Raw genomic sequence first — 249,481 nt, 5'->3', positions numbered from 1 at the left:
ATTAGTAAACTTGCACAAGCCTCTTAGGTAGCCTCATCCACCAGAGGGCAGAAAGCAGAAGCAAGAACTACAATCCTGCAGCCTGTGGAAGGAAAACCACATTCACAGAAAGATAGACAAGATGAAAAGGCAGAGGACTTTGTACCAGATGAAAGAACAAGATAAAGCCCCAGAAAAACAACTAAATGAAGTGGAGATAGGCAACCTTCCAGAAAAAGAATTCAGAATAATGGTAGTGAAGATGATCCAGGACCTTGGAAAAAGAATGGAGGCAAAGATTGAGAAGATGCAAGAAATGTTTAACAAAGACCTAGAAGAATTAAAGAATAAACATCTAGAAGAATTAAAGAACAAACAAACAGTGGTGAACAATACAATAACTGAAATGAAAAATACGCTGGAAGGAATCAAGAGCAGAATAACTGAGGCAGTAGAACGGATAAGTGACCTGGAAGACAGAATGGTGTAATTCACTGCCATGGAACAAAATAAAGAAAAAAGAATGAAAAAAAATGAAGGCAGCCTAAGAGATCTCTGGGACAACATTAAATGCACCAACATTCGCATTATAGGGGTCCCAGAAGGAGAAGAGAGAAAGGACCTGAGAAAATATTTGAAGAGATTATAGTTGAAAACTTCCCTAACATGGGAAAGGAAATAGCCACCCAAGTCCAGGAAGTGCAGAGAGTCCCAGGCAGGATAAACCCAAGGAGAAACAAACTGAGACACATAGTAATCAAATTGGCAAAAAATTAAAGACAAAGAAAAATTATTGAAAGCAGCAAGGGAAAAACGACAAATAACATACAAGGGAACTCCCATAAGGTTAACAGCTGATTTCTCAGCAGAAACTCTACAAGCCAGAAGGGAGTGGCATGATATATTTAAAGTGATGAAGGGGAAGAAACTACAACCAAGATTACTCTACCCGGCAAGGATCTCATTCAGATACGACGGAGAAATCAAAAGCTTTACAGACAAGCAAAAGCTAAGGGAATTCAGCACCACCAAACCTGCTCTACAACAAATGCTAAAGGAACTTCTCTAAGTGGGAAACACAGAGGAGAAAAGGACCTACAGAAATAAACCCAAGAAAATTAAGAAAATGGTCATAGGAACATACATATCAATAATTACCTTAAATGTGAATGGATTAAATGCTTCAACCAAAAGACCCAGGCTCGCTGAATGGATATAAAAACAAGACCCATCTATATGCTGTCTACAAAAGACCCACTTCAGACCTAGGGAAACATACAGACTGAAAGTGAGGGGACAGAAAAAGATATTCCATGCAAATGGAAATCAAAAGAAAGCTGGAGTAGCAATACTCATATCAGATAAAATAGACTTTAAAATAAAGAATGTTACAAGAGACAAGGAAGGATACTACGTAATGATCAAGGGATCAATCCAAGAAGAAGATATAACAATTACAAATATATATGCACCCAACATAGGAGCACCTCAATACATAAGGCAACTGCTAACAGCTATAAAAGAGGAAATCGACAGCAACACAGTAATAGTGGGGGACTTTTAACACCTCACTTACACCAATGGACAGATCATCCAAACAGAAAATTACTAAGGAAACACAAGCTTTAAATGACACAATAGACCCAATAGATTTAATTGATATTTATAGGACATGCCATCCAAAAACAGCAGATTACACTTTCTTCTCAAGTGCACATGGAACATTCTCCAGGATAGATCACATCTTGGGTCACAAAATCAAGCCTCAGTAAATTTAAGAAAATTGAAACCATATCAAGCATCTTTTCTGACCACAATGGTATGAGATTAGAAATCAATTACAGGGAAAAAAACATAAAATCACAAACACATGGAGGCTAAACAATATGTTACTAAATAACCAAGAGATCACTGAAGAAAACAAAGAGGAAATCAAAAAAATACCTAGAGACAAATTACAATGAAAACACGACAATCCAAAACGTATGGGATGCAGCAAAAGCAGTTCTAAGAAGGAAGTTTATAGCAATACAAGCCTACCTCAAGAAACAAGAAAAATCTCAAATAAACAATCTAACTTTACACCTAAAGGAACTAGAGAAAGAAGAACAAACAAAACCCAAAGTTAGTAGAAGGAAAGAAATCATAAAGATCAGAGCAGAAATAAATGAAATAGAAACAAAGAAAACAATAGCAAAGATCAATAAAACTAAAAGCTGGTTCTTTGAGAAGATAAACAAAATTGATAAACCATTATCCAGACTCATCAAGAAAAAGAGGGAGAGGACTCAAATCAATAAAATTAGAAATGTAAAAGGAGAAGTTATGACAGACACCACAGAACTACAAAGCATCCTAAGAGAATACTACAAGCAACTCTATGCCAATAAAATAGAAAACCTGGAAGAAATGGACAAATTCTTAGAAAGGTATAACCTTCCAAGACTGAACCAGGAAGAAATAGAAAATATGGGCAGACCACTCACAAGTAATGAAATGGAAACTGCGATTAAAAATCTTTCAACAGGGCTTCCCTGGTGGCGCAGTGGTTGAGAGTCTGCCTGCCGATGCAGGGGACACGGGTTCGTGCCCCAGGCCAGGAAGATCCCACGTGCCGCGGAGCGGCTGGGCCCGTGAGCCATGGCCGCTGAGCCTGTGCGTCCGGAGCCTGTGCTCTGCAATGGGAGAGGCCACAACAGTGAGAGGCCTGTGTAACGCAAAAAAAAAAAAAAAAAAAAAAAAAAAAAAACTTTCAACAAACAAAAGACCAGGACCAGATGGCTTCACAGGTGAATTCTATCAAACATTTAGAGAAGAGCTAACACCTGTCCTCAAACTCTTCCAAAAAATTGCAGAGGAAGGAACACTCTGAAACCCATTCTATGAGGTCACCATTACCCTGATTCCAAAACCAGACAACGATACTATAAAAAAAGAAAATTACAGAGCAATATCACTGATGAACATAGATGCAAAAATCCTCAACAAAATACTAGCAAACAGAATCCAACAACACATTAAAAGGATTATACACCATGATCAAGTGAGATTTATCCATGGGATGCAGGATTCTTCAATATATGCAAATCAATCAATGTGATACACCATATTAACAAATTGAAGAATAAAAACTATATGATCATCTCAGATGCAGAAAAAGCTTTTGACAAAATTCAACACCTGTTTATGGTAAAAACTCTCCAGAAAGTGGGCATAGAGGGGACCTACCTCAACATAATAAAGACCATATACGACAAACCCACAGCAAACATCATTCTCAATGGTGAAAAACTGAAAGCATTTCCTCTAAGATCAGGAACAAGACAAGGATGTCCACTCTCACCACTATTATTCAACATAGTGTTGGAAGTCCTAGCCACGGCAATCAGAGAAGAAAAAGAATTAAAGGAATACAAATTGGAGAAGAAGAAGTAAAACTGTCACTGTTTGCAGATGACATGATACTATACATAGAGAATCCTAAAGATGCCACCAGTAAACTACTACAGCTAATCAATGAATTTGGCAAATTTGCAGGATACAAAATTAATGCACAGAGATCTCTTGCATTCTTATACACTAATGATGAAAAATCTGAAAGAGAAATTAAGGAAACACTCCCATTTACCACTGCAACAAAAAGAACAAAATACCTAGGAATAAACCTACCTAGGGAGACAAGAGACCTGTATGCAGAAAAGTATAAGACACTGATGAAAGAAATTAAAGATGATCCAAACAGATGGAGAGATATACCATGTTCTTGGATTGGAAGAGTCAACATTGTGAAAATGACTATACTACCCAAAGCAATCTGCACATTCAATGCACTCCCTATCAAATTACCAATGGCATTTTTTACAGAACTAGAACAAAAAGTCTTAAAATTTGTATGGAGACACAAAAGACCCCAAATAGCCAAAGCAGTCTTGAGGGAAAAAAACAGAGCTGGAGGAATCAGGCTCCCTGACTTCAGACTATACTACAAAGCTACAGTAATCAAGATAATATGGTACTGGCAGAAAAACAGAAATACAGATCAATGGAACAGGATAGAAAGCCCAGAAATAAACCCATGCACCTATGGTCAACTAATCTATGACAAAGGAGACAAGGATATACAATGGAGAAAAGACAGTATCTTCAATAAGTGGTGCTGGGGAAACTGGACAGCTACATGTAAAAGAATGAAATTAGAACACTCCCTAACACCATACACAAAAATAAACTCAAAATGGATTTGAGACCTAAATGTAAGACCAGACACTATAAAACTGTTAAAGGAAAACATAGCAAGAACACTGACATAAATCACAGCAAGATCTTTTTGATCCACCTCCTAGAGTAATGGAAATAGAAACAAAAATAAACAAATGGGACCTAATGAAACTTCAAACTTTTGCACAGCAAAGGAAACTACAAAGAAGACGAAAAGACAGCCCTCAGAATGGGAGAAAATATTTGAAAACGAATCAACGGACAAAGGATTAATCTCCAAAATATATAAACAGCTCATGCAGCTCAATATGAAAAAAACAAACAACCCAATCCAAAAATGGGCAGAAGACCTAAATAGACATTTCTCCAAAGAAGACATACACATGGCCAAGAAGCACATGAAAAGCTGCTCAACATCACTAATTATTAGAGAAATGCAAATCAAAACTACAATGAGGTATCACCTCACACCAGTTAGAATGGGCAACATCAGAAAATCTACAACAACAAATGCTGGAGAGGGTGTGGAGAAAAGGGAACCGTCTTGCACTGCTGGTGGGAATGCAAATTGATACAGCCACTATGGAGAACAGTATGGAGGTTCCTTAAAAAACTAAAAATAGAATTAGCATATGACACAGCAACCCCACTTCTGGGCATATACCCAGAGAAAACCATAATTCAAAAAGACACATGCACCCAATGTTCATTGCAGCACTATTTACAATAGCCAGGTTATGGAAGCAACTTGAATGTGCATTGACAGACGAATGGATAAAGAAGATGTGGTACATATATACAATGGGATATTACTCAGCCATAAAAAGGAACGAAATTGGGTCATTTGTAGAGACGTGGATGGAGCTAGAGTCTGTCATACAGAGTGAAGTAAGTCAGAAAGAGAAAAACAAATATTGTATATTAACGCATGTATGTGGAACCTAGAAAAATGGTACAGATGAACTGGTTTGCAGGGCAGAAGTTGAGACACAAATGTAGAGAACAAACGTATGGACACCAAGGGGGGAAAGTGGTGGTAAGGGGGGTTGTGTGATGAATTGAGAGATTGGTATTGACATGAATACACTAATATGTATAAAATAGTCAACTAATAAGAACCTGCTGTATAAAAAAATAAATTAAATAAAATTTAAAAATTCAAAAAAAAAGAAAAAAGGCAGGAGAAGTTGGTAGGAAAATAAAATGAAAAGAAAGGGATAGGCCTGGCATGCTGGCCTGGGTTGCTGCAGGCCACTCCTGAGTCCACAGGGAAGGGACTGAGTCACCACCTGGCACAGAGGGTGTCCTGTGGGCCCCAGTGTGGGAAGGCAGTTAGAGACTGTCCCTATTTCAGGGACCCTGGAGTTTAAATGAGTCCAAGAATTACCTGTAATGTGCACAGGGACTTGGGCTTAGAGAGGTGCACAGAGAAATCCAGCAGGGTCCCTGGTGACTGACTCGAGTGTATGTGTGTAGGAGTGACTGGAAGGATGCCCAGGTGGGCAGATGGAGGGAATCTGGGAAGCAAGCAGCAGGTCAGGAGGGAGTTTGGTTCAGGCCTCCTGGAGTCCTGGGGGCTCTGTGTCATCCCTGAAGAGCTGTCCAGGAAGGAGCTAGATATAGAGAGGTCTGGGGCTCTGGACCAAACATGAAGGTGTGAGCACCATTTCCTGCCCAAGGCAAAGAGAGAAGGGGGTGGAGGTAGACCTTTGGAGACCACTGACTTTAGGGATAATGGGGGAAGAGAAATCAGTCAAGCATAGTGGGACAGAACCAGCGAGAGGTTGGGGAGGGATCCCGGGAGCCAATGGAAAAGTCACTTTGAGAAGAAAGGGGTGGTCATCTGTGCCTGGAGATGGAGGCCCATAAGGACAGCAAGGTCCTGCCAGATTCAACAATAAGAAGAGTAACGGTGATATTGGAGAGGGCAGCGTCCACGGACTCCATTTACAACGGGATCGTCACTCTTTTTGATTACAGTATCTAATGCCAATGCTGGACAAATCTCTTTTTCGAAAGAAAAATCCAGAACTTAGCTCTTACAATTGACCAGGGCTCTCCACATACAAACAGCCCTCGTTTTAGAATTGTGTGCTTATTTAGTCTTTGTGACACTCTTATGGGGGAAGCATCACCCCCACTTCTCAGATAAGGGAGCGGGAGTGGGTCAGCAGCAGAGCTGGGGGATATGAGCCTGGGTCTTTCCGCCCAGCAGGCTGTGTGTTGCCTGCCCCTGGGAAGGATGCTGGTGAGTTCTGAGGCACTGAGCTTTGCTGCCTCTCTCGGCTCTGAGGCCTCTGCAGGCTGCCCTGGAAGAAGAGGAACTTTATCCAGCTCTGGCTTTTGGCAGGAGGAAGAGCTCTGGGATGGACTCCAGGCTGCAAAGGACTCTACTGCCCATGACACTTCTCATAAGACAGATAAAGGATGCCCCACTCTGTGCCCGGCACTGTGCTAGCTCTGGAGACCCCCTGGCCCCCCATGACATATAGTAAGAGAGGAGAACCTGAGGGTTGTCAGGGACTCCAGCATCTGAGAGGTGGAGCCACTGTTCTACAGCTGGCGCTGCAGGAGCGGGCTCACAGCCTATAAAGATGTGCTATTAATAGCAGGGCCTCCAAGGCGGGGCATGATGGATCAGGAGACACAAGGGGATTGGGAGCACAGCAGAGGAGCCCCGACCTCCTGGGTGGGCCAGGCGGTTTTCAGGGGAGGCATGGAGAACTTGCGGGACTGGGGCTAGGGAAGGATGTCCTAGACAAGGGGGTAGCGTGTGCGGAGCGAGCAAGCCATGTGGGAGAGGGACTTGCTTGGGAGGGCAGTAGTGCAGTGGCACTGGATCCCACCAGGTGGGAGACAGGGGTGCTCGGGAGGGGAGGCTGGGGAGGCGAGCAGGGCTGGGTCACTGATAAAGAGCTTGGCACCTGGAGGGCACCTGTGGGACAAGCATGAGAAAGACACGCTCAGCTTTGATTTCAGAGAATGATTCTGGAAGTTGGTATTGAGACATGGCTGAAGAAGGCCTGACGGTCCCTAGCACCGGGGACATCCAGTTTTATCATCCCCTATACCTCCCCATCCCTCCAATTCCCTGCATGGAGCCACAAGACTTCCCATGCCATTCTCTTCAGAACAACCACAGGCCCACAGAGGCCCAGCCTCTGTTACCTGATTACTTCAATCCCCCTGCCCTTACCTGAAAACTGGGTTCACCTCTTGTCGGTGTCAAGTCAAAAGACACAACCAAGCCAAACATCCGGAGAAGGAAGGATTTATTACTTGCAGCAAGGAGAACACTTGCTTTCCCAAAGGAGTGTTAAGCTAAGGGTACATGCATATTCATGAGGGGCTTGAGCAGAGGAGAATTCAGCATTGAACAGAGGCAAAGGTCAACAGAGTCCAAGCTTAAACTGTTTGAAGTCATGAAGGTCAGGAAAGGTCAACATCATCCCATCCTCCACCTGGGTGGGGGCCTTAGTTCCTGCAGAACTCAAAGATTGTTACTGTATCCCTTGAGGAGGAACTAGGACTCTGTTTTATCTGAACTACTGTTTTTTGTTTTTTTTTTAACTTTTTTACATTGGAGTATAGCCGATTAACAACGCTGTGATAGTTTCAGGTACGCAGCAAAGCGACCCAGCCTGTTTCCTGACTGCTTTTCCTTTGTTCCTGCATTCCCTTACTTCCCTTAAGATTGTTGATTACTGAGACCTGTTCAAGGGCAAGCATTGTGGCCGGGCTTAGATCACAAAATGGCTTAGGCCAAAATGGCTTCTCTCATGTCAAGAAAGCCGTGCCTGGGATTCCCTGGTGGCGCAGAGGCTGAGAGTCTGCCTGCCGATGCAGGGGACGCAGGTTCGTGCCCCGGTCCGGGAAGATCCCACATGCCGCGGAGTGGCTGGGCCCGTGAGCCATGGCCGCTGAGCCTGCGCGTCCGGAGCCTGTGCTCCGCAACAGGAGAGGCCACAACAGTGAGAGGCCCACGTACCACAAAAAAAGAAAAGAAAAGAAAAGAAAAGAAAGCCATGCCTGGTTCTGTTTCTCTGGGGCTCCCCTCACCTATCTGCTTATATCCTCCACCTATATGATAGGGAGAAAAAATAGAGGTTATTAGGAAGCACCCACATTTCAGATATATGGAGCAGCGGTCTTCAGAATCTTTAGAGCTGGTGCTGCAGGAAGTTCTGCCCACTGCGCCCTAAGAGCTTCTGTGAGGCTGTGTCGCCCCACACAACCCCACCCTCCCCACCCAGAATCCCATCAGAGTGTCGGGAAATACAGCCTTGAAGTACCTCAGTCAGGAAAAATGATTGATTGTTCCTGAATCCAGGGCCCCCCTAGCACTAGCCAGGGCCCCTGAGCTCAGGGGAGAATCCCACCTGAGGCATTTAGAATCCAGATGTAGTGTTAAGGCCATGGGAGAAGAGATGCCACCCCTAACCATGGGTAAAGCGTCTGGGAGGCTTCCTGGGGGAGGCGGCATTTGACCTGGACCTTGAAGGATGGGTATGATTGCTTAGGGAGAGTTTTCCCCTTATAAAAATGGTACAAAAAAGATATTGGAAAATTTGGAAATATGGAAAAAGAAATTATCATTCTTTAAAAATAAACAAAGAGATTCACCAACCAGATATAGCTGATTGTTTTCATTCTATTGAAGACCTGTCCAATCTTTTTCAACGCAGCACATTTATTACTGGAACTTTTGTTTGCTTTGCTTTGCTTTTTTGGTGGGCGTGTTTTCTATTGCTGCTGTAACAAATTACCGCAAATTTAGTGGCTTAAACAACACATCTTTAATCTTACAGTTCTGGAGGTCAGAAGTCTGAGATAGGTTTCTCTGGGCCAAAATCAACATGTTGGTATGGCTGGAGGCTGGAGGCTCTAGGGGAGAATCCGTTTCCTGGCCTTTTCCAGCTTCTAGAGTTGGCCTGCATCCCGTGGCTCCTGGCCTCATTCCTCCATCTCCATAGCCAGCAAGGTTGGGCATATTATCATCTCTCGGTCTCACTTTCTTCTGCCTCCCTCTTCCACTTATAAGGAACCCTGTGATTACATTGGACCTACCCAGATAATCCAGAATAATCTCCCCATTTTAAGGTCGGCTACTTATTAACGTTAATTCCATCTGCAATCGTAATTCCTTTTGCATATAAAGTAATACGGTCACAGGTCCAGAACTTAGGATGTGACTGTCTTTGGGGGGCCATTATTCTACCTACCATGGCAAGGTTTGGCTGTTACTGCCCTTTCAGTCTTTGGGGTTCCACTCCTTGTGGGGGGCAGCATGGCTAAGTGCACAGGCCCTGGGCTGCCTGCACTCCCTTCCAGCCCTGACACCCGCCAGCCGTGTGATCTAGGGCTTTCTGTGCCTCAGTTTCTCCATTTATTAGCTTGTAGGACTGTTGTGAAGCTTAAATGAGTAAATCCATGTAAATTACTCGGGACAGTACCCAGTACAAACCAAATGCTTGATAAAGATGATGTGCTGTTGCACGTGTATATACAATTTAACAAATATGAGTTTGCATTCTGCTTTTTTTCACATATATAATATGAGCCTTTCCCTATATGATTGTAATTTTCTTTTTCATTTTGTCCCCCCTTTGGTCTGTTGGCCAGACTTTTTTTTTTTTAATTACTAGTGTTGTCTAATATGCAGCCCAGTGTTGTATTTTGGGCTCAGGAGCTGAACCTGAGTGTCCATCAGCCTTCTCCATTTTTATTTTATTTTTAAATTTTATTTTATTTATTTAGGCTGGGCTATGCGGCATGCGGGGTCTTATTTCCCCGATCAGGGGTCGAACCAGCAACCCATGCACTGGAAGCGCAGAGGCTTAACCGCTGGACTGCTAGGAAAGTCCCTGTAACTTTCACTTTTAATAGATGCATAAAATCTCATTCAGTGGCTGTTTCCATAGTTTACGGAGCTATTGCCTTCCATGTTGGATACCTGGACTGTTTACAATCTTTTACTAACAGGCAAATGCTCCAGTGAGGATCTCTGGCCACATTCCTGATTATGTTCTTAGGCCAGATCCTCAGAAGTGGAATTGCTTGGTCAGAGAGTAAGCACATTTTGAAGGCTTTTGGAATCTGCTGTTAAAATTTCATTCCAGGGACTTCCCTGGTGGTCCAGTGGTCAAGACTCCACTCTTCCACTGCATGGGGCGCAGGTTCGATCCCTGGTCAGGGAACTAAGATCCCACACACCGAATGGTGTGGCCAAAAAAAAAAAAGAAAATTTCATTCCAAAAGATTTACGTCAATGTGGAGCCGCAGGGCTGGGTGGGGTTTCCACTGGAGGAGATGCAAAGAGAAAGTACCATTCCAGATAACGGGCAGGACGACCCAAGGCTCAGAGTGAGAGAGCACAGGACGCCCTAGGGGAGCCGGAAAAAAGACTGACTGGTCATGAGGTCTGAGTGAGCAGCGGTGGGGCATAAGGCTGCAGGGCGGAAAGAGTCATGTTTGATTCACCAGTGATGGGCAGGTCGTGGTGTAGGATGATTCAGGGAAATGTTAATGGAAGCGGGGAACCCAATGAAGAGGCTCTTGTTAGAAGCCAAGCAAGAGAAGAGGAGATCTGAATTAAGTGGGGGTGGTAAGAATGGAAAGGGGGGAGGGTATGGGTATTTTCTTCAAAGAACCTTTTGGACCTAGAAACTGACACCACATGGAGGAGGGGGGAGAAGGAGGGAGGAGTCAGAGGCCTTGCTGAAAGCTTTCAGCCTGCCTCTAGGAGAATCAGGGGCGACTGATAGAAGGACGCTGGGTGGAGGAACATGTTTTGTGGGAAGGAGATTCAGCTGAGACATGCTGAGTTACAGGTGTCCCGTAAGTGGTGGGGCATGCAGATTGTGACCAAGCTGGGGCAGGAAGTATAGGTAGGGGGCTGTGTTAATCTCAGATCCACTCCTGGCTCTTCCCTTGCCCTGCACTGCGTTAACCCCTGCCTCCCTTCTCACTGCCTTCCAGCTGCTTCAGCCAATGGGAGGCACTGGCAGGAGCATGGCGGGTGGAAGGGGAGAGGCAGTGTGTTTTGTCATCTCTCTCCCTCTGCTTCAGAGAACGTGTCCAGCAATGAATGGCTCTGTCTCCCTATGGCACTCACTTCGGCCAGGTGACCCAGGAACCTGGGCTCCTGTGTCCCTTCCTACTGCCCATGTGGCTTCTCAGCTTTCACTGTGGAACCATGTCCCTGGAATAAATTCCCTCTTTTTTAAATACTCAGTATGGTTTCTTGCTTTCCTGGTTGGACCCTGACTGATCTAGGAGCCAACTGCATGGATGCCATAATGAAAGCAAGGAGTGTGGAAGAGGTCCCAAGCGAGAGAGAGGAGACCCAAAGCCAGAATCCTGGGGAACACAGATGTAGGGGGGGGGGACTCTGAAAAGGACACAGGAGAAAAAGAATCTGGGGCAGGGAGAGAACCAGCAGAGTGAAGTGCCCCAGGGGCCAAGGAAGGAGAAAGTCTTAAGTTTGGATCATCGTAAAGCAGATGTTCCAGAGAAGGCAGAGAATGAAGAGGAAGGACAAGCCTTTCAAGTCGGCCATGGCCTCAGAGGCAGAACCTCAGTGGAGAGGAGGTGGCAGAGATTAAATGTTTAAGAACAGGGCAGGGAGTGAGGTGGAGGAGGCCAAAGTGAGAATAAGACATTTCTTCAGGAAATACTTACTGAAGTATTGAAATTCTGACCCAAGTATACTTGGTACCAGGAATGGGTCAGGCCTTGGGTACCAGGCATGCAAAGATGAATAAGACATCATCTCTGTTCTTAAAGCATTCTCAGATTAATGGAGGAAATAATCAAGTTACAAGAAATTGATAGCACACTGTAATAAGGTATAATAATGCTGCAAGAGCAGAGGAGAAAGTCCTAAAACAGCTGTGAGGAGGGGCTCATGACAGACTTCCTAGAGAAGATACCACTGGGTTTTGACAGATGCGTAGGAGTTATGCAGATGAAATGGGGAGGAATGGGAAGGAAACAGCATTCTGCATGGAAGGAACAGCATGAGAAAAGGCACAGAGGCAAGAAACATCACTGTGAGTTCTGGGAAACCACTGTGTTGCTAAAGCAGAAATTGTGTAGGAGGAAATGGTAGGAGATGAGACTGGGGAATGATTCCAGTGGAATAATGAACTAGAAACATCAATGGGGGCCAGAAAGCAGTGGGATATTCACTTTGATGTGCTAAAATAGAATAACAGACACCCTAGAATTCTACATGCAGTGACAATATTTTCAATATTTTCAAGAATGAGGACAAAATTTTTTTTGTAAACAAAAACTAAAAGAGCTTATCACTAGTAAACTCTTATTAAGGAATTTATCAAGGCTATTCTTTTTTTTTTTTTTAAGGCTATTCTTTAGGCAGAAGGAAATGGATCCCAGATGGAAGGTCTGAGATTGAATTAAAAAAATGATTGCTACCGAACCAAACATCGGTCCACCTGCTCGCCCGTGTGAAGTAAAGCCAATCTACCGACACCAGGCTGTGATAAAGGAAAATGCAGCATTTATTGCTGGGTGCCAAGCAAGGAGTTTACGCAGCTAGTGCTTAAAAGATCCGAACTCCCTGATGGCTTTAAGGAAAGGTTTTTAAGGACAGTGTGAGGGAGGGAGGTTGTGGGGTGTGTGATCAGCTGGTGGACATTCTTCTGATTGGTTGGTGGTGAGGTAATAGGGAGTCAACATCATCAACCTTCTGGTTCCAAGAGGTCTGAGGTCTAAGTGCTGTGGGTGGCATACGGTTAACATCTTCCACCTGGTGGGGCTTTCAGTATCTGAAAAATAGCTCAAAGGACATGATTCAGGATATTATCTATAGCCCTTGAGGAGGAACTAAAGGTTCTTGACTTTGTTTAATGGTTACACTTATTATTTTGTCTTGCTTAACTCTGACTCTTTTCCTTTGCTTCTGCATTTTCTCACTCCTCTGATTAAATTTATTCTTTAGAACTTGGGGAAGGCCTAGGAGGCTAAAGTTTTTCTACGAACAAGAGACAGGTGGAGGAAAAGGAGGGGTGTTCTGTCTAGGAAGGCCCCATAGAGTCCTGCTCGGTTACACGATCAGACAAAATATTGGTGAGATATTGGTTAAATCTAAACAAACACTGATTGCATAAAACAATGATGTCTAATTGGTAGGATTTAAAAATCAGAACAGGACTAAAATAAAGGATAACAATGGTATATAAGTTGGCTGATTAGTGTTAAACTCTTCTCAGGTCCTTATGTCTTTTGTTTTTTCTGGAAGAGGATAACAGGATTACTTAACTTTAGATTTTCCTACGTAAAGCATGCACATTAAAATGGCTAGAGGAACCCTAAGGAATAGATACAAAATATGTAAGTTCCATACGGATAGAAAAGGGGAGAAAAGGAGTGAGAGAAGAAAGGCAAATTCAGGAATCCTAAAGAAAGGAAAAAGGAAGAAAAATAAGATACAAATTAAAAAGGAGAGATTCTACTTCTGGTAATGGCAAGGTAGCTCCTATCAGACCAACCCTCCTAGAGATAGCAGTTATGAGCTCTGGACAAAATATGAAGAACAACTAACTTCCTGAAGGCTCTGGAAAGAGATCAAGATCAGGAAGAGACTAGAGGGGAGCCAACGTTTAGAAGAAGGAACAGCCAACACGTGCAAAGATATGTAAAATCTCACAAATTTAATATTGAACCAAAGAAGCCAGAAGCAAGAGTCTGTGCTGGAGAATTCCATTTGTATAAAGTCCAGAAACAGGCAAATCTAAACAGTACTGTTAGAAGTCAGGATAGCACTCACCCTCCGCGGGGCGGGGATAGTGACTGGGGGGTTTCTGGGATCCTGGTGGGTTCCATTTCTAGATCTGGGTGCTGGTTACGTGGGTGCGCCCACTCGGTGAAGATTCATCAAAATTGACATGGTATGTGCAATGTTCTGTATGTATATGGTGCTTCAGTACACACTTAAAAAATTGAAAAGGGAGCAGAAACAAGGCAGGTAGGTAGGCAAAGGCAGACTGTGAAGGGGACTCAATTCCAGACCAAGGGGTGTGGATGTGATCTTGTGGGAAGTGGGAGGGCTTAAGGGGAAATGAATTGTCAGGGATGCTCCCTAGCTGCAGGATGGAGCTGGATTTTATTGAGAAGACTGGCCAGAATCTGGGTTTCCGATGATGGTGAGGACCTCAGCCAGGACGGAGGGTATGGAGTTGGAGGGACAGGACAGATTTGGAAGCAGAAGGACTTGGTGATTAATTGGGTGCTTGAGGCCAGGGGAGGAGACGGAGGAGTCAGAAAGGGTTCTTGTCACTGCAGGTAAAGAGCGAGTGAGGGGCTGCGGGGAAAGAAGCAAGTTTGCTGGAGGATTTTTTCTGAGAGGCCATGTTGGGAGGCCACGGAAACAAACAGGTGGAGGAGCAGCTAAGCAGTGGGGGGAGTGGGAGGTGCAGGGCCAGGAGTGGGGACGCAGGGGGTGGGGGAAGGGGCCGCAAAGGCGAGATCCCAGGTAGACAGAAGGGGACCCACTCTCCAGAGCTGACACACCTGGGGGTGGGGACTACGTGTGAGGAGGCAGGTTTCCGGGCCATAGAACTCAGAACATCACATGACGTACACACTCTCCTAGGGTCTAATGATCTAGGTAAGCGGGAATACAGCTTAGTGGACAGTTCCACTACTGTTTTGAAGTTTGAAGTCACTGGTTGTCTTAGTTAGCTTAGTTATTGCTCATCGTTAAGCAGCTGGTCTTTAGGAAGATAATAGCATTGCCTTCATTTCCTTATCACAGGATCCAGGTTTCACATTCTGGGTCTCCTGGCCTGCCCCACCTCCACACTCTTATCTGTGCCTGCGGAAGCAGGGTGGAGCCTGAGAGAGACAAAGGACACATGCAGCGTCCTAGCTCATGACCTTGGGCTAACCTTCTCCCTCTGCGGGTCTCGGTTTCGTCGTTACAGGTTGTCTGATTACAAGCGCTTTGCACACACAGCACTACCCACGAGATTCCATCTCAGGTCTGCTGTGCCCCAAACCTGCCCTGTTCCTTGGAACCAGTCTGTCACCGAAAATAAATGGAGGCATAAGGTCACAGTGTGAGGGGCTTTTATGGGGAGGCTTGAATGCCAGGCAAGGAAGTCAGTCTTCGTTTGAGCTAGCTCATTTCATTTTTTTAAAAAATTAATTTATTTTATTTTATTTATTTTTGGCTGCGTTGGGTCTTCTTTGCTGCGCGCGGGCTTTTTCTAGTTGCAGCGAGTGGGGGCTACTCATCGTTGCAGCGTGCGGGCTTCTCATTGCAGTGGCTTCTCTTGTTGCAGAGCACGGGCTCTAGGCGTGTGGGCTTCAGTAGTTGTGGCACGTGGGCTCAGTAGTTGTGGCGCACGGGCTTTAGTTGCTCCTCGGCATGTGAGATCTTCCCGGACCAGGGCTCGAACCCGTGTCCCCTGCATTGGCAGGCAGATTCTTAACCACTGTGCCACCAGGGAAGTCCCTGAGCAAGGTCATTTCCAGGCAGTGGTAGAGGGTCAGAAGATAGCTCCTTTTTTTTTTTTTTTTTTTTTTTTTGCGGTACGCGGGCCTCTCACTGTTGTGGCCTCTCCCGTTGCGGAGCACAGGCTCCGGACGCGTAGGCTCAGCGGCCATGGCTCACCGGCCCAGCCACTCCGCGGCATGTGGGATCTTCCCGGACCGGGGCATGAACCCATGTTCCCTGCATCGGCAGGCGGACTCTCAACCACTGCGCCACCAGGGAAGCCCGATAGCTCCTTCTTTGAAAGGACATCTTCCTGCTTCTTCCCACTGTGTAGGCATAAGAAGGGGCCTCATTGGCTGGGAACTCTGAGTCATGGTGACTTCACAAAGACAACGACACTGCCTGGAGTTGGGGGGAGCCTAGGTAAGCTTCAGTCTGGGAAAGTCCCAGGGGTGGAGGCAGCCTCCACAAGGCAGTTACCACCTTGACCTCCCCTCCCTGGGTAAAAGTCTTCCCGCTCTGGCTGTAATTCCACAGTTAGAACTTTATATCTTTGACTAACGGCTGAATTTCTGTTACCATGTGGATGCCCCAGGTGGAGGTAACACATTGAACTTTTACATCAGCACTTAAGGCTCATGGACAAAGAGTTTAGGCTATCAAGTTCTGAGAATGCGGTGGATGGGAGTCCGGGGGAGGAGAGGGAGAGTCAGAAGACTCAGGAGGGACTACCACAGCCTGGGGGGAAGAGGAGGCTGAGACGCTGAAAGCCAGACTTGATCCTTTTCTCACAGCCCCCACCCAGCCATCACCCAGGGCGAGGAAGGGACGGTGAGGATGGACGTTTATGTGGGGAACTGCTGGGGGCCAGACGCTACGATCATCCCTGGCTAACCTTCCCAGGTTCATACCATTGGTGAGAGACAGAGCAGGTTTCAAATTCAAGTCCAGCTGACTCCAAAGCCCTGGATTTGTGCATTATAACTGGGCATCAGGAGAGGCGCGTTGTTTTCACTGGACTTTTCCTCTAGGGTAGAGGCCTAAGAGTGGCAGAGGGAATGGGGGAAACAGGAAGACTTGGCTTCACTGAGTGATTCGTACCTTGGGAATCTCTGGGATCTTGTAGGGAAAACTGTGAGCTAAGAATACCTGGGTTTGAATCGTTCCTCTGCCACTTTCTGGGGACTTTGCAAAAATCTGTTTATGTCCCTGATCAGTCTGAATTAACATGCCAGTAAATGAGGATAATGATACCTGTCTTGAAGAGTTGTCATTCATCCATTCATCCCCTTATTCCGTTAAAGTGTTCTGAACCTTCTCTGTGTGCTAGGCACTATGCCATGTCCTGGGAAAACAGGGGTAATAGACACTCACCAAGCTCATTTTCTAAAGTGGAGACATACAAGTAAACAGAGCAATCCTCTGGTACAGGGTGATCACATGAGGTGATCACATCACCTTACCCACATTTGAGGGTCCCAGGAAGACTTCCAGGAGGAAAAGACACCTAAGCTGGCATCTGGAAAGTGACTAGATGTTAACCAGGGGAAGTGATGGAGGTTTAGCTGAGTAGTCTTGGGGAAGTTTACAAGAAGAGGAAAGAGTATTTGCAAAGGCCGCATTTGAAGCACTAGGAGAAGTTGAAAGGGGCTCAAGCATAGGGCTGGGGAAGGGGATGGATGTAGCTGGAGAGATGCAGGGGCAAGGCCTGTGGGCTGAGGGTCCTGGCAAAAGAAACAGACATCAGACTGAAGATTAGAGGGTCTCCCCTTGTGGCCTGTCCACCAGCTATGTGATGATCACTTTGGGGAGGGTTGGAGGGGGAGAGCTTGATAAAAGGCCCCCTCAGAGCCTCCTCAGGGCTGCAAAGTGGAATTTCTAAGAGTGAGGCCTGGGAATCTGTCTTTTAGGAAATATAATATAACCCACACCCCACAGTCTAAAAAGCCATAAGAAGTCACAAAGAGGTTCTAAGAGGGCATCGGCACGGTTGAATTTGCATATGCATTTTTCCTTCATCTAAGAGTATCTTTTTTTTTTTTTTTTTTTTGGTGGGGGGCACCAGACTGTGCGGCATATGTGGGATCTTAGTTCCCTGACCAGGGATTGAACCCATGCCCCCTGCGGTGGAAGCATGGAGTCCTAAACACTGGACCACCAGGGAAGTCCCATCTAAGAGTTTCTTTATTTCTCCTTCACCCCTGAAGAATAACTTTGCCAGTTATAGAATTTGTGGTTGACAGTTCTTTTTTTTCGGCACTTAAAAAATGTGTACCACTTCTTTCTGGCCTCCATGGCTTCAGATGAGAAGATTGCTGTGATTTGAATTGGTGTTCTCCTATAGGTAATTCTCTCTGGTTGCTTTTAAGATTTTTTTTTCATTGCCTTTAGTTTTCAGAAGTTTACTCATGATGTATTTTGGTATGGATTTCTTTTTTTTCTTTTAATTTAATTAATTAATTTTATTTATGGCTGCGTTGGGTCTTCGTTGCTACACACGGTCTTTCTTTAGTTGTGGTGAGTGGGGGCTACGCTTCGTTGCGGTGCATGGGCTTCTCATTGTGGTGGCTTCTTTTGTTGCAGAGCATGGGCTCTAGGTGTGTGGGCTTCAGTAGTTGTGGCACACGGGCTCAGTAGTTGTGGCTCGCGGCCTTAGTTGCTCCGTGGCATGTGGGATCTTCCTGGACCAGGGCTCGAACCCGTGTCCCCTGCATTGGCAGGTGGATTCTTAACTGCTGCACCACCAGTGAAGGCCTGTTTGCCCATTTTTAAATTGGGTTGTTTGTCTTTTTGTTGTTAAGTTGTAAGAGTTCTTTATATGTTCTAGATATTTGACTCTTAACAGATACATGATTTACAAATATTTTCTTACATCCTATAAGTTGTGTTTTCACTTCCTAATAGTATCTTTTGATGCACAAGTTTTTAATTTTGCCGATGTTCAGTTTACCTATTTTTTCTTCTGTTGCTTATGCTATTGGTGTCATATCTAAGAAATCATTGCCAAATTCAAGGTCATGAAGATTTATGCCTATGTTTTTGCCTATGTGTTTATGCCTCTTATATTTAGGTCTTTAATCCATTTTGAGTTAACTTTTGTATCTAGTGTGAAAAGGGTCCCATTTATTCTTTTAGATATTGATTTCCAGTTGTCCCACCACCATTTGTTGAAGAGACTGTTCTTTCCCCACTGAAAGGAGTTGGCATCCCTGTCAAAAATCAATTGACCATAGATGCATGGATGTATTTCTGGACTCTCAGTTCTATTCCATTGGCCTATATGTCTATCCTTTTGCCAGTACCACACTATTGAATGTAATTTTAAAGGAAGATCTTTGTGGCTCAATTTGGAAAATGGTTTATTGGGAGCTGCCCTTACACACAGAGACCCTTGTTGAGAGGGCAATTGGAAGACAGAGCCCCAAAGCAATGGGAGCTGTACTTGGGTTTAGCAGTGGTGATGGAGATATGGGGAGATACTTGGGAGATTTTCTGGAGCCAGAATTAGCAGAACTTGGCCAAATTTGGATTCAGCAAGTGATGAAGAGAGTAGTCAAGGATAATATTTTTTCTGGCTTGGGTAATGGTGACAGTTTCTTGCAACGTAGGAGAATAAGAGGGTCTGATATGGAGGAAAGCTGGCATGTTCTGTTTCGGATTCTCTAGGTCTGAGGTACCTCAGTGTCAGGTGTGTGGGCACACATACTCACATGAGTGCCTAACACATTCCAGGCCTATACGACTGATAAACATGTTCTCAAAGAGGAACTGGAAGACCCACTGATAGTTCCTCCTCCGGAGAGCTCCAGAAACCCCTGTTAAGGGCCTGGAAAGGTTCACAGAAGTGAAGGAGAGAGGATGGGAATCGGTCCATGGTTCTGTTGGTCTCTGACTGCACTAGGTGTTTTATGGCCTCCCTCTACTCTCCTTATTTGGGGCCCCAGAGCTTGGGGGCAAAGGCCAATAGGTAGCTGTGCAGTGACCTCCTTTAGCTCTCTTGGGTCCCACCCAAGCCCCTCAGCAACCGTCACTCTTCCCAGTGTACAACTTCCCTTTGGTGGAGGGTAAGATGTGGGCTACCCCCCACTGTCAGGCAGCTCTGAAGCCTTGCCTGTCTGCTGCAGTGTGGAGGAGGAAGACTGAGGGAACAGGAGAAAGTGGGAGAGATCGCTCTTTTCTCATGGATGAAGGAGGGTCAGCCAGAGCTGGGACATGTGCCTTCCTGCCCAGTGACCAGTATTGTGTATCTGCTGGATCAGAGGGGTAGAAATTATTCTCTTTCACAGGCTAAACCGGTGAGACCTTACAAAATCCTGCTGACTGCCTCATAGGCTGTACCTGACTCACATTTTTTTCCAGGTTGAAAATGCCTCCCTTTGTTAACTATAGCGTGTGTGTGTGTGTGTGTGTGTGTGTGTGTGTGTGTGTGTGTGTTTCACGAGGGGAGAATTCGGGTGGGGTGATCCAGGGTTTTTTGGAGCTTGAGGCTTTTTATAATTTGAACGCTCCTCTTTAAGTAGAAGAAGACAAAACGTGAACCCAAAATTAAGGACAGTCCCTTTGGAAAAGAGCTATATGAGCAAGGAGCCTTGATATTTTCCATTTCATTAGCTTCAGGTTGACATCACCTCTGGTGCTGACGGTAGGTGAACGCTTCCTTCCTCTGAGGCAGATTGCAAAGCTCTGCGTGAACTGCGTGCTTGGGGGTGACGGCAGGTCCCGCTGGGCTCTGAGCACCTTACTGTTCTCTGCCCACAGTGCCTCGCAGAGAGTAGCAGAACAAGTACTAACATTTAGAGAAGACCTTCAGTGGGCCACGTGAGCTGCATGCCAGACACTGAGACTTCAACTACTCTTGGGTGGCAGGCTTTATGTGCCCCATATTAGAGATGGGCAGGGTGAGAGCCAGAGCGGGAGTGTCTCTTCCCCAGATTTACTAACACTACTAAGAGGATGAGCTGAGATTTGAACCCAGGACTACATGACTCCAGATCTATGTTTTTCCAAAGCCAAGCCATAAACATGCACAGCAAAATTTATGGGATGAGTAAATGACTTAGTGAATAAGTTAGTGCATAAATGAATAATAAATGAATACGTGTTGAAATGAACTAGTGACAGAATGGATGAATGAATGAAGAGATAAAAAGATGAAATAACAAGCTCACTTATTGAAAATTCACTGTGTGCCAGGTGCTGCGCTAGAGTCTTATGGGTCTTCTTGTCTAGTGAGGAAACCAGATATTGTGTGCCAAGAAAGGACGTGGATAAGATGCCCTGGGAACTTATAAGTGGACCTCACCTGTCTGGGGGACCTGGAAGTCTCATAACATATAAGCTGAAATCTGAAGGGGTGAAGCTGTGGGTGTTAGTCAGGGAATGCGGCTGGAGAAGGGGGTGCCCAACCTATGGAGGGCCAGAATTAACCTGGGAGCTTGGCTCTTCAGAGAAACTCAGAGGAGCTGAGGGATGTTGGAATGAAGAGGTGGGGTATAGAGGGAGTATGGAGGGGCAAGAAGGGAGAAAAGGGAGTTGGGGCCAGACACAGAAGGGACTTTTAGGTCCTGCTAAGGATTAGGGATGCTGTCCTGAAGACAATGGGAAGCCATTGAGGGTAGGAAGTCAGGTGGCATAAAGAGGTGGTCTTGGCTGCCCTGAGGGCCAGTGGGGTGGGTCATCTTCCTCCCCTTGACCTCCACTTCCTTAAGTATATAATGCAGTAGTCATACCTAACTTCTGGGACTGTGTGTGTGTGTGTGTGTGTGTGTGTGCAGGGAGATTTTGTTAGCAGATGTGCATGCCTGGACTTTAGACTTTGCTCAGTAAGTGTTGGAAAAGCCACTCTTGCCTGACTTGCTCTCCTTTTGCATCTCCTCCCAGGGACCAACTCCTGCTTAAGAACACCATGCATGCAGGTGAGCTGTCCCTACAATTCCCGTAGGAAGGGTGGCCCAGGTATGGGGGCAGGATAGAGTGGGAGGATTGGGGAGTTCACCCAGCAGTCAGATTGCTGGGCTGAGACAGGCTCTGTTTTGGTTGATTGCCCCAGGTGCCTGCCGCACCCAGAGCAAACTGCTAAGGGCCGTGGGCAGCTCTGTCAAGGCTGCTTTGGGAATCTAGAACCACAGTCATTCACAGAATAGTTCTAGGAACTTAGGGGTTGGCTGGAAGTAGGGTAAGTAAGGAGGCTCCCCCTTCCCTTTTTCTGCCTTAAGGGGGATCCTCATTGGTCTAGTATTTGTGGACTTCTTACTGGGGACCTGGCATTGTGTTAGGTGCTGGGGATGCCCCTGGCACTAAGATGTGCATAGTTCTCTCCAGTGGGGAGCTCATCTCTAGCAGGGGCTGGACCACTAAACAAGTCATTGGAATAAAGTGCCATGAATCATTTGCTCAGAAGAGTGGGATTGGCAAGGACAGTAGGAGGAGGTTCCAGGACAAGGCAATTGCATGTAAGGGCCGTGAGCTGCAAGGGAGCAGGGTGTGGTCAAAGAAGGGAACACAGGGGATGGGGCTGGAACTGAGAGAGCCAGGGGAGAGCTGTGCAGGACGGGACTGGACAGGTGGGCTGGACGTGGTCATGAAGGACCTCGTAAGTCACCCCAGGGACTTCATGCTAAGGACGGTGGGGAGCCATGGAAGGGTTTCAACAGGTGAGGCTCAATTTGCCTTTCTCCCTCTCAGGAGCTCAAGAGTAGGCTATTGGACAGAAGGGAGCAGCGGCATTGAGAGACCTCCAGACCAGGCATGGCCATGGTCCTCCGTGAAGACACAAAGATGATACCCACTCTCAACTCCACTGAGGCCCCTGGTTTAGGCTCTGACACCAACTCTGGGCCCAACCTAGATACGGAACTTGTTCCTGTCTTGAACCCACCCCTGGGTCCTGGCTTGGTTCTTGTTCCAGACCTTAATCCAACTCTGAGTCCTGTCTCAGAGGAAGCCCCTGGCCTGGCATCTGATAACACCCCCAGACCTGATGACAGCAGGGCCGCAGCTCCAGCCTGCCTCCAGATCACCACTGCCCACTCTGGTGAAGCCTTGGGTTTGGATTCCAATCACATCTCGACAGCTGACTCACAGGGGGCCCTAAGTCCAGCCTCAAACCTCGTTCTGAGCCCTGGCTCTACGGAAGCCCAGGGTCTGAGTTTGGGGAACCGCTCTGGACCAGATTCTGAGGAGGCCTTCAGCTCCCTCCCAAGCAAGAGTTTTGTTTTGGGTCAGAGTAACTCCAGTCCTTCCAGGCCTGAATCAAACCCATTTAAAAGACCTTATTCAAAAGAAACCCTTGTTCTGGGCCAAAGCATCTCCAGGCCAGGCTCAAAAGCTCTCCTTATTCCAGCCCCAAACTCTTCTCTGGATCCTGATTCCAATAAGCTGCTCAGTGTGGGCTCAGGAAACATCTCCAAGCTGGACCTGAATGCAGCTCCAAGTTCTCCTGGGTCCCTAATGCCAGACATGAACGAGACCATCACTTTGGTTTCACATAACATCTCTGGATCTGTTTCAAAAAGAACCTTTGGTGCAGCCTGGAACACGAGTTCCAAGGGAACCATCAACATGGCTTCAAATGACAATCCCAAGTCTGATTTGAACATGACCATCACTCAGGCCTCATGCTTGACCCGGTTCCCTGGTCCCAGCGGGGCTATCAGCCTGCACTCCAGCACCCGGGGACCCAACTCCACCCCTTCTCCACCCTCATGCATGACCCCGATCCTGGGCTCCAATGAGACTCTGAGCCTGGTCTCCAGCCTCACCTTCAGTGACACCTCCACCCTGACACTGAGCAGCCAGCAGGACTGTTCCGAGGACAAGAGCATCCACACAGCGCCCATAGAGGGGAATCCGGGGAGCTGGAGCAAGATGACTAGTGTCGAGGTGGGCCAGTTCCCACTGGGGTTCCCCACCAGTGACACCATGAACAAGGACTCCACAGCCTTCCAGAGCATCCCTCAGGGTGAGTAAGGCCAGAGCGCCAGCCCCAGAGAGGACACTGACCTGGAAGAACCCTATTCAGACTTGTAGGGCGGGGAGGGGAGAGGAGAGGGGAAAGGAAGGGAAGAGCATGCAACGGATAACATGCAATATATTAACTATACGTGAGAAGGGGACAGCATGCAATGAATAACATGCAATATATTAATTATACATGAGAGATCTAGTGCTTGCTGTGTGATTTGGGACAAGTTACTTAATCTCTCTGAGTTTCAATTTTCTTAACTGTAATATAATATCTCCATATAATCATACTTTCATTCTGTCCAAATTACAAGTCAACTAAATAACTATACCTTCCTTTCCTTATTGAGAAATTTCAGGTCTGTCTTCTCAAGTCGAAGTTTGAACAGTGGAGTAGGCAGGCTTGAGTTTTTGAGGTCCCCACCTAAGTGAAGCCTTGGGGTCCAATCTGGAACCTGTGGCTCACTTCTGATGTGCAAGAGTTCTGTAAAGGAATCCCCCACCAGTTTTTGATGTTGTGAAGATCTTCTCCCTCTTATTTATATCTCCAAATATTTTTGTTTGTTCATGCACCAATACCATATTGCAATTAAAAAAAATTCACCATGGGTTTCCCTGGTGGCGCAGTGGTTGAGAGTCTGCCTGCTGATGCAGGGGACACGGGTTTGTGCCCCGGTCCGGGAAGATCCCACGTGCCACGGAGTGGCTGGGCCCGTGAGCCATGGCCGCTGAGTCTGTGTGTCTGGAGCCTGTGCTCCGCAATGGGAGAGGCCACAGCAGCGAGAGGCCCGCGTACTGCAAAAAAAAAACAAAAAACAAAAAATTTACCATGGCTTTGCAAGTATGCATTCATATCTGATAGGGTGAAAACCCCTCTTTAAAGTTCTCAAAACTATTCTGAGGACAACAGCATCCACACCATGCCCTGGAGGCTATTTGAACGCCCTCATTCTTCTATATACATTTTAAAATGCATTTGTCTAGGTCCTCAAAAAATCTTTCTGACATTTTTATTGGAATGTTATTAATCTATCCATCTATTGGAGTTTTACTTTATTTTTTAATTTTTTAAGCAAAAATTTTTTAAATTAATTTTTGACTGCACTGGGTCTCCGTTGCTGCACGTGGGCTTTCTCTAGTTGTGGCGAGCGGGGGCTACTCTTCATTGCGGTCTGTGGGCTTCTCATTGCTGTGGCTTCTCTTGTTGCGGAGCATGGGCTCTAGGTGCACAGGCTCAGTAGTTGTGGCACGCGGGCTCTAGAGCACAGGCTCAGTAGTTTTGGCGCATGGGCTTAGTTGCTCCGCGGCATGTGGGATCTTCCCAGACCAGGGCTCGAACCCGTGTCCCCTGCATTGGCAGGTGGATTCTTAACCACTGCGCTACCAGGGAAGTCCCAAGTTTTACTTTATATGAGATATATCCTTTACTAGAATTTAAAAAATTCTCCATAAAAGACTAGTGCATTTTTGGATAGGTTAATTCTTAGGTACTTTACAGTTCTTATTGCTACCATGAATCATACCTTATTTTCTAATACAATTCTTACTTTGTACTGGTGATGCTGATGATGTAGAGGAGCTTTGTTTACACAAGTTGGTCTTTTTGTTTAAACAGCTTTATTGAGATAAAACTTACATATCATAAAAGTCACTCAAAGTGTACAATTTAATGGTTTTAAAATATACATAGAATTATGCAACCATCACCACCACAATCAATTTTAGAACATTTTCCAAAGTGGCTGAACTATTTTACATTCCCCCCAGCAGTATATGACACTTGTTATTGTTTGTCTGTCTTTTTTTTTTTAACAAAAAGCTAGGAATCTTTTTGAATTTCTTAAAATTATTTTTATCTTTTATTTTTATACAATTTTAAATGTTACACTCCATTTACAGTTATTACAAACTATTGGCTATATTCCCCATGTTGCACAATACATCCTTGTAGCCTATCTTACACCCAATAGTTTGTACCTCCCACTTGTCTGTCTTTTTGATTATAACCATCTTAGTGGGTATGAAGTATCTCATTGTGGTTTTGATTTGCATTTCCCTGAAGGGTAGTAATATGGAACGACTTTTCATATGCTCTCAGCCATTTCTATATCTTATTTGGATAAATGTCAATTCAAATCCTTTGCCCACTTAAAAAATTGGGCATGTCTTTTTATTATTGAGTTGTAAGTGATCTTTATATATTCTAAATATAAGTTATATCCCTTATCCCCAGATAAGATATATACCTTATCAGATATATAATTTGCCAATATTTTTTAAACTATGGGTTGTCTTTTTACTTTTTTCATGGTGTCCTTTGAAACACAAAAGTTTTAAATTTCAATCATGTCCAGTTTATTTTTTCTTTCATTGTTTGTGCTTTTGGTGTCATATGTAAGAAATTATTACCTAATCCAAGATCATGAAAATTTATGCCTATGTTTTCTTCTCAGAGTTTTATAATTTTAGTTCTGAAATTTAGGTCTTTGATCCATTTTGAGTTAACTTTTGGATATGGTGTGGAATTGGGGTCCAACTTCATTCCTTTGCATGTGGAGTCCAGTTATTATTGTGATACAATTCACATATTATACAATTTACCCATTTAAAGTGAACAATTCAATGGCTTTTGGTATATTATTAATCTTTAAAAAATTGTAGTAAAATATATATAACATACATATGCCATTTTAAACATTTTTAAAAATAAATTTGTTTATTTTATTTTTGACTGTGCTGGGTGTTTGTTGCCGTGCGTGGGCTTTTCTCTAGTTATGGCGAGCGGGGGCTACTCTTCGTTGCGGTGTGTGGGCTTCTCATTGCGGTGGCTTCTCTTGTTGTGGAGCATGGGCTCTAGGAGCGTGGGCTTCAGTAGTTGTGGCATGCGGGCTCTAGAGCGCAGGCTCAGTAGTTGTGGCGCATGGGCTTTTTTGCTCCGTGGCATGTGGGATCTTCCCGGACCAGGGCTTGAACCTCTGTCCCCTGCATTGGCAGGCAGATTCTTAACCACCGTGCCACCAGGGCAGCCCTTAAACCTTCAGTGGCATTAGTCGCACTCACAATATTGTGTAACCATTACCACTATCTATTTCCAAAACTTCTTCATCATCCCAAATAGAAGGTCTCACCATAGGCAATAACTCCCCATTCCTCTCTCCCCAGTCCCTCGTAAGCTCTAATGTACTTTCTGTCTCTATGAATTTGCCTACTCTAGGTAACTCATGAATTGGAATCATACATTTGTCCTTTTGTACCTGGTTTATTTCACTTAGCATAATGTTCATCCATGTTGTAACATGCATCAGTACTTCATTCCTTTTTATGGTTGGATAATATTCCAATGTATGTACCACATTTTATTTGTCCATGGACAAATATTTGGGTTGTTTCCACTTTTTGGCTCTTATGAATAATGCCGCTATACACGTCAGCACACAAGTATCTGTTTGAACGCTTGCTTTCAATTCCTTTAGGTATATACCTAGGAGTGGATTTGCTGGATCATATGGTAATTCTATGTTTAGCTTTTTGAGGAACAGCCAAATTATTTCCCATATCAGCTGTACAATTTTGCATTCCCTCCAGAAATGTACAAGGGTTCTAAAGTACAAGGGTTCCAATTTCTGCACTACTAATCTCTCCTTGCCAACACTTGTTATTTTCCATTTTTTAGAAAACATTTTTATAATAGCCATCCTAAAGAGTGTGAAGTAGTATTTTATTGTGATTTTAATTTGCATTTCCCTAATGACTGATGATGTTGAGCATTTTAACATACTTATTTGCCATTTGTATATCTTTTTTATGGAGAAATAATTATTCAATCTTTTACCCATTTTCAAATTTGGTTGTTTTTTGTTGTTGAGTTTTAGCTCTTTACACATTCTGGATATTAATTCCTTATCAGATGTACAATTTGTAAATATTGGCACCCATTCTGTGAGTTGTCTTTTCATTCTTTTGACATTGTCCTTTGATGCATGAAAGTGTTTAATTTTGATGAGAACCAATTTGTCTACTTGTCTATTATCTGTTATTTTGGTGTTATGTTCAAGAAATTGTTGCCATATCCAATGTCATGAAGATTTCCCCCTATGTTCTGTTCTAAGAGTTTCATAGTTTTAACTTTTAAGTTTAGTCTTTAAGTTAATTTTTGTATGTAGTATGAGGTAGGGGTCCAACTTCATTCTTTTGCATGTGGATATCCAGTTTTTCTAGCATCATGTGTTGAAAAGAGCATCTTTTTTCCACTGAATGGTCTTGAGACCTTTGTCAAAAATCAATTGACCATATATATGAGGGTTTATGTCTATTTTATTCCATTGATCTTTATGTCTGTCCTATGCCAGTACCACACTGTTTTGATTTCTATAGATTTGTAATAAGTTTGGAATCGGAAAATATGAGTCTACCAACTTTGTTCTTTTTCAAGATTGTTTTGGCTATTTAGGGTCAATTTTTGTTTTTTAATAGGAGCATTTTGTCCATTTGGATTTTTAAAAACAATGTATTTTCAAACTGTATTTGTCTTTTAAAAACTTTTTCAAGGTATATAACATATATCAGTAAAATACGTAAAGTGCACTACTAACCTTAAGTGTACAGCTTGATGAATATTTACATACCTATACACACTGGTAACTACCACCCAGATCAAGACACAGATCTTTTCCAGCGTCCCAGAACCTTCCCTTGTGATCCTTTCCAATCAATACCCCTTCTTCTGGGGCAGGGTTTCTCAGTCTTGGCACTATTGACATTTTGTGTTAGATAGATCTTTGTTGTGTGAGTGCGGGTGCGTGGGGAGCTGTTCTATGCATTGTAAGATGCATCCCTGGTCTCTGCCCAGTAGATGCTAGTAGTAACATCCCCCCTCACAAGTTGCCCTCAGCTAACAACAGCCATAGAGGGAACAATTCTGATTTGTATCACCATAGACTAGTTTTGCCTGTTTTTGAACTTCTTATCAATAGGATACTACAGTATATACTGTTTTGACTCTGGCTTCTTTAGCCCACCATGATGTCATTTAGATTCATCCACATCGTTGCATGTATCATAGTCGATTCTTTTTATTGTTTTGCAGTATTCCATCTTATGAACATACCACAATTTGTTTATCCATTCTTTGCTGATGGACATTAGGATTTTTTCTACATTTTGGATATTATAAATAAGTTACTTTGAACATTTTCGTACATGTCTTTTGGTACACAGATACATTTATTTATCTAGAAGAGGAATTTCTGGGTCATAGCATAAGCATATGTTTAGCTTTAGTAGATATTGCCAATTTTTCAAAAGTGGTTGAATTAATTTACCATCTCACCTGAGAGTTCCAACTACTCCATATCCTCACAAACATTTGGTATTGTTAGTTTTCAAAATTTTAGCCATTCTGTTTGGTGTCTAATGATATTTTGGTGTGATTTTAATTGGCATTTTTTGATGACTACTGATGTTAAGCATCTTTTAATATGATTATTGTCAATTTGTATATCCTTTTTTAGAATATATTTATTTATTTTTGGCTGTGTTGGGTCTTAGTTGCTGCGCACAGGCTGTTTGTTGCAGCGTGCAGGCTTCTCTCTAGCTGTAGCACATGGGCTCCTGAGTGCGCAGCCTCTCTAGTTGTGGCATACGGGCTCTCTAGTTGTGGTGCACAGGCTCTCTAGCTATGGCCTGCAGCCTCAGTAGTTATGGTGTTCAGGCTTAGTTGCCCTGCAGCATGTGGGATCTTTGTTCCCTGACCAGGGATCGAACCTGCGTCTGCTGCATTGGAAGGCAGATTCTTAACCCCTGGACCACCAGGGAAGTCTCTGTATATCCTTTTTTATGAAGTGCCTGTTCAAGTCTTTTGCTCATTTAAAAAATTGGGGTTGTCTTTTTCTTATAGATTTGTGGAAGTTCTTTATATTGATATAATCCAGGTATGGGTACCCAAAGGTTGTGAAAATAGTCTCATATTTTCCCCCAGAAGTCTTATTGTTTTTTTGTTCACATTAAATTTATAATGCATCATGTATTCATTTTGGAAAACAGTGTGAGAGAGGGACTTAAGGCTCATTTTCCCCCCATGTGGATATCTAATTGCTCCAGGCCATTTATTGAAAAGACCTACTTTCTCCACTGAATTGCAGTGTCACCTTTGAGGTAAGTCAAGTGACTGTATATGCGTAGGTTTATTTCTGGACTCTTTCTGTTCCTTTGTTTGTCTATCCTTAACCATTGCCGTAGTTACTGTGTTTTAGAGTAAGTCTTGATATTTATTACTGTAAGTCCTTCAACTTTGTCCTTTCTCAAGATTGTCTATTCTAGGTGATTTACTTTTCCATACAGATTCTAGAAACAGCTTGTCTATTTCCATAAAATATAATAAAAATCTGTTAGATTTTCCTTGGAATTTCATTGAATTTATAAATCAATTTATGTAGCATTGTCTTCTTTATAAACTGTGTTTTCCAACCCATAGTCCATTTATATTTAATGTAATTATGGATAGTTAAAAAAATTTTTTTAATTTTACATTGAAGTGTAGTTGATTTACAATTATGGGTAGCTTGATATCTATCATCTTATGTTTGTATTCTTTGTTCTGCTTGCTCTATATTTCTTTTTTACTCCTTTTATGGTTTTGGGGTTGTTTCTTCCTCCCTCTTTTCTCTGTTATTTGTGGGGAAGTTACTGTTTTAAGTCTTTTAGTGATTTTCTAGAAGTTACAATGTGCGTATTTAATTTATCACAAAGTCCAACTAATCAATGCATTTATCTTCCTCCCAGACAGTTTAAGACTTAGAAACATGTTAACCCCACTTAATCTTCCCCTCACCACCAATTTATATGCTCTCCTGGTAATGTATATTAATTCTGTCTTTTTCTTAACCCTATAAACATTATTATTATTTTATGTAGTTAATGTTCTTATATTTACCAAAATATTAACCTCTTTTTCTTGTTTGTTTGTTGCATCTCAGACCTTCCATCTGGGATTAATTCCCTTTAGAATTTGCTTTAGTGAATTCTGCTGATGGCCAACTCTTTCCATTTTTGTCTGAAAATGCCTCTATTTATCCCTCATGCTTTAAAAAAAATTAAAACAATAAAAACTTGCAGAAAAGTTGAAAGTACAGTATAAAAATGTTTTCTGAATAATTTGATAATAAGTTGCCAAATGATATCCTACTCATCTTGAATTTTAATATGTGTTCTTACAATAAAAGATAAAAGTTAACCATCAGAATCAGGAAATTAATACTGATACACTGCTACCATCTAATCATCACGCCCCATTCAAATGTCATCAATTGTCCCAGTAATGTTCTTTATTAAAAAAAGATACAGGTCAGAATCATTCATTGCTCTTTTTTGTCTCATCTGTTTTGTTTCCCCCAGCCCTCAGACTTTCCTTGGCTGTCATGTGCCTGATACACTGGAAGATTACAGGCCAGCTATTTTATAAGATGTGCCTCATTTTGGGTTTATCTGATGTGTCCTCACGATCAGATTCATGTCATCCATCTTTGGCAGGAATAGCACAGACATGATGCTTGGTTTTCCTCATTGCATCCTATCTGGTGGTGTATGATTCTGATTTGCTCCATTACTGGTGATGTTCACTTTGATCACTTGAGTACAATGGTTGCTGCCAAGGTTTTCCACTGTAAAGTCATTATTTACCCCTTTTTAGTAAATATTATGTAAAAATATTAAGGAGGTACTTTGAAACTATGCAAATATACCATTCCTCATCAAACTTTCAATTTAGTTATTTACTTATTTATATTAGTATGGACTTATGTTTTCCTAGTTTACTCGATGGACCATAATCTGTTGCTACCATCATTTATTGTGATACTCAAACTTTCCCGAGTTTAACCAAGGAATCCCTTTTGAGCAAGCTTTGTATCTCTTTGACGTATTTCCATACTTCCTTGGGCTCTCTTCCTTGTTTTCTGGTACAAGATGTCTCAGGCTCATCCTGCGCTTTCTCTGCCCAAGTCCTAGAATCAGCCATTTCTCCAAGGAGACTTGTTCCTTTAGTACTTAGAAGCCAAGGTTTGGTGCTAGCTCTATTCACTACTATTGAGGTGTCTCTGCTTCTCACTATTGACTCCATCCTCTGGTAGCCTCTGGTGCCCAAGTTACCCCTGAAGTTCCAGGGTCTCTCTCCTTGGGCTTCCCCTCAGCCCCGCTTAAGTCAAGGGCTCTATTGGCCCTGCTCAGCCCATAGAGCCCATAGCTGGACCAATCACTGTGTCTGGGGGCACAGGACTCTCTTACTGGCCAAGCGTGGGTTCCAGGTCCACCTTTATTCATTTGTTTGTTTGTTGACAATATTATATTAGTTTCAGGTGTAAAGCCCACCCTTATCTGAAGAGGGATGATGGGTGTGATTTGCAGCTTCACCTAGCTCTATGGAATGAGTAGCCTACATGGAAGACAGAGGCTTTTTCACCAGAAGAAAGATGAGGGACTTTGGGGCTGACAAAATAACATGTATCTACTATAACAAATAAGAGTTTAACTATAGATTGTGATAACAACTGAAGGAAGAGACTAGGATGATGCACAAGAGGATCACAGCGGGCCTTTCTTTAGCCTGAAGGTCAGGGGAGGCCTCTTTGAGGAGTGGCAGGCAAGCAAAGACCTGAAGGATGGGGCTCTACCTGGGCAAGGGGGTGTGGCAGCGGAGCGGCCCAGGTAGAAGAAACTACCTGTGCAAAGGCCCTGAGGGGGAAGCTTGCTGGGCCTGGAAGGAGGCCAGTGTGGTGGGCGCATGGTGAGCGAGGGGAGAGCAGGGGGAGGTGAGGCTGGGGAGGTGGGCAGGGGAGACTGACCTGGCAGGGCCTTGAAGGCACTAACGAGGATGCTTGCTTTATGCTGGGTGAAATGGGACCCCTGAAGGCTTTTAGGGATGGGAGCTCAGTCTGGCTGCTGGTGGAGTAAGGATTGGAGGGGCCCAGTGGGGGAGGTGGGAAGGGACTCTGCTACACCATATCTTTACCCTCTCCTCTCCTCTCCTCAATGGAACTATGACCCGCAGGAGCCTTCGATGAAGTAGCCTCATGTCTGGTGAAGGTGCCAGGGCAGAGAGAGGATGGCAGCAAAGTAGCTCTGGTATGCTTCCTGCTAACACCCACCTGACTTTTCTGGGACGCCCTCTCCCCCCGCGCCCACCCCACCCCCAGCATTCCTTGTTTCTCTGCCTGGCTCTTCTCTCCTCCTTGGTACTCATCATCATCTGAAGCACAACAGGCTTTATAAGTTTCTCTTGTTTCTTGTTATTCTCTCGCACTGGGATGCATCCTCCATAAATCAGGGATTTTTGTTTGTCTTATTCCCAGCTGCATTCCTAGCATCTAGAGCAGTGCCTGGCATATCCTAGGTGCTCGATAACAGTTTTTTAAACCATGGAATGAATTGTGAGAGCGTTTCTAAAAGCGGAAGAAAAGGGAATTCCCTGGTGGTCCAGTGGTTAGGACTAGGGTTCGATCCCTGGTCGGAGGAGTAAGATCCTGCAAGCTGTGTGGCATGGCCAAATTAAAAAAAAGGGGGTGGGGAGGGGAGAAAAGCTAGATATGACCTCTTTCAGGACACAAGCCCAACCCAGGTCTTAACCATGCAGCAGGCCTCTGGAGGCCAGAGAAAGCCAGCATCTACAGGCCTTGGTGAGGGCCAGTGGGGGAAGACTGGACAGGCTGGTGGACGTGAGTGTGACACACGGGGTGTGGGTGAGCCTGGTTGGTGGACAGAGTCTGGAGGCAGGGGGTCTACCCACGCCAGGCCGTGCAACCTGTTCTCTTGAAGGGAGGGGTGGGAAAGAGGTTGTGACATCTTTGACCCACCACACTGTCCATTAGATTTTCTTGTTTTGCTTTCTTTACTATATATTTTATCTGTTTCATGTTTCTTTCTTCTTCTGCCTTAATAATGATAATGAGAACTAATAGGTTAATTAGACGTTGGTTAATGTTTTCCCTCTCTCAGGTTGCAGAATGCCTTAATCCGACTAGTGTGTGCCCTTAAGAAGGGTAGATATTAGAAGGCTCTTTTCAATTATGATGGCATTTCAGCTTGAGGTGCTGGGACCCTTTCTGTCCCATTGGCTCCTGCCTCTTCTCCCTTGCTTGGAGAGGAGAGAATGCTTTGCAGTCCCTGATATCTGGTCCTCCCCCAAATGCTAGCCTACAGGGATTATCCCCAACCTCCCCGCTGCCACCACAATCTTCTCAAGTCTTCAGCCCCCTCAAGTTCCCCTGTGGTTTCTCACTTGTCTTGAGCTGACGCTGGGGGCTGGCAGCTGGGGAGGAGCAGGCCGGCTTGCCTGCAGGTGGCAGGTGGCTAAGGGGGGTGAAGGGACAGCCCCTGAGGGCTGGGTTCAGTGTGGCTCTCACCCTGCGGCTTTGCCCTCTGCTGCCCCCGAGGTCGAGAATGCCCTCAGCCTCCAGAAGAGCCAGGATGTGCTGGACGTGGAAGAAGAGAAGATGACGGTGCGTGAGCAACTTGCGGTCTGTGACATCCGGGTGGGGAGGGGGCGGACGTCCCGAGTCCACCCACTGATGAGGCTGGAGTGGGGTGTGATGGGCAGAGGACAGTCGAGGCACAGACACTGGGGCTTGAGTCTCGGCTCCACCTCTAACTGCCCCCCATCTACCCTGGGGGAGCTCAGCCAAGTCACTTCCCCTCTCGGAGCCTCGCTCTTAATACCTCACAAATGACTGTGATAAAACCTGTGTCCTTGGCCTGTTGGGAGGACAGAACCCAAAGGTTAGTTCACTGTAAAGCCTTAGGCACCTGGGAGCCGTCGTTAGTATTTTATACATTATTTCCCCCCAAATTCCTTCTGATGGGGAACCTCTGAAGGAACGTTCCTTTTCTCTTTGCTAAATACAGTCACTTCTCAGTTAACCACCAGAATGTTTGTGCTGGGATAACCACTGAAGTTTCCAGAATTATATTTAGCTATAAAGAGAGAAAAAATCCTTGCCTTTGATACTTCCATTTAATTAATGTTAATTGAGCACCTATAGGTCGTTGGTGCTAGATCAAAAGGGAGGAATTAGAAGGACATTTTAAAGGAATTCAACCGGACCACTTTTGAGGGCCACGCGTGGTGTTTTCTGCATTGGGTCGGTCCGCGGTTTAGGTATACTTCCCCACCGTGGGGCTGCTGAAACAGTTCTTCCGGAGCCCTACATGGGGGGCGCGCAGCAGGCTAGGGCTTGTCATGCTTTTGGTGGCCTTGACCTGAGGGCTCTGGACAGGGCTTGAGCAGTCAGCTGGCTCCCCCCACTGGAGGCCAGGCAGGCTGTGGAGGCTGCCCACGCCGAGGGGCTGCCACGGCCTGCTCCGCGAGGAGGAGTGGCCTCGGCCCTGGGGGTCTGCGGTGGCCTGTGCCCTCATTGACACCTCCATGGTCCCCTGTCCAGAAGCAGATCCGGGAGGAGCCGCTGGATTCTCTCTTGAGCTCCGTCCGCCAGCAAGTCATGGAGACCCTGACCCAGCTGAGGTGACCACAGCCCCTTCCCCGAACCCCCTCCCCATTCCCTCTACCCATGGACTCCGCCTGTATCTTCTGGGACCACTCTGCTGTGCGGGACCCCAGCCCAGTCCTGGGCCTTTTCCTTTCCCTTTGCCCAGCGCCTGCTGAGGCTGTCTGCCCTGCACCCCACTTCCCTCCTCCTACCCTCCTCATCTCGCGCTTTTGTAGATCTCAATCTCAGCTCTCATGCCAGCCCTGCATCCTTCGCTTCCTGCCTCCAGCCCCAGGCTCCCCACCCCACACCCCTCCTCGCTCCATGCCCTTGCTTTCTGTCTCTTCCTCAGTCATTCCCGGCTTGTCCCGGGCGTGCAGCAACGGTCGGAGCTGGTGAACACGTGCATGAAGAGTGTGTTCTCCCTGCCCTCCGTGCAGGCCGTGCAGGAGAGAGACAAGGACAGGGCTGAGGCCATACAGGTGAGGCAGGGCCCTCCCCAGTGGGGCCTCGGGGCTGCCTGGCATCCTCAGAGCGAGGCACGTTCCTGGACTCCCAGCAGGGAAAGGAAGGTGTTCTGGGAGGTAGATTTTTTTAAAAAATTTATTTTACTTATTTATTTTTGGTTGCGCTGGGTCTTCGTTGCTGCACACAGGCTTTCTCTAGAGGCAGCGAGCGGGGGCTACTCTTCGTTGCAGTGCGCGGGCTTCTCATTGCGGTGGCTTCTTTTGTTGCGGAGCACGGGCTCTAGGTGTGCGGGCTTCTGTAGTTGTGGCACGTGGGCTCAGTAGTTGTGGCTCGCGGGCTCTAGAGCTCAGGCTCAGTAGTTGTGGTGCACCGACTGAGTTGCCCCGCGGCATGTGGGATCTTCCCGGACCAGTGCTCGAACCTGTGTCCCCTGCATTGGCAGGTGGATTCTTAACCATTGCGCCACCAGGAAAGTCCCCTGGGAGGTAGATTTGATGTTCACACTGCTCCTCAAGTAGCTTGGGCAGTTCACCTCCCCTCTCCTGGCCTGAGTAGGCACTCGATAAACATTTGGTGAATGTATGAATCTGCAGAATAAAGAATCCCTCATTTGAAGCACTGTCCACTTTGGGCTCTGCCCCATGAGAAGGATGTGGGCAGATGTTGGCATGGCCTCAGGAGATGGCCAGAAGTGAGAGGAAAAGGCCTGAGGACTGGGCGAGTTGGGGCTGAGGCCTGGAAGTGGAACCTCAAGGGGCTCCCATGAGCATCTTCAAACCCCTGCAGGATAGTCCCAGGAGGAGTGATCAGAGGTGACCCTTCATGTAGGATGGGGTCAGTGGGGGAGGTTAGGGAGAGGGATTTCAGCTCTGGGTGAGGCACACGTATGCATCCTTTCATTCAGCAAATATTAACTGATGCCTAATCCAGAAGTACAAGGGAAGGATACGGTAGGGCTGAGGGCAGATTATCAAAGTATCATACAAATAAATGCAAAATTACAACAGTGGTACGTGTTGCAAGCGAGAAGTACTTGATGCTATAAGACCATGAAGAGCCTGGAATTGGCGGAGCCTGAGTGTGTTGGGGGTCAGGGCTCATGGTGCTGGAGGTGAGAGGTTACAGAAGAGCTAACTAGTTGAAGGGGATGGCAGAAGGAAGAGTGTGCCAGGCAGAGGGAGCAGCCTGAGGACAGAGAGAACATGGTGACCAAGGACGATAAGGAGGCAGTGTGGCTGGAGCCCAGAGGGTGAGGTGAGAGAGCCCTGGGGGCCAGACCAGCCCCAGCGTGAATGTTCTGAGTCCCGGAAGTGGTGCACTTGAGAGAAGACTCAAAGGAGAGGGGGGAGGACCCCATGCCGGGTGCAAAAAGAGCAGTGCTGCACAGTGATGGGCCACAGATGGGAGGGAAGGAGGAGGCGGTCGGTGAATGAGGCCTGCTTGGTGGTGGTGGTGTAAGCCTGGTGTGCACAGACTCAGGAAGCCTGGACAGAGACAACCTGGAAGGTAGATGGGGAGAGCGGTGGGAAGAGGGGAGGCAGGGGAGGGTGGGTCTCAGAACACTGCTCAGCCTTGTGTGTGTGTAATGCTTGCACCCTCCTAAGATAATTTCAGGACTGTGGTGTGGCTGAGGAAGGAAGAAACAACCGGGCAGAAGAGAGATGGCTCCTGGAAGGGGCAACTTCGAAAATCTATTTGGATCTAGGAGTAGTAATATAAAAAAGAATCAGAACACTTCCCCAGAGACAGTAATATAAGTCACGCTGGTCGTCCGTTGATCTAGCTCTCACGGTTCCAGAGCTTTTTCCCACCCATCTTCTCATGCTCCTCACAAACCGAAACTTCCTTGTTCTGTGACCTTGGACAAGTGTCTCCTTATTGGTAGAATGAGAAAAACACTTTGAGGATAAAATGATACGGTTGTGCAAATCACGAAGCAGGCACCTGGCCCGTGGTAGATTTTCAGTAAATGTGGGGCCTCTGATTCCTCCCCTTGTAAGCTAAGAAGGGCAGAGATAATAATTACCAATTTGTTGATAAGGAAACTGTAACCCATGGAGGGAAAGTAATCTGTCCAATATCACACACCAAGGTTAGTCTCAGAGGCGGGACAAGAAAGCAGCTCTCCTGAGTCCGAGTAGCCCTTCTTCCCCTGACCCACACCAGGGGTCGCCTGGGGCTGGGGTCTGCTCCAGAGGTTCCCTAGTGGCTTGGTCCTCCTCCTGTCCACAGACACTTTACCGTCAGACCTTGGATGCCCTGCAGACACTTCTCAATGCCCTCTTTGTTGAGGACCCCACTCCTGCTGGGCTGAAGAGCATCTTGGAGGTACAGAGGCCGGGAGGAGAGCAAAGGCGGAGGAGAATGGAGAATTGACTCGGGAGATCTGGGGGTGGGGGGCTGGACCCAGAAAGAGTGATTTGACTTCAGGACGTCATCTTGTGCCAGGTCTCTGCTTCCCTGCCCCTCTCACAGGCTACGTCCCAAACTCCTGCCCCTTCACTCTCTCCCTATCCCCCATACTCCTGCTACAGCTGTCCCCATATCCTTGCTTTCCAAATTCTTGTTCCTGTCTCTCTGTCCTATCCTCAAGACTCTCCACCTTTCATCTCTCTCCTCACTGACCATTGTCCTCCCTCTGGTCTCCCTGTCCTGTCCTCAGCTTCTGGACCCCATGTCTTCCATGCGCTAAGAAAAGGAGGAGGGCTACAGCGGGTTGTCTTTATGCTGTCTCCCTAGAAGCTTCCTGATGATGGGTGAAGGCTGGCCTGCCCGTCCAGGCAGTAGACGCTGGCATCCAGCTTGTAGCTCTGAGCCTTGCCCTTTTCCCCACAGCCTCTGGGGCCCTGGATGAACTCTGGGAAGGCCCATGAGAGAGCACGGGCTGTGAAAGGCTATGTCTCTGTGTTGAACCACATGCTTCGGACCCTGCCTTTCTTTGTGAGTGGCCCTGGGAGGGAGGAGGGGCACTCCTAGGGAGAATCTTCCCAGCTCTGAGGGAGCCTGTGCATGCACCCAGAGATTCCCAGGTGGTCCCCCCATCCTCAGGGGGCTCAGCTCTCAGGGCCAGACCATCTAGCTCAGTGCACCATTTGTGGTCTAGCCTTATTGAACCTATAAGTCTCAATCCCTAAGATTATGACACAAACAGATGTCCTCGGGGTTCCCGGCACTGGGGCTTCTGCTGGGGAGGCTCGTCATTCGCGTCGGGGATCCCGATGAGGAGATTGGCCGGGAGGCTCTGGACGGCATCACCATCCTCTACACCATCTTGGAGCTTCAAAAACGTAAGCCCTTTGGAGTGCCTCTAATACAAGGCTTTTGAGCAGGTACTCAGCCTAGGAATTGAATGGAGCCATGGCAACAAGGCACTGGGGGGATATGGAAGAGACCAACACAGAGTCCAATGGGGTCTGGAAATCAGTGTGAAGCCTTAGTCCCCACAGAACTAGGAGACAGAGGTGACAAACAAACCCGTTTTGACTTAAGCAATGCTTTGACAAAGCAAAACTTAAGCAATGCTTCTATGTCTCCTCATTCTTCCAAGTTTAATGTGTGACTCTCGTTTTCACATTCCCATGCCACCATGTACACCCAGGCATAATAGCCCCAGTGTGCTGGGTTTTGGTCTGTCTTCCCCAACTAGACTATAAGTTCATTTGAGTCTGTGTCTTGTTCACCACTGTATTCCCAAGATCTAGCCCTGGGCCTGGAACATGGTGGGTGCTCAGTGAATATTTATTGGATGAATGAACAAAGAGCAGGTCCTATCTTGGAATCTGGAGTGGCTAAAACCTGTACGTGGGAGTACATCTCTGGATTCAGCTGCAGGGAGCTCGTGATATGGTATGGGCTGCCACAGAAACCCAGCTGGGACTGCACCTAGAGGTGTGCAGCATCAACTGTTACTTGCCTCCTTCTTTTCTCCAGAGTCCCAACTCTGCTCCAGACCAAGGAACCTTGGCACCTTGTTCAAACTTCCCTGGCTCTGGAGGCAGCGTGACCTGGGTACAAGACCTAGCTCTGGCCCTTCCTAGCTGTGTGACCTTAGGCAACTATTTTTCTTGTCAAGGCCTAGATTTCCTCATTTGTAAAAAAGGACACAATAGGACATAACTCACAAGCTTTTTGGAAGATTAAATGAGATCATAGATGTAAAAAGACCAGCTCATTCCACACATTATAGGTACTTGCCAAATAGAGTTTCCTTTTTCCCCATCCCTACAAGGATCATCTTATTAGTTTCAACCTTTGGGGATATGGCTGGTGTCCCTGCTCTTCTTGTTCTTTAGCATTTGGGGCAAAGATTTAGCACCTAGGAGATTTCTCCTGCTGCCCAGGAACCACTCAGACCTCCTGAGTGATAGATGAAGGTGATATAAGCCATGTTAACGATCAGTCTTAGGGACAGGAATAGTATACACCAAATTAGTATTGCCAGATTTAGCAAATAAAAATATAGGACACCCAGCTAAATCTGAATTTCAGATAAAAGGTAAATACCTTTTGGTATAGTTGAGACATACTTTCACTAAAAATTGTTTATCTGAAATTCACATTTACTGGGTATTTTGTATTTTATCTGGTGACCCTAAGACAAACCCACTCTGTTAGATTCTCAAGGAGTGAAATGGTTTATCCAGGGCCCCTGACTGTAGGAAGCAGCAAAGCTAGGATTTGAATCTGGGTCTGCCTGATTCCAGGTCTCAATCTCCTTCCTTTTACAAACAACCTGCCTACTTAGTCCATATGTTATTCTGCCTCAATGGCCCTCTCTTATGCCTGTGTCTCGCACACCCTGGGGGATCCAGGTAGGACCCACTCCAGGCCACAGTTAGGCTCAGGAAATGTTCCTGAAATGTGTTTCCTTCAGCAGAAAATAAGGAGCCCACACCTGCAGGTACTATTCTAGGCACTCGGGACACAGAAGAAAAAAGATTAATTCAATAATCCTCCTGTTGAGCTTATCTTCTTGTTGTCAGGAGACAATGAACAAAAAAACAAGTAACACCTATTGTAAGTCAAGTGATGATTAGTATTACAGAAAAAAGAAGAAAACAGAAAAGGGGGATTGGGAACACCAGGGGTAAGGGAATTGCAATTTAATAGAGGTGTTGCCACACACACACCAGAATGGCAAAAACGGAACAGACAAATTCACTGGTGAGATGTGAAGCCACTGGAACTCTCACACACTGCTGGTGGGGGCATAATTGGTCCCCACTGTGGAAAACTGTTTGGCAATATCCCCTGAAGCTGAACCGATACCCACCTTAGGACACAATTCCAATCCCAGCTCTGTGCCTACAAATGTGTACCTATAGTCACCAAAAGGCGTGGACTAGACGTGTTAGAACATTCAGGTGAGCACTATGCATAATAGCTGGAAACAACCCAAATGTCCGTCAGAAGTAGAACAGATCAATAAATTGTAGTATATTCATACCATGGGAAATTATACAGCGCTGGGAGTGAGTGAACCCATGCAACTTGCAGCAGGGTGGATGAATCCCACCCACATAAGGTTGAGTGAAAGCCAGACACGAGGATAACATACAGTATGAGTGCATTTATATAAAGTCCAACAGCAAGGAGATCGAATCTGCGGGTTTAGAAGCCAGAGTAGTGGTTACCCTGAGTAGGGGAGGAGGATAGTGGACTGAAATGGGGGCGCCGGAGGGTCTTCTGGGGTGCTGACCGTGTTCTGTTTCTTGACCCGGGTGCCCACTACAAGGACGTGCTCACCGTGAAAACTGACCCCGCGGGTCGCCTGTGATTTAGGCACATCCTACGTCTACGTTTAACAAAAAGTTAAAAGACAAAATAGGCGGTGAGGCCTCACTGAAAGGTTCTTTGCTTGCAGGAGCCAGAGATAAGGAAGAGACCGACAAGAAGGAGCTGTATGAGAGCAACAAGCATTTCCTGGGCCCCTACAACCCCGTCAGCCCATGCCAGAACATTCTGCGTGTTATCGCGGTGACCACCTGCTCCCCAACAGCCCTGGGCCTTCCTGGGGCGATGGGGACAAGGGAGGAGGGCAGTACCAGCCTGCCCCAGTGCTTCCTCCTCCCCTTCCATCCTTCCAGGCTCAATTCCCTTTACGTTCCTTTACGTGCTTTCCTTGACCACACAGGCCCATCCTGTGGGCTCCCAACCCCTCTGGTCTGCGCCACAGTGCGTGGGCCGTGTCACCAGCTCTGGGGGCAGGGGCCATGTCACCCCTTCTTTTGGAGCTCCTCCTCAAAGTGTTTGACACTCACGGATTCACTGAGTATATGCCCCCCTGCTGACCTCTGCATATGTCTGGTGGTGTTAGGGCGTCCATGTACGGCTCGCTCTGGGTCTGCCCATGTGTGTCAAGATCTCTATGCCTTTGTTTCAGGAATTTGAAGACTTCCTGGGGCCCCAACAGGTAAAGGACCTGCTGCTAGCAGCCCTGGAAGGGCTGAAAGGTGGCTCAGAGGCTTGGGGCAAGGACTCGGGGGAAATGATGCAGCTGGCCTCGGAGGTCACACTCAGCTCGGTGCTGGAGCGGTACCGACACAGGGCACTGGAGGTGGTAAGGCCCCCGGGGGGCAGGGGCTGGGCTGGGAAACCCCACAGGGCCCACTCATCCCTCAGGCAGGGCAGGCTGGTGGTGGCTGAGTTCCCAACTTGCAGGTGAGAAAGAACTCCCGTGTTGGCCCCCAAGACAGCTCAACTATCAAGTGTGGGGTGCGGGAGGGCAGCAAAGACAAGCTGTCTCCCAGGGAAGGGGCGGCTGCTCTGTCTGCCCGTCTCCCCTTTTCTTCCCTCTGCGCCCTCCTCTCCCCTCTCTCTCCCCACACCCTGTCACCCCCTTCCTTCCTCCTCCTGTCTCCCTGCTCCCCCATCACCCCCTTGGCTTCTCCATTTGGCCCTCTGCCTGCTCCTGGTCACCCTGGCTGTACCCCAGATTCCAGAAATCATGCAGGGTATCTATGTGCACCTGAGCCACATTCAGAAGCCACGGGCCCGAGAGGTGGCCCTGCTGCCCGTCTCTCTCCTGGCCAGCTCCTTCATGACCGAGGTCGTCGTGGCCCTGCTCGTGTGTCCCCTCCCACTGGACAGGTACCAAGTGAGGGGGGCTTCCAGCCACTACACTTCAGAGGGTTGATATAGCCCTGTTCCCGGGCTGGGAATCCCTTCTTCTACCAGAGGAGCCCCTCGCCCTCCCAGGTGGTCCCTCTTCTATGATCTATGATGCTTATGACAACCGTTAAGTCCTTCCTGAGCACTGCCAGGTGTCTGTGCTGCACATTTGTATGTTTTCTCACAAGTGTAACAACCCCATTCTATAGATAAGGAAACTGAGGCTCATGGGAAGTTTTCTAGCCCTAGGCACCTACTGAACAAGCAACAGAATGAGGACCTAAACTCGTATCTGACCAACTCCAAGCCCAGAGCGCTTCAATGATGCCATAAAAGTAGAACTGAGTGTTGGTCCTGATTCTGCCTCCAGACGCTCTGTGGTCTTGAGTAGCCTGCTTGCCCTCTCTGGGCTTGAGTTTTCCCCCAGATGCAAAAGGAAGAAATAATCCCCCCATTCTCACCCCAAATGGGTGGTCATGACAAGTAATGCAGCCAGTCGTGCTGAGTGCCTGCCCTGTGCTCCATGCTGTCAGCCTTCAGGGACCTCTGGTCTGATGGGCAGAGGGGACTGTGGCCAGATGGTGATGAGCTCGTGAGCAGGGGAGACAAATCTGGCTGCTCCAGTCTCCCAAATCAGGAAACGCTCCCACACCTTTGAATGAAAACAAGGCAGAAGCGTGTGATCCACATCTTAAGGTAGTTGGTTGAGAGTGAATGGAAAAGAATTATGCAGAACTGTGCAAGTGAGGTGCACTTCTAACCAGGAGAGCTGGTGTCGTTCATTGAAACCAAGATCAGCGCAGGGGTGACACACTCCCATCTCCCACCTGGAAGAATTTAACCCTTTCTGGCTTCACTGGAAACCAGGGAGTTTTCTTCTTGGAGCCACTAAACATTCAGACTCAAGACTGCCAGGGCCATACCTGACCTCAGTTACTCAGGATATAGGACAGGGCAGAGTCCTTACAGCAGCCTGTGTAGCAGGCCAGACAGAGCTGGGACACAATTTAAGGAGGCCTCGCTCTCAATTGCCACTCCTGTGCTTGCCTGATTGGAGGACCTCCTTAAATGTTGTGCCCTGGATGCCTCACTTTCCTCAATCTAGTATTGGCCTTGGTCCTCCCAGGTGAAAGGTGTAGGTGCTGCCCTGGCTTAAGTGGCTCAGGCTTCAAAAGAACTAGTGTCTCTTACAATAACTGTCTAGACTTTGCTTCCAGGATCCCCACAGGGACAAACCCAGTCACAAGTCACTGCACCCTGAGAAGCCCAATGCCACAGCGTCCCCAATGGTCCTTCTAGTTAATTTATAGTTCCTCCAGCCCAGACGCAATTTACCAATTGGGTCATTTTTACCGTAAGCAATGTTGCTTAGCAACATAGTTGACATACTATCTTTATCAGGTTTCCAGGGGAACGGAGCTGGAAAGTTAATGGAAGGTTCAAATCTTAAGCAGAAGGGGGAAAGGGTTTTGTTAACCCTTTAGTGCACTGGCCCTGTCAGCATTTTCACCTCCCCACGATAGGAGTGCCTACAGGCTGGTGCCTGCTGGCCCAGATGCTATCCCCTGCCTTGTATACTGCCTTCTAAGGGACAGGAGTGGGCCCTCCTTGACATTATGTGACAAATGCAAGATCTAGGCCCCAAAGGGCTCCTTGGCATAGAAGAGCAGGCACAGGCTTTGGAGTCATCAGGCCTGGTCACTTCTGGTCTCCGTAGCTCATTAGCCATGTAGTCTTGGACCGGTGATTTCACCTCTCTGAGCCTTAACTCCACATCTGTAAAATTAGAATAATAGCCCACCTTGAGGGTCAGTGTAAGAATTCAGTGACCTTGAGTATCTTGACTACCTTGCTCACGTCTGCTGGCAGACAGCAGATGCTCAATATTTGCTGAAGTAATAAATTGTATGCAAAGCACCTGGTAAAGTAAGTCCCTGAGTCATAGGGTTTTCGATAATTGTTAGCCCCCCGCCTCTTAGGGAGCGTTTTCTTGTCCATTCCAGAAATTTTCTGGTACGTCCATGGATGCCATTTCAAAGGCACCTTCCATTCCCCCTCCCCAAACAATTGGGTGGCAGGGTGGCCCCACTGCCCTGGTCCCCACTAACCATCCCCACCCTTGACCCCCCAGCAACGGAGCAGAGATGTGGAGGCAGCTGATCCTCCGCAAGCCCAGCTGTGACACCCGAGATCTCCTGGATCTGCTCCTGACCAGCCTGAAGGAAAAGCCTGTCACCAAGAAGGGCCGGGCCTCCATCATGCCCCTAGCGGTGAGGACACCCCACCCTGCTCCATCACTGCCCCATCCCATCCTCCGCCCTCCTCCCCTCCCCCTGAGTTCTGCACACCCATCTTCTAGTTCCCTGCTCTTCCAGGAACTGACTGTGTGGCCTTGAGCAAGTCTGTCTCTGGCCTCTTGTTTGTGATCCACTGGACGACAATAGTACTGTTACTTACAGTGACGGCCGCAGCCTGGAATAGTGGACACAGAATGACCTGGGACTCGCAGACCTTAGTCTGAGGGTTGGCTTTGCTCAGGTTTTGTAACCTGAGCAAGTCACTTCACCTCCCTGAGGCTCACTCTCTGCCTCTGTAAATGGAAATAATAGTATATCCACCTCATATGGCAGTTGGGAAAATTAAACGAGGTAACTCGTTCACTCATTTAGCAACATAAAATGTTTAAGTGCTTCTGCTGCCAGTCTCAGAGGTCGGCCCTGGGAACACGGAGGGAAAGGGCTCTGACTGCAGGAACGGGGCTGGGTGGAGAGACAGATTTCTCTCTGCCTCTGTCACCATCCCCCTGGTCCTAGCCAGCTGGATAATACCCCCACTCATCTCCTTGCTTCCACTCCAGCCCCTCCAATCTGTACCACAGCTAAAAAAATCTTTGAGAAATGCACATCTGCTCTTCTCAACCCTCTCAATGGCTTCCCATTGCCCTTGAGAGTAACACAGTGCTCCTACCTGTGTGCTACAAGGCCCTGCACCCCTCACCGGCCTCGTGCCCTCACCCCTCACCGTGATCCTCTTGCTTGCATGGGTCCAACCTCGTTGCTCTTTGTCAGATCTTCTTCTTCTTCTTTTTTAAATATTTATTTATTTGGTTGCGCCGGGTCTTAGTTGCAGCAGGCGGGCATCTTAGTGTGGCATACATGTGGGATCTAGTTCCCTGACCAGGGATGGAAGCTGGGCCCCCTGCACTGGGAGCGTGGAGTCTTATTCACTGTGCCACCAGGGAAGTTCCCTGTCAGATCTTCTTAAACACTGCTATCTTCTGTCACAGGGCCTTTGCACATGCTGTTTCCTCTGCCTAGACTTCTATCCACCAAGTTAACTCCTGCTCAACCCTTAGCTCTTATCGCCTCCTCAGGGAAGCCCTCCCTGATTTCTCTGACCAGATCAAATTGGTGCATATTATACTTTGCTTCACATACTTTATCTTGGGAGAGTTTACCCCAGCTGTGATTTAACAATACTGTGTGTGTGTGTGTGGGGGTGTCATTTGGGTAATCAGTGGGATGCATGAATTCAGTGCCTGAGCCTGATATCCCCAAAGTCCAACATACACCTGGCACACAGTAGACTCAAAAATTTTTTGTTGGATTGATCAATTTATTCAACGGGTATTGAGCACCTATGATGTGCCAGGCATACTCATAAGTTCTGGGGATTCAGCAGAGAGCAAGACAAGCTGGTGGAGGGAAGCAAATAAAGAGGAGCGAGTGGTATTATCCCTTTACAGAGGAAGATACTGATGCTCAGAGACATTCCACGTCTCATGTAAGGTCACACAGCTAGTGAGTGGTGGTGCCAGGACTCAGATCTCCTGCCCCGGAATCCCATGCTTTACCACTGGATCTCTCTGCCTCTCTCCCCCAGCACTGAGTTCCATGACTAGGACACCAGCACCCATTCCTTCCCTGGTTTGGGCATTCATGCACTCCTCCTCTGATCACTGTGTGTTGGTGTATTCTCATGTCATTCAGAGGAGGCAGTGAGGGCAGCCTGGTTTAACGGCCCTCAACGAAGAGGCAACTGGTGTCCCCCTCACTGTCTGTGTGCCTGTGTTATGAACCAGAAAGAGGCAGGGCTCACTACAGCGCATAATCTGAAAACCTGGCTTCAAGTCCCAGTTCTGCCCCCGGGAGGCTGGGTGACCTTGGGCAAGTCTCTTCACCCCTCTGAGCTTGTCTCCTCCCCTGCACAGTGGGATGAAGACTCTACCTCACAAATGTGGGAAGAGATCCTCCCACCATGATTCTTCCAGGGGTGTGTCAAAGGCAAAGGGTCGCTCTGATTGTTCTGGGGCAGGGCTCACCCAGAGAGCCAGGAGTCGGGGTGTGGTAGCTGGGGGGGAATCTGGGCTTGCCCAAGTCGGGCCAGAGAAGAGCAAAGATCCAGAGCCAGCCTCCTAGAGAAGCAGTCTAGGCCCTGCCAGGAGTGCTGGGACATCTAACAGATCCCGCCCCCTGCCCCACCAGGCAGCCAGCGGCCTCTGTGAGCTCCTGTCCGTCAACAGCTGCATGGGCCACGTGAGGCGCATCTACCCCCAGCTGCTCCTGGCCCTGCTTATTCAAGTCCATTACCACATCGGCCTCAACCTGCCTGGCCACGTGGTTTCCTGCAAGGACACCAAGGAAGATGGACAGCCCTCTGGTTTCGTGCCTGTATGGTATGTTCCTACTGTCCCCGGCAGGGGGAGGGCCACCAGCAAGGGCCCTTCCGAAAGTCTTTAGGGCAATTGATCAGTAGAAATTAGCTTTGGGACTAGAAGAGAAAACGGACGTGCACTTTTTTTTCTTTTTTAATTTATTATTTATTTTCGGCTGCGATGGGTCTTCGTTGCTGTGTGCGGGCTTTCTCTAGTTGTGGTGACCGGGGGCTACTCTTTGTTGTGGTGCACGGGCTTCTCATTGCAGTGGCTTCTCTTGTGGTGCACGGGCTGTAGGTGCATGGGCTTCAGTAGTCGTGGCTTGCGGGCTCTAGAGCGCAGACTCAGTAGTTGTGGCCTCCGGGCTTAGTTGCTCCGTGGCATGTGGGATCTTCCCGGACCAGGGCTCGATCCCATGTCCCCTGCATTGGCAGGCGGATTCTTAACCACTGCACCACCAGGGAAGTCCTCAGGTGCACACTTTTATGAGAGAGCCAATCATCTGTTCAACAACTGTTTGTGAGCACCTGCAGGGTATGTCTTCTGCTTAGTGCTGGATGGCAGGGAAGAATCAGCTTCCCCCAAGGAGCTCGCCATTTCGGTTTTCCTCCTCCCTCCCTAGAGATATTATTTGTATTAGATTTGTACCCAAGGCCGAACCATTTTGATTTTTATTTATTAATTGGAACAGGTAATATAGGCACACGGGTAAAAATCTCAAAAGGCATTAAAAGGGAGTCTCTGTTCCTCTCTTTACCCCAGTCATCTGCCCTAAGATGACTAAGAACCCCAAGTTCTTTCTTGCCCTTCAGAGGGGGTTGATGTAGGGCTAAGCCCATGTGTTTTCATTCTCTACTTTTATACCAATGTTAGTGGACCTTACACAGTTATATATTTTTGCTTTTATTGTATACCATATCTCTGAGATCATTACATATAGAGCTGCCTCATTATTTTTAACAGCCGCATAATATCCCTCTGTGTAGATTCCAATATACCATCATTTACTTAACCAGGATCCTCTCGATTTAGGTGCTTCACAGCATTTTGCAATTAGAAACAATGCTGCAGTAAGTGAGGCTGTTTATATGTCTTTATACCTACATGTGATTGTATATGTAGGATGAATTCCTGAAAGTAGAATGGGTGCATCAGAAGGTTTCTGTATTTAAATATTATGGTGGAATAGGAATATGTGGTGGAAAAAGTTCTTGACCAGTGAGTCAAGGGAAAATGAAGGACCTCCTAAAGCACCCAGTTTGCCAAATTGCCTCCCACAGAGGACACCACCGCCAGTATTATATGACACTATTTATTTCTCCACAGCCTTGCCAGCACATTCTCATCTTTGCCAATCTGAAAGTTGAAAAAAATGGTATTTTGCTGTAATTTTAGTTTGTATTTCTCTTATTATGAATGTGGTTGAGGTTTAAATGCCATTTCTGTTTCCTTTTCTGTCAGCAACCTGTTCTTGTTCTTTGCCTAATTTTGTATAGGACTGTTGGGAATTTTTCTTATTGGTTTGTAAGAGCTCTTTATATATTAAGGACATTAACTCTTTGTCATTTGTATTCCAGTTTATCACTTAACCTGCAACAATTTGATGGTCTTTTGCTATTCAGAACTTTAAAATTTTTATGCAGTCCAGTTCCTCAGTCTTTTCCTTTTTGGTTTCTATTGCGTGTTATGCTCAGAAAAGTGCACTTTGAGGGATAGAAGGCAAGCAGTTGTGTAGCTGGGCTTGAAGTCAGGACACCTTGGGTTTGAGTCCTGGCCTATAACAGTGCTTTGCACTTTGGGTTAAACCAATTTAACCTCCTGGCAACTTGGTTCCTTGCCAATGAAATGGGGTAAGCAGTTCCTACCCTGACAGGTGTGTTGTAAGGGCAAGATAGGGTCTTGTCACATGACGATACCATGTGCTGAGGCTGTGGAGAGAAATTTGTCTGGCAGATGGAACTGATGGTGGGAGAGACTTGGGTGGAGGGAGGTCTGGCCTGTTGGGGGCAGGCTGACATGAGGTCTCAGTCCCCTTGTCTTGGCAGCTGGGTGGTCAAAGTGGTGAAAATCCTTCTGCTGAAGATGGGCTGCTCATACGAGGCTACCTTTCTGGAGGACCAGGGTGGCTGGGAGCTCATGGGACAGGCGGAGAACCACCACCGTGGAGTGTCCCTGCTGGCCAGGTGAGGCCAGCGACCCCCAGGGCAGGAGTTGGAGGGAGGGGAGAGACCTCAGGGTCTTTGGAAAGACCTGGGTTTGCATTTCTCTCTGGGCAAGACCCTTCCCTCCATTGTCTCTCCTCTGAGACTGGCAGAGTATCATATACCTCAGTGGGTAGACAATTCAGATGTGAAAGATAGCACACACTCTACAAACTGTCGTTATAGCAGTACCTGGCATTGCAGAGCACTTAGGTTATTTATAAAGCACATTTCTCAGCACATTATGAATTTAGTTCCCACGCTAATACAGAAATTATGGTCTAGCCGAGCAGTTTATAGTGTGGCCTTGGAGCAGGTCTACCTGCGTCTGAATCCCAGCTTACCACTACCCAGCTGTGTGACCCAGGGCAAGTTCGTTTCCTTCTCTGTGTCTCAGTTTTCCCATCAGTAGTGTGGAAATAATAACAGGGCCCACCTCCAAGATTTAGGGTGAGGATTAAAGTACTTTGAACAGCCCCTGACATATAGTAAGAGTCCAACACAGGTTAGCTTTTATTATCGTCATGCTGACCGGTGGGGCAGGGATTTTTTTGGGGGGGGGTGGCAGGGATTATTAATGCACATTTTGCAGGGGAGGGTGCCAAGTTTCAGAGAGGGACAGTTATATACCACAGGTCACACAACCAGGAAGTGGCAAGGCTTGGAATTGACCTGCTGACCCAGATCAGGGCTTTTCCCCCCAACAACACACAGCCTCCCATGGGGTCAGGAGAAGGGTGGGGCGGCACCTTGATTTCACTAATGTGGCCCCTGCAGGAAGAGTCTGCTTCTTAGCCCTGCACGCTGAGTGTCCAGGATGGTGCTCTCCCCAGGGGTCTCAGGATACAACCGCATTTATTGAGCACTTACTGTGCTCTAGGCACCATGCAAACAGCCATACATTCATGGACTTCCATTTAACCCTCACCATGACCGATGAAATAGCACTATTATTTTCCCAGTGTTACCCATGAGGAACCTGAGACCCAGAGAAGTTAAGTGACTTGCCCAAAGTCACACAGCTAGTGGTAGGGCCAGAATTTGAACCCAGGCTGTCTTACTCCAGACTCTACTCTTGGCCAACACACTTTCCTGGACTCATTGATTAATGAAGCATAGTGCAGACTTGAGGTTGCATCAGAATCACCTATGGGACTCGTTAAAACACTGATTGCTGGGCCCCACCTCTAAAGTTTCTGATTCAGTTACCCTGGGATGGGAGCCTGAGGATGTGCATTTCTAACAAGTTCCCAGGTGATGCTGATACTGCTAGTCCAGGGGCCGCACTTTGCGGTATTTTTTTTTTTTTTCTTTTTGCGGTATGCGGGTTTCTCACTGTTGTGGCCTCTCCCGTTGTGGAGCACAGGCTCCGGACGCACAGGCTCAGCGGCCATGGCTCAAGGGCCCAGCCGCTCCGCGGCATGTGGGATCTTCCCGAACCAGGGCACGAACCCATGTCCCCTGCATTGGCAGGCGAACTCTCAACCACTGCGCCACCAGGGAAGCCCAGGGGCTGCACTTTGAAAACCAATGAACGAGGCAGCTGGAGTGGGGAGCCCTGGGTTGGGGCTCCAGCTCTGCCATTTTCCAGCTCTATGACCTTGGGCATTTCACACTCAAAGCCTCTGTTTCCTCATCTATGAAACAGGTTAACAACAGTAACCTACCTCAAAGGGTAATGGTGAGGGTCAAATGCAATAACTACTTGAAAGTGTCTGGCTGCTGCCTGGTGCCTAGTGAGTGGGTCCTCACACCCTTTCCTTCCTGTCTCTTCCTGCTGGAGTGGTCCTGTGCACTCAGGGGTCTTAAGCCTATCTTTCTTACTGATTTGCTCTGTGCTCTCAGGCAAGTCACTTTCCCACTCTGGGCCTCAGTTTTCCCATCTGTAAAATGAAGCAGTTAGATCAAATGGTCTCTGAGATCCTGTCCAGGTGGGAAACCCTGGGGATGCAGGAACACAGGTGACTTGGGCTTTCCCAGAGTTTTGAGTGTTGGGGCTAGGCCCCCACCCAGCACATGCCCCTGGGGCTGGAGAGCCTAAGGGCACTGTTCCCCCACCCCCAGGGCCATGGTGCAGTACTCCTGCCAGGAGCTGTGCCGCATCCTCTATCTGCTCATCCCGCTCCTGGAGCGAGGCGACGAGAAGCACAAGATCACCGCCACTGCCTTCTTCGTGGAGGTAGAGACTGGGTACTGGGCGTGGGGCAGGGGTCCCCCTGGGCCTTCCCCTAAGCATAGGCCTCAGTTCCCATTGCTGGTCATTTCTCCTGTGCAATAAGTACTTAACACTTTAGAGTCTTTCCTGAACATGATTTCTTTTGAGTAGAAAGGCTTTGTAGCTCTCTCTCCCTCCTCCCTCCCATCTCTCCTCTTCTTTCTACCCCCTCCACCCCATTCCACTCTTCCCAAACTCCCCCTTGCCCCAGGCAACCACCAACCTTTGCTGGGCACCTCTGTGTGCCAGGTACCAGATTGGAGACACAAATATGAATTTGACTCTGCCTTGCTCTCAAGGAGTTCTTGGTATGGGAGTGGAGACAGAGTACACCCCAATTATAACACAGGGTACTATAGAGCGACTTGTGCTATGATGGGGGCAATTCAGGCTGTGGTGGGAGAACAAAAGTCTTGGATGTGTTGGATGGGGGAACATCAGGGAGGCCTTCCTGGAGGAAGTGACAACTAAGCTGAGTGAGTGTATGGGGGTATTGGAGTGGGTACTGGGGAGAGATGAGTCAGGAGGAGGTTGGTAGGGTTGACCCCAGAAGGGAAGACTTGCCAATAACAATAGCCAACGTTTATTGAGCACTTACTACCTTCTAGGCATATTCTAAGAGCTTTACACATACCGATCCATTTAATCCTCACAATAATCCTATGATGCATATACTATTCCATCCCCTAGTTTAGAGGAGGAAACCAAGGCACAGATTTAAGTAACTTTCCCAAGGCCACACAGCTCGTTAAGTGGCTTATCCAAGATTCAAAGCCAGACCCCTGGGCTGTAAAGTACACTCTCTCTTTCATTTTGTGTGTGTGCTTGTGGTTGTGTATGTGGTAAAAAATATATATTTCATGAAAGTTACCATTTTAACCATTTTTAAGTGTACAGCTCAGAGGCATTAAGTGCATTCACACTTTTGTGCAGCCATCACCACCATCCATCTTCAGAAGATTTTCGTTTTCCTTCCCAAACTGAAACTCTGTACCCATTAAGCACTAACTCTCCCGCCCTCGTTTCCTCAGCCCCTGTAACCACCATTCTACTTTCTGTCTCTATGAATTTGCCTATTCTAGGTTTCATATAAGTGGATTCATCAATAGTTGTCCTTTCATGTCTTGCTTATTTCACTTAATATCATGTCTTCAAGGCTCATCCATGTTGTAGCGCAGGTCAGAATTTCATTCTTTTTTAAGTCTGAATAATATTCCGTTATATGTACATACCACGTGTTGTTTCTCCATTCATTGGTCAATGGACATTTGGAAAACCCACTCTCTTAACCGCCATCCCATCTTCCTCTTGTGACCTGCTGGCTGCCACACAGTGGGTCTGGGCTATCACCAGGGTCTGTACAGTGGGGCTCAGAGGCTCACTGTCTGCTCAGACAGTGGAAGGTTAAGGAAGGCTTCCTGGAAGAGGTGCCATTTGAGCTGGGCCTTGAGTAAAGATTGCCAGGTGGACACAAGGCAGCGTGGCAATCCCAGCACTTCTTGCACCTTTCTGCCTCTCCAGTGGACTGTGAGTTTAGGGAGTAGGGACTACATTGTGTTTATGTTGCATCCCTAAACCCAGCCCCAAGAGGGCCCCCAAGAAGTGGGGATAGGATGGATGAGTGAGCACCCAAGTGAACACTTTGCCTGGCTCTGCAGGCACCAGCAGAATATGTCACCTCCAAGAGGACAAGCGTGTGTCTGGGAGCCAGGAGGCGGGGTTACAGCCTCAGCTCTGCTGGGTCTACTTCTAATTTCCCCCATGACCCTGGTGAGGAAAGGGAAAGTGCCATTTCTTGAGGGGCTGCCACATGCCAAGCACCACGCTGACCTCTTTTATCTGCTACCCCACCCATCAGCACAGCAGCCCTGAAAACCAGGAATTATGAAGCTCATGTGTCGGCGAGGCAAGAGGCAGTTTTCAAGGTCGCACAGCTCAAGTTGTCCAGAGAGATTCAGACCAGGTCTGCCCACCTGGCTCCTCTATCCTGGTCAGCCTCGTGGCAGAGGCGGTCCTCTCTCTGTCTGTTAGTGGCTGCCACAGGGGCTCTTGGGGAGGGGGGTGGAGGTTGGACCTCCCGTGTCCACAAGGTCAGGGACAGTAGGCTTAACCTTTCCCAGCATTGCCCTGGAGCCCTGAGCAGTGGCCCTCCCTCCCTGTGGCAGGGGTCCTCACCCAGCTTCAGTCCTTCTCCCGGTCCCCAGAAGAGGTGGCCCACTCCTGGCCAGAGCCAGGCCCACCATGTTCACAGTGGTGCTTTGATGTCACTCAGATGTCCCTCCCCGGCTCCCCCAGCCCCCCATGCTGTGACTGTGTGTGTGCTTGCTTCTTCCAATGGCGGGTGAAGTCTTCAAGGGAGCTGTGACCTTCGGCAAGTTGCTGAACCTGTCTGTGCCTTGCTTTCTTATAATACAGGGATAATGAATTGCCCATCTCATAGGTTTTTTTTTTAAGCAAAAATTTTAAATCTTTTATTGTTTCACTCTTATTTTGAAATAATTTTAGATGTAACAGAGGAGCTGTAAAAATAATGAGAAAGTTCCTATATATCCCACAGCCAGCTACCCCCGACGATAACAACTTACATAAAAATAGTACAATAATCAAAACTAAGACATGGGTACAATACTATGAACTACAGACTGCTCAGATTTCACAGTTTTCCACTGATGTCCTTTCTCTGTTCCAGGATCCATTCCGGATCCCACCTTGCACATTAGTTGACTTAATGGGACCTCCTTCATCTCCTCTAATCTTGTCTGTCACGGCCTTGGCACATTGAAAGACTAACTCTAGGTATTTTGTAGAACGTCCTTCCATTTGGCTTTGTCTCGTGTGTGCCCATGATTAGACTGAGGTTACGCATTTAGGAGAAGAACCTGTATAGGTGATGTGACCTCTCAGGGCATCATGTCAGGGGCCCCATGACCTCTATTTTAACTTCTTATTATTGATGATGTTAACTTTCATCAGTTGGTGAAGGCGGTTGGGACTGTGAGGGTAACACTATCCTTTTGTAAGTAAGAAATATATGTGAAATATATTTGAAACTAGGCAACTTAAACTTTTACCCCCTAATTTTAGCATTCATCAATGGATCCTGCCTTGAGCCATTATTCCTGTGGTTTCTAATGGTGATTTTTCTACTTCCTTCATTCAGCCTACAATTATTAGTTGGAATTCTTCTGTACGAGTTGTTCCTTCTACTTTCACGTATTCATTTGGTTATTTTTTTATAGCAATACAGACTCGTGGATATTTACTTGATTCTTTGGGTTATAATCCAATACTATCCTTTTTTTTTTTTTTTTTTTGCGCTACGCGGGCCTCTCACCACGGCAGCCCCTCCCATTGTGGAGCACAGGCTCCGGGCGCACAGGCCCAGCGGCCATGGCCCACAGGCCCAGCCACTCCACGGCATGTGGGATCTTCCCAGACCGGGGCACGAACCCGTGTCCCCTGCATCGGCAGGCGGACTCTCAACCACTGCGCCACCAGGGAAGCCCTTTATTTATTTATTTTTAACATCTTTATTGGAGTATAATTGCTTTGCAGTGTTGTGTTAGTTTCTGCTGCATAACCAAGTGAATCAGCTATACATACATGTATATCCCCATATCCCCTCCCTCTTGCGTCTCCCTCCCACCCTCCCTATCCCACCCCTCTAGGTGGTCACAAAGCACCGAGCTGATCTCCCTGTGCCATGCGGCTGCTTCCCACTAGCTAGCTATTTTACATTTGGTAGTGTATATACGTCCATGCCACTCTCTCACTTCGTCCCAGCTTCTCCATCGTGGCTGTATCAATTTACATTCCCACCAACAGTGCAAGAGTGCTCCCTTTTCTCCACACCCTCTCCAGCATTTACTGTTCGCAGATTTTCTGATGATGGCCATTCTGACCTCTCACAGGGTTTTGATGAGGATTAGGTGAGTTCACATAAAGCACTTAGAGCAGTGCCAGCACACTGATGCAGAGCAGCAGTGCTGTATGATGGGTGGAGGGCGGGCGGTAGGTGGAGCCTCACTTTTCCTGCCTCCCCCACTCCCCACCCCATCAACTGTCCTGCCCGCTCTCTCCAGCTCTCTCTTCTCATCAAAGACACAGGGTCTCAATAGTCACAGTGGATGGAGGACAAGGGAACAGATGGGAGAAGTGCTTATGAGGATGACTAGGCAGGAACTGAAGACCGGTTGGGTGCTGGAGGTGGGGGGCAAGGGAGAGGAAGGAGATGAGAGTGATGCCTGGTTTGGGGCTGGGACAATGGGGGGCTGGTGGTGCTAATCCCGCAATTGGGGGCACTGGAGGAGGGCAGTTCTTTTGTGGTGCGCAGCCTCCAGGGCGCGTGGGCTCTGTAGTTTGTGGCACACGGGCTCTTTAGTTGAGGTGTGCAAGCTCAGTAGTTGTGGCGCACGGGCTTAGTTGCCCCGCGGCATGTGGGATCTTAGTTCCCTGACCAGGGATCGAACCCACGTCCCCTGCATTGTAAGGCGGATTCTTTACCACTGGACCACCAGGGAAGTCCTGGAGGGCAATTCTAAGGAGGAAAGGCACCATTTCTTGTTGGATGTGAACTCAGGCAACAAGTGTTCCCTGAGCACACACTTCACCCCAGAGCTTGTATCAGGTAACAGGCGCCCAAGGAGAAAGGCTCAGTTTGTGTCCTCAAGGAAGCCGCCAGTGGGATAGGATACGGGAGGCAGATGCATAAGCACATGGGGGCACTAAGGTTTCCATGTTCAGGGCTCCCAGGGCCCCAGAGAAGGGGGCAGTCAGCCTAGACGAGGCCTGGGGACACTGTCAAACATGCCTTCAGGGGGGCTGAGTTTTGGATGGAGCTGTGCATGGTGAGCTGCGGCTAAAGTGGAGGTGAGAGCCCCGGCAGAAGGGAATCCTGCCCGCACAGAGGGGACAAAACAGCCTGAGTCATTCCGTGAATGATGGGAAGCTTGGTTAGAAGCTGGCTGGTGGTAAGAATGTGGGCTAGAGGGTAGGCAGGTGTGAATGAGGCCCCAGAGGCAAACAGGGCCTGAGGTACCCCTTGGGCTAGGGAATAATTACCCTTACTTCCTCAGCTCCTCCAGATGGAGGAGGTGCGACGGATCCCTGAGGAATACTCTCTGGGGCGGATGGCAGAAGGCCTGAGCCACCAGGACCCCATCATGAAGGTGCTGTCCATCCGAGGCCTGGTCATCCTGGCCCAAAGGACTGAAAAGGTAAGTGGAGGGTAGGGGAGAGCCCACCCAGCTAGACCCCTGACAGGAGGAAGGATGGAGCTTGGCCATCCTTGACTCTCCAATACTGGTGGCTGGAATCAGAGCTCATTTCTGTCTCTGCCTCAGTTATCCCATCTGTAAAATGGGTACCACTTAATAATTCCCTATATACTTTATTCTTTTTTTTTTTTTTTTGTGGTACGCGGTCCTCTCACCGTTGTGACCTCTCCCGTTGCGGAGCAAAGGCTCCGGACGCGCAGGCTCAGTGGCCATGGCTCACAGGCCCAGCCGCTCTGCGGCATGTGGGACCCTCCCGGACCGGGGTGCGAACCCGTGTCCCCTGCATCGGCAGGCGGACTGTCAACCACTGCGCCACCAGGGAAGCCCCATTAGCGTTATTAAAAGCGCTGTGTTTTTCTCTACCAGGCACTGTTGTTGCATCTTAGGATTTAGAGGGACAAAAGGACAGGATATAGACTCAGAAAGCCAGCTAACAATGCATGGTATCATCTATATAGTGCCAAGAAGCGGGGAGACAACAAAGGGCCTCAGGTATCCAGGCTAGGAAGGAGTCAGTGAGGCCAAAGAAGGCTTTGGGGACAGCAGGAGCTTGAGTGAGGGCATGCCAGGCAGGTGGGACAACGTAAGCAAAGGCCTGGAGGTGGGACTTGCTTGACCAAGTTCATCTCAGTGAATCAGAGGCTGGGTCTCCCACCTGTTAGCACAGATAGGAGGCCCCATCCCAAATGCTCTTTCTCCACAGACCACCAAGGTGCAGGCCCTCCTGCCCTCCATGGTGAAGGGTCTGAAGAGTGTGGATGGGCTGCTGGTGGTGGAGGCGGTCCACAACATCAAGGTCATATTCAAGGGGCAGGACCGGAAGCTGATGGACAGCTCGGTCTATGTGGAGATGCTGCAGATCCTGCTGCCACACTTCAGTGATGTAAGGAATCCCATGGGGGTGGGAGGATGGGGTGGGGTGGCACCCGGAGGGCAGTCCTCTACTGCTCTGGGAGTTGCAGTAGCTCCCACAGCCTGTTGGGACCTGTGCGAGGCCGAGTCAGCCCAGGGGAAGCGGCACTAGTCCCGACTGGTCCTGGTCTCTTTGTAACTGGTTTGCACAGAGAACGTTCCTTTTCTAATTAGTTCTCACAGAGGGAGGTCTTTTTGCGTCATCAAGTTTCCCCAGAGACTTGCCTCACTGTGATTGGTCCACCTAGAGGGGTCACTGTTTTATGATTGGTCGCAGCAGAGGGGGGCATTTTCCCACTTGGCATGAAGGCACATTTTAGGCTAGTGGGGGCCCTGGCTGGGAAGAGTGGGCAGAGCTCCAGACCTAGGCTTTGTTGAGGGAGACGCCAGCCCCAGATCGGCCCACCAGGTGGCCTTCACTGTTTTCCGTCTCTGTGTGACTTGCGCCTGGAGGGGCCCTCAGAATGAGTGGAAGGAAGGCCATGTGCCTCCATGTAGGGCACAGAGGCCCAGGCAGCCTCCTGGAAGACGGAGCATGCCTGAGCCTCTGGATCTGCCCCAGTCACGAGAGGACGTGCGCTCCTCCTGCATCAACCTGTACGGCAAGGTGGTCCAGAAGCTGCGGTCACCCCGCACCCCGGCCATGGAGGAGCAGATGATCAGCACCTTGGTACCCCTGCTGCTGACCATGCAAGAGAGCAATGCCAAGGTGAGCCAGGTGAGTGTGCACGGCCCTGAACCCAACCTAGAATCTCAGATGACCATCACCAGACAGTTTATTTATGTCTGGCCAAGTCTGTTTACCAAAGGTACCCATGTCAGTATTTCTCTTCAAAACAGCCAACTTCACTTGCATGTTTCAAATAGGAATTGCTTTTCCAAAATCCAGTTTCATACAGTTTTTTTGGGGGAACACGTTCCGGCTGTCCTGGAATTCCACAGCTCTGGTGTTCTCTTCCTGTTGGCCCCCAGAAATGTGTGAAGACCCTGTTCCACTGTTCTTGCTTCATGGCTTGGGAATTGCCAAAAAGAGCTTACAGTCGGAAGCCCTGGGACAACCAGCAGCAGATGGTGGCCAAAATTTGCAAGTACCTTGTGAGTGCTTCCAAGACTACAGTGGGTCCTTATGAGTGTGTTGGAGGTGGCAGGTTCTTTCCTTGCCTCTTTTTTCTTTTTACCTGAGCATCCTTACTGACAATTCCATGACCACCTACAAGTCGTTGGCTCCTGGAAGTTCATCTTTGTCTCTCACTCCTCTCTCCACTTCTGGTGTTCCCTCTCCATGGCTTACCGACATCTCCCCCAATGAACCACACACACCTTAAGCTCAGCATCTCTTCTGAACTTATGCCTATCCCATGTCAGTTCTGCTCTGTCCCTCTAGATCCTCAAAAGCTGAAACCTAAAACTAACTGAGGTTTATTCTTCTCCCTCACCTTCACCTTTGATCAATCTTAAATATCCTTAATACCTCTGAGTCTGTCTTTCCCTCCCCCTCCCCACTATCATTACCCTTAGTTCAGGTCATGGATGTCTCTCAGCAGGGCCATTGGTCCAGCCATCCATTGGGTCCCCAAGCCTTGAATCTCATTCCCGCCAGTCCACTCCCCATTCAGGTCACCAAAGTGGTCTGGTTAAAACACAGTCTGTCTATATTATATCCCTGCTTGAAGGGCTCCATTGGCTCCCTTTTCTACAACAGTAATTCCCAGTGTGTATTCTTTGCAACACCAGTCCTACAAGATATGCCCCACAGGGGAGAAAAGAAGTTCCAAGACAAATAAGTTTGGGAAATACTGCATCGTCATCTTCCTCTTGGGGGTTTGCAGTGCCATCGGTACATTAAAGCTCTGAGATGTTCTGTGCTGAGGAAATGTTTCATGGTTAATTCATGGTTTCCCAAAGTTATTTAACCACAGAACTCCCTTTCGAGATAACACCTGAGAACATCCTGCCGTAGAAGAGAGCCATATATACAGTGAAATGCTGCACTGCAGGATGCAGCCTGGTTCTTCCACATACAATTTGGGAAGCTTTGCCATCTAGTCCCATCTACCTTCCCTGTTGTTATGGGCCGTGTCCCCCAGGATGCAGACTCTGAGGCAGAGATTGGCATGCAGGAGGTTTATTAGGGAGCACCCTTGGGATCAGTCCCTGTGGAAGGAAGGGCAGAGAGCAGGAGTGGCAGGGGGAGGAGTCAAGCTGCAGTGTAGTTTCAGGGGAAGTCTCAGCCAACACTATGCTGAGATTCCTCACATTGGAACTAGGGGTCAGGTTTCCACATAGACCGAGCCGTCTGTCAGTTTCCGGTTCTGTCCCTTGAAGAAGGTCTTGAGGTTGTGGATTGCCTTGTCATTGGATGCCAGCCAGCCTGGGAAGGGACATGACTTTGGGCCAGCAGTTATCTTCCACCAAAGCAATCTGTACCTGGGGGAATAAATCCTTTACACCCTAAGGGAGATCTGGCTGGGGCCTACAGCATCCCCATTCTCCCACCAACCTAACAAAAATATACAAAGTAACAGATTGTTACTTTGCAACAATAACCATTAACAACAATGCTCAAAACCTCTGCAATCCAGTGCCTAATATTTTACCTCATTTTACAGAGGGAAAAAGGCCTGGAGGAAGTGTTTGACCAGGGTCGCTAATTCAAATACTTACCATGATCTGTGACTGCGCAGTTATGATTATAAGTGACGTGGAGGTGGTAGGGCTGTGACAACCTGGAGCACCCAGGCTCTGGTTTTTTTGTTGTTGTTGTTTTTTTAAGCATTGGTTTTATTTTTTTTTTCCTTTTTTAAAAAAATATTTATTTAATTACACTGTGCCAGGTCTTAGTTGTGGCACACAAAGTGTTAGCTGCAGCACGCGCAATCTTCGTTGTGGTATGCAGGATCTTTTAGTTGTGGCATGCGGGCTCATAGTTGCCGTATGCGGGCTTCTTAGTTGTGGCATGCAAACTCTTAGTTGCAGCATGCATGCGGAATCTAGTTCCCCAACCAGGGGTCGAACCCGGGCCCCCTGCATTGGGAGTGCAGAGTCTTACCCACTGGACCACCAGGGAAGTCCCCCCAGGCTCTGTTGAAAGCACAAGTGGAGAGCTCCAGCTCACAATGCAGCCCACTCTCACCAGGGCCTCCAGTTTCACAAGAAAATCTAGATTTTTATAAGACATTAATTAACAATCAATTTAGCTTATTTAAAACACTGTGCTGGCTGCTGCCCTGCCAGCCACTTGACTTGTGGCCTGTGGGCTGCCAGCTTGTGACCTCTGCATTAAACCCTTCCGGATTCTCAGTCTCTTCTTTGCTCTCCAGGCATCAGCACCTCTGCTCATATGAAGGTCAACCTCTAGCCTTAGCTTTAAGAAGGGGTCTGTAACCTAGTCATTCATTCATCCAACGCCAAGCTCTGTCCAGGGTACTGACGACTCTGAGCTGAGTGAGCTGGCCCCTTCTTTTGGGGGAACACCAGATTCAGTGGGGGAGACAGGTATAAATAATTATAGGCCAATGTCATAGGTGCCATGACAAAGGCTGTGCAACATGCTACGGAAACGTCAAGAGTGGTGGGATCAGCTTTGCCTGAGGCTTGTGGAAAGCTTTGGGGAGGAGCTGGTTTCTGAGCTGAGCACCAAAGAATGAGAGGGAACTCATCAGGAAGGAAAGAGGGAAAGGCACTCCAGTCAGGAGCAATGGCTTGTACCAGGTACAGATCTGGGGAGAGCTGGGCCATGACTGGGACCGGAGCATGGTGTGCATGGAGGTGGGGATGGAAGTTGACACTGATTTGCCCACCAGGCCCAGGAGTTTACTCCCTGACATGCAGATTGTCAACAGGAGAGTGATCAGATAAGACTTCTCTTCATCTCCCTCAACAGTCTCTTAGCAGATTGCCTGCCCCCTAGTTTCTACTTGATCACACCCAACCTGAACATCACTGTCAGACTATTTGGCCCAGAACATTGCTTTGTCATTGCCCTATTAAGAATAAGTGCTGGCTTCGTATTTTCTAATGCATAAGGAAGCCCTATTCATATCTGTATTTTAAGGACTTTTAAGACCCTCCTAAGTCTCTAGTTTATTCCCCACTGCTCTGTAACTTGAATCCTTTACCTTGGTCAAACCTGTCTCCTTAGTCATGTCCCTCGCATGCCATGTCCATTCTCAGCTCTGGCTGGACTTGCATTTATTTTATTTTTTTAAATATATTTATTTTTAATTTATATTTGGCTGTGTTGGGTCTTCATTGCTGCGTATGGGCTTTCTCTAGTTGTGGTGAGTGGGGGCTACTCTTCATTGCGGTGCGTGGGCTTCTCTTTGTGGTGGCTTCTCTTGCTGCAGAGCATGGGCTCTAGGCGCATGGGCTTTAGTAGTTGTGGCACATGGGCTCAGCAGTTGTGGCTCGAGGGCTCTAGAGCACAGGCTCAGTAGTTGTGGTGCATGGGCTTAGTTGCTCTGCGGCATGTGGGATCTTCCCAGACCAGGGCTTGAACCCATGTCCCCTGCATTGGCAGGTGGATTCTTAACCACTGTGCCACCAGGGAAGTCCCTGGACTTGCATTTTAGAACTTACCTTCCGGCTGTAGCAGGTGGGTGGATTGGAAGAAGAGACAACCAAGACAGAAGGACCATTGAAATGACTGTTGCAATCAGCTAAGAGAACATGAGGCCTAGCCTCTGGGAGAGTCCAGAATGGGTAGCAGAGATGTTTAGGAGGCAAGGAACCAGGACCCGACTGCCTGACATGGTCCCCGTTCCTAGCTTTGGGAGGGGTGGATGGGTAGTCCCTCTGAGGGCCCAGCACTCTCAGGTTTCTCTTTGTCCAGGTGGACACCCATCGAGACAGTGCCTTCACGTTCCTCAGCCAGAGCCTGGAGTACACCAAGAGTTCCAGGGCCTCCCTCCGGAGGTCCTCGGTCATGTTCATAGGTAACCTGCCCTAGCAGAACTAGTCCTACTGCTTCCTCCCCTTGGAAGGAAGCTGCGGCCCTTCTGGCACTGGGTGGATGCCTCCCCTTGGGTGCAAGCCTTGGCCAGCAGACGGCCTTGGTATAAATTAGAAAGGTGTCCCCTCCTCTGAGATCACTGCTTGGGAAGTGAGCCAAGGTCACAACCTTGGCATCTGTATGCGGAAGTGCTGCGTCCCCGCTGAGTACGGTGGGGTCCAGGCCCAGCAGGAGCTTGCTGTCGACCTCGGCAGGAGGCGCCAAGCTGCACAGTGGAAAAGTGAGCTAGGATCTCAGCTCCATGATCCCCTTTCTGTGTGACCCCAACTGAGTCATTTACTCCCACTGAGGCTCCTCTGTAAGATCTGTAAGATCATCGGTAAGATGGGGATCAACTCCTACTTCATGGACCGGATGAGAATTTTTTTTTGCGTGTGTGAACACTGGCAGATAAAGGTACTCCTTCAGTGTTAGTCACCTTCATCCTTCTTTCCACAGTCCCGACCTCTGCCTTTCTGGGGGAAAAACCATAGATTCCCCTCGCTCAGGGTCCCCCCATAGGACCCTTCTGATGGCATGCTTTCTCCTCTCAGCTACCCCCCTCCCCTCCGCTCCCTGAAATATCCACACACCCTTCAAGGATCAGGAGACCCTACTGCAGAGAGGCTTGGAGAGGATGACGTTCCCAGCCCTCCACCTTGTAAAGCGATGTTTCTTTTAGTACCTTCGCCCCATTCACTTGCAGTTTTTCATCCATCCTGTCGTCCGTGCATGCACTCATTGGCTTATGCCGCAAACGTTGATTGATCCTCTTCTCTGTGTCAGGCACTGCGCTTAGCCTAGAGAAACAAAGAACTTTTCAGGAGGTGATGCTGATGTTTGGGGGTGGGGAGGTGTAGGGGTGGCTCTTAACGTGATCAGTTCCGGGACATATGAGTGATGCCCAGGACAGGGGGCGGGGCAGAGGGGTGGACGGGCAATCCCTCAGGCTGTGGGGACCGGCTCAGGGACACCTTCTCACACAGAGTGACATTATTTCTTAAATTTTGACTTCTCTAAATCTTGCTCCAAATTAATCACTTCTAAAAATGTTGGTGTTTAACACCCTGGGAGGCTTCTCCGTGTCAGGGCCTGTGATGGGAAAAGAAAGCTGGGTAGCACCTGCATCTGCCCGCAGACAGCTCCTGGCGTGGTGTTTTGATTCCTGACCTCCTGCGGGTTATGGATCTTTTGTGAGACCCTGAAGAAAGTTATGAGCACTTTCCCTAGAAAAATGCATATAAGCATACACTCAGAGACTATCCTTCCTACGCCCCCATCCCCAGTGGATCTAAGCTGAAGAAACCCCTGGTCTGGTGGGAGATGTTCACGGATCACAAGTAAAATAAAGCACAGTCTATACAAGTAGAGAGAAACTCAGAGAGTCTGGGAACCCAGAGAGGCGTTTAACTAGCTTGGGGGCAGGGTCAGGAAAAATTTCCTGGACGAGCGACTGTGTTAAACTGCATATTCAAGGACAAATAGGAATGAACCAGGCACAGAAGTGTGGGAAGGGCCTTTTGAGAGGTCCGGCTCATTCACGGATCCACAGGTACTTTAGGAGCCGGGCATGCAGGCTGGGAGCAGGGTAGGGCTGAGCAGTGTGGCCGAGGAGCTGAGTCTCAGCCCCTCCCGGGGCCCCACCAACCACTTGCCCGGAAGGTATGCGAGGCACTTGGTACTCTTCCTGTTACTGTGGCTCAAACTCCCTGGAGGAGGGGGTGCCGAGGCAGCACCTCCCTGAGTCTAAGGACAGTAAGGACCAGCCTGGGGAAGAGACCACCTAGGGCCACCTCTCAGAGTCAGCTGCCGCCCAGCTCCTGCCCCTGTCCTGGTGCCACCCCTGCCTGCTGGACCTGCCACCTCTCCTAGGAATCTGTGTCGTAGGGAATCTGTCCCAGGTCAAGACGAAGTTCTCTTTTTGTGTCCTTACTTGTGGGGCTGGAAGAGGGTAGGGAGAGCTTTTCTGAGAGGGTCTGGTCCAAAGGTGGGGGTCGGAGTCAGGAGGGGGAGGCACTCACCTGTCAGATTATGCTCAAGGGTCCCTGGTCCCCTGCATGGAGAGCATCATGACGGAAGATCATCTGAATGAAGTTAAAGCCGGTAAGTCCTGCCCTGCGTTGGTGAGATTTCAGGGGCCAGTGAGGGAACGAGTAGGCTCACAGTGGGTAATGGGAAAGGGAAGGGTTATGTCCCAAGGCCAGGGGTTTTAGCTCAGTCCAACTGTGCTGGTATTGACCCAGGCAAGTACATGTTAAGTACTGTGGAGTCACCAGGACACAGACACACAACCCCACCCTAGGGGAGCCTATGATCCAGGAAACGAGGCTCAGAAAATAAGACCAGAAACCATTTAGTGTAGAGCAAGTAGTTCAGACTCTTAAGGGAGCACATAAATTTTGTAACTGGGGAAGCTGATGGGAGCATGAAGGTAGGCTGGGGTAGTCCAAGAAGGCTTCCCGGAGAACGCAGGTTTTGATTCAGGCTTCAAAAGGCATGAACAATTTGAAGAGCTGGGAGGTGAGGGGACGCTGAGCAGAGTGCTAAAGCCAAGGCATGAAGGGAGAAGGATGGGGTGTGAGACTCATGGGTGGAACTGGTCTTCACAAGTGACTTCTCTCCTCCCCATAACTCAGCTCTGGAAACCTTGAGACACGACCCAGAAGCATCAGTGTGCATCTACGCGGCTCAGGCCCGGGACAGCATCCTGGCCAGCTGCTGGCGGGACTCTTGGCCACTGCCACATGGGGACTCTTGGGCGTGTGACCCGGCTACCATACACCGCTGGAGCCCTAGCTGTGAGAACCTGCCCACTTCCCACCAGCGGCGCTCCTGGATCATGCAGGCGCTGGGTTCCTTGAAGATGTCCTTGAAGCAGTGATGTCCCTGAGCCCCCAGCCCTCCTCGGAGGTGGCCATGGCCCCAGCCATGCTCACTATAAATGCCACGTGTTTTGCCTCTCCTCACGGAATGTTTCCTATGAGATGAGCATGGCCTTAATCATTGAGTCCGTCAACATTTACAGATGGACATAGTCTGTCCTGTCCACATCTTATAAGTGGGGAGACTGAGGCTCAGAGAGGTGGTATGGCTTGCTCAAGGCCACACAGTAAGTCTGCTAGATGTCTCAGGTTCCCCTCCCTCACAGGGAGAGAATAAGAACAAAAGGAGATGATGATTTGGTTAGCCTTTGGTGGAGGAAAAGAGAACCCCTTCCACCCCATGATATCATGCATATCCCAGAATCCTGATCTCTGAGTCTCACCCTCCAGTCTTTGCCCAGCAATTGGCCACCACTCATTCGGGCAATATTTACTGAGCACCTAATCTGGGCCAGGCCTGCTCTGGGTGCCAGAGATACAGATGTGAATGAGTCCCAGCCCCAGGCCCTGGGCAGTTCATAGTCTGATGCAGTGGTTCTCAACTGGGGGTGATTTTGGCCAGGTCTGAAGACATTTTTGGTTGTTACAACTTGGGGTGGGAATATTATTGTCATTAGTGGGTAGAGGCCAGGGATGCTGCGAAACAGCCTACAGTGCACAGGGCAGCCCTACAGCAAAGACTCGTCCATCTCAAATTGTCAGAAGTGCTAAGGTTGAGAAACTTTGGGCTAATGGAAGTATCAGAGACATATAAAGACACGAACAGCCCAGCACGTCAATGCTGTGCTGAGCGTCACAGCATAGGGGCTGTGAAGTCCAGAGGAGGTACATCAGCCAGCTGGGGGTCGGAGTGTCAGGGAAGGCTTCCCAGAGAAGAGACGTCCCCTCCAGGGGGTTTGGAAAGATGACCATATGACAGGCGTGTATGGAGAAGAGCAGGGCACGTGGGACCAAGAACCAACTACAGATACGTAGGTGCCCTGGAGCCCAGAGCGGGAAGGAAGAGGAGGACAAGGGCTGGGTCCATATGGCCTTGGAGTCTGTGTTAAGGAGGAAGACTTCAGAGTCTGGGAAGGCATGGTGGGAAGGGGAGAGGCAAGCAGTGGGGAGATGTGGGCAGATGTCTGCTTTAGAAAGCTCCCTCCTCGTGTGCATACAGGCACTGCTGATAGGAGGGCAGATGGTAGCCATTCTGGACAGGAATCTGTCACTCTTCAGTCATAATAGGTTTATGCATGCCCGTAACTCAGCAATTCCACTTGTGGGCACACGTGTCAGGGAAATATTCCCATAGGTCCATAAGGGGAGACGTATGAGGAAGTCTTAGTGTTATCTGTGATGCAAGGCAGAGGAGGCAGCCTGAGGACCCATCTTCGGGAAGTGAATGGGTGCTCTGGAGTCCCACGCAGCAGTTAGGGGCAGTAGGGGTACATGTAGCACCATGGATGGGACCTAAAACCTAGTGCTGAGGGAAAAAACTATATAAAACATATGCACAAAAGAAGTTGCATCTTGCGAGGATACTTACAAACTGAAAATGTCCATTAAAACACATTAGAGTGATAGGAGTGGGAAAGGAGGAGGGCTCTGGAGCATAAAATGGAATAAATCAGAAAACAGAGAGGAAGAAAGCTCATGCAGGAATGGAGGGAAAGTGCTGGGTCGGGGGCAGGGGGGTGGACAAGAGCACAGACAGGGAGACCCGGCTAGAGGCTTTCGGGGCCTGGAAGGGGCCTGGGCTGCAGTGCAGGATGGAGAGGGTGACTGGACCTGTGGGAGATTGAGGAGGGAGAATTTTCAGAATCTGGTGGATGACAGGAGGCAGAGCAAGACGTCAGGATGGTGCCCACGTTTCTGGGTGGATGACTAGGCCAATGGCGTCCCCCACTGAGCGTCCCTCAGGACCAGGAGCAGGTTGGGGGAGGGGTGAGTTCAGTCTGGACATGGTGAACTTGAGGGGCTTGTCTGCCATGCTAGTGGAGACCGCCCCCAGGTGCTGGCTGCACGCGGGAGGGATCTGAGATGGAAACAGATTTGGGATTCATCTGTGCACAGGTGTGAGCTGAGATTCCCTGGGTGAGTGTGCAGAGCAGGAAGAGACGTAAGCCTGAGGGGCACCTACATTTAAGCTCCTGCTGGGGATGAGGAACCCACGAAGTTGACCACACAGTCATCTTCTAATAAATGTAGGCCAAGGCCATCAGGATTCTGGGCCTGAGAGAGTAGGAAATGGGGTGGTCATTTTGCATAACCTTGTCCATTGCCAAGAATGTTCACGAGCATTGCCTCATTTGAATCTCACAGTAGCCATACGGAATTAAGGGGAAGGCAGGTTGGCTTCATTGCCCACGTTCTCCAAATGAGGACAGGGCTCAAAGATGGTGGGTGTTGTCCAATGTCATGCCAGGAAGCAATAGAAGTGTGGATCCCAAAGGCCTCCCAACTCCCATGCTTGAGCCCTTTCCACCTAGAGACACTGCCGTTTTCATTGGCCAGCATCCTGGTCTTGGTGGCCTTGATACATAACAGCCACCTATTCTGGGTCTGGGTGGTCTTGAAGCACAAAGGAGTCTGATAGGCTCAATTATTGGCCAAGGCCCCCAAATAGTCTCGAGTTGGAAGGGTCAAAGAGCACATCCCTTCTCTGAACCTTCCCTACCATCACCTAAAATTGTACAGGATTTTATAGGAATCACATTTAAAAAAGGAAGCAGAAAGACTTTGTAGGCTCTGTATTCAGGAAGGGAAAATAAATAAAGAGAATAAAAGGGAATCCTTAGGGAGCGGGCTAGAGGAGGAAGTGTGGAAAAGGAGGTTTGGATTTAGAGGAAAGGGAGCATTTGGACCAGGTGTTCTGCTGGGTGTGGGTGAGGTAGAAAGGAAAAGACACACAGTCCTGACCCTGGAAAGCTCCACGTGTCATCCTTAGCCCTGCTGTCTGTCTCATCCTCAGCCCTGCTGTCTGTCTCATCCTCGTGTCAAATAATGAGCAAGCCTGCCAGCTCTGCTTCTGGGCTTCAGATCTCTTTTCTCCCTTGGCCTCTCACCAGCATTCTCCTTGTCAATCTCTTAATCCAGACTCTCCCATCAATCCTTCACCTGGCAACCCAGGCCTTCCTAAGACAAATTTGCCCATATGTCTGTCAGTGGCTCACTGTCCTCTGCAGGATAAAGGGCTACAGGGCAGTCAGGCCCTCTGGCCCCCACCCACCTTGCTGGCCTTCCACGTAACTCTTGCGGTAGCCAGCATGCAGGTTGTTGCCCACCCGCGTGTCTCTGCACATAGGCTCCCACTGCCTAAAATGCCCAACTTCCCTTCAGCCCCCATCCATCTGCAGAGATAGTTCTCATCTCTGCTCCCAGGTCTGTGTCACCTCCTCTGTGAAACCTCCCTGAACCCCCCAGGGAACACCCACTCCTCTGCGCCTCCACTGCACAGGCTTGTGACCAGCTGGGGTTTAGATTGGTCTGCCACCTGCCTGTCTTTCCTTCTAGACTAGGCTGTGAGCTGCCAAGACCGTAGCACCCGATTCAGGGCCCAGCAGCCAGTTGCTGGGTAACCCAGGGGTTGCAGGTAGGCTTACCTGGCCCGGAGGCCTTGTTCCCAGCTCAGCTGTGGGGACTGAGGGTAGAGATGGTTCACCTCAGAAACAGAGGTGAGCACATCACTCCTTTCCTCAGAACTCTCCAGAAGGTCCCACTGCACGCTGAGGAAAACCCAAACGCTCAGACTCACAGACCATTATCCCTCCCACCTACCTTCTACTCACACTCCTTGCTGCACCACCGAGCCCGGCCCTCTCTGTACCCTCCATGGGTAATGCTGTTGCGCAGACAACCCCCAGCCTCTTCCTTTGCTTGAATGCCTGCCCACCCTATTTAAAACTTTTCTTCCATAGTCCTTGCTACCACCTGACAAGCTCTCACATCTTATTTGTTTATTGTCTGTCTCTCTCCTCTACCTAATCAACTCCTAGAGGGCAGGGATTTTACCTGCTTTGCCTAGCGCTGTATACCCAGCGACTAGAACAGGCCTGGAACTCGGAAGGAGCTTAGGAACTATGGGTTGACTGAACCCACGACCCCAAAAGTACTCGGGAGGGCGCGGCGGGGCCGGTGCTTCCCGGGGGAGGGGTGGAGTCCGGTCGGCCACGCCCCCAAAAAGGCGGAACCAGAGGCACAAGGGCCGGCGCAGCCCGGAAGATTGAAGGAAGGGTACCCACGCCGCCGGAAGTTGTCGAGCGACTCTCGTGTCTGGACCGTGGCAGGAGAGCCAGGGAGCTGACATGGAGCGGCAGGAGCAGGACGCGGCCTCTGATGACGCTATGGACTCGTTCCTGGAAAAGTTCCAGAGCCAGCCTTACCGCGGCGGGTTCCACGAGGACCAGTGGGAGGAGGTGAGCGGGCCCAGGGTCTCCGCAAGTGTGTGTGTGTGTGTCTGTGTGTGTGTGTGTGTGTGTGTGTGTGTGTGTGTGTGTGTGCGCGTGCGCGCGCGTCGTCCGAACTCCTGGGGCCTCCAGGGCGCCGAGGCGCCTCCCTCACCTCCGAGCCCTGCCGCTGCCAGCGGAAAGGTGGTTTCTACTTGACGGTTAAAAATCGGCCCCGAAAAGTTTTGAGGATCTTCTTAAGCTACCAGTACGTTTAGGTGTCCAGGTTTTGGAGTCAGAAACCTGTGACTCCACCACATACTGGCTGTAACACTGGGTCAGTTAATTTCACCTATCTGAGCCCATCCCCTCATTTGTAAAATTCCTCTAACTGCAACACCAATCTCGTGGGATTGTGGCAGAGCGGAAGTGAGAGGGTGGGTAAAGTGCCAGGAACATACGAGCGCTCAACTGATGGTGATTACTACCACTCTTATAAGAATGTGAGAACTGAAAGATCTTTAGGGATTATTCTACACTCTGTTTTACAGATGGGAAACTGGGGCCTGGATAGGGAGAGAGAAAGGCAATCATGAAGATTTGCAAATTATGATGAGTAAGAAAACTTTGATGTAGAGACATGGAATTGGATGTACTCAGTGGAAAATCCTATTTATGTAGTTCATTCTTCTCTTAACAACCTCCAGGAATTTGAAAAGATCCCCTTATTTATGAAGAAAGCGCCATCAGAAATTGATCCCCAGGAGAATCCTGACTTGGCTTGCCTCCAGTCAATTATTTTTGATGAAGAGCGATCTCCAGAAGGTATCTTCAATGACTCTAACATTTGTTTTGCTCCTCCATTGAATTGAGATAAAGTGTGAGTCAGAAAGCTTCTGATGGATAACAAGAAGTAGTTAGCCCGAGCTAACTTGTCACTATTTATTCCAAATATACTTCTTTGGATACCTACTAAATGCTAGGCATTGGGGATACAGGAATGAATGAGACTGCCCTCAAAGGTTACATTCCAGTGGATAGCCAAACTGCCCTAAAGAATCAGGACAAACCTGTGTGATAAGTGCCAATGTGTAACTATAGGTGCTGTTGGAATACTAAAGGTGGGGGAGGTAGGAGTGTGCTTTCACTGGGTGGGAAATTTTAACTGAATTATAACAATTTTGTAGGCTTTTGCTAAGTTGAGGAGGGTAATTTGTATTCCAGGGACTCAAACAACACATGCAAAAACAGAAGTGTAATTTCCCCCCGTTTCTTCTGTACTTAAAAAAAAAAAGTCCTGTCAGACTTCCCTGGTGGCATAGTGATTAAGAATCTGCCTGCCAATGCAGGGGACATGGGTTTGAGCCCTGATCAGGGAAGATCCCGCATGCCGCGGAGCAACTAAGCCCGTGTGCCACAACTACTGAGCCTGTGCTCTAGAGCCCGTGAGCCACAACTACTGAGCCCATGTGCCACAAGTACTGAAGCCTGCACGCCTAGAGCCCGTGCTCTGCAACAAGAGAAGCCACCGCAATGAGAAGCCCGTGCACCGTAATGAAGAGTAGCCTCCGCTCACTGCAACTAGAGAAAGCCCACGTGCAGCAACGAACACCCAACTCAGCCAAAAATAAATAAATAAATAAGAAAAAAGCAAAATAATATTTGAAAAAAAGAGTCCTCTCTTCAAGAGCTAGGATAAGTATACTTTTTTTTTTTTTTTTTTGCGGTACGCGGGCCTCTCACTGTTGTGGCCTCTCCCCTTGTGGAGCACAGGCTCCAGACGCGCAGGCTCAGTGGCCATGGCTCACGGGCCCAGCCGCTCCGCGGCATGTGGGATCTTCCTGGACCGGGGCACAAACCCGTGTCCACTGCACCACCAGGGAAGCCCAGGATAAGTATACTTTTTTCCTTTATGCTTTTTTTTTTTTTCGTAAACACTTAATAATCTACCTTGTAAAGTATTTGGAATTGATTGTAGTTAAGTATGTGTGACTTTATTTCTCCATGGTGATACCCAGTTTTATAGCATTCGTTTTTGAGTTTTCTTTCCCTATTGGTTTCTTGTTTTTGTTTGTCATATATTACATTATTGCATGATTTAGAATTATTTTTAATGAGCCCTTTAAAAAATAGGAAATAGTTATCATTTTTTCTCTTTTTCGCAGAACAGGCCAGGACCTTTAAAGACGAGGGCAATGATTACTTTAAAGAAAAAGACTATAAGAAAGCTGTGATTTCGTACACTGAAGGATTAAAGAAGAAATGTGCAGACCCTGATTTGAATGCTGTTCTTTATTCCAACCGGGCAGCAGCACAGTACTATCTGGGTAATTTATTCCATTATTTAGTACCTTCTAAAAAATTAACTTATGATAAAAACAACTGTATGATGGCTAGTGGAGGGTTTGAGAGTGTCGACGGAAGAGGAGCTGCTTATCCCAGAAGCCTAGGATAGCTTACTCTAACTGAACTCTGCTTTTCTGGATAGACTTGGTGAAAAGGGAAACCAGGTAGGTTGTATAATTCTTACTGTCTGAACCAAATGAGTAACATCAAATACCTTAATACATTAGTTGGTATGATCTGGAATTTTTGAGCCCAAATGCTTCTACTCTCTCTCAAAAAAAAGTTTTTTTCTGGCCTCTTCTCAAGGATGCTAGAAGGGTTAAGGCAATAGTTCTTTGTGTGAGAGAAACTGTATTAATACAGGGGAGAATTTCTCAAAGAGTATTCTGTGGGACCTTTGAGGTAAAACATTCTTTGAACAAGTAAATTTGGACAGTGCTGCTTCTTCATGGGAGATTCGCAGTGCACATTAGTATGTTAATGCTGAGAAAACCTACAGCAAAGAACCTTACCCTGTGATTCTCAGGTTTTATAAGCCCCCTTTTCAAGTAACACTTATTAACATGCAGGACTGTTCTGCAGACATGACTTTGGGAAACACTGATTAATTGTTTGGGTGGCATTATTGTTGGTGACTATAGTCTTGGTCGTATTAGACTGATGTTTCTTATCACAGAGTTTTAGAGAGGACCTGGGAATGACCTCAGCCTTTTCTGAGGGGCTGGTAGACAATAAGCCTTGCAAGTCTAGCTGGGATAAGTCTGTTGGGACTTGTCACCATTGGAGCAGAGTTTCTTTCTAATCATAGGCTGCTCCAGCTGTCTTCTCCTTTAGAGATTATTTGAGCCAACCAGCCCCCACATTTTACATAGGCCCAGAGAGCGACCCCTTTGGTTAGTGCCAGAACCTTGACTAGAAACCCACTCTTCTAACTTCTGGAGGAATACATTTTCTTCATTGAGCAAACTGAGTTCTTGTTCCATGCTAGGCACTGGCATCACAGAAGTGAGTTAAGACCTGACCTTTCCCTAAAGGAGTTTAATTTATTTACCTATTCAGTCAGTAAATAGAAAGCATTTACTGTGTGTAGGCACTGCACTGTGAATAAGAGCTACATAGTTCCTTTCCTTGGGGAACTAAAGAATGTCATGTATAGGGCTAATAAGACCAAAAACACCTTGAAAGAAAAAAACTGCATGTAATGTGATAACCAGAGGAGCAAATGTGTAATATTCAGAGACATTCCTTAAATGATGTCACTGGTATGGCTTACAGAGCATTTTTTTTTAATCCCTCTTGACCTCATAGCAGCTATGTACGATAAATGAGGTTAACAGCTTTATCCCTAGTTAGCAGAGTAAGAAACTGTAGTAATAAATGTAGTAAAATGAATTGTTGAAGGGTACACAGTGCTAGCGTTAGGATGTGGAATCAGGTTTGATTCAGAATACACTAAATGGAAGACCCCTTTACCCACGCTTCCGGAGGTACCTGGTGCTGTTGATTCTTTAGTCCTGAGTACTTTGTGGGTTCTACGGTATAGCTTGGTAGCTTTGAGTTTTCCCTCTGCTGGCTTAGAAGTCAGTTTTCTCAAGCCTAATTAGGCATTTAGCCTGTGTCTCTTTGTTCTCCAGCTTTAAAATGTGTTCTCTGTTGTTCTCATTCTTGTTGTCTCTGTGGATTTATGGTTTTTTTGTGGCAGAGGGCAAGTGGTAGGGGTTGAACTGCATATGTTCAGTCTACTGCCTTTTACCAGAAGTTTTTGGATTTCTCTTATATGTATTTTTTCCATAGTTAGGATCATGCTGTTCTTCCAATTTTGTATTCAGTTCTTTTCACTTAATTTTATAACATAAACAATTTCACCTGTCATTAAATTATTTGTGAATACTATTTTAATAGCTACATAAAGTTGCATCATATGGACATACCAGGGTTTATACTATTTGCTTTACTATTCTGCTGTTGTTGAGTATATAGCTGCTTTTAAGTTTTTTTTGTTTTGTTTTGTTTTGTTTTTTGTGGTACGCAGGCCTCTCACTGTTGTGGCCTCTCCCGTTGCGGAGCACAGGCTCCGGACGCGCAGGCTCAGCGGCCATGGCTCACGGGCCCAGCCGCTCCACGGCATGTGGGATCTTCCTGGACCGGGGCACGAACCCGTGTCCCCTGCATCGGCAGGCAGATTCTCAACCACTGCGCCACCAGGGAAGCCCTAGGTTTTTTTTAAGTAATGCAAAAATGAACAAAGTTAGTGATAAAGTTTTTCCAGTAATTCTGGTTATTCTTTAGGATTTGGCAAACTGTGACTCACAGGCCACATCTGGATCCCTGACCTCTTGTAAAACAATTTTAAAAGATTGTAAAACAAAGAAGAATGTATAACAGACCATATGTAGCCTGTAAAGTCTGAAATATTTACTATATGGCCCTTTAGAGAAAAATTTTGCTGACCCCCAGGCTAGAGTTTTAGAAGTGAAGTTAATAGGTAAATACCAAGCTGTTAAGTAATACTTACAGTATAAACTAGAAAGTGAAAGTCTATCTCATGCCTCCTAGTTTGGATAACCAGTGTGTATGATTGCACACCTTTTTTAAATGCACTTACAGATATATATGTGTGTGTACCTGTGTCTGTATATTTAGATTGGTTTGTTTTATGAAGATGGGCTTCTATACACATTGACCCACCACTTAAAACAATATAGCACAGACATCCCATCATGCTTTTACATGCGGAACTGTCTTTTTTTAATAGCTGTATAGTATTTAGTAGTATGGATTTACCATAATTTATTTCATCATTACTAAATTGAGGGTATTTAGGTTATCTCCAGCTTTTCATAATTAAAAGTAATGCAGTGGTTAACATGCTTTTACATTTATCCTTTTACATTTTTGCAAGCATTTTTTTTTGTTTTTTTGCGAGCATTTTTTTTTTTTAACATCTTTATTGTTTTGCAAGCATTTTTAAGGATCAGTTCTTAGAAGAGTATTGTTGGGTCAAAGTGTACGTACAAAGTGCATGCCAATATGCTCTCTAATTTACTCTTAGAGTGTCCTTTTTCCATATCTTCACCAATATTGGATATTATCTGTTTTTAGTTTTTACCAATTTCATGTTAATTTTAATTTCTCTAATCATTAGTGATGTTGAGTATCTCTCCATATGCTTACTAGCCATTTATAGTTGTTCGGTGGGTTGCCTGATGCTGTAAACATTTCTAAGGTGCTTGATGAGCACAACTTTATTTTTTTCTATTGGGTTGGCCAAAAAGTTCGTTCAGGTTTTTCTGTAAGATGTTATGAAAAACCCGAACGAACCTTTTGGCCAACCCAATATAAACAGTTGCTCTGATTTTTATCTCTCCAAGATTGTCCAAGAGTGTTTTTGTTTCTACCCACAAAATTTTGGAAGTAATCTGATCTCAAAACGTGTTTTCTCTTTTACTAAATGGTGTTTTGTTAGGCAATTTTCGTTCTGCTCTCAATGATGTGACAGCTGCCAGGAAGCTAAAACCCTGCCACCTGAAAGCAATAGTAAGAGGTAAGTCTTGTAGAGCTGTAGTATGATTGTCATCGCGGAAAAGCTGGCATGCACTGCACCAGAAGTATTTTAAGCTTTGATATGAAGGTGCTAAGATACTAATGAAGTCACCTTATTTTTGCCATCTTGATATTAAGTCCTTGTCAACAGCAACATGCCATTTTTAAAAGAATTCCCCAGAGAATAATCCAACCCTCTGTTTTAAGAATTTGTAGAGAAATTGAAACTCCTCATTTTAAATTAATAAAGATAAAATTAATTAAAATAAAGCAGTTTTAAAAGCCACATTCTAATTTTTTTTCCAAACTAGCTGATTGAAAGGCAAGGTCTTCAAATGCCATGTTAATGTTAATTAAAAGATAAGTTATGGGACTTTGGCTGCTAACTGTAATGCTGAGATGTTCCCAGATTATTTTTTCTCTTGTAGTCTGACCTTTGTGTGTAATAATAGTGCTTTTATTAATTTTATACTTCACCTTTTCTTTGAGAAGCTCAAAGGTGATTTGTAAACTTTAATTTATTCATTACATATTAATCTCTGTATCCTCATGACCAATTTAAAATGCTTTATCAAAGTTATTGCTTAATTAATCATGGTTAGGGGGTTTAAGTAGATCTAGGTCCTTCAGCTGTAGGGAAAGGCGGTACTGAACAAAGATGGGCAAGTAAATTGAGTATAGTCCTGTGGAATTTGCCACAGGCTGGAAGTCTGTACTTGGATTGAATTGTCACTTTTACCTTACCATGTGACCATGGCGAGACACCCACTCTGAGTATCAGTATGCCCATCTCTGGAAGATCAGGTTGGATTCTATTGACATTTAAGCCCTTACAGTTCTGATATTTTTAAATTCTGTGGAAAGCCCAAAGAGGCTAACTGGAGAAAAAACATGATTAAAGGAGAGGCAGCTTAAACTGGTAGCCATCAAGAACAATTTTAGGAGAGACCTAATGTCTTTGGTCTTGCCATTGCTTTTGTGAATGACTGAGACAAATTCTGCTTTCTCTCTCCATTTAAAGAAAGTCATCTGAGATGAACTTCATTCTTCTCATTTATAGATGAGGAACCTGAAGCTCAGGGATGCTCAGTCCTTTGTCTAATGTTTAGTTGGTAAATGACAGCCAGATTTCCAGTCCAGATCTGTCTGATTCCAAAGACTGTGTTCTTTGCCACTAAGCTGTAGCCTTCCCTACTTTAAGAGTCCTTGATACCAGAAAGGCTTACAGGAGTTTTGAGCTGAATGGGCCCTAGAAATCTTTCTGATCTAAGATACAAGAAATAGTCTTCCTTGTCTGGGGAATGTACTACAAGGGTCTTTATCATGCATTTTCCCTTCAGGGTACTGGCTGGTAGCTGGTTAAGGTTGGGGGTCCCTTTCAAGGATGGCTCTTCCCATGCCTGTTGTCCACAGATACTAAGGGTGCTGGGTTCTACAGGTGCCTTATGCCATCTGGAACTGAAAAACTATGTCGAGGCTGTGAACTGGTGCGATGAGGGGCTGCAGATAGATGCCACAGAGAAGAAGCTTCTGGAAATGAGGGCTAAAGCAGACAAGTTGAAGGTTGGTGGCAAAATCAGCCAATTGGCATTTGCTAATTAGCATTAATTAATTAATTAGCATTTCCCAGATTGTATCTTGGGTCATTGTAAACTTTTTCTTCTTTAAAACAAAACTCAGGGAATTCCCTGGCGATCCAGCGGTTAGGACTCAGCGCCGAGGGCTACGGTTCAATCCCTGGTCAGGAGCTAAGATCCCACAAGCCATGTGTGGGATCAGCCAAAACAACAACAGCCAGCCAAACAACAAAAACAAAACCCAAAATCAATCACTACCCTTGGCACTCTGGAGGATACAGATAAGTAAACAAGCAAGTACATAAATAATTATAATATGATAGAGGCAAGGAAGAATACATAGTACTAGATAAATTTATGACTATTATGATTTGAATAAATAGATTAGTGCCGTAGTCTAGTCTACACACTGAGTATAGCTATTGAAAGAGAGGAGGGGAAAGGACAGTTAAACATTTAAGCAAAATCTTAAGCTTCTATAATACTGTGTAACTCCCAGCATTAAGACACCTATAACTTGCTCATGAAATGCTACATTTCTGGCACATAACAGCAACAGTGATGATAAAATTAACTCTGTAGTCTGTAATAACAGACTGCCAACACTACCAAAAAAAAAATCCAACATTTAGATAGCACTTACTGTATGTATGTTCCAAGTGCTATTTAAAAATTTTTACTTATACGAATCCATCTGAACCACACACAGTCCTATAAGAGAGGCACTGTTCTAATTCACCTTCCACTAGTGAGGTAGCTAGAGCAGAGAGATCAGGAAGTTGCCCAAGTCACACAACTGGTGACGCTGGGCTTCAGAGTCAGGCTGTTTGGCTCCAGAGTCCACATTCTTAGTCCTGTGCATTATTGCCTCACAAGTCTGTTCAGTACAAATCCAGACTTGAGTTCTCTTGATTCCTGGTCTAGGTTCACTGCTTATACTATGGAATGGGAATTTTCAGTGCCAAGGGAGCCTAGAGCTGGCCCTGAACAGGGATAAGTTAGTCAGAGGTCATTTTGGTCATATCTACAAAAGTAGATACGTGTGGACCCACATGGCTCAATAACAGAATTCTGAGCCTAGGCAACTAGGGGTGGGCCAGAATTTCTAGGAGTGGTATACACAGGAGAGAAGATCAAGAGGGCTACTGTGGAAGGCCATCGCTGAGCTTATCTGCAGAAAAACCCTTGTTCGACCTAAATGAAAGCTTTTAGGTCCTGCAGCATAATTAAAGGGAGATTTCAGGGCCCAAAAGCCTGACATTAGGTATAGGTGACATTGCTTGCAGAGTATCAGGATTATACCCTTTTATCTGAGTATAAATTGATTTTGGATTCCCATGTGCTTGGTATATGTGAGCAATAGACCCAATATGGTTATGTTAAGATCAGACAAAATAGACTTCAAGGCAATGACTGTTACCAGAGATAACGCAAGGCATTTTTTTTTAATGATGAAAGGGTCAGTTTATCAAGCATATTTAACAATTCTAAATGTGTATGTACCTAATAATAGAACTTCAAAATGTATGAAGCAAAAATTGACAACTCACAGAAGGAAGAGACAAATGTATAAATAGGTAGAAATGTCAAGATCCCTCTCTCAGAGTAACTGATAGACTTAAGTAGATAAATCAGGAAAGAGAAGTGATGTCAGCAAAAATAGCCAACTAAAGACCCGGAAAAATTTTCTCCATAAAGTCCATGGAAAATGGACAAAAATGCTCAATCAACTTTTCCATAACTCTGAAATGAATGGAAGGCTTGCAGTAATCTGGGTAGTGTTTGTTCAAGAAAAATGGCTGAACCTCCGTAAGAACAGCAAGCTTTGTGGCATTTTTAACTTGCCCTATCCCCATCTCCTCCCTCCCTAGTTGCATGGTAGCCTTGAAAGCCAACAGCCCACAATCATGGTGAAAATGAGCAGCCTGGCAGCCACCAGAGGCAGAACAGGATTAGAGCTCCTTCAAAGCCCCATTCCCAGAGGATTGTCATTATTTGACCATCTAGAAGATCCCACTTACAAGTTGTTTTTATTTGACACATCTTGAAGCTATCCCAGTAGGAAAAGCTTTTTCACAGAGTGTTGGTGTAGGAGGCATTTGTTAAAAACAATTTGAGGCAGTTATTTAAGATTGCATCTGCCTGAGGCAGTGGAAAACCCCTGAGGCAAATAATAGGCTTACCAGAAAACTTAAAAGGAAAAGCTGGGGAATGAGATTCTGTAGGGGCTTTGAAAAGCTCCAACATATTCCTGGGAATCTAGAAGGTCACATATGTGCTCTTGCTATGCATGTGCTCAGGAAAGATCTAAGAATGTCCTAAGCTCTAACCTCTGGCTGATTTGGAAGCTTTGTGCCAGCAGGAAATGAAGGCTAAGGCTGAATTGTTAACTGCTGGGGTGATTGTGGAAGCCTTGTCCAAACATGACTGCAGAGCCCCTTGGCAAAGACTGGGAGACTTTTTGGCTCCAGGCGTTTAGGGAAATCTGTCCAGTCATTATCTCACCACTAAGCTAACTGGAGACACTAGTAGTCACATATAACAGAGAATACAGGCTTTACAGAATTAGTTCAGAAAAGTCACTAAACAAACAATAGTGACAGCAACAACAAACACTGGGGAGGGGAGAGAGAGAATATGCTTTCCAGAGTTGCCACATTATATTATTTTAAATGTCCAGTTTTCAACAAAAAATTACAAGAAAAGGAAAAAAAATCAACAGAAACTGTCCCTGAGGAAGCCCAGACATGAGACTTAAAAGGTAAAAAACTTTCAACCAGCTATTTAAAATATGTTCTAAGAACGGCTGCCTGAAAAAAAATGCACCATCTAGAAGTTGAGAATTAAGTTTTATTCAGCAGACTTACTGAGGACTTAAACCTGGGATACAGCGTCTCAGATAGCTCTGAAGGACTGTTCTGAGCAGGAAGGGGAGAAGCAAAGATACAGGAAAAAAAAAAACCCATGTGGTCCAACATCAAAAGACTACTGCTAATTAAAGAAACACACATTTCAAGTTAATGAATTTAGTGCTTTTCTATATGGGGAGATGGGCTTATTGAAATTATTCCTTTGATATGCACTTTAACTGTAGGACCAGTATTCTGTTTTTTTCCATGCTGAGCATCCCTTAGGATGCACCATCAGGGTGGCTGCAGTGGCTGATGGCTTGATGCCCACAAAATTCTTTGTTTACTGAAATGGCAGGTTACATTCTTTGTCCACAGTGCCTCCTCTTGATCGTAAATTCGACCAATGTTTGGGAGGCATTTCATGACCAATTTTTTCCCACTGCGCTAGGAAGGCTCATTCCTAGATCAGGCAGAGAGCCTGTTGGTAGGCTACTCAATGTGCTAATTTTGGATCAGGTCCTACTGATAATCTTAAATTCTTTGGATCGCCTGTCTTACTAGTCTGTTACTCAGGAAATGTTTTCCCTTGTTGCTTCTTCCCATATCTAGAGTTGCACTATTACAATTATTCTGTGTAGAGTTGTATATATGATCAACTGCCTCAAGATGTTTAACCATCATTAATTTTGTTGGAGGCCTGGTTACACATTGGGTAATGCAAGAGACAACAATCTTATAAAACAGACAGGATATAAGTAATATAGCTAGTAAATTAATAAAGTTGTAGTGCAGCAAAGAGAGGCACAAGGTATAAATAATTTGAAAACAACAAGAGAGCAAGTTAAAATAATGGTTAGTATAGCTAGTTGTAATATTGTCACAGTAAGCCATCAGGTCCACAGGGGAGCCAGCTGGAGAAGCCAAATGCAGGAGGAATCAGGTAGAGAGAAAAAAATTAATGTTTCATCTTTGTTTACAAAGGTATACTTTCTCAATTTGTTGTAGGTCATGGTTGCCATAAGAGGAAAGCTTTTCTGGAAAGCCAAGATTAAAAGCTGGTATATTTCAGAAAAAGTCATAAAATTATAAATCATATTTATCAGTTCATTCAGTCCCATGTAATTATGTCCTGTTGATCTAGATGGAGGCATTGGGTTTTCCATTAGAGTTTTGTAATTTCTTTTTTTTTTTAAATAAATGTATTTATTTTATTTATTTTTGGCTGCATTGGGTCTTCGTTGCTGCGCACAGGCTTTCTCTAGCTGCGGTGAGTGGGGGCTACTCTTTGCTGTGGTGTGCGGGCTACTCTTTGCTGTGGTGAGCGGGCTTCTCATTGTGGTGGCTTCTCTTGTTGTAGAGCACGGGCTTTAGGTGCGTGGGCTTCAGTAGTTGTGGCTCACGGGCTCTAGAGCGCAGGCTCAGTAGCTGTGGAGCATGGGCTTAGTTGCTCTGCAGCATGTGGGATCTTCCCAGACCAGGGCTCGAACCCGTGTCCCCTGCGTTGGCAGGCAGATTCTAAACCACTGCGCCACTAGGGAAGCCCCTTTTGTAATTTCTTACCCATTTCAGTGGTATGATCTAAAAGTTATCAGAAATTAATATTTTTCAAAGTCCTTGTGAATCTTCTTGAAGATTTTCATTTTATAAAAGCATCAAAGTAAAACAGTGATTGTCTGTAAATGACAAAAGACTTAAAATGGCATGGTTAAAGATCTGATTACAATGTAATTGACAAGAAACTTGGTCATTTCTGTGACATACAACATTTTAAGATAATAATTAGAATTATGACTGATAACATACCAGGACAATCAGATTTTTAGGAATTCCATATAAAATTTGGAATATCTATATTAACATTTACCCACACAGCATAATCTAAGAAGGTTTATCTCCAATCACTTGACAATGTTTTTCAAGTAATTTAACATACCAAATAAACCTAATTAGTTTAATATTCCTCTAAGATGCCTCAGGGTTCCTTTGAAGCTTCCCAGAGTTAGCTGGAGGTCAAAAGAACTTCAGTTAGATATTTGGGAAGTGTGTCAAGAATATCAAAAAGGTTTTAAAAGGTTTGACTTGGTCAAATAGGATCATAGGTCATTGTGAAATAATACTTATTCACTTAACCAAAGTGACAAAAGATTTCTAAAACAGGGATTTCCCTGGTGGTGCAGTGGTTAAGAATCCGCCTGCCAGTGTACGGGACACGGGTTCGATCCCTGGTCCAGGAAGATCCCACATACTGTGGAGCAACTAAGCCCATGCGCCACAACTACTGAGCCTGCAAGACACAACTACTGAGCCTGAGTGCCACAACTACTGAAGCCTGCGTGCCCTAGAGCCCACATGCCGCAACTACTGAAGCCCGTGTGCTCTAGGGCCCACGTGCCACAACCGCTGAGCCCATGTGCTGCAACTAATGAAGCCCGTGCACCTAGAGCCTGTGCTCCACAACAAGAGAAGCCACCACAGTGAGAAGCCCGTACACCGCAACCAAGAGTAGCCCCACTTGCCGCAACTAGAGAAAGCCTGCGTGCAGCAACGAAGATCCAGTGTAGACAAAAAAAAAAAAAGATTTCAAAAGGAAATACACATCACCTAAAGGCAAAGAAACCCATATAATCTGTTATCAAAAACAGTATTCCAAGAAAATTTTTTTCTCTTAATAGAGAAAGGAACCAAATCTAGTCCTGCACCAACCTACTTTTTTTTTTTTTTTGCGGTACGCGGGCGTCTCACCGTTGGTGGCCTCTCCTGTTGCGGAGCACAGGCTCTGGATGCACAGGCTCGGCGGCCATGGCTCACGGGCCCAGCCGCTCTGTGGCATGTGGGATCTTCCCAGACCGGGGCACGAATCCGTGTCCCCTGCATCGGCAGGCGGACTCTCAACCACTGCGCCACCAGGGAAGCCCCCCAACCTACTTTTAATAACAAAATCCATTTACCTCATTAATTTAGTCCCAGCCTGACCATGTGCAAAACTCCTTTTTCAGGGCTTCCTTTCTACAAACCTTCCACAACTTTCTGTATCCATATTAGTTTGTTCCTTATTTTTCCATCTAGAAACAACCAGCTCTAGGACAAAATCACTTGTTCCCCTTAAAATGTATTTCCATTCCTCACACCTTCTTTTGCTGAAAACACACATCGTACTTTACTTGCATACTGAAACATTTCCCTTATTGTTTTTAGTGCCTTTAATTACATATTACAGTTTTAACCTTTAAAAATCTTAATCTCTAGCAAAACTGACAAGCAGCAAGTAATTGTGAACTGTTTGTTATACTAGCATTTCCTGATTGGCAAATTTGGGAATATTCTAGAACCTCTAGAAACATATATCTTATAGCATAATTTCTTGTGGTACAAGACATGTTTAATAAACCCAGACATCTTTAGCTTCCCTCTTGTAAGGAGACAAAAGTAGGTAAGTTTAGACCTGTTTAGCAATTAATGTTCCAGTATTTTATTTGAAATGACTTGGATAGTCAGTGAATTCTCATCATTTAATTTAACTTAGCAAAACTCAAGTTACCAAAAATCAGGAGAAACTATAGATAGACATACCCAAAACATAATTATTCCTAAGAGTTCACCTGTAAACTCTTGTCTCATTTACCTTTATTTTATAACTTATGAAGATATCATCATACTGCGGATGAAGAATGTCACCTGCCATTATCAGTAAACAGAGGATGTTGCAGCCATCAAGCCATCAGCCACTGCAGCTGCCCCTGACTGTGCACCCTGAGGGGATTCAGGATGGAGGAAAAAACAGGATACTGGCCCTAGATAGTTAAGATATAACATATATATCAAAGGAATGATTTCAGTGAGCCCAGACTCTTGCATCTTCCCATACATAGAAAAGTGTTAAATTCATTAACTTGAGATGTCTGTTTTTATTTAACAGTAATCTTTCGATGTTCCGACTACCTGGTTTTATGTAGAAACTATATATCCTGGCTCCTCCCTTACCTCTTCAGAGCAGTTCCTAGAGGTGTCTGCCTCCCAGGCTTAAGTCCTCAGCAGGGACTTAAGAGGCTGCCTCCCAGGCTTAAGTTCTTAGCAAGTCCTCCGAATAAAACATAATTCTCAACTTTTAGGTTGTGCATTTTTTTCAGTCAACAATACCAAGTTAATTTTTCTTGCTGATAAACTCTGCAACAGAAATAACATGAACTTAGTTAACCTAGGTACAATAAAAGTAAGGTATGTCTATGTCTATATTGATTAAACCAACAAGCTTAAGCTAGCTCTATTACCAGATACAATTTAATATTGAATATTTCCTAGGTCATGTGAACCTGAAACTCATTCTGGCCAGTTTCCATTATATTTAGAAAAATTTAATTTGTAAGTGCTTACTTTTAAGTCAATTAAATGAGCTCTTTTATAAACTTAATTTTGATAATATTTTCCAGAGGTAGAGACATCTTGTATATATAATGTACACACAGACATATAAACAGACAAAACTAGAGATCTCATAGCTTTAACATGTAGTTATGAATCAGGTATTATAAACTTACTAGTTTATAAATAGCAGTTGGAATAAGTTAAATTTATTTGCTCAGATGACTAAGGCTTATACTATGTGTGGAAAAGACTTAAGGTTTATATTTGTCCTTGATAAATCCCTTAAGGAGGCTATAAGTTAGATTTTGAGTGAGGGAGCCTTTCCAGCAGTTTGAGTTTAAAAGAGCCTTTTTGTCTCATTTGGTTTCAGGTTTTACCTGATTGAGCTAACTAGGCTCAGTCTCAGGTGTTTGTGGGCTGTATTTACATTTCTGATTTGTAGAGGTTTGCAACACAAAGACAGTTGCTTTAAATTCTCTAAAGAACTGGTCTGCTGCCTAAATGATATTAAAAGATTGATTGGCTGAACTATATTTTCTTTAATTTGCATTTTTATATCAGTGAGAAAATTTCCAACTATCTGAAAATTAAGAGTTCTGTGTTCTAGAACTTTAGGGTTCAATTTATCATGCCTTCAAAAGTTTGCACAAGGCATTCAACCAAGGCTCTCTTTCTGAGTGTATAGGGTAAACCCAGAGCAAAAATCTCCATTATTATTTTTATTGGCCCCTGAATATTAACTCCCAGGTTTTATTTCATATAGTGTGGGCTCAGGTAACCTTGTTGGTTTCTTTTAGTATGTTTAATTAATATTGTCTGAGGGGCAGATTTATATACGCTGTCTTAAAATAGGCAGGGGAAGCATTCCCCAGTGAGACATAATGTCTATCCTACAATATAATTAGGCAAAAGGGATATAACCATCTTACATAAAGCCCATTTAAATATACCAATTTATATAAACTTTCATCTCCATTCTGTTAACTTTTTAAAAAAAATTATTTAATTATTTTTGGCTGCGTTGGGTCTTCGTTGCTGCGCACGTGTTTTCTCTAGTTGCGGCGAGCGGGGACTAGTCTTCGTTGTGGTGTGCTGGCTTCTCATTGTGGTGTCTTCTGTTGCAGAGCACGGGCTCTAGGCATGCGGGGTTCAGTAGTTGTGGCTCTCGGGTACAGGCTCAGTAGTTGTGGCGCATGGGCTTAGTTGCTCCACAGCATGTGGGATCTTCCTGGACCAGGGCTCAAGCCTTTGTCCCCTGCATTGGCAGGCGGATTCTTAAGCACTGCGCCACCAGGGGAGCCCTATTCTGTCATCTTTTACACCTTTAACTAGTTTCCATCAGGATCCGATCGACAAGCCTTGGTCTTAACAACAGTCCCAGAAGCTTTCTTTTCTTTTTATCCCCCAACCATTTAATCTATTTTTGTATAAAAGGCTCTGGGGTCCCCAGTGAGAGATTGAGCCAAGGCACTCAGGCCTTTTTGTCAATCTTTTAACTTGATTAATTGGCCTAACTGTTGCCCCAAGTAATAGTTGGTCAGGTATCTCAGTGTAGTTTTTTTCTAGGCTTTTAAATATATATATATATATATATATATATATATATATGTAAATATATATATACACACACATACATAAACACACACATGACACATAGTTTTTAAACTGGGGTAAATAGAACAGACTTGTTTGGGGCCCTTTAATGTTGGGGACCAATAGAGGGTCCCTTTGGCCCATCCAACCTTAGGTAGTGTTGTATCAGAACCTTTTTAATCCTATTAATGTTCATTTTATTTATCCCATTTCTTAATAACCGTCTAAAGATTTCTTTATCCATTTGGGATGAGACCCTTTAAAATTTCCACCTTGTTGGGAAGAAGTCTCTAGACTTCCTTTTCAGTTTTTTTCTTACTTCCCTGTTAATCAACCTAATTAACATTAATTATCCTAATGTTTTTATTGGCACCTGTAAGACCCACTGAGGGGAAGCAGAGACCACAAATAAGGCTTCCCAAACTGTTTTTTTTGTTTGTTTTAAACTAAGGAGTTCTGGGAATTCCCTGGAGATCCAATGGTTAGGACTCCACGCTTTCACTGCCTAGGGCACGGGTGCAAAGTAAGATCCTGCAAGCCATGTGGCCAAAATTAAATAAATTAATTAAATAAACAAACTAAGGAGTTCTTAGGTTAACCATTTTACATATATATTTTTTCCACCTTCTAATTTGGCTTTATCATAGGTACCAATAAAATAGCTGTTTATAATGAGAGCTCTCTAAAAAATATACCAATTTAGAATTTTCTCCAATTTAAAAGATCCATTGTCTGGCCATTAACTAGATATATCCTAATAGTGACTCAAGCCAATAAGATGCAAGAGGCGTCCCCACAGGAGAGTGTGAAGGATGCTGCCTATACAAGATCTAGAAAGTGTACTCCCAAAAATAGCGTAAGAAAGTAAAGGCCTTTGTTGTACAGGCTGACGCAACTAAGGTTCAGATGACAAAAGCCCCTGAGAATTGGCACAGTCAGACAAAAGACTGCTCAGAATCCCAGTCTGTTCGATTGGTTGTGAAATGTACACCATATGTGTACCTTCCAGATGTCAGAGAACAGGCTATTAAAACACACACACACACACACACACACTCTCTCTCTCTCTCTCTCTCTCTCTCTCTCTCTCTCTCTCTCTCTCTCTCTCTCTCTCTGAGGAAGATCAGGTAGAACGTTTTCATCTCAAAGGCACAGGGAGAGAAATGCAAGTTCCCTCTAGAAGGGCTTTTGTTTCTTTAAGGTCAGAATTCTGCAAAGATGTTTTATCAAGCTGTCTTTCTCTAACTTAACTGCAAACACAATAAAAGAACCTCATCTTGGCCATTTTCAGGGTGAGATTTCCTTTAATTACCAATTAAGTAAGTACAAGTTTTGTATGTACATAAACCTGGCTGGGGTGTTAGTTGGAGGCTGGCTTTCTGATGCCCCTCATTTAGAAAAGATATTAGGCCAGCCTCTCACCCAATCACACAGTCCAGATCACTCAGTATCTCTTGACTGAGCAACTTGCAGTGTCTTTGAACCAGGATGTACTTTTTCCTGTTATCTTTCAACTGGGCTCCCCCAGTAGCTTTCAGCTGGGGAGCCAGATACTGGTTATATACAACCGAATAAAACTCACAGCCAATAATTGGGAGATCTGAGAACCAAGAGAGACTCACCCAAATTTGTTTGGACTCTGAGGCAGATGGGCACAAGAGGCCTCTGCTAGTACCAAGACTCCAGCTCCTTGTAGAGGTCAGGTGAAGCAGAGAAGTCTGCCCTGAGTCCCTTTGTGGTCACCAAAACTGTCAACTGAAAAAAAAAAAGCACAATCTAGAAGTTGAGAATTATGTTTTATTCAGCAGAGTTACTGAGGACTTAAGCCTGGGATACAGACTCTCATATAACTCTGAGGGACTGTTCCACATGTAGTGGAACATCAAAAGATTACTGCTAATTAAAGAAACACACATTTCAAGTTAAAGAATTTAGCACTTTTCTATGTATGGGAAGATGTAAAAGTCTGGGCTCATTGAAATCATTCCTTTGATATGCACCATAAATATCTAGGGCCAGTATTCTCTTTTTTCCATCCTGAATTCCCTCAGGGTGTGCTCTCAGGGGTGGCTACAGTGGCTGATGGCTTTATGACTACAACATCTTTTGTTTACTGAAATGGCAGTTGACATTCTTTGTCCACAAAACAAAAGGAAACAATGTTTAAAGAACTTAAAAAAATACATGGCAACACTCACCAAACAGGGAATATCATTAAAGAAAAATTAACAACTGAAATGAGAAATTCACTAAGGGGTTCAAGAATAGAACTTTGAAGATAGGTCAATTGTGATTACTCAGTCTGAGGAATAGAAAGGAAAAAGAACAAAGAAAGATGAAGAGAGACTGAGAGACTTATGGGATGCCATCAAGCATATCATAGGCATAATGAGAGTCCCAGAATAGAGAGAGAAAGGGGCAAAAGAATATTTGAAGAAGTAACAGCTGAAAACTTCCCAGATTGATGGAAAATAGTAAGCTACTCTCCCAAGAAGCTTAACAAACACCAAATAGGATATACTTAAAGAAATCTATATCCAGACACATCATAATCAAACTGTTAAAAGTCAAAGACAAGAGAATCTTAAAAGCATCAAAAGAGAAGTGACTCTTCATATGTAAGAGATCCTCAATAAAATTAATAGCTGATTGCTCATCAGAAGCCATGTTAGCCAAAGGGCAGTGGGATGACATGAAAAGTGCTGAAAGAAAAAGACTGTCAACCAAGAATTCTATATCCAGCAAACTTATCCTTCAGAAATGATGGAGAGGAAGAAGTAAAACTCTATTTGTAAATGATATGAGCTTATATATAGAAAATCCTAAAGAATCCACTAAACTATTGGAACTAGTAAATTAGTTCACCAAGCTGGTAGGATATGTCAGAATACACCCATCAGCTGTATTCTATACACTTTTAATGAACATTCCAAATGTGGAATTAAGAAAATTCCATTTACAATAGCATCAAAAAGAATAAAATATTTAGGAATAAATTTAACAAAAGTAGCGTAAAATTTACACTTTGAAAATACAAAACGTTGAAAGAAATTAAACCTAAATAAATGGGAAGACATCCCATATTCATGGATCAGATCTTTTTTAAAAAAAATTTATTATTTTATTTTTGGCTGCGTTAGGTCTTAGTTGCAGCACGCAGGATCTTTGTTGGGATCGTCACTGCAGCATGCGGGATCCTCTGCTGCGGTGCATGGGCTCCTTGTGGCACGTGGGCTTCTCTCTAGTTGTGGCGTGTGGGGTCTCTAGTGGTTTCCCTTGTGCTCAGTAGTTGCAGCATGCGGGCTTAGTTGCCCCACAGCATGTGGGAACTTAGTTCTCCGACCAGGGATCAAACCCACATCCCCTGCATTGGAAGGTGGATTCTTAACCACTGGACCACCAGGGAAGTCCCTCATGGATCAGATCTTAATATGGTTAAGATGACAGTACTCCCTAAATTGGTGTACGAATTCAATGTAATCTTCCTCAAAATTTCAATTAGTTTATTTGAAGAATATTGACAAGCTGATTGTAATATTCACGTGGAAATTCAAGGGACCCAGAATAGCCAAAACAATCCTGAAAAACAAAAATAAAGTTAGAGAACTCAAAATTCCCAATTTCAAATCTTACTATAAAGCTATAGTAATAAAGACATTGTGGTACTGGTGTAAAGATAGACATATAGATCAATATAATAGAATTGAGAACTCAGAAATAAACCCTCACATTTATATATAGATGATTTGCAACAAGGGTACCTAGACCATTTAATGGGGAAGGAATAGTCTTTTCAACAAATGATTCTGGGACAACTGGATATCCACGTGCAAAAGGATGAACTTGGACCCTACCTCATACACACACACACACACACACACACACACACACACACATTACCTCGAAATGGTTTAAAGAACTAAAACTGTAAAACTCTCAGAGGAAAACATCAGCGTAAATCTTCATTACCTTGGGTTAGGCAATTGTTTTAGATGTGACACAAAACGCGTAAGCAACAAAAGGAAAAATAGGTAAACTGGACTTCATCAAAGGTTAAAAACTTTTGTTCTTCAAAAGACACCATTGAGAAAGTGAAAAGACCACCCACAGAATGGGAGATAATATTTGTATCATATATCTGTAAGAGACTTTTATCTAGAATATATAACGGACTCTTAACATGTCAATAATTTAAAAGACAGCCCAATTATTTAAGTGGGCATAGGATCTGACTAGATGTCACTAAATATAATACAAAAATGGCCGACAAACACATGAAAGATGCTCAACATCATTAGTCATTAAGGAAATGTAAATCAAAACCACAGTGAGATACTATTTCATACCCACTAGGATGGCTCTAATTTTTTTTTAAAGGAAGATAACAAATGATGAAGATGTGGAGAAATTGAAACCCTCATAAGTTGCTGGTGGGAGTGTAAAATGGTACAGCCACTATGGAAAACAGTTTGACAGTTCCTAAAAAAATTAACCATAAAATTACCATATGACCCAGCACTTCCACTCCTAGGTATATACCCAAAAGGATTGAAACCAAATATTCAAACAAATACTTGTACGTGAATGAACATAACAACAATATTCATAATGGCCAAAACATGGAAACAGTCTAAATGTCCATCATGGTAGATAGATGGTAGAAAAAAAGGAATAAAGTACTGTAAAAAGGAATGAAGTACCAATACATGCCACAGTGTAGACGAACCTCAAAAATACCATGCTGAGGGAAAGAAGGCAGATACAGAAGAACACATATTGTGTGATTCCATGTATACGAAACATCCAAAATACATAAATCTGTAGAGAGAGAAAGCACATTAGTGGTTGCCAGGGTTCGGGGGAAGGGGGAAATGTTGAGTGACTGCTTAATGGGCTTGAGATTTCTTTTTAGGGTGTTGAAAAGTCTTGGAACTAGATAGAGGTGATGGTTGCACAATAAAGTGAATATACTAAATGCCACCGAATCGTATACTTCAAAATGGTTAATTTTATGTCATGTGAATTTCACCTCAATTAAAAAAAATTTTTTAAATATATACTAACCATGAAATAAAAAAATATTGATAAATTGGACTTGGTCAAAACTGAAAATTTTCTATTCTATAAAAGACATCAATAAGAAGATTAAAAGGCAAGCCATGGAATGGGAGAAAATATTTGTATTACATACAGTTGATCCTTGAACCACAGGGGTTTGAATTGCGCACGTCCGCTTATATGTGGATATTTTTCAATAGTAAATACCACAGAACTACGTGGGTGGTTCATGGTTGGTTGAACCTGAGGATGTGGAGAAATAGAGGATACAGAGGGCCGACTATGAGTTATGCATGGATTAACCCTGGTGTTGTTCAAGGGTCAACTGGGTATCTAACAAAGGATTTGTATCCAGAATACATAAAGAAATCTATTCAATATGAAAAAATTTTTTAATTTTGCAAAGAAACAGACACTTCTCAAAAGATTTACAGTAGCACATAAAAATATACATAGTATCATTAGTCACGTGGGGGGAGAATGCAACTTAAACATCAGTGCGATCCCAGTTCACAAGACTGACAATACCTAATACTGGCAGAGATGTGAAGGAGCTGGAACTCTCATAAATTGTCAGTGGGATATAAACCACTTTGGAAATCAGTTTGTCAGTTTTATATTCCTATCCTATGACTCAGCAATTTTACTCCTAGGTATTTAGCTAAGAGAAATGAAAACATGTTCATAACAAGACTTGTATAAGAATGTTGGTAGCCAATTTTATTCATAATAATCCAGAAACAGCCCTTGTGTCCATCAACAGGAGAATAGATAAGCAAAGTGTGGTATATTCAAACAATGGAATATGACTTGGTAATGAAAAGAAACAGACCTATCAGTGATGGGATGGGAGGGTGATGGACTGCAAAGAGGTATGAGGGAACTTTCTAGAATGTTCTCTATCTTGATTGGAGTGTTGGGTACTCAGGGTATACATTTGTCAAAACTCATCTAACTATACACTTAAATTCTCAACAGAGTTGACTTTTTTTATGTATATAAAGGGGCAGCAAACTTCATAGTTCAGGACTCCTCTGACCTAGGGGTTATGTGGGCTTTATGCGGGCTGCAAGACCCCAAACTTCAGGTGAAACAGCAGGGAAATCACATCCTCGCACTTGCATCTGTAAGTCAAGAGGAAAAACAACATGGGACAGAATACGAGTCATCCTTAATCATCCATCTTAATCATTCTCTAATGTGGACCAGGCACTGTGGTCCAGTGTAGCTCAACTGTGAAGGCAGAATTGGACATAGTTCTAGTGGTATCCATGGGTTTGATTACTCTTGGTAGTACAATCAGACTTCCTGACAGCAGAAAGGATTTTTGCAGCTCTTGGCAGACTGGATTGGAGAAGGATGGCCAAGAATTATCAGCCGTTGTCTCCCGAAAGGGTAGACTTTGCTCATAAGAAAAAGAAGATCTGTGTTAGCCCTTGTGGGGAGGATAAGGGATGGTTGGTGCTATATTTTAGAGCAGGGCTCAGCAAACTGACCCACAGGCCAAATCCAGCCTTTGTTCTGTTTTTGTACATTCTATGAACCAAGCATGTTTTTCATATTTTTAGAGGGTTATGAACAACAAACAAAGCAACAAACAAAGCTAGATAATGTTCGACAGAGACCATACATGGTCTGCAAAGCCTAAAATATTTACTGCCGTTTACAGAAAAAGTTGGCCCCTACTAATCACAATCCTGAGGGTAGGTAGGAGTACGATCACCTGGCTTTGGGTACATTAGCAGGAAAAGGAAATATAAATTATATTTCTGCCAGATGAAGTAGACTGGTGGTATTTTTCTCTCATGGACTGTAATTGTGCAAAAGGCAGAGCCTCTGATAAGTTGTTGGCCTGGGTTTTTCCATTGTGTTTTCCTAAACCCCAGCCATAACAGAGAAGTTTAAATGCCCCATTGGCCCTGATGTCAGTCCCTCTACCAAGAATGCCCTCTCTCTTTCATCTGGTTTCTGTCTAAACCCACCTCCTCGATGGGGCAGAATCAGTCACTCCCTTCTCTGTGTATCATAGCACTCAGTTCATACCACCAGGCTAACACGTAGACCTTTTTACATGTCTGTCCCCCTCTGGACTATGAGCTCCTTGGGTAGATTTTAACATTTTTGCTGACACTGGTCCTGGCATCCAGATATGTGCTCCTTAAATGTTTATTGAACTGAATCCAGCCACTAGTATCCCTTGATATACAGGAGCCTGGGTTGAATAGAGACCAGAGATAGCTATTTAGGATCAGGCTGGGGTAACAAGTGGAGGCAAGTTCTCCAGAGCTGATGTATCTGAATTTCATTTTCAGCGAACTGAACAGAGGGATATAAGGAAAGCAAAGTTGAAAGAAAAGAAGGAGCAGAATCAGAATGAGGCTTTACTCCAGGCCATCATGGTGAGTTCTCAAACTTTAGGCCCTACTGGTCTTGTGAAATCCACTAATCCTGAAGCCTGTTGGGAACGTTTCTGGGAATGCTTCACCTGAATTAGTTGTACATTTTCTTTCTGCTTTTGGTGAAGCAGTGTGACAAGTCAGACCTTCTGAGTTCAGTCAGCTCTCTCACTTGCATGCATGTATTGGTTTCAGGTAACATATACTGAATTTAGTAGCTTTCGGTTAAGCATTTTCTAATCTTCACAGTAGCCTTCTGGGGTAGGTCTTCTTGCTCCTGTTTTTGCTAGATGAGCACATAGTCTCAGGGATATGAAGAAACCTCACACAGCCGGTATGTGTCAGAGCCAGGTCCTTGCTCTCAGCCCCTGTGTTATACTGCATTCTGAGAAAGTGAATTTTTAGGATGTAGCTCTTCTAACTATAACAACAACACAAAATTCTATCTCCCCTTCCCTCTCTTTACTGCATTTTAAATGAATGTCGTCTGATCCAAATCTTGCTTTCACAAGATTTTGAGCCTTGGCTGCTCAGGGGAGGTAATCCTGGCTATGAGATTGCGGGGTAGGTTCTTGGTTAGGTTCTTGGTTTCATTCTTTGCCGAGTTAAATTATGTGCCTATTTAAATTACTTGTTGACTTTGAGAACGTCACAATTCTAAGATGCACTCCACTAGTTCCTCCGCACAACAAAGAATCTGTTAACACATTAACAGATTAAACAGAAGGGAATACTCCAGAGGGATTTGGTCATTTTCTAAACTGTAGAATATTGGAATGCCCAGACATTTGCATACAGACCTATTTTGGTTCTCTCCTTTAACTGTGCATCTCAAACTTCAGTGTACTTAAGAATTAATATCAAGAGTAATATAAACAAAGCTGTATATACTACATTTTAGCGGCTTAAAGCAGAGGTCAGCAAGCTGCAGCCAGTGGCTTACGACCCTGCCCGTTTGTGTATGTCTTACCAATGGCTGTTTTCACACTACAGTGGCAGGGTTGAGTAATATCAACAGAGACCATTTGGCCCGCAAAACCTAAAATATTTCTTATCTGACCCTTTAAGGGAAAGTTTGCCATTTAGGAGATACCTAAACCCCTGATTTAGGAGATACCATCAAGGTAATTTTGATTACATATCATTTTCCTCTTGTGTGCTAGCCTTAGGAGCCTCCACACAACATACATAAGAGGTGACTCTACTATTCAGACCTTTGATTTATCCTTGTTTCTATGAGACAATCAAGATTAAGTCAATGTATGCATTATTTTATTATCCCATGTCCTAGCTAAATGGAAACGTTTGCCATGTTCGTACATGCCTCTCTCTGCATCTTTTCTGTACCTTTGCACATGCTGTTCCTTGGCTGTTACTTGGGGTAGAATGCCCTTCCCACTCCCCTGCCCCCCAACTTTTCTGCTTTTCAAAGTCATTGTTCAAGGCCTAGCATCCCCCAGTCCCCTCCAGACCCCAGGCTGAATTAATTATTCACGGTCTGCAGTTCCACAGCTTTACTTCTTACCTTATGTTGTACTTATTACCATGTCTAGCTCATGTCTAGCATGCTAGACAGAGTCTAGCATGTGGTAGATGCCCAGTAAAGGTGAGTTAAACAAGTCTCAGGGATAATAAAGACGAATCATGTGTAGAGCTGGCTCTCAGGGAGCTCGCAGTGTTATGGTTTCCTTGTTTTAGTGAAATGAGTTTGCATCCTTCCACACATAAGGTGTGTGTTTTCTTTTTTTAACCCAGGCTAGGAACATCAGGCTAGTGTCTGAAGCTGCTGGAGAGGATGAAGATTCAGCCTCAGAAGGTCTCGGTGAGCTCATCCTGAACGGGCTCACTTCTGAGAACCTCTACGGAGCCAGGCTGAGTGTAGATGAGGGGGGAAGACTGAGCTGGCCTGTGCTCTTTCTGTACCCAGAGTATGCCCAGTCAGACTTCATCTCTGCTTTTCACGAGGACTCCAGGTACCTCCTTCCCCAGGAGCCCTTTGCTATGCTTGCATGCTCTTCCCTGCTGTCTCCGCAGGATGGACAGGTGGATTTTTAGTTGTGGAGGAAAGAGAATAGTTTTAGAGGGTTTTACACAGTCTGGTTGGTATAACCTCTCTATTCCATAGCTGATTTCTCCTTTTACTAAGTAGCTTTGCAGTGACAGACCACAGTACAGTGTTTGTCAAGCGCTGGTACTTGTCTCGTGAGACATGAAATCATTGGAGGTAGTACCTGCATAGAACTGAAGGGTATATTTATTAGAAAACGTATGTCTGGCGATTTTAACATGTGATTTCATAGGGTTAATGCTTAGAATGTGGCTGAATATAAGAATGTTGTTAATCCTGAGTCAGTTTAAAGAGAATTACTATGTCATAATAGGACAAGTGATACACACATTTTGGGCACTGCTGTCAAAATGGATTAAGCCTGCATTTCATGATTTATATACATTCTTGGTATCTCTGTGAATTGGTGTCCTGGGCATGGGATGTAGGAAAACATATTATGAGTTATTGATACCCAGAAATACATGTTATATCTCCTTAGATTTATTGATCATCTAATGGTGATGTTTGGTGAAACGCCCTCTTGGGATTTAGAGCAAAAATACTGCCCTGATAATTTAGAGGTAAGAGAAGTTTTATTTTGTTCCTCTATGGGAATTGGGGTGGGGAGGAACAGGGAGTGCAGTGAGGTTTCACTGCCTTTTTTAAAAAAATTAGTGGTAAAATATAAAAACATAAAATTTACCATTTTAACCATTTTAAGTGCACAGTTCAATAGTGTTAAGTACATTCACATTGTTGTACAACCATCACCACCATCTGTCTCCGTTTTCATCATCTTAAACTGAAACTCCATGCCCATTAATCAATAACTCCCTATTTTCCCTTCCCCTCAGCCCATAGCATCTACCCTGCTACTTTCTGTCTCTGAATTTCTCTCTCATATAAGTGGAATCAGACAGTATTCATCCTTTTGTATCTGGCTTATTTCACTTGGTGTAATGTCTTTAAGATTCATCATGTTGAGCATGGGTCAGAATCTTATTCTTTTTCAAGGCTGAATAACATTCCATTGTTGCAACTTAAAAAAAAATAATCACAACTTTACAGAACAAAGAATTTATCTTCTAACTGTTTGAGAGTAAGATGCCAACTGATGCCCCATCACTCCTGAATACTTAAGTGTCTATTTCCTGCAAAAAGGACATTTTCTTTCATGATTCCAGTCAATCATCAAAATCAGGAAATTATCTTTAACACACTCTTACCAGCTAATCCTCAGACTCCATCAGTTTTCACAAATTTTCCCTCAGTAATGTTGTTTTTTTTTTTTTGGCACACACTACTAATTTTAAAAAAAATTTCTTTTAATTGAAGTATAGTTGATTTACTGTATTGTGTTAGTTTCAGGTGTACAGCAGTGATTCAATTATATTTTTTCAGATTATTTTCCATTATAGGTTATTTTAAGATATTGAATATAGTTCCATGTGCTGTACTGTAAATCTTTGTTGCTTATCTATTTTATGTATAGTAGTTTGTATCTGTTAATCCCATACTCCGAATTTATCCTCCCCACCCCCCACTTTGGTAACCATAAGACTGTTTTCTGTGCCTGTGAGTCTCTTTCTATTTTGTATGTAGATTTATTTGTATTAATTTTAGATACACATAATGATATCATATACTATTTGCCTTTGTCTGACTTACTTCATTAAGTATAATATTCTCTAGGTCCATCCATTGCCTGCAAAAGGCAATATTTTATTCTTTTTAATGGCTAAGTAATACTCCATTGTGTAGATATACCACATCTTCTTAAGCCAGTCATCTGTTAATGGGCACTTGGGTTGTTTCCAATCTTGGCTATTATAAATAGTGCTGCTCTGAACATTGGTGTGCATGTATCTTTTCGAGTTACAGTTTTCTCTGAACATATGCCCAGGAGTGGGATTGTTGGATCATATGGTAACTCTATTTTTAGTTTTTTAAGGAACCTCCATACTGTTTTCCATAGTGGCTGCACCAATTTACATTCCCACCAACAGTGTAGAAGGGTTCCCTTTTCTCCACACCCTTTCCAGCATTTATTATTTGTAGACTTTTTATTATTTTTTTTTTTTTTTGCGGTACACGGGCCTCGCACTGTTGTGGCATCTCCTGTTGCGGAGCACAGGCTCCGGACGCGCAGGATCAGTGGCCATGGATCACGGGCCCAGCCGCTCCGCGGCATGTGGGATCTTCCTGGACCGGGGCACGAACCCGCATCCCCTGCATCGGCAGGCGGACTCTCAACCACTGTGCCACCAGGGAAGCCCTATTTGTAGACTTTTTAATGATGGCCATTCTGACTGAGGTGTGGTGATACCTCATTGTGGTTTTTGATTTGCATTTCTTTAATACTTAACGATGTTGAGCATCTTTTCATGTCCCTGTTGGCCATCTGTATGTCTTCTTTGGAGAAATGTCTATTTGGGTCTTCTGCCTGTTTTTGATTGGGTTTCATACTGAGTTGTATGAGCTGTTTGTATGTTTTGGATATTAACCCCTTGTCAGTTGCATCATTTGCAGATATTTTCTCCCATTCTATAGGTTGTCTTTTCATTTTGTTGATGGTTTCCTTTGCTGTGAAAAAGCTTTTAAGTTTGATTAGGTCCCATTTGTTTATTTTTGGTTTTATATTTTGGCCTTGGGAGACTTAAGAAAATATTGCTACGATTTGTGTCAGATAATGTTTTGCCTGTGTTCTCTTCTAGGAGTTTTATGGTGTCATGTTTTATATTTAGATCTGAAAACCATTTTGGGTTTATTTTTGTATATGATGTGAGGGAATGTTCTAATTTCATTGGTTTACATTGTAGCTGTCCAGCTTTCCTCAACACTGTTTGCTGAAGAAACTGTCTTCTCCATTGTATATTCTTGCATCCTTTGTCGTAGATTAATTGACTGTAGGTGTATGGTTTTATTTCTGGACTCTCTGTTCTCTTCCATTAAGCTCTATGTCTGTTTTTGTGCCAGTACAATGCTGTTTTTATTTATTTATTTATTTTTTTTTTTTGCGGTACGTGGGCCTCTCACTGTTGTGGCCTCTCCTGTTGCGGAGCACAGGCTCCGGACGCGCAGGCTCAGCGGCCATGGCTCACGGGCCCAGCCGCTCCGCGGCCTGTGGGATCCTCCCAAACCGGGGCACGAACCCGTGTCCCCTGCATTGGCAGGCGGACTCTCAACCACTGCGCCACCAGGGAAGCCCACAATGCTGTTTTTTGTGTTGTTTTGTTTTATTTATTTTTGGCTGTGTTGGGTCTTCATTGCTGCGCACAGGCATTCTCTAGCTGTGTTGAGCAGGGGCTACTCTTCCTTGCAGTGCGTGGGCTTCTCATTGCAGTGGCTTCTCTTGTTGCAGAGCATGGGCTCTAGGTGCACAGCCTTCAGTAGTTGTGGCACACGGGCTCAGTAGTTGTGGCTCACAGGCTCTAGAGCGCAGGCTCAGTAGTTGTGGTGCACGGGCTTAGTTGCTCTGCGGCGTGTGGGATCTTCCCGGACCAGGGCTTGAACCCTTGTCCCCTGCATTGGCAGGCAGATTCTTTTTTTTTTTTTAATTTTTAAAATTTTTTATTTATTTATTTTTGGCTGCGTTGGGTCTTTGTTGCTGCACGTGGGGTTTCTCTAGTTGTGGCGAGCGAGGCTATTCTTTGTTGCAGTGCATGGGCTTCTCATTGCAGTGGCTTCTCTTGTTGCAGAGATCAGACTCTAGACATGCAGGCTTCAGTAGTTGTGGCACACAGGCTCAGTAGTTGTGGCACATGGGCTTAGTTGCTCCATGGCATGTGGGATCTTCCTGGACCAGGGCTCGAACCCGTGTCCCTGGCATTGGCAGGTGGATTCTTAACCTCTGTGCCACCAGGGAAGTCCCAAACAGGCAGATTCTTAACCACTGCACCACCAGGGAAGTCCAGCATGCTGTTTTGATTACTGTAGCTCTGTGGCATAGACTGAAATCTGGAAGGGTTACTCCTCCAGCTTTCTTCTTTTTCCTCAGAATTGCTTTGGCAATTCTTAGTCTTTTGTGATTCCATATAAATTTTAGGATTATTCTGGTTCTGTGAAAAATGTCATGGGTACTTTTTTTTAGCACTTTATATATATATATATATATATATTTGGTTGCACCAGGTCTTAGTTGCAGCAGGCGGGCTCCTTAGTTGTGGCTCACCGGCTCCTTAGTTGCGGCTTGTGGGCTTCTTAGTTGTGGCACGTGAACTGTTAGTTGCACTATGCATGTGGGATCTAGTTCCCTGACCAGGGTTTGAACCTGGGCTGCCTGCATTGAGAGCACAGAGTCTTAACCACTGAGCCACCAGGGAAGTCCCAGTCATAGGTATTTTGATAGGGATTGCATTAAATGAGTAGATTGCTTTTGGTAGCATGGACATTTTAACAATATTCTTTCAATCCAAGAGCATGGAATATATTTCCATTTCTTTGAATCTTCAATTTCCTTTATCAGTGTGTTATAGTTTTCAGCATATTGGTCTTTCACCTCCTTGCTTATGTTTATTCCTAGGTGTTTTATTTTATTTTTTGATGTGATTTTAAATGGGATTTTTTTAACTTATATTTCATTGTTAGTGTAAAGAAATGCAACAGATTTTTGTATATTAATCTCGTATCCTACGTTGCTGAATTCATTTATTAATTCTAATAGTTTTTGTGTGGAGACTTTAGGGTTCTCTATATAGAGTATCATGTCATTTGCAAGTAGTGACAGTTTTACCTCTTCCCTTCCAATTTGGATACCTTTTCTTTCTTTTTCTTATCTGATTGCTGTGGCTAAGACTTCCAATACTATGTTGAATAGAAGTGGTGAGAGTGGGCATCCTTGTCTTATTCCAAAATTTAGTGGGAAGGCTTTCAGCTTTTCACCATTGAGTATTACATTGGCTGTGAGTTTGTCATAAATGGCTTTTATCATGTTGAGATATGTTCCCTCTGTACCTACTTTGGTGAGTAGGTATAGAGGGAACATCATGAATGGATGTTGAATTTTGTTAAATGCTTTTCTGGTGTCTCTTGAGATGATCACATGGTTTTTGTCTTCCTTTTGTTAGTGTGGTGTATCGCATTGATTTGCGTACGTTGAACCATCCTTGTGGCCCTGGAATGAATCCAACTTGATCATGGTGTATGATCCTTTTTATGTGTTGTTGGATTTGGTTTGCTAATATTTTGTAGAGGATTTTTGCATCTGTATTCATCAAAGATACTGGACTGTAATTTTCTTGTAGTCTTTGTCTGGTTTTGGTATCATGGTGATGGTGGCTTCATAGAATGAATTTGGGAGTTTTCCCTCCTCTTCAAGTTTTTGAAATAGTTTGAGAAGGATAGGTGTAAGTTCTTTGTTTGTTTGGTAGAATTTGCTAATGAAGCTGTCTGGTCCTAGACTTGTGTTTGCAGAGAGATTTTTTAATTAACATTCTATTTCATTTCTAGTGATTGGTCTGTTCAAATTATGTTTCTTCTTGACTCAGTTTTGGCAGGCTGTATGTTTCTAGGAACTTGTTCATTTCATCTAGCTTGTCCGATTTGTTGGCATATAACTGTTCATAGTAAACTCATGATTTTTTGTATTTCTGTGGTATCAGTTGTTATTTCTCCTCTTCCATTTCTCATTTTGTTTAATTAGGTCCTTTCTTTTCTTGTTGAGCCTGGCTAGAAGTATGCTGATTTTGTTTATCTTTTCAAAAGCCAGCTCTTGCTTTTATTGCTCTTTTCTATTGTTTTGTTTTTTTTTTTTTTTTTTTTTATGGTACGCGGGCCTCTCGCTGTTGTGGCCTCTCCCATTGTGGAGCACAGGCTCCAGATGTGCAGGCTCAGCAGCCATGGCTCACGGCCCAGCCGCTCCGCAGCATGTGGGATCCTCCCGGACTGGGGCATGAACCCGTGTCCCCTGCATCGGCAGGCGGACTCTCAAACCACTGCGCCACCAGGGAAGCCCCTCCTTTAGCATTTTTATTACTTCCTTTTTGAACTTGGGGTCTTATAGACTGGTGAGGTCTGTTTCATTATTTGTTCTTTCAGGGGATTTCTCCTGTTCTTTTAATTGGGAGTGGTTCCTCTGGTTTTTCATTTTACTTAACTTTCACTGTTTCTATGAATTTAGGAAAACAGTTATCTGTTGTGGTCTTAAAAGGGCGTTTTTATGTAGGAGTGTCCCTGTGTAGACTGTGTGTCCAATATTTTTGGTGAGAGGGCTGGTTTTGGAATGGACGCCTGCCACGTCTTTCATCAGAGTGTGCTGGCTGTTATCCCCTTGATAGGGCGTGTGATTGGTGTTGCGGTGTCCAGAGCCTGTGTTGGATGTGCGGTGGGGCCTCCTCTTTGCTCCATGGCCTGTCAGGGGCGGGGTCTGCTCCTCCGTTGTTGGAGTAGAAGCCATGACGGTCAGGTTCAGGCTTTGTTGCCCTTGAGTGTGTGCCCTGCCCCAAAGGAGGTGGTTGCTGAAGCAGGTGAGGCCCGTGTACTCACAGAGGACTTGTGCACTACCTGTGTAAGCATCCATGATTCACTCAGAAGCAGCCCAAGGTCACGTCCCTTTCTCCATTTTGTTCGTCCCAGATCTAGTGCAAGGCTGTGGTGTGGAGTAGGCTGGAGTGGGGGTCAGGGCATTGTGGTTGCAGGAATTGAGGTGGCCATGCTGCCACCTGGGACCTGGGGTTGCCTCTGTGGCAGAGCTCTCCCGGCACCTGGCCACTCCAGATCTGATGCTAAGGTGCAGTGTGGAGTGGGCAGAACTAGGGTGCTCCCACCGGGAAACCATCACTGCATACTCCCACCCAGGGCCTGCCTGACTGCCCAAGATTCAGCGCCTAGCCACTGCGTGTTCTTGTGGCACTGCCCGGTGTGCGCACTGACAGTGTCTGCTGCAGCTAGACTTGCTACTGCTGTTCGGATGCTGACATTGGGTTTTGCAGCTACCCCAAATCACATCTCAGGCCTTCCAGGCTGTCTCTGTAGCTAGATTGAGTCCTCTCCCAGGATCTGCCTGCCTGAGATTCAGTGCTTAGCTGCTGTGTGTTCTTGTGGTGCCGCTTGGTGTGTGCACTGACGGTGTCTGCTTGGTTTGGCCCGCCACCCTGGTGCGTACACTGACAGTGGTCTCCATCGTTGTGCTCAGATCACACCCCAAGCACCCTGGTCTGTCTCTGTGCAGCTAGACCGAATCTTTGCCGTGATCTTACACCAGGCTGTGGTGTGGAGTGAGTGTGGCTGAGGCACTGGCCCCTTTGGATTGGGAAGTGCAGCGAGGCAGCAGCCTCAAGTGCAGGTCTCTCTCCACCCTGATTGTTAGCAAGCCAGCACACGCGCATTCCTCTCGAGTAGAGTCTAGGCTTCTCCAGCCCCTCTATCTGTGTCAGCGGATTTCCCAGCAGTCAAGGGGGCTTCCCAGGGTGAGGATCCATCCATGTGGACCTTCTCTTCCTTACAGAACACTCCCAGGGGTGCCAGTCCCAACCTGATGCTTTTTTTTTCCTCTGTCCTATCTAATCACATGGAGATCTTTCTTGCAGCTTTGGTTGTATAGGAGATCTTCTGCCAGTTTCCATTAGTTTTCTGTGAGAATTGTTCCACATGTAGATGTATTTTTGATGTTTGTGGGGGGAGGTGAGCTCCACGTCCTCCTGTTCCACCATCTTGATCCCCCTCTGCCTATCCCCAGTGGTGTTCTTTATAGCAAAAGGAATCCCACATTGTATTGTATCTAGTGCTCATGTCCCTTTAGTCTCTTTCAGCCTATGGAAGACTTTCTCAGTCTTCCGTCAGCTTCCTTGATCTTACCACTTTTTTTTTTTTTTTGCGGTACGTGGGCTTCTCACTGTTGTGGCCTCTCCCATTGCGGAGCACAGACTCCGGACGCGCAGGCTCAGTGGCCACGGCTCACGGGCCCAGCCGCTCCGCGGCATGTGGGATCTTCCCGGACCGGGGCACAAACCCGTGTCCCCTGCATCGGCAGGCGGACTCTCAACCACTGCGCCACCAGGGAAGCCCGATCTTACCACTTTTGAAGATTACAAACCAGTTATTTTGTGGAAAGTCCATCAGTGTGTTTCCTTGTGACCATGACCTGGATTATGTATATTTGACTGGAATATCACAGAAGCAATGCTGACAGTATTCTTGTTGCATCCCATCAGGTGCACATAATTTCAAATGTCCCATTACTGATGGTGTTCACCTTAGTCCCCTGATTGAGGTAGGGGTTTGCCAATCTCTGCTGTAAAGTTACTTTTTTCCCCTTTGTAATTAGTATTTTATAGGGAGGTACTTTGAAATGATACAGATATCTTATTCATCAAACCATCAACATAATCATTTATATCAGTGGATTTATGGTTTCTTACTTTATTCATTGAGTTATAATCTATGACTGTGGTTATGTTATGCTCAGATTTTCTCAGATTTGGTCAGTGGGAATGCCTTCAAATTTGCTTCTGTGTCCTTTTGACTTGTCTCCATTTTTAGAGCACTTCTTGCTTTCTGTCACGAGATGTTCAAGGCTCAAATTGTGCTTTCCTTGCCTTAGCTCTAGAATCAGCCATTTTTCCCAAGGAGGGCCTGGCTCTTTTTGGTGGAAAATGATATTTAGAAGTCAAGTAGTAGGTATATTCATGAGTACAGGGGTGAGGGGATGGAGGGTGCTCACTGCTCCAATGCTGTGTATGTGTGTGTATGAGCTCTCACTGGTATCTCCAGTTCTAATCCAACACTCTTTCTATATTTTTAACAGTAACTTCTATTATTCTTAATATATTTATTTGTTTGATCAATCCCCCTGTATTTAATCCCCCTCCTGTCACCACCAGTGTCCCCTCTCCCTCGGGGAACCTTCCTCACCTCACTTGGATTCCTGACTCCCCCCGATCAGGCTGCTGCCCCAGCACAGTGCCCTCCTCATCCTACATGCACTCTGTCACCCCACGCTGCTTAACCACCCTGCATGAATCTCTTCCTCATCCTGCGTGGGTCCTCACTCCCCTCAGCAGGCCATCGCCTGCCATGAGTGGCTGCCCTTCTCACCCTGCTTAGCTGGCCAGTCCGCAATGAGGATGCCTATCTCCACTGGCCGGTCTCTGATACCCCTCACCCCCCAGCATCCCTCCTATGCAGATGTCTTCCTCAACCTACTTGGGCTTTGACACCTGCACAGGGCTGTCCCCTGTGTGGACATCTCTCTTCCCCTGCTCTGGGCCACTAGTGCTTTCTTTTCCCACACCTAATGGCTGTTGCACAGTATTGTTAGGGAAGGGAAGGCTCATAGGCCTGGACTTTCAGTCTTGGCTCCTCTGTTTACTAGCTGGGTTTAGTCAGTAAGTTATTTCCCCTCTGTGAGCCTTGGTTCTGTCTTTGGAAAATGGAGCCAGTAATATCTTTCTTAGTGTCGTGGGAGAGGACTGAGTGCTTTATACTCCACGACTCTGTAAGGGAGGCATTCAGCTAATAACAGTTGCATGTCTTTAATGTTTCCCCAGACTTGGCCTCAACATGCCTAGTGCTGCTGAAGCCCTTTATTTGTATCTGACTCCTGCTCCCCTGTTCATCCTGCAGGTCTACTTTGAGGATGACGACAGGTCAGAACTGTACCGGGTGCCTCCCAAGAGCACCCTGCTGCAGGTGCTGCAGCACCCCAGGTGAGTCACCTTCATGGGGCTGCGTAGACCAAGAAGGATGCTCAGGTACCATCCCAGGGATACAGCCAGGTTGTTGTTCCATCACTGAGTGTTTGCCTTGTACTCCTCTCCCTTCTGCCCTGGTTACAAAACTGTGTGAGACAGCGACCACAGAGACTGTCCTGGACCATCGGCCAAACAGGTTGCAGTGTGATGACTCAACCCATTGCACTGCAGCCATGACGTCCTCAGGGAGAGGTCAGTGGGGCTGGTTGAGAAAGAAGAAGCTGCCTGGCTTTTGTACCAAAAACAGCTGGGATGGCCCTCCTATTCCTGATTGTGCCTGTGTCCCCTGATATCGTCACATGGAAAGAGCATTGGCTCTTGAAGTCAGACACCGTCATTTAGTGGCTCTTTGGCTCTGAGCACGTACTGCCTCCCTGGGGCTGTTTCCTCATCTCCAAAATGGGGATAATAGCTGTTGCCTACATGTTTCTCAGGTATTTGAGAGTAGGAGTCACAGAGCGCTGACGGACTAGGGGGCAGTCTTGCTGTGAGAGGGCAGCTTTGTTAGTCGCAGTGGCAGCCAGCTGGATTTGGCAGTTGTCTCTTTCTTCAGCTTTGGGATGTTCCTGGACTATAAGGGAGTGCCCTCAGGAGCTTTGTAAGGTGACTCTTGGGCTACTTTTCCCTAAGCCTTGAGCGAAGCAAATGTCTTGCATCTACGCTAAAAGAGCTAGGGCAATGAGGGTGGTTGGGCGTGGTGGGAAATGCGGCTGGAGGACCAGGTTAGGGCCGTGCGCAGCAGCCCTGAATGCCCTAAGGAGCGCGAACTCTATCCTGATGGTGGTGTATGGAGCCCCAGTGGGTGTTCAGGTAAGATTTACCAAGGAAGGTACAGAGCTTGTGTACTCTTCGGTGGTGAAGCCTGAAGTAGAGGGTGGATTGGAGAGGAGTGTAGGAGGCACGCTGGGATGGGAGCTGGTGGTGTGCTGACTGACTCGGTGTGGGTGTCCAGCTGGCCCTGGTGCTTCTGCTGCGTCCTGGGAGGCAGGCGGTGAAGGTTTCTCCAGATACGATCCATGACTTCTCTTGGCAGCACTTTTTTCTGGCCCTAAGTCTCCCTTCTAGTTTATAGACAGATTTTTAGCTGTTCATTTTCTCAGTTGTTAGATTACCCAGAATTCTTTAAAGGCCCAAGGTCTACTCTACCCCGTCTTCCAGAAAATGGGGGAGAAATCTAAACAGAAAGCAGACTGATTTGTGGAGGAAAACCAGTTTCATGCTTCTCAGAAAGTGTAAATGCATTGGAAATGATTATTTTTTAAATGACTAACATAGGCAGAGGCTTAGCACGGGTGACTGGCAACTTCAGACCCTGAACTGGGTGCTGGGCCAAGCTACAGGCTCCTGTGTCCATACCCAACTCCATGGGGTGCTGCTAACACCCCTGGACCCGGGAGGCTAAGGCCTTGCCTAGCCTGCCCACTCCATTGCTTTATGCCCAGCAGCTGCAAACGCTCTAGTGACCCGCACCTCCTGGCTTTTGCTCCCCCATGCCCCGTCTCTACCCCTTTTTCAGTTAACGCAAGCTGAGACATGGCAGCTTCCCGGAAGCCTTTCCTGATTCCCCTTTCCCATAGAGGGAATCACGTCCCTTGGGCTAACACCATACCTCACAGATGCTTCTACAGTTGTGCCTTGCTGTCATTATTTATCTCCCTCCCCCCAGAGAGGGATGGTGAATTTTGTTCTTTGTTTAATGTGTGTTTTCAGCAAGGGGCCTGGCTTACCCTGGGCACTCACTGTTGAATGAAGGACTGAAAGCGTGTTGTTGTTTTATTTCACGTTTAGCCATAGACATACATGATGCTATAGGACTTGCCCAAAGGTTCTTGCTAGGTTCTAAGGGAGAGAGGGTCATGCTAATTTGCAGACTTATAAACAACCAAACAAATAAATATGCTGAACTTGCATTTTAATGTTGACTCATATCTAAAGGTTCACCTTGACTTGTTGGGAAGGTCCATGGATGATTAAGATTGCAATTCAATTAACCCCTCTCTTATTGTGTTCACTGCAGGTACTTTGTAAAAGCCCTGACACCAGCATTTTTGGTCTGTGTAGGATCCTCTGCTTTTTGCAGGAATTATCTCCGGGGGAGAAAGGTGCGCCAGGTAAAGTGACCGGGCCGTGCTGTGAGAGCCAGGCCCCCTGGACCTCCTCCCCGCTCCTGCTCCTCAGCCTGGGGTCTAGCACACTTGAATCAGCAGGACCTCCTCCTAGAATCCAGCAGTTTATTTCTGTCACCCTGGGGACAGGCCTTCCCTGCATTGTGGTTGGGAAGGAGCTGCCGACTTCCTGAACTGCAGCCTCTCTGGTCAGAGTGCTGAGCTCCAGCTGGTCTTCACTCATCTCTCTTGGTACAAAACTCCATGCCTTGGTCATGACATCCTTGGACTCACTGTGAGCTGTGTTACCCACCAGCCTCCATCTCTGACCTGAGGAACTCACGGGTCTGTGGACGCTGACTCACAATCCAGTGACGTGGTTCTGAACCTTTGTGGAGTCAGAGGCCTTAGAGAAGCTGTGGCTCACACTGCAGACATACACAAACCATGCGTGTAATTGTAAGGTATCAGAGGTGAGAGACTCGGGCCTCCCGTGACTTCACGAGCACAGACGGCTGCTCTGTGGGGACGCTGTAGATCCCTTGGGGTGAGATGGGGCCAGGAAAGCCAGGTCCTGTTTCTGTATCTATAAAGACCTACAAACTGGGGTCCTCCAGAACCCCTAAAATGTTTGTCACTTTTCCTGATCTTTGCAGTATGGAGAACTGTGACATACTTGGACAGTATGTCACAGTTTTTACATTTCAGAATTTTATGCCTTTTAAACTGGGAAATCTTTTTGTATGTTGAGTCACTGTCATACGTTGTATTTTTGTCTGCAGCTTTTTGCTTCCTCCTTCCTAGAGGATTTTATATACCCTTACCTTGCGTTGCCCACCCCGTCCCCCAGCGAAGAGTGTACTTCCCTGCTCCTGATGCAAAGGGATGTGAGTGGACATGTCCAGACCGAGCTTACAGAGCATCATGTGGTAGGCTTTTGCTCTTTTCCCTCTGCCGTGGGAACATATTTCCCAGAGAGGGGCTGTTCCTTTAGCCTGGGTGTCAGATGCTAAGACCCATGGAGCAGAGCTGAAGCAGCTGGCCTGCAGCCATTGACTGTAACATGAATGAGAAGTAAATGTTTGTTGTAGTAATAAGCACTGAGATTTGGGGGTTGTTTGTTACTATAGCAAAGCTAACTAATACATCATTAAACTGAAACCAGCTGCTGTACTTAAGATCGACTAATTTGGGGTTTTGTGCTGTGCCTGCCTTTGTCTTTGAAGCGCATTTTGCTGTGGAATATTTACAAAGGACCAGGCAGCTTTCTTCCAGGTGCAGGTCCCTGCCTGTGGCTTGTGGCCAGAGAGCCGAAGTCCAGCCTCCATCCTAAGCCTGGCTTCCTCTCTCACTTTCCAGCAGGACTCCATGCTTTGTGTAAGAGGCTAGCATTCAGCTAGCAGCACCCCCAGCACGCACTGCAGGGCTCCCTGAAGGAGCCACCACACTCTCATGGGGCAGAGCAGGCTCCAGGGTGCCGCCTTACTCACCTGTGACGCAGACTGGTTACCGTGCCGCCTTCTGGACACTGAGGCTGGGGTGAGATGCCAGATGAGAGCAAATTGTACGGTCACAAGTATACACACCTTGAGAACGATCCCTACGTGACCATCATCCCTGTCACCCAGCCCTTTCGTAAGACTCCCGGCAGTCAAGTCCTCAGTCGTTTCTGCTCCACCTTCTCTTCAGTCCCTGCCCCAGCTCCAGCTGGGGTGGGACACAGGCAGAAAGGGGAGAAAAGGGACTTAGGATGGCGAGCTGTGAGACCAGAGGTAGGATCCTGGTGCTGCTGACTTGCTGTGACTGTGAGTGAGGGACGGCCACGTGGAGAATGGTCCCTGTTCCCCCCTCACAGGCATGTCTGAGGCCCTGCTGTGCAGATACCATGTGCAAAGTGCTCAGTGCAGTGCCTGGCACATAATTACTAATAACCAACTCTTAACTCAGTGAAACTATACGCAGGGGCACATCCATGCACACCTGTAGCACTTAGACCAGTGATTCTCAACCAGAGGCAGCTTTGCATCCTGGGGGGACATTTGCCAATATCTAGAGACATTTTTGGTTGTCACAACTTGGTGGAATGCTAGTGGGTGGAGGCCAGGGACGCTGCTAAACATCCTACAGTGCACAGGACAGCCCTCACAGCAAAGATATCTGGCCCAAATTGTCACTAGTGCTTAATTAGAGAAAGGCTGCACTAAACCTTCCAGAAGGTAAGCTCTCAGTGGGCAGGGGCCAGATGAGGGGCTGGTCTGACTGCCCAGGCCTGACATATAGTGGGAACTCAGTGAGTGTGTGCCGATGAGTGGATGGAAGAATGAAGGAACTAATGAATGAAAAGAAATTAGCCAGAGTCCTGTCCCAAGGCCCCACTTGCATACACACAAGCACTAGTAAAGGTATTCCCAAGCTCACACCCAATGTGGCCACCTTACACCTCTTCCAGGAAGGCTCCTGGCCTCCCAGTCCATGGCTGTGCCTCCTCTGACTTCTGCCATCCTCTAAGGGTCGCCAGGCGAGTGAACCCAGTTCGGACTTAGGAGTGACCTGCAGAAGTTAGCATGAGAACCTGGCTGGCGTGAGGAGCAGGGGGCCCCGTGAGCCCCACCTGCCTGGCACGTGTGCCCACACCCCCTTCCAGAGCACAAGGCCTCACCCAGCCTTGCCCCACTGCAGTGGCTATGATGGTGGGCAGCGCAGCCCAGCTGAGCACAGCCAGGAGTGTGGGGGAAGGGCCCTAGGCACTCCCCTTCCTCAGCAGCGGAGCCTGCAGGGGTTGGGGGACAGGTGGCCCTCATGTGAAGCAGATGCGTGCAGTGGGACCTGTGGGCCTGGCCTTCACCTGCTGCCTCCCCGGCCACCTGCCTATGCCTGGGATTCCAGCAGAGCCTAATCAGAGCTCCCCACAAGTTCTTAACCCCTCGCCACCTCATTTTACAGATGAGGAAACTTAGGCCCAGAGGAGGGACAAGGAACCAGCATCCTTGGCATCCCCGACTTGAGGCAGAGCCTTTCCCACCATCCCAGGGTCCCTCCTTCCCACAAGACTAGAGTGTGGCCCTTCCCAGGGCCAGGGGTCAGGGATGGAGGTGAGACCCCCACACCCTGTCTGGTTACCTCTGTGGAATTAGGGTGGCAGCTGGAGAACTGGGTGGAGGAACAAAGGCCTCTTAAGCCAACCCCTGATGAAACACACTGCTGGCAGTTGCACAAGGGCAGGCAGAGAGATGATGGCCATCAATACGGAGTGCAAGCACTGTGCAAACCATGTACCTGAATTCTCTCATCCTAACAGCCATGCTCTCAGGTCTGTGATCCCAGTTTCATGAATAAGGAGATGGGGGCACGCAGTCTCACCAGTGAGTGTCAGAGCCAGGATCTGAACCCCAGCATCTCACTCCAGAGCCCACCTGCCTCCTTTGTCATGTTCCTTTCATTCCATTTGCTTTACAAACATTTAATGGGCACCAGCCAAGGGCAGGGCATCAGACAGCCTCTGCCTTCAGGGTCATGCTGTTGAGTGGGTGTCATAAACCTAACCCTGGGCTGAGAACTGCTCCAGTGAAGAGAAATGCAGCCACTACAAGCAAGTCTGTCCATGCCCCTGCTCCCTGTTCCCCCATCAACACTCCTGGTGTGGCATTCAAGGCCCTTCAGGGTCTGGCCCTTTACCTCTGCAGCTCCCTCCGTCTCCAGCCTCCTTAGCCCAGCCATCCTGGCCTCGGTTCAGCTATAGGGCAGGAGGGTGCACTGGCTAGAGTATCAGCTCTGGAACCACACTGCCTGCCTTCTAATTCCAGCCCCATGACCCACTAGCTGAGTGGCCTCGGGTACCGGTCCTCAGTTTCCTCATCTGCAAGATGAGGATAACAGCATCTACCTCATGCAGATGCTGTGAGAATTAAATGAATTAATCTGTGTGTAGCACATGGAACACAGCTTGCCTCATACCAAGTATTTGTTTAATCTATGGAACTTAACTTTTTATCCTCCAATCTTGCCACGCTCTTAGCTTTGGACTTTGCACATTGTTTCCTTTGTCTGGAAGACTCTTTCTTCCACTTCTTCCCCTCCCTCCATTCCCACTGTTCCCCCCTTTACTATTTAACACCTAGTCTTCCATTAGGCCCAGGTGCCTCTTCCAGGAAGCCCTCCTGGCTTCTTATCACACGTCCCATGATACCTGAGCCATCCCTACACTTACACTACACAGTAATTGTCTGATTACTGGATGGTTGCTCCCACTTCTCTGGAAACTGAGTCAAGGACCCTGAACTGTGCGTGTACTCCCAGGACCTAGCACAGCACCTGCTCAGCACACAGCAGGTGCACAACAAATAATTACTGACTGATGACACAGGCAGGAGTGATGAATTCTGAACAGATGGAGTGTGGGGAGCCACCACACATGACAGATGTGGGCCGTTCAGTTGAAGAAGGGATTGGTGGGGTTGGGAGAGGTGGGAGGGTCTTCAAGCAAAGGCAAGGAGCCTTGAAAGGACATATTCCAGGGGTAGCGTGTGGGCTGGCTGGGCTTGGTGGTAACGGCTGCCATCTATTGGGCACTTAGGATATGCCAGACAGCGTCTTAGAGTGCTTCATGTGGATGGGCTCAATCCTAGCAACACCTACGGGAGGCCAGGAGCTCAGCAACATTTTGCTGAGAAGAAAAGTGGCACAGAGAGGAGAAGCAGCTTACAGAGCCAGCTAGTAAGAGTGGACCAGAACTTGAATTCAGGACTCCCCTAAGCCCCTCAGGAGATACTAACAGTAGCAAGACTGGGCCTCTGCCTCCAGGAGTTGGCAACAAACCCAGAGGCCCTTGCCTGCTCACTCCAAGGTCATGGTAAAGTCTTGGTGCTCACTGTGACCTGCAACGTCCCCGACGTGTCTACCTGCGTAGAATCCAGCCTGCAGAAACCCCTGCCAGCACCCAACATCCTGCCCATGGCATTTCCGTCAGACCACGCGCTTTCTGGGTGAGCTGGGCAACAGGTTCTCTCCTTGTACATGGGGTGTCCTCACCGGTAAGTGCCTCCACCTCACTCCCCCGGCCCTACACGGTTTTAACCACAAGCTTATGAGCAGCCTTGAGAGCTGCTGGCTTAATAGGAGTGGACACCATCCCTGCACGGAGGAGGGGCCTGAACGTGGGAGCCTAAAGTTGCCACCCCATTGTGGTGGCCCACGTGCACTGCCCACCCAACTACTGAGCACAGAGGACTAACTGACTATCCATAAGGGCAACTGCCACTTCCCAAGCACCTGCTGTGAGCAGGCACTGCTGTCCCCGTTCTACCTATGAGGAAGCACAGGGGTATAAGTATCTTGCACGAGGTCACATAGCTACTAAATGGCCCAGGCAGTCTGACACCAGAGTCTCTAGTCTGGGTCACTACGATGTAAGTCATTATTTTAAATTAAGTGAAGTACCTTGACTTCTTTTCCCCAAAGTTCACAGTAACATCATAAAAATCTTTATTTTCCCATTTTCCACATTATAGAAAACTTTAAAAAAAATCCTCTTCCTAACCCTAAAACAAAGCCGTGTGTGCCCTTGATGCGTAACAATTCTAAAATGCATTCTGGCATCTAGGTGTAGCAATGGACAGTGGGAACTCTGTGAAGAGGCCTGGCACTCAAGTAGTTAAGGAAATGACAATTTCGAGATTTCTGCAAAGCTCCTGTATTGATAGCCCAGCAGGTGTTTCTTCCATTAAAACACTGAATATTAATGGAGCCCTTGATTTACATTCTAAACTTGATTTACGCGACGGTTTTGTTATGCACCAGCCTTTGTCCTCAAGTATTATTTCTGCTAAACATTTCTCAGCCAGTTGCTTCTCCATCTCCCCAAGGAATGAGCAATGATAATACAGCCTGTACCTGTTATTTTGCCAGCAACCCCATTTCATCAATTTATGGCAAGAGGTAACATTGGCAAGTTCAGAAAGGAGAGAAGAAGGTACACGGTTTGAAAATGTCTGTCTTTCCTCTAAGGAGATGGAACCATTCTGCAGGCGTTACTTAATTCTTGCTCGTGGCACCCCCCAGGAAGGTTGTGAAGCAACATATCAAAAAAACAAAACCCAGGTCTCAAGATAATGTTAACAGCAGAACCTGAGCTCCCAATGGGGGTATTTCCTAAGTCATCCCATGTAAGGGAAGCATTTCCTGAGAGCACACTAAGGGTTAAGCTTTTCATATGTTAGCTCAGCCAACCCTTAGACAACCCAGGGAGGTAGGTACCATTATCATGAGCGCATCTTACAGATGAAGAATCTAAGATACACAGATGCACAAAGGACAAGTTATTTGTCTAAGATAACATCCCTGCTAAGTGGTGGATTTAGGACTGTCTGTTCAAGGTTCTGATCTTTCCACCAAATTATACTGCCCCTGGCTACAGGACACTGGCTTAAGTAATCAGGAGACCTGGGTTTCAGTTCAGCTTGACCTTGAGCAAATCACTGTGCTCCTTGTACGTGTCTCCCTTGGAAAACAGAGCATGGGTACCTGTTTCAAACCTACAGCACTTCTGTAGCTCAAAGGCTGACTCAGCCAGACATCACTCCCTGCAACAAGATGGACCCAAGGTAGCCTAACTTAGGAGACGTAGCACCTGGCCTGCAATCAGGCGGTTTGCCAGTAAGATGGGTTGTGGCAAGTTAATTCCCACTGCAGGCCTGTCTCCCATTGAAACAAGGGCTGGACAGGCACACTCCAAGTTCTCCCATTCTAAAGGTCCATGATTCTACATCACCCTCAAATCGTTCTGTGTCATACACATTTATGAGCATTTTAAATTAATTGGTTCTCTATTCCCTGAGTCTGATTTTTTTTAATAAGGAGGCAAATGCATATTTATTTATTTATTTTTGGTTGCACCACGCAGCATGTGGGATCTTAGTTCCCTGAGGGACTGAACCCGTGCCCCCTGCAGTGGAATGGTGGAGTCTTAACCACTGGACCACCAGGGAAGTCTGAATCTGATTTTTAAAAGTGCTTATTCTAGGGCTTCCCTGGTGGCGCAGTGGTTGAGAGTCTGCCTGCTGATGCAGGGGACACGGGTTCGTGCCCTGGTCTGGGAAGATCCCACATGCCGCGGAGCAGCTGGGCCCGTGAGCCATGGCCGCTGAGCCTGCGCGTCCGGAGCCTGTGCTCCGCTCCGCAACGGGAGAGGCCACAGCAGTGAGAGGCCCGCGTACCGCAAAAAAAAAAAAAAAAAAAAAAAAAAATTCTGACCAATAAAGCACCCATTTGCACGAATTCTAATTTCTCTACTTCAGGCTAACTTGATCAGACAGACATACATAATCTTTTACTTATTGGAATCATTTTGACCAGGCAGAGGCCATGCGGTATAGTGGGACAGGCATAGGTTTTGGTCAGTACTCAGATTCTAGCTCTGATACGTAATAGCTGTGCATCCTTGATTAAGTTGCTTAAATGGAGTTTCAGGTTTCCTCATCTGTAAAATGAGGATTTCACAGGACCTACCTTGCACAGTTTTAAGTTCTGAACACGGCATATAAAAGGGCCTCACAGCACAGTGGCACATGCAGGCCCTCAACAAATGACCAGACCACTGAAAGCAGAGAGCTCACATCAATCTGACGACGCACAACCGAAATGACTCAGACACTCCACCTTGCAGTGTAGCCTCAGAAGGCACTCCACCGACTTTACGAATTAGAATCATCTGGGGAGTTTTAAAACTGCCAGTGCCCAGGCCACACCCCAGAACAGAACCTCGGGGTGGGACACAGGGGATTCCACTGTGCAGCCAAGGGTAAGATTCCTGCCTTACAATCCAGCCTTTCTGGGTTTGCTCTCAGAATCCCTGTCTCCCGGCCTGAATGCTCGCCCAGAGCCCAGCGGTAGGCCGGGGAGTCATTAGGAAACCTGATGGTGTGTGCTGGCGGTGAGGTTACTCTGGCAGGAACAGTGGTCACAAGCTGCAGGGAAGCTGTTTGGCAAGTAGAACAACAGGCTGAGACAAGAACTTCAGTGCACTAGGACTCCAGCCTCAGGGAGCTGACCATCAACAAGAGGCTGGCCGCCATACAGTGAGCTGTGCCCGCCAAGTGAAAAAGAAGGGCGTCGGTGCTGAGCAGGCGAGCATAGGGGGAGCCAAAGACAGAACCCCTGCCAGGAGCTGCCGAGCATGTTTCAGGAGGTGGTGGCTTTGAGCTTGGCCCCGAGAGATTCTTGTTAGGTTTGGACAAGCCATGACCCTGGGGGCCGAGGATGGAGAACCTGATTCTGCTCCGGGAAGCAGGAGCAATGAAAGCTCAAGCCTGCTGCCAGTTCTCCCCAGGGCTCAGGCAGAGACCTTAATATTCACCGCTGTCGTGCGTGGCGCTAGGACGCAACTCTGCACGCAGGACGAAGTCACCACGGCACTTGAAGCCTGCTGCCCCTCACACTTGTGGGAAGAAATGGTTTAACACACATTTTTCCAGCCACCCAATTTTCTTTTTTGAGTAGAGAAAGAGTAGAAAAAGGAAAGTTTCCAGGCAGGAAGCTGCTGCACTGTTAACATGGCAGGTGTTGGCACTGTTTCCAATTAACATGCAAGGCTCATCCCAATAGTTTGACTTTATTCAATCAATGTAACATGATCTCAGTGCTAAGCCACCCCAAGAGGAAGGGCCAGGTCTCTGGAGGTGGTTTGGGGGCAATTAGCTAATTGTATTTACCTTCTGGGTAGCTTAGACGATGGAGGATCCGAGGAACAGATCAGATCTGATCTGCCTGTCATGAACCTCTCGGGGAACCAGCCAGTCACAGCTGTAAGGACCTTACAGATCTAGTTCCATTTTCTCACATCACAGATGGGGAAACTGAGGCACCAGCAGGGGAGGGGTCGTGTCCAAGTCTCCAGTGAGTCAGTGGCAGTCAGGTGTCCTGATTCTTCTCCCCAGACCATCAGGCCAACTTCTCAATGGAGGAAGACAGGCGGGCTGCCTCTCTGGACCGAATGCAGCAAGAGGCCCGTGGTTGGACTGCTGGAGCTGGAAGGGCCTCGGCCACTGGGGAGGCCCCATCCTACACATGGGAAACTCCACTGAGAGAAGGGAAGTGACTCTCCTGAGGGCCAAGATGACGACAACTTGGCTCCTCCTAGCCACTACCTCCAAACAGAATATAAAAGGAATGATATGTGGCAGCAGGGCCAGCCAGACAAAGGGATCAAGATAATGACTTTAAATACAAACAGTCCGAATGGATGACTGGATAACAACTGGTTTTCCTAACATGGTGTCACCTTCCATGAGCTGCCCTCTTTCTGGGGCGACCAGCTCTGGAAAGCAGTATAAGAAAGGCAGCATTAGAATGAACACCGAGACTGTGAGGTGCAGTGGGAGGGGCCCGGGGGCGTTTAGACAACCTGCACCTGGCTCAGTAATTCCAGGACTCCCTCTCTGGTGAGGAAGACCACCTCTCCGCCGTTCTGGCACCAAACCTCAAAATGTGCAGGGTCGTCCAGGGCCCTCTTGCCCGCGATGATCACAAAGGGGTAGCCGAACTTGTTGGCGTCTTTCAGTCTGTTTCCAATGGTCAGATGGGTCCTGTCATCCAGCAGGACCTCCCCTCGGAGCTGCGGCACTGCCTCTGTGATGTGGTCATACAGGTGCCCCGTGAGCTCTGCGGCCGCCTCCTCCTTACTGCCCTTCTTGGGGGAAATGAGGCAGACTTGGTAAGGTGCCAGGAGGCCGGGCCAGCGGATGCAGTCTTCTGTAGCGAGAGCTTCAATGACAGCGGCCAAGATCCGCGTCACACCCAAGCCATAGCACCCCATTTCAGCCAGGGATGGCTTGCCGTGGACATTGGTGAACTGGGCACTGAAAACGGAGGAGTACTTGGTGCCCAGGTAAAACGTGTGCCCGACCTCGATGCCTTTGGTTTTGGTCAGTGGCCCCTGGCAAGCAGGGCAGTTTGTTGGTGACAAGTCCAGAGTCTCCATGTTGGCCGAAAAGCCGCAGCTGGAACAGACTGCAAGCCGGTCCTCTCCGACGTCCACCGGCAGCTGGAACTCGTGAGACATCGTGCCCCCGATGCTGCCCACGTCCGCCTGGACCTTGACGCACTGCAGCCCCAGCCTGTCAAACAGGCTGCTGTAGGCATCACACACCAGGCTGTAGGTCTGCTGGGCGGCCTCAGGGGAGGAGTCGAAGGTGTACATGTCCTTCATGTAGAACTCTCGGCCTCGGAGAAGACCAAAGCGGGGCCTGGGCTCATCCCGAAACTTCCTCGTCACCTGGTACAGCAGGAGCGGGAGCTGCCTGTAGGACAGTGTCTGCTGGGAGGCAATCAGGGCTGTGATGGCTTCCTCGTGAGTCGGTCCTAAGCAGTACTCCTTGCCGTGTCTGTCTCTAAGTTTTAGCAGCTCCTTGCCCATCGAGTCCCACCGGCTGGTGGCTCGCCACAGCTCTGCTGGGCTGAGGCTGGGCATGTTGACCTTCTGTCCCCCGATGGCCTGCATCTCCTGGTCTATCACCCGCACAAGCTTCTCCATGGCACGGACAGTATAAGGCAGGAGGTGGTAACAGCCGGAGCTTGCTGGGTGAATCAGGCCCACCTGCAGCATCAGCCGCTGGCTCTTACAGGTCAGCTCGCCAGATCTGCCCTCTAGAGAGAGCACCTGGTCTTCCCGAAGGTTCTGGGGCTGGAACATGCGGGACAGCACCAAGCGCTTCCCTCTCCCTGGGGCACGGTGGTGAAACCTGTGAGGAACGTACCCTGAGAGCTGGTGACTGCAGGTGGCCAAGGCAGGCAGCGCTCTGCATCTTGTCAGCAGCCCTTCCATCACAGCCCAGCGCAAGGAGGCACTTGCGCCTGAAGAAAAACGAGCCGAGAAGACGTAGGTGTTAACTGTGATCCAACACCCTGCAGTAGTCAACGCAGGCTGCTCGCCAACAAACTTCTACAACCACCACCGATCTTGTGGATGCAAATCCTTTCTTTTCTAATATCCTTGCAGATCAAAGTACTATTGTACTTCTTTCACCATTTACTGCCGTTTAAAAAAAAAATCAATATTTTCCTGTTTACGGGACTTCCCTCGTGGCGCAGTGGTTAAGGATCCGCCTGCCAATACAGGAGACACAGGTTCGAGCCCAGGTCTGGGAAGACCCCACATGCCGCAGAGCAACTAAGCCCATGTGCCACAACTACTGAGCCCATGCTCTAGAGCCCATGAGCCACAACTACTGAAGCCCATGCGCTCTAGGGCCTGTGTGCCGCAACTACTGAGCCCACGTGTTGCAACTACTGAAGCCCGTGCGCCTAGAGCCCGTGCTCCACAACAAGAGAAGCCACCACAATGAGAAGCCAGTGCACCACAACGAATACTAGCCCCGCTCGTCGCAACTAGAAAAAGCCCGCGTGCAGCAACGAAGACCCAACGCAGCCAAAAATTTAAAAAATAAATTAAATTTTAAAAATATAGATATATTGGGGCTTCCCTCGTGGCACAGTGGTTGAGAGTCCGCCTGCCGATGCAGGGGACACGGGTTCATGCCGCGGAGTGGCTGGGCCCGTGAGCCATGGCCGCTGAGCCTGTGCATCCGGAGCCTGTGCTCCGCAACGGGAGAGGCCACAACAGTGAGAGGCCCGTGTACCGAAAAGAAAAAAATATATATATATATATATTTTTTTTTTTCCCATTTATAAAAATACAACAGCATACTGTGGAGACACCAATGCGTGGTGACAGCATTGGCTCTGGAATCAGGCAGCTTGGATCCCAGTCCAGCTTCCCAATAACTGCACCCTGTGTAGCTTGGGACATGTGACTCAACTCCTCTGTGCTCAGTTTCTTCACCTGTAAAATGAAGGGACCCACCATATAGGTTTATTGTGGGAATTTAGAGAAGAGTTATAAGAAGTTATTAGAACAGTATCTGGTATATTCTATGAACTGAATCTAAGTTTGCTAAGAAAAACAGAAACAAAAAAGAAAGGAAATCAACTATAATCTCTCAGCCCAGAGACAACCACTACTGACAATCCCTTGTCTCTTTTGCGAGCCGTCTTTGCCCACGAGCTCCCACCCCACCCATGCCTTCAATGTCCTTAATGTCTCTTCCCCCCTCACAGCACACAGTCCCTGGTCAGGCCACATGGTCATGGCTCCGAGTCAACATCTCCATTCTGTACGTTGTGCCTCTTAAGCTTCACATCTACCCATCCCACTGCCTCCTAGAGAACACACTGCACGAGTACTTCACACTCAGCACCCCACAGGGAGCTTGGCATCTTCCCCCTAAGCCTGCTCCCCGTCCAGTGCTGCCTGTCACTCTGAATGGTAGTGCAAGCCACCCTTTGTCCAAAACAGAAACGCAGGTTCATCCACTCTGAGCTCCCTCTGTGCCCCACCTTCACCAACCCCTCTGGCCCTGTGATTCCTACTGCTTCACTTGCTTTTGATTCTGTTCCTTCTCTCCACCTCCAGAGCCTCCACCCAGGTCCAGGCCACCATCATCTCTCACCTGGGCTATTGCAACAGCCTCTTCACTTGGGCTCCCAGCTTCCAGGCCCACCTTCCTCCAATCCATTCTCCACGCTGCAGCCACAGGGGATACTTCCAAGACACATACAGCAACAGCTTTGCTTGCTCAAAATCCTCCAACAGCTTCCTGTTACCCTTAGAATCAGGTCTAACCTTCTCACCTTCGCAGTGCACATGGCCCCATGTGAGCAAGCCGCCGGTCCCCTCTGGCCTCCTCTCACCAGTGCCCTCTCTGTGCTCCAGCTTCAGCACACTCATTATTAAAACACAGTTCCCTTTGCGTAGAATGTTCCTCTCCCCTTTGCGTACCAACATCTACTCATCTTCCAGGCCTTAGGAGCGCCACCTTGTCTTCTAGGATGCCTTTCCTGACCCACTCCCCATACTCCAAAGACCAGCTTCTCCTGCAGCAGCCCCTGATCCCCTATCAAACACCAATCACTCTTTGGAGTTACTGCTCCTTCGGCTGGGTCTTCCCCCAGGCAGTCAGCTCTGTGGAGCTAACTCGCTCACCACTCAGCACAGAGCAGGGGCTTACTAGACAATTGTCTAATAATGAGCACGTAGGTTTCTTTATGATTTTACAAAATATTCACACATTCCTAAGGGCAGTACAACATTTCATTGACTGACTAGATCAAAAACGATTCTCCAGAGAGTTGTTAATTTTCTCTGTTGTATGTAATCTACAACAGAAGGCTTCCTTTTCTTTTGTTATATATTTGGGAGAGATCTTCAGGAATGGAATTACTGAGTCAAAGGGTATAAACTCTTTCAAGGTTCTTGATTTATGTTGCCAAATTTAGTGAGCACCCCTAATCTTCAGCAAATCCCATGGGACAAAGCTCTTCTGCAGTATGCTGAGAACAGGTTACTAATTTCCCTCAGCTCTGGGAAGCTCAAATCCCCCCAGGTGGTTCCCTCCAGCTTCCAGCAGCCTCAATCCTCCAGCCGGTCTCTTCCAACCTCAAGCAGCTTCATCCATTTCCCCTGGGCACTGTACAAATATTATCATTTCCTATGTGGCCTATGACCTGAAAACGGCTGGGAGGCACGGCCACAGAGCCCTAGTGTGACTGCGCGGAAGAGTGCAGGCCTGGAGGCAGGGCACACGTGGTTGACACCTGGAGCCATCTCTTAAGGTCCCACCTCAGGCCCGTGGCCCAAGCCAGAAACTCTTTCACCCCTGACTCCTCCTCAAGCAACTGAGTCTGTCTCCAAGACTTCTCTCAAGTCCACCCCCTCCTTTCTTTCTCTTACTTTCTCAGCTTGGGTTGAGAAGGCCCTCAGTACAGCTTGCTACATTACGGTAGCCCAGTGGTTCTGAAATTTAAGCAAGCATCAGAATCACCTGGAGAGCTTGTTAAAACACTGATGGTGGGGCCTCATCCCCTGAGTTTCTGATTCAATAAGTCTGGGGTGTGGGCAGAGAACCTGTATTTCTAACAAGTTCCCAGTCACAACGACCCGAGGCAGACAAGGAAGTCCTGCGATTTCACAACGGAGGAAACAGACTAGGAGACGAGTATTATTCAAGAGTTTGTGATGGTGACCCGCCCCAATCCAATGACGAGATGCACGTGGGAAAACGGACACCACGGTCTTCGGTCTCCGCGCCCAGAACCGAGCCCTCTCTTCATTCCGCAGCCCCTCCCTCAGCCCGTCCCTCAGCCCCCGGCCCTCACTGTCACCTACAATCACCAACCGTAGTCCCAGCGAACGCCGACCCCGCAGGGACCGCCGCGCCGGGCCACCGCGCCTGCGCCAGGGGCGTTCCTGCACGAAGCTCCGCCTCCTGTCCTTCCTGCCAATCACAAAACCGCGCTCACGGGGACTGGCCCCACCCCACTCTAGACGCCAGTGAATTGCTCGCCGGAAACTTAGACAAGGAGAGAGAATGGGCTCATAGGTTGGCCTACGCAGCAATAAGTAAATCACCGTCCCGGAAGTGCTCTCTAGGATTGAGGGAGGTGTAACTCTATGATCAAGGCCTCGGGTCTAGGTTTTGAGTCTGGTGTTCCCGCCCACCGCCAGGGCCCGCCCCACTCTCTGAATAGGAGAACCGCCGGCTATAGTGTAACCATGACAACAGTAGGCCATGCGGTTTCGAATCTACCCTATGATTTTACAGGCTATCAATTTAAATAAATTTTTAAAATTTTAAACAATTGGAATAAGGGCTTCCCTGGTGGCGCAGTGGTTGAGAATCCGCCTGCCGATGCAGGGGACACGGGTTCGTGCCCTGGACCAGGAAGATCCCACGTGCCGCGAAGCAGCTGGGCCCGTGAGCCATGCCCGCTGGGCCTGAGCGTCCGGAGCCTGTGCTCCTTAACTGAAGAGGCCACAGCAGTGAGAGGCCCGTGTACCACAAAAAAAAAAAAAAAAAAAAACAAACAATTGGAATAAGACACCTTTATTTAATCTTTAAGACACTAAATCAAACTTTCACAAAATATTTTTTGAGCAGCTACCACGTACCAACCGCTTGTAGAAGCTGGGAATAGTGAACAAAATAGACAAAGTTCCCGGCATTCAGTATAGCTTACATTCTAGTCAATAATCCAATACAATGAAATTTAAGGGAAGGCCAAAGAACTCAAGATAAGTGGTATTTTAATGCAATTAAATTTTTAAAAAAACCAAAAACTGACATCGTGAACAAGTTATCAAAATTTTACATAATGACAGGATCTGTTAGTCAGATGTTGTTAAATGCTATGGAGAAAAATTAATTAGGGAAGGGAAAGGGTTGGAGGTCGACTGGTTGCCATTTAAAATAGAAGGATCAGGGAAAGCCTGGTGGAGAAGGTGACATTTTAGCAAAGACCTGAAGGAGTTGAGAGAACCTTGCAGATATCTGGGGGAAGTATGTTTCACACACAGGGAAGAAGTGCAAATGTCCTGAGCGAGAGCTGCATATCATATAACTCTACCTAACTGATTACAGCTATAGTTTATTCAGCACCTAAAATCTACCAGACCCAGTGCAAGACACTGGTGATTCTGCTATTGGCCCCAAGAAGCTCTCAGCCTGCCAGGATCTGCCAGGAAAAACACTGTGCGATCAGTGGTGTAATGGGGGCTGAGAACAGTCCTGTGGCAGCACAGGGAAGGATGGCTTCCCTGAGGAGGTGAGCTTCAAGCTGAGCCTGAAGGATGAGTGGGGTTTAGCAGAACAAGAATGGCAGTGGGAGTGGAGTGAAATGTCCAGGACAACTCACAGGCACAGAATCAGGAAATACTGAGCTGGTGTGAGGGAAACATGGGGTGTGGTAGGGTTTACAACTTTATTTCCCACAGCTCCCAATGCAGTGCCTGATACAGAAACCAAACCAGTGGTTCTCAACTTTGACTGAACTGGGAATCACCCTGTGCCCCCAGTCCCAGCCCCACAATGCTGGTACTTTATAGTCCCCAGTGATCCTAACATGAAGCCTGGGCTAGATCTGCTGACCTAGAGGAAGGGCATCAGACAACCCGGTGCCAGGTGGGGGGATGTTAGACATATGTCATCATCCCAGTCTTAACAGCTGAGGAAAATACAGCTTGGTGAGTTCCACAACTGGCATCTGCTCACCAGCTAGAAGGCCAGGCAGACCTGGGCTGGACCTGAGCTCTTTTGCTCTAAGAGCATCACAGCCTCTGCAGCCCAGCACTGTGCTTGGGGCTTTCCCAAGGAATGCAGTCCCAAAGGTTTTACTGGGGCAACAGTCCCCATGCTTCTCTGGGGGCGGAAGTTGAATAATCTCCAGTATATTTTAGGATCCAAAGTAGCCTTATATTTCTTCCTGCTGCTCGTGTACTTTATTACATCCTTTCCAACCCTGAAAAAGCCAGGCATCCATCCTCTGCACCCTGAGGTGTTAATTATTTCTCAATTAGCTGTTGCCGGCTGTAGAGCATAGTGGTGTGGAGAGGCCTAATGACTCGCCGTGTTTAAACATCCCCACATCTTCAGAGCACTTTACCAATGGTAACTAATTAATGCTCATGACCCTCTTGGGAGACAGGCCAGAACTGCTGCCTTTTACCGGGAGTTTACAGGAGGCTCTGCAGCCGGGAGCTGCAGGGTCCATTCCAGCCAGCCCTGGTCAGAGTAGATTTGCTCCCCATTGAGAAAGTCCATGGTGGTGGAGACCAGAATATAGCCCTTTCTCTGCTAGCAACTTCCTGGGTGACGTTTCAATCAATTAATTGATCAGTCATTAATTGGGTGCCTTGATTTAGAGAGTCCATTCATGGTTAAAACCTCACAAGTTCCCTAAAACGGAAAAAAAGAAAAAGAAAAATTCATTCATTCACTCGTCATCTACGGCAAAGCAAAAGCAAAGGACTGCACACTTGCCTTGGTGCCCCACAGCCCTGGGGACTCACCATGCTGTTAGTGGTTTCCACCAGCTGCTGGCCAGACTGGGAGTCTCTTGGGGGCAGGCACAGCCCTGAGCACAGGGCCTGGCCCAGTCAGGGCTCAGCAAAAGGTTTTGCTTTTTGCTTGTTTTAATATATCAATCAATAAATGAATGGATGATTTGTCTCTCTCTCAGATCGGAGCTCCTCCGAGGACAGGTTGAGTCGTCCCTGCATACCGAACCCATGGCCTGGCACAGAGAGGCTCTAAGTGTGTGCTGAATGAACAACAAAGGCCGAGTTCACGGTGAACTCCCTGACCTCAACTTGCTCATAACCTCCTGAAGAGGCTGTCTCTCAAAGTGGTGGTCACGGCAGCCTGTGGTAAGACGTTATGAAGAGGGGAGAGCAAGATGCTGAGGGAGCAGCGTTGCAAAAAGGGGGTGGGATCAGGGAGGGCTTCTTGGAGGAGGGGGCGTGAACTTGGACCTTAAATGATAACTACGAACTTTCCAGGCTAAAAAGAATAGGAAGACATTCTGGTCAGAGGGACAGTAAGTAAGGAAAAAGGCTTCAAGATAGTTCTGGCTGGAGCACAGAGCACACCCAGGCATCAGGGAAGCACAACTGGAAAGGCAGTGGGCGCCACTGTGCCAGGGCCTGCTGGACCAGACTGCCAGTTTCTCATCTTTGAGGCCAGTGAAACTTTTTCTATGAAGAATGATACTTCTCCTGCCCCACCCCCACCAACATACACACATCTGTTTTGAGGCTTAACCCAAAACAGCTCCTCTTCTGAGAAAAATTCCTGGGTATTTTGCATTCCACTCTACAACATATATTTGTTAGATTTGGAAAACAAGTGTAATTGTCACTCCAGGAAGATGGTTGCCTCCTCTGCCTAGGGCGCTGGCCAGTGTGAGAGGCAGTTCTGTGGGCAATGGAAAGGTTTTACACCAGGGAAGGGCATGGTCAGTTGTGTTTCTTTGCCTGAGTGAGGTGTGAACTGAGGCTGGAGGAAGAGGATGGGGAGAGAGGCTGGATGGGAGACTCCCGTAATGGCCCAGACTGGGGCGGTGGGGGAGAGGAGGGGACAGACTCCAGAGAACCACTGGGACAGTCCACCTGTTGGACTCCTGAGCCCACCCCCTATCCTGTTAGCCCAGCCTGGCCCAGACAGACTGGACTGGAGGTGGGAGGGTGGCCTTGCCTGGGAATCCTGCCCAGCCAGTTCCCAGCTGTGCAACCCTGGGCCTCTTGCTTCCTTGTTTCTTCATCAGTAACACAGAACACCACGTAAGGCTGTTGTGAAGGGTTCATGAGAGATGTAACTGAAAGCAACTGGCTCATTCTTCCAGCCCATTCCAACTCCGGGGACCCTATGGCTGCCCTTGGCCACCATAAGGAGACAGCCATCCTTCTGCTGCCATCTCGGTTTCCTTCAGACTCCCCTCTCTGGCTACAGTGCGGGATGCCAATGCCCTTCTCTCGCCAGGGGGCCTCTTCCCCCTGGGCCCAGAATTCCCTTCGTTCATTTATTCGCTGTCCAAGTCTAGGATGATTAGAGGTCAGAAGCGGGCTGGGGAGGGGGCCTCATTTTTTAAATCAAGATTCTTCAGAATTGAAGAGTGTGGCACCAAACGTCATCATCATCCTCATTGTTCACATTTGTAGAGCCCTTGCTATGTACCATGGGCTGTATTAAACACCTTACACCCATGTCTGATTAAGTCCTTACAATAAAACCCCATGCAGTACAAATATCAATGTTGTGTCCATTTTACAGATCAGGCAACCAAGGCTTGGAAAGGTTGGTTAGCTTGTGCATGGTTGAGACAACTAGTAACAGGGAGAGAAAGGATTCATCTCCAGCTCTGTTGGATGCACAGCCTGATCTCCCCACTCAGAGCCTCCAATGTTATTTGTATCAAACATACATCCAAAGCTGTGGGAGCAGTCACCCAGACAGACTCTTTCTGTCTGACTGGATCCCCTCTGCTGGAGGCCCACTCTTTGGCGACCACCACAATGGCATCCTCTTGAGGAACCCTCCCTTGAAGTCCCCTCTGGCAGGGCCTCCCCCTCTCTTGAGACCCCTCGACACTTTGTCTGAGTCTCTCGTCTGGCCCATTCTCTCTCTCAGGTGTGTCACATGAGTGTGTACATGCGGTGTGGCAAACAGACCTGAGTGCAAATCCTCACTTTGTCACCCACTTACCGTGTGCCTGTGGGTGAGATACTCAGCCTCCCTGAGGCTCAGATGCCTCATCCTGAAGATAGTAGTGACATCTCCCCCATGGAGTTGTGGTGAGATACAAGGAGTTAGCCCAGGTACAGCGCTTAGCACAGTGCCTGGCACATAGCCAGGGTCCAATAATGTTTGCTATTATTACAATTATTTTTTTAAATAAATTTATTTATTTATTTTTGGCTGTCTTGGGTCTTTGTTGCTGTGTGCAGGCTTTCTCTAGTTGTGGCGAGCGGGGACTGCTCTTTAGTTGCAGTGCGCAGGCTTCTCATTGTGGTGGCTTCTCTTGTTGTGGAGCACAGGCTCTAGGCGCATGGACTTCAGTAGTTGTGGCGCACGGGCTTAGCTCCTCTGACGGCATGTGGGATCTTCCTGGACCAGGGCTCAAACCCGTGTCCCCTGCATTGGCAGGAGGATTCTTAACCACTGTGCCACTAGGGAAGCCCTTATTACAGTTATTTTTAATGGTGAAAGTGCCCTGGCTGGCACAATGCCAGGCACAGAGTTGGGCATGTAGCACATGCAAAACATTTATCTCCCCACCCCCATAGACTGCGAGCTCCCAGAGGGGAGGGCCCATGTCCTGTTCATCTCCAGCTCTGCCATAGTAAATCTGTTTACTATGTAGAAAGGTTTTGTACATAGTAAATCTCAGTACATATTTGCTGAATTAATGTCTTTCTAAATAATTCCCTCAATTCATAAGAAAGGCTTGCTAAAAATGCAATGAAACAAAACTCTCAGCAACAGTTAATCTGTCAACCAACAACTCCCTTTCGAGCCCCTGCTTTGGGTTAGTGCTGCAGAGCACTGGCATAGCCAGAAGAAGTCTGGGGCACAATGAGATGCCCCAGGACAGAGGGAATCATCACGTCTGTGAGTTCTGAGTGTGACTCCAGCAGTTTACCTGGTCACCCTCATCTGGAAGGATGATGGGAATTGAGTTCTTTCCAACAAGGCTTTGCCTTTTCTCTTTGGTGCAGAGTTGAGTTAGGTGTGAGTGGACCAGGTAGAGTTGACGCCCTCCAAGGCTGGTGGCTTAGAGAGAAGAGGGCAGCATCTGGATCCAAACAGAGAGGGGTTTGCTTTCCAGAGCCAGCATTTACTGGCTGTGTGACCTGGGGCAAAGGACTTGACCTTTCTGGTCTTTGGCCGCACTACAAGGGGGTCAGTAACCTCCTTGAAATACTATGAAGAGCAAGTGAAAAACATTACAGAACTTTGTAAACTGAAAGCTCTGTATTAATATTAATAATAGGAATATATTCAGATCATTCTTTTGTAAGATTAAACGTGTAATGAGATGATGACTTTTAAGTAATTAAATGAGATTATGTATGTAAAGCACTTGAAGGGCACCTGGTACATAGCGCTCAATATTGGATGAACTATTGTTAATACTCCAGTACGGCCCTCCTGTCTGCTGCTCCACTACCTGACGGCTCTTCCCCACCATGTCCACATGGCTCACTCCTTCACCTCCTTCAGGTCTTTGCTCCAATGTCACATTCACAGCCAGGACTTCCTGACACCCTAATTTTCACCATAATCCCCATCCCTGCTCCCCAGCACTCCTGATACTCTCTCTCTCCCTACTTTTTTTCTCCGTAGCATTTATCATCATTTAACATACTAAATATCTAGGTTTTGGTTTACTGTGTTACATTCCCCCTCTACCCCCCGACTCCACCCCAATTAGAATGTAAGCTCCATCCAGGAGGGCAGGATTTTTGTTTGTTTTGTTCACTGCAGGAGCCCCAGTGCCTGTTCCAAGGGGCACCGAACTTTTTCTGCAAAGGGCCAGATGGGAAATATTTTATGCTTTGCAGCCCATGTCATCTCTGTCACAACTACTCAACTCTGTTGTTATAACATGAAAGCAGCCATAAAAATATGTAAACAAGAGCGCAGCTGTGTTTCAAGAAAACTTTATTTACAAAAACAGGCAGTGGGCCTAATTTGGCTTGTGGGCCACAGTTTGCCCACGCCTGGCCTAAATCATGGTCTGGCTCAATAAAGATTTGGTGAATGAATTGATTAGTGAATAAGTGAATGAATGAGCACAAGACACCTGGTACAGGGACTGGTACTCAATAAATGCTTATTCCTTCCTATTTTATACTTAATAAATACAACAAGGTAGGCCATGATGTACTGTATTAGAGGTACAAGCAAGGTGCCAAGCAAGTACTGGGAGGTGGCAGAGTCCTTCTCTTGGGATGAGGGAGGACTTCAAGGGTGTCTAAAGCTGGGCTCCCCTAGAAGCAGGCCCCGAGTCAAGGATTCGAGGGCAAGCAGTTTCTTTGGGAGGTGATCTCAGGAAACACTGGTAGGAGAGTAGGGAAATGAGAGAAAGAAGGGCCAGAAATGAATACAGTGGGTGATAATGAACGGGCAGCTTACAGCTATGGACCACTGGGTCTCAATCCCACATTCCTCCAAATTATCTTATCCCCCCACCCACCCCTGTTTATAAGGTTCAGGTATTTATCCAGTTTCCATTCCCCATTGGTTGAAGGCTGCTCCCGGGGGTGTCAGCTACCCAGTGCTTCCAGCCAGGTGGAGAGTGTCAGGAACTTGCAGTAGGATGACATTAGTGGGTACCAGGTTGGTGAGCAGAGAGGGGGCGTGGCGGGCATGAGGTGATACTTGAGCTGGCCTTGCAAGATAAACACACACCGTCTTGTTTAAGATACTGTTTTCAGGTCTTTGATGCCCACAGCTAAGCCTAATCCTAACAGGGACAGTCGCTAATAGCTGTTCCAGTAGACAGACAGAGAGCATCTTCTTTCTTCCTTCCCTTCTTTCTTTCTTTGGCTGCGTTGGGTCTTTGCTGCTGCACGCAGGCTTTCTCTAGTTGCAGCAAGCGGGGGCTACTCTTGGTTGAGATGCGCAGTCTTCTCATTGCGGTGGCTTCTCTTGTTGCGGAGCACCGGCTCCAGGTGCGCGGGCTTCAGTAGTTGTGGCGCTCAGGCTCAGTAGTTGTGGCTCACAGGCTCTAGAGCTCAGACTCAGTAGTTGTGGTGCACAGGCTTAGTTGCTCCACGGCATGTGGGATCTTCCCGGACCAGAGCGCGAACCCATGTCCCCTGCTTTGGCAGGCGGACTCTTAACCTGCGCCACCAGGGAAGTCCCCAGAGAGCATCTTCTGTCCCTTGCACCCAGTTGGAAAACTTTCTGTGAAGGACTCTGATTGGCCCAACCTGGATCACATGTCTGCATTTGCAGTCAGGGGGTGGGGTATTATGATTGGCAGCCCTCTGCCACCACTCAGAGAGGGGAAGGAGTGCTTAGTAGCCCAGGAAGGAGAGGTTCTATTCCCAGCAGGGAGGGGCACTGGGCAGATGGAAGCAGTAGCTCTCCACCACAGTAGGGGTTCTTAGGTTTGTTTCTTTTACTTTGTGGATGACAAATAAAACTCACAGAGGAGCTGCAATTTAATGAAAAAATTTACATGCCAAAATAGAACAAGCCCCAGCATAGAGCTATAGACTGGTTTGGGAACATAAATATGAAAAGTGCATTCAGATTTTTTAAGTGTGCAGTTTATAGAGCAACATATGTGGTAGGAGAGAAACTAATCTAAACCCCAAATAGTTAAAAAGCCATTCGTTAGTACTCTTTAGCCTGTCTGCCATTCAAGGCAGTGTGTTGGGTGTGTGTGGGGGGGACTTCCCTGGTGGTCCAGTGGTTAAGAATTCACTTTCCAATGCAGGGGACGTGGGTTCGATCCCTGGTCAGGGAACTAAGATCCCACATGCCACGGAGCAACTAAGACTGCGTGCCACAACTAGAAAGCCCGTGCACTGCAACTAGAGAGAAGCCTGAACGCCACAACAAAGAGCCTGCACAACTAAGACCCGACGCAGCCAAAAATAAATTAAATATTTTTTAAAAATCAAGGCAGTGTGGGAGGAACTCAGGAAAGTTATTGAAGCTCTCTGAGCCTCAGTTTCCTCATCTGTAAAATGGAGACAATGCTGATACATAGCTCCTGGGCTTGTGAAGGTTAAAGGAGGTGAGGCGTGTGAAACATGGGCCACAGGGACTGGTCCATGGCAAGTTCTCATTGATGATGATAATGATGATGTTTTTTTTTTTTTTAACCTCCCTGTGGGAAGAGTCACTGCTCAAATTGTTCTTCTGTGGCCATCTAGAGGCCAGCTGGAGCTTTTCCACAGCTCCACAGGAGTTTCTGCTCACCACTCTCTCCAAGAACATCCCCCTCTGCTTCTCGTCCTCATCTCCAAACTAGAGAGGTCAGAGTCCAAACAGACCCCGGGGGGTAGGAAAGGTCCTTCAGGTAAGTGGAACAGGGTGAGCAGAGGCGGGAAGCAGCACGTGGGGGCCGGTACTACCAATGTGCAGCCTGGAGAGGCTGCCTGGGGGAGGAGCCGGGGCAGGAGCGAGCAGGTGGTGTCCCTCACCCCCTCAGCAAACCTTGCCAGTAACTTCAGCCCCGCGGCGCCAGAGCCAGAGCCGGGGAGGGTTTCTTGCTGGAAGCATGCCCATGATGCTGGGGATCTGTTTCCATCTGCTCATTTTACTGCTGAGTTGTAAAGTGCTAAATGTCATTATCCTCCCCTTCCTTAAACAAGAAAAAACGTTAACAGCCTGAGAAAAGGAGATATTTCACTTCATTTGGCATCCAGCCACCACCATCTACACAGGGTGCTCCCTCGGGGCCTGATTAGAGACGGGAGAAGACCTGTTCTGTTCTGCTTTCAGCTGCTCGCACCCGCTCTGTGCAGGCTCCAGGGTGGGCACTGGCAGCTAGAGGCCAGGCCAGAGCTCAGCCAGGCTGCGGGCAGAGTAGCCAGCCACCTTCTGAACAATTCAAACGCTGTAAGAGGTGCCACAACATAAAGTGAGAATGGGAGCCAGAGCAAAGTGACTTGATCAAGGTCACCTTGCTTATTAGGGTCTGTGTTCTATGTGGCAAAGGTGAACTTGAATCAAGACATAGAAATTACATAAAAGAAGGTTTCGGCTCAATAAAAGGACAAACTCAGAAAACTTAGACTGTTAAGAAATGGATTGATTCCATCAATAGGTAGTGAGCTGCCTGTCTGCCAGAGGCATGCAAGTGGTTTAGATACTCCTTTCAGAACACTCACTGTTGAGAGGAATTCTGATTTAGATGGAGAGGCTGGAAGAGGTGATGATTAAGGTTCTTTTCAATACTGAGATTCTAAAAACCTATAACTGAAAAATCTTACCTGTTTTCATGATCTTCAACGTGCCTAGTTCATGCTGGCTAAACAGGAGTTTCTAGCACCTGATGTGGGCTGCTAGACACAGAGGAAGGAATGGGCAGGCAGCACAAGGTGCGATTCATCTTCATTACTCCGATTATGGGGTCATTAAGGCTTTTACTCTGTAGTGCTCCCCTAAGGAGCTCCTGCTGCTTCAGCTGTGTGACAGAGAGTTGTCCTCCCAGCTGCCCAGTAGGCAGGGGTGTTCCACAGGACTGAAAGCTGTAATTGAATAAAGATCAAACCAGCCAGAGCCACGATCCTGGCGGACTGCCAGGCCTGGCCTCAGCAGGGGCTTGCTGAAGAGGCGTGGCCAAGGACACGTCCTGAGCCCCAGGGACAGCCATCCTCTCCTCCGCACTGGGGAAAGGCCGCTAACACAGAATGAGTGTGAACAGCGTGGAGGGTGGAGTAGCCATCTCTGCCACCTTAAACCTCCGAGAGCTTCCCATTGGTCTTCCAAAGTCCCCACTGTGGCCCACGAGGTCCTGCATGAGCTGCTCTGCATGCTCTAGACTGTGAGCTCCCTGAAGGCCCGGGCAGGGTCTATTCTGTTCTGCACAGTAGCCCCAGAGCTTGGCACTATGCTTGGAACTTGGCCGTTGCTCGATAAATGCTGAGTGAATGACTGGTAGGCCTGTGGTCTTCCTGGACTTAACAGAAGTGAACTTGGCAAAGGAGGCAGCCCCAAGGGCAGAGAACACTGGACCAAGGGGCTGGAGGTGGGGTTCGAGTTTCTATCTGCCACTGATTCATTGCTTGACCTTGGGCAAGTCCCTGCTCTCTTGCCTCAGTTTCCCTACCTGGGCCTCAGTTTCCTAGCCGCAGATTTGGGGATTTGGTCTAAAGCTGGAGAGGAGGTGGAAAGAAAGCCCATGCTCTCCGGTTGAGCTCTAGCCTGCAAAGTTCCCTAGGTGGCAGACCTGGCCCCAACCTCAGCCCTTGTGGACCTGGTGATGGAGTCGCCTGTTTGGGACTGACGTAGCCACGTCCCTACTGTGAGTTTATTCAGTTCAACAACCAAAACTGAGCCTGTCTTACGTGCCAAGCTCAGTGCTGGGTCATGGGGCTGAATCAGACGTGGTCCTTGCTGTAAAGAGCCAGAGTTGAATGGGGACAACAGACATGGTGACATCATTATGGTGCAAGGACAAGGGGATATAAGCAGTGAAGAGGGACACAATACCTTGAGCGTGTGCACAAAACGGAGTGATTAATGAGAGCTGGAGGATTTGGCAAGACTTCCTGGAGGAGGCAGCTTTGAGCCTAGCACTTGGGATAGAAATTACAGGAAAAAAGCCAGTGGAGGAATGGGATGTACAAAGGCACAGAGGTAAGGCAGTTTTCGAACAGGGAGACTAGTACACTGTGGGGAGGGAGCAGGGTAATGACAGGTTGCGTTGGGGATCACAGGCCCAACTCTAGACTACCCATGACACATCTCCCAGGAAGGGCTGTGTCCCAGGAGACAGCACACACGGGGCAGGTCTGGCTCTTCCCATGCTTACGTGTGACCTTGTTCAGTGTCTCAATGTCCTCATCTGTAACCAGGATCATGATGCCTACTCTTCAAGGCTGGTGAGAAAACTGCATGAGTTTACATGTATGAAGTGTATCGCACACAAGAGGCAGTCCCAGAAATGGGGTTTCCTTTCTCTTGTTGGCTTCTGTCAGTACCCCTGACAGAAGCCCTAGTGGGTGTTTGTTAGTCATTTATATGATTCTGTGAATGAGATTATCGGAAAGAAGCTTATTGAAAAGGTCTGGCAGGAATGGAGGGAGAAACGCATGACCTTGAGGACAGGAAAAGCGAGGAAGGAAACAAACTGGGAAGCCTGGGGAAGGGACAAACCTCACCAACTTCCCAACTTCGCCAGTAAACCACCTTGAATTCAGTTTGTCTGTCTGGGAAAGCAGGAGAAGAAAGAGATGGGTTCCTGTCATAGGGAAGGTCACAGGTCACAGCCATGGGTGGAGAAGGGATGGGGGAGAAGTGGACAGGGCTGTGTATGCTGCCTGCTGTCCAGTCACCTCCTGGACTCTCCTGCAATGGAGATGAGAGGAAGGAAGGAGGGAAAGAAAGTCACCACCTGAAGTGGTGAGCCATCATGAGCCCTGAGGTGGGATTCAAGGGCCTTAGGGTGGCCTCACTGTCTGGATTTCACAGGTGCCTGGAACGACAGCATTATCCCGATGGATATCAGAGTGCCCCAGGTGACAGGTGACACATAAACCCTTAACACGTAAACACTTAATGCTTTAGTGTTACCAGTTTATTAATATTTTTCCAAACCTGAAAAATGCTGAGAGTAAGTTGGAGGGACAGGGGTGGGGAGGCTAGGAAGTGTGACTCTGAGCAAGCTACTTCCCTTCCAGGGCTCTCAGTCTTCCCATGTGCACAGTGAGACATCCGGGCGCGTGATCTCTAGGGATTGCACTTTTCGGTCTGTTCTCCATCTGTCACTGGGGACATGAGAAGCGATGCAGGGGTGCTGGCCTACCCTTGGTACAGTCTGAGCATCAGGAAAATGAACAAAGCAGTGAGTATAACTTTTTTTTTAAAAAAGGGGAAAAGTGCAAAATAAATCACAAACCATGAAGGGGGTCTTGCCATTGCATTTACGTACAACCAGCATTCTTGCAGTCTGGAAAGAACTTGATTCGGAATTTTAGGTTAAATTAGCTCTTGTAAGTAAGTAGGACCACAAGAATCCAGCTTGGACGTTCTGCTGGCAATCAGAGCCTAAGTACTTTGACAATAAAATTCCACGTCTAAGAGTCTATGACTATGATTCCAAAATTCCAAGATTTTCTTCACTCTTTTGTAGAAGGTTTGAGATTGGGGGCAGTTGGCACTTCCTTGGGTGGTGCCCCTACTTTCCCCCAAGAACAGAGAAGCCAAGCAAAGGTACTACTGATGGGCTTTATTTCAGGGAGTTCGAGGGCCTTTCAGACCAAGCTGGCCAAGGATGAGGCCTGCTGCAAGGCTGCTAGAGAGGCAGGAAAGAGCCCTGAGCAGCCAGGTGTAGACTACCGCCCTTCCCTTACTTGCTCCTTAGCAGCTGTGCCCTCTTCTCTAGCCACGGCTTCCCTGGAGGCAGGACCTGAGACCTACTCCAGTCAACCTAAGTAAAGGGGGCCTTATTATAAGGATAGAGCGTGGCTCACGGAATCCAAAGACAGGCTCTTGGGTACTAGAAAGCCACCAAAATGGAGGCAATTATCTTCTGTATCTCTTGGGAGGCTCCATATTATTTTTTCCGCATATTTGTACAATTTGGTCCTTTAATTCAGTTTCCCAGTGGCCCCTCGCGTCTGCCCCAGCTGAATCAGGCCCTTTTGCCTCCGTAGGCACGTCAAACCGTCCTAGGGTCCTAACGTTTCCATTCCAATTCCCGAAAGAGAATCTGACGGGTTCCCCGAACCCGCCAGCTTACGGCAGTGAAAGCCGATGTGCAGCGCCCCGACCAGGTCCAATCACTTATAGGCGGGGCCTCAACGGGGCGGGGCCTCAGGGACCTTCGAAGGAGAACGCGCAGTGGCCCCTCCGTGGGCCCGTGCCCTCGCGCTGCATGGTCTCGAAGAGGAGCCGCACCAGCGCCGGCCGTCCCTGCACCACTAAGGCCCGGGCCAGCCCCAGCACCTCGCCCGTGTGGCCGCGCCACACGCGCTGCAGCTCCTGGCGCAGGCGCGCCGCCGGGTACTTGTCCTGGGCGCAGCGCAGCCACGCGTCCACCTCGCTGCCCAGCTCGCCGTCGCTGAGCTGCGCCTGGCTCCACTGCGCCAGCAGCGCCTCGAGCAGGCAGCCGAAGCCCTCGGTGTGGCTGGAGCCCGCGTCGTCCAGCTCCACGGCGCGCTTGAAGCAGGCCGCCGCGTTGGCCTCCTCGCCTTTGATGCGCAGGCACTTGCCGCGCAACAGCTGCAGCTCGGGCAGCGTGGCGCCCAGCTCCGACTCGCCGGCCTTGGCCAGGAAGACCAGCGCCTGGTTCAGCGCCGCCTCGTCCACCGCCAGCTGCTCCTGCACAGCGTCCACGCCCATGTAGTAGTAGACCTGGGGTGGGGGCTTCGGGGTGAGCCTTTCTCCCCTGCCGTCGCCGCTGCCCGTTCATTCCATTCCCACACTTGCTGTTTTAAAAATTCCACGCATTCATTGCCACCCTCCCTCCCTCGACAATTATTCATCGCAAATTTTGGTGCCCCTCTCCTGGCAAAGGAGACAGTACTCTGATTCCAGTTCCAGCCCCAGCGCTCTCGGCCATATAACCGTGAGCGGGGCAATCTCTGGGCCTCAGTGTTCTCATATATAAGATACTGTAACCTCTGGTGGTCATTCCGTGCTCGCGGAAGGCACAGAAGGATACAGAATAATGGCCCACACTTTCTGAGTGCTTAGAAAGCACTGGGCCCTGTTCTGAACGCTGTAGGTGCATCGTCTCCTATCATCCTCACCAATGCAGTAGGAGGCAGGTACTGTTATCAGGCCTGGGGATGCCCCGCGTTCCTCCCTGTGTCCTCAGTGCCCAGGCCTGGCCTGGCAGAGAGTTAAGAGGTTTTTAGTCAGCTATTGGCTACCCTAGCCAAGAGGCTACCTTACCTGGCCGATGTTCAGGTAGGTCTTGAGGCCTGGGCACACCTTGACCACCTCCTCGAGGTCGGCCTTGGCGCAGGCCAGGTGGTTCCTGTCAGGCATGCCCCCGAGCCCCATCTTGCTTCGCTCCAGGTCATGCAGGTAGGCTCTGACGTGGATCTGCCCACAGAGAGTCAGCTCAGGGAAGATGCTCAAGCAAGGACCCTTGCCCTCTTTTCTATCCTAAAGTGTTTTTCTTAACAGCAACTGAGGGAGGTTCTGTGGTGCAGTGGAAAGCCCCTGTGACTGGACTCGGGAGTCCGAGGTCCTACTCCTGGGCCAGCTTGGGCTAGCCACTCCACTTTCTGGGCCTTGGTACACTGACCCCTCTCTGTACAATGAAGGGCGTTGGATGAAGTAAGAGCCATTCATTCATTCACTCATTCATTCAACAAATACGTATCGAGTGCCCACCATATGCCAGGCCCTGTGCTAGGTACTGGGGTACAGTGCTGATAAGAGAGGAGGTCCCTGCCCTGGCAGAACATTCTAGTAGGGGAGATGATCGTAAAAAAGTACATGGTACCACTTCAAGTGGTGACAAGTGGTATGAAAAAATAAACAGGGTGATGGGATAGAGGTGACTAGGGGAGGGGGTTGTTTGAGATGGGATGTGAGAGTCTGTGTAAGCAAGTAGTGTGGGAAGAATGGCAGGTGGCCCAGCTTACAAGCATCAAATTACAAATGATTCCAGACCCTTGCTTTCATCACCACTTCCTCCCTTTTTCCCCACATCTATTTGGAGCATTTAGAAAATCTAGAGGCTCAGGAGGGGTAGGGAAGGGGTGGAGAAGGAGGAAGTAAGAAAAAGGGGGTCATTGTCGTTGAAGGTATTAATGCTTTATAGCCATTGGTGGGCTCTGGTTCTAAGACAGCTTCATGAGGTGGGGGTGGGGTGGGAGTGGGGAGCTCTGCCTTTGGAGCCAATTGAACTTGGCTGAATTCCAGCCCCTCCCCCTCTTTATTAGCATGACCTCTGTGAGGCTCATTTTCCACATCTGAAAAATCAGTACACTAAGATCTTCCTTGGAGAGCTACCATGACAATGGAGAGAATATGTTCTAGCCAGGACCTAGCACATGGTAGGTGCTCAGTTCATTCATTCATTCTTTCAACAAATATTCATCAAGAGCCTGCTACGTTCCAGGAGCTGAGGATATATAGTAGAGAGCAAAATGACAAAATTCCCTGCCCTCCTGGAGCGTGTATTACAGCTGGGGGGAGAGACAGTAAACATGATAAATCAGCAAATAGTGTGTTAGGGAGTGATAAGTGCTAAAAAGGAAAAACAAACAAAGACAGGAGGACACAAAGTGTTGGTGAGAAGCTGACATTTTCAAGAAGACGGCTGCTAGCAGCTCCGCCTTTTCTTCAAGCCCTCCGGGAAGTGAGGGAGGAAACCAACTGGATATTTGGGAGAAGAGCATTCTAGGCAGAGGCCCTGAGGCAAGATAATGCCTCAGGAGCTGCAAGGACCCTAGTGTGGCTGGGAGGGAGGGAGCTGAGCCGGGGTGGGTCAAGGTCATGGGCCAGGTAGGGCCTTAGGCTCACAGCAGGGCCTGAGGCTTTTACACAGATGAGTTCCCTTCCCTTCTGTTCCTTCCTCCTATGCCCTGCCTCCATCCTGGTGCCAGTCTGGTCATCTGAGTAGTAAGTGTGATCTTTGGAGCTACAGGGAGACAGCGAGCATATGCTACAGGCCAACCTGTGATGGCGTGAGGAGAGTGAGGTTTGGATTCCCCCTAACGGAATGCAGGACCCCGGGAAGGTCACTGCCTCTCTGTTGCCTCATTAGTAAAATGACACACGTTTGGCCTCTCACAGGATCTTGCGAGAATTCAATCAGGCCATGAATATGAAAGTGCTGGGTGAAATGCAGAGTGTTATAGAAAGGTGTTATTATTTACTATCAATCATGAGTAATATCACTACTATTGATAATGACCACATCAACTGCCATGAAGGAACTGACTGTCTAGTACCTGCTGGTAAAATGATTATGTCATGCAGACCAAGACCAAGGGAGCAGATTCGCCATCATGTCCCATGAAAGGTAGTGGAGGAGGCTGTCCAGCCTGGAGCAAAGCGAACTCAGAGCTCCAGCTCTTTGCCCACAAGCAGATGGGTTCTGTAGGGGCTCCAGAGGGCAGATCTGGGACCAGTAGGGGGAAGCCAGAGGCAGGCAGCTCTCAGTTAAATGAGTAATCTGCTGAGCTCAGTGACCATAGTGGACTGCCTCAAGCAACAGGGAGCCAGTTAAAAATATACCTAATAGGGGCTTCCCTGGTGGCACAGTGGTTGAGAATCTGCCTGCTAATGCAGGGGACACGGGTTCAAGCCCTGGTCTGGGAAGATCCCACATGCCACGGAGCAACTAGGCCCGTGAGCCAGAACTGCTGAGCCTGTGCGTCTGGAGCCTGTGCTGCGCAACGAGAGAGGCCGCAATAGTGAGAGGCCCGCGCACCGCAATGAGGAGTGGCCCCCGCTTGCCACAACTAGCGAAAGCCCTCACACAGGAACGAAGACCCAACACAGCCCTAAATAAATTTAAAAAATATATATATATATCTAATAATACTGCTCAACCACTTATGAACTCTTACTATGTGGTCAGTACTGAGTTTTACACAAGAGTCTAATTTAATTCTCATAACAACTCTGTGAGGCAGGTACAATCACCTCCAGTCTAGAAGAAGAAACTGGGGCTCAGACTTTGGGCAAGAGTATTCTGTCTACAGTCCCGTAGCGTGTAAGCGGGGCTGTGGGATTTGAACCGAGGCCAGCGGCGTTGAGAGCCAGAGCTCTGATCTACGACATCAGACTTCCTCCAATATACCCTCTGCCTTTCACAAGCACCTCCCATGCTCCAGGCACCTGCTTTAGATGTTATTTCACTTAGTCTTCTGACCACCTTTTAAGATAGATGTTATTATCCGTATCTTCCAGATTGGGGAATGGAGGTTTGGAGGGGTAAGTGGCTTGCCCCAAGTCCCACAGTGATGAGTGGAGAGGCCCGAATTCCACCCAGGTCAGTATGACTGCCGAAGGTTCTAATCAAAGAGGAGGCTGGCAGGTTGTTGGCCAGGTCATTACAGAAGGGATGAGCAGTGGGTGGGAAGCTCCTTCATTCTCTCACTCAACAATCTTAGAGAACACAAACTGTGAGCCTTGATGACACCTAAGCTCCCTTCCACCGTGAAGGCTCCCTGACCTCCGGGCTCTGGCCACAGGGTCTTGGCCGTCGTTCTCTGATTCTGGATGGCAGGATGGGGTGGAGCTGCGGGCAGACTCACCTTGGCCCTTGTGCAGTACGCCTGCCAGTTGAGCTCCGGATCTCGTAGGGTGTCCAGGGCCATGTTGCAGGTACCCATGGCCATATCCTGCTTTCCGAGGAAGTGGAAGATTTTGGCCAGGTGATTCAGGATGGGGGGTTGGTCCTTGGCAATCTCAATGGCCTGGGTAAGGGAGGAGGTAAGAACAAACCATTCGTCTGGCTGTTTGCCAGAACTGGAACCCCTTCTCTCAGTAGAGCCATATTACCCCAAAGATCTTATTCCTCATATCCACCACATCGTGGGACCCAACACTTTGGCCACAGCTCACTGGCACTCAACTCCTGAGAGCCCGACTCGCTGACATGCTCTCTGCCATGTTCACGGGACACGTCCAGTGAATCCCTCCAGACCCCAGGCAAACCCCTCTTCCTCAGACACGTCGCTGTGTGCTCCCCCATTTTCCTGGGGCAGGTAGGGGGAGGGGCCAGAATCAGCCTCTACCTCCCCCAGACTCACACAGTGTTTCTAGCTGGGCACAGCACTTCCCCCGCCACCACCCCAATATTGTTACTGACAGCTGCCTGCCTTGTGTTTGTTGCTGCCCCTGAGATGGTGAACTACAGGGCAGGGGCCCCATCTGTCCACCTCTGTGCCCCGCACAGAGTAGGTTCCCAAGGAGGGGCAAAGGCAGTGCGTTAAATTGGACAAAATTCTCGGAACACATGTGAAGCAGTGTTTATGCTCTGCTCTCACTAAGATCTCTCACCAAGAAATTGCTCATTACTGACCAGCAAATGCTAGGAACGTGCCCCGGCCACAGCGTCGTGCTGACTGCAAGGGGAACGAAAATCACAGGGTCCCTGGCCTCCAGGAAAGTCTTCAAAAACTGAGCTAAGTGTGGAAACTGCCACAGAAACGAGGTGCCAAGAATAAGGCTTGAACAGCACTTTACGGTTTACAGTGAACGGTTTCATCCACTACCTCCTTTCAGTCTCTCAATATCCTAGATGGTGGACAGATCACATAATTAACAGATAAGGAGGTTCAGAGATGGAAGTGACTTGTTTTAGGGTCACAGGGCCTATGGGCAGAGCTGGCATCCAGACCCCAGCCAACCTCGTCTTCTTTCCACTTTGCTCCCGGGGGTGTGAAGGGGAAAGGCCTGAGGGTATATCTGGGAAATCATGACTAGCTTAGAAGACAGGCCTAGAGAAGTGGAGAGGGTCTGACTCATAGGCCAAGAGGACAAGGGAGCACTTTGGCTTTGTTTGGGATGGAGAGAAAGGTCTGGAGTAAGGGCACTTCCTGAGTAAGGCAGGGAGGTGGGGATGACACCCAGAGAAGCAGCGGGTTCCAGGAGAGGAGGCTGAGGTGTCAGTCTCAATCCGGGTTCGGAGAGCTTCTGTGGCCGGGGGCACATACCTTGCCAAAGCAGTCCAGGGGGTCGGTCCCTGAAAACCCGCAGTCATGGATGCCCATGGGGGTGATGGAGAAGGTGTCCTTCCTCTCCAGCAGCATCCCGAGGTAGCACCAGGCCAGAGCTGGGGGTGAGGCCGGGAGAGGGGTCTCAGGCAACAGCGGGGTGGAGAGAGGGAGGGGAGCCACAAGGAGGCAGGGGGCCAGTGCCACCCCAGGTGTCAGCCCCCGGGAAGACAAAGGGAGGGGAAGTGGCATGAAATCACTGTGGGCCAGCCAGGGACCGAGAGAAACAAGGGTGGGGAGAGGGACGTGTGAGTGGAGGGATGAACAGTTTCAGTGCTTGTTGTGTTTACTGTGTCACGCGGGACACCCTGCTCTCTGACTCCAGCTCTCCCCAGCTCTGGAGCTCTGGTCCCTGTGGAAAAATGACTCGACTCCCGTCCAGAACAGCCTTCCCTCCTCCCACCACAAAATGGGGATAAGAGGCTGCAGTGGTGAGAACTCTGTCTCTTACACTTTCGGTCACAGACAGGCCTGGACACGTGCACCTGGAGTGATCTGCAGGCGCCCGTTCACCTGTGCGATGTGTGCGAGCTCCCTGAGGTGAACAAGGGAGTGGATGAGACAGAGGGTGAGGGACAGCGAAACAGTGCTAGAGGTGGGGACAGTGACAAGACTGGCAGAGCTGGTGGCGGGTGCAGGGAGGACGGGGCAGAGGCTCCTCTCCCACCCGTCCCCACGGGTCCTGCCTTGGTGGTGGGGTTCCGACGACTTGAGGACTTGCCGGAGCAGGGCCAGCGTGCGGTTGAAGGCTGGCAACCTCTTCTGCTCCTCGCTGCCCAGCTCCAGGAAGATGCCATCTAACCTGTGGCGGAGAAGGGGACGCGGCTGGTCAGCACCCTTCCAGCCGTCCCCAGAGTGCCGCGAGTCCTCCCCAGGCCAGTGGGCAGGGAGAGGGACTCGGGGAGCCCTTGCCACGCAGATGGGCTCAGCCATTTCTCCCCTGGCTTCCAGGCCCCACCTCTCCCCATCCCTCCCCACCATCCCATCCTCAACCCATAGCCTGACCTGATGAAAAGCGTTGCCATGGTGAAGTACCAGCCCCTTTTTTCCTCGTTCGGGATCTAGGGAAGCAGAGAATGGCCTGTGCTGCTGCTCTTGAAGCATTTGGGACATTGTTCATAGACTCCCATGCTTTACCTGAACCCTGAGAAGCAGCAAGTGCACTCTTGGTCATAGTGCTGGCTCTGCCACTGGCTGGCTGGGTGACCTTGGGCGAGTCACTTCACTTCTGTGACCACAGAGGATTTGACAAGATGACCTGTGTGAATGCCCCGAGCAAGGTGTCCATCACAGAGAGGGCGTGGCGTCCATTTCCTTCCCTCCCCACTACCGCAGGGCCCACACTCCACCAGTCACCTTCTCTCTCCCCCCCCTCTCCCCTTTGGCGCCATCCCTCAGCTTCCACCTTCCTGAGAAAGCCCCTTTGGGCATGTGAGTGAGTTCAGCTGAAGCCCAGGACCCCACCCTGAACTGTTTTCCCATTGTTTTTCTTGCCAACTTTGCTGTGCATTTAGACTGACTTGGGCACCAGATAAAATATTTATGGGAGTAGCTGCTCCTGCCTTGGGAAGGAATTTTAATGAAAACCAATAAAACCCCCAGTGCATATCAGCAGCTCTGCCTCAGGCTCCAGCCCCTCCCTCCACATTCATCTCCTGTGGTTGATCTTCAGGCTCCATTCTGCACTCACCACTGCCATCCGCAGAGGCCTTCTCAGCTCAGGGCCCCTATTATCCCTCCACCCCACCCTCAGCAGCTAGGATGAAGCATTAAGTCCAGCCAGCATTTCTATGGTGTGAGGCATCTATGGTGTGAGGCCCAACTATGATGTGTTGGGTGCTGTGGAGCTGTGGCACTGAATGGGACCTGCACCCTGGCCCACATGGGCTCACAACTCGGTTGGGGAGACCATAAATAACGGGGTTTGAAGGAGCGCCTGCCACATGCCAGGATCCTGACACTCATCATCTCAATCTCACAACAACCTATGAGGTAGGTGTCATCCCATTTTACAGAGGCACATACTGAAGTTCAGAGAGGCAAAATGACTTGCCCAAGGTCACACAGCATGCAAGTGTCAGAGCTGGGATTTGAACCCCATTTGTTAGTCTCCAAAGCCCTTGCTCCCCTCATTACACTGGCTTACCAATAGCTATAATATGAAGCAGGGTTTGATCAAGGCTGAGAGGGGGATGCAGACAAATGCAGCAGGATGAAGAGGCCACTTCCAGCCAGAAGACTCTGAGAAGGTCTCATAGAGGATGGGCTGTAAGGTGGGCCTTGAATAGCAGTGGTATTTGAGAGGGTGAGGTGGGGGACAAGGGCATTCCAGACGGGGGGTTCAGCACGGACACGAGTGGGCAGCTGGGGAGCATGGGGCACGGTGAGTATGACTGGGGTGTGGCGGGAGCTAACGTTGCCAATTTAGGCTGCGACTGCTCTGAGGTGGCCTTGGATGGTTCGGAGGAAGAGAGGAAGGGGGACCTGTGAGGAGATCTCAGTGAGCAGTGTGATTACCCATAGGGGAGTGTCTTGAACGCTGACCCAAGCCAGGTCTGGCAGGAAAGCCAGACCAAAGACAAAATTAGAGCAGAAGGAACACCGGGGGCTATGGGAGGAGGTTTCCTACATGATCCAGGGGTACCCCCAAGACTTCTAGAGGAGGACGTGCTGGAGCAGGGTTCTCAGGGACAAGTAGGAACCAACCAGGTGGATACAGTGAGAGAGGGCATCAGATGGAGGGCACGTCATGTGCAAAACCTCAGAGATGAGCGAGCAGGTGTGTCGGGGGCTGCATGCAGCCCAGAGCGGCTAGAACCCCAGTTGTAAGGGGCGAGGGGATGAGCCAGCAGGGGAACATCAGGAGGGTCCCCTGAGTGTCAGGCTCAGGACCTGGAAGTCATCTGCAAGGCAGTGGGGAGGCATAGAAGGGGTTAGAGGTGGGGAGTTATCCTGTTACTTAGGTTGGAATACGTGTATGCAGGCTCGGCTAGGAACAGGGCTGTCTGGAGGGGAGAGGGGCGGGACCCAAGGATTAAAGGGCATCCTTGAGAGCGCAATGGAGAACACTGGCCAAAGCAAAAAGCTGGATGGGCTGCCAGATGACCTTACCTGCTGCACCTGCACGGGACCTGGGACATGGGAAGGGGACGCAGATACGTGGGGCACCTACTGTGGGCCAAGCTGGCCAAGGACCTTGATATAATGTTAGCACCTGTCTGTGTGAAGGACCAAAGGCACGTGTGCCTCAGTTTCCCTGGTTGCCTGTGGCTGTGATCTCGTGACCTCTGGCCCCATGCCTGCTTTGAGGTTGGCCAGACTGAGTCATGGTGGGGAGACACAGAACTTGCTCCCCCTTTCAGGCTCCTGACAAGGAGATGTGACCACAAGTGACAGCAGGTATCCTAGACTAAGGGAGGGCTACAGTGCAGAGAGCAGAGGCTCGGGTGGCCAACAGGTCTGGCCACAAGAGGGGGGTGACCCTGGGTGGATGTGTTACCCCTCAGAGGCTGCGTCCTTACCTGCAAAGGGGCATTGTGAGGCAGTGACCAGCCTGGGGACCGTGCCCATAAATCTCCATAAACGTTCGCCCCCTTTCTCCTGGTTTGGGTTACAAACGTGCAGAATTAGGCGTGTCTAGGAGGCTGCTTTGCCTTATTTCAGTTCTAGGTGGGGCATCGAAGTCTCAGGCTCTGGAGTCTGGGGCTATCCTGCCTCACCCCACTCTCCACCTCTCTACCCCACCACTCTGCTCCTAGGGCCTCACATGCCCCGTGGGGTCCACAGGTCCCCAGTGTTGAAGAGCAGTGTGTTGTCCTCAGGGCTCTCCCTGGTTCATAGCCACTTTCTTGTTTGGTATTCAAGATGCAAGAAATTAAGTTATGTGTCCACATCACACAGTTAGTACATGACTGAGTTGGGACATAAACTCATGCCTTCCTAGTCCTAGCCCGAAGCCTGTCCACAGCACTCAGTTATCTTGATCCAATCAATCCCCTTATTATGTCTCTGAGAACAGTGAGACCACAGAGGTGAAGCAGCTTGCTCAGGGTCACGCACTGGTTAGTATCAGGACTTAAAACCCAGTGGTTTCACCACCATTGTGATAGTCTTGAGTAAGTCAAGCCTGGTTATGGTTTGCACCAAGTAATCAATACTACCACCTGGTGGCAGAGTGCCTGAATTGCAGGGGCAACTCCTAAAGGTTAACTCCCCTTCTACTTGAAGACTAAAACTGATTTTCAGAAAAGTAGCTAGCTGAGTGACATCTCTATGACAAATCCCAAATGTAGCCCCTCCTCAGATCCCACTTAAGAGTAACATTTGCAGGGCTTCCCTGGTGGCACAGTGGTTGAGAGTCCGCCTGCTGATGCAGGGGACACGGGTTCGTGCCCCGGTCTGGGAGGATCCCATGTACCGTGGAGCGGCTGGGCCCGTGAGCCATGGCCGCTGAGCCTGCGCGTCCGGAGCCTGTGCTCCGTGGCGGGAGAGGCCACAACAGTGAGAGGCCCACGTACCGCAAAAAAAAAAAAAAAAAAAAAAAAAAAAGAGTAACATTTGCAGGAGGGCTTATGGGGTTGCGAATCAGGAGTGGAGTTAATGGTATAAACAGACCTCGTTTGAAGCCTCACTGTGCTTGGGTTCCAATCCTCCATCCCTGTGATGGAGCTAGTAGAGAGAGTCCATCCATTCATTTTGCTGTGCAATTCTGGTCTTAAAATGGGCTGTCTCTTTAAAAATCCTTCTAGTTGTAACTGAAGCAGCAGCTGAAGCTGTTACCAGGGGCAACCTGGCAAGCCACGTATGCTAAATTAAATTAAACAGGCCTCTGACTGCCCCCTCCCCTCCTCTCTCCTGAAGAATGAAGTTGCTGTGAAACCTCTTATGGCTGCAAGGAATTCACTTCCAGAGTTGATGGCTCCCAGAGGCAATATATTTGGAGGCAGCCTGGGAGGGGCTGACAGCACCTCTGCCAGGAGAGGAATATTGACTGAGGGCCTCCCCGTGTGGGCTTTGGCAGGACACCCCACCTTTTCTCTTGTTCATCCTCATCAAGACCCCGTGAGCCGGGGGTTCTGGGGCACTGGCCAGAGCGTGAGCCCGCCGAGGCTTCAAACTGGCAAGGCCCAGGCACCAGCACTGCCCTTAAGTAGCTGGTTAGATTCTGGTACTAGGTGAGGGTGAGAGTGAGGCACCGACTTCAGGCAAGGGGTTCTCAGGACATCTCCCAGGTCCTCCGAGGCCCTCACCGGTATTTCCCTCATTATAGAGATGGGGAAAACGAGGCTCAAAGAGGCAGAGACGTGCCTACTTCACCTATTTCAGGCCAGGTCTCTGACTTCAAGTGCACCTTACTCCCACAACACGTCGCTGCAAGTGTTTGTACAGTGCTTACCATTTACAAAGTGCACTCACACAGATGCCACATGATCCTCAGAAAGCCCTTTGTGGAATGTAGAGTGGGTTATCATCACCCCCCTAGTACAGATGGGAACACTGAGGTGAGAAGACATCCTCACAGACACAAAGCCGTGTGAAATCCTGGACTGAAACCTGGAAATGCTGCTTTTTTAGCTATACTAATAATAGTGCCTTTTATTGAGCACTTACTATGCACCAGGCACATAATTTACATGTGTTAACTCCGGGGTTACCTAGGAGGTAGGGACTACGACTATCCCAGTTTTACAGAAGAGGCACCTGTGGCCCAGAGTGGCATAGCTAGAAGGTAGCAGAGCTGGGAACCCAGCAGCAGACGAGTGGTCCTCGAAGTGGGGTCCCCCGACCAGCAGCATCAGCAGCACCTGGGAATCTGATAGAACCACTGCACTAGAGTCTAGCACTGCAGAGAGCCAGGTGAAAATGGCAGGCCAGTGCACCAGTGCCTCTCTTTTTAAATGAACAAAAGGATCAGCAGTTGTGATCCTCCGGAAGCCTGACGATCCAAGCTGCTACAGCTGGGCGGGTAACTGGCAAAGGCAGGTGATCTGGCAGTACCTGCAGAGAATATCAGGATGAGGATTAGACGTTACAGAGCAGGTTTGTGTTAACTTGGCAGATAGAAGGATGGGTCTCAGCTGGCTACTCCATTTACTTCAAAAGGTGGTCCCCACAGAAGGAGATGTTGCAGGGCTTAGCTATTTTAGAGGATTTCAATAGAAGATCTCAATGTGCTAATGGTTTATGAATCTATATGTGTCTGCATAGGCTATACAGAGACCTTATTGGTTCGTAAGGAAAATGTTTGCCTTGCAGTTTGAACTCTGCCCCTGTGGATGTTGTATTCTGTGTTTTAGAGTCAGTTCCTGAGAGCTGACTGATTCTCTTTCAGGGCAGGGGGGATGAGAAGGAGGAAAGAGAATGAACGTTTCTCAACCATCAACTGTCCACTGGGCACTTTCGTGCATCGTGGCACTGAATCCACCCACACAGTAGCCCGAGAAGGTGTCATGCAGCCTCCTCCTTTTACAGGTGAGGAAACAGAGGCTAAGAGAAAAGCCGCCCGGCCAGCCCCACAGCCCAGGGGGAGGTGCCAGGATTCAAGTTCAGATCTGCCTCCCTCCAGTGCTCCTGTTCTTTCCACCTCATCAGGCTGACCCTGTCTGTGAAGGCTGACGCTGCAGAAATAAAAGTCACCAGGTGGCAGGTCTCGGAACCATGCTCTTCCTGCTCAACTGGAATGTCCTCTGTGATGACAGAGCAGCCTCGGGCTCTGCACGCGGAGCTCCGGCCCCAGCCCACCTGGCTGGCCTGGCACCCCTGGGGGTCTGCCCCAGAAAGGCTGGGCAGGGGTCTCTCCTCATGCAGCTCCTGCCTCGGTGGGGGTGGGGAGTAAACAGAGGGTTGAGATTGGAGTCCCACCCCTGCCTCTACCTCCCCCAGGGTTCCTTGAAAGTCCGCTGGCCCAGCCTGGGCCTCAGTTTCCGCACCTACAAGCAGGGATGATCGACTGGGTTTGCCTGTGTCACAGGCACATGGGTGGGAGTGATCAGTGTGACTGGGCGCTGTGCCATGGAGGTGAGTCACCTATTCAGCCCTCGCTGGGTTCCCTGCATGGTCTTTGTGGATTTTAAGAGTGGAGCAGATCGACTGCTGCTCCCCATTGTCACCCCCTTTCTGGTCCTAGATCTGTCACGCAGACGCAGACTCTGTGAGCCAGCTTTGCTTTGCACTGGTTCCACAGACTCGCAGGACTGAGTAGAGCCACTTCTCTATTCCATGGTCCCTAGAGAAAAGGGACCCTGTCCAGTCCTGGGTACAAATCCAGCTCTGGCACCGGGTAGGTCTGAAGAAGTCCTGCATTTTCTCAGCCCCTCCCATGGGTCCGGGCTGTGTGCACCCTTAACACACTCTATCTCTCCTCCTGTGAAGAAGGCAGTTGGGTCAGATGATGCTACAGGCAACTTTGGCTCTGGGGTCCTGTATCAATAAGGAGGGGAGACCCAGTTCCCAAAATTGCCAGGTGTGGAGGGAAAGAAGCCAGCAGCAAATTCAGAAGGTGCTGTTATGCAAATGCGAGCAGCACCGAGGCCATCAGAAGGCTGGGGCTAGAGTGTCAGGAAAGCTGTCCCTCAGCCTGGGCTTTATGTCGGAGAGAACTGAGTTCAGTTCCAGCCAGCCACTCATGGCTGTGTGCCCTTGAGCAAGTTGTTACGGCTCTCTGAGCCTCAGTTTGCTCATCTGTAGAATGGGGTTAATAATAGTTCTGATTCCCCAGCATTTCTAGGAGCAAGTGAGATAATCTGTGAAAAAAACACAAGTGCGCAGTCCCTAGCTCATCGTCCAGCGTCATCCAAACCAAACCACTCAGATTTGTGGAGCTCTGTGTGTGTGTTTGCAAGCACCATGGGAGGAGAAACCCTGCCCATGATCTCAAAAGTTGGAGATCAACTCTAAAGTCCTCAAAACGCCGTGCCTGACATTCCCCAAGCTGTGGTTTCCTACCTCCCTCTGTGTGTTTATGTGTTTTCTTCTGCCAGGAGGTTCATTCCTTCCCCCACTTCTCTATTATCAAAGTCCTTCCTGTCCCTGAAATCACCCTGGCCACCACCTTAGTCCAGTGACAGAGGAGGAAATGTCCACCGTCCACAGAGGACTTGCCCACTATCCCACAGCCAGTCGGGGCAGGGCTGAGGCAGGAACCCAAATCCTGACCCCTGGCTCCGAGTGGGGTCTTCCCCGATGTCATTGTTCTTTTCCTAAAGTTGGCTCTGGGCTGGGCTGGGCTGAGGGCGAGCTCAGGAAGGGGCAGGAGGAAGTGGGAGGAAGCAGAAAGAGGGCGGGGGCTCACTTAGAAGGAGTCCTGGCAGCCCCATCAGGGGATGAGGATGAGAAGGACGCGTCCATCAAAGCTCGCTGGGGCTGGGCCTTCCCTCCGTGACCCCAGTTCCTCCTCCCACACCCCTGCCAGGCTGGTACCACTGTCCGCATTTCACAGAGGGAGACATGGACCCTCAGAGAGGTTACACAGCCAGCCCAGGTCACCCAGGGCGTCCCTGCAGCTTGCAGATTCCCTCACCAACACCCTGACCTCGGTCCCAGCAGTGCATCTGCCTGCACCGTGCGCCCGAGTTGTCAGGGTTTGGAGCTGTGGGACGAAGGTGAGAGGGAGAAAGGGAGGCTGGGGGAGACAGGGGGGCACGTGGGGGGCGGAGAGCTGTTGGGAGGGCAGCTCCTTGAGGAATTCCCAGGTCCTGGGGCTGGCCTCCCCGCTGGTGGCACAGCTGTGTGTGTCTGTGTGTGTCGGTCCTTCCTGCCAGGCGACTGTGTGGATGCCTGCACCTTTGTTTGTGAGGCCGGCTGCTGGGCCTACCAGCACTGGGTCCATCCCCGCCCGCCCCAGCAGGCCCGGTGAAACCTGGATGGCCTGTGTGCACCCGGTCACCTGGGGCGAGTCCCCTCCCGGAGCCTGTTCTGTCCTCTGTGCACCAGGGAATCACAATACCAGTGGCAGTGTGTCTGTGAGGTTTGAATAACAATCGATGTGCTAATGAACGTAACATTCTGAGCTCTGTGCCTGGTGTACAGGCTGGATCAATGGCGCCCACCGTGGTGGTGTTTCCTGTTACCACCCTGAGCCTGCTCTGGGCCAGCAGCGGGGGTGAAGGATCTGCATGTGTGCGCCTGTGCGTGTGTGTGCAGGTACATGTGTGTGTGTGTGAAGCCACACGATATTCCAGGAAAAGGGGAAGAACCTCAAATGATTGAGTTAGCTTGGGACAGAGAGATTACTTTTTTAGAGAAATATAAGTTCGAGTTACTTTATTTTACAAAAAGAATGGGGATTTTAAGACTAAAAAAACAAATTAAATTTAGCAACAGTCACAAACCCCTCTTGGGTGCCCAACCCCGTTCCAGACACGGGGTGGTAGGTAGAGATAGAGGGTCGCCCAAGACAGAGGGCTCACCCTCTAGGGGGCAAGACAGAAACCACTGTTATGAGCAAAGCTGAGGGCTGTGGCGGCCAGAGGGCGGGCAAGGTGAGGGGCTGGGCGCCAACACGATCTACACTCTGCCTGGAGCCCTTCACGGTCTCTCACTTAATCCTCACAGCAACTCTGTGAGGTGATGTTAGAATCCCACCTTGCGGATGAGGAAACTGAGGCTCAGAGATGTGAAGTGACTTGTCCGTAGCCACCTGGTGATGGAGGCAGAATTTTAACCGGGTGTGTCTAACTGCAAAGTGTTTGCTCCTAATACCCACTCAGCCTGGAGACTCCACCAAGAATCCGTCTGTGAGTGTGTGTGGAGAGGTGACGGGGGTGCGGAGGAATGACGGATAAAGCAATCTGCCTCATCATATTTGTGTAACTTGAGGACGAGGAAAGGGAGGGAACTAAGGGCTGAGAGGGAAGGCACAGACACTCGTCCACTCGTACACAGACATGCGGCTTATTTTTGGATTATGGGCTGAATTACTAACTTTTGTAATGTTTTCTCTTGTAATTTTAGTTAGCAGATGAGCAGCCGTCATTGGTTCTTTGGTTGCTCTTTATTCTTTGAGCTCCGGGGGCTCCTCCTTGCCTGGGACAGTCCCAGCCCCCTCAGGATGGAAAATCTCCTGGAGCTGCAGCACCGGCTGGGTCGGACTCCTGGCCGCCCACCCCCAGCTGCGCTCCTGTGGGTGGCGACCCTCTCAACTGGAGGTCCCTCAGCGGCTGCTCCACTCTCCCCACTCCTCCTTCCCTGACCCCATGTTGACTTCACCTCTGCCCTCGTCCTTCCTATCCCCCCACCACTCCCTATACACGGCAACCCTCTCTCTACTTCTCCACACTTCCACCCTAGATTTCCAGGAGGTGGCCGGTGTGGGGGGCTCCCCTCCCCATCCTGCCGGCCATCTGCTTCACACTTATTGCACCCCAATTCTCCCACCTCTCCAGAAAGAGCAAAGGCTTTGGAGTCAGAGTGGCGTGAACTCAACTGCCACTTACTAGCTCCGTGGTCTTGGGCAGGTTACTTAGCCTCGCTCTGCCTCAGTTCCCACATCTGTAAAATGGGATCAGGGGGTTCTTGTGAGGACTAAGATGAAGTCCGCAAGGCACCTGGAGAAGAGCGTTCATGAATATTACTGTGTGAGGGTGGGCATTGTGTGAAGGAAGGTTTTCAAGGGGGAGGTGACATTTGAGCTGGGTTTTGATGGATGGAGTTTGCTTTCTAGGCAGAGGGAAAAGTTCCTGCACAGGCAGCTGTGAAACAGCACAGCATGTCTGGAGAAGTAGGAGAAGTTTAGAGTCCCTCGGAAGTAAGGTTCAAGGGAAGTAAGAGGAAATGTAGCTCAGAGGAGGGCAGGAACCAGACCTCAGAGGCCACATCAGCAGTTCTTCAGGGCCACCACATGCTCTTCTTCCCCATGAAGCTTCTGGCTGCCCTCTTTCCAGGTCTCATCCAGTTCAGTTGTCACTAAAGCCCCCACCGCAGGACCTTTGCACACACCATGCCCCTGCCAGGATTGCCCTCCTCTCATTCCTGCCAGTACACTACTGCCTCTTCCAGAAGCCTCCCTCAGTCACTTGTGCTGAAAGGAAGTGCGTCCTCTCTGAAGTTCAGTTACTGTCACTCTATCCCCAGGACCTGGACTTGCCAGGTCCCTGCTGACTCCAACACGGGTCCTGATGTCCTCGAAGTGCACTTCCCTTGTCAGCCTCTGGGGGGGGTCCTGTTTTTGGTTCAGAAACTATGGTCTCTGGTGTACAGCACTCAGAGATGATTGTCACCTGGCACAGGCCATGTAATGAACGCCTGTGACCTCAGCCAGTCATAGGCACACCTCTGACACGCCCCTTTGGCCCCCACTACCAGAGATGGGGCTCAGGGAAGGCTGGTTACTGAAGGAACTAATGTTTGCTCTTCCCTTTGTCCATGAGCTTCTAAAAGGCAGGAGTTCTTAATGATAGGGCCTGGCACACAGTAGGTGCTCAATAAACGTTAAGATGCTGAGCATGTGTGTCTCAGACATGCCCAGAATTTACCAGTTTATGGGCACTTTTACCCCATGATTTGATTGGATAATCATAGTAAACTGAGGCAGAAATCACTATTGTTTAATGTTTATAAAGCAGACACTGAGGCCAGAGATGACAAGTGACTTGTACAAAGTCACACAGCAAAATAATAAGCGACCTGGGTGCTTGAACCCAGCCTCCTGCTCTTACTATACAAAATCATCACTGTCATCCTGATTGCGACTATTTCTTGAGCATCTACCCTGTGCCAGGTACTTTATAAGCATGATCTCTCCTAATCCTCAGATGATGAAACGGGGGAGCTTCAAATACCCACTTTCTCCTGGGACTGGGGGGAGGTTTTGACCACAGATACTCTGTGCAGACCTGGGGAGCAGCCGCTGGGCCAGGCCCAAGGACACAGCACAGGCCACCTCCCACCTGAGACAGTCAGCTCCCTCCCTGGAGCACAGGGCAGTGCCCTGCTTGACACTCTCTCCTCTGAGCGGTCACTGAAGGGGACGGTGCGGCCCCCACTGTGGCTGGGCAGACCAGCAGCAGGGAGGGAGGAGTCGGCCCCCATTCCTTCCCTATGCCCCAAACTTTGCCTCCCTGCTCACCTCCTCCAGGAAGCCTTCTCCTGAGAGCAGGAAGGGACCTCAGAGACCATCCAGTCCCCCTCCCTCACTTTCACAGATGGGGAACCACCACCCAGAGAGGAGAAGGCCCCACCGTGGGTGGTTGCAGCTGAGATGAGAACCCAGGACTCCTGGCTCCCAGTTCAGGGCTTTTCAGGCCCTGCTCTGAGGCTGTGACCATACTCAACATACACCAAGCTGGCCACGCCTTCCACTGAGGGCGGCTGGCATTCAGGGCCTTGTGCTCAGGCTCTAAAACAGGAGACCTGGGTTCCTTTTGGCCCCAGGGGACAGCCACAGCTGCACACAGTTTAGCGGGGAGGAGGCTCTCCCAGGTCAGGAGAGGCAGAGGTCGTCTGTGATCCTGCTGTTTCTGTGCAGGCTCTGTTCCTCATTTTACGGATGAGGAATCCTAGGACAAAAGCACTATTATTATCCCCATTTCATAGAAAGGGAAGCTCAGTCATGCTACGGACCGGTTGGAGGTGAGAGCATGGGGAATTGGGATTCGGACCTGGACTGTGTGACCCAGAGTCTACCGTCTTAACCTCCACCTGCCCTGCTCCCCTAAGTCAAGTCAGTGCCTCTCACCCAGCACTCCCTGAGGTCTTGACTCCACGTTTCCTCGTATGCAGGAGCCATAAGCTTTGGTGGAAAAGCCTCCAAGGGGGTGTGCAGAGCCTTTGTGAATGGAGCCATCCTACCCACGTGTGAAGGCTTGTTGTCGTTTAACTATCAAACAGTCATCATTATCAGCTCAACACTGCCTATGCAGTGCCTTCAAGGAAAAGCCAGGGTACCTCTCTGAACTGTGATCTCCTCTTCTGTAACAAGAGGACAATGCCTCTACGTCACTTGTCTGTCATCCAATGCAGGCAGCCTTTGGGATGGCCCCCAGTGATCCCCACTGCCTGGTATCTGTGCTCTTGTGTAACCCCCGCTCTCTGCCTGGAGGCTAGACCTAGTGACTTGCTTCTAATGAAGAGAATAGAGCAAAAGTGATGGGGTGTCCTCGTGGCAAGGACCTGAGGGAGGCCTCTGGCCAACAGCAAGTGAGGAACTGATTCTCCCAATAGCCATGAGTGTGAGCTTGGAAGCAGACCCCCACCCCACCGCCCCCAGCTGAGCAAGCCTTCAGATGAGACCACAGCCTAGAGGCACCCAGCTAAACCATGCCTGGGTCTTCAGCACGCAAACTCTGAGACGATCGGTGCTTATTGTTTCAAGCTGCTAAGTCTCAGAAGCTATTTGTCATACAACAATGGGTAACGAATATGCCTAGCATTTGTCTATGTAGCTCCGGGCCCTGTGCTACACATGCATTCACTCAAGATGCATTTACCGAGTGCCACTGTGTCCAGCCACTGGCCAGGTGTCGGCTTTACAGTGGTAAACCAGACAGATGTTGTCTCCACTCTTGAAGAGCTCAAGATTGAGGTGGGGAGACAGACTTGTAAATGGACAGTGTGAGCAGTGCTGTGGGAGCCCAGGGGAGATGCCTGACCCAGCCTGGAAAAGTCAGCGGAGTGGATGCCTGAGAGAGAGGACAACCTTCCAGGCAAGGGTAGAGCAAAGGGCACCTCTGAAAGAGGCCGAAAGAGTGGCAAGGTGGGCTGTAAGGAGACCTGGCCCACGGGGAACAAGGGGACGTAGACGGTGGCAGAAGCCTGGTTGGAAGGGGGAACACGGCAGAGGGAAGGCAGAGAGCGAGGCCACGGAGGGTCTCTGGTGCCCACCGGAGAGCCTGGGACTTACGTGCCAGGCAGTGGGGAGTCACTGGGGGTTGTATGCAGCTGACGGATATGGCCAGCAGGATTGAGCAACATGACACTGGCAGCAAGGGTGGAGGAGGAGGCCGAAGGGTCAGGCCAGAGAGCAGGAACCCAGGCAGGGAATGATGGAGGCTGGACTGGCGAGGGGAGGCAGGAGAGGAGCGGATAGACCCTGGAGATATGAGGAGGCGGAGCGGACAGGATCTGGGGTCTGAGTGGATGGCTATGGTGCGTGAGCGGGAGAGAGGAGGCAAGAATGCTGCCTGTTTCTGGCGGGATGTGGAGCTGTGCCTTATACTTAGGTGGGTGTGGACAGGTGCAGGGACAGGTACTTGCTGGGAAGAGCAAGGTGAGAGGGATGAGTTGGTGTGTGGAGTTTGCAGTGCTGCCAGAAAAGAAACTTACGCAAGCTAACCCGCTGGGAAGTGGGTCCACGCCCTAGTCCGACAGAGAAAAGCTACAAGCCTGGTCTAGGACCCAAGGTGGGAGGGGCACGCTGGAACCGTATTCCGGAAGCCAAAGGGCCAGGGTTCGGTGAGAATTTGGAGGCCGGGGGCATCCCTGCAGACTTTAGGGGCCGCGACCCCAGCCCTCCCAGCCTGGGGAGGGGTCACCCACCTGCTGCGCGTGGCCCAGCGCCTTGTCATAGAGCTCGATGCCGGCCTCCAGCACGCGCGCCCGCTCCTCTGGGCTGGCGCAGCCCACGTCGAAGCCGTGCGCGTAGCCCTGCTCGGCCAGGCAGCGCGCGGCGCGGAGCGGGGGGTCCCCGGCGGCCCCGCGGTCCCCCGCCAGGCCCATGAGGCCGGCCAGCCGCTCGGCGCACGCCTCCTCCTCTTCCTTCTGCCCCAGCCGCCCGTACACGTGCACCAGATTGGCCCAGGCGTTGAGGTTGCCCGGGTCCTCGCGGGCCACCTCGAGGAAGCTCTCGCGGGCCTCATCCAGCTCCTCCAGGTAGAAGGCGAAGGCGCCCAGGAGGTGGCGCACGGCGGGGCGCTGCGTGGCAGCCGTCAGCGCCAGCTCCTGCCGCAGGCCGTCCCGCTGCAGCTTCAGGTCCCGGGCGTGGAGCGAGGCCGGCGAGCGCGGCTCGAAGTTCAGCTGCATCTCCAGGTGGAAGTGGCCGGGGAGGTAGTCCAGGTCGTCGATGAGGGCGTCCACCTCCTCGGCCGCGGCCTCGGGCTCCGCCATGGCTGCCCCGCGGCTCCCCGAGCCTTGCTCCGGAGGCCGCCGTGGATGGGCGCGCCTCTCAAGCGAGCCCGGCGCGGGAGGCAAGGGTCAGCGCGCAGAGGCCCGGGGCGCAGCCACCTCCCATCCCGGGGCGGCGCTCGCCGGTGGGTGGGTCAGAGCGTCGGCTCGGGAGCGCCCTGTGGGTGTTTACGCTTTCGCAGCTCAACGGCTTTTAGACGCCCGCATTGCACAACCAGGTGTGCCTGTTAGGTGCAGTGCCAAACGCGGGGCGTGTAACCCCCGGTGCATGGCAAAAGGCGTGCTTTTACTCTCTCTGCTCAGGAGATGAGGAAACTGAAGCTCAGACGAGGAAAAGGACTTGCCCAGGTCACAGAACTGGGTGTGACCGAGCAGGCCTGGGAGCCCAGTTTGCTGAACCCCCAAAAGCCAGGCCCTTCCTCCTTAAGCACTGCTCCACCCTGTGCGAGCTCACTGAACAGGAGAGTCAGGCCTGGCCCTTCCAACGCAGCACCCAAGCCACCTCAGTCCTGCTGCTCTCCCATCCCCGCCACAGTCCCTCAGTGTTCTGCTTCCTCTGAATGGAGCCTGCCCCCTCCTGCAGCTCTTCCTTTGGTCATTATTTAGCAGGCTTCCCCACTTGGGATTTCTCTGCCTCCTCTCTGCCCTGCAGTCGGCCCCAGTGGAAAGACGGGGCTCCAGGTGCTGGTTCTAATCACTCTGGATAACTAGCAGCTCCCACTCAGTCTGCGTTCCACCTGTGGCCCAATTGTCTTGCTCTTGCCAGCGTTCCCCCAGGCCTGGCATCAGTCCCCTATCCTCCAGAAGATTGGGCTGTACTCCCTGATGCAAAGCTGCTAGTCCTCCAGGACTTGGATTTTGTAGCAGGTCTGAACTTCTTCTTTTTTAAAATATTTATTTATTTATTTAGGCTGCGCCAGTGTTAGTTGCAGCATGTGGGATTTTTTTTTTTTTTTTAGTTGCGGCATGTGGACTTCTTAGTTGCAGCATGCATGCAGGATCTAGTTCCCCCACCAGGGATGGAACCCTTGGCCCCCTGCATTGGGAGCACAGAGTCTTACCCATTGGACCACCAAGGAAGTCCCAGGTCTGAACTTCTGAGTCCCTCCCACCCCTCATTCCATCTGGGGCTGGGCTCCTGAGACCCTGTTGCTTTATTTTCTTGAAAAACACACCAGGATTTTCAGAAGAGGAAATAGAGCCAATTTGTAAACTTGGAAAAAATATTTGACTTGAGCAATAAAAAGGTAAATTAAAACAACATTCTGGAGATATTTTTCACTTGTAATTTTATTTTATTTATCTATTTATTTATTAATTTTTGGCTGCATTGGGTCTTCCTTGCTGTGCGCGGGCTTTCTCTAGTTGCGGGGAGCGGGGGCTACTCTTCGTTGCGGTGCACGGGCTGCTCATTGCAGTGGCTTCTCTTGTTGCGGAGCACGGGCTCTAGGTGCGTGGGCTTCGGTAGTTGTAGCTTGTGGGCTCAGTAGTTGTGGCGCACGGGCTTAGTTGCTCCACGGCATGTGGGATCTTCCTGGACCAGGGATCGAACCCGTGTCCCCTGCATCAGCAGGCGGATTCTTAACCACTGCACCACCAGGGAAATCCCTCACCTGTAATTTTAAATGTAAAATTTAATAACTTTTAATTAAAAATTGTTACTATAAATTGCTGGTGATCATGAGATGAAACTTGGGCTCTTGACCTGCTTGGGAGGATCAGAGACAGATTTCCAGGGAGTTCAGCTTTCCCCCCCCCCCCTTTTTATTGTCATAACATATACTTTACATAAAATTTACCATTTTAACTGTACAGTTCAGTAGCATTAAGTATATTCACGTCGTGCAGCCATCACTACCATCCATCAGCAGAACTTTTTCATCTTCCCAAACTGAAACTTTGTACCCATTAAACAACTCTCCATGCCCTCCTTCCCCTAGCCCTGGCAACCATCGTTCTGGTGTCTGTCTCTGTGAATTTGACTACTTTATGTATCTCATATGAGTGGAATAATAATACAATACTTATTCTTTTGTGTCTGGCTTATTTCACTTAGCAGAATGTCAAGGTTCATCCATGTAGTAACTTGTGTCAAAATTTCCTTCCTTTTTAAGGTTAAGTAATATTCCATTGTATGTATATACCACATTTTGTTTATCCATTCATTCATCAGTGGACATTTGGGTTGTTTCCACATTTTAGCTGTTGGGAACAATGCTGCTATGAACATGGGTGTACAAATATCTGTTTGAGTCCCTGCTTTCACTTCTTTTAGCTGTATGCCCAGAAGTGGAATTGCTGGGTCATATGGTAATTCTATGTTTATTTTTTTGAAAAACTGCTATACTTTTTTTTCCACAGGAGCTGCACCATTTTATATTCCCGCCAACAATACACAAGTGTTCCAATTTCTCTATATCCTTACCAGCACTTGTAATTTGTTTCTGTTTTTGTTTGTTTGTTTTTATAATGGCCATCCTAATGGGTGGCTTTGGCTTTTGGTCTGACTCTGAGAAGATTAGTAGGAGTTGGATGGGGAGGTTAGGTTGCTGGTGCATTTCAGCAGCAGGAAAGGCACATGAAAAGGCTAGATCTTTGCCAGGGCAGGGTATGCCTAGGGACAGAGTAGCCCCATATGGCTGCAGCTTACAGAGCATGCGGAAGAGATGACCGCAGATGAGGACATAAGGCAGCAGCCACAGCCCCATCACAGAGGCCTGAATCCTGGCTACGAAACTTGATTTGACTTTATTGACATAATAGATGGCTCTAGAGGATGGGTTAGAAACTCTTGCAAACTTAGTTATGAGCTTTGTATCTGCTGTGTGATGCTCACTAGATGTGACCAGGGCAACTTACTCTCCCTGTCTGAGCCTTAATTTCTTCTTCTGTATAATAGGGGTTGGAGAGGATTGCAATCGTACCTACAAGAGAGAGTTAATTGCTGTGATCAGTAAGTTGCTGTGATGGGAAGGCTTTGGGCTGATTAGAGCAGGCTGCCTTGCTGCAGAGCTGACTCACTCTGGCCTGTTCGGAGCTGCCTGGCAGCCGGAACTCCCAGCCCAGTGAACCTTGGCCTATATCCTGTGGTTATTCCTCCATAAGTCCCAGAGCCAAGGCTCTCATGCTGCGAGAACCTGAGAACACCTGAGCAGCCCTGGGGCTGGTTGCAGGGCCTCCCCAGCACATAGGATGTGGTAGTGGACACAGTCACATGTCACTCACTCCTCAAAACAGCTCCACCAGGAGACTGCAGTCACGTGTCACAGACAAGGAAATTGAAGCTTAGCGAGGGTAACTTGCCCAAGGCCACCATCTAGGAAGCAGCAGGGCTAGGATTCGAACATGATTCTCTTTGAAGATTTATGCATTACTGGGAAGCTGGGTTAGATTCATTTATTCATTCACTTGTCATTCAACAAATATTTGCTGAGCATATACTATGTGCCACGTACTGCACCAGGAGTGAATGACACACAATCTCTGCCCCTGGACCCTCTGTAAGGTCCCTTTCCAAGGGCTAGGAATGACCTCTTGTTGTACTTCTGCTATGTTCCAGGAGCATACCTAAATTAGCTCATTTAATCTCCACAGCAGTCTGGAGATAAAGAGATTACGGGATTTATTTTATGGGTAAGAAAGTTGAGAATCGGAGAAGGAAGTGACTTGCCCAAGGTCACGTGGTTGGGAAGGGGCAAAGTCCATGCTTGGATGACCTGGGGTGACTGTTCTGTGTGTGTTCCCGAGGCCTGACGCCTCTCACCTTCAGCTCAGCAGTGCAGGGTGGATGCTCTACCAACCGCGACCATGTGCCTGCCAGCCTGGGGCCCGTGAGCCCAGCTCACGGCTTAAATGCTATATTGGGATGTCAGAAGGATATTGGGGGGGGGGCCTGGAAGAAGACCCACTGTCCTGGTAATCCATTTCCACCACAGGCTGGAGGCAGGCCCCCCGGGAAGGTCCTGTTTCTCTCTGGTTTCAGTCTTGTCATCGTCAAATGGCGTATGGCCCTTTGCCCTACCTTAGCCTAAAACCCTTGGAGGGATCAAAGACAATCGTGGGAGATGATATTAGACAGTCTGTAGCATGACTGTGGGGCACTGGTGGGAGATAAGGGAGGATGAGAGGAGAGAGCTGACCATGCCCTGTTGGGGGCACATACCCTCAAGCCACACACACTCTTCAATGTTGAGTTTGGAATTCTCCTCCTCCAGGAAGCCTTCCCTGACTTACACACCCACAGTCTGGGTCAGAGGCCTCCCTATCACACTGACCTGGTCACACTGTGTAGTCATTGTTTCCCCCACTAGCTCTCCGGGAAGGGACCATATCTGGGTCCCAGGCACCCTGCACAATGTCTGCCCAGAGTGGGTGTCCAGGTAACTGGGGGAGGAATGAGTCCTGACACCATCCCTGCAACCCTGCCTCTCTCCTGACCACCTTATTCCTGCCCTCCACGCTCTGGCCCCCCTTGCCCGTTCCCTCTTTCTCCTCCTGCCCTCCCCAGAGTGGAGAAGGAATGGAATGCCCTTTGCCTAAGCGAGCCGTTTCTGTGTGTCTCACTGGTCCCACCAGCATAAGGTGAACATCAAGAGGCCTTTGCGCTCCACCAGGCCCTGCGCGGGGCTCTGCCATAAAGCAAGAAATCGGAAACGGTTCCTCAACAAATGACTCTAAAACCCGACCAAATGGCATCCATAGTAACCACCGCGAGGGGCCATTAAATCTGCCGGGCTGGGGAAGGATGTCTGGCAAGGCAGCAATGAAAATGTGCATAGCCGAATGGAAAAGTCGGGGACCCTGCGGGCGCGCCTGCAGGGGCGCAGCGCGGGCAAACACGCAGCGCACAGGTCTGTGGCGATCACAAATCGCAAGGCCTGAGTTGCCGTGGCAGCGGTGGCGGCGGTGGCAGAAGCCGGTCTGGCCTGCCGGCGGGCGCGGCAAACTCCCACAGTCGAGTTCCGCGAGCGCGCGGAACTCGCCGCCGCGGCGGGCGGGCCAGCGCCATGGCCACCAACTGGTTCACGGGCTCCCTTGAGGGGGGGGGCGGGGGGGCGGGGGGGGCGTAGGGCTGGCAGTGAGGGGTGGGGGCGGGACTTTCTATACCTCTCCTGCCTGCCGCACTTCCCGGCCCAGAGCCTTTTACCACCGTTATTAAGTTATTTAAAATCATTTCAGAAGCACCTACTATGTGCTGCTCAGAGAGGCCAAGTGGCCTGGCCCATAGTAGGTCACTCAGCCCAAAAGTCATGGGTAGGATTTCAACCCAGGTGTCTTTCTTCATTCATACGTATGACATATATCGTGTGTATATCATATATATATACCACCTATGATATATGTATCATATCATAGGTGGTATATATATATATATGTGATAGGTGGTATATATATATATATCACCTACTATGTTCCAGGCACAGTTCTAGCATCTGGGGATAAAATAGTGAACAAAACAGCAAAGCCCTTGCTCATGAGCTTCCCTTCATATGGGAGGGGTGGTGGGAGTGGATAATAAACAAAAAAAGAAAAAGATATAAAATGTTGGCTAGTGATAAGGGCTATGGAGAAAAAGGAAGTGGGGAGGGGGAGCCTGCGAGTGCAGCGGGTGGTGCGGCTGGTGGTTGCACTGAGAAGGTGATTTTGAGTAAAGGTTCCCAGCAGGGGGTTAGGGGACCAGACAAGGGTGGAATCTAGGGAAAGGGAACCTGGAAGGACGAAGACCCTGAGGAGGCAGCAGCCCTGCTCATCCTTCATGGGCCAGCTCCAAAGTCACCTCCTGTGGGATGCCAACTCCCCCACCACCCAGAACTGCCCTCATCAGGGCTGGGTGCCTCTCACTGGGCATCTGTCCCTCCCAGGTTTGACGTCTCCACTGTCTATCCCAACCAGAAGAAGTTCAGCGCCTTCAGGGAGGCCCCGTACTCCAGGGTTTACTCTGTGGATGTGGTGAGTTTGCATAGCTTCCCGAGTCTCCCACATGGTCTGGCCACTGCCCCTCCGAGTCCCTCCCCGTGACAGATGAGCTGATCTGCGTAAGGGGCATGCCTCACACCCCTCTGTGCCCTCAGCCCACAGCTCAGAGCTTGAATCAGAGCTGGGGCCTCAATGTGTTTGATAAACGCAGGACTGTAATGAAAACAGCATGCGTCGGATCCACAGAGACCTGGGTTCCACTTGCAGCTCTTGCACAGACTGGCTGCGGGCTCTCTCTGAAATGTAAGGGGGCCAGTGACAGAGGATGTCATGTTTGCACCTTGAGGGCCAGGCTCGGGGCTGGGGGAGGGGCCCCCAGAGGGGTATTGCCTGTCCACTCCCAGGTCAGGGTGACAGCTTGGAGAGGACTTGCTCTGTGGGTGGACTCGTGGGTGTGGCTGGCCTCGCTCTGACTGTGCTCTGACTCAGTCCCACATAGGACCTGGGACCTATGGTTGCAAGGAGACCTGCTTCCGCATCAAGAAGTTGAAGAAGGAGGTGGGCACAGGCTGCGCCAAGGCCCAGGAAGCCACCTGGCTGACGCAACTGCCCCACTTCCAGTACCGGGCCATCCTGAAAGAGAAGCGGCAGCAGGTGAGGCCCCTGGGGCCCCACCCTGCCCTACTGCTGGTGCCAGTTCCTCCTGCCCGGTCCTGCCTGCCCCCAGGGTGGCCTGCAGTGTCCTCCCAGGCCCAGGTAGACCTCATCCTTTAAGGAACACATCCTCGCCTGGGCTCCTGCCCGCGTGGACACTCCCAAGTGTAAAGTTTTCAACTCTGCTCTCTTTTCTTGGGGCAGAAGGAAGAGCTGGGGCCTGGCTCCTACAACTCCAAAGACTTCTTAGAAGAGTTGCAGGAGAAACCGGGCAGCACCCGGGGGCTGCTCAGCTCCGGGGAGATTCGCTTCCGAGGACTCATTGGGGTAGGTGTTCTCATACACGGAGTGGGATCCCTCCTACCCTCTGCTCTGTCTGAAGAGCATGCAGCCTGGGTGGGGCTGGAAGCGCCCTTTCTCCTACCGTTCTTCTTCCCAGGCTTGGCCAGCCTCCCCTCTGGGACCCCACAGCCCCTCTGCTTTCCAGTTCCACAGCTTTCAGCCCACTGGCTATCGTAGGTTTCTGCGTCTCCCCCACCAGATCAGGAGCTCCCTGCCGGCAAAGATGGGTCTGGTTCATCTTTGAGTCCCTGGCATACGTTAGGTGCTCAACAAACTCCTCCATATCTATAGCCATCCAGCCATCCAGTAAATAATGGTTGAGCGCCCTCTAGTGCCACATACTGTTCCAGGCCCTGGGGATCCAGCAGTGATGAAGACAAGGTCCCTGCCCTCATGGAGCTGTGGTCCTAGTGGTAGAAACAACGGTACAGAGAAGCAAATCACATATAATGAGGGCCATGGGGAAAAATGAGACAGGGAGAGATGGCGAACGATGAGGTGCCATTTATAGGGTAGTCAGGGAAGACTTCTGGGAGGAGGTGGTGTTCGAGCAAAACCTGTGGCAGGTGAGCAATGGAGACTCACGGAATCTGTGAGTGAGGTGGGAGGAGGCAAGAGCAGAAGGGTGAGGACCAGGACATGAGGCCCTTCTGGCAAGGTGAGGGCCTCGGGTTTGATTCCAGATGCTGTGGGAGGAGGGTTTTGCTGTGTGTGTGGGGGGGTACTGAGTGACATGCTTGTGGGGGAGGGGATCGGAGGCATCCAGAGGGGAGGTGACTGTGGTGAGAGGTGGGGGTGGCGGGAGGGCTGCCGTGGCATCGGTGTGGGTCGGGATGAGTGGGGTTCAGGCTCCATAGGGTCGTGCGGGCAAAGGCGGGAGTCACACCCACGCTGCCAGTGCCACCCCTCCTCCCCTGCCCCTCACGCTCCCTGGGCTGGACACCCTTGCCCTCCTCACGCCTCAAAGTGAGGCAAAGCACTCGCCCTGTGCTTTGCCCCTGCTCTCCCCTCTACCAGAAGTACCATTCCGCCCCCAGCGGCCCCTTCCCCCAAGGACCCCCTGCTCATCCCTCAGCTCTCAGCTCCGAGGTCTGACCTGACCCCATGAGGGGCCATCTCCCTTTCCCAGGAGCCCCGATTGTGGCTGTGGGTTCAGTGTCTCTTCCCCAGCGCACAGCAGCCCCCGAGGGTGGACCACATCTGCCCGGTTGGTTCGCTGCAGAATCCCCAGGTCCTAGCAGCGCCTGTCACGTGATAAGTCTTTGTGGACTAAACTCATGCCTGCCTACTAAGTACTGGTTCTCCAAAACACTCTAATTTTTTATAACCACTCCAGACGAGGCCCTGGAGGCTCAGAGAGGATAAACATCTTGCCCCAGTGGGCCAAATGGGCAAACCCCAAGCCAGGGCCTTTCCTCCACACCTCACCACTGTGAAGCCTTCTGTGGAGCCTGGGAATTACTCCTTGCCACGTTCAGGGGACGTGCACATGCATCCTCAGGTGCAGAAGCTGTAACTGCACTGTGGGGAGAGGGGCTGCCTGGAGGCACTGAAAAATGAGTGATTTCCTTCAAGTCTAAAGTAATGATAGCCGACACTTAATGCAGCACTTGCCATGTGCCAGGCACTGTTCTAAGCACGTGAGGGTACTAATGAATGTAGTCCTCACCACAGCCCTGTGAAGCAGGCACTGTCATCGCCACTTACAGACAGAAAACGAGCACAGAGAGGTTAAGTGACTGCCCAAGGTCACAGAGCTACTAAGCGGCAGAGGCAGGATTGAGTCCAAGGTGTCCACACGTAACAACTGCACTTGACCCGTAGGCTGGGCTCACTTGGTTTGTTCCTTGACCATCCGTGGAGGACAGGATCTAATGGCAGAGCCCAGCCCCACTGAAGGCAGAGGAGTTGGGGGAACAAATCAGACGCTGTCTGTTGCCTCCTGTGCCCGGTCCCCAGGGCTGGAGCATCTGCGAGGGTTGGCTGAGCAGGGTGAAGGTCCCACGGCCTGTCCCTCCATTCCAGCTGTCTCTTCTTCTCTCTGGTCCCCACATCTGCTCCTGCAGTAACCTCACTGGGCCCTGCGGGATTTCCCCGAGCCACTCTCCTGGGCTCAGGGCTGGACAGAAAGTTCAAGGAGGTGGCACTGCCCCAGTGGGCAGAAGGCAGCCCCAGGAAGAGCTCACATCCAAGGCCTGACTTTCTCAGCTATCATCTTGCTCTGGGCTGGGAACCTGATGGCCTCCTCTGGCCTCTGGTCCCTCCAGTTGTCCCCCCAGTGTGGGTGGGACAGGCCTACAAATGCCACCTGTGCAGGGTGCTGACTTCTCCATGGGGGCCTCCGCAGCGCCAGTGCAAAGCTGTGGGTGCCTGCTTTGGGTCCTGTGAGTCCTCCCCCAGAGCGGATGGGCTGTGGAAGCACAGCCCTGCAAAGCCAGCGCCTTCCGTGCTAGCACTGGGCTCTGCCTCCATCCTCCTCCTAGTACGCTCTGCCCTCCCTTGGCTGTGGGGACACTGGGCTCTGTGTCCTTGGAGCTCCTCCGCCAGCCTCCCTCCATGGCTTCTCTTTCCCAGGCCCTGCCCTCCCCACCACCCTCTGTGGGGTGTTCTCTCTTGCACAGCCAGGCTCCATGCACGTGGCTTCAGATCCCCACCCCGGGGTCCTCCAGGCTCCTCAAACTCTGCATGCCCTGCTCCTGCCATGTCAGCATCTCCCACAGACGTGCTCTTCCTGGGCAATGGCACCGCCCAGCGTCCAGAGCCAGAGGCCCACGGGCACCTTGTTCCCCTGTAGTCACGGAGGTCTGTGCTTCTGTCTCCCATCCTCCTCCTTCCATCCCCTTGACCTCTGCCCAAGCCCAAGCCACACTCCCCCTGTCCAGGGGCGCCCCCAGGACTGATGTCCTGGTCACCTAATATTGCCCCAGTCGCCTTCCTAGGTGTCCTCATGCCCCAGAATCAAGTCTGGATGCCCCGCTTGGCCTTCAAGGCCTTCCCATTCTCTTCCCAGTATACCTCTCCCAACTGCCTCAAAGGTGCTCTTATGGCCCCCTCCACCTGGGACACCTGTCCCACCCCTTCATCTTCTGGGAAGATGACTCTTTCTTCAAGGTCCACCTAAAAGGAAATCTTGTAAATGACAATTCCCACTTCCCCCAGAACTAAGCACTCCTGCCTGGGTCCCAGAAGCCCTGAAACATAACATTCTAGTTAAAGTCAGGGGTATTCACATCAGCCCAGGTGTGTTGCTGCACCTCTGAACCTGAAGGCTTGAAGGGAGAGATGAGGCTTTGCCGACAGAGTGCCGGCACTGGGCTCCTCCTGGTCTGTGAGCTCCGGGATCAGCAGCTCCACCCCTTTGTTATAACCCTCGCTTCTGAGGTCTCCCTAAGACACCGTGGTGCTTATTTCTCTCCCACCTCTGGTGCCTGCACAGTGCCTGGGAAACAGAAGCTCAGAGGATCATGCATGGATTTTGAAGTTAGAACCCTTGTGCTGCCCCTTTCTGGAGGTGGGACCTTGGACACAAGGTTTGCCTCTCTGAGACTCAGTTTCCCCATCTATTGATTGCAAGTGGCACTGATCTGATCTCATCAGGATGTCTCTAGGACCAAGATATTAAGCCTAGTAGAGCAGCCGGCACATGATGTTGAGACCCACCTTCCTCCTTTGGGGCTTTTCTCCTGAACGTACCTGGAAACCCTGGGCCCTGGAAGGAGGCAATGTGCATTCTGGTTCCTCTGAGGGTGAATGAACCTGATGCCTGCCACGGCCGGACTACCCACCCTCTCTGCCAGGCCTGGTTCTGGGCTGCTTCCTGGGAGGTTCCAGGGACTGGAGGTAGGCAGGGCTGAGCCATATGTGGAGTGGCAGCGATCCCGTGTGGCTAAAAGGTGCAAAGCAGCAGAAAACATCCTGCCGGGTCTTGACCCAACGATGGCTACCCACTCACCCACCTGTACTGCAGGGTGGCCCTTCTCATTCCACCTACAAAGGCCATATTTCCGACCCTGGCAGTCGAGGCTTCAGATCCTCATTCCAGCCACAGTTCTCAACCTCTCCTACCTCTTTCTCTCCTACCCCGCCCCACCAAGACAGCCACCCCACCCTGACTTATTAGGTGTTGACACCCACTATGGACTGGGCATGTGCAAGAGGCTTTATAGACGTTATTTCATATCATCCTCATTACCTTGGAAGAAAGTTCTACTAACCCTGTGCTTGAAATGTGGGCCATGGGGCTAAGAAGGAGTAAGTGGCATATGCCCAAGGTCAGTCAGCTAGGAAGCAGTGGAGTCAGGATTCGAACCCAGGACTCCAGATCCCTCCAGGTCGCAGCACTGTTCACAGCACAGTGGGAAACCCATTCATGTAAACGTAGGGCTATAACACAGGGGTGTAGTGGTTGGGATTTCCGAGGCCACCAAAGCAAGCAGCTGTCTGGGGTGATCAGGGAAGGAAGCCTTCATTCCCAGGAGAGATGGCATTCGAGCTGGCTTTGCAGGATTAGAAGAACTTTCCGAGGCCAAGAAGGCGGGAGGGCATTTTGGGTGGCAGTAATGGCACAAGCAAGCAAAGGCGAGGAGGTTGCCAGAATGGCATAGGTTTGGGGACCAGCAAGGACCTCACTTTGGCTGAAGCGTCAGATGTAGGAAGGGAACAGTGAGGGAGAAGCTGGACAGACCAGTGGGGCCCCAGTGAAGTCTGAACTTGGAACTGAAGGTCTGAGCAGTGGCAGAGGCTCACAGGCCCACAGTGCTGTGTGTTCTGGGGGGCAGTTAACACACAGGGACTCTGAAAATCCCGTTACCCTCTGGAGGGCATCTCTTCCTCAGGTGCACTCAGCAGCACAAGGCGTGGGACTAACAGCCTTTATGTCCCTCCCTCTCGCCCCCAGAACTACTATCCAGGCCCTGGAAATTATGGGGAGAAGGGCAACCCATACACGAAGCTGGAGGAGAGTGCCTGGAACCGGTCTCATTCCAAGGGCCTCATGTGCAGGATGACCAACAAGCCGCCCCCCTTGGCTCATCAGGTATCCCCCTACCCTGGCCAGGCCTCACCCACCTTGCTGCACAGACCTGGGGGGGGGACTCCAGGGCAGATGGGGAAACTGAGGCCCCAAGGGGTGATGGACCTGCAGGGATTGTCCTCTGTGCTCTGTTCCAGGGGAACAGTCTGGCACTGGGCACCTACACCTTCAAAAGTGGCATCGAGGCGTACCTGGCACGATCCATGGGCACCCGCGGCCTCTATGACACTTTCTCGGGTGACCAAAGCAAGCTTCAGCCTTATGGACATTACTCTGTGCGGGTGTGTACCCAGGCGGGCTATGCCTTCCCTGGCAGGAAAACAGGCCTCACCTATCCACGGCACCCTGTGTGCCAGGCTCTGCGCAGGACTCTTCCCGTAGCCTGCTCACTCCCCCCTCCCAGCTAGGGCAGGGTAAGGCGCCCTGTGTTAGAGGAGGAGACTGAGGCTAGCCACGCAGCTGGTAGGGGCAGAGCCGGGATTGAACCCCACGGCATCTGTCTGGCTTCACCTCCAGTCCCCTCTCCTCTGTACCAGCACGAATTGCAGGGGAGGTGCAGGGGGCCCCAGTACCAGGCCTGGATGGGAGATAGGCTGCCAGGCCTGCAGGGACCTAGATGGTGCAGGCCTGGGTGTCCTGCTGTTTGGGAGACACTTCCCAGCCATCTCAGACCCAGCTAAGCTGACTGGGTTAGTGGCAGAGAACTGGAGGGCTGGGAGGGGAAGCTGAGGTAGAATTTTAGCTTGATGCCCCCCTTTCCTGCACCAGTCAAATTCCTGTTGTGTGATTCCTAGCACCGTGGGTTTTGCTTTCACAGTAATTGGACTTAAGTATTTGTCTAACTGTTTATTTTGTCTCTACTGTGCCTTCACTCATGTGTGTCTTGGGCCAGGTAATCGTCTAAGTGCAGGGGAACCTGCCCCAGTGGTGCTTACTTTCTAGTAAGTGCTTACTTTCTAGTGCAAAAAGAAACACAATCGCAAGTGAAAACAATATAGAATGTTAGCAGGGAGTGGGTGCTGTGGTAAAGGCATCAGGAGCGCTAGGAAGTGGCGGTGGTGAAATGTTGAAATTCTTTGGGACCAGCTGGTAAATAGCCACTGAATGAGCCCTGCAACCTGGCTCCTCCCTGGGGCTTCCCAGGCCTCCCCATGACCAGCTACGAAGGTGTCCTGTCAGCAGAGCAGGGCCCTCAGACGCTCCGTAGGCCCTAGAGCCAATGCCCAGGCCACAGGATATTATTTTGTGTTATCTAAAAAATAGACATTTTAAAGAGCAGTTTTAGGTTCACAGCAAAATTGAGCAGAAAGTACAGGGTTCTCATGTTCCCTCTGTCCCCGCTACATGCCCAGGCCCCCGCTATCAGTAATCAGCACCAGAGGGAACATTTCTTACAATCAGTGAATCCACACTGACACATTATTATCGCCGAAAGTCCACAGTTTACATTAGGGCTCACTCTTGGTGTTGTACATTCAATGGGTTTGGACAAATAAATAATAACATGTATCCACCATTATAGTATCATACAGAGTAGTTTTGCTGCCCTAAGAATCCTGAGTGTTCCCCCGTCACACTGGTTTTTAAATATTTGGACTATCACTCCTGCTTAGAACAGTGCCTGACTCAGTAAATGTCCACGAAACAAGTGAAAGAGAGAAGAAATGGATGAAGGCAAGCTGGGCTGCAGGGCACCGCACGGAGGAGGGGCTGTTAGAGACCCCATCAGACTGACCCCACCCCTGGCTGGGGGGCTTCGTCTCTGTCGCCCAGGTCAGAGTGGACTGGCCTGGCCATGGGACAGTGGCAGGCATGGGGGAGAGTGATGCCTCATTGGACCACTGCTTGTCTCTGATTGTGGTAAGGGTCCAGCATCGCAGCTTTTGCTTTTCCTGACATAACATATTCTTTTTCCTCCTCTGTTTCTCAGAAAAAACGGCCCAGGGAACTGATGAATTTCAAGAGCTTCGTGGAAGAACTTAAGTCATGTCACAATAAGAAGCGTGGAGTTTTTTCAAAAGTTCCCCGCAACCCGGAAGCCCCTCCAGAAAGAATTTATTGGGCCACACTTAGCCAGTGTCCCCCAAAACTAGTCACTGTGCCCCTATGGCCTTCCTTCCTTCTTCTCTTGGGAGGGGGCTTTCCTGCGGGGGCAGGGTGGGGTGGAAGTGGCTATTTCAGCCGAAAGCTCACCCTTGGGTACCAGACTTACCTGGTTCCCAATCCTGGTATTGTACTTACTAGTCACATTGGATCAGTGTCTGTCACTCTCTGAGCCTTGGTTTACATGCTTGTCCCGTGAGCATGACCAGGTGGCTGTGAGAATTCATTGAGGTTAGTACTAGAGCCTATAGCATGGAGCCTGGCACCCGGGAAGTGCCCAGTGGGCATTGATCTCTGCCCCTCCCTCCCCTGCAGAGAGGATGAGGGGAAAACTGGAGCGGGACCAAGTGTGAATAAGGGGTCTGCCCGACAGAAGGCCGCACACCGGTTCTGTTTAGGGGAGCGGTGGGCTCCTTTCTGGGGTTCCGGCAGCCAGTCATCTGAGTAGGCTCTGGACATCAGTCGACCCCCAAGCAGGTTCTGCCCCCCAGGGAGGGAACTGCTAAGGGCTTGGGAAGGTGGGCGTGTCCAGAGGAATGAAAAAGGGTACCAACATTTCCTGAACACCTGCTCTGGGGAGGGCACATTTCAGCCCCCTGGAGAGAGGGATTATCTTTTGCATTTCATGAAAGGAAACTGAGGCCCAGAGATAGGAAGGGATTTGCCCAGGCTCCCAGCAAGGGGGAGGAGCCAAGATTGGAGCCCAGCTCATTTAGCTGCAAAGTCCGTTGGCTTCTGCTCCCCAGACTGGGGTCTGGAGCACCTCTCTGGACCCTGCCAGACCGGGAGAGCCCTTGGGAACCTGGAAAGAAGTTTCAGGCTGATGGGTGGGCATAGAGTGGGTGGCAGGGGTCATGAGAGTACCGCAGGGCCCCTTCACCCCCAGAGGATGGGCTCCTGGTAAGTTGGGAGGTGGCCAGGTACCTCCTACCATCCTTGGCTCAAGTCTCAGGGCTGCCAGGGGGGTGAGGTCAGCTGCCCAGAGCCCTCATCAGGCCTGGCCCCAGGCTGACCACCGCCAGACCTCGCCAAGCTTTCAGCCTTTGTTCCTCACCTCTAGGCCATGTCTAGTCCCAGTACGTGGCTTCCTCCAGAGAAGGAATGCAGACACATCAACCAACCACCGTTCCTGCTGTCTCCCAAGAGGATAGGCATAAAGGCCTCCCCGATGATTCTGGGAACCTGGGTGAGTGCGTCTGGGTAGGGGATACACAGTGAGGAGCAGGGAACACTCTCCTAATTCTACAGGCAGCCCCAAGTTCTCCTTCCCCCTGGGAACTGATGCTCTGAGGGAGCCCATCCCACCTCTTTTTTTTCTACCAGGGACTAACTCCCACTCCCACTGTCTCATTTCTCTCAGGCAGTGGTTTTTCAAACTTGAGCGGGCATCAGCCTCACCTGGAGGACTTGCCCCACGCCAGACCTTCTGATTCAGTAAGCCTGGGGTGGGGTCTGGGAACTTGCATTTCTAATGAGTTCTCAGGTGATGCTGATCCTGTGTTCCAGGGACAAGTTTGAGAACCACTGTGCTAATGGACATCACCCAGAGCCATCCCACTCTCTTATTTTCTAGGGAAATGCTCCCTCCATTCTCTTCATATTTGTCTTGAGGCCTCAGGGGCAGCTCAGGGAGTTGGCCCATTTCTCATCTCTGGTTGAGCAAGGACCCTCTCCTCCCCCTCCCCTCTCCTCCCCCTCCCCTCTCCTCCCCTCCCCTCTCCTCCCCCTCCCCTCTCCTCCCCTCCCCTCTCCTCCCCTCCCCTCTCCTCCCCTCCCCTCCCCTCCCCTCCCCTCCCCCTCCCCTCTCCTCTCCTCTCCTCCCCTCTCCTTCCCCTCCCCTCTCCTCCCCCTCCTCAGAGGCAGCCATCCCCCATATATGACGTAATCTTCGGTTTGTTGGTGTTCGTGTAAGACAGCTAAGCTCTTGCCTTCGTGTGCCTGCCTTCTTCATGCACCAGATGGCATTGGGCATCAGCCTCATTCCGTTTCTCATTCCTGTCCTTCATTTTTTAAGCCCACCTTTTACTGGGGCCTAATAACCATACAGAAGGGAGCATGAGTCCTAAGTGAAGAGTTCCATGAATTGTCACAAAATGGACTCACCATGTAACCACCCCCCAGAGGGTTGAAGGGCACGTTTCCAGCACCCCAGGGCCACCCCCCAACCTCCCTCCCCGTCAGGTGGTTCCTCTCCTGGCTTCCAGTAGTACAGGTTAGTTTTGCCTGGTTTTGAACAGCTGTTTTTTTTTTAATTAATTGAGATATTTAATAGACAGTGCAAACCATAGTTTCATCTGATTATAAATGTGTGAGTTATCTATCAGTTATCACAAACAGCAACAAGGACCTTAGAGCTATGTTAGAAAAATGTATAGCTGGGACTTAACTCTAACAATCTCACGTGCTCTCAAGGGAACACCATCCGTTTCAAATCAGTGTCACAAACTCCAAAAAGACCAGGGGAGTGGGAGTGAGGAGTGGGCCAGAGTGGGAAACACAGGGGCCAGTACACAGGTGATGGACAGAAATACAGCTCTCAAGGAAACCAAAATCAGATGCATTATTACAGCTAAGGACAAGGAAAAGCTTATGGCTTTTAAAAAACAACTCCTGGGCTTCCCTGGTGGCGCAGTGGTTGAGAATCCGCCTGCCAAGGCAGGGGACACGGGTTCGATTCCTGGTCCGGGAAGATCCCACATGCCGCGGAGCAACTAAGCCCGTGTGTCACAACTACTGAGCCCGCGTGCCACAACTACTGAAGCCCGCGTGCCTAGAGCCCATGCTCCGCAACGAGAGAAACCACCGCAATGAGAAGCCTGCACACTGCAACGAAGAGTAGCCCCCGCTCGCCGCAACTAGAGAAAGCCTGGGCGCAGCAACGAAGACCCAACACAGCCAAAAATAATTAAACAAAATAAATAAATTTATTTAAAAAATACAAAACAACTCCTGCCAGTACCATACAAGTCTTACAAAGAGATGTGTGACAAGTCAGCTGACTTAAAAGGACAGAGGCTACATTTTCAGGTCATTTCAACTGCAAACGGTTCACCCTATCCATTGAGGTTCAGCAGTGGAGTCAGTGTAGTCCAGAAGCTCAATGTTGGATTTGCAAATACAGAAAGTATTTGCAAATACAGAAAGTATATTTATTTTACAGAAAGTCAACATTATAAACAGCAGGCACCTCCCCCACCCCTTGCCTGTCCCGCTGGGTGCAGACCATGCTATGCAGAGTGAGCAGTGATGCTGCCCTACTGCTTTGGAGGAAGATTCGAGAGTGATGGAACCTGCCTGCCGTGCACACGCACGTGCCTGCCCGCCGCGCAGGCCATCAGACTGGGCCCAGCCCGCACTGGACCGGTTAAGTGGATCCAGCCCAGGTCTCCAATTCCTTCACGTCATCGTCTTCCTCTTCCTTCTTCTTGGTGGGTTTTGTCGGTAGGGATATAGAGGGAACATTTGGTAGAGGGACTGTTTCCGGTCCACTGATTTCCAGCATATTCTTGTCTAGTTCCTCCTTTTCTAGTTCTTCTAATTCTGTCACAAGCTCCTCCTCGTCAAACTCTTCTCCAAACCCTACAGATTTTGAAATAGCTGTTGAAGTTTCTTCTGCAAGTTCCTGCTGGTCAGCAAAGTCCTGCGTTAACTCATCAGCTTTATCGACGTCCACGTTGTCGTGGGCAGCCTTCATGGCCTTGGTGGCATAGCCCACATTCTTGAGCACCTCGGTGTTGGTGTTGGCATTCTCCAGGGCCTCTCGCTGGAACTCGATGGTTGACAGCGTGCTGTTGATCTGTGCCGACTGCTTTCCATACCTCTTTTTGCGCTTCAGTGCCTAGAGGGCAGCACGCTTGATTTTGGTGTCGTGCTTCTTGGCGGCCATCAGCTCCTGCTCTATCTTCTTCTCCAGGAATTCTTGCTTCTTACTTAGCATCTCCTCTGTGTTCCAAAGCCTCTGGATGGCCTCCCAGGGGGGGTTGGGCCGCCCTTGCCGGCTTTACCCCCTCCAGCCCCGAACAGCTGCCCAAACACTGACACTGCTGCTGCTGGATGTGTCAGCCTGCGCTGCCCGCTCCCCACCCTGCCACTCCCTGCTGCCGCAGCCCTCCTGAACAGCTGTGTATTTTTAAGCTGTGGCTTTCTCCTGGTTTCCCTGGCAACATCTTGCTTGGAACCTGCCTTCCTACTAAGCTCCCCCTGCCCCATCCCGCAGGCCCACACCCCAGCTCTCCCTCTTCCACTCTACCTCCTTGTCTCCCGAGCGATGCCTTGGCCCCCAGTGTGCCCACACCCCCTGCCCTGCTCGGTTCTTGTGAGGTCCAGACGGTCAGGTCCCTACATTCTTCCTTTTCTCACCTCCAGCCTGCACCTCCTCCAAGGGGAGAGAGTCTTCTCTTGGGGACCCAGTCTGACCTTGGGACAGATTCTCTACAAGTGGCAGCTTCCTGTCCTGCCAGTCTCCTGCCCTCGCTCGTCACTCTGGACAGGCTACATCTCCTCTCTGAACCTCTCCACTGGCGCTTCTTGTACTACAACCCGGATTTCTGGGTGGGATGGTGTATTCATTTCCTAAAGCTGCCATAACAAAGTATCACAGACTAGATGGCTTAAAACAACAGAAATTTATCCTCTCTCAGTTCTGGGAGCCAGAAGTCTGAAATCCAGGTATCGACAAAACCGCATTTCCTCTGAAACCTGTAGGGGAGAATCCTTCCTGGCCTCTTTGTAGCTGCTGGTGGTGGCTGGCGATCCTTGGAACTCCTTGGCTTGTAAATGCCTCACTCCAGCCTCTGCCTCCATGTTGCATGGCCATCTTCCCCCTGTATGTCTCTGCTTATGAGGACACTAGTCACATTGGATTAAGGACCCACCCTACTCCGGTACGAGCTCATCTTAACTGATTACATCTGCAGCTATTTCCAAATAAGCTCACACTCTGAGGTCCTGGGGCTTAGGACTTCCACATCTCTTTGGGGAACACGATTCATTGTGTAACAGATGGAGTAAGGAGGAGCCTAGAGGGAGGGGAGGAAGCCTGAGATCAAGTTTCCAAGCCAGGCATCCAGCTTGTTAATGTCCTGCCTCTTCTTCCTGGTGCAGAACCCCGTGGGTGTGGGTCGCTACCTCAACACCCAGCTGATGGAGACAAAGGACCATCGGCAGCGATACCGGTCCCTGTTCATGGGTGGATCCAAGCGCTACCTCTCGGACCCAGCCCGGGAGAGGCTCATGCAGTGAGTGCCACTGGAGCTCCAGCAGAGGGGCAAGGGCACAGAGGGGCTTACTCTGGGCTGGGCTGGGGGCTCCAGCATCTTGTGCTTGGTTCCCATGGGAGCACAGCTGCCGCCCCTAGTGCCAGGCAAACAGCTGTGGCAGTGGAAAGAGTTCAGATCCTGGCTCTGATGCTTACTGGCTATGTGAGGTGAGGCACATCGCTTAACCTCTCTGAGCCTCACTTCCCTCAGCTGTCAATGAGCAGGGGACGGTGGAGACCCAAATGGAATATTCTGTCTAAAGTTGGTGGTAAGGAGAAAAGGAACTCCATCGAGGCTAACTCCTCCACCCACAACCCACACAGTCTAGGATTACCTTGCATGGCATCACCACATGGAATCTGCTTCTTGGTGTTGAAAACGGGGCTGGTACAACTCACCTCAGGAAGTTGTGAAACCTAAAGAAAAAAGTGCATGGAATACTGTGGCTAACTGTAAAACAGCTTGCAAATGTTAGCTGCCGCCGTGTCTTATTGACCTAAGATACCATCAATTGCCGTATAATCTCAACTTCAGAAATGTTAAAATATGAATAAACATGCACTTTAGAATTGGAAATTCTGTCATCGGAAATTCTGGTGAGAGCATGAGGACCAGATTCTGGGGGACCAGATCTAAATATTTAAACACAGCTTTTAGGGCTTCCCTGGTGGCGCAGTGGTTGAGAGTCCGCCTGCCGATGCAGGGGACACGGGTTCGTGCCCCGGTCCGGGAAGATCCCACATGCCGCGGCTGGGCCTGTGAGCCATGGACGCTAGGCCTGCGCGTCCGGAGCCTGTGCTCCGCCACGGGAGAGGCCACAACAGTGAGAGGTTAAAAAAAAACAACAAAAAAACCCCCAGCTTTTAAATATTTTTATCAAAGTAGACCTGTGTCTTCTTTTTTTTTTTTTTTTTGCGGTATGTGGGCCTCTCACTGCCATGGCCTCTCCCGTTGCGTGAGTGCTACAGGATTTCCCTTGTAAACTGGCTTAGAATTCTGTGTCTACTACTCAGCTGTGCGACCTAGGACATGTTACTTGGAGACAGACTTTCATCTGAAAAGTGAGAGTAAACAAAATAACCACCTTGTAGAGTCTGCTTTAAGGACTGAAGGCCATAATGCATGTAAATGTGCCCTGCCCTGTGGATGATGTTTTGTAGGTATGTTGTAAGTGCTGGCTTTCCGGGCCCTTAGCTGCTGCTAGGTCTTGGCCGAATTCCGTCTTGTTAATACAAGGGTAAGTTCTTTTTTTTTTTTTTTTAATTTTTGAATTTTATTTAATTAATTTTTTTATAGAGCAGTTTTTATTAGTCATCCATTTTATACACATCAGTGTATACATGTCAATCCCAATCTCCCAATTCATCACACATACACACACACACACCCGCCGCTTTCCCCCCTTAGTGTCCATGCGTTTATTCTCTACATCTGTGTCTCAATTTCTGCCCTGCAAACCGGTTCATCTGTACCATTTTTCTAGGTTCCACATATATGCGTTAATATACGATATTTTTTTTTTGCTTTCTGACTTACTTCACTCTGTATGACAGTCTCTAGATCCATCCACGTCTCAACAAATGACCCAATTTCGTTCCTTTTTATGGCTGAGTAATATTCCATTGTATATATGTGCCACATCTTCTTTATCCATTCATCTGTCGATGGACATTTAGGTTGCTTCCATGACCTGGCTATTGTAAATAGTGCTGCAATGAACATTGGGGACAAGGGGTAAGTTCTTACAGAGGCTGAAAATGCACATCACCCAGGAAAAGGAACTACAATGGCTTAAATCACCCTTTGTTGTCAAAGACCCAAGGAGAAGACTACTAAGATGGAGATTTGATAGAGACAGGGAGAAACAGGAGGGCATTTCACCCTGAGGGAGGGTGGGAGCTTTGAAAGTAGGGGCCAAAAACATTAAATGTGACAGTGAAATACCAAAGGTTTCTCATGAAGTCAAGAACAAAACAGGGATGCCTATATCAGTGGCATTATTCAACATTGTTCTGGAGGTTCTAGCAAATGTAGTAAGACAAGAAATAAAAATATTGGTAAAGAAGAGCAAAATCATCACAATTTATGATGGTATGTGTGTTTACCTAAAGAAATCCAAGAGAGTTCATTTTATTTATTTATTTAAATTCACTCTTTTTTTAAAAAAAATAATTTATTTTTGGCTGCGTGGGGTCTTCATTGCTGCATGTGGGCTTTCTCTAGTTGTGGCGAGCAGGGGCTACTCTTCATTGCTGTGCGTGAGCTTCTCATTGCGGTGGCTTCTCTTGCTGTGGAGTACAGGCTCTAGGCGTGCAGGCTTCAGTAGTTGTAGCACACGGGCTCAGTAGTTGTGGCACGCAGGCTTAGTTGCTCCACGGCATGTGGGATCTTCCCAGACCAGGGATCAAACCCATGTCCCCTCCATTGGCAGGCGGATTCTTTACCACTGCGCCACCAGGGAAGTCCCGAGAGTTCGTTTTAAAACTGCAAAGTAAGGAAGCAAGCACAATAAAGTGTGTAAATAGTTTCATTTGATACTGCAGCCACAACAAATAGAAAACTTAATTGAGAAAAAGATGCTATTCTTATGAGCTACACAATACAATGCATTGGGATAAAGTTAATCAAGTATATTCAAGGCATAAATGGAGAAAAATATAAACCTTTACTAAAAGATGTTAAAGAAGGCCTGAATAACTGGAGCGAATACCAGGTTCATGGATGGAAAGGCTCAATATTGAAAAAATAGTAATTCTCCCCATTGATGTACACATTTAGTGCCATTTTTAATCAAATTGTAAGGGGGTTGTAGGGGGAATTGAATACATTTATTATAAGCTTTGTCTGAAAGAGTAAATACATATGAATATTAAAAAATAGGAGACTAACAATCCCATTAACAAATGCGTTGCCACATGCATTTGACAACACCCCATGGAGGACTAGGCCCCAGACTGTTGACCATGGTGACACCTGGGGGGTCTTTTGCATTCTACCTTGTTTTATTTCTGAAATGTTTGAATTTTTCAAAGTAAACATATATTATTTTTATAATTAGAAAAAAACAAATAAAAAAAGGACAAGAACTCTTGAGGCAGACTACACCAATTATGGGTTCTTGTGGACCCATCTCTAGCCAAGAGTCACCCTTTGTCTTCCAGACCTCAGTTTTCCCATCTGTAAAAGGGAAATACTTTATACCCTACAGGACATGGCTGGGCGTAATTAAGGCTTATGAATGCTACTGAATGGAAGCCAACCATCAGGTGCCTGAGGGTGTCTGATGGTCAGGCCGTTGCATGATTCTCACTGGGACTCAGGTTCATTGTTCATGAAGCCCCAACTCAATTGGACTCTTGGGTCAGGAGGACTTTGCCACGAGGCACAGAAGGTAAGTCATAAGTTGGGAAGAAGGATTTCCTTATATGCTCTTTCATGGATTGATTCATTTGAAAGACCTGTTCTGTGCTTGGTTCTGCCCTGAGTATTGCTGCGCTGCTGACTGTTTTCAGGTGATGAGAAATGTTCTCTCATTCATTCACTGAGTTTTTTATTTCTGAGTTCATATTTTAATTTCTAAGAGTTATTTTTGTTTTCTGAATGTTCCTTTTAGTAACAACATGCTCATATTTCATGGATACAATGCTTTCTTATCCTTTGAAGATATTATTAAGACAAATTTGCCTGACATAGTCTCCTTCTGTTTCAATTTTTTTTTTCACGTGTTTGTTTTGGCCTCAATCTTCCATATCAGAGATTTTTCTCAAATATCTGGTGATCCTTGACAGTGCACTCATGTCTAATTGAAAATCCTACTAGAGACTCTGGGGCACTTGTTCACCATTGGTTCACCATAGCATGACCAAGCTGAGTGTTTTCACAGGGGGAATTTCAGTGTCAGTGTTGTTAGATCTTTTTCCCTTGGCCTTGGCTGGAGAAAGCTCTTCTGAGAGATGTAAATCTGGCTGCCAGAACGTTACGTGGGGGAGAAGAACTTAGAGATCTCAATATTTAGTGATCAAACTCCCATTTGATTCCCTGTTTTAAATAGGATACTCGTGACATCAACTCTTCCCGGTATCATCCTGTACAGAGAACCTCTCTGTCTCCAGAGAATAAATTCTGCAATCTTCATTCATGAAGGGTATTCATCTGGCTGCAGAGAGTGGAGAGGGAAGTTGATATTACACAGACATTCAATCCATATCCTTGTGTTGGTGCACTCCCAATTCCAGAGGTACCTAGTGCTGCCAATTCCTCGGTCTTTTGGAGTGAGGGAATTCTTAGCTTTAACTTCTTCTATTTTAGGATTTAGCTTTCTTGGGTATGCTAACATAGTTACCATTCTTCCATCTGCTTTTCAACTTCCTAAATATTCTCTCTTACTGCTGCTGCTTCTATGCTTTTTGTCCTTGTGGGTATATGATTTTAAATTTGTATTCCTTTACTCCTGTTTTAGTGAGATTTCAGGAGGGATGGAGGTTAATATATGCATTCAATCCACTAAAAGTGTGGTGAAATTTCTGAGTTTCAAAAGTAAAATAAAAATCTTGGAGATGTCAGATCTAAGAAGACAAATAACCTACGATCTAGATAAAAGCCAATCAGACATGTTTTGGGCCTCTCTTCTGAAACATGAATGATAGAAAATACTGTTTATACAACAAGAAAAAGACTTGAGACTAGAATTCTCTATGTAGCCAAACTATCATTCATGGGCGAATAGAGATGCACAAGAATTGGGGATGTATACCAAATGTATCTTTTCTGAAAATATTACTGGGGGATATACTGCAAGTGAAAAATGAATTAGCATAGGAGCTCAACAAAGGGGAAGACATAAAATGTAAGAATATATCTATCTATGATTTATCAGATAAATGTGAACAACAGCAAAAAGTGGTAATACAAATACCAAGCAAAATAGAATTCAAGGCAAAAATATTAAATGGGACAAAGATGAGTATTTAATCATGGTAAACAATGAAATCCATGAAGAAGTTATAAAAACCGTGAACCTTCACACACTCAAAATAACAGCAACAAACTCCCACAATCATAATGGGAATTCCTTTTTTTTTTTTTTTTTTTGCGGTACACGGGCCTCTCACTGTTGTGGCCTCTCCCGTTGCGGAGCACAGGCTCCGGACGCGCAGGCTCAGCGGCCATGGCTCACGGGCCCAGCCGCTCCGCGGCATGTGGGATCTTCCCGGACTGGGGCACGAACCCGTGTCCCCTGCATCGGCAGGCAGACTCTCAACCACTGCGCCACCAGGGAAGCCCGGGAATTCTTAATAGACCTGAGAATTTGACAGATAAGGACATGTAAATAATTATTTAGAGGATTTGAATAGGTGTGTTTTACTCCACATCATTTTCAGATATTCATGGAACACTTATAAAAGTTAATCTTCTAAGAAAATTTCATTTAAAATATCTAAATTAAAAACACCCTACATAGAAAATTTTAGGTTACTTTTTCTAAACAGAGTACAATAAAACAAGACATTAACAATAAAAGGATAACCCTCAAAACCAAGTACTTGGAAACTAGTAAGTAGTCTTCTTAAAAGCTCTTGGGTCTAAGAGAAAATCTAGTTTGAAATTACAGTCCATTTAGAAATTAATTACAATAAAAACTCTATATCAAAACCTATGTAATATTGTCAAAGCACCCATTAGAGGAAAATTCATAGCTTTAATAGCTTTTAATATTAAATATGAAAGATTGAAACCAACAGAAGCAATCATTCTACTCTAGAAGTTTAAAAACGTCAAAATAAATTTAAAACTAAGGCAGGAGTAAAGAATTAATGAGAACAAGTCGAGTCTGGAAGGATGGAGGTGCTCTCACTGGGGCCTCACAACTCCTCCATGTTGATGTGCTATTGTCAATCCCTGCTTCGGCTGTAGGATGCGGGCCACGACTCAGTGTGGGTGTGGATGGAAAAGTGTAGGGTCCACAGACTGCGAGGCTGCTGTAGAAAGGCAAAGAGCGATGGTCAGGGCTGTCTTCCCATCTTATACGTGAGTGCCTGCAGAGGTGGGGGAAATGGCTCAGAGGCCCGCAGCCAAACAGGCAGGGCGGGGACCAGGGCTCTGACTCAGGTCCTGTACTTCAGCCTCTCCTCCTTGGCCAGGTTTGCAGAGGCCATGGGTGTGGAACACAACTTGGCCTTGAACAATTTGCTGTCTTCAGTCCAGGCGAGGGAGGGCGTGTGTGGGAGAGTTGTAAAGTCTCCTTCTGGAATGTGTAGTGACAGCTAATCTTTCTCACCTGTCACTGCCAAGCCTCACCTGCTTCTTCCTGCCAAACCGCTGGTTCTGGGCTTCCAGCGAGGCAGCCTGGGATTTGACTCCCGTGTGGAAAGGCAGCCTTTTGCTTTCCATTATTTAGAGCTATACACATAGGAGGTGCTTCATAAATGTGGCTGATGGACCCATGGAGCAAGGTTTCCACCTGGTCCCCTTTCTGGCTCTTACAGCCTGGTCTCTTTACTCCATCTGGCCACCCTCTGGCCGTGTGGACATGCTCGCTTTGCACTCCAGCCAGGCCACGCTTTGGCCACACTGTGATCTGTTCTTGAAACACTCTTCTCCTAGTTTCTGTCTGGAAAATTCCTATTTATCCTCCACAACTCTGCTTAAATATGAAGGCTTCCCTGATTTTTCCAGACGATGCCTCTGTATTCTCAGCCTCTTGTGCATTCCCAGTTTGGAGCACTTTCCCTTTATATTGTAATTATTTATTCACATGCCTGTGGTCCCTACTACACAGAACTTCTCTAGTCTCAAACTCCAGTGTCTGGCTGGCACGTGTAGAAGGAGCTCAATGCATATTTGTTAAAGGATGAGTCAGTGCTCCACGCAAAGGAAACTTCCAGTTAGATCTGTCAGAAGCTTATTTCTCCTAAGTTTTTTCACTTGACATTTTTTTACGAAAAATTTAAACGTACACCAAAATAGAAAGGATTTTACAGTGTACCCTTGTATATGCATCACTTAGATTCTACCATTAATGTTTTATTCTTCTTGTTTTATGACATAGCTTCCTGTCTGTTAATCTATGAATCACCTATCTATGATCATCCTTCTACCCATCTATTAATTACCTTACAATCTGATAAATTTCAAAGTAAATGGCAGACATCAATACTTCCTCCTAAATACTTCAGTAGGCATACTAACTTTTTAGGATTTTTAACTAAAGTCACATTCCTTGTCCAGAAATCTGACATTGAAATCATAAGTATCCATTTTTATAACAATAATAATAATAAATTCTTATATCACTAGAGTATATTTATAATATTCAAAGTGATTTTATATGTATTTACTGTATACGATAACTTTAAAAGGTAGGAATTACTCTCAATGTTTTTCAGTTGAGACAACTGAAATTTGGGGAGAGAAAGGGATTTCCAAAGCTGCTGCTAGGCAACAGCATTCATGCTTGTAATCTTCAAAAATTAACTGAGAACTTGGTATGTGGCAGGCACATCTTGGGACATGGCAGAAGAGAACCAGACAGACAGCAGTTCTGTCCCAGAGTGGCTCCCACATTTCTGGGGAAGGCACTCAACCCCTGTTCTACAGTTACAGGGTAGTGTGAGAAGGATGAGGGCAGGAGGGGCCTGGGACTTTTCTATGTCCAGAATGCTCTCCCCACTCTTTTACCCACAGCGTTCTGGAGGGTGAGACCAGGAGAGAAGGCCCTTTGAACCCAGGAAGGCTAAGGCACAGATAGCCTTCACCATGGCCAGTCTTCCTGTCCTCGCCCCACCTGCTCACACCCGGTCACTCCCCTTGTACCTCCTGGGCCTCTGTGCATGCTGCTTTGGTGGGAGATTTGGAAGTTTGAACAGGAAAGGGGGACTCTTAGGAAATTCAGCACAGAGTCCCCCTTCCCCAGGGTTCCAAGCTGTGTTTTTTCCACAAGTGTTCACTTCTTTCAGGGAAGAGAAAAATTAGGACAAAGGAAAGAGCATGAACAAAGGAAAGGAAGCCAAAAAGCTCAGGACCTGTCCGGAAAACCCTAGATGGTTCGATTCGGATGATGTATGGAGTGTGTAAAGGGGAATCACAGAGAATAAGGCAGGTGGGATTGGTTAGGTCAGTCCTTAGAGGCCTTGATTGTGAAGCTAAGTGCTCAGACTTTATCTGACCTGTGAGAAACCACAGAAGGATTTTTGTAAAAGTTAGATTTATAATAGTAAAACTTACAGCCAGTAAAATTCACCCTTTTTAGGTATATAGCTCTATGAGATCTTTTTTCCAGTTCTGTGAGTTTTGACAAATGTATATAGTCATGTAATTAATCACCCAAACAAGCAAGATAAAGGATATTACCATCACCCCTAAAAGTTTCCTCGTGCCATTTGTAGGCCCCAGCCCCTGGCAACTACTGGTGTGATTACCAGCCCTATAGTTTTGCCTTTTCCAGAATGTCATATAAATGGAATCATGCCGTATGTAGAATCTTGTTTCTTTCATTTTGCATGGTGTTCTTGAGATTCATCCATACTGTTGCTTATATTAGCAGTTTGTCCCTTTCTAATGCTGACTTGTGTTCTCTTGAATGGATATACCACAGTTTATCCACTTTCAAGGAGAGGGCCATTTGGGTTGTTTCCAGTCTGGGCAATTTTGAATAAAGCTGCTATAAGCAGTCCCATATAGGTCTTCATGTAGACATATGCTTTCGTTCTTCTTTGGGAAATATCTAGAGTAGGATTTCTAGGTCACTTGATAAATGTATGTATAACTTTATAAGAAACTGCCCAACTATTTTCTGAAAAGGTCGTATTCCCACTAACAATGTATGTGGGTCTAATTGCTTTACATCCTTGTCAACATTTGGTATTATAAGGCTTTTTTTCCTTCCAAATTTAGCCATCCTAATAGGGGTATTTCCTTGTGGTTTGAATTTGCATTTCTCTAATGACAAGATGTTGGGCATTTTTTCATGTACCTCCTCCATATCTCTTCTTTTGCACATTTTAAAAAATGCTTACTTGTTTTCTTCTATTAAGTGTTGAGAGTCCTTTATATATTCCAGGCATACATCCTTTATCAGACAAGTATTGTGCAAATATTTTCTTCCAGACCCTCAAAAGGGTTTAAATGGGAAGTAACTCTTGTGTTTTAAAGACGTACTCTGTGGCATTGTTGGGTAGGGGAGTGGGATGGGGCCGGATGGAGACAAGGAGGCCGACTTAGTGTCAGGTGAGAGCTGAGGCTCTGAGCCAGGCCAGGGGCAGTGGGCTGGGGAGGACTGAAGAGCAGAAGGCACGGAGACCCACCGGATGATCATAAAGGCCTCTTTGGCCCTGTAAGCCCGCCCTCCTGCCTGCCTTCCTTTGACAGATATTTGTGGACACCACCTTTCAAGCACCTGAAACAGTCTAGGCATAGGGGAAATATCAATAAAGACATCAAAGTCCTGTCTTCATCAAGTTTACGTCTTGGTGGGAAAGACAGACAATGAACAAACACATACATGTGTGCACCGTAATGGCTGGTATATGCTGTTGGACACACAAAGCAAAGGGTTCTTATAAAATGCCACCTTCCAAATGGCTTCTGAGATGAAACCAGAGAGAGTCCTCATGGGTTCCACCCTTAGGAAAGAATCCGAGCAATGGGAGGGATGTTAGACTGTGGTCAGGGGCTCTGGGCTGGAATTCTGGTCATCAGGGTGACCTCAGACAAGTTCCCTCCTTTTTGTGACCCTCAGTCTCCCTATTGGGATGGTCTTTTAGGTGCTAGGATTTTGTATTTGAAGTTCTTACAAACCGGTTTGGGGGCTCTGATGAGCCAAAGTAGGTGCATAGCAGAGGAATTTCCTCCTTAGAACCAGGCTGTTTTGTTGGAAAAGCTCTAGAGGTTATCAATTTTGGCCTCTCAACTAATGTAGGATCCCCTAGGAAGCACCCTGTTCATCCCCTGTGGGTGCCCCTCCAGGGATGGGGGCTCAATCTCTTCCAAGGGACCAGTTCCATTTTCTCTTTCTCTGTCTTTTAAAGGGAAAGAATCACACCTTTTACTAGGGGGAAGTGCTCTCCAACTCTGGATTACAATTCAGATCCTATTCCTTAAAGTCGCACATGAAGGACAGCCTGCAGTGACCGGAGGACCCAAAGGCCTGAAGACAGATCTGGGGATGGGAGGGTAGGAGTGGGAATGGGGGGTCTTGGAGAAAGGACACATGGGAATGCCTGGAAGAGGGGAGAGGTGTGGTGGGATCACTTTTGCTGGAGATGTCTACCGGGAGGTCATGATGTCTGCTGGGCCAGATATCTTTTGATACGAGAGATCAATTATCCTGAGAATTGGCTACTGACGTGAACATGGGAGCCAGACAGCAGATGGACTAAAGGGGTGGAATGTGGTTGACACTCTTGGAACCCCTTTTATTCTAAAGCCAAAGTCCTTGGATCCCTGATCAGTAAAACCCAAAGAGAGTTGGGAGAGTGGAGCATATGTCCTAAGGTGGCTGTAGGCCCTCTCTGGGAATACTCCATCTCCATCCCAGGATGCTCCTGGAAGCTCAGCAGGGCCAAATGCCATGAGGAGGCTGCTGACCTCCAGGAATCATGCAGCCATTGGGAACAAACAGTTCCACTCCCAAAGTCAGAACTCGTGGGCACGCCAGTCTAGCCCAGAGGTGGGTCTGTGCGGGTTGGTCACAATGTCCTGAGCTTCTGCCCTCACTGTTTTTGGACAGTGAGAGATTGGGTGGGATGGCAGGAGTGTGTTGTCTTTAGAAAAGAGGAGACAGACTCACAGCCTCAGGCACAAAGCTCACATAATGATAAAAAATACTTCAAACAATCTTAAGAGCATGAGTGCCTTACAGAAGTTACTTCGTCACTCATGTCAAAATGACTGTTTTGGGAGAAGTAAAACTGAATTTATTCATAGGCATGTTGTCTATCGAAAAAAAAATACTACTGAATCCTCAAAAAGGTTGATAAGCCAAACTAGGTGCAAGTAGGTCTAATAAGTCTGCAACGTTTCAGGAAATAAGATCAATATACCCAAATCAACTATTGCTATACACTAGCAATAAACAACCAAAAATTGAAAATGCCATATATAATAGCATCAAAACTATCAAATACTTAGGTATAAATTTGACAAAAGAGGTATAAGACTTGTACAGTGAAAACTATAAAATTTCTCTCTGCTGAGAGAAATTAAAGAAGACCTAAATAAAGGGAGAGATATACCATAATCATGGATCAAAAGACTCAATGTTGTTAAGATGCCAATTCCCTCAACTTCATCTATAGATTCAATACCAATCAAAATCCTAGTAATTTTTTTTATTATTACTTTTTTTATACAGCAAGTTCTTATTAGTCATCAATTTTATACCCATCAGTGTACACATGTCAATCCCAATCACCCAATTCAGCACACCACCATCCCCACCCTCCTAGCATTATCCCCCTTTGGTGTCCATACGTTTGTTCTCTACATCTGTGTCTCAACTTCTGTCCTGCAAACTGGTTCATCTGTACCATTTTTCTAGGTTCCACATACATGCGTTAATATACGATATTTGTTTTTCTCTTTCTGACTTACTTCACTCTGTATGACAGTCTCTAGATCCATCCACGTCTCAACAAATGACTCAATTTCTTTCCTTTTTATGGCTGAGTAATATTCCATTGTATATATGTATCACATCTTCCTTATCCATTTGTCTGTCAATGGGCATTTAGGTTGCTTCCATGACCTGGTTATTGTAAATAGTGCTGCAACGAACATTGGGGTGCATGTGTCTCCTTGAATTATGGTTTTCTCTGGGTATATGCCCAGTAGTGGGATTGCTGGATCATATGGTAATTCTATTTTTAGTTTTTTAAAGAAGCTCCATACTGTTCTCCATAGTGGTTGTATCAGTTTACATTCCCACCAACAGAGCAGGAGGGTTCCCTTTTCTCCACACCCTCTCCAGCATTTGTTGTTTGTAGATTTTCTGATGATGCCCATTCTAACTGATGTGAGGTGATACCTCATTGTAGTTTTGATTTGCATTTCTCTAATAAATAGTGATGTTGAGCAGCTTTTCATGTTCTTCTTGGCCATCTGTATGTCTCCTTTGGAGAAATGTCTATTTAGGTCTTCTGCCCATTTTTGGATTGGGTTGTTTGTTTCTTTAATATTGAGCTGCATGAGCTGTTTATATATTTTGGAGATTAATCCTTTGTCCGTTGACTCATTTGCAGATACTTTCTCCCATTCTGAGGATTGTCTTTTTGTCTTGTTTATGGTTTCCTTTGCTGTGCAAAAGCGTTTAAGTTTCATTAGGTCCCATTTGTTTATTTTTGTTTTTATTTCCATTACTCTAGGAGGTGGATCAAAAAAGATCTTGCTGTGATTTATGTCAGAGTGTTCTTGCTATGTTTTCCTTTAACAGTTTTATAGTGTCTGGTCTTACATTTAGGTCTCAAATCCATTTTGAGTTTACTTTTGTGTATGGTGTTAGGGAGTGTTCTAATTTCATTCTTTTACATGTAGCTGTCCAGTTTTTCCAGCACCACTTATTTAAGAGACTGTCTCTTCTCCACTGTATATCTTTGCCTCCTTTGTCATAGATTAGTTGACCATAAATGCATGGGTTTATCTCTGGGCTTTCTATCTTGTTCCATTGATCTATGTTTCTGCTTTTGTGCCAGTACCATATTGTCTTGATTACTATAGCTTTGTAGTATAGTCTGAAGTCAGGGAGTTTGATTCCTCCAGCTCCGTTTTTTTCCCTCAAGACTGTTTTGGCTATTCGGGGTCTTTTGTGTCTCCATACAAATTTTAAGGTTTTTGGTTCTAGTTCCATAAAAAAATGCCATTGGTAATTTAATAGGGATTGCATTGAATCTGTAGATTGCTTTGGGTAGTAGAGTCATTTCCACAATATTGATTCATCCAATCCAAGAACATGGTTTATCTCTCCATCTGTTGGTATCATCTTTAATTTCTTTCATCAGTGTCTTATAGTTTTCTGCATACAGGTCTTTGTCTCCCTAGGTAGGTTTATTCCTAGGTATTTTATTCTTTTCCTTGCAATGGCAAATAGAAGTGTTTTTTTGCAAATAGAAGAATTTCTCTTTCAGATTTTTCATCATTAGTGTATAGGAATGCAAGAGATTTCTGTGCATTAATTTTGTATCCTGCAACTTTACCAAATTCATTGATTAGCTCTAGTAGTTTTCTGGTGGCATTTTTAGGATTCTCTATGTATAGTATCATGTCATCTGCAAACAGTGACAGTTTTACTTCTTCTTTTCCAATTTGTATTCCTTTTATTTCTTTTTCTTCTCTGATTGTCGTGGCTAGGACTTCCAAGACTATGTTGAATAATAGTGGTGAGAGTGGACATCCTTGTATTGTTCCTGATCTTAGAGGAAATGCTTTCAGTTTTTCACCATTGAGAACGATGTTTGCTGTTGGTTTGTCGTATATGGCCTTTATTATGTTGAGGTAGGTTCCCTCTATGCCCAATTTCTGGAGAGTTTTTACCATAAATGTATGTTGAATTTTGTCAAAAGCTTTTTCTGCATCTATTGAGATGATCATATGGTTTTTATTCTTCAAGTTGTTAATATGGTGTATCACATTGATTGATTTGTGCATATTGAAGAATCCTTGCATCCCTGGGATAAATCCACCTTGATTATGATGTATGATCCTTTTAATGTGTTGTTGGATTCTGTTTGCTAGTATTTTGTTGAGGATTTTTGCATCTATATTCATCAGTGATATTGGCCTGTAATTTTCTTTTTTTGTAGTACCTTTGTCTGGTTTTGGTATCAGGGTGATGGTGGCCTCATAGAATGAGTTTGGGAGTGTTCCTTCCTCTGCAATTTTTGGGAAGAGTTTGAGAAGGATGGGTGTTAGCTCTTCTCTAAGTGTTTGATAGAATTCACCTGTGAAGCCATCTGGTCCTGGACTTTTGTTTGTTGGAAGATTTATTTATTTATTTATTTATTTTGTGGTATGCAGGCCTCTCACTGTTGTGGCCTCTCCCATTGTGGAGCACAGGCTCCGGACACGCAGGCTTAGTAGCCATGGCTCACGGGCCCAGCCACTCCACGGCATGTGGGATCTTCCCGGACCGGGGCATGAACCCGTGTCCCCTGTATCGGCAGGCGGACTCTCAACCACTGCACCATCAGGGAAGCCCCTGTTGGAAGATTTTTAATCACAGGTTCAATTTCATTACTTTAATTGGTCTGTTCATATTTTCTATTTCTTCCTGGTTCAGTCTTGGAAGGTTATACCTTTCTGAGAATTTGTCCATTTCTTCCAGGTTGTCCATTTTATTGGCATAGAGTCACTTGTAGTAGTCTCTTAGGATGCTTTGTATTTCTGCACTGTCTGTTGTAACTTCTCCTTTTTCATTTCTAATTTTATTGATTTGAGTCCTCTCCCTCTTTTTCTTGATGAGTCTGGCTAATGGTTTATCAATTTCGTTTATCTTTTCAAAGAACCAGCTTTTAGTTTTATTGATCTTTGCTATTGTTTCCTTTGTTTCTATTTCATTTATTTCTGCTCTGATCTTTATGATTTCTTTCCTTCTGCTAACTTTGGGTTTTCTTTGTTCTTCTTTCTCTAGTTCCTTGAGGTGTAAGGTTAGATTGTTTATTTGAGATATTTCTTGTTTCTTGAGGTAGGCTTGTATAGCTATAAACTTCCCTCTTAGAACTGCTTTTGCTGCATCCCATAGGTTTTGGATCATCGTGTTTTCATTGTCATTTGTCTCTAGGTATTTTTTGATTTCCTCTTTGATTTCTTCAGTGATCTCTTGGTTATTTAGTAACATATTGTTTAGCCTCCATGTGTTTGTGTTTTTTACGTTTTTTCCCCCTGTAATTCATTTCTAATGTCATAGCATTGTGGTCAGAAAAGATGCTTGATATGATTTCAATTTTCTTAAATTTACTGAGGCTTGATTTGTGACCCAAGATGTGATCTATCCTGGAGAATGTTCCATGCACACTTGAGAAGAAAGTGTAATCTGCTGTTTTTGGATGGCATGTCCTATAAATATCAATTAAATCTATCTGGTCTATTGTGTCATTTAAAGCTTCTGTTTCCTTACTTATTTTCATTTTGGATGATATGTCCATTGGTGTAAGTGAGGTGGTAAAATCCCCCACTCTTATTGTGTCACTGTCAATTTCCTCTTTTATAGCTGTTAGCAGTTGCCTTATGTATTGAGGTGATCCTATGTTGGGTGCATATATATTTACAATTGTTATATCTTCTTCTTGGATTGATCCCTTGATCATTATGTAGTGTCCTTCCTTGTCTCTTGTAACATTCTTTATTTTAAAGTCTATTTTATCTGATATGAGTATAGCTACTCCAGCTTTCTTTTGATTTCCATTTGCATGGAATATCTTTTTCCATCCCCTCACTTTCAGTCTGTATGTGTCCCTAGGTCTGAAGTGGGTCTCTTGTGGACAGCATATATATGGGTCTTGTTTCTGTATCCATTCAGCAAGCCTGTCTCTTTTGGTTGGAACATTTCATCCATTCACGTTTAAGGTAATTATCGATATGTATGTTCCTATGACCATTTTCTTAATTGTTTTGGGTTTGTTTTTGTAGGTTCTTTTCTTCTCTTGTGTTTCCCACTTAGAGAAGTTCCTTTAGCATTTGTTGTACAGCTGGTTTTGTGGTGCTGAATTCTCTTAACTTTTGCTTGTCTGTAAAGCTTTTGATTTCTCCATCGAATCTGAATGAAATCCTTGTTGGGTAGAGTAATCTTTGTTGTAGGTTCTTCCCTTTCATCACTTTAAGTATATCATGCCACTCCCTTCTGTCGTGTAGAGTTTCTGCTGAGAAATCAGCTGTTAACCTTATGGGAGTTCCCTTGTATGTTATTTGTTGTTTTTCCCTTGCTGCTTTCAATAATTTTTCTTTGTCTTTAATTTTTTGCCAATTTGATTACTATGTGTCTCGGTGTGTTCTCCTTGGGTTTATCCTGTATGGGACTCACTGCGCTTCCTGGACTTGGGTGGCTATTTCCTTTCCCATGTTAGGGAAGTTTTCGACTATAATCTCTTCAAATATTTTCTCGGGTCCTTTCACTCTCTCTTCTCCTTCTGGGACCCCTATATTGCGACTGTTATTGCATTTAATGTTGTCCCAGAGGTCTCTTAGGCTGTCTTCATTTCTTTTCATTCTTTTTTCTTTATTCTGTTCCACAGTAGTGAATTCCACCATCCTGTCTTCCAGGTCACTTATCCGTTCTTCTGCCTCAGTTATTCTGCTATTGATTTCTTCTAGTGTAGTTTTCATTTCAGTTATTGTATTGCTCATCTCTGTTTGGTTGTTCTTTAATTCTTCTAGGTCTTTGTTAAACATTTCTTGCATCTTCTTGATCTTTGCCTCCATTCTTTTTCCAAGGACCTGGATCATCTTCACTATCATTATTCTGAATTCTTTTTCTGGAAGGTTGCCTATCTCCACTTCATTTAGTTGTTTTTCTGGGGTTTTATCTTGTTCCTTCATCTGGTACATAGCCCTCTGCCTTTTCATCTTGTCTATTTTTCTGTGAATGTGGTTTCTGTTCCACAGGCTTCAGGATTGTAGTTCTTCTTGCTTCTGCTGTCTGCCCTCTGGTGGATGAGGCTATCTAAGAGGCTTGTGCAAGTTTCCTGATGGGAGGGACTGGTGGTGGGTAGAGCTGACTGTTGCTCTGGTGGGCAGAGCTCATTAAAACTTTAATCCTCTTGACTGTTGATGGGTGGGGCTGGGTTCCCTCCCTGTTGGTTGTTTGGCCTGAGGCAACCCAACACGGAGCCTACCTGGGCTCTTTGGTGGGGCTAATGGCAGACTCTGGGAGGGCTCACACCAAGGAGTACTTCCCAGAACTTCTGCTGCCAGTATCCTTGTCCCCACGGTGAGCAACAGCCACCCCCCGCCTCTGCAGGAGACCCTCCAACACTAGCAGGTAGGTCTGGTTCAGTCTCCCCTGGGGTCACTGCTCCTTCCCCTGGGTCCTGATGCACACACTACTTTGTGTGTGCCCTCCAAGAGTGGAGTCTCTGTTTCCCCCAGTCCTGTTGAAGTCCTGCAATCAAATCCCACTAGCCTTCAAAGTCTGATTCTCTAGGAATTCCTCTTACTGTTCCTGGACCCCCAGATTCGGAGGTCTGACGTGGGGTTCAGAACCTTCACTCCAGTGGGTGGACTTCTGTGGTATAAGTGTTCTCCAGTCCATGAGTCACCCACCCAGCAGTTATGGGATTTGACTTTACTGTGATTGTGCCCCTCCTACCGTCTCATTGTGGCTTCTCGTTTGTCTTTGGAAGCGGGGTATCTTTTTTGGTGAGTCCCAGTGTCTTCCTGTCGATGATTGTCCAGCAGCTAGTTGTGATTCTGGTGTTTTCACAAGAGGGAGTGAGAGCTCGTCCTGCTACTCCACCATCTTGGTTCAGGCCCTTGACATTGTGGCTTTATTATCAATAACCTTTTGATTTGTTCACTGTCGTACACATTTGCTTTTTATCTTAGTAGAGAAATTTCTGAAAATTATTAGAAATAGCCAAATTTTAGTATTTTTCTATTTTTATTTAACAATCTACCTTGATTTTGCTCATCCAAAACAATAATTCATCTTATTTGACTCAGTCCTATGGAAACACTCATTTTCTCAACATTCAGTTCAACCTTTTACCCACTTGCCAATGCCTGTTTCCTACACTCCTTCTTGCTCTCATCCTGTCTTCCTAAAAACTTACTCCTAAGTATTTTATTAACAAGGAGGCATAATTGATGAAAAACAACTTAATGTTTTCCTTTCTGAAATTATTTGCATTTTAACCCTTACATTAACAAGATGGGACTCTAATGGAGGAATTGTAGGCATCCATCAGAAGGTTGGAGCAGACCCCTATAAGCAAATCCTATAAAGTGGTGCTTATTCTTCTTATTTTAAGGATTTGGGGGGATTACCCGCTCTGTTTACTCATCAGTTAAGCTGCAAATATGCTTGATATACCTCAAGTCCTTCATATGAGTCAAGGTGGCAAAACAGAGAGTTAGCAATTTCAGGGAGAGATTACCTGTTGTTGTAATGCTGGGATGCCTAGCACAGTGCCAAGCCTACAACGAATGCACAACTATCTGTTGTTTGGTCAACCAAGATTGATTCAGGCTGTGGTCATTGATCCCTAGATTGCTGACCTTATTTGCTTTTACTGCCAATCCCTGCAATTCTGTTATAGATTATATGCAGGAGATGGTTGTGAGTTCTGTTCATGGTTCCTTCATATATAGAAGAACAAATGGTCTTACAAAATCAGGAACATGCCTAATCAGGCATGATCAATTATTAACTCCATTTCCAGCCCCTCTCCCCACCCTGGAGGATGTGGGTGGTGGTGGCAGGGGCTGAAATCATGGCTTGGCCTTTCTGGTGACCAGCCCCCATCCAAGAGCAATCCAGGTGCTCACCCAGAGTCACCTCATTAGAACAAAAGACACCCCATTACCCAGGAAATTCCAAGAGATTTAGGAGTTCAGTGTCAGGAACCAGGAGTATCTATCTATCAGCTATCTATCTATCTATCAGCTATCTATCTATCTATCTATCTATCATTGATCATCTATCTATATCTCTATCTATAGATAGATATACATTTATATCTATATTTATTTATATTATCTTACAGTGCCCCATTTTTTTTTTCTTTATCATTCCCTTGGATCTGCCCCCTAGGGAAACCCATGGGGAGGAGTATGATGGGCAGAGCAGGATTCAGCTATTTCTGGGTTCCTTGGCTCAACTATCTTCAAACCATCTGTCATCAGCAGTTCAGGCTGCTATAATAAATTACCACAGATTGTGTGGCTTATACAACAATTTATTTTGCATGGTTCTGGAGGCTGGGAAGTCCAAGATCAAGGTGCTGGAAGATCTGATGAGAGCCCTCTTCCTGGTCTGCAGATGGGCATCTTGTATCCTCACAAAGAGGGCTAGCTGTTTCATTTCTCTTCTTAGGACACCACTCCTATCATGAGGGTAATTACCCTCATGGCCTAATTACCTCCCAAAAGGCCCACCTCCCAATTCCATAACACTGTCAACATATGAATTTCAGGTCACAAACAGTCCATAGCATAAAATACCACCTCCTAGAAATCAACAAAGCTTCCCCATCTTTCACAACCTGCAATGACTACAGCGGTCCTACAGGATGAAACCTGTAGGCCATCTTAACACCAGGACATAGCTAGAAAACATGTTTTAGAAACACATCTACATTTAACTTGTGTAGTGTGTGTACGTGTGTGTGTGTGTGCATGCGTGTGTGATTTTTCTTATATAAGCCAAGTTTGGAGAACCAACTGTTGCAACTCTGGCATGAATGTTGGTGTCTGGACACTGCCCACAGTGCCCACAGGGCCTGGTGGGGCAAGACGGTTCCCTTGCAGAAGGAACTGCTTTGGGTCAAAGCAGAACCCTCTGCTGATCCCTGGTGGCTTCCTTTCTGAGCTGAGTTCACGAAGAGATTCCTGACTCCCCACTATGTGTGGGGCTCAGCGAAGGGTCTCATTTCACTGTTTCTAGACCTGGAACTACGGTCTTAACTAGCTCAGGGTGAGGCTCTTGAAGCATTTTGATGTTTTAAGACTAATGAGTCTGCATCCTTGTTTAACTCGTTAATGGCCTCAATGTGGCCTCCAAGCAAATCACTTGACCTTTCCTGAGCTTCACTTTCCTCATCTGTAAAATGGGGATAAAAACTGACCTGCTTTTGTTACAGGACTGTGAGGATTAAAGAAGATATTGTATGTTGCATGCTATTCAAATGTAAGGTGATATTTCAGGTTTCAACTACAAAATCTCTTTTAAGGACATTAAAGATTTCTCCTCCTTTAAGGAGAATTTACAAATCCTGATTTGTGAAACTGAACAATTGGAAAAAGAATTTCCTAAGGGGTTCCTCTCAAACAACTTTAGGATGGGACCCTGACATCACATATATTTTAGGAAAATGTCCATCATGAATATCTATGCACTTGCATAAAACTTTATTGCACTAAACTCAACCCGTGTGTCTCTGTTCATTTAAGCCTGACGACCTGTAACAATTAGGGTGAGCTAAATTGCTCTAACAATTAGTCCTGAATACGCAGTGACTCAACTACAGTGAAAGTTTATTTCCTGTTCCCAGACCAGGCCTAAGTTCAGGTTGGTGGGCAGTTCTCCATACAGTGATTCAGGCACCTAGCTCCTTCCCCTTGTGACTCTGCTACCACCTATGGCCTGGTTGTCATCTGCGTCCAAATAACAGAAGAGCCAGGAGAACCTCACACAGGGCTTTACTGCTTCTGCTCACAGTCTCCTAGAGCGACTCTAACCCAAGGGCCCATCTGAGGGCGAGGGAGGCTGGGAAATGTAGTCCAGTGGTGTGCTCCAAGGGAGGAAGGGGTTTTAGTGGACAGTTGGTGGTCTCTACCAGTGTGTAAATGAGGAAAGAGTCTCAGTAGGATTAACTGATTTGCCAAAATTAGTTAGGTCATCCAAGTGACAAGGCCAGGACTGCGGCCCAGAGCTTCCGTCATGTCTGGTGCCTTAAGAAGCACAGCCCCACCTCGAGCTGAGCCCCACCTCACCTGAACTCTTCTCACTGGTCTCCTAGCTTCCAAGTTTCTCCTTGTACTCTGTTCTCCACCCTGCAGATAGGGGAATATTATCAACATCTACGCCAGATCATTGTGACGGTGACGGAAATTCAAAAACAGTTAAGAAAATCACCCTGGTCCCTCTGCCCTAACACACCTGTCCCTTCCCCCACGCCATCTTCTAGCCCTCGCGGGTTCAGAGGGAAATTGGAGCCTGCACTTGAGCCAGGAGTGCCTCTACGTCGGGGTCCCCAGAGCAAGAAACGACAAAGGCTACTTTCCAGATCACACTTTTATTCTTACAGAAGCGGGGGCCACACAGCCATAGGGACATGAAGTGTTCAGACAGTAGGCACAGCGCCTGCAGCTGCAGAGCCTGCTGGGGGGTGGGGGGGACCCAGGCCTTTTTCCGTGGTCCCCACGATTAAGGAAAAAACTAAAAATCACACAGCATTCACTGCCACCCCCATCCCCACCCCTTCCCTCTCAGTAACAGCTAATTAGATTATGCATCCTTCCAGCCAAAGAAACTGGCTAGAATCCGGATTTTACAGAAAACCTTCATGCAGAGAAACTCAGCGTTCCGGAAGGGAGAGGCCTCTTCTTATACTTTCCACACACGCTGCCCCACTCCCGCCATGTGCCAAGTTTAATTCCACCTGAAACCACCATCTGGATGGGTAGTGACGAGACTGGCTACAAGAAAGAGCTGGTCACTCAGCTCAACATGCTTGGAAGACTGCCCCTTTCTAGGCAAGATATCACTGAAGCGAAACACTAACCTGAGGCTGGTGTGATCCCCAGACCCTCCCTCCCTTCTGAGCCCCGGGTTCCGAGTGAGGTCTGCGAAGGGCAGGATTTTTGCCTTGTAGGACTGAGGATAACAGAAGCTGCTGGCATCTCTGGCCACACTCCCAGGGGCCCAGGGACGGAGGCCCCACTGGTGAAAGGATGGGACCTTATCTGTGGGGCTAACCTAGCTCGGGCTCACCATTCCTCTACAGTAAGTAGGATCATCAGTTTAGCGCCGAGCGGGAGGCCCACGGGCCCACTAGGAGAGCTAATGCCAGTATTCACGTGCTTTGCATACAAGCGAGAAAATGAGGTTTCTTATTTTTTTCTTACGCCCCCTCCAGAGGCCAAATGGGGAAGAGTGGTTCCTCTGCCATCTGAGTGTCCTGAATGCACCCAGAACTCCCAGGACCACGCCGAGACGCTACAGCGTGCCAAGCCCAGGCAGGAGGAGCGAGCCTCGGCAGCCAAAGCACGGCTCTGGGAGGATCCTGGCAACCTGTGGTGACAAGACTGACACTTCCGTGCAGGCCATGGCTGCGCCTTTCTGAAAAGACGAGAGCTAGCCTTGGGCTGAAGGAAGGACCTTAAATGGGAGACAACCCCCAAGCGTCCACTTAGATCATTTGTTTTTCCTCTGACTATCCACACAAGAGGCTTTTCATGGGGTTTGCAGTCGTGGTGTTTAAGACAGCTCTGCAATTCTACAGCAGAAGGGCCTCAGGTGGTCTTGTGTGCGCTGATGTGACAGATGAGGAAACTACAGCTCAGAGGGACAAATGACTTGCCCACGGGTGCAGAGCTCGTGAGGAACACAGCAAGGACTAAAACCCAGGCCTCCTGGCTCCTGGTGCAGTGGTCTCTCTCTCTCTCTCTCTCTCTCCCAAAATGTCACTGCCTGGCACAGTTCACTTAATTCCAGCTTCCCTTACACAATTCCCTCTCAGATTCTGGGTTTTCAGCTGAGGCTGGGCAGTTCTTAAGACAGAGCTGCACAAACAACCAAGCTCTACTAGGCGGGCAGGGACCTGGGAAGGTTTCCTTCCCTCTGGAACGGAAATGGAGCTAACTTTTCTCTGAGCTTAGGATTTGTAAGGCACTAAAATTAACTACATTTGGGGGCCGGGGGAGAAAGAAAAAAAGGGGGAGATGAGTGGTTGGAGAAATCAAGTTGATGCTGTTTTCTTTCAGCCCCGCAGTGAGGAACCCCACGAAGCCGAGTGACGGCGGGCTCCATTTTCCTGCTTGGCGTGGTCCCACCCCCCCCCCCAACTCCCACCCCTACTGCAGAGCAGAGGACACAGCCCCACCATGGCAAAGCGGGTTCTGGGAACAAGAGCCATGGAGGGTGGAGAGGCAAGAATGAGCCCAGGTCCTCTGGATTCAATTCAGAGCAGAGACCACTCACCCAGCCTGGGCAGGTGTCCCAGGCCTGGGCCTGGCCAGGATTCAACCCTGAAGTGTCTTCTCCAAGGACACAGTCCCCTCTGAGTGGACCTGGGCAACGGCTGCAGTGGGCCTGCAAGCCTGAGCGTGAAGGAGGAAGGGGCAAGGCGCCACCGAGCACAGCAGGGAGAACTTTGGAATCAGACCTGGCTTTGGCACAGCACATCTTGGGCCCGCCCGTCCGCCCGCCCCATCTGTTGCCCTCCCAAGACCCCAGGGATGGAGAGGAACCTTCCTTCCTTCCCTCCGCGAGGAGGTCTTGCAGCTGATAAGTGATGGCAGCGCAACTCGAGGGCACCCCCTTCAGCCAAACCCGAGCCCAGGTGACCTAACATGGAGCCTTCCCGGACTCAACCACTGAATCCAAAGCACTTAGTCCGACGTGACGCTGAGTGGGAAGCCGTGCTAACAGCAGCTGCCGCTTCTCCGGCACCTCTGCTGCGACAGGCGCTTGACTCAGATGACAGTAGCAGGAAGACGGCATTACCCCCTTTCAACAGGTGAGGAACAGGGCTCAGAGTGGCTGAGTGACTCACTCAGAGTCACACAGCTAATGAGTGGCAGAACTGGGAACTAGACCCGGGTCTGTCTGACTCCAAATCTCATGTCCTGCCCACTCTGCTTGGCTGCCCCTGGAGGCTGGGAGCAGCTGTCGGGGCCGCCTGGGTGGGGTTCTGGGGGGGTTTCTTTCTGAAAGTGTGGATCTGGCAGAGCAGCCAAGCTTGAGTGGAGGGAAGATAGATGCCTTCTGGCCCTGGGGACAGGGTCCGCCCTCGCGTCCGCCTCCTTCCGGGTGGGCTCCGGCTCAGTGCCTGGCAGCCTTGCAGATCTTGTCATAGACCTCCGGGAAGGCGTCCTGGCAGCCGAGCTGTTTCCGCAGCCTATGGTACAGGGAGCCGTCAAACATCTCCCAGAACTCCTCCCGGTCCATGTAGCAGTCGGCATACAGCATCTGGAACCTGCAGCGCAGACACAAGGGTGAGGACTCGGGGACGGGGGTCAGAGGGGCGGGGAGGGGAAAGGGGAGCAAAGAACCCCAGCCATCCCTAATGCGCCCCTCGCGCACCGCCTGCTCTGCAGGGCAGGACGAGCTTTTGGAGGATTTCTCTTGTTTAATCCCCCTAATGAGCTAGTGGTTGAGGCTGGTGCAGGAATTCTGTCCCCATTTTACAGACGGGGAGTCTGGGCTCAGGGCTTTAAGTGGCAGTGGAGGCAGAGTCAGGAGAAGAATGCAGGGCACTGCATGCCCGTCTCCCCGATATGCTCACCAGGCTGCTTTCTCTCTCTTTTTTGACGGTCAGTAAACTGCACATAAGGAAAGTGTACAACTTGAAGCTACAAGGATATATGGCACAACACAGGGAATATAGCCAATGTTTTATCATAACTATAAATAGAGTATGACCTTTAAAAATTGTGAATCACTAAATTGTACACCTGTAACATAATATTGTACAGCAACTATACTTCAATAACATAAATGAATAAAATAAGCAAAAAAATTTTTTTTAATAAATTAAAAAACAAGAAACGCACTGCTTGATAAGTTTGATGTATGTCTGTAACCTTGAAACTGTCACCTCAGTCCAGGTAACGGCCATATCCATCACCCCCAAACTTTCTTCATGCCCCGAATTCCCCTGTGTTGTCTGTCCGTCACCCTCCACAATCCCAGGCAGAACTGCCTTCTGTCACCATGGGTTCATCTGCATTTCCCAGAATTTTATATAAATAAAAAATATATATCTAAATAGAATCATACAGGACCCTTTTTTCCTGGCTTCTTTCCGTCAGCATAATCATTTTGAGATTCGTCCACATGGATTTTGCACGTCCACGGTTTGTTCCAGGACGTTTCTGAGCAATGCTCTGTCCAGGCCTCTGTGTGGCTTTCGTGGTCCTGAGTCCCCCCCCGCTCCTCAGCTTTGGCCTCCAACCTGGAGTGGGAGCCCCTGGACACGTCTAAAGCACCCCCATCAGTGCTCTGTGGCTGACGGCCACACTCTGGGCACTCGCTCACCCGTGCACACTTCGGACGAACTTCTCCAACTGCCTCATGCAGGACCGGGCTTCAAAGTGCTTCACGCGCGGCTCCCCGTAGGCACCAATGTCGACGTAGAGCTCGGCCTCGTTTCCCTTGGGGTGCACCAGGCCCGGCTGGCTGGGCAGGATGAATGGGCACAGCCAGATGGGGTAGACCTGGGGGGCCAGGGAGGGCGTGTTGGTGCTTTTCCTCCCCCAGGAGGCAGGCTCTGCAGCACTCCCCTCTCTCTGCTGCTCACACGCCACCCTCACCCCGCGTCCCCGCTGAGCTCCCGGCCCGGCTCACGTGGATGTCGCTGTGGAAGGTGTGCAGGGCCTGCGGCAGGCATTTCATGGGCACCAGCATGTCCTGCACCACGTGGTGCTGCTCGTACAGCTTGCGCAGCGTCTCGCCCTGGGTCAGCTTCAGGAGGGAGATCTTGGGAGGCACCATCCAACCAAAGAGGTAGCGGAAGACGGGGTTGTTGCCAAAGGGGATGATGTCCTAAAAGACAAGGGTTGGGGATGGAGAGAAGGAGCTCAGCAGGGCCCAGTGTCCCCACGTGCCAGGGGCTGGGTCCTCCTCTGGTACTGGACAGAAATGTGACGAGTCCACTCCTATCTGGGGGGGCGTGGTGGTACCCAGCCGGATCTGGGTTTGATTCCCAGCTCCGGCATTTACCAGCTATGATGATGATCTTGGGCTGGGGACTTAACCTCCCTGAGCTCAGTTTCCTGATCTGCAAAATGGGGCTTGTGAGAATGAATGGTAAGATACCAAATGGAAGGCACTCAGCCCATTGCCTGAAGCACAATAACAACGAAGCTACCGTTGCTGTTCTAGTTGCTGAGGTCAGTGTGGCCGGCACAGAGCAGGCACTCCATAAATGTTTGAGAATGCCGTTGAATGGCAAGAGGGATGGATACTCAGAGAGCTTAAGCAATTTCCCTAAGGTCACACCGCCAGAGATGGCTCCCACCGAGGTGGGGAAGGTCTCGCTCAGGTTCAACGATGAGCCCTTCGCTTTACAGCATATCCTGAGAGGCCTTCTCTGACGCCCCTATTAAAATGTCACTGCTTCCCACCCCTCCACACACACAAACAGCAAATTCTTGCTCACCTGTCAAGGCCAAGCTACCTTCAATCCTAGGCAGAGCTAGCCACTTTCTCTTGTTCCTGTGGCCCTGCACAGTGCGACCCCGCCTGCCTCCCCCAAGCTGGCCTCTTGGGAAACCCCCCTGAGCAGGGCTGTCCTTACTCTTCCACTCCTCAAACCTCCACAAGGGAGGAGCCCCCCATTCACGATCGTCCTCCCTGCCCCCAGTCTGCCGTCTTCCCGAGGGCTGCCAGCGTGCACCTGACACCCCATCCTCATAGCTCCTGGGCCCTCGAAGCCAAGGACATTCCTTCATTCGTTAGACAATGACGAGGTGCCTGTGTGCTCAGGTGCCAGGTTCTGTGCTGGGTGCTGGGGATACCCAGATCATTGAGACGTGGTCCCTGACCTCAGGTGTGAAGAGCTGCAACAGAGAGATGCAGAGGCAGCTCATAAAAGGGTCCACGTCAGACTAGGGCCAGTGGGGGCTGCCCAAAGAAGCCCCCATGCTAAGCTTCAGAGGCTGCATGACTCTTCCTCTCCCCTCCCCTCCCCTGGAATCATCTCCTCTGATCACCAGCCCACTCCCATGAGGGAGGGAGGGGCCTGTCTGCTCTCTTCTCTGTTAGATTCCGGCTCCTACACCAGTTCCTGGCTCACAACAGGAGCTCAGGAAATAGCGTGGCTTTTATTGTTCCCTTGGTTGTCCTTGGAAAAGCCACACAGGCCCATAGCAGAAATCCCCCCTCAAAGGCTAAGCCCTGATCCCATTTCCTTCACAGCCCTGACCACTCATCATTCCTCCTCCATCCCAATCTCTTTCCCCTCCACAAAGGCAACCATTCTTAGGAATTATTTGTGTACCCTTCTAGAGACATTCGATGCACAGACAAGTCCGTGGGCTTAAGAAAAACACAAGTCGCAAATGGCAGCGTCTACTAGCCTCCTGCGTATCACTGTATCCTGGGTGTCAGCACACAGAGCGCTACTGCATTCTTTGTCCTGGATGCCTGACACTGTACAGACAGACCTCGTTTTATTGCACTTCTGATCTGTGATCAGTGATCTTTGATGTCACTACTCTGACTTGCTGACGGCTCAGATAATGGTTAGCATTTTTTAGCAATAAAGTATTTTTAAATTAAGGTATGCCCTTTTTTTTTAGACATAATGCTAGTACCCACTTAATAGACCACACTATAGTGTAAACATAACATTTATATGCGGTGGGACAACACTGTAAAGCAATTATAGTCTAATAAAGATATTAAATTAAAAAAATATATATATATATATATGCACTGGGAAACCAAAAAATTCGTGTAACTCACTTTATTGTGATATTTGCTTTACTGCAGTGGTCTGGAACCCAACATGCAATATCTCCAAGGTCACCCTTCAGGGGGTGGGGCTGCAAAGTCCTAGGCCCCTGGCCTCAAGGTGGGACAGCCCTGGAGGGTCATCCAGCCCCAGAGCTCCCTGTGGGTCGGCTGAGGGCTTTGTTGTGGCTGCCTGACACCTCCGCTTTTCCCTCTGCCCGGCCCTGCTTCCCTTTCCTCTCGCAGTTGAGGATCGCCAGAGTTCTCCTGAACAAACTTCCTGTGCGCACATCTTGGCAGTAAAACACCCATCCTTTCAGATTCTTCCTTTAACTTCAGGCAGTACAGGCTAGAGTTTAACAGCACAAAAATAGAAGACAGACCTCATTTTGAAACCTAGCTCTGTGGTGTTAAAACCCATCCAGGAGTTCTCTGCTACTCCTTTCTTCAAGAGGTGGAGCTTAATTCCCCCCTCCTTGGGTGTGGGCCAGACTTGGTGACTCACTCTAATAAGAGAGTATGGTGGGAGTGGCGAGGTGACAAGACTGCGTCATGGAAGGCACTGAGGACCCCTCCTTGGTCTCTCTCTTGGATCACCTGCTCTGGGGGAAGCCAGCTGCCCTGCTGTGAGGACACTTGAGCAGCCCAGGTGGCAAGGAACGGAGGCCTCTTGTCAACAGCCACGTGAGGGACCCTTCCAGGAAGCAGATTCTCCAGCCCTACTACAGCCTCCGGCACACCAGCCCTGCCGACACCTTGACTGCAGCCCTGAGCCAGAAACACCCACATCGTCGCTCTCCAATCCCTGAGCCTCGAAACTGGGCAGTTGTTTTAATCCTCACAATTTGGGGTTAATTCATTATGCAGCAATAGATAACCAATACACTCTTATCTCTTACTGAGTTGTGTTACTCTGGATAACCTAAACCAGTTTCTTCATCTGTTAAGTGGAAACAGCACTAGGACCTACCCTCACAGGGCTGTTAGGAAGACGGAGAGAATGCATGTAAAGTGTCTGGCCTAAGAACTAGCATGTAAGGAGTGATTCATGTTAATTGCTGCTGTTACCATGCTGATGGGCTCACGTACTTTGCTGCCCCTCTTTCCTTTCCTGTCTCTTAAATATCCCTGCTCTTGACAAAACCACACCTCCCACATCCTTAACACTGCTCCTGGCAGGGATAAAGAGGGACTCGGGGGTCTTCTGCCTTTGGCAAAACTTTCCACCAAACGTTCTGGGCCTGGACACTGCTCAAAGGAGGACTAACAGGGATGGGGGAAGCCCAGAGCTCCCCAGGCCTTGATGAAGCCTCTGCTGCCCACTCCTCCATCCCTTACCACTGCCCCGTCACATCCTGCCTGAGAGACCTAGCCCACGATTAGAAGTGACCCGACACCTCCTCCTAGGAGACCACCAGGTGTAATTCCTTCATGCCTGACATCCCTATTTATCTCAGTCACGGTGGGCTTTTGGGTGCCTCCCACTAGCACCCTTGATGTGCTACAGCGATGCAATGTCTTTTAACCTGACCCCACTGGCCGCTGTCCCCCCATCTTCCAAACCCCTCCCCTGTGCTCTCTCATGGTCTAAACAGCAGCAACTCCCCTCCATCCTCAAGCTCTTCTCTCGACCGTCGTGTCCTCTCCTTGCTCTTAGCTCGTACCTGGCTGGCCCCTGCAGCCCTCCGAGGTGGTATCATTTTCTCTCCATAACCCTCTGGGGTAGACGGAGGTGAGGTGGGCTCCTCATTACTGCTTCTAGGTCTCTGCCCCTCCCATTCCCTGAAAACCCTCAGCAGCTTTGCAGCCACCTGCCCATCATCTCCACCCCCATCATCTCCCTCATTCCCAGATCACCACCACCTTCTTCAACACTCATCTTATCACTGATGTGATTTAATATCCACCTCTATGATCTTTCCCACGCCCCAGCCTCCTCTCTGTCCTCCAGCGATCTTACCTTCCACCTGGCCTCTGCCCTGACTCTCATGTCACACTCCAGAGCAGGGGATGACGAACTATAGCCCGTGGGAATCGGTCTGCAAGCGGATCCAGCCTGCTGGCCAAATCTGGGCCCCTGCCTGTGTTTATACATAGTATCACTGGAGCACAGCCATGCACGTTTGTTTGTGCACTGCCTGTGGCTGCTTTTGCGCTACAAGGGCAGCGCTGAGCAGCTGCGACAGGACGTATGACCCGCAGAACCTAAAGCTTTTGCTATTTGGCCCTTTAAGAAAGTTTGCTGACCTCTCGATGTTGTCCTATTGTCTGTATTCATTGCCTCTGCTGACTTGGAAAAAGAAAAAGCACGTCAGAGCTGTGAGCTGAGTTTATTCAGTGTCTCACTGACTATAGCCTGGGAGACCCGCTCTCAAACAGCTCTGAGAAACCGTTCCGAAGAGGTAAAGGCCAGAGCAGTATGTATGGGATTTTGGCGAAGCGTACATGTAATCAGGCACTGGTCTCGGTTGAAGGTTGTCGCTAGTTATGAGGAACAGCCGTCTTCTTAATGGTTTTGGTACTTTTCTAAGTATGGGAAGATCCAAGAATTTGGGTTCATAAAATTTTCTCCTCAAAATATCTACCTATCTGAAGGCTGTCTTTATCTGCCAGTTTTCCCATAGCACAGAGTGCCTCATTACTGACCTTTGCCCTGAATTCCTTTCAGGGGGTGTTGACGGCAAGGCCTAATGACTTCATTCCTGCAGAACTGGATGGTAGGCAACATTCTTCATTTGGCATCTCCACAGTTTCAACTCCAAGCGTTCGCCCTCTGGCCATCCATCACTAACTCTCCTTCCTGCTGCCCATGCCCTCCAGTGCTCTGACGTCAATTCTTCACCCCAAGGGGCACCCAGGCCACCATATCAGTCCCTTCAGCCCCGCACATCCTCACTGCCCTTGCCTCAGCTGGCTCGGATTTCATCCTGATCATGTCCTGGCTTTTCCAACCCTGCCCCACTTGTCATACTCATTTGCAAAACCTCAACCGTGGTTAAATCTAACTTTCTCCCTATGCTGTACCCCGTCCACAGAGCTGAACGTGTGAAAATCCACAACCACCAGGGCTGGTCTCACTGTAAACTCGTCATGAATCTTTGGCAGGCCCAGTGCTGCCCAGCAATCCTATGACATTTCCCCAGTTAATTCATTCCCACTCTCCAAGGGACAATTGCCCATCTCCTCTCTCCTCAGTTCTTCAACAACCCCTCACCCCCTCATCTCAGCTAAAATCCTTGCTTCCTATCTCACTGAGAAAACAGAAGAACTCCCACACCCTCCCACCACCAAATGGTCCTCCTGTTTGTAGCAACTGTTCCATTAACACTTCCTCCCTCCTGTCCAGTGGGTGAATCTCTGTGCTCTCACCTAAAGGCAACCTCTCCACCTGAGCACAGGATCCATCCATCCTCAAGGTTCACTCTGTGAGCACACCCTCTCCCCTGCACTGCCAGCACGTCAACATGCGGTAACCTCTCCCTTCTTGAAAGTCACACATGGACTTCCCTGGCAGTCCAGTGGTTAACACTCTGCACTTCCATTGCAGGGGGCACGGGTTTGATCCCTGGTTGGGGAACTAAGATCCCATGTGCCGTGCGGCGCAGCCAAAAAAAAAATAAAAATAAAACAGGCACACAAAATATTTCCTCTCGATCCTGCATCCCCCTCTGGCTCCCACCCTACTTTTCTGCTTTCCCTTATACTGAGCCTTCTCAGATTTCCATTTTCACTGTCTCCACTTCCCTGTCTCTGTTATCTCTCGAACCACGTCAGGCTTTCAGCCCCATGGCTCAAGGTCATGAGTGACCTTCTCACGACTAAGACCAGGGGTCGATGCTTTGTCGTCATCTCACGCAGGGGCATTTGACACAGCTGTTCATCTTCCTTCTTGACACGCTGTCCTCAGGTAGCTTCCGGGATGCCAGTCCTCCTGGGTTTCTCCTCCCCTCGGGCTGATGGCGTCTTCTCCTCTCCTGGCTGCTTCCTCCTCCCTCAACTTGCAGGGCTTGGCTCTGGGACTTCTCTTCTCTAACCTCCCTCACTCATCTAGTCCCACGGTGTTAACTGACATTTCTCTGCTGATGATACCCACAGTGATATGGATTTCTCCGACCTCTGCCCTGAAGATCTGACATCTGTGCCAGCTGGCCACTCAACGTCCCACCTGGACGTCTGAAAAGCATCTCACGCTGACATGTCCCAAACCAAACCTCTGATTTTCCTTCCCAGACCCCTCCCCCATGTTGTCCATAGCAGTCAATGGCACCTGGGGTCACCCAGTTGCTTGGGTCCCTAACCTGGGAATCACACCCAAGGGCAGTCTGTGGGAAACCCCGTTGGTTGGTTCAACCTTCACGGCACCTCCCAGATCTGAGACCCCTTTCCTCCTCCACCGCTACCACCCCGGACGACACAATCTTCTTTCTTCCGCTCTCCCACTCCTGCCACCTCCACCCCGTCCACTCTCCACCTAGCTGTCAAAATTATCCTTTTAAAACAAACATCAGGTCATGTCACTTTTCTGCACCAAGTCCTCCACTGGCTTCCTTACCACACAAGGTAAAACATAAAGTCCTCCCCGACCTACAAGGACCCACATGATCTAGGCTACGGCTGCCGTCTGACAGCATTCTCCACCATGGGTCTAGCTCAAGGGCCTTCTCGCTGTCTTCAGAAACACGCAGCCTTGCTGTGACCACCTGCACCTTGCTGTGATGCAAAAGAATGGAGCTGGACCCCCACCTCACACCATATACAAAACTTAACTTTAATGGATCAAGAACCTACATATAAGAGCTAAAACCATAAAGCTTTCAGAAGATAAGGCAGGAAGAAATCTTCGTGACTTTGGGATTTAGCAATGGATTCTTAGATACGACACTAAAAGCACGAGTAACAAAAGAAAAAATAGATCAGCTGGACTTCATCAAAACCAAAAACTTTTGTGAATCAAAAGACATTATCGGGACTTCCCTGGCGGTCCAGTGGTTAAGACTTCGCCTTCCAATACGGGGGGTGCGGGTTCCATCCCTGGTCGGGGAGTAAGATCCCACATGCCTCACGGCCAAACAACCGAAACAGAAGCAATACTGTAACAAATTCAATAAAGACTTTAAAAATGGTCCACATCAAAAAAAATCTAAAAAAAAAAAAGACATTATCAAGGAAGTGAAAGACAACCTACAGATTGAGAGGAAATATTTGCAAATCATGTATTTGATAAGGGTCTATCTATATCCAGAATATATATAGAACTCTTACAACTCAACAACAAAGATCAATAACTCAATTAAAACTGGGCAAAGGATCTGAACAGACACTTCTCCAAGAAGTATCCAAATGGCCAACAGGCACATGGAAGGATACTGAACATCGCTAGTCATTAGGAAAATGCAAATCAGAATCACAGTGCGATTCCACTTCTTACCCACTAGGATAGCTATCGCAAAAAACCAGAAAACAACAAGTGCTGGTGAGAATGTAGAGAAACTGGAACCTACACATGCTGCTGTTGAGACTGTAAAATGGCTCGGCCACCATGGAAAACGCCTGGCGGTTCCTCAATAGGTTACACACAGAATCATCACACGACCCAGCAGTTCCACTCCTAGGCGTGTATCCTCCCAAACTGAAAACTAGTACCCAAACAAATTCTCGTACATGAATGTTTGCAGCAGCACTGTTCACAATGCCGACAGGTGGAAACAACTCAAACGTCCACCAGCAGGTGAGTGCAAAAACAAACTGTGGTCCAGCCACACGATGGAGAATTATTCAGCCACGAAAAGGAATGATGTGCTGATACATGCTACAGCGTGGATGAACCTTGAAAACAGGCTTAGTGAAAGAAGCTGGGCGCAAAAGGCCACATGGTGTATGATTCCATTTAAATAAAATGTCTAGAATAGGTAAATCCACAGAGACAGAATGCAAGACTGATGGTTGCCAGAGTCTGGGGAAAGGGAATGGGGAGTAACTGCTTAATGGGTGCAGGATTTCCTCTTAGGGCGATGAAAATATTTTGAAACTAGATATAGTAGACACACAACATCATGAATGTACCAAAATACCACTGAACTGTACACGTTAAAATGTTTGATTTTATGTTTTCACTTCAATTAAAAAAAAGAAATAAAAAGCTACCCACTCAGCCCATCTGAGGACCTGTGCTCTGGCTCCTCCTCTGCCTGGCGTGTCCTCCCTATGTTCAGGTCCCGCTCACAAGGCATCTCCTGAGAGGCCTTCCCTGGCCACTTATTTAAAATGTCACTGCTCCCCGTCGCTCATCACACAACAGCGAATTCCTGCTCACACGTCAAGGCCACGCTTGACAGCTACCTCCAGCCCTGGGCAGGACCAGCCACTTCCTCTTCTCAGGCCGCAGTCTGTCTGCTCGGCTGGGCTACAGCTCCTCAAGGACAGAACAGGTCTGTGCTCCCCAAAGCACGGGGCCCCGCGCCCCACCTTCTGGCACAGGCAGGTGTGTGGGGAGAGCCCGCTGCTTTAAGGCAAGGGGGCCGCTCCTGAAGAAGGAAGCACTGTGCTGCTGGGTAAGAGGCTGTTCTGGTCCCTAGGACAAAGCCACTCTTTTCCCCCAAGGGAGGGGAAACCATCCTGGTTGCCAGCCTGGCCAGGAGCCACGACTACCAGGAAATCCTAGCCTCACCTGGAGCTCCCAGAAGATGCTGCGCGTGTGGCGGTGGTAGTAGTGTCTCAAGGGGATGTACTCCAGGCCCTCGCGCTTTGTCTTCAGGTAGTTCTCCACGTGCTTGAAGAACCAGGGCTTGTAGTAGTTGCCAATGCTATTCAGCTGCAATGACAGAGGGCACTGTGTCAGGCCACAGGCAAGCCCCAAAGCCCTCGGGGCGTAACAGTGATACCCGGCTTCTGTTCAGCACTCCTGGCCTCTCCAGAGCTCTTTCATGTCTAGTATTGCCCTGGAGGCTCTTGAAAGCCGGGCGAGGTTACTAAGCAGAGCCGGCATTCTCTAGCAGAGAGAGCAGAAGCTCACAGAGGTTAAGTGGTGAGCCCTGGGCCCAACAGCGAACTCCTGACAGGCTCGAGAGCTCAGCCTGCTACTCCTCCTCGGTGAGAGAACTGAAGCGCCGATGTCTGTCGCCGTCGGCCACAGTGCAGCGCTCCATACAGGCGTGTTCCTCCCCACCTCCCTCCACGAGGCCAGCGTCGGCACGAACACGGAGCGTGGGTCATCCTCCCCACTGGGTCCCACAGCCGACAGCACTAACTGACCACGTTGCTCTCCCTGCTGCCCTGGACCAAGCTCCACATCCTCTGGCCACAGCGCTCCCCCCCACGCAGCCACCATCAACGGAGGAAGCTCACAGTAAAGCTACCGTCTTCCCTGGCACTGGGCCCCGTGGTCTCCAAGCCTAAATCATATATTTAGCTGGTGTTTTCTTCAGCCCTAAATGGTTCAGGACTCTATCTACTGTGTGCCCTGGGATGACTTAGCTTCTCTGAGCCTCAGCTTCCTCACCCATGAAAGGAGCTGTGAGCCGATGCTTTTGAGACAGGCAGGGCAGCAACCCGGAAGGGTCATGGGCTTCAGGTTGGGCGGCTGAGGCCAGACCCTGGCTGTCACCCACTAGCTGTGTGACCTGGCGCAGGACACTCTGAGCTTGTTTCTTCATGTGTAAAATGGCAATAAAAATAAATACTTTGTGGGAGATCTCTGTGACTATTAGAAATTACATACACACACACTGCAGACGCTCGGGCCCATGTCATACCAGCTTCTCTTGGGGTGGGAGAGGCACCCGAGTTTTATGGGGCAGGTGAGATCACACCCAGCAAAGGGACAGGAGGAAGCAGAGAGTGGAGGCCGCGTAGGAGAGGTAGAATGTTGCCAGGGGACCATCAGGGAGGGAAAGACAGGAGCAGAGGCAAGAAGTAAGCAAGCCCAGGGTGGCTGGAAGATAATCACAGCACGGGCTAAGCGCCCACACTCCAGGGAGGCAGGACCAGCGCCCGAGTATCCACTCTTTGTCCCCTCCATGACTTTGCATACATTCATTATCTCTTCCATGACCTTGCACACATTCCTTCTTTATCTCCTCCACGACCTTGCACAGCAGGGCTGTCCCTGCTTCACTAACCAGGAGAAAGAATCATCAAGGTTGAAGGGACTACCCGAGGTCACAAGGCGGGCAAGAGGCAAGGACTCAAGCACATTCCATGTTGCAAAAGAAGGCCAAGGCGGACGGCAGAGAACCTTGAATGGTGGGTTCTGGAATGTGGGCATTATAAAAAAAAAAAAAAAAAAACTATTAATTTTTTTCCTGATTCTAAAAGCAACGTACGCTCCTTGTGAAAACTTCAGACACTGCAGAAATGTGTAACCTGAGAGATGCCCCTGCAGCCTCACCCTCCAGAGGGAACTACTAAAAACCGATGTGTATTCATTAGGTTTTATTTTCACACACACACAGATTTACATAAATGGGACTGCCGTGTGCCTACTGTTTACTGATCTGCTGTCTCCACTTATAATGCACTAGGCTGATCCTGGCAGGTTATTTAGCGTCTCTGAGCCTCATTTTCAGTACAGGCAAAATGGCTAGAGAGACTACAAGAGATAAGGCAGGAAGAGCCGAGCACAGGGCCTGCCCACAGCAGGGGCACAGTATTCAGTTCCCGGCCCTCACTGCACCCAGCCCCTCGGCAGCTCCCTCCACCCTGGAGCCAGGCAACCTCTGCCCTCCACCTCTGGCAGCCAACACTTGCAGCCCATCTGGGGGTCACCGCTGTGTGCAGGCCACTCTGCTGCTAGGCCACTCTGCAGTGGGGAAACCAGGCCACAAAGTACCAGGAACCGGGCTAAAGAGCCTGCCTGTCCAAGTCAGTTAGAGCGTGGAAAGTGCAGGGCAGGGCAGAAGTCACCATAGGCTGGCCTCCACCTGCGAATGCAAAGGGGAGTCAGATCCAACAGGAACAGAGCAGCTTGATCTAACCCCAGGTGGACCTGGTCACACACCGGCAGAGGCACCAGCTGCGTGATGAACCCGAGACTCGGGGGTACCTGCACTCCTGGTGTTCGTGGACTCATCGGTAACTCTTTGTGCCAGAGAAGCCCGGGACATGATAAAGAACCTGGATGTATGGGGAGGGGGAGGGGTGAGCTGTGACGGGGCGAGAGAGAGTCATAGGCATATACACACTAACAAACGCAGTAAGGTAGATAGCTAGTGGGAAGCAGCCGCATGGCACAGGGATATTGGCTCGGTGCTTTGTGACAGCCTGGAGGGGTGGGATGGGGAGGGTGGGAGGGAGGGAGACGCAACAGGGAAGACATATGGGAACATATGTTTATGTATGACTGATTCACTTTGTTATAAAGCAGAAACTAACACACCATTGTAAAGCAATTATACCCCAATAAAGATGTAAAAAATAAAAAAATAAATAAAATAAAATAAAATAAAAAAAATAAAATAAAAAAAAAAAAAAAAAAAAAAAAAAGAACCTGGATGGTACGTCTCTCCTGGGGCACATGGCGGCCGTGGCAGCCAAGAGGCGGCAGGAGTTCCAGTTCCAGCCCAGGCACTTAGATAACAAGCCACTTCCTATCTCTGGGCTCCCCTGTAAAACGGGGGTGGCTGCCTTCCCCCAGGGTGGACAGTGCCTGGGCACGCAGGGACAAACGCCCGAGCAGCCTGCCGAACAGGCATGCTTGGGAGAAATGCTCTTCAGATGAAACACGCACATGCCTCTGGCACCCATCACTCTCCCCCGGCCCCAGGCCCCGTTCTCATCCGGCATCGTGGGAACACTTTGCAAAAGTCTATGGCCCGAGGTCCGGCCCCTCTGCCACCGATACCAGGCAAGCCTCTGGGGAAAACCTTGGTCTTCCTGGGAAATAAGGGAACTGGTCAGAGTGTTCAAACGATTTAAAAGCTGTACAATCCCTTTTGCCCAACTGCAACCTTAGGTGGTACCTAATACATCAAAGAGATGACTTTCAGTACAAAGTGGGTGGTGATACCCCTTGGTCCCAGCCCTTAGCTTATCACCACTGGCAGCCTCCAGAGGAACATCTCAGACGAGGTGGAAAACCTCTGGACGAGGCCTCCTTGCCAGGTGACTAGGTTCAGAGTGACACACTGCCTGGCCTTTGGCCCGACCTGAGCTCAGGCAGAGCCAGGGCCCGGGGACACCAGAACATTTGGGCTCAGTGTCTGAAGCCCCACTCCTTCTCCAGGATCTCCATCCTCCAGTGCTCACTAGTGTCCCATAAAGAATGGTGCTCGATCAAAGTCTGCAGATGATGACAAATTCTAGAAGCTGGTATGGCGGGAAACAAACACCCAACCAGGAGTCAGAGACCCAAACTTAAATCTGCCCCATGCTTGCCGTGGGTCTTCAGAGGAGCCTCTTTCCCCTTCTGGGCCTCCATTCCTTGTTTGGAGAGGGAATTGTATCAGATGATTTTTGAGTCCTTTTGGATTTTAAAATGCTTTAAGTATATAGGGATAGATCAAGAGCCTTAAAAGTGCCTATCCTTTGTTGTACTAATTCTACTTGAAGGTATTATTCAAATTATAGACAAAAGATGTCCACTGCTACATTAATTAAAATAATGAAAACCAGGGTGCCACTTTAATTTCCAACTATGGGGCAGTGGTTTAGTAGAGGATAGGGCATTTGCTCACTGCAATGTTTCTGTAGTCATTAAACATGAAGGTAATGTAACGATATGTAGAAATGCTTATCGCACTAAACCAGAAACTACAAATTTGAACTGGTGATCACAGCTGAAGACAAACAAACCGAAACACTGTGCAAAGAGATGGTAACCTTGAAAGTACCTGAGAACTGCAAAATAAGACGAGCTACTATTTTTAACCCTATCAGATTGGCAAAAATGAAAGAGTGATGCTATCCAGCACTGGCAAGAACATGGGGGAAAGGTATTCTCACACACCACTGTGTCGCTGGAAGTGGACAGAAGCGCACATTTCTGGCAGGTCACTGGTCATGTCTATCAATATTTAATATATTCAAACCCCTGGGTCAGGCATTCCTTTTTTTGGACTCAATCCTACAGAAATGCATGTACAAGAGGCCAAGGATAGATGCGAGAGAATCTTCAATGCAATATTATTTGTAAGAGCAAAACATTTTAAGCAAAATAAATGCTCATCGGGAAGCAATGAGTTAGGCTAATTACAGGCAACAACAGAAAGCACGGGATAAAACGAGGGCACGGGCATGTACACACGCCTACATGTGCATGCACACACACAGGCCTTGAAGAGTGCAGTGTTACAAGTGGTTACCCTGGGAGCATGCTTGGGTGAAGAGATGCACTTTAACTTTTTCTTTATATATTTCAACATTGTTGTACTACTTTTGTAAAAGCTTTAAAAACATCTGTGCATCGAAAGGAGAGGAAATAAATCTATCAAACACATTAGCAAGAGCCGGATTGGGTCATATTTATAGGTGGAGCCTCTTCCTTCCTTTTACTTCGGTACACTTTCCAAGCCTCCCATAATAAGCACAAATCCTTTCTCAATGGAGAAAGAACGGCTATTAAAAATTACACAGCGTACGCTGAAGGGGTGTGAATCTGAGGCATCAAATCAATTACTCAAATCTTGGCTTTGTCGTCTTGTGGAAGTTTACATGGCCTCTTGGAGCCTTGGTTTCTTCATCTATAAAATGGGGTTACTGTGAGGATCAAAGATTACGCCTATCAAGAGACACACACGTTACCTGGCAGATGGTAGGGGCAGAGTAAATGGATACTTTGGTCACAGCCTAAGACGGCGGACTACAGATCCTGCTGCCCAGGTGGGCTGACCCAGGGCAGCCTCAAAGAGCGTGGCTGCCGGGGTTAGGGTGGGGAATCAGGCTCTATCCCAGCCCATCCAGGCCCTCCTCCTCCGGGCCTACCTTGCCAGGCTCGGCCTCATCTGTCATGACACCCGTCATGATTACAGCTTCCTCCAGGGAGTAGAGCAGCCCTTCCACGAAGTGGTTCTCCTGCCGCTGGGACTCACGGGTGAACCTGTCACAGATGGCCTCCAGGCCGCACACCGGCTCAAACCGCAGCTTGACGTACTTCTTGGCGGGGATGATGCGGATTTCGGCGGCCACCAGGAAGCCCAGGGTCCCGCAGGACCAGGGCACAGCGTAGAACAGGTCCGAGTTTTCCGACTGTGAGGAGGAGTGGACACACGCTGAATGTTTGACCCCCAAACCCCGCGCTGCAGCGAGTCATCAGCGGGGCGCAGAGGACCCGGGGCCTGGGATAAATCCCTGTCCTGGCCTATCTGTGTCAACCTGAACAAGGACCTCGCAACTGCACTTTCTGGGCCTCAGTCCTCCTCCTGCAGCTTCAGCATGACATTTGACCTTACACTGCCCTCTGTATCAGGGATGCTCAGGGAGAGTGCCTCCTCTCTCCTCCACCTGGGCACAGCCCCTGGACCACAGGCTACCCAGGAAGAGGCCAGGACCAGCTCTGCCCAGAGTCCTAAAATGAGGGACCAAGGGCCAGGGGTCCCAGGCCAGGCTAGAGAGAGATGAACCCTTAATGAGGGTCAAGGTAGCCAGGGGACATTAAAATGGGCCATTACTGAAACTTACAAAGCCTTTTCCATTCCATTAGCTGTGAATCCCCCCCTCCCCAACCACAGTCCAGGGAGAGCAGTAACGTTCCTGCTTGAATGGGTAAGGAGAGGGAGGCTCCAAGAGGTGACAATGGCTCACCCAAGGCTTCCCCCCAATTCAGTGCAGCAATGTCGGGCTCAGGCAAGGCCGCCTGACACCTGATCCAGCGATCCTCCTTCTAACCTCTTGCTTTTCTTGTTTCGGTATTTGTCTTGGAGACAAACAACTTTTCATCTGGCTGTTCTAAGGCAGCTTCTTTGATTCTAATAAAGCTCCTTGTGAAGAAGTCTAGCCTTGTCCAGGCTTTATGGAGAGGACAGTCCTGTGTGGTCTCTGCTCACGCTGAACGCCCTTGGCGCTGGTGTGGTGGGTGCAGCGAGGTGGTGGGGTGAGGGCCATGCTGGAGCAGGGGAGCTCTGCAGCAGGCTGGCAGAAGTCTCTGCAACAGCAGACATGGGCCACCCGATGCCCATCTGGGCCACCGCCTGATCACACTGTCAGCTCATAGCAGTAATAAGCAGGTGTCTGCCGCACACCCGGCTCTGTGCTAGGAGCTTAACATACGGCATCTACGTTCTCCTCCTGACAACGCATTTGCCAGATTAGGAAACTGGACCTCAGAGAAGGGAAGTAATTCATGAATGCCTGTCTCCTTTCTCTGCTCATAATAAACAGGTTAGAAGGCAGGGCCCAGCGAGCGTTTTGGGAAACGTGCTGAACTGGTGTGAATCCTGAAAGAGGTCTATCTCGTCCAGACCAGAGCTCTCAAGCCTGGAGTCCTGCCCTGGACTCTGTGAGGCCAACAACTCTGGTGGCTCTCACAAACATTCACTTCTAAAGGATCACTCTGTTCCTCCCATCCCAGGGGCTCCTTAGATATGCTCAGTGAGATCCGAGTTTATTTAAAGTTTCAATCTGTCCTGCTCCGTAACTGTTTGCATCCTACTTTGGGCCGTGGAATTGCCTTTTATTTCTCCAAAACAGCCCCTCTTATTACTGTTGGTTACACCTCACCACTGGCATAGAATGTTGATGCTTGGGCCTGACTTCAAGACAGTATGGTGACATGAATTGCTAAGGGCATTGACTTGGGAGCCTGATAAACTGGGTTTGAATCCCAGCCGTGTGGGATTTACTAGCTGTGTGATCCTGGGCAAGTTTATTAACCTCTCTGTGCTTTAGTTTACTATCTGTAAAATGTGTCTAATAATAGTACCCACCTCATAAAGTTGTTTAACAATTAAATGCCTTAATATACATGAGGCATTTACAACAGTACCTGAACACATATCAGGGGCTACATAAATCTCTGTTATTATTATGGATACAGACCCCGACTGGACAGGTGTATTTGAAACGAAGCACCCCCAGGGGAGCCACCTCCCAGGGGTCCTGAATGCCCAGAGCAGGCTGGTGGGGGCATCCCCCATCTCTGAACTCACCGGTGTGCATCGCACAAAGCTGCCATCGGCCAGGACCAGCTCGTAGGCAGTGCAGATGTGCTGGAACAGGCCATACTTGTGGGATGAAGACTCGATGCCTGTGCCCATGATCAATCCCCCTGCAGAGACATGTGCATTAGCCAGGCAGAGCTGGAAGGGGGTCGGGGAGAGCTGGGAAAAGGACACCTTGCTGGAGCTGGGGAAACTCAGAGCATGAAGGAGGCATGACAGGGCTGGCAGATCTTAGGGGAGATTTCCCATCTCTATGGATGTAGAGAGCAGGAGAGAGAAGGAGGGCCTAAGATGTGGGCATGAGGGCTTGCTTAGAGGTGTAAGATGGGTGGGAGACCCCGTCAAGGGCGCTCACGCCATCACCTCTGGCTAGACACAACCTAGAAACCTGTGCATTCATTTCAACAGGGACATTGATGAAAGGAGGGTTGGTTGGGTGGGGGAAGCCGTGTCCCTTGGGAACAGTTAAAGGACCTGAAGGTGTTTCCCCTGGAGAAGAAAGGCTCTGGGACCTTGAATCCTATAGAAGGAGAGACTAGACTTATTCTGTGTGTTCCACGGGGCAGAAATGGAGCAATGGGTGCAAGTCACAGGGAAGCAGGTTCCAAACAGCGATTGAAAAGTGCATTCTGATAACGTAAGCTGTTCAGACATGGACTGACAGGCAGTGAGCGCCCTGTCTTTGGTGCTGGACGAGCAGACGGGGTGACATCCGTCACAGATGGGACAGTGGTGACTCCTGGACCTGATGGAAGGTGGGCCGAGGTTCCTCAGCTCTGACGCTAGGACTGTCTGAGTTCTCACCCACTGTGAGGTCATCCAACTCGGGCAGCACAGGCAGAGTCCAGCCAATGGAGGTCAGCAGGGCAGTCACCTGACCCATGGTCACCAAGGGCTCCACGCGGACAATCTGCTGACACAGAAGAGAGACCCTGGGTCACAAGGAGGCTGCCAGGCCTAACGGGGGCTTCTGTCTGCAGAAGGTGTTATCCCAGACCTTCCCAAACAATCAACATGGGGATTCCTATATGGGCTTTAGAGCCTCTTTCCAGAGCATTCCACCACCTTTAGTTACAGTGAATGGGGTTTCTGGTGCTGGGTTAGATAGTGTTTAATCTTATTCTTTCAAACACCTTTAGATTTAATACTTAGTTTATTTTTCTTCTAGAAGAAGAAATACTCATTTATTTGGAAGAAACAGCATATACGAAGAAGACAGAAATCATTAATCCTAGTTCTTCGAAGTTATCAATGTTAATACTGGAGTATATCTCCTTTTAGTCTTTTCCCATGCATATCTATATTACTATTTTTATGTTTTAATACAACACACACACACACACACACACACACACACACACACACACACACACACACCAATGCAAACACACATAACACAGACTTTTTAAAAAAAATTTAATGCTATACTGTGACATGATCCCTTGTCATTAAATGCTCCTGGAAAACATGAGTTTTGTTCAAAGGACAGGGCAATATTAATTCAGTATCTGGCATCATTGGTTTTCTTGGCTTTGTGCATGTTAGACCTGGTATTTCTACCGATACAGCATTCCTATAGTTTCTCAAACTGTTCAATTTGACATAATCTTCAACAGGAACTAATGCTTCTCTTTTTCTAGGGTGTGTAAAATCCAGAACCACGAAGATTCATCCCCTCTGACCCTAAACACGGTCCTAAAGTAAACTGCTTGGGGAAATTGGATCCCAAAGATTACAGGTGGGGAATTTTGTAGTGTGTCCATATTCCACTGTAGATCAAAGAAGCCCAACTAAAAGAATTGCGGACTGACTGACAAGACAACTGTGTATTGAGCAAAAATTCTTTTTGAAAGGGCTATCTTGAAGATTATGACCCAAATATTGGAGGAACTGAGGTGACCGGCAGTAGAAGGAAATCCTTAAAAATTTATTGACTTAAATAATTTTGCCTATGTTACACATAATAAAAAAATAAACAAAAAACGTTTGCGCTTAAAAAAAAAACATGATTTTTAATGGACACACGAATATGCCATCAGGAGGACTTCTGCTTTCAGTCAAGATGGAGCGAAAAGAACCAGTTTAACCTGCTGCCTGGAGAAAAAAAGGACAAAATATATGAAACAGGAGTTTTCAACACAGTAAACATCAGGCAGGGAAGTTAATGATTGCTGACAGGAAACAAACAGGGTGAGCTCTATGAATGCCCCAGCTAACTGCCTGGAGTTAGGCGGTGCAGGAAGGGAGAGCCCAGTGCACTCTGAGTCGAGAGCCCTAGAAGACCAAGGTGAACAGAGTCTGCAGGACAGAGTACTGGAGAGGAGAGAACTGCAGAGAGAAAACTCTGAAGTACTGCGAAGAGTGCCCATTGAGTATTCAACTGAGGACTGATTGGTGCGTACACAGGACGAAATTACCAGAGGCTGATGCCAGGGGAAGAGCCTGGCAGGTAACGGTGCCAGGGGCTCACACAGGGCAGGAAATAGTATCTGTTCCCACAAGCCAGACTGGAAAACTTCATGACTCCCAGGGCACTGGGTAGAGTACTCAGAATATTCTTGCCTGAGCAGCGGGGAATAACTGCCCCTAGATTACATGCTGCTCCAGCCCCACCTGAAAAATCAACACCAAACAGGATCAAACTGTTTCTCACTAACTCGGCTCTATCTTAGAACGAAGCTCACTAAGGTCTACAGGGGTACAAAAATATCCAGCACTCCACACAAGGTAAACTTCATGATGCCTAGGATGCAATCAAAGTTCACCAGGCATGCAAAGAGGCGGGAAGATTCAACCCATAATGAGGAGAATAACCAATCAATGTGTTTTGATAAAACAGACCCAGAATTGACACAGATATTAAAATCAGCAAACAAGGACATTAACATAATTATTGATGCTGTATTCCCTATGTTCAGGACGTTAAGTACAGACATTTAAAAGTCAGTAAAAGGATCCAAAGCAAACTTCTAGAAATGAAAACCACAATGTTAGAGATGAAAAATACACTGGTTGGAACTGACAGCAAATTAGACACTGTAGAAGAAGAGTGATGAATTTAAATACACAGCAATAGAAACTATCCAAGATGAAACACACAGAGGAAAAAAACCTTTAATGAACAGCATATCAGTGAGCTGAGCTGCGGAACTACTTCAAGTGGCCCAACATATGTGTAATAGCAGTCCTCAAAGGAGAGAGAGGAAGGGAAAGAAAAATATTTGAAGAAATAATGACCCCCAAAATTTCAAATTTGATGGAAAATTATATGACTCCGAGCACAAGAATTATGAAGAAAACTATACCACAGCACATTGTAATAATTGCTCAAAACTAGTTATAAAGATAAAATCTTAAAAGCAGCCAGAGGAAAAAGATAACTTACATACAGGGGAACAAAGATAAGCATGAGAGATTTCTTGTTAGAAATAACGCAAGCAAGAAGACACTGGAGGGCTTCCCTGGTGGCACAGTGGTTGAGAATCTGCCTGGCAACACGGGGACACAGGTTCACGCCCTGGTCCGGGAAGATCCCACAGGCCACAGAGCAACTAAGCCCGTGCACCATAACTACTGAGCCTGCGCTCTAGATCCCAGGAACCACAACTACTGAGCCTGTGTACCACAACTACTGAAGCCCACGCACCTAGAGCCCGTGCTCCGCAACAAGAGAAGCCACCACAATGAGAAGCCCTCGTACCGCAACAAAGAGTAGCCCCTGCTCGCAACTAGAGAAAGCCCGCACGCAGCAACAAAGACTCAACGCAGCCAAAAATAAAATAAATAAATAAATTTATTAAAAAAAAAAAAGACACTGGAGCATCTTTAAAGTACTGAAGGAAAAAAACCGTCAACCTGGAGTTCCATGCCCACTGAAAATATCTTTCAAAAATGAAGGCAACCTCATACCCATTAGGATGGCTATTATTAAAAACAAAACAAAACCAGAAAATAACAAGTGTTGGTGAGGATTTGGAAAAATTAAAACCCTTGTGCACTGTTGGTGGGGATGTTAAAATGGTGCAGCCACTATGCAAAACAGTATGGCTGTTCCTCAAAAAATTAAAACTACCATGTGATCCAGCAATTCCACTTCTGGGTATATACCCAAAATAATTGAAAGCAGCGTCTTGAAATGCTATGTGTACACCCATGTTCATAGCAGCATTATTCACAATGGCTAAAACATAGAAGCAGCCCAAGTGTCCACGGATGAATGAGTGGATAAGCAAAATGTGGTATGTACATACAATGGAATCTTATTCAGCCTTAAAAAGGAAGAAAATTCTGCAATATGCTACAACATGGATGAACCTTGAAGACATTATGCTAAGTCAAATAAGCCAGTCACAAAAAGACAAATACTGTATGATTCCATTTACATGAGTTACTTAGAGTGGTTAACATCATAGAAACAGATAGTAGAATATGGTTGCCAGGGTCTGGGGGGAGGGGAGAATGGGGAGTTACTGTTTAATGGATATAGAGTTTCAGTTTTACAAGAAGAAAAGAGTCATGGGGATGGGTGGTGGTGATGGCTGAATGACAAGGTGAATATATTTAATACCACTGAACTGCACACTTAAAAGTGGTTAAAATGGTAATTGTTATGTGTATCTTACCACAACACAAGCTGGAAAAGAAATGAAGACAAATAAATTATTTCAGACATACAACAGCTGAAAGATTCATCACCAGCAAAATCACCATATAAGAAATGTCAAAGGAGGTTCTTCAGGCAGAAGGAAAATGAAACAGATGGAAATACAAATTTACAAAATGGAATGAAGAAATGGTAACTATATGGGTAAGTATATAAGATTTTTCTTATTATTTAAATTTCTTTAAAAGATAACTAGTAGTGTGGGGTTTATAACATATATAAAAGTAAAAGGAGGATAGCAACAGCACAAAGGTGGAAAGAGGAGAAATGGAAGCATATTATTCTAAGATTCTTATACTGTACATGAAATGGGATACCATCACTTGAAGGTAGAGTGTGACAAGGAAAGTGTATACCATAAATCCTAAAACAACTGCTAAAATAACAAAACAAAGGCTTATAGCTAGTAAGTCAACAAAAGAGCTAAGACAGAATCATAAAAATTATTCAGTAATCCAAAAGCAGACAGAAAAAAAGAAAAAAGGAACAAAGAACAAATGAGACAAATAGAAAACAAAGAGCAAGGCAACAAATTTAAACCAAACCGTGTCAATAATAACATTAAATGTAAATGGTCTTAAATCTGAATTAAAAGGCAGAAATTGTCAGATTGGATAAAAAAGCAAGACCTAATTATATGCTGCCTACAAGAAACACTTTAACTATAAAGATACAAATAGATTAAAAGGAAAATGATGGGGCTTCCCTGGTGGCACAGTGGTTGAGAGTCTGCCTGCCGATGCAGGGGATACAGGTTTGTGCCCCGGTCCGGGAAGATCCCACATGCCGTGGAGCAGCTGGGCCCGTGAGCCATGGCCTCTGAGCCTGTGCGTCCGGAGCCTGTGCTCCGCAACGGGAGAGGCCACAACAGTGAGAGGCCCATGTACCGCAAAAAAAAAGGAAAATGATGGAAAAAGATACACCATGTCACCACTTAGTCAAAAAATGCTGGAGTGGCTTCATTAATATCAGACAAAGTAGATTTCTGGGCAAAGAATATAACTAGTAATAGAAAAGGTCATTTCACAGATACATGCACCCCTATGTTCATAGCAGCACTATTTACAATAGTCAAGACATAGAAACAACCTAAATGTCCACTGACGATGAATGGATAAAGAAGATGTGGTATATATATACATTGGAATATTACTCAGCCATAAAAAAGAATGAAATAATGCCATTTGCAGCAACATGGATGGACCTAGAGATTATCATACTAAGTGAAGTAAGTCAGAGAGAGAAAGACAAATACCATATGATATCACTTATATGTGGAATCTAAACTACGACACAAATGAACATGTCTACGAAACAAACAGATTCACAAACATAAAGAACAGACTTGTGGTTGCCAAGGGGGAGGTGGGGTGGGGGAGGGAAAGATTGGGAGTTTGGGATTAGCAGATGCAAACTATTATACATAGGATGATAAACAACAAGTCCTACTGTATAGCACAGGGAACTATAGTCAATATCCTGTGATAAACCATAATGGAAAAGAATATGAAAAAGAATATATATATGTATAACTGAATCACTTTGCTGTACAGCAGAAATTAACACAACATTGTAAATCAACTATACTTCAATAAAATAAATTTTTAAAAAAGGTCATTTCACAATGATAAAGAGATCAATTGGGCTTCCCTGGTGGCACAGTGGTTAAGAATCCGCCTGCCAATGCAGGGGACATGGGTTCGAGCCCTGGTCCAGGAAGATCCCACATGCTGCAGAGCAACTAAGCCTGTGTGCCACAACTACTGAGCATGCGCTCTAGAGCTTGCACGCCGCAACTACTGAAGCCCGCAAGCCTAGAGCCTGTGCTCCGCAACAAGAGAAGCCACCACAATGAGAAGCCCACGCACCGCAACAGAGTAGCCCCTGCTCACCGCAACTAGAGAAAACCCACGCGCAGCAATGAAGACCCAATGCAGCCAAAAATAAATAAATTTATTTTTAAAAAAAGAGATCAATTAATCAACAGGACACAAAAATCCCAAACATTTATATACCTAATAACATAGCTTCAAATTACATGAAGCAAAAACTGAAAGAAGTGCAAGAGATATAAACAAATCTACAATCACAGGCAGATTTCAATATCCCCCTTTCAAGAATTGATAGAATAAGTAAAGAGAAAATTCATAAGAATATAGAAGACTTGAACAACACTATCAACCAATTTGACCTAATTGACACTTACAGTACACATCACCCCAAAACAGCAGAATACACATTTTTTTTTAAAAAGGCACAAGGAACACTTACGAAGTAGACCATATTCTGGGCCATAAGGTATGTCTCAATAAGTTGAAAAGCATTCTAATCATATAAAGTATGTTTTCTGACAACAACTAAATTAAATTAGAAATCAGTAACAGAAAGATCTCTGGAAAATCCCAAATATTTGGAAACTAAATAACATACTTCTAAAAGACCTCTGGGTCAAAGCAGGTATCAAAAAGGAAACCAGAAAGTAGTCTGAACTGAATGAAAATGAAAAGGTAAGATATCAGATTTGCAGATGGCTCTAAAACCGTGCTTAGGTGGAAATTTATAGCACTAAACATCTATATTAAAAAAAAAAAAAGAAAGGTCTAAGTCAATGACCTCTGCTGTCACCTTAAAAAACTAAACAAAGAAGAGTAAAATTAAACCCAAAGTCAGCAAAAGAAAGAAATTAACAAAAATCAAACAGAAGTCAATGAAACAGAAAACAAACAAACAGAAAGAGAGAACAATCAATGAAACCAAAAGCTAGTTCTCTGAGATCAGTAAAACTGATTAACCTCTAGCCAGACTGCTCAGGAAGAAAAGAAAGCAGACACAAAATGACCAGAATCAGGAATGAAAGATATGACATCACTACAGATTCTACAGATGTTCACAGAACAGTAAGGGAATATTATGAATAACTTTATGTCAATCAATTATACAACTTAGTGAAATGGACAAATACCTTTAGAAACACAAACTGCCAAAGTTCACTGAGGAGAAACAAATAAATTGAGGAGCCCTGTATCTATTAAAAAAAATTAACTTGCAGTTAAAAACTTGCTCACAAACAGAACTCCAGGCCCAGATGGCTTCACTGGTTAATTCCACTAATTATTACAGAAATAATACAAATTCTATACAAACTCCTTCAGAAAAGTGAAAAGGAAGGAATACTTCCCAACTCATTCTTTTGGACTTATTATTATAAAGCTACAGTAATCAAGACAGTGTGTTCTTGGCATACAGATGGGCGAACAGATCAATAGAACAGCAGAGTACAGAAACAGACCTGTGTTTACGGACAACTGATTTCAACAAAGGTGCAAAGGCAATTCAGTCGAGAAAGGATTGTGTTTTCAACAAAACAGGCTGGGACAATTGGAAATCCACGTGGAAAAAAAATTTGGGGGGACCCATATCTCACATCATATGCAAAAATTAACTCAAAATGGATCATAGTTCTAAATGTAAACCCTGAAAAATATAATACTGCTGGAAGAAAACAGAAGAGAAAACCTTTGTGACATGGAGTAGGGCAAGATTTCTTAAATAAAATGTCAAAAGCACAAGCTATAAAAGAAATTATTAAATCCGACTTCATCAAAATTAAAATTTTCTGGTTTTCAAAAGACAAGCCAAAGCCTGGGAGAAAATATTTACAAATTGTATATATGATGAAGGTCTTGTTTCTAGTAAGAAAACAAACAACCCAATTAAAAACTTTTAGCAAAAGACTTGAACAAGCACTTCACCAAAGATATACAAAGGGCAAATGAAAAGATGCCCAATATCATTCATTAGTCATTAGGAAAATGCAAGTTAAAACCACACTGAGATACCTACTATACACCAACTGAATGGCTAAAATTAAGACTAACCATACCAAGTTTACGATGACATGGAACAACTGGAATACCTGCGGGAATGTAAATGCTACAGCTACCTCGGAAAATACTTTGGCAGTTTTTAAAAAGTTAACTATACACCTACCATATGACCCAGCAATTCCACTGCCGGGTATTTACCCAAAAGAAACAAGAGCATATGTCCACCCAATGACTATATACAAACGCTCCTTGCCACTTTACTTGTAACAGCCCCAAACTGGAAACAACCCAAACATCCATCAATAAGTGAAAGAATAAACAAACTGTGATTGATATATATAATATATATATATAATATATATAAAAACAGAATGTACTTCTGATACATGCTTCAACATGGATGAATCTCAGAATAATTACGCTGAGTGAAAGAAGCCAGACAAAATGAAAGAGAGTACATAATGCATGATTCTATTTATATAAAACTCTAAATACAAACCCATCTATAGTGATGAAAAGCAGGTCATTATCTGCTTAGGGATGTGGGGAAAAGAGGCAGGGAGGAGCCTGAGGGAGGGATTACGAAGTGGCATGAAGAAACTTTTGGGGTGATGGTTCATTGTCTTGATTGTGGTAATGGTTTCACAGGTGCATACACATGTCAAAATTTATTACCAATTGTACATTTTACGTGCAGTTTATTGTACGTCAAGTATATGTCAAGAAAGCTGTTAAGGGAAAAAAGGCACAGGGAAATTAAGCAACTTGGCCAAGGTGTCACAACAAAATGCCATGACATGGATATACCATATTTAACAACTCACTACTATTCGATATTGTGTTGTCTTTGATTAAAAACAAAGCCGTGATACAATCTCTCTCTCTGAGTTGTTTTTGATTTAAGTTTATTTCCCTTTTCCTTGAGCCCGGTTTCAAGAAGTAGAAATACGAGATAGGCCAAAGAGTATGCACACATCTCAGGCTATTAACAAGTGGGTCCCCAGAAAGCTTGGAATGAGGCCCACCCTCTGAGCCACCTCCACAGCCCAATTTTTGCCAGCATGCTTCCTTACTGGGAAGAGGTAAATAGGTTCATTTTTGTCTCTCATTTTTGCCCATGATTTCCCCATCCCTGTCTTCCTGTAGAACTGCAGATAATCAAAGAATCCCCCTGAGCTCTCACTTTGCCCACCTGTGAGATGGGGCTATGACCATTCTCTTCCAAAGCTGTGAGGCTCTAGAGGATGGCAATGGTGGCCAGAGCCTTCTGTGATGACCAAGGGCCTTGGTCCCGTCCACTCTGAGACGCCTTTGGCTAAAATCATCTCCCCGTGAGTCATCTGCACCAGGGGCAGTGCCCCACCCACTCCCAGAGCCAGGGAACCATGCCACTCTCACCTGTTTCTTGGTGTCCACCTCCAGAATGTCCATCAGGTTGATCATGATGTTTTTGTGTGTCTTCTTGTACTTCCCAACCCGCAGTGAGACGGTGAGCCAGCCAGGGCGCCCTGTACACATGAAGGTCTTGCTGCCCTGCTCCTTCCATTCCCGCACCTGCAGACATGAGAAGAGGCTGAGCTGGGCCTGCCAGAGATCCCCTGGGCAGCTCACGGCCTTGCTTTCAGGAGAGGGAGCTGGGAATTTACCGAGGCCCTGAATCCTTCCAGGTACCAGGAGGAGCGGAATGATGAAACACCCACTGGCCCTATCCTCTGGACTCTCCCCGGCTAGTGAGGCCGACAGAAAAGCCAAAGTGCTGCCACATCACAAAGTAGAATGAAAAAAGAGCAAGAGAACAGGATCAGAGCACTTTGAAAACATTTATTCTCACTGCAAAGTTCAGGACAGGTTTCGTAATGGTAGTAATAACAACCGCACAAATGATAACTATTTACTAGCTGCCATCATTGTACCAAGCACTGCTGTATCTTGTCTCACTTAATTCTCACAACAACCCCAGGTGGTTGGGATGACCTGCCTCCTTTTGCAGACGAAGAAAATGAGAGGCAAAATAACTTGTCCAAGGTCACACAACCACTGAAGGGCAGAGCCCAGATTCACCATCAGAACTAACTAACGTTAGGCCTGGAAGGATAAATGGGCTTAAATTAATAGTCAACAGAGTAACAGCTAACATTTGCTGAGGCTTATTAGGTGCCAAGCCCTGTTCCAAGCATTTGCGCGTGTTAACTCATGCATCACTAGCATGGGGAGAGGACAGGCAGGGGAGGCCCACCAAGCCAATGGAAGGAAGAACTTTTGCAAAACCCTTCTGTAAGTGACCAGAGCACAAAGTACAGAGAAGAAATGGCCCAGGAAATGACAAGCCCATCAGGAACATGGGAGGAAGCATGCCCTTTCTGCTGATGGACAAGGGCAGGGAGGTGGATATCTGTTGCTGTGACCTGCGACCACCCATGTCCTCTTCATCTGCTTGTAACACTCCCATCTTCCTTTGGTCCAGGTGAAGCTGATTCCCCCCCTGCCCCAGGAGGTGGGCACATGACTGAGGTCTGATTCTATCCCCCTGGCCACAGTGACTGGTTCAGGGATGGGTCTGTGATCCAAGTGAAGCCAGTTAAGACCGATGCTGGGAGAGGCCCTCTCACTTCACTTGGGTTTGCTAGGCTGGTTGGATGTAAGCCAGAAACTGCTGGGGCCTCCGCAGGGAGGGGGCCTCCGCAGGGAGACGGCCTCCCTGAGAGTAAAGTCAACTCAGAGGAAAGCAGAGACAAGGGATGGCAGCTGGAGAGGAATCCTGGATCCGGTGATGTCTGAGCCACTTTTACTCCTGGACTTTTCAAGACCTGGGTCAACGAAGTCCCTTTTTGCTCAAGGCAGTTGGAGTTGGTTTTCTATCACTTGCAACCAAGAGTCCTTGGAAGAAGGCTGGATTGAAGCTGGTCAGGCAAACAGTTCAACGTGGGGAAGAACTGTTCTGTGACTGGAGAGGCCAGGGTGCCACGTGAAGCAGAGGTGTTCGCGCAGAGGGGTGTTACTGAGGAAGGGGTTCCTGTGAGCAGGGGGTAAAGGGATGACCAGGCAGACCTTGCCCCTGCCTGACTCTGCAGTCCCAGGACTTAATACAAGATCCGAGGTGTGGAGGATGGATTGGGAGAGCTGCATGCAGCCTGGAATGGGAAGGGGGGCAGTGGGGCATGAAGTGAATGTGGAGGCCATCAAGCCTGAAACATTGGTTGGGTTGGATCCTGACCCGAGCCAACCAAGATTTCGGGCAGGGAGGCAATCCTGTGGAGTGTTGCCCTTATGACTAAGGGCAGGCCAAGGAGAGGTGGGGAGGGCCCAGGGAACAGGCAACTGGTCAGGTAGCTATTATCACATTCCAGGTGTGAGTCAACGGAACCAGACCTCCAGGGTGGAATGAAATGGGCTGGGAGAGAAGAAATGTCACAGTTCAGGCTCTGAAATCAAGCTGACCTGAGTTCCAGACCCATTTACTAGCTATATCATCTTGGGAACATGACTGACAGTTTGAACATCAATATCTCCCACCTGTAGAACAGGTACAAGACCTACCAGGGTGGTCCTTTTCCGGTAAGCTGCCTGAGGTGACCTCTAAAAATGATTTGGTATTCACTTGACCCAGAAAACCCCACAAAATCATGCAAATCAAGAGGTTCGAATCTTCGTGTTCACTTTAAGAACACTGGTGAAACTGTCCAGGCCGTTAAGGGTATGCATAACCGAAAAGCCACCAAGTATCTGACGGATACCACTTTACAGAAGCAATGTATGCCATTCCGTTGTTACAACGGTGGAGTTAGTAGGTGTGCCCAGGCCGAACAGTGGGGCTGGACGCAGGGTCAGTGGCCCAAAAGGAGTGCTGAATTTTGACAGCACATGCTCAAAAATGCAGACAGTCATGCTGAACTTAAGGGCTTAAACGCAGATTCTCTGGTCATTGAGCACATCCAAGTGAATAAAGCCCCCAAGATGCGGCACAGGACTTAACAGAGCTCATGGTCAGATCAACCCATACATGAGCTCTCCCTGCCACACTGAGATGATCTTTACCGAAAAAGAGCAGATTGTTACTAAACCAGAAGAGGAGGTTGCACGGAAGAAAAATATATTCCAGAAGAAACTGAAGAAATAAAAACTTATGGCCTACGGAACTTCCCTGGTGGCACAGTGGTTAAGAATCCACCTGCCAGTGCAGGATACATGGGTTCGAGCCCTGGTCCGGGAAGATCCCACATGCTGCGGAGCAACTAAGCCCATGCACCACAACTACTGAGCCTGCGCTTTAGAGCCCATGAGCCACAACTACTGAGCCCACACACCACAACTACTGAGCCCATGTGCCACAACAACTGAAGCCCGCGCACCTAGAGCCCGTGCTCCACAACAAGAGAAGCCACCACAATGAGAGCCCCCGCACACCGCAACTAGAGAAAAGCCTGCGTGCGGCAACGGAGACCCAATGCAGCCAAAAATTCATTAATTAATTAAACAAAACAAAACAACAACAAAAAAACTTATGGCTTGGGAATAAATGCCACACACAAAAAAATGCAGGGCTTCCCTGGTGGCGCAATGGTTGAGAGACCGCCTGCCGATGCAGGGGACGCGGGTTCGTGCCCCGATTCGGGAAGATCCCACATGCCGCGGAGTGACTGGGCCCGTGAGCCATGGCCGCTGAGCCTGCGCGTCTGGAGCCTGTGCTCCGCAACAGGAGAGGCCACAACAGTGAGAGGCCCACGTACCGCAAAAAAAAAAAAAAAAAAAAAAAGCAAACAAAAGTTAAAAAAAAAAAAGACCTAAGTTAAAAAAAAAAAAGTGTTGCTGTGAGGATGAGAAATAATGGTCATCAATGGCATGGGGTGTGGCACAGGGCAGGTCCTCAGCAGCGGGCCAGTCTGGCAAGGCCCCTCATCTTCCTGTCCCTAGTGAGCCCTTTGGTTTAGCTTAGGTTCCTAAGCACTCACTGTGCTGCTTTGGGCCAGGGCCCATGGGATAGAGGGGAGTCAGATAGCAGTCTCTGCCTTCAAGGAGCTCACACTCTGATGGGGCAGACAAGCAGGTAAATCAAAAATCTGAACACATAGAAAGAACTAGGCAACAGGGTGCATTTGGGACAGAGGGTAGGCTGGGCTCTGGAGCTGTGACTGTGACCAGCGCAACCCATGGCAGCCTGAGTAAAGCGCTTCCAGATGTTGCCTGCTCCCACCTGGCCCAAGGTCTATCCCTCACAGGGATGGCTCTCCGCATCCATCTTCATGCTGTTGGAGGCAGAACCCAGCCAGCAGCAAACAGAACATGGAGGCTGCTACACCTGTGGCGAGGGTGGCAGCAGGAAACAGAAGCTCTTTGCAACCTGACGCCAGTAAGAGAGGAACATAAGGAGGGGCAGAGGGAGCCAAGAAACTGCCCAGGCCTGATGCCCAGGCCTGATGCCCATGCCAGCTGTGGCCATGAGGGAGGAGGCGCGGCTGTGAGCGGCAGCAGGGGCAGGGGTTCTGTGGGTGCTGACACAGGGGAGGACGTATAGAGTTACTGGGAGGTGGGCACTGCCTTGTCAAGAGTGAGCGCCTGGCGCAGGGTCTGTGAGGCTCCCCACCCTGGTGTGGGGCTACCTTCTCACTTTAGTCCTCTATTACAAGAAGGCGGAAAGCTCCTTCTTGCTAAGGAGTAAACTCCAAACTGAAGGGCCCTCCCCAACCTAGTTCCAAACTGACTTTCCAACCTTCTGCCTCTCTTCTCCTATGCTCACACTTTCCCCCAATCACTCCCCCTGCTTCCCAGTCTCCAGCGCCAGGTGAACCTTCCTGAAGACCCCCTTCTCCTCTGAAATCGATTGGGCCGGGTGAGAGCTACTTGAGCATGGCTCTCCTACCCTCTCTTATGATTCTTTACATCCCTGCAGATCCCCGTACGTACTCTGCACATAGTAGGCACTCCATAAATGTCGGAGCAATGCTCTGTTCTACTCTTTTGCTTACTCCGTTCCCTCTCCGGAAGCACCCCTCCCCCCAGTTACATTTTTGTTTAGTTCAAATCCCGCTCAGACGCCACCTCCTCCGTGAAGCCCTGGCTCCCCTGCGCAGCGCACCACTTCGCGCCTGGCTCCCGCCCCACCCGGCTCCGCTCACCTGCTTCTGGATGTCCCGCACGCGCTGCTCGTGCAGCCGCGGCGCGCTGCTGAGCTTGAACACCACCCAGGCGCGCACATAGTAGTAGATGTCGAAGATGAGCGAGAGCGGCAGGAGGAAGAGGCACACGAACACCCAGCGCTGGTGGATGAGCACGAACTCCAGCCCCTTCACGCGGACCCAGAGCAGGAAGAGCAGAGCGCACACTGCCAGCGACACGGCGGGCTCCATGGTGGAGCCGGCGGTTCACCGCGCGGGGGAGGGGATGCCGGCTCGCGCCGCTGGTCACCGCCACCCGCTCTTCGCCGGCCTGCGCTCGCTGCTGCCCGCGGCCCGCTCCCCGCGAGCCCCAGGACACCTCGCCGCCTCGCGATTGGCTCGGGTCGCAAAGGTTCGGTGGGCCGAGACCCGGGTGGTGACCAATGGCGAGCCGCGCCGGGGATCGGACCAGGAACCTGCTGCTTTTATTGGCTGCGGGAGGCAGGCCGCTCCACCCTCTTCTCCTCTCAGACACGCTGGGAGGGGGTGGCCGGGGACCCTGGCGCTGGTGGGGTCTACGGCGCTCTGCGGCTCCGGGATTCAGGTTTCCCGGCCCTGGGGACTGACGAGTCGCCCCGCCGCTGAGGGGCGCGGCTGCAACCTCCTCCCCTTCTCCTTAGGTGGCGCCTTCTCGTGAGGCGCGTTAAGCGGTCATGCGTTCGGTTACCTCCCGGGGGGTCGGGTCGGGGCGCCCCACGCCTTGGGTCCGTCACCCTGCAGCTTGGCCGAGAATGCCCGTACCGGCCAGGGAGGGTGGAAACCTGGCCTCGACCTCCACAGGTCGTGTCACTCTATGCCCTCATGGCCACGAGATGCACCTTTTCATTTTTCGAGGCGCTTTCTGTAAATTCATTTGAGTTACGCAACAGTCCAGCGGCGGGTAGTTGTGAGCCCGTTTTATAGATGAGGAAACATCCTAGAAGGGTGAAGGCCTGCCTCTGAACTCCCGAGGACTTAAGAACAGTAGGCTAGGGTTGGCGCTCTTCCCCCTCTCCCGCTATACTGAGGGGGAGGGGAGGACTGGGGGAAAGGACTGAAGGAAGGTACCGGCTCTGTAAACTTATAGTTCCCGCTCTGCCAGGCAGCGTTGCAGGCCCTGGGACAGGGTGGTGAGCAAAGCAGACGGCCCAGCCCACAAGGAGCAGCCAGTCCAGAGGAGCGTGACTGTTAGCAGCAAAAGCTTAAATCCAGTGTCATTTGCATTCCACCGCAATCCTGTAGAGAGACAGTTACTTCTTATGAAATTTTAGGAAGTGTAGATTTTTTTATTTTAGAAGCCAAACATGACTTACCAGGCCCTTCAGTGGCCTTGCTTGCCTCCACACTTTCCTCTCTTTCGTCTCTGCCCTAACAGGCACTCTTTGGACGTTCCTGGGGTCCCACTATCTCTCATTTCAGGCCTTTGCTCAAGCTGACACCTCTGGAATGCCCTTTCCCATCCTTTTCATAGAGCTAACATTACAGGTCCTTGAAGTCAACTCAGGGACACCTCTAAAACTACATTGATGGTACTTCCTTCTCCTTTCAAGTGCTCATAAAATAGAGGGTGTCTGTCATGATTCTTTTACATTATTCATAATCATCTCTGTGTGTCTCTCACCCTCACAGACTGAGCTTTAGGATAAAATGTCCACTTTTGTATTTCTAGTTTCTAGCATAATGCTAGGTGCATAGTGGGCACGCCAGTGTTTGCTGACCAGTGAATGAAGGAAGAATGTAGACAGAGGCTCAAATATTCAAGTAAACGTAAAAGTCAAAATAGAGGCTGTTTGCATTAGGCTTCAAAAATGAATTGTCTAGACTTGTACTCTCTTACACAATAGCTTCTAGCTACTGGTATGTGGCTAGTCCAAACTGAGACATACTTTAGGTGTAAAACACACACCGGATTTCAAAGACAGTGCAAAAAAGAGAACGCAGAATACCTCATTAATAATTTTGATATTGATTACTTTTCCTTTTTAAGTCTGAATAATATTCCATTTTATGTACCACATTTTGCTTATCCATCCATGGACCCTTGAGTGGCTTCTATGTTTTAGCTATCGTGAATAATTCTGCTATAAACATGGGTGTACCAATATCTTTCGGAGACCCTTTTAATTCTTTTGGCATATACCCAGAAGTGGAATTGCTGGATTGTATGGTAATTCTGTGTTTAATTTTTGAGTTGCCATATTGCTCCACAGTGGCTGCACCAGTACTTGTTGCTTTCTATTTTGATTTTTTGACAGTAGTCGTCCTAATGGTTGTAAGGTGGTATCTCACTGTAGTTTTGATTTGCATTTACCTGTTGATTAATGATGTTGAAAGTCTTTTCATGTGCTTTTTGGCCATAGCTCTATCTTCTTTGGAGAAATGTCTGTTGAAATCCTTTGCCTATTTTTGAATTGGGGCTTTTTGTTGTTGTTGTTGAGTTTTAGGTGTTCTCTGTGTACTCTGGATATTATCCCTTATCAGATACATGATTTGCAAATATTTTCTCCAATTCTGTGGGTTGTTGGGCCCATTAATTTTTGCACAAGTCAAGGAAGCTCCCTTTGATAGGGAGTCTACTCATGAATTACTGTTAATAAATGTATATTATTTACATAAAAACCTAGTTAGAATGCTTAGGAATAGGATGTTCTGGTTAACAAGTACTCAGGTTAACTGGAAATTAAGCAAAATCCCTTTTACAGTTTGACCATGAAACAATCTTTCTAAAATGTGAGTCCCCATTTCTTGCTTAATGAATAGAGCCTAAGGAACACAAATAATTTTACTTATTAAGGAGCTCAGTAAACACCAGAGTCCTAACAAAGAGCATTTTATTATATTTGTACAGTACAGCTACTGAGATCATCTGGTCTTCACAACCAGTCTGAGGGGTGGCAATACAGAGAACTATTAATCTGCGTTGTTTTTAATAAATGGGGTCATTCAGACAGAGCGAGCTTGAGAGACTTGCCTGATCAGCGTCTTATTCTGGTGAATAGAGAAGTCCAGATATGGCTCCCATTTTCTGGATCTTTCCATCACTTGAATCTGCTCCCTTGATTATTGTGTGAAACACCATATCTTGTGGTTAGGTTCTAGAGATACGAAGTGCAAGCTTTAGAATAGGGTTTCTTGGGCTTCCTTGGTGGTGCAGTGGTTTAGAATCCGCCTGCCAATGCAGGGGATACGGGTTCGAGCCCTGGTCTGGGAAGATCCCACATGCCGTGGAGCAACTAGGCCTGTGAGCCACAACTACTGAGCCCATGTGCCACAACTACTGAGCCCGCGTGCCACAACTACTGAGCCCGTGTGCCACAACTACTGAGCCTGTGTGCCACAGCTACTCAAGCCCATGTGCCCAGAGCCCGTGCTCCACAACAAGAGAAGCCGCCGCAATGAGAAGCCCACGCGCAGCGATGAAGAGTAGCCCACGCTCGCCACAACTAGAGAAAGCCCGTGTGCAGCAACAGAGATCCAGCTCAGCCAAAAAAATAAATAAATAAAATAAATAAATTTATTAAAAAAAAAAGAATAGGGTTTCTTGAAGTGTGGTCTGAGACCATCCACATCCAATTGCTGGCTAAAATGCAGATTCCAGGACCCCACCACATCCCACTGAATCAGAATCTCCCCAGGTGAGGCCCAGGAGTCAGCTTTTTAACAGGTCTCCAAGTTATGACTACACGTGCTAACATTTAGGAGATTGGACTGAATGTGTATTGACTCTGAAACATCTCTAAGAATATTCTTTGTTTTTAAATGAAGCCCTAATAAGAGATTCTTTTCCCTTGCAAAGTGCAGCTTTTGCCTAAAAGCCCAGTTTATCTGGAAAACCATAATAAGCTAACTTCCAGATAATCAAGACTTTGTTGTCTTATCACCTTGTGTATCTTAAAAACAGTAAGCAGTTTTTGAAGTCTCCAGGACAAGACTTTAACTCCATTCTAGGGGAGCTGGCTTTCTTATGCTCGTGGTCAGAGTCATTCATTCATTTGTTCCCTCAACCTCTCACTGGTGATGCTTTATAACTCAAACAGCAGCAACAATAAGGGTGTTTATTCTCTCATATAGCCAGAAGTCTGAGTGTAGTTTGACCCAGAGTTGGTTAAGTCATTAGCTCAATGAATTTTTTTTTTTAATTTATTTTTGGCTGCGTTGGGTCTTCATTGCTGCACGAGGGCTTTTCTCTAGTTGCGGCCAGCAGGGGCTACTCTTTGTTGCAGTGTGTAGGCTTCTCATTGTGGTGGCTTCTCTTGTTGCAGAGCACAGGCTCTAGGCATGTGGGCTTCAGTAGTTGTGGCTCACGGGCTCAGTAGTTGTGGCGCACGGGCTTAGTTGCTCCACAGCATGTGGGATCTTCCTGGACCAGGGCTCGAACCCGTGTCCCCTGCATTGGCAGGCAGATCTTGACCACTGCGCCACCAGGGAAGCCCCTCAATGACTTCTTGAAAGACCCGGTTCTTCCTGTCTTCTGCTTATTCTGTCTTTCCTGGGTCAGCTTCCCTGATAATGGCCAGAGTGGCCACGGTTCCAGGGGCTCCATCAGATACAGCAACATCCTGAAGGAGAAGGGGAATCAATTTTAGATGGAAATTAACCGTGTCTGCATTCTTCAGTGATTATTGATGTGCAGGAATCGTGCAAGGTACTGGGGATACAGTAGTGAACTAGACACGATCATTGTCCTGACAGATCATTGTGTGGGATCTGGACAAATGAATAGGCAATTATGAATCAATGTGTTAAGTACTATGATAAGGAATTATAGGGTACTATGGAAGCACATGAAGAGTTGTATACATTTTATATATATATGTATGTCTATACAGTTGACCCTTGAACAACATGGGTTTGAACTGCACGAGTCCACTTATGTGTGGATTTCTTTCACTAGATACATACTACAGTATCACCTGATTCCCAGGGGGTTGAATCTGTGGATGCAGAACTGCACACATGGAGGGCCAACTGTAAAGTGATAGGTTGGGGGCAGAGTAGGAGAAAAGATGAGCGCTATGGACTGCGTGTTTGTGTCCCCTCGGATTCATAAGTTGAAACCCTAATCCCCAATGTGATGGTATTAGGAGATGAGGGCTTTGGGAGGTAATTGGGGTTAGATGAGGTCATGAGGGAAGAGCTAATCATGGTGCGATTAGTGCCCCTATAAGGAGGTGATAGGACCAGAGCTCTTTCTCTCTGCCATGTGAGGGTGCAGTGAGAAGACAGCCACCTGTGGACCAAGAGGAAGGCCCTCACCAAGCACCCTACCGTGTTGGCACCCTGATCTCAGACTTCCAGCCTCCAGAACTGTGAGAAATAAATGTCTGTTGTTTAAGCTCCCCACTCTACAATATTCTGTTATACTGACTGAGAGAGTGAGTCTATGGTCGTTGGGTCTGGGGCAAAGAAATGATAACTGGACATCATTGGGGTAAGTAGTGGACAAGCCATCGGAGTCCATTTTCTGATCCTTTGCCTTTAGGGCACTGTTGTCTTCTTTCCAAGACGTTAATGAATCAATCTAGCAACTTAGCCCTTACTAATTTGTCGTGGCTATTTTAAAGGCATGGCTGTTTTAGAAGGAGCAATATTTTTAAAAATCAGATTAATAATACTATAACTTATTATATTTTGTGTAAAAATAGCTTTATTCCTTTTGAAATGTGGGGTATATTCTTCTAAACAATTCAAACTACACAAAAAAAGCCAGAAAAGAAAGTAAAAAATCACCTCAAATGGTTCATCATCCAGAGACAACTAAAGTTCCCATATTCGTGAACATCCTCCTAGACATACCTCTGGGCCCATGTACATATATGTACATAATTTCCCAAACAAGATCAACTCAACATGAGCTTTACAGTTTGCTTTATAAAAACTGAACCATAGGCTATAGGCTTTTTTTTTTGTTTGTTTGCATTACGTGGGCCTCTCACTGTTGTGGCCTCTCCCGTTGCGGAGCACAGGCTCCGGACGCACAGGCTCAGCGGCCATGGCTCACGGGCCCAGCCGCTCCACGGCATGTGGGATCTTCCCGGACCGGGGCACGAACCCGTGTCCCCCGCATCGGCAGGCGGACTCTCAACCACTGCGCCACCAGGGAAGCCCGGCTATAGGCATTTTTAATGATTTCCTTGTATTCCAGTGTGTGTTTGTATGTGTGTGTACGGGGGTATATGTGTGTGGCTTAATTTATTCAATCAGTCCTCTATTGAAGGACACTTATTTTCAAAGTTTTGTTATGATGGGCAAAGTTCCAGTGAATTTTCATTATCATGTTTGTGAACACAGTACACAAGTTGCACAGTAGAGGAACATAGGGTAGTAAAGCAAGGGACTTCATGAGGTCCAGTGCCTCTTACTCAAAATGTGGTCCTTGGACTGGCAGTGCCTGATTCACCCGGGAACTTGGTAGAAATGCAGAATCTTAGCTCCACCCCCTACCTACAGAATCAGAATCTTCATTTTAACAAGATCTTATCTGGGGGAGAAGGGACAGTTTGCCTGGGAAACCTGAAAAGTGAACAGGCATCATCCGGGCAATGACTGGGGGTGAGACTTGGTCAAGATGGAGGAAATAGCCTCCTGGAAGGAAGACTCTGGGCCTGGGAGGACCCACAGGAAGAAGTCCTGTGTGGCTGGAGCTTAAGGAACAAGGAGAAGAGTGGAGGAGACAGGCAGGAGCTAGGCCACGGTAATGATTCTGGACTTCATTTGGGGGCCAGAAAAAACATTAAAAATTTCAGAGTAATACAGTCAGATTATTATTTTAACAAGCAACCTGCATCAACAAGGATATTTCCAGGTTTTATGGTGTCTAAGCTTGTTTGTTTGTTTTGGCTGTGCCATGAGCTCTCAAGATCTTAACTCCCCGACCAGGGCCGAACCCACCCCCTCTGCAGTGAATGCGTGGAGTCCCAACCACTGGACCACCAAGGAATTCCCAGAGTCTAAGTTTGATACAATTCAGGATGCTCTTTTTAAGGAAAAGAGCACAAAATTATGAAGCATCATTGTGGTTACTTATTTAGAATGAGAAAAAATCACAAATTATACATTTTAAGGTGACAGGTACCACAAATATCACAAAATCTAGAAAAATAAAATTTTTATTAAACTGCTGGATACACCTGTCTCATACTTTTTTCTTATATTTTTGGGCCTCAATTCTCTTTTGTCATTTCTTCATGTGAAAACAATTTTATAATATCATTTTATAAGCAGAGAGAATAAAATGATAAGTCAGTCCTTCTTCCAACATGGCTGATCAACATTTGCTTTTTATCATTGATAGTTTGGAAACGTTTTGATACATAAGTAACTATTGTCAACGTCATGGCAAATTTTTTCGGATCATTATCAAATTCGGAAAAATCTCTATTAAGTTTCTTTCAATTATGAGCTGTAAGTCTTCAAAGCATTTCGAATTTTCTCATGCAGTGAATAATCTCTACTTTTTGAATTGAGGACACTCATTAACCAGGAATTCAGGAGGTGCTCCGGTAAGTGAGGGTCCCTGAAGCTTAAGTTTCATTTATTTCATATAAACACTTTTCTGTGTATCCACCTTTAACTCCATACAGCAAACTGAACTGGGTCTTAGGTTATAGAGACACGGTCCTTGAGATCATGGATTGATGGGGAGACATGACAAAAGCTAACTATAAAGTAAGGCAGAATGTGAGTACTATACAACTGAGAGACAAACACAACTGTTAGTGAAATTCTGAGAATGTCATATACATATTCATCACTATATAAGATAGGCCATAGTCCATTCCAAAAATATTGGTCAAATGCCTACTGTGTGCCTATCACTGCCGGCAACAGGTTGGGAGGGCAAAGATGGATACATCCAACAGGACCTCTGTCCCATGGGTCCTAGTGTGGTAGGTAAGATATATATGCAGAAAAAGCAATGCCAATCATAATAATCATAGCAGCTAATATTTATGGAACATGATTCTTTGTCAGGCACAATTCTCAATGCTCTACATTTAAATACACTATCATAATACAATTAAATACAGTGTAACAGTACAAAGTAGAATATGCTAAATACCTCATGAGCGGTCCAATTATGCAGAATACTTAAAAGGAAGGGAAATTTTTCTGGCACCATCATCATAAGGAGAAGAATTGAGCACCTGTTGTACCAGGCATGACTCATCCATCATCTTAATATAACCTTCAAAACAACACTGTAATGTAGGCATTGATGTGTCCTTGATATGTCAGTGTTTGGAGAGGTTAGGGAGCTGGACAAAGAGAATAAGATGCTGGGCATTGACCTCCTAAGAAAGCTATTATGAACCAGGCACACACAAGTGGTATGGGTCCGGGCTTTGTTCGACTTCAGCAAGGGCCACAAGCATATAGTTCAACAGGCCAAAGCACAGTAAGAGGTTTTTTCACAAAAATGGCAGTCTCCTGCTCCTCCCTTCCCGTACCCAGTCCTGCTTTCCTCTCTTGCAGCCGCGCTGTGAGCTCCTGGGGACAAAAGAGCTGTCTCCTAGTTGCCCAGTGCCCAGTGCCCGCACACGGCCAGTGTCCTGAAGTTACCTGTTCTCCATCTTGATTCTTGAAATCAGAATAATTTCAATTTCTCCCAACAAAATCAGTACATCCCTTAAAAAATGATCAACGACTAAGCATTACATACAAACAATAACATCTATGAACCTTCATTTATTCAGTGTTCAGACCTCCAGCTGCTCAGCATTGCAAACACCCCTGCAGGCAGGTGGAGAAGAGGTTAGCTGTACCAATTTCATTCCCGTAGTTCTGATTTGAATCCTGACTCCTCCATATATTAACCTTGGGCAAGTTACTTATCCACTCTAGAGAAGTCCTGGCAGGTGGCAAATTCCAGTGAATATTATCTGTCATCGTTTCCCAGAAGAAAGGGGCAAATCTCTTTGATCATGTACTGGGCCTATGGCCTCATTCCTTGGCAGAGATAAACAGTCCCAAAGTCACAGACTACTGACTTAAAAATGTGTAAAATGAACCCACTGATTTAATAAGCTCGGCGGCCTGACATGCTGTGGGCGATGGGTGGAAGAATAGACAACAGTGGATGGGGTGAGAGTGAATTGCAGAGGCAGAAGGATTGCTACTCACAACTGGAAAGGAGTCTGGGTGGTTTAATGAGAGACAAACTGTCCTTTTCTAAGTAGCCTCCCTGAGGGCATGTTTGTGGGTTTGACAGCTCTTTACAGTAATAGATGTGCATAATAATACCTTGAATCATCAATAAAAGATCACATATATTCCAAGTAAGCAGTTCAGCCAGGCAAAGAGGTGTGTAATGCCTTTTTAAAAGACCCCTGAGCTTAACTTTGGACGGCATCTCTTAGAGAAACTCAGTCTAAACTCTTACATGCCCAGGAGCAGCATGTCCTCAATTTTAGAAGTACATGGACCAAAAAGATGTTTTAAAAAATTGAAGACCATGTCAGGGCTGCCAGCTTGTTATTTTGCCATGTAAAGAAACCAAGAAACTAACGAGAGAACCACCATCTGTTATCATCTTTCCACGAAAGGAAGGAAATTTTAACGTCGGAGAAAGTAGGAAAGTCACATGCTCAGAATAAAGGGCAGTCCTTCAAATTGAACACATTTGGCATTGCAAAACACTTGCCGCATTTCATGACTTTTCTGACTTTGCTGCACCTTCTGGAAGTGTTGCTATGTACCGAACAAATGGGCCTGGGATTTAGAAACTACTGCTTTCTCGAGTGGAGGTTCTCCAAGCGTGGGCCCAGACCAGCAGTAGCCCCCCTGGGAACTGGTTACAGATGCACATTCTCAGGTCCCACCCCAGGCCTAGTGAAGCAAAAATTGTGGAAGCAGGCCCAGCAACCTGTACTTTCACAAGCCCTCCATGTGATGCTGACACACCCAAGTTTGAGAAGAACCACGGTTGCAAAGCATCCCTTCTATTTTTTTTTTCCTTTGGCTGTGCCTTGTGGCATGCAGGATCTTAGTTCCCTGACCAGGGATTGAACCTGTACCCCCTGCATTGGGAGCATGGAGTCTTAACCACCGGACAGCTAGGGATGTCCCCCAAAGCATCCCTTCTAGATGGATGGCACATATGCTCTCTGGAAACCCTCCAATGACAGGATCCCAACCACCTCGCAAAGAAGCCTGTTTCAATGTGAGTCAGCTCAGGTGGTTAGAAACTCCTGGACGGGTCTCGATGGTCCCAGTTCTACCCTCTTGAGCCACCCAGAATGATTCTTCCCTGTCTCCTGGCACTTGAGAACACACTGTCTACATTTGAAGGTGACGATTATAGCTCCCTTCTCAAGGTGAGCACAGCCACTGCTCATCAGTGGTCCTCACATGGCTCGATCTCTAGTCCTCTCATCAGCCTGGTTGCACTCATGTGAAGGCCTCTTTATTCTCATTATTAACAACCACCATTTATTGAACACTTGATACTATGTGCCACACACTGCCTAGGGATATTCCATATCTCCTCATTGTTAATGTTCTCAACAACCCTGGGAAGTTGGTCTCTTATCTCCATTTTACAGAAAGAGTAAGTTCAGAGAGGTCAAGTAACTGCCCAATATCCCTCAGCTGGTGAGTGGCTGAGCCAGGATTCCACCACACTCAGGCCTGTGGCACTCCCGGTCTCATGTTCTTTCCACTGTATGAGGTTGCCCTTAAATTTCCATCAAAATCTTCTTATTTAAGGGGAGGCGGAACCAGGAAGAGGTAGCCATGAGGACAGAGTATGTAACAGGTGGGTAAGAGTATGGACTCTGGAGTCAGACAAACCTGGGTTGAGTTCCATTTTCTGCAGTTGCTAATTGTATGAGCTGGCCTGTGTTTCCTAGTCTCTCTAAGCCTCAATTTCTTCATCTGTACAATGGGGATAATAACAGCATCCATTTAAGTCTGCTATGAGTAGTAAATGAATTTGTGCTTATAAAGCACTTAGCAAAGTGCCCAGTACTCAGTAAATATCTCTTATTATTACTGAGTAGATGTACTCAGCAATTATATAATTATAGCACAGATGGATCACATCCACATCCATCCACAGATGGATACACACGTGTACATTATAGCAATATAAACCATTGTCTCCTTTCCAACTCCACCGAACACCCATTTATTTCTGGCCCTGCATGATTTCAGCAACTTCCTGATTCCCTCCCTCCAGTTTCTCACTTTTGTAAGCTGACTTGCATACACTGATAGGTTACTCTTCCCAAAGCCCAGCTCTGATTATGTGTGCCATCTCCCTGTTGAAACACTATCTTCAAAGTAAGTCCAAGTTTCTCTTCCTGGCTTTCAAGGGTCTGCATACGATATGGCCCTAAGTTCCCACTCCCCCCTTGTCCCCACTATTGCCTGACATGGACTCTAGTTCCAGCTAAACTGATTTATGGGCCTTTCTTCATACATGAAGTTCCTTCTGCATTTTCTCCATCCAAAACGACCACCCATCTCCTTACCCTCCCTCCACCTCATGGCTTTCTGTCAAAGTTTTCAATCAAGTACTCTCTCATCTCCAAGAGATGCAGGCAACTTCTTCGTTTGAACTCATTTGGTCTTTATTTCTTGAATTAAAATAGTGTTAGGAAAGGAGCTTAGATTTTGCCACCAGATAGACCCGTGTTCAAATTTTGAATCTTCCTCTAGTGTCTCATGTCCCTGAGATTAAATGTCCTCATCTGTAAATTGGGGAAAATAAAATTACGGAGACTGAAGGAGACTGGCGAATATACGGCTCCGGCTCAAGCCTGATTCAAGGACTTTTTCAGCGTCTCTTCCCTTCTCCTGTACGGGCATGACGCAGTTTAAATCCCCTATTTGTGGAGAGCGAGGACTTCACCTTCATTGTGTGGGTATCACTCACAGTCCTCAGAATAAATCTTTATAGACAGATACTCACTAAGGACATGTTGAACTGAACCCACTGCCTCTTATTCGCTAAGGGGTCCGTTCACTTAACCTCTCTGAGCGTCAGTACTCTTGTCCCTAAAGTTAGTGATATTAAAAAGAAATCTTTATGCTCCTTCCAGCTATGCCATTCTTTCATTCATTCAATAAATATCTACTGAGCACTTACAATGTGTTAGACAATCTGCTAGGCTGTGGGGATGCCATGGGGAAGGTCAGATGTTCTATAATTAGAACTCTGGTCCACAGCAATGAAAACTCAGTCTAGCACTGGCTGTGGACTGGTGGAGCATGGGCTCCACCAGCCTAGCAGTGCCGGGCTGCAGATGTCAGTAGGAGAGAGCAATGTGTGTAGGCAGCTTGGGAGAGCTGGAGCCTCCAGGAAGACAGTACTCTTTCATCGTACGTTGGAAAACCTATCATTCCCCTTGGCATGGTGTTTCATAGGCGGCTGCCCATTAGTTGGGTATGAAAAAAATTTTAACGGCTTTACTGAGATAGAATTTACATATGATAAAATTTGCCTGTTTAAAGTGTACAGTTCAATGTCTTTTTAGTATATTTACAGAGTTGTGCAACCATCATCATATCTAATCTAATTAGAACATTTTGATTCCCCAGAAGAAACTGACAACTTTATCTTTGTAATACAGGTCAAGTGAATGAATAGCTTAGCCCAAGTCAAGTCCTGCCTTTCTTCACCAGCACAGAAATGTGTCTCAGATTGTTGTGGAGATGATAGGGTTGAGAAGTCAGAGTGTAGAAATATATATCTTAATTAGATCACTGGTATTCCTTTGATAAGCTGGCTTAAAACGTAACGTCAACCCCAGAGATCTCCAGCTTGGTTAAATGTGAAGTAAACATCCAGACACATGATCTTCTCCAAGCACAGCCCCTGCGCTACCAGCTCCATGGCTCCCTGCTGGCTACAAGCAGGTTCCTTAAGCTGGTATCACATGATGACCCAAGATGGGGCCAACCTACCCTTCCTGTTCCTCTCCGTCTCCTCCCAACATTTGCCCTCAATCCCTCTCTCTCCTCCCTCAGTCAAGTCAATTACCCCTTCTGTGTGCTGTCTTCACAGGCACCGCCCTGTAATAGCAAAGCCTTCTCCGGACCTGCCCCCCTCCCTACCCCAACTCTGGCTTCTCTTTACAGACATGCTCCTTGGGTAAGTTACACATACTTCTGCCCATTTCCTCATTCCTAATCCCACTGCAACCTCACTTAGGCTCCTGTGACCTGCTCCTAACGCTTGCATCGAGACCACCCATGACTTTAGAATTGCCTGACCCAGAGGGTCCCTTCAGGCCTCCTCCCTGCCGTCTTGGTCCTCTCTCCTTGAAACCCTGTCCCCCCAAGCCTGTGACCCATGCCCTCTTTCCACCAGTCTGCTCAGCCTCCCACCTGGCACTGCCCCCTCCCTCCCTCTTCCCAGCCTTGGTGGGGCTCAGGGACCCCTCCTTGGCCCATGGCTCTCCTGGTGCTCAACACCCCAGACCTGCTGTGACCTCACTCTTCACCCATACGCAGAGGCTCCCAAACCTTTCTGGGCACCAGGTGTCCGGGAAGACAGAAATGCCGTTCCCAAGCAAGACGCCTTGGCACTGACCTTGGCTCTGTGCAGGGTCTCTGGACTCAGGCTCGGATAAGCAGAGGATCGGAGGGGAACGTGGGCCAATTTACATAAGAATCCAGCACTGCTGGGGAGAAGAGGGCCCCCTCCTCAGCCCCTTCTCCTTGAGATCTGAAGGTAGAGACACCCAGCAGGTGGACCGCACGAGCTTGTCCCTGGTCCTGGAGCTGGTGGAAAGGGCAAAAGCCTCAACCGACAGCTTGCCACAGGGATCCGGTGGACGAGCATCCACCGGGGGACAGGGAGGGCTTAGCTCTGCTCTTCTGTTTGGGGAAATGAAGGAGAGGGTTGTTGGCCTCTATGGGCTGCAGCTGGAGTGGTGTTGAACAGTGACACCATCTGACAGTGGTGAGTCATTACAACAGTGACGTAAGGACTTCAATCCTCCGAGTCCTTGGGTAGTTGGGAAGGAAACAGGTCTCTTAACAGAGAGATTTTGGACTTTCTGTTAAGAAGGGCAGGTGGGGGCTTGAGCAGTTAATGTGAAAAACAAAGATGTGACCACATTTGTACAGTGAGGAAGTGAGTGAGACATATCGGGCACACATATACAAACATACCCCATTCTCATCCTGTATAGGCAATGCTACTGGACATCTCCTCTTGGAGTCCTGCGGGAACGCCAACCTCAGCATACCTGAAGTTCTTGCTGTTTAACCTCCCAAAGGCCCTATCCCGGAATGTGGCACAACCAATACAGTCCCCAAGCTGGAAGCATTGGAGTCACTCTTTAAAAGATAAACGACTATGCAAATGTCTTTTCATTATATAAGTAATGTCCACCATGGGAAAATTACAAAATGATCCCATTTTACAGATGTGGGAACTGAGGCCAGGAGAAGAGTCATCATGACTTCAAGAGCACACAACAAATACGAGGCATTCCTAGGTGCACACTGTTTATTCTAGAGGCGAGAACAAATGTTTGACATTTCTGGCTTTTTAAGGAGTCTCTTCAGATGCCAGTCTCCTTGGAGTGTGGTTAATCTGTTCATGTCCTGTGAATTCATTGAGGTCCGGTTTCAGTGTTGCTCCCAGGAAGACTGACTGTCCTGATGTCCTGACCCACACTGGTACACTGATTCTCTAACAGATTCTATAAATGTCTTCTTGAGGCCCTCCTGCTGGTGTCTGGAGACTTTGCATATTTCACCTTGTCTCATCCTTACTGTGATCCCATGAGTTTCATGAAATCCCTCTCTTTTTTTTAAGATGAGGAAATTGAAGTTGAGAGAAGCTAAGCAACTTGCCAGCTCCCACGGCAGAATTCGAGTCAGACCTGTCTGACCGCGAGCCTGGGTCTTGTCCCTGGCCTTGCTATGCTTGTCAGCCTTGGGCCTGGCTAGGAGGGGCACTCTGAGTACTGCTTCTCAAACTTGACTGTGCACTGGGAATCTTGCCAAGATGCAGATTCTGATTCAGGAGGTCGGGGTGGGATCAGAACGTCTGCATTTCTAACAAGCTCCCAAGGGATTCCAAAGCTTCTAGTCTGAGGACCACAGTTTGAGAAGCAGGAGTTCAGAGCACCCCTCTCATTCTGCAGCAGAAGAAACCAAAGCTTGGAGTAAAGCAACATACTTCAAGCCACATGGCAAGTTAGTGGACGGGGACAGGAGAAGATTCAGGAACGTTGATTTCCAGTCCAGACCCTTTCCTATCCTGTGTCAGTTATTAAGTTATCGCCTCTCAGCTCCAACCCTGTCTTTCTACGCTTGGCTTTGGATACTGGAGATGGGATTCTGCAAACTACACTGTTCTGCTTTGCCCACTGGCCCTACATTAGGATCTGTGCATGTGCTCAAGACATGAGAGACAGAGAGAGAAAGAGAGAGACAGAGGCGGGGAGAGAGGGAGAAAGGCTGCTCAGCCATCAGTTGGAGTGGGGGAGGGGAAGGGCGAAGAAGGGACTTGCTCCCTCCTATTTGCTTCCAGAGGTGTCTGCCATCCTCTCCCTGTGAGCATAACCCGGCAGTGCTTCCATTGCAGTAGCAGTGCCTCCCTGTAGCAGCAGCTGGATCCAATCTGCAGTTTTCCCAGTCCTTGCAGAACATCCTCACAGGCACCAGCACCAGCAACCAGCCCCCCTTCCCCAGGGGTTGGGTCCCAGGCCCACAGGGCCCTCCTCCAAGTGTTTACTTTGAATAATTCCGACCTCTTCCCTTTGTCCCGCAGCCCTCGGAGTCAGCAGCTTCTCGCACTTCCTGCACTTACTCCCTCCTAAGTGTTTCCTTCTTGACTCTTCAGCTACCGAGTCAACACCATTAACTGACCTTATATTTCTTTATACTAAACTCTCTCTGTTAAAATAACTGGACCTTGGCCAAGATCCTCTATGATATATTAATTTAAAAATAAACAAAACATCCCATCTAGATTCTGAATTCCCGGAGGGCGGCCACTGGGTCATTATGATGAGTCTGGCGTCTATCGGAGTGAGTGCCTGGGCATAGCAGCAAATACACACATGCGCGCGCGCGCGCACACACACACACACACACACACACACACACAGAATGGATGAAGCTGTTACACACTTTTCTTTTAATGCGAGACCCGTAGACAGGCCTTAAAGTCCATGTTTTAGCATTAACAGGATTTGGGTTTCTAATCAGACTTTTTCAATTATTAGGCAAATTGCTTGCACTTCCTCTCCATTTCCTCCTCTGGAAAATGGAGGTAATACCCCCCTTTGGGTTGTTAGAATTAGAAATGATGCAGGCAGAGAGCTGACACCATGCTTTGGAGAGCTGCCAGGACACAAGCTGTTAAAAGGGGATCAAGTCGATGTTCTAATCAGGTTCCAGCGGAGAAGAACAAGAAGCACATGGTGACCTAGGAAGGTTAAATCGTCCACGAGGATGAGATAAATGGGAGGTAATTTTCTGATGAGGTTAAGACGGGGAGGGAGTCGAGGCCTAAAGTCTCCTTGGAGAGGGTTTTGGGTTTATGAGGAGCCTGGTGAGCACCAAGCAGCCATTCAGGGCCCTCCACGTGCCAGGCCCAGTGCCAGGCTCTAGGGCTGCAGAGATGAATGGGACAGGCCTGTTGTCTTGGAAACACACAGAGCATCCAATCAATTCACTCAACTCACATCACAGAGGGTCTACTGGGGGCTGGGCCCTGAGCCAGTGGCTGGGCGGCAAAGGTAAATTAAAGTAGTCTCCGACCTGAGGAGTTCAGAATTGAGTAAGAGGCAAGTGAGACCAAAAGGATAATAGGCACGTAAAGCTTGGAGGATGCTCTGCTGCTTAAATGGTCTTGCAGCCCCCGTCTCCCTCTGCAGCCCATCCTGTTAACTCATGGCCATTGCAGCCATATCCCTAAGGCTAAGCTCTGCTCTGAAAAAGAGCTTAGCAGGCGAGGACTCTGGTTCAGGGGACAGGCACATCTGGGCTCAAATTCTAGATCCTCATCTTGTTACCTGTGTGGCTTTGAGCAAGTCTAAGGCGTATTTCATCTGTAAAATGGGACAGTACACAACCTAACAGGGATGTGCTGGTGGTTAAGGGAGAGAAAGTGTGGAAAATGCTCAGCACAGGGACTTCCCTGGTGGCGCAGTGGTTAGGAATCCACCTGCCAATGCAGGGGACACAAGTTCAAGCCCTGGTTCAGGAAGATCCCACATGCCACGGAGCAACTAAGCCTGTGCACCACAACTACTGAGCCTGCGCTCTAGAGCCCGAGAGCCACAACAACTGAGCCCGCGTGCCACAACAACTGAAGCCCGTGCGCCTTCTGTGGCCTTGCTCAAGGCTGTGTAGTCTCCAAGCCAGGTTCTCCGGGCCTCCCAGAAATGCAGTGAGATACCCAAGATCCTTTAATATGTTCCTTTTCTGCTTAATTATCTGGAGTTGTGTTACGTTGCTTGCAAACACAGCTCACTGCCAATGTGTTGGACACTGCTGGGTGCTGGGGTACAGAGAGGAAGAAGGTGCGGTTCCTGCTCTCAGGGGTGACCAGTTTAGTGGTGGTCATAGCGTAATATGTAAATAAAGTCACTTTATATTTATTCATTCAACAGCTTTTTT

The 249,481-nt window shown here is 47.8% G+C and overlaps 6 protein-coding genes, 1 non-coding gene and 2 pseudogenes across 21 annotated transcripts; 5 read left to right on the top strand and 4 right to left on the bottom strand.

The window, feature by feature from the left end:
- The first annotated feature begins 35,039 nt into the window (after positions 1–35,039).
- On the top strand, positions 35,040–65,804 carry MROH7 (maestro heat like repeat family member 7). Its single transcript, XM_060142581.1, has 19 exons — positions 35,040–35,132; positions 35,450–35,579; positions 37,798–37,893; positions 38,401–38,505; positions 38,717–38,852; positions 41,429–41,541; positions 41,948–42,124; positions 42,500–42,654; positions 44,807–44,945; positions 47,160–47,350; positions 49,375–49,512; positions 51,595–51,709; positions 56,821–56,961; positions 57,725–57,904; positions 58,496–58,651; positions 58,906–59,028; positions 62,765–62,867; positions 64,964–65,026; positions 65,560–65,804. The coding sequence occupies exons 1-19, from the start codon at positions 35,110–35,112 to the stop codon at positions 65,802–65,804; spliced, it is 2,529 nt and encodes an 842-aa protein (XP_059998564.1). The 5' UTR covers positions 35,040–35,109.
- Positions 65,805–70,063: 4,259 nt separating this feature from the next.
- TTC4 (tetratricopeptide repeat domain 4) lies at positions 70,064–108,921 on the top strand. 2 transcript variants are annotated; one of them, XM_060139960.1, is made up of 11 exons: positions 70,064–70,202; positions 70,880–70,997; positions 72,338–72,499; positions 75,985–76,062; positions 77,500–77,624; positions 93,816–93,902; positions 95,655–95,872; positions 96,449–96,530; positions 105,511–105,593; positions 107,656–107,749; positions 108,526–108,921. In XM_060139960.1, the coding sequence occupies exons 1-11, from the start codon at positions 70,092–70,094 to the stop codon at positions 108,754–108,756; spliced, it is 1,389 nt and encodes a 462-aa protein (XP_059995943.1). In that variant the 5' UTR covers positions 70,064–70,091; the 3' UTR covers positions 108,757–108,921. The 2 variants fall into 2 exon arrangements, with proteins under 2 accessions (XP_059995943.1, XP_059995944.1); XM_060139961.1 differs by having other exon boundaries at positions 107,656–108,673.
- A 7,411-nt stretch (positions 108,922–116,332) lies between these two features.
- PARS2 (prolyl-tRNA synthetase 2, mitochondrial) lies at positions 116,333–122,027 on the bottom strand. Of its 5 annotated transcripts, XM_060139955.1 has the most exons (3): positions 120,244–121,923; positions 119,442–119,576; positions 116,333–118,840 (listed from the first exon to the last, which is right to left on the bottom strand). In XM_060139955.1, exon 3 carries the CDS (start codon positions 118,557–118,559, stop codon positions 117,132–117,134), a length of 1,428 nt encoding a protein of 475 aa, XP_059995938.1. In that variant the 5' UTR covers positions 118,560–118,840; positions 119,442–119,576; positions 120,244–121,923; the 3' UTR covers positions 116,333–117,131. The 5 variants fall into 5 exon arrangements, with proteins under 5 accessions (XP_059995938.1, XP_059995939.1, XP_059995942.1 ...); XM_060139956.1 differs by lacking the exons at positions 119,442–119,576; positions 120,244–121,923 and adding an exon at positions 121,969–122,027; XM_060139959.1 differs by lacking the exons at positions 119,442–119,576; positions 120,244–121,923 and adding an exon at positions 121,969–122,017 and having other exon boundaries at positions 116,333–118,588.
- A 6,820-nt stretch (positions 122,028–128,847) lies between these two features.
- Positions 128,848–156,793, bottom strand: TTC22 (tetratricopeptide repeat domain 22). 8 transcript variants are annotated; one of them, XM_060139950.1, is made up of 7 exons: positions 155,970–156,793; positions 142,503–142,558; positions 142,184–142,299; positions 141,438–141,556; positions 140,034–140,195; positions 136,708–136,923; positions 128,848–129,184 (listed from the first exon to the last, which is right to left on the bottom strand). In XM_060139950.1, exons 1-7 carry the CDS (start codon positions 156,534–156,536, stop codon positions 129,101–129,103), a joined length of 1,320 nt encoding a protein of 439 aa, XP_059995933.1. In that variant the 5' UTR covers positions 156,537–156,793; the 3' UTR covers positions 128,848–129,100. The 8 variants fall into 8 exon arrangements, with proteins under 8 accessions (XP_059995933.1, XP_059995936.1, XP_059995932.1 ...); XM_060139949.1 differs by lacking the exon at positions 128,848–129,184 and adding an exon at positions 134,372–134,626 and having other exon boundaries at positions 155,970–156,791; XM_060139946.1 differs by lacking the exon at positions 128,848–129,184 and adding an exon at positions 135,023–136,164 and having other exon boundaries at positions 155,970–156,764.
- Positions 156,794–161,336: 4,543 nt separating this feature from the next.
- On the top strand, positions 161,337–185,957 carry CIMAP2 (ciliary microtubule associated protein 2). Its single transcript, XM_060141932.1, has 10 exons — positions 161,337–161,404; positions 162,416–162,503; positions 162,960–163,124; positions 163,329–163,451; positions 168,364–168,501; positions 168,636–168,779; positions 170,429–170,590; positions 171,662–171,787; positions 175,705–175,838; positions 185,885–185,957. The coding sequence occupies exons 1-10, from the start codon at positions 161,337–161,339 to the stop codon at positions 185,955–185,957; spliced, it is 1,221 nt and encodes a 406-aa protein (XP_059997915.1).
- Positions 173,904–174,553, bottom strand: LOC132516176 (charged multivesicular body protein 4b-like; annotated as a pseudogene).
- Positions 185,958–196,782: 10,825 nt separating the features above from the next.
- On the bottom strand, positions 196,783–232,451 carry DHCR24 (24-dehydrocholesterol reductase). Of its 3 annotated transcripts, XM_060139945.1 has the most exons (10): positions 231,875–232,451; positions 227,160–227,315; positions 218,076–218,181; positions 217,260–217,378; positions 215,098–215,361; positions 209,849–209,992; positions 201,073–201,270; positions 200,764–200,942; positions 200,012–200,048; positions 196,783–199,702 (listed from the first exon to the last, which is right to left on the bottom strand). In XM_060139945.1, exons 1-10 carry the CDS (start codon positions 232,103–232,105, stop codon positions 199,643–199,645), a joined length of 1,494 nt encoding a protein of 497 aa, XP_059995928.1. In that variant the 5' UTR covers positions 232,106–232,451; the 3' UTR covers positions 196,783–199,642. The 3 variants fall into 3 exon arrangements, with proteins under 3 accessions (XP_059995928.1, XP_059995926.1, XP_059995927.1); XM_060139943.1 differs by lacking the exon at positions 200,012–200,048 and having other exon boundaries at positions 231,875–232,449; XM_060139944.1 differs by lacking the exon at positions 196,783–199,702 and having other exon boundaries at positions 199,710–200,048.
- LOC132516588 (small nucleolar RNA SNORA8) lies at positions 218,715–218,841 on the top strand. Its single transcript, XR_009539411.1, has one exon. It is a non-coding gene; the product is annotated as a small nucleolar RNA SNORA8 (small nucleolar RNA).
- Positions 229,344–229,878, top strand: LOC132516174 (large ribosomal subunit protein uL22-like; annotated as a pseudogene).
- Positions 232,452–249,481: the final 17,030 nt, after the last annotated feature.

This window comes from Lagenorhynchus albirostris, chromosome 2 (genome assembly GCF_949774975.1).
Source record: "Lagenorhynchus albirostris chromosome 2, mLagAlb1.1, whole genome shotgun sequence".
Classification (NCBI taxonomy): Eukaryota; Metazoa; Chordata; class Mammalia; order Artiodactyla; family Delphinidae; genus Lagenorhynchus; species Lagenorhynchus albirostris.
Note: the sequence above shows the minus strand (reverse complement) of the source record. Positions and strands in the feature narration are given on the sequence as shown.

Coding starts and splice junctions, on each gene's coding strand:
- CIMAP2 (XM_060141932.1), top strand. CDS start 161,337: ATGGAAAAGTCGGGGACCCTGCGGGCGCGCCTGCAGGGGCGCAGCGCG. Junction 168,780..170,428: donor ATGGACATTACTCTGTGCGG/GTGTGTACCCAG, acceptor TCTGTTTCTCAG/AAAAAACGGCCCAGGGAACT. Junction 175,839..185,884: donor GCCCGGGAGAGGCTCATGCA/GTGAGTGCCACT, acceptor TGTCTTTTAAAG/GGAAAGAATCACACCTTTTA.
- MROH7 (XM_060142581.1), top strand. CDS start 35,110: ATGGAGACCCTGACCCAGCTGAG. Junction 41,542..41,947: donor ACATTCTGCGTGTTATCGCG/GTGACCACCTGC, acceptor CCTTTGTTTCAG/GAATTTGAAGACTTCCTGGG. Junction 51,710..56,820: donor CCACTGCCTTCTTCGTGGAG/GTAGAGACTGGG, acceptor TTACTTCCTCAG/CTCCTCCAGATGGAGGAGGT.
- TTC4 (XM_060139960.1), top strand. CDS start 70,092: ATGGAGCGGCAGGAGCAGGACGCGGCCTCTGATGACGCTATGGACTCG. Junction 72,500..75,984: donor AGCAGCACAGTACTATCTGG/GTAATTTATTCC, acceptor GTGTTTTGTTAG/GCAATTTTCGTTCTGCTCTC. Junction 105,594..107,655: donor CAGGTGCTGCAGCACCCCAG/GTGAGTCACCTT, acceptor TGTTCACTGCAG/GTACTTTGTAAAAGCCCTGA.
- PARS2 (XM_060139956.1), bottom strand. CDS start 118,559: ATGGAAGGGCTGCTGACAAGATGCAGAGCGCTGCCTGCCTTGGCCACC.
- DHCR24 (XM_060139943.1), bottom strand. CDS start 232,105: ATGGAGCCCGCCGTGTCGCTGGCAGTGTGCGCTCTGCTCTTCCTGCTC. Junction 200,943..201,072: donor CCTTCCACAGCGACATCCAC/GTGAGCCGGGCC, acceptor CTGGCCCCCCAG/GTCTACCCCATCTGGCTGTG. Junction 199,703..200,763: donor TTCGTCCGAAGTGTGCACGG/GTGAGCGAGTGC, acceptor TCTGCGCTGCAG/GTTCCAGATGCTGTATGCCG.
- TTC22 (XM_060139946.1), bottom strand. CDS start 156,536: ATGGCGGAGCCCGAGGCCGCGGCCGAGGAGGTGGACGCCCTCATCGAC. Junction 140,196..141,437: donor CCCTGGACTGCTTTGGCAAG/GTATGTGCCCCC, acceptor TCCCTTACCCAG/GCCATTGAGATTGCCAAGGA. Junction 136,924..140,033: donor CGTACTGCACAAGGGCCAAG/GTGAGTCTGCCC, acceptor AAAACACTTTAG/GATAGAAAAGAGGGCAAGGG.